The 247,536-nt window shown below is 40.4% G+C and overlaps 3 protein-coding genes across 4 annotated transcripts; 2 read left to right on the forward strand and 1 right to left on the reverse strand.

Annotated features, from left to right (window-relative positions):
- The first annotated feature begins 57,805 nt into the window (after positions 1-57,805).
- Positions 57,806-59,720, forward strand: KCNS2 (potassium voltage-gated channel modifier subfamily S member 2). The gene has a single exon (XM_062503245.1). It carries the CDS (start codon positions 57,962-57,964, stop codon positions 59,393-59,395), a length of 1,434 nt encoding a protein of 477 aa, XP_062359229.1. The 5' UTR covers positions 57,806-57,961; the 3' UTR covers positions 59,396-59,720.
- A 15,331-nt stretch (positions 59,721-75,051) lies between these two features.
- On the reverse strand, positions 75,052-201,621 carry STK3 (serine/threonine kinase 3). Of its 2 annotated transcripts, XM_062490483.1 has the most exons (11): positions 201,540-201,621; positions 194,584-194,664; positions 194,004-194,132; positions 191,946-192,060; positions 174,390-174,554; positions 173,800-173,967; positions 144,053-144,190; positions 142,034-142,159; positions 130,719-130,911; positions 120,286-120,461; positions 75,052-75,445 (listed from the first exon to the last, which is right to left on the reverse strand). In XM_062490483.1, the coding sequence occupies exons 1-11, from the start codon at positions 201,560-201,562 to the stop codon at positions 75,287-75,289; spliced, it is 1,473 nt and encodes a 490-aa protein (XP_062346467.1). In that variant the 5' UTR covers positions 201,563-201,621; the 3' UTR covers positions 75,052-75,286. The 2 variants fall into 2 exon arrangements, with proteins under 2 accessions (XP_062346467.1, XP_062346476.1); XM_062490492.1 differs by lacking the exons at positions 173,800-173,967; positions 174,390-174,554.
- A 23,792-nt stretch (positions 201,622-225,413) lies between these two features.
- OSR2 (odd-skipped related transciption factor 2) lies at positions 225,414-228,360 on the forward strand. Its single transcript, XM_062514806.1, has 3 exons — positions 225,414-226,701; positions 227,360-227,459; positions 228,178-228,360. Exons 1-3 carry the CDS (start codon positions 226,046-226,048, stop codon positions 228,358-228,360), a joined length of 939 nt encoding a protein of 312 aa, XP_062370790.1. The 5' UTR covers positions 225,414-226,045.
- The last annotated feature ends 19,176 nt before the right edge of the window (positions 228,361-247,536 follow it).

Below are 247,536 nucleotides of genomic sequence, written 5' to 3' on the forward strand. Positions count from 1 at the left end.
TGGGCAGTTATTCTGCTCCCTGCTACAGTGGTTTTCTCCTACTCATAAGAAGAACTGGCATTGATTGCTTAGTCCCAGTAGGGCCTGTGGTCCTACCATCAGCAAGATGCATTAAGAGGGAGAACATGTCAGCATGCAGGATAGCAGGCTGGGAACTAAGCTTCCAGCAGGCAAGGAGATAGGATCTCTAATAGAAATGAGCAGCAGCAAAGCTGACTGCCAGTATGATTAATTTGGTCAAAAATAGAAGAAACACACAATTACAGGAAAGAAATTGTAGTTAAATTAATACTTTCCAACTTGAACGCATAATGTCTTAGCCACAAGGATGTTATTTGAATCCAGACAGAAGGTGATACAGAAAATACAGAAGTGGCAAGGTAATGCTTCAGTTAGATGATGGTATAACACCCCAAAATACAAAGTCTTGTCTTAGAACAATAAATGTTTTGTTAATGTGTGTGTGGCATAACTTGAAATACCAGTTTCTGTGATCACAGCTCCACTGAGTCCTTTGTAAATATTGGAATAAGATGCAGCCATGTCTATATAGGTATGATGGAAAAAAAATAGATCCATTATTTCATGACTGTGTAAATTGCTGCAGATTATTTTTACACTGTTTTATAATTATTCTCTGCATTCTAATCTTACATTACAGAAAAAAATTCTAGGCAATCTGGGTTATGGTTTCAAAAGAACCAGTGCAGTGAAACTGGAGTGTAAACTTCTGCAATGGTATTTGTCCCATCTAGAGAGAGTTGAAACAATAGCCCAGAGGGAAGTGTGAAAGGATCCATTCTTCTAACTGGAGCACTAAACTAGAAGTCTGCTGACAATTTAAGTGTCAACATCAGCTACTTCAAGACGGATCATTTGAGCAGAAACACCAGGATAATGTTCTTATTTGTCATCCTCAATTTGCACTTGTTGTATAGCAGATCCTGGGGTAAAGAGGAAAAGCAGCAACGATTGTCAAAGGTTGCTGAGCTGAGGAAAGTTCTCCCATTCCTCACCCTTCTTCACACAGTCACCTCTGCCCCAGCTCAAAATAGGGAGCAAAGAGGTTGATGCTCCCCCAGGCTGGAGAAATTGTCTTTGGTAGCCAAAAGCCACAGTGGTCCCTATCAGCCTGACAACAACCTTTTCAGTATGGTTCTCTGTTGCCAAAAAATGCCCAGATTGGTAGAAGATTGAAAAGGAGTGTAAGGGGAGTGGGAGGAGAGGAGCAGCCCAAAATATCTCTAGGGGACAGTTGCTGTTGTTTTGCTTCATTCTTTTTGGTTCACTGCCTAAAATACAAATGTGACTGTGGTTTTCTCTTGCATAAGAAAGCTATTGGAACAGGTTTTCTGTAATACTGTCTACATGGAGCCCTTGTTGAATTGCTTTTGAGGTTGATCTAAAAGTGACAGACCGTTGTTCCACAGCTGGGTCCAGACATATCAACTCAGTCTAAACGTGCCAGGGGCCCTTATGGCATGCTTTATCTAATTATCTCTGATTGTCCTGCATATAAAACTGTTATTCATTTATTCAGATTAATTTAACTTTTCTTTACATTGTAAGCCAGCCCTATTAAAATATTAAAGAATATTTTAAAAACTATTTCTACTCAGTTACTACCCTCCATTAGAAAAAACAACTAACTATGTGCCAAAGTCCCTATATTTGTGTGTTCCTCTTTTCAGGCTAAAAGTGATGTTGAGGTGTTTGGCATAAAGGTATTAAGTCCTTGGGACTGGAACCTGAAATATCCTGAGGAAATGTCCTGTGAAGTGGAAGAAGATGGGATCTGCAGGATGTTTTAACTGAGAATACTACTCCCAGTTTTCAGTGGCACACAGCCGTGCTGAAAATTTGTTCCCTAGGTCAAGTTCTCTTTGAGGGTCCTTCAAACCAGGGGTGTCCTCTGCCAGCTGGACCAGCAGAATAGACTCAAACAAATTCAAAAATATGGAAATATAAGGCAATTTCATTGGGTACTACAATACATTAGCAAGGTCACATCACTGGGGATATGTGCAGAATGCACCATGTACAAACCTTTGTCTGTGTATTTTTGGTTATTGTCTTTGTTGTACTGTGGGAAAACTGGGGTAGCTCAAAAATACCTCAAGTATCTTCAGAAAGGTTACTTGATTTGTTTTTGCTGGATCTGTCTGTTTTTACACCTGGGCAATGGCAACATAAAGTGCAGATTTGTGTCTCTGTGGTGGCTGAACCACATCAGTGTAAGGATAGGACTGTTTCTCCCTGTGAGTAACACCTCTCTCCCTTGGAGTAGCACACTGGGAAGATGGAGTAGATGTTGCATGAGATGGTTTGCTGAAAAATCTCAAGGCTGGTTAAACAAAGTAATCTGCAAGGCGGCGGTATTTGACTCCTCTCGTTCTATTGCCTGTCATTTTTGTGTGGAAGAAAAGGGACTTCACAGCCTGGGAGACTGCATCCACTTTCTGTTGTGCACCCCGTCAAGTTTCTAACATCTTGGGATACTTCTGAGCAATGGAGATGCAAGAGACTGTTTTGAGGGTTAATAGAATGGAGTCCCTCACTTGGATGCTGCATTTCTGTCTGTTCTTAGACCAAGCATTGGTTGCTGTTAACAATAGATAACATTCCTCTGTTTGGTCATGAAGATTTGGAGACAGCAATGAATGCCTTCCATGAAGCTTCAGCTTCAGATGATGTGGGACAGTGCCTGATCTGTGTGTCTCCCTGAACTCTGGCTTGTATGACATTGGGACTTCATAAATCAACAGAGTAGACAGTTTCCTACCCCTGTTCTTTAGCCTCTGGAAGTCATCCATGAAAAGTTTGACCTGGCACCCCCTCATCTGGGATACTCAATGCACTGAAGAGGAAACAAGAGGCCTTTTCCTGTTTGCTTGCCCATGCCCCATCTCTTCTCTGAGCTTGCACTTCGTCACTGAAGATGAGCCCCACTCTCAGCTGAGAAGAGTCCCCGTCCTTGACTACTGGGCTCTGGTCACAGTTACTGAGACATCCTAAGACAGAAAATTAAAGAGTCAATGGTTTCCTTCTCTGCCAAATAGGAAAAGAGCCCTTTGTCCAGGTTACTTAGGTGTTCCACTGTGTGGATAGAGCCCAGGTGATGGGAAGTTCAGTGTTGGGATGGATGGTTCCAGCTGGGTGGTACAGGAGAGAGTTGAAGACCTGCTCTTCAGAGGACCCAGCTGCTAGTGCCAGGTGAGTGCCAGAAGATGAGTGCTGAGCTTGAGCAGGATGATCAGGCGTGTTTCTGAGTTAAATGTCTACAAGCAGACTTTTGCTGGGTCACTCACTATGTGAAAGGCAGTGCCTGAGAGCTGGGGATCTGCCTGGAGCGGGTTGCAGGCAGAGAATACTATGTAATGGATAATGCAGGAAAATTTGTGGAAGATGTGTACCAACAGTCAGTTGATTTTTACAAGCAGCTTTCATCTCCCTTCCCCCAGCAGCTTTACAAGACCATGGTGCAAGTATGTACTGCTTCATATGCTAGCAATTACAGTCCTTTGGAAAGTTGCTTTCCATCTTAAAGTCTACAAATGTACAAAAAAATAGGAGTTCTGGAATCAAGATGTATGTTACAGACCTTGGAGAAGGCTTTTGTCCTTCCTTTCTGCATGGTGGATCAGTGAGAGATTTGTAGACTTTGGACATTTTCATCTTTGCCTTTTAGACCCTACCAATTTAGGCTTAATCCTGAGCCTTTTAAATTTAATGTCAAAGTCCCACTGACTTCAAAGAGACAGCCTCAGCTTTCAAATACTTTAAAGAATAATTTTAAGCAAACAAACCCAAAATGGATAAGAACTGCATTTTCTCTCTCATTAGGCATGCAACTTATTTTCTCCAAATGTAAACGTTACCTGGAGAACTAAGCAGTGATGTGGTTTTTATTATTTCTTTAGGAGGCTACAGTACCCAAAGTATATTCCATACATACTTCTTCATTTAGGAGCCAAACACAGCTATGTAAAATGAGCGGCTTGTTTACAGTAGGCCCTTATGTCTTGCTATCAAATTAGTGGCAAATCAGGACTGTAGTAAACAGAGGTCAAAGATCAAACCCACAATTTCACATAAAATTCCAGACCATATACACAAAATTTAAAATGCAAAATCTTCAAATCACAAGACCATCAACTGCTCTTAAAACTAATCAAAAGCAGGATAAGGACTGAAGGAAATGAAATTTAAACATGATTTTAATCCAACTTTTAATGGAACAGCTACATCATGGGTATCTTTTAACTATGACAGCTAATTCCATGCTACTTATTACGTACCATGAAACAAGGATTTGGTGCATCTCTCTGGCTATTCATACATGCTTGTTTTGTTTCTTTTTCTGCAATTGGAAATGAAGATAACATAAATTACAGAAGTGTAACCACCTAAGATTTTACAGTGGTTCTGTTCCTGCTAAAACCTGTATTAGTTTTGCACCACTTTTGTTTTTAAATGCATTGTTTCTTTGTGTTCAGAAGAGGGAATGATGATGCTGTGTGCTCCATTTTGTGACTGTGTTTGAACAAACTCAGGTGCCTTGGCTGATGGTCCCTTGGCTGATGGTTCCCTCCTTATCTGGAGGTCAGTGCTCCCATACAGGTCCCGCTAGAGTTCCAGGACAACGCCAGTCCCAAATTCATGTCTTAGAGTAATTCCCAGTCTGAAGTGCTCTGGGTGGAATTTTTTCTGCACCCATGTAAGGGAAAATAAGGATGCCAACTCCTTACAACTGAAACATATTTGTCTAATGAAGATTTTGTTGCTGAATGCCACCAGATGTCAGCATACACTATATGATTAAAAGCAAGTATCTAAGACCTCTGAGAAGTGAGCAGTAAAAAAATGCTTTCTGTCTCATGGAAATGATGAACCAGATCAGCTTTGCTGGGGGAAGAATTATGGCAGGGATTAGATGGAAGAAATTGCCTGTGAGGTTTTGCTTAAATATCTGCTTACTTCTTCCATCCTTGGGACGTGCCCATCTGCTCTGCTTTCAGCCCTTCTCCCCATCCAGAGGTCTGTGAGAGGCCTGGATTGGACCTGTCCTCAACCTATAACTCCATGAGGTTTCTTTGCATGGACCCAAAGACCTGCATCTTCCTTGAATCAGGACAAGAGGGGAGAGGGGAACTTGCTGAGGAACCAGAGCCCTGCTTTTCATGTATGTAGTTAGGGAGGATACACCTTGACCCCAAATACTGCAGCAGCATCTGCTCTGGCTATGAGTGAGCATAAGAACTCACCAAGGAGTTGGGCACAGAGAGTGTTTTTTGATGACTTAGGGGAAAAAATATGAACAGTGATGCAATTTTTTTATTCCCTGACATACTCTTTCCCACTCTCTGGAAAATGCCAGAAGGCCAAAGCTGTTCTTTGGATGACCTGGTTAAATATCTGCTCAAATGAAGTTTTCTACTTTAATATAAGTATCTGAGGGTTGTATTTTCTCCTACAGAAATCAGTGACACAGCTCTTCAGAGTAAAGTAACCTGCAGCAAGGCTTCTTCCCTGCTTCTTATGACCTGCCTTATGGCAGGACCTGTACTACAACCAAACATGCCCAATCCACATCCTGATGGCTTGATGATTTAAGTTCTGTACACACATACACACACACTCTTGTGTGTATGTTTTCCTCTTCCTCCAGTCATATGCACCATTTAAAACAGATAAAGCAACAAGGCCCCTTCAAAACTGCTTTCCCTAACATGTTCACAGCTCAAACCATTATTCTTCCACTCTAAGTTCTGACCTAAGTCTGCCATTTTCCACACACATCTCAAGAAGTCACAAAACACTGATCTATCAGAAAGTCCAAATAAGAAAGTCAGAACCCAAGAGACAACTGAACAAAATGGCATTCCTTTGATGCTGTGAGTCAAAAAGCCATACATCAGAGCTTCCCAAAACATGTCCTCTTTTTCTGTCTTGGAGTTTTAATTTAGTTTTCAGGATTTTACTATGTTTGGCTGACTTTCTGGGTGTACAACAGCTTTAGTTGAAGGCCCAGTACAACAGCTCCAAGTGCACTGGCACCCCTCCAGATTTCACAGCCGTGACTACTGTGCTGCAGCAGATAAATTCTGCTGGAGGCACGTGCTCTTGTCACCACACAGCAACATAGCAGATCTGATGCTTTGAGGCCACTTCAGAGGTTGCACATTCATAGAGAAGACACAAAAAGCACAGTGCTTCTGGACACTATCAACACCATTGCCTGCGTGCTATTCAGCTGCTTTGCTCCAGCTCAGCAAATCTGGTGTTTCCCAGAAGCACCAGATGTCCACACCAGAGGCACATGTATGCAGATGGTGTGTGCAGCAAGCTCACTGCACGTGTGATGCAGTAGCATCACTGAAACTCATGCAATTCAAGGGCAAAAATCCATCAGTTCTTTCGGTTTCATCCATGGCATGAGTTGAACCAACCTGAGGATGGTCCTGCTTGAATAAATTGAGTTTCAAAAGAAGGGCATGTCCTGCTTATATCTTATGTAAATGGCCGAGCAGTAAGGGTAGGGGATGAGTAGTCAAGAGACTGGGGAGTGCCTGAGTGCCTGCTTAACCTGCATCTATCTTAGGAAATCCCCCCTCTTCAGAGGGAATAAGGCAGGCACCTTGTTTCAAATCAATGGAATATCCTTGAACAGGATTTGGGTGCCTACGTGCCTTTGAAGAGCTGACCTGTGCCTCAGAAACTTTATTCCACTGAATAGCCCACTGACTTCAGAGGAAGGAAACTGCATATTATAAAATCTGTATTCCAAAACCACACTGAAATCAGCCCTGGAGCCAGATACTTTATGTATTACAGCCTTGACAACACTTACATATGGTGGCAGTGAACTGAAACAGAGTATGATAAGGTCCGATCTGGATTGAATCTGTTTTTAAAAAATAGTGATTTAAGAATAAAAATTATGGTATTTTGGTAAATCCATAAAATCCCTGCAATATTAAACATAAAAAGTAAAATAACCCAAGGCAACCTCCGGGATAACTGGACTGAGAACACACTGGTTTCTTCCCTCCAAGAAATAAATTGTTAACATGAATATCACATATGTCTGTGAGTGTGCTGGGAACAGGGGGGAAGAGCTGAAATATGTTTAATAACCAGTCAATTGATATCACAAACCTTGTATATACACAATATTCCTTGTTAAAATATTTGAAGAATTGGAAAGAAGCTTTCTTCATATTACGAAGGACAAAACATTTTTATGTGTTTGCATTTTAAATTAAGATTCAAAAGGTTTACTTCCCTAGGAGTTCTGTTTTCATAAATGTACCATTTTGTGTTCTAAGAATGGATAAGATATCCTAATTATAAACTAGATTTTACAATTACCAAAGATCAAAGTCCTTTTTTTTTTTTTTTTGCTATAACTACAGCAATTCTCACTGTAGTGTTTTGGAAATGCTGCTTTCATCCTTGTAAAACCATCCAAGCAAGCAAAGAACATACAGATCTTCTGGGATGGAGATAAGATTTGGAATTATTTGGACAGAACAACAGTAAATAATAATAAATCAAGAACATGGTGATAGAATTCTTTTGCAGGGAACATCTTCAATGAGGTATATTGACACAGATGTTTCCTGAAAGAGCAAGTAGAGATCCCTGAAGCATTTGCTGCAGAACTGCAGATGTTGCTTTGGTGAGGAATACTATCACCATGCAAGTAAACAGGATTTTGCAAGGGTATGTCCTGGGAGTACATTACATTTTCTTCAGACAAATGATGGATTTTAAGTACTTAATTGAAGAGGAACCTTACTTTTATAATGGAGAAAAATACTTTTGACTGTGATGTGTGTTGTTTTTTAGACATAGACCTTTCTGTTACATATTTATTCAAGAAATAAATTCAAGAAAATAGAATAGAAATAATGTATGTGTAGAGAATACCTCCATTAGGGATGTTTCATGAGTTTTAACTTTCTTTGGAGTTAAGTATTTATTTTCTTGCCAGAAATTTGGTTCCTTGTATAGAGTGTGCAGAATGTCAGAACATTCTGTAATTATTATATTTTTTACTGTATTATAATAATTTTAAGATTATTAGATTATTTTTGTTAACCTCTGGCTGAATGACACTGTCCGTTTTTCAACTTAGACATAAGGAACTGATCCTTCTTTGGAAAATACCTTTTTTATTATTAGAAATCCATTTGTGATTCAAAGTTTACAGATTGTTTATGATTTTTTTGAACATGATGAAAAGGAAAGAAAGAGCAGTTGAAATTGAAATCAAGCCATGCCAGGCAAGGAAACATATTATATAAGGAAAAGATTTACAGTATTTCAATCTAGAGTGGCTTATGTGTGTAGCACATGGAGAAGTTTTGGTGTTGCAGATCCTCCAGTTCCTCAACCAGTCTATGCACACGTGCAACAAATGGATTCCACTCAAATCTTGAGCTTGCAAGGTTTTCCTTTGCCCTGTAGATAATCTGCTGAGTGGAATAGGTTTTGTGAGTTTCTTCTAAAGGTTGATGATCAAATCCCAGATGCATGTGTGGGTGGGGAGAGACCATTTTCAGTCCATAGCTGAACAGGCTTTTTCAACTATTAGTAGAGTTTCATGCCGAAACCTACTCATCTCTTTATAAATCAAATGCAGAAATTCCTGTTATTTTAATAAGCACAACATGGGGTGTGCACAGATATCTTCACTTATTGCCATAGTTATACAGATCAGGTTTGTATCCACTAGTTTGCTAGCTCAGGACATGTGTAACAGCAATGCATGACAGAAACCGTGGAGATTGGCTTTATAAATAGCTCAAATCCACACAGAAACTGTGAGCCAGGGGGAGTTTATGTCTTTGACGTTTTGAGGAGGTTTTATTTTTTCCTTTTTTCCTAGAGGGTGATTTTAATTCTCCGAGAAATAGTGTTTTGGAGTTTGCAGGGTATAACAGGTTTTCCATAACTTTTTACATTGGATGTAAGGTATGTTTGTCATTTCTGTAAAGTCTTGTCTCAGCCCTTTGTCTTTTCTATTTTTATGCTGTCAGGATGAATCTTATGTACATATACATCCCCCTTTTCCCCTCTGTCCTGGGATATGGGAATGGCAAAGTAGAGATTATGCCCTTAAGCCTGAACATGGCTTCTGAGCCATCCTTTATATATTACAACATTATATGTAATCCCATCCTTCTGAGATAGCATTTTTTTACCTCTATAGCTCTTGAGGTTGCTAATTTTGAAAATCCAAGTGTAGACAAAAGACTGAAGAGGAAAAGAAGAAGAAGAAAAAAAAACAATTCTAATTGCTAGTGGAAAGTATTGCATGGTTAGACAAGAAAACCTAGTGGCCAGGCAGGCACCAAGTCAGTGTCACAAACCCTTCCTAGTCAAAATATGGATGTACATCCTTGGTGGAAAGAGGGAAAGGGATCTGGGACACGCTGTCTTTCAGCTGGGATTGCTGCATGGCAGGTTCTGCTGCAGGCTGCTGGGGAGGCTGCCTGGTGTGCTGCAGAACTGCAGGGTGTAAGGATGGGGGGATAGGGCACAGCCTGCTGGGTGGGATCTGATTGGGTTTGTAGCACTGCACAAAACTTTCAAGTCTAAGTGGTCTAAAATAACCTTGAGCTATTTTTGCTTTGCACGTCCCCAGATGTGGATTTCCTGCCATTAGCACTCATAGCACTGGTAAAGCTGCTTGTAAGGTGGATTTTTATATTTTTTTGCAATCATGCTTTTTTGTTTGTTTTTTAAATTAAACCTAATAAAAAGCAGAACTCAGTCTCAGGTTTCCAAATGAACATTTAAAAGCTGGCCAGGAAATAAATCTTCCCACAAAAAAAAGAGGAAGAATAATGAAGAAAAGTAAATATTTAATTTGAAAAATGACAAATGAAAACATATTTGCCAGGCATTTTAGCTTTTGTAGGTCACCCATAAGCCTCAGGTATGGGTTGCAAGTGTTCCCTGTTGTCTGTGGTTTTAAATAGCACGTTGCAATTATCAAGCTTTTGCAATAAACTAGTTCAGTGCCAGTTAATTAATTATATGTTGTCTGAAGCTGTAATCCCGATATTTTCAAGAAAGAAACGGGCACTTGGTATTTGTTGTTGTTAAAAACTTGCATTCTGGCAACACCAATTAAGAACTCCACTGTACAAACATGGCAAAATGATAATTCTTTTCTCTAGTAACGATTTTCACATGAAGCCCAAGATCAACTTCTCTTTGCTCTGAGCAGTTTAATTCAGTGCTCCAAGGCACTGCGAGCAGCTACTTCAGAATCATGTGAGCTCTCTGTGTGCAGTCTCATTATAAGCAGTTTTTTTGTTTAGGATTCCCCATGTGTAGCACACTGTCTTATGATGCATGCTTATTTTGCAGCACATGCTGATGCTGCTGAACTGTCAGAGAGAAATTCCTTCCTTTGCAAATGTAGTGTTGTCTTTGAAGTGGTTCACTGTTAGCTGCTTCTCAGTAAAATTGTGTGTGATAATCACCATGAGAGAACTGAAAGGGAGGTGTTTTTAAATTAAGCAGAGAAAGGTCCCAAAGGGATGGCTCAAGTACTGTAGCCTGACAAGACCTAAACTCTTACTCACCGTTTATGCTTCCTCTTTATCCTGTGGAGAATAATCATAAACAAAAACTTTGAATTTACTAGAGGTTTCATAGGCAAAGTTTTTAAAAGAAAGGTGATTTTGCTTGTTTTAAGACTGTTTAAAAAAAAAACATGAACCACTTCTTTATAGGCTGTTAAAATCTAAAGCAAAACCACCAACCAAACAAGAAGCTTGTTGGCACTTACAGCCAGCAAGCAGAGCGTGCCTGCACCATGTCACCATCAGAACGATGCTGAGGCTGGGGCTCAGCCCTGTCCTGGCTGCAGTGCCTGTGGCAGCAGCTGAATCACCCGCTGCCCAAGGAATTCCCAATGAGAGCAGGACCAGCCCAGCTCATGGTGCTTGGCCTCCCCACAGCTGTCTCACAGGCCTTGTTTATGGCAGGAAGTTACACTGTGCTAGTAGTCACCAGGAGTCTCGAGCTACATGTTCTAACATGATGTAATTTCCCAGTGAAAGCTATCCCACTAATGTCTCGTTCCAGTTTCAAGACCAACAAACAACATTTGTGTTGGGCTCAGTTGCAAATATTGCACGAGTGTCCAAAGATGCCAGCGGAAGGAAGGTTGAGCTCTTTTCTCATGTGCTTCAAATTCAATTTGATGCAAATGTAAAATGCCAGGTGAGACTTCACATCTGTTCATCTGAATTAATTATGGCAGCTTTAAATGGATTTCATAACACCAGTGCACTTGTCAGATTCAAGGTTTCAGCCTGGCTTTCTGAGGGCAGATGTGATTGCTGTCCTCCCCTCTGGAAGCACCCAAGGGGATGTAATCATCCCTGTCCTTCCAAACAGGCAAGCCCAAATCCTACTGTATGGCTTAAGACAGTTAAAATTGCAGGCCTGAGCCAATGCCCAGGTCAGGCTCCAAAGCACAGCACATTCACCTGCATCCCCAAGAGCAAGCCACAGCAATGAAGAACATGAACGGGTGCTGCATCTTTTCCATCCATCAACCCAGCTGATCCTAAATAGGATGTCTGTCCCTGCAGAGAATGGCAAACGCACAGAAAATACCTGCAAGGGTGAGCAAAGCAAGGGAGAGCAGGGATCTTATCAGTAACCATTACCTAGGTAATGTAGACACTTACACAGTCTCACAGCTCTGAGTTACTTCATTATTTATAAGGTGTACACCAACAAATACTGACATTCCCCCAACTCTAGCTGACCAGTGTGCCTAATGATTTCCCACAGGCAAAAGCAGATATTTCAAAATCACAAGACTTCAGCTTTACAAAAAACCTGAATATTTACATGTGACAAAGAATCATCTAAGGACAGCATGGTGAGGGACAGAGAAGCAAAAACAGGGGAACATGGAAGGAACATTGAAAATCACCTAGAGGTACTCAGCATCTTGCTATGTGGGTGCAATCTGCAGGAGGAAAAAGATATTCTGGCAATAACAATAATAAAACTTTGCAACTAGTATGGTGCAAGGTTGAAGCAAGAAGTGACCTCACCCTCTCCACAGGGAGACTAAGAGATTATCTGATCTGCTTGGTCTCATTTGTGATTTTTTTTCCCTTACATAAAATTTAATTGGCTACAACTAATTTAGACCTGAACAAATAAAAGCCAAAGCTGCTGCAATTACTTAGTCCTCAAAAGAAAAAAGAGAATCTAGAGTTAAGATCCTGGTTTAGGATGTTTTTCTCTCTCCAAGGTAATTGATAGGAAGCTCACATTTTGTGTCAGAACAATGTCACAGTACTGCAGCAATAAATATTTGTAGAACTGAGCCTTTTGATAAACCCCTTCCAAGCTAGGTGGCTTGCTGAACACATTCTCAACACATAAGAGATTAATTTATCCTTCCTTTTTCTTTTAGAGTTGGCAAGCAAAAGCACCACAGCCCGAAATCCATACCTCTAGAGACAGCATGGTCTTGGAATACAACCACAGTTTCAGCTGAAGTATTTGGGAAACATGAGCTCTATAGCATTTGATACCACTTGACTCCTGCATTTGGATTTCTCACATTTTGCAGCTAGGAGGGGCAATATGTTTGTGTTTATGGTGGAAACACAGAAAACCTGGACCCAGAAATGGGGTGCTATAAGAAAGGCTGGTGGTTGTATTTCAGCACTGTCCTACCCACTACTGAAAGTAAATAAATAAATGCATTTATTTTATATCTTCTATGAATCCAGTGTCTCTTGCTGGGCTACAAGCATCACTGAAGCCCTGTGAGCCTTGCTGGATGCCCTGAGCTCCCCCTCTGCAGTGTTCACTGGCAGTGGGGAGAGCCCAGGTGTCCCCATTACCTGCAATGCTGCTGTGCAGGGCTGTGGGTTCTACAGCCTCAGGTGATGTTTCCCTCTCCAATCCACTTTGATACTTCAGAGCTGACAGCAATGATCTCTCTTCAGCTGGTGTCAGCAGGAGAGAAGGTAAATACACACAGAGTGAAAATCACTGGTCTGCAAAACCTTAAGTGCTTGAATTAAACATCTCTGCACAGGAAAGAGTTTCCTCTGCAAATAGTGTCTCGCTTCAGGCAGCAAATACTGGTTTAACACCACCACATTGGACAATAGAGCCATAGTTCATTTATATCAGCCAGTCATATTGCCATAAACTTGGTTCTCTTTAGGGGCAGTTGGTAATCTTTGTGGGATTAATAATGTAATCAAACCCAGAGAAATTAATGGAAGGTAAAATAATGTCTCTGTAATTAAGGCCTAATGACAAGGACAAAATGTGCTACTGCTTGCAATATAGTTGGATTGAGTACTGAGATTCTTTAGAGGTTTGATGGAACCTTTTATTTTAATCAAGTGCCATCCTTGGAAAAGTGGGTGTTATTTGCTGAGTGACTCTAAGTGGCATATTAATATTGAGATCTTTAGCTTGTTTGCAGAATTGCTGCCAACTTCCAATAGGTTGCAAAGGAGACAGTAGCAACCCATGTGTCCCACTGATCTCAAAATTCATCTGTGTGCCTGTGGAGACATCATTAAAACTGCACGGTGCTGGAGGCTGCAGTTCCCAGGAACAAGCGTGTACACCAAAGACAGCAAAAGCTGCCTCTGAGTTAAAACAGTGAATTTGTATTTATTTTCTTTTATTGCTTACTCATTTACTAAGAGAGAGAACATTTGTCACTTGCTCAGTTTTTCCAGCATTTCACTGTCTCTCCCTTTCTGTCTGCCAGTCTGTGTAGGACATAAACGCTATCTCCTACACCCACTTCACTCCCAAGGTCTCTGAAATGCCTACGCCCTTCATATCCACTAGAATGTTCTGGGGGTTTTTTTTAAACAATAGCAGATGCAGAGCCCCAGCTCACAAAGTGTGGGAGGCAGAGGACACCCAGTCCCTGGAGAGCGGAGGAAGCTGTAGGCAGCAGAGAAACCTCCCGTGTCTCCCTCCTGCTGCTCTAAAAGCTGAGTTTGCCTTGATCTGTGTAAGGATATTTAAAATGCTGACACTATAAACAAATCTGAGAGAGTCAAGATCATTAACACCACCAAAACAAAGCTTCATCTCTTCCCTCTCTCTGGGCTGCAGAGCAGCGAGGGTGAGAGCAGCAGCTCCTTCCTCCTTGCTGCACAGGCAGAGGACAGGAGCTTTGCTGGCCTTGAAACTTCTCCCTTTCCAGGAATGGCCTGTCCTGCAGCAGCTCCTTCCAGGTCTCCTGCCCAAACTTCCTTGCACACCAGGGTCTCCCTGGCCTGCTGCTCTCCTTTTGAACTTACGTTGGGATGAATGAAAAGCTGGCATTCAACAAAGATTTCTTGTGGTGGCCATCGTGCCTCCACAGCAGGAAACAAAATCTCTCTGCAGTGACAAACCTTGTGCACACTCAGAGCCATGGAAAGGGCTTTTTCATTGCTTTCGCAGGGAGTCTCGGTGTTCTCCATGATGGGACCTTTTATATTTATACTTACTTATGGCCCTACATAGTTTCATTTCCTGCTAGCTTCTCACTAACAGCCTGCTTTGAGTTAACTCCATGCAAGCAGGATATTATCAGCCAGGAAAATAGAGAGGATCACGATATTGATATACTGATATTTATGAAGCAAACAAAAGGCATATATTTTTCCTCATTCTTTCTTCCTAGGGTTTCCAAATGCACCTTAACTTATAGCAGTAGTGCAGTAAGGAAGAGTCTCAGCACCAGGGAAGAACAAAGCCAGCCTACTGCCCCTTTCCAGTCTTTTAGGAAATGGAAATGTGAGAACTGTGATCTTTCCTGGAGGTGAAAAGTTAAGGCTCAAGTCTTAGAGGAGTGCCCCTTTATTACCTGATACTCTCAATGCCTACAGGATTCACAAAAATTGGACTGCAATTTTGATTCCTTTCTGCTTCAAAAATTGCCTTATTTTTGGAAATAGACATTCCTGCATTTATTTTGTCTTTATGCAATAGATTTTTCCCATCCTGAGTCTAGGACTTTGTGCTTGTCCTTATTGAATTTCACCTAATTGCTTTCAGACCATTTCTGAAATTTATCAAGATCATTTTAAATTCCTCTCCTGGCCCCCCCAAACGCCTGCCAATGTGGTGGTCATGTGTGAATTTCACAAGTATGTTTGGTCTTCCACCATTCAAGTAATTTATGAAAATGCAGAATGGTACCAAGCTTAGGACAGATTTCTGTGAAACCTCATGTATGCAACTATTTCTGTTTGTAGGAAATTATTAAGAACTAATTTCTGAGTACCCTTTTAATTATATTTTACAAGTATTTGTGCACCCTTCCCACACCAGTTTCAGCTAGGCCTGCTAGACTGCCAAGTTTCTGCATGAGAACATCAGAAAAATGTAAAAAATTTTACTAAAGTTGAAACATATCACATCTACTTCTCCTTTTCCATGATGCAAATTTATTTTTAAAAAGAAAAAGTACATTATTTTAACATGATCTGTTCTTAACAATTCCATGATCCCATTTCTAATAATATTTTTTCTCTAGGTACTCCTCAAAATGTGCACTTATTTGAATAATTTTAAATCATTGCAAAGCTCTCTAAGTTGTAAATTTCCAGACTGTCTCTCCAACTCTCATCCTTTTTAATGGCAGGTATTTTTATCTCTCTTAGCTCTGTGATATTGTCACAATTTGGAGTCAATCACTTCTGGTTATAGTTTGCTTCTGATAAATCTTTTTGTCTTCCAAGTTTTATTAGACTGTTCTACATGCAATATCTAAACTATCAATAAACTTCATATACATCCCCCCTGCTTTGTTCTAACACACTGTCCCCTTGTTACTATTAAAAGAACTGTATATCCTCTTAAACTTTTGCATTTTCCAATCTTTTTAGTAGTATTTTTTCACCTTTTACATCAGCTTCATTCACTGAAACCTTTCAGTTTGGTTGGATATTTTTCCAGCTCTTGCTGCTGGCAACAGTTTTGGGCCCTTCAAGTTTTTCTCACAATTACCTTACTCTTATGGGTGCAGTCTCTATTCAACTTAAGAACATGCTCTTGTCTCCTTTTTGGATTTCCAGATGAAGAAGAGGTCTTAACACTCCTCCAGAGGGTAAGGTACAGTAGCCTCAATAAAGCAATTCAGCTGAAGGGAGGAGGATGTTCTAAAGAATGGTCTGACACTGCCCAGGAGTGAATCTATGTGTGTTTGAGCAGGCATGGCAAAGGTGTTGGGAACTAAACCAGTTTGTGGGCCCAAAAAATGTGTTTTAAAAGTAAAGTTGCACTTCAGTGTTCCTCCAGTGACCACGCAGATGTGCAAGAAGCTCCACAGCAAATTCCTTCCCATTGCCCTCATCAGGACAATGTAAAGCTTTGGCTGCATCAGGGAACTGATCCAATAGAAACAAAAACATATTTTAGCAGAGGCTTTGCTTTTTATTTCTTGCTGATCTGGTCCAGAGGAAAACTACACAAAATACTGAGCCAGTGCCCACAGAGGCAGCAGTAGCTTAACTGGAGGCAGAGAACAGCAGGAACCTCTTAAATCCCCTTCCCTGGTGGCCAGGCATTCCACAGGCCAGCTCTCAAGGGGAGACCAGCTTGCAGATCCGGAGTAAGCACCACTGAAATGCCATGCAGAGCAGAACTGGACAGGAATTTTTACTTTAATTATCTTTCCCCACAAAAAATTTACATTACAAACTTTTGCTAAGAACATGGCAATGGCCAGAAACTTTATTGTTTTAATGTTTTGTAACTAATTGAAACAGGATAGTTCAAGGGGTTTTGGTTCAAAGCCCACTTTTTCAATTGGAAGTTAATCTATAACATTTAAAATATGATATCACCATCAGAGCTATTTCTAGATTATTATCCTAGCTGTGTAGATTAACAGGACTTGGTGGATTAATGGCTGCTCCCTGAAAAAGAGAAGCACGGTGCCTTTAGGATGGAATTTCTGTCTTCTTCCTTTCTCAAACACTAAATATTTATGCTTTTTTAAGGAGGAAATGTAGGACAGGCAGGAGTGATTGCTGTGAGCCACAAAATGAGCCAGGGTAAGCTGGATCAGAATTCAGGAGCTATAGTTTTCTGGGCAGCACCCTGATGAAGTGGGAAACCTTCTGCTCTTCAGTGACTTTAAGATGAACAGTAATAAAAGCTTTAGCTTCAGGCAAGGCTGCCTAAACTTGCCACAGCAAAGAAGGGGACACAAACAGAATTGACCAGCTGTGGGGAGTGACCAATCAGTCAGTGATTTTACCTTTTTAAAAAGAGGAATACAGACACAGAAGGTAAGTGCTCTGCTTAACAGCACGCTAGAGATAGTGAAGCTTTGCATGTGTCCTCAGTAGCATCAGACAGCTCAGTTAACTCCTGAGATATATGACACTGAAGTAACAGCAGGGTTTGGCCCTGCTGGAATGAGATGACTTTTAAGAAATATAAAAGTCAAACACGTTGCTGGTAGTTATCTTCCCAGGATGTAATCATGGAAAATTCCTTCCAAGAGCTGGTGTTTAGACCTCAGAAAATGCACAGCAAATTGCATTGTGATTTATTTGTCGGTGTCTTTATAGGTTGGGCGTTACTTTACCCCACAGCTGGAGTCAATTTTTAATATTTAAAAGTGGAAAGAAAGCAAAACCTAAACACATACAGATCTGTCTGTTTTAAATTGTGCTTTTCCCAAACATTACTGTTTAGAATTGAACCCTGAATAGATTTCTGCAGAGGCCAGCTGGCAACACAGAATTAAAATAACTGGGGCTGGGTAGACCATATAGAAAGACCTCCTAAACTGCAGTTAGCTGACCTGGTATTCATAGTCACTGCAGAAATAAATCTAATCTTTCCCTTTTCCTGATAAAGGACATGAGGTTCTATCTTTTTTTTTCTTTTCCCTTCATCTCTTTCTCATTCTATTTGTCTTTCTCCTTTCCCATCTCTTTCTTTCCCTCTTTCTTTCCTTCTTTCTCTCACTATTCCAATGCAAAGTGCTGTACCGAGTAGGTGTGGTACAGTGCATTCTTTAAATACAGTAGTTGTTGGTTACCATGAGAGCCTGCTGAAGAAACAGATAAATAGAGTGAGGGAGATGATGATTTACATCACTCTTGAACCACACATGCGAAGGAATTAATGGAGAAATAGATGACAAAGAAATTTTCTGGTGCCCATCAGCTCTTACTCAGCCTGGAAAGGCCAATGAAGAAACAGCTGGAGTCAGAAACAGATCCTATTTCAAAACCCATACTGTACCTACACTAGAAAATTTAGTCTCCTGTGATTCATGCTCAAGCTTTGTTACAAAGTTGTGCCTGGTTTGCTGCAGCATTAAATGAACTGACAGGCCAGTGTTTAAAGCACAGCTCCAAGGACCAGGATTTGGGAATTTTATTGCATGGTCTGCCAACAAAGTGCCAGGTGATTTCAAAGCTTAGCACAAAAGTGAGTTACCATCATATGCAGATAATCATGGAATGACTATTAACTGTCTGCAGCATGTGTTTATAACCTCTAAGTGTCCCACCAAAGACCAGGTAACAACTCTCCTTGGCCCATAAAGGCATTTAAGCTGGATCTACTGTGGGCTGAGAGCAGAAGCACAGACACAGGTCAGCTGATGCACAGTGGGTTGTTAAGTCCTTGTTACCAGCTCCTGTATCTGAGTGCTGGGGAAAATCATTTTGCTTCTTTATCTGTCTACTGCAAGCTGCCATGACATTGCCTGACTCACAAATGTGCTGCTGCCACAGGCCTGGGTAAGGGCTGAAGAGCTCAGGGGCATTTGGAATCCTTCAGTTGCTGTATTATTACTGCTATCTACTATTGGATCTACTATACCAAGAAACAAAAATCACTAAGACTATACCCAACCTCCCTCGTTTCTCTTAGGGAGAGTTACCTGTGGAAGAAGCATTGTTCCAGCTGCCACAGGTTCCAGCTTCTCAGAGCCTCTCTCTGTTTTAGCAGAGTACACATGGAAACAAGACCATCTCTGCATGGCATATCAGACGTCATGCACAATTTCAGTTTCCAACTTGCTGGTGAGTGGCCCTGGCACCCCTGCAGGGAGCCATGGATATGTTTACCAACAAAAGGGCTCTGTAATATGCAACATATGGAGATAGAAAAAACAAATCTAATTGGGAAAGGCACAATCTTATTTGGTAACATTGTTGTACCTCTTAATAGTATTTTATTTTTTCTCTCTTCCCTACTGAGTCATGGTGGATGCCAAAAGCCAGGACCACCAAGCAAATCTGGCTCCTGCCCCAAAATACGCCTTGCCTGAGTGGATTCACTCTGTGAAGGATTGCAGGGAGATGTTCTCCTTCAAAGATTTTTATATGATTGGAAGGGATGTTGTGAGATAGGCAAAGAATGCTTCCAGCTGAGAAAGGTTTTAGTTTCCTGCCTGTCTAGTCCAGAGCAAGAAACTTTTTGGCTGTCTTTGTGAAGCTGATGTCTGCAGACCACAAGGCTTTTAGTTCAAACCTCAGCTGTGAAAATGTGCACAAAAGGAGTGTTTTATTCAGCAGATGGGGGACATCTCTGTTTGAGGAAGGCAGCTAATTCAGGGTCTGGCCAGCAGCTGGCAGTCCTGGCAAATGATATATTTTTTAAAATATCAACTCTTGTGACTTGACATTCCCATCATGAATTTTCACATCCCTTCTTTGAAGATCAGCACAATTACAAAAGGTTTACAATACAAATCTTTGAGGATCAGAAAGAATCCTTGGACCAACTCCTTGCTCTTAGGGGCATCTGGTCTGGACTGGTCAGGCTCTACCATGATGGGATTAGGTTATCTCTCAAAAATCTTTGGGAGGTGAGAAAGGTAGTACGGGTTGCTGTAGTGGCTAATAGGAAGCCCCAGTGAGAAGGGCTCATTCCTCCCTATCCTAGATTCTATGTGCATTCTTTGACAAGAAACACCTTACTCACTCTAGAGGCTATCCTAGTCATAGAAAACATGGCAAGGAGTACTCCTTACAGAACTATACTTCATGGGAAAATATTTTGTTTCTACTCCTGCAAAGTTTCTGTTTGAAAAATCTCTTATTCGTTCAAGCTTTCACCAAATTAAATAAGCAAACCCCTGCCTGGATTCTGGGCAGTCTGTGCAAAAGCAGGGCCCCTCTCTCTGGGTCTGTGATGCTGGGCCAGCCCAGACAGCCAGCTCTGCCACGGGCTCTTGGCAGCCAGGACTTCTGCTTGGAGGCAGGGTCGTAGTGTAGGGAGCAGCACTGGCAGCCAGCCCCAGCCTGCAGGACTGAGAGGGGGATGCCAGGCAGCACACCCTGAGCCTGGACACCCAGAGACTCCAAAACGTGAAAAGTTTGCAAGTTCTGGCTAAGAGCAGGTCTTGGCTCCCTGTGTCCAGGCAAGGATGCTGATATCCCACAGAGCCTCAGGTGGAGCTGCCCAGTTCCCAGCTGCACAGCCAAGACCTGGGAGGACTGAGACAAGCCCCAGTGATTCTGTCTATACAGGAAGATAGGAAGGTGGGACTATTGCTTCTCCTGAAAGGCAGGAAAAAAAGTTTTCACGTCAATTTGTTCCAAGACAATATTTTACAATTTTTTCCTCTGGTCAGATTTTCTTGGTTTGGATCACCTCTAGTGACACAACAAAATTCACAAGTTAAAATTAGTCATAGTACTAAAGCAAGGAATCTATTCCAAATTAAAAAGGCCACCTAAGAGAGACCATCCCCTTCCCTAGCATACATACAGACTTCTTATGAATCTGAGTCTTATTCGGATGAATTACATGCTTGACTGTGGAAATGGAAATTAATAGATTTGAACTGGAGCTACCTTTTTTTCATGAGAATGACACAAATATTACCAAATTATTCCAAATTTTTTTATGTCTATGCAGTAGTTCTCAAAATTGAAGATATGAAAGGAAAACACTTTGTGGTGCGCAATGAGAGCACAGGAGATGGAAAATTATATAACAAACAAGGAAAAATATATTTAAAAATAATTCAGACATTAATACAAAGGATTCTGTCTCTCTCAGGCCCCAGCCCATTCAATTCACAGTGTGTGTGTGTGCCAACTCTTTTCACATTCAACCCTTTTTTCTCTCTGGGGCAAGGGTGACACACATGTAGAGTCTAAGAATAGAAGAATACTTTCAAACCATGCAGCTGGATCCTGTGTGACACACAAAACCTCAGGAGCTGATTTCTGCATCATGTCTCAAACTTTTTGTTGATCATGTCCCTATAGAGACTTGAACAACATAAACACCTCCCTAAATAAATTGCACCAAAGTTAAATGCTCCCCAGTATCACAAATGTGTCTGCATGTGTTTTCCTTGTTAGATCTGTTTTTAAAATGGTGTGCCAAAAGAAAATATTTAAGGTAAGTTATCAAGTTTTGCTCAAGATTCAGATATAGCAATGTTCTCACCTCTCTGATGTCTCAGAAATTTTGACTTGGATACATTTCTGTAGAGAAAATATCAGAGAAATGAATATGGAACACTTCTGTGCTCTTGATGAAGAGCACAAGCAAAGGAGCTAGAAATTGATTTTGTAAGAATCTAAATGGAGGCTTGGGTTCACTTTCCCCCCAGCTGTAAATACTTGTCATGTAGTACAGGTGAGCCTTCCCAAAAAAGCCAAAGACACCTCTATACAAGAGGCAGAGTCCCTGAAAATGGACAGAATGATTCAACAATGTGCAGGGACAGGGCACTTCTAACAGCAGCAAAGAAATCAGCCTTCCCATTCCTGGCAAAATACAACTGAAGTACTTGATGGAGCAACTCCTCCAAGCAGCTTGGTGCTATTGCTGAGTATGAAGGAAAGAGCATGAACCTTTAGAAACAAACCCTTTTGCTTATCTACAAGGGGTTTATGGCACAAGTAAAGAGATGTCTAAAGGGTCTGAGCAGCACTTTTATCTTCCATTTCGACAGTATATTTTAAAATATGGCCAGACAATGGTCGGGGTCCATGTTTCAGTTATCATGATGGGAAGCTATTAAGCACTGCAGCACTTAAATTCCTGGATGAAATCTTGGCTGCACTTATTTATTGAGGCTTTTTCTATTTACTTCAACAGGGTGAGAACTGTGCAGCTCTTACTTGCCTGAAACCACAGAGAGACACTATCTGCACAGTTGGCTGTGGGAGGCTTTCACTGAGCTATGTCATGGGATTTGGGGATTGCAGCCTCATGAGAGGGATTCTTCATGGTTTCTCACTTGGTAGATCTGTGCTGTGTTTAAACTCTGCCATTAGAAACACAGGAAACAACTCCAAAGAGTGAGGTGTGAACATGTACCTCAGGGCAGAAATTGCTACCTTTGATAAAAAAATTACATATGATGTGTGGGAACTCCTGGACTTATTGTTGGACACGCCCAAGCTGTGTCCTTCTTCTGTGTTTGGGTGAAGAGCTACCTCAAAATGATTATGGCACCCTCCCATACCCCAGAAATACATGCACAAAAGAGGTGTAGGCAGAGGCCACTGAGTCCAGGTACCTGGTGTGAATAACCAGGGGCTGTATCTGAGTCATATCACACAGCCTGGCCACTACTGCCTATAGAGATGACTAGTGATGCTCCATTGCAGGGCTTTATGTTGTTATTCTTTATTTAATTCTAACACAATCTATGGGACACATATATTCTAGGGACACTGCCTGTGAATGTAAATGGGATCTCCAAAGCCTTCCAAAGTGAGAGCTCCACTTTTCTGCATAGTGCTAAATTTTTTTAATGTATTGTCTTGCTGAATTACTAATCATTGATAGTGATTAAAAGCACTCAACTTGTATATCAGATGCTCCAACAATACATCTCAAAATGTTTCACAAAGCAACACAAATCTCTTTTATTTCCATATCCCCTGGAATTTCTGTATTTCTAATTTAGCCCACTGCTTTACATGATCTGATACAATTCAGGAGGAAAAGACAAAGAGAGAGGTCTTTGCCTGCTGCTGTAATCTAAGAGGACATCACTGCCATAACACAGAGATGGAGAACCTGCAAGGAAGAGTGTGTGCAGCCAGGTCAGTGAAGAGAGAGCCAGCAGCTGTGTGGGCCCAGCCCCACACTCATGCACAGCTGCACTGAAACTGGCCTTGTCTTTGAGTAGGTGTAGAAAAAAATAAATTTCACCTACCTCCTTATGGCAGTGGGGGAGCCTTAGAGGGTGATTCATAGGACCTAAATAAGGCAGTAAGCAGGCAGCTGCCTGGAGCTAGTCAATAGGAGCATCAAGCACAGAAACACAAATGGAATTTATCCCCAGTTGTCTAATATAAAAGATCTGCCAGGGACCAACTCACTGCTTGGGTGGTTCTTCTGATGGTAGTTTGCGGTTTCAGTTATTACTTTCAACAAAGGAATGAGGATAATAAAGATTTCTGAATCTAATTTAATCTTGGGAGGGTTGTAAAAGTTATATTCTGTACCAGCTTTGTGTTAGGCACAATCCAGTGGCTTTTATTTGCCTTTATAGCCTTGACTTCTGAAATATGCACAGTACCTAGAGATAGAAGATTCTACAAAAATACAAGGATGAAAATCACATTTATTCATTTATTCTGTTCTAAAACACCATGTCAAAGGCCTGTCAGGAGAAAGTTTCTTGAAAACAAATCACCTCAGACAGAGCAGGATCAAAATTTTACTTTACATTTAGAATCAGACACTGAATTTAAAAAAAAAAAAGGAAGAAGAAAAAAAGCAAATCTGTACTCACATGACTAGCAAATAGGCCAGAACATTTTTTAGATAAATTATGCTCTTCTGTCAGCTATTGTGAAACTATGAAAACCTACGCATGCTTGTAAATAGATCACACTTAGATGGAAGGAGATCTCTAAAAGCACTGTGAGTCATACAGCATAAAGATGCAAGGATGGATTGTACACTGCACAGGGCTGGAGTTTCTTTCAGCATTATATATTCACAGACATGTAGTAGAGGAGCATTGGTAAGAGCCCTGAGGAAGGAGAGTGGCTGTTTACTTGATGGATTTTGAGGAACAGAGACTAAATCATCATTTTACTTTCCTTCTCAGGAACTATTAATCAATCTAATAATTATTAACAGGATTTTTTAAAGATCAGGAAGGTCTAGATTTACAAAATAAGGAGGGATGATACATGGCCATCTTCAGAACACCATACTGCGCATGAATCTGTTCACCAATATAATATAGGACAGCTTTTCTTCTTTTGATTCCTTATAGTTATGAATACTCAAAAAGAAATTGCTTACAGGCTTAAGTGCATGCTAAGTGCTTTGCCCAACTGCTGCTTTTCTTAAGTGCTTTCCTCCATCCTCAGTAGACTTTAGGCTCAATTACTCATGTGTCTTCCCCATGATTTTGGCATTTAATCTCACAGTCTGTGGCTCTGAAGGGTGATGGGCTCAGCAGCCCCTACATTTTGGATCACCTGGCTGCTATAGTGACCACTGGCCAGTCACTTCTGTTGGCTGGTGACCTTGTGGCTGTGTTTGGACTTGTATTCCAACATCCCCTGGAGCATATGTGTGGGTTGTACCTCTGATCACGTCAAGGAGAGTAGGAGTAAGGGTGGCTGGCACAGCCTTTCTGGATGGGGGTCCTGAGACTGCTGTTACAAGACAGTGGAAATGTAGTCCAAGACACGCAGATCTTTATTTGAAGCTTGTTTCAGCTGGGACACAGGAATTATTCATGACCTTTTGAGCATTTCAAGTATCAAATGAGCTCCACTTTCAAAAACAAATACTTAAAGACAGCACTGATATGTTTTATACATTTTTCACATTATTCACAGTAATGAGGACTATAAACATCCTTTTTTTCGTACTGAAATATGAGATGTTTGGAACATGAATTTCTGGCAAATTTGGTAAGGAAGTTGCCTGGAGCACTGAATTTGGCCAATGAGTATATTTTCAGGCTCCCAGAACCAGAATGGCCAGCATCAGCAAACACTGCAGGGAAAAACAAAAAACTTTGCACACTTCTATCCTGGGAACCTGCTTTCAGCCCCATCCATCGATCAGCACATGCTTGAATGCTTCCTGTAACTGGGCTCCAAAGCAACACAAACCATTCGCTCCAAGGGAGGAGAGAAACTCTTGAGACTTCTGCAGCCTGAATTTTGAGCATCACATACTAACATCATTAATTGCTTCCAACCGAGTTAGCAAAGCCAGAGCTATGCAAACCTTTGTGCATGAGCAGCTCACACTGAACTCATTTCAGAATGCTGGGGCAAGTCTACTTGGAAGGCCAGTAGTATTCACTAGGCAAGTCAGTCACTGCCAATTATTCCCCATGCTGTAAATCAGAACACAGTCCTTATGTTACAGATTTAATCATCACAGCCCATGCTCGAAAAGGCTTAGAAATTCAAGGCACTGCTTACAGGCTCTGGCTCTGCACAGGTTTTTGGTGTATGAAGGACATCTATTTCCTTTGGAACAGACTTGCCAGCAACAACTGACAAATTTTGGCCCCAAAAATTTTGTTCGTGTAAAGAAAATTTTAAATCTGTTCTTTGACTTAGAAAATAACTGAGCATGAGTTTATAATTCATCTTGCCCTTCAAGGAGACAAATTAATGAAGCCTGGTAATACATTAGTCCAACTGCCTCTTTTCTCTTATTAAAAAAAAAAGGTACATAGACAGAGGTTAAAAAATGTTGTCCGCCCATTCAGCTGGTACTTGCATTTCTAGAGTTACGAGGTGCATACATTGTGAGCCTGGAGGGATGCAGAATTTTGAGTGCATTTCAGTGCCTTCCACTCACTTTGCCATTGAGATATTTGCTGACAACCTAAAAGGGTGGAGGCACCTCTGCAGTTCTCTCTGGGGGCTTTTATGGTTTATTTTGTGTTTGTGTTATATTCCAGGCTCACAGCTGTAATTTTTCTACTGTTCTTTTGATATTATTATTGGCAGTGAGTTCATTTCCTTACCCAAACTGGTTGTGGCCTGTTTGTAGCCATCCCCTACGCTCACCACATTTCAGTGCCTGAAGAGGCATCCCACAGTCTGTGTCTCTGTGCCTCCTGAGTGGAAAAGGGGGAACACTCACCCAGCAGCCCTACTTTGCCCCTGTCACAGGCAAGTGTCCCCTCTGGCCCCTGCAGGACTGTGCAGCCCAGGGACCACAGAGGTGGGCAGTAGAGTCCCTGTGGGGCAGGCAGGACCACCACCAGCTGTCACAGGGACATCCAGCACAGGCACTGGCTGAGCACAAGTGACTTGTGTTTCCCACTGGCCAGACACAGCCCTCATAGCCACTGCTGCTGGAAAGGGCTGCTGCCCTCTGCCCGAGCCCACCAGCAGAAGCAGCTCAGAGTCAGGGGAGCTGGCGAGGAGTCTTTGCCCTTTTGCACACAAGACCGTGCCACCCCAGCCTGTGTGCTCACACTTCTCCTGCTTGTTTGCAAGGTCCTGCGTGAGCTCCCCGCACGTCACCGGAGCGCTGGGGCCAGCTCAAGGAGCAGCTGGCTTTGGCTCCAGCCAGGGCCACAGCTGAAGCAGCCGCACCCTGGCCTGCACCCAGCTGGCGAGGAGCTGCTCCCCGAGTGTCCATAAGCACAGATCTGGCTTAAAACAGCACGCAGATACAGCCAGACTGCTCTCTTACCTGGGCTGCTAGGAATGCCCACGACAAGGCAGCTCACTAACTCAGGTTCCCCTGTTGCTTGCCATTTGGAATCTTGCAGCGGCATTTGAATCACCCCCAAATTGTCAAACGCTCAGGAGATATGTTGGAAAAAATAGAAATAATTAAATTAGTTTAAGTAGGAGATTTTAAACAGATCAATCAAGGCCTTCACTTTTGCTTTATTTCTCTGTTTTCTGAGGTATTAGGATGTGTGTTCTTCATATTCTGAGTCCTTTCTCTACTGTCCTTCCTTTTAAATAAAGCCTAAGATTCTCACTCTCATACTTTCCTCTGCGGCTTTTAAAAATCCACCCAAAACAGTAAACAAATTTCATGAGATTTGTGTTACAATCAGTGTTGGCAGCACTGTCTCATTTGTTGAGTTTTTCCATGACATGGAGTAACTTTGCTACTAACCCAGAATATGAAAAAGTATGTCCTTTATTCACAGAATCACAGCCTGGTCAGCAACTACCCTTTATTCCAGGCTATTATTATATTGTTAGATAAATTCTCTTGGCTGTCATATGGATGAGGAAAAAATGAACCTTTGCTTGATGGGCACACAACTTTTCTGAGCAGATAAGCCCCTAAGACCCATTGACATCATCCTGTCATGACCCCTCCAAACCTCTCCCAAAGCCCTCACAGCACATTCCCAGTTGAAGAAAAGCTCTCAGCACCAGAGTTCCTCTGCTCAGAGCTGAGCTCTCAGAAGAGGTACCACACTGATTTATACATACATATATATATATATATATATATATATATATATATCCTGTATTGTCAACACGAGGGTATCACATCCTCTAGAGAAGACAGCATCTAATGATGAATATTCACTGTCAGCAACAGTATTTTTGAACTTTCTGTGAGGGGGAATTTTTTTTTTCATTCCTCTGACTTTTCCTAGAGAAAGATACTTGAACATGGTCTAAAATTTCCATATTTTAATAGCATCCATTTTATGTTCAGACTCAGGACTTAGAATAATCGAGTTAGTTTCATTTCTGTTTATTGCTCATTTCTGCTCAATTTCCTCTCACTGCCTTTCCCACAGTAACCCAGCATGGCAGGGCTCACTCTGGCTGCAGATTCTACAGGAAAATTGTTAAATTGAGTTAAAATTTGTTTCACTAAAAATACACTCACAGTTTATACAAACCTGTTTATTGATCCCCTTTAAAAAAAAAACTTTACCTGTGACCTATCTGAACTAGACTACAGCCCTCTAAGCTTTAGATGATTTAGATTTTCCCAGATATTGCTTACTGTCTGTTTCTAATTCATATGTGTGTTTCTGATCTATGACAACTGGCTGTTTTATTTTTAATATCATGGCTGCATATGAGCAATAAAGGGTGGCACTTCTTCAGAAACCCACAAACTGGCAATAAACTTATTCAGTTACAAAGGAAAAGAGCAGAGCCTTACCATCAAGGAGAAATCATCAAATCTGGGGGACAAAATTCAAAGTGAAGGAAAGTGTTTACACATGTTTTGCAACCCACAAGCAAATACTTTTTGGTCACTCAAAAGTTTTTTGAACTTGCCAGCCAAGTGCTACACAGCAAATTCTAGTTCAAGTGGTGCTATCAGAACAGGTCCAGTACTCCAAAGGTAAAGCTGAATTGTGTTTTATTATTTCCCTCTGTGGTTGCATGACTGGCTGGGTCAATGAGGGGACAGCAGTGCAGGTTGTCTACCTTGACTTCACCAAGGCTTTTGGCATCATCTCCCTTAACATCCTCACAGGCAAGCTCAGGAAGCCTCAGGTGTGTTGGGTGAGCAGAGGGAGGTGATTGGGCACTGCCTGGACAGCAGAGCTCAGAGGGCTGTGGACAGACACAGAGCCTGGCTGGAGGCTGCAGCTCAGGGTGTTCCAGGGGTCAGAACTGGGCCAGTCTGTTCACCTGATTCACCAGTGACCTGGACAAAGGGACAGAGTGTATCCCCAGTGAGTCTGCTGGTGGCTCTGTAGTGGGAGGAGTGGCTGATAGCCCAGAGCCTTGTGCTGCTGTTCAGTGACACCTGGACAGGCTAGAGAGAAGTTCAGTAAAGACAAGTGCAGAGTCCTGCACCTGGGGAGGGATAAATGGGAAGGGATAACTCCATGCACCAGCACAGACTGGGGCTGACCTGCTGGAAGCAGCTCTGTGGAGAAGGACCTGTGGGTCCCTGAGCCACAAGTGTGTGTGCCCTTGTGGCCACCCTGCGGTGGTAGGAGTTTGGCCAGAAGGTCAAGGGAGGTGATCCTGCCCCTCTGCTCAGCGCTGCTGAGGCAACATCTGGAGTGCTGTGACAAGTTCTGAACTCTCCAATTCAAGAAATACAAGGAACTACTGCACCAGGTCCAGTGGAGGGCTGTGAAGATGAGAGAGCTTTTCTCTGACGAGGAAAGGCTGAGGGAGCTGGGGCAGTTTAGCCTGGAGAAGAGATGGCTGGGAGGGGATCTTATCAATGCACCCAGGTATCTTAAGGGAAGGTATTAAGAGGGTGGGGACAGACTCTTTTCAGTGGTGCTCAGTGACAGAATAAGGCACAAACAACAGGAACAACATGAAAGACCAGTTGTTGCATCTAAATATCAAAATATCACTACTGTGATAATCCACTGTTCTCTGTGAAGGAGACAGAGAACAGGCTGCCTGTAGAGATTGTGGAGTCATCTTCTCTGGAGATATTCAAAACTTACCTGGAGGCAATTCAGTGCAGCCTGCTTTGGGTAAACGTATTTTAGAAGGTAGGTTGGACTAGATGATCTCCAGAGATCCTTCCAACACCAACCATAGGTTCCTTCTGACCTAAAATGTTCTGTGGTTCTGTGATTGTAGAGGAACAGAGAAGGTCACATGGAGGGCTACCATGATCTGCCTAAGTCTCTCTGCCTCTTAGGAAAGTAGAGGACATTCCACAGGGGAGACTCATATGGAGTTTCACAGAAGGCAACCACAGATGAGAAAATATCATCCTGGGGCTAAACAGGTGCTCAGAGGACAACACAAGACTGGCCTAAATTCCCGTTGTGTGACCTTTTCCTAAGTGAAGAGAATGTAAATAAAAGTGTCCTGCACAGTGGCCCCATGTCTGGTGGAGTGAGACAAGCATCTGGAGCACGATGGTGGGTGCATTGCTCCAGAGTGGGCTGTGGAGGGTGAAGCTGAGACTCAGCAGGCTCTGGGAGCTGCTGGTGGCCATAAGCTCATGGCTAGGACCACACCACCAAGACACACACTGAGCTGTTATTCTCTCTACAGAGTGATGGGACATTAGATTTTAAATTTCTAGATTTGATCAAGGTTTATTCAGGAAGTTTATGACTATGTGAGAGTAAATGAAGAGCAGTTCTTTTCCAACAACCCCACTTTATTTTTCATTTCATCTTGCCTGTAAAGGCAATCATTATAAATACACTTCAACTTCAGTAAGTTATTAGATCTAGTGTTACACAATGCTCTGATGGTAGTGTTAGAAAATATCAATAAAGTGAACACTAAGCTGCTGAGGAACCAACATATCATAGTGACATTGATTAGCAAATCAGGCTGGCTTTATTAAGGCTCTGTCAGGCCGAGTGCTGAGTCTGGCACTGTTTGATATTTCCACTGGTGATCTGGAAGCATAAAATCATTGCTAACAAGATATTTGGTAACAGAAAAGTAAATAATTGTGTGGGCTGAAAGTTATGCAAGACTGAGGCTGTGCTCATTCTGTCTAAACACCCTTTAATACATTGTACACTGCTAAACAAGGAATGGAGACCAAGTCTTTGCAGAGAGGAGGTATCCTAGTCGGGGGTAGGTGACTCAGAATAGGTCCCAGTAAAAGAAATACCTTACAGGAAATTCCCTGTGCAATACTGAAGATGTGTTAATGGCAAGCAAAACTAACTGAAGTCTGACGCTGAGTGTGGGCACAAAACCACAACACTGTGTATCATCAGCATTCTTTTTCTCAAGGTGTTTTTGAAGGCTTCAGGAAAACTGAAGAGCATGCAAAGAAACATGAAAATATCGAAGGGCTGCGGAAAATGCCTAAAGTTGGGAGACTTAAAGAGACCATCCAAATTTAAAGGAAAGAAAGAACTAATTTACAGGCATGTTAATGAAAGAAAATACACAGTATGAAGGGACACTTTAATAGAAAAAATCGTAACAAGAACCATGGAGGGGAGATGAAGCCAAATGAATTCACACTGGAAATAAAGCACAGTCATAGCAGTGAGAACAATTAACCACTGGAAGCAAAAATACTGGGAAGGAAGGATTTTCCATAATTTCCTCCTAATGTCCCCTGTTCAGGTCTGAATTTGCTTTTCTGCAAGCTAAATTTTAGTGTTTTTTTTTAAAAAAAAAAGCAGTTGGACTCCAACTCAATGGGAAGTAATTGAAAATCTGGAGATAGACAAGAGGTCAGGCTCAACTGGCAGCCCCTTCCAGGCTTAGAAATCCCCTGCATTTATGAACTGAGGTGCTAAAAACTTTGTCTCATCTCCTAACAAGTGTAACAAGCAGACAAGTGCTCTTGGAATGGATAACTTTAAGGTTTTTTTGTCAGTGATACATATCACCTAATGAAATCTAAAATGAGGTGACAGATACCATCAAAAACATCACTGATTGAAATTGTTCAGATGTTTGTTATGAGCCTCTGCTGTTATATTTCTTTGTTTGTACATTTGCCAAAGGATTTCTTGGCCTGCAAGAAGAGATTTTTGGCCTTTTTGTAAGAATGGGAAGAAAGCAGAGATTTTATGTAGATGATGCAGACCATATTGATTGTAGTAGTCAATTTACTAGAGAAGCAAGTCCAAAATGCATGCCATGCAGTTGCTTAGGGATTATAGTCAGTTGTAATTTTTCTGCTAATTAAAGTTACTGTAGAAATAACAATATTTCCATGTTGATTTTATTTCAAGAGCAATGAGATTGCATGTCTAGTGCACAGCTTTATTTGACAGAGAAGCTTGCATCTGTATTATGTCACTGACAGCTAGAGCATTTGCCTCCAGAATACTAGGGAAAGGTCATGATTACCAAGAGAAACATAAATGTGTATGCACTTACTAACTTATTTGACTTGGAATCTTATGCCTAGATATAGATGAGGAGTGTATTGCCATAGGTAGGAATATTTCTCAGAGAGGGGTGTAATCAGTTTGTAATTTTAAAATAAAAGAATGAATGTATAGGCAATCTACAGTTCTTGCCTTCAACTGGCTTGCTGGTCTGCGCTGCATTATTTTAAGCAGCAGCTGCCTATTACAAGATTTGTGAAGGTGCTGCTGATTCTGAAAGAGCAGCTTTCATGTCAACAGATTGAATAATAATACCGTGTTCAAGACTCTGCTTCCCACTCTGATCAGTCTAAATTCTTCAGGAAAAGAACATATTCTTGTGTGTAGGCATCATCTGTGTGTCTCTTCCTTCAGTGGATAATAAAAAACATTTTCCCAAAGCTGGCTTCATCAGAAAATGTAGCAGCAATTGCACTGAAAGTCTCAAGCTCCAGAGAGGGGAAAAGTTCACCTCCCCTGGTAAAGCTCAGCACGCCTCTGAAATCATCCAGGCTCTCAGCTAACTGCCTTTCTCTCCCCCACATAACAAAAATAGCCTGTGAGTTCAAAATGATCACATACTTATCTTACATAAAATGTACAGGTTCTCAGAGAAGCTTATGTCCTATTTGCTGAGGCATTTACAGAATGATTCCAATGCCTGCACATGATGGAAAAAATTCAGGGCTCCTGTTAGAACTAATGAATAGGCTGGTAATGATGAGAAACATAACATTAGAAATAATAAAGGGAATTGCACTTTTACTGACAGACCACTGAAAATACAACTGAGCAAATGAAACCTAGTTGCAAAAGGAAGCTGGAATTCCAGGTATTATGCCTATATTGCCTGGCAAGCCTGGACTTTGCTAGCCTGCCTGAGTTTCTGGTGTTGGATGTCCTGCAGGTCCCCCTGCTCCCACTTTGCCTTCTGGAGTCAGCTGGGTAGTTGTGCATTTCCAGCATCAAGGTGCAACTGCTCAGCTGGGGCAGGTGGCCACATGAGCACAGGATTTGTCACTGAATTAGCCTTCCAGCCTAGTGCCTTGCTTTAGGCATGATGATTTCTCTGGCAAAAATGTTCCTGGAGAGCACATATGTCTATGGCACTGCTGGTCATCAGGCTGTGGGAGGGTGCAGGTATCTCTTCACTGGAGCAGTTTTCTTCTCTGCCTGGTCTGGGTGGACTGCCAAGCTTAACTCTCAGCAAGATGCTCTGAAGAACCCTCCCCCCATCAGAGGATTCCCCGCCTTCCTTCAGACCTTGCTTTTCATTCACACATATCTGTTTAAAACCAACTCTAAATCAGAAGTCATGGCAGCTTTCTGTCTCAGAAGAACTGGGGTGTCCTGGAAGGTGACAGTGTTACTGCACTCACTGCACAGCAAACATTTCAATGAGAGCCAGGCAGTGTGAGCCAGGCTGCTTGGGAATCATATTTTGTCCTCTGACACAGCTGGGACCTGTGCACTCAAGTGTTTTGTAGAGCCCAGCCCCAGAATGGAGTCTTGTTGGCTCTTCTGGAGACCAGGTGATTTTCCAGCTCCAACCCAAACCTAATACTTTTGAGAGGCAGTTGATTAGTCACAGAGAGGGACTAAACACAGCTCTAATATATTAAAAAAAACCTTTCCCCTGTATTTCCAAAAGAAAGAGATTCCCAAGAACCTAATAGGCAATGCCATTTGCATTAAATGCAACATATTAGTGCCCCTTAATTTAACCAGGAGAGACAGTATCCTGCTTTCAATGTCCTAACTGTGGTTCAGACTTTCATCCTAGTAAATTATAGCAGGGGCTATTTAATCAGCAGAAACCAAGCTCAGAGTTTGCAAACAGACAAAATAAAAAACATAGAAGTGGGTTAGACTGAGCAGGCAGCTTGGCATTCCTTAACGCAGAGGCAATTTGTTTTCATAACTTCTGTAGCTACAGCCTCTCACCCCTCAGTAAATAAGCACCAATCAACCTGCAGGGAATCATTAGATTAAAATAATTGCCAGAAGATTTCTTTCAGGTCTCGGAAGTGCTGAGGATTGCAAAGCTTATCATTTGGCATTCACTGCATCCTTAATTTTTCCAAAGGCAGCAGAAAGCAACAGAGAGCCTTTCAAAAATCTTTTAATAGCTCCTTTCTCTGTGTGTGTTTACAGTGACTGTAGCTGTTGCAAAAAGCATTCTAAAGTACTCCAGCCCTCCCTGGAGCAAAGGCTGGCTGCTGCTGGGCATTGTAAGAGCAGCACATTGTTTCACAGGTGCAAAGTTGCTCTAAAACCATTCCTTTTCCTCTCTCTGGAGGCCAGAGCTGGCTATAACTCTCTGTATCTAGCAGTCCAAGTCTCCTGTCGTTCCTGCAGGTGTGGTTTCAGCACAGTGCGTTGGGCTGGGAATGTGGGGCTGGGAATTGCACTGGCAGTTCACTAATGCTGTGTCTCAGCACTAGGGACTCATGTTAGAATCACCATGTTGGCTGAAGAGTAGCATTTTAATGACATTTGCAGATGTCACTCAAACCATGGGTGGCTTTACTTATTTAAACAGGGCATTTTGGCTACATGGCTGAGTGCACTTGATGCTCTGCTCCTTCCAAAGTGTGCTCCTTCAGAACACTTTTCCCTGGTGAACAGAAAAGCCCAGATCCTCCCTAGCAGCTGAGACTAAGCAGCTGAGAATACACAGTAAAACTGAGGAGCAGGGAAAGCAGGGAATAGTTAGTGGCTCCTAATCTTCCACTGTACTCCGGCTTCAAACTGAGTTGGAGAAGCTTAATACAATTTAATGCTTTAGCTGCCAAAGAATTCACCAGAAGACAAAGCACTTCACCCACCCTCTTTAATACACTTATTCATGCTATGTGCTTATGTGGAGAATAAAGCTGAAAATCTCCCTAAAAAGTAATGGAAATATGATTTTTATGCACTGTTATTCCCATGTAATTCAAGAACTGGGATCTCTGCAACATTTATGCTACCTGTGCCAAAGAGCAAAAGTTCTGATCTCATCATTCCTCAGCTGATGGATCTGCAGATAGAGATTTTTTGGCACATGTTTTTTTTACACAGGACTGACAAAATCACTAGTAACCTTCATTCACAAAAACAGTATCTTCAGACTGTAGCCCTTATAAATTGAAGCATCCTTGCAGAAAGCCTGTGGTTCTACAAAGAGATTTCTGTTAAGGCCAAGAGATCCGATTCTAATTTGTGATAATCAGTATCTCCACCATTACAGTTGATGCCTTGAGAGGCTGCCTAGAGCAGAGGCTAGACAGTGTTAAAGGAATAAAGTAGGTATTTATTGAAAAGGCCTTCAAAGAATACACCTTGGGCAGTACAAGAGCCTGGCTGAGGCTACACCCAAGATGGATGATGGGTCACATGTTTTCACACTTTTATAAGTTTTGGTCCATTTGCACATTGGGGTTAATTGTCCAATTACAGCTCCAGGTTATGAAGACCTGTGCTCCCAGTTTGCTCTCCTCAATCTGCTGTTGTTCGCACTCTTTGCATCTGAAGCTGCAACAGTGTCCTTGGTTCTTGGGTTGGAAAAGGACTGTTTTGTCTAACTACACTGTGAGGAGAACTTGCTAACACTTTATATGAAGTTCAGTTATATAGTAATGCAGTACAGAATCTGTATATTATTAAAGTTAAACTTAAGGCACCACAATGACACCTGTGAACAAAGCAACAGGAGGTCCATGATCTCTCTCCTCCACATCTCAGGCAACAGAAAACAACCTACCCATGCATTCTGTGTTGCAATTCAAGGTATGGAAATGCTCTTTTCATTCATTTGTATGCATGTGCATCCCAGCAGCTTCCTTGTCCAACATTCTCAAACAGTGTTTCACAAAGTGATCAGGCCACTGCTTGCCATCTTCATGCACTTGCATGAGAAAAACACACAGAAAAAAAGGACACTTGCATGGGAAAGAGACACAGAACCTGATGCACTAGACCTGTTCACTGCTAACTTGATTTCCCAGCCATAGAGCAGTTACAGAGGGTGAAAGGGTTAATGTCTGCTTCTGTCTGAATAACTTTTAAAATTATATCCTGATCCAACCATACAGACATAAGGAAACCATACAGTTGTTTGTGGTTTAAGTGGAGCACACTGTGCTGGAATTTAGATAGGCCCTTCTAGTTTCAGCCAGAAGCACCCAGGCAGTTGCTGTCTTTGTGAAAATACTGCAGTGGCTTCTACATCCCAACCTGTCTTGTCCACATGACTAGTGGACATGGGGAGAGCCCAACAGACCATCCTTCTGTGTAGGCCAGTACAGATCAATCAGTAATCAGATTTTGGCTTTTTTGTAAGTTCTCCATTCATACATTCCTTCACATTTTCCAGCTATTTTTTCTGTGTTTTATTTCTAAAACATGGCCTTTACCATGGAATTCTGCTTTAGTTTTGTTAAGGCTTTTTATTCAGACAAACAGAGCCCCTGACCCAAATCTTCTGGGGGGCTGTCACTGGGGCACAAGCAGCCCTGTGGGTCAGGGAGGTGAATCAATGGAAAGTACCTTCAGAGGACCTTCCAGCTGAGGCTGGGACTTACTATGGGAAAGGAAAAGGGTGGGAAAAGGGATGGACCATGGTTGTTTTGGAGAAATAAGCATAAATAAAGAAAGGGATAAGGAAATAAAAGGAGCTGTTTGCATGGAAACCTGGGTTTGGTCAGCATATTTGTTGAGTCATGGCCTGCACCTGAGGAGCACAATCTTTCTTGTCTTGCTATTAACCTCCATTTCTCTTTACTTAGTGGGGGAAGGACTCTTTTTCTGCATGCATAAGTGTGTGTTGACACACATCTAAGTGCCAGCAACTAGGTTTGAACCAGAAGTTACAAAGGGCCATGTGCCTGGGGTGCCAACAACCCCAGCAAGTAAGGGTCCATACAACAACATCATTGCTAGCTGTTGTCCAGCTGGACAAGCCAGCAGAAAGAAGTGGCCTGAGTGAGACCTGGAGGAACTGGCAACTGGAGGCACCAGTAGATCCGGGTCAACTCCTGAAGAGACCATGGGCTCTCAGAGTCATGTGTGTGCAAGTGCACGTGTGTGTGCAAGTCTCTGGGCATGAGGCAGCTGGAGACAAGAAGGTGCAAGGGTGAGCTGCTGGGTAGGCTTGGTGTCTGACCTGACCTTACTGGGGATCCATGGTGTGCATGGGGGACTGGGGGGGTGTGTGTGTGTCTGTGAGGGATGGACATGCTCCTGACCCTGGCTTACACTCTGTCTGCACATAAAGCATCACCTGAGTAAGTAAACTGAAAAGCACCAGAGACTGTTCCTAGGAACTGAACTCAATCACAGTAACTGTAATGTAAGAATAACCCTCATTGTGCCCTGAGTCTGTGCCAACAAACACTCCTAAACAGTTTGAAGGCATGCTTTGGGATGTAGCTCAAGTTGAAGTTTATATGCAGTCATCCTTCTTTGGAAGCTAAGCAAACCTAGGGCCTTCCTCTGCCAGCTGGTTTCAGTGCCCAAGATTCAGCCTACACACATTTAATTTACTGACCAAGCTCTAGGTACAGAACCCTTCCTTGGGTACTGTACCCTTCACTTGGCCACTGAGCATAGTGCCCTTGCACCAAGAACTTCTGGATATCATCCTGCCTGAACTGTGGTCATTGGCCCTTCTCCCTACCCAGCTCAGTGCAGGATCAAACATTCAGTTATACCACCCCACTCCAGTAGGTTTTGGCTCATACTTCTGCTCCCACTGAATCCCTCCACTGATTCCCCTGGTCTGGAAGGTTACAAATTTTCCTATACTACCTATCAGTTTTTCTTACTCAAGATCCATAAACATCCATGTGCCCTGCTCACCTTGCACCTTGAAAGTCCTCTCTGCAAACGCTCTGTCTTTTCAAATCCTCTACCCAGCAAATGCAGCAATGGGCTGAGCTAACACTGATCAGATTGACCATGACTGTTTTATTATTTCTTTGAGCTGAAAGAGCTTGAACTCTGCCCCAAGATAAGGAGCAAGAAGAGACTAGGAGAAGAGTTGTACTTCTTGTGGAAAGACAAGATATTTTTAACTTGCATTTCTCAGGTCTGATGTACTACAGAAAAATGATCAGAAATGCCTAACAGTGGAGTGGAAATGCAACACAGTGTTTCTCTTCATAATGCCACATCAAGTTTCAGTGATGCTCATCCCCATGTGCCTGTTTCTCCTGCAAGATCTCAGTGATTCCCCTCAGTGTCTTCTCTGCACCAACATGTACAGCTGAGCCACAGCTCTGGGGTGCCAACCATAAATGATGGGGTGCAGGTGCTCCTCTTATCCCATCCTGCCTTCAGAGAACAGGCTGCTGCAACCACACTACAGGTCCTGCTGCAATGGGGGAGGGAAGCAGGCTCTGCTGGAGAGGGCATATTCACCATGTGAATCTCCCTCCTGCCTCCACCCTTCCAGTGCTGTCACAATTTGTTTCTCAGCATTTTTCAATGGCAGTCTCTTTACTCCTGCAATAAATTTGAGACCTTTGTAAGCAGATGGATGAAGTATTTGCTAGCAGGAGGTTGATAAGAGTCAGCACTGAACAACAACCAGCTGGCCATCATGACCCATATTTTACGTTGTTAAGGCACTGGATTAATAAAAACAACATCATGAATAAAATCAGCAAGTGCAGAGCACAGGGAAATTTCACTGCCTGTGGAAAAGGAAGCATGTCTCCCATCCCAAGTGATGGTGCTTTTTCTTAGGAATAGCATGAAAGTCATCCTAGAAAGTCAACAAAAGCTAAATCTTGCCAGACAAACATGGTCACTCCTCTTTCACTGATTTACAAAACCACCTGATGAAGAGAATGAAGAAGCAGTCTACAGCCAGTCCTGAGAAAGCCTCAGCTACAAAATTACTTGAAAAATGAATGCAAGTTGGCTGGGAAATGAGCAGTGTCACAGAGATTGAACACAGGCTGTAGGTCCATAAACAAAGAGGAACAAAAGATAAACATGAACATAAAGAGCTGATGGGAGAATATCTGGGGCATGGATTGGGTGTGGGGAGGGGAGGAAAGGAGGACTAGAAATCTGCCTTAAGTCTGTTTTTATTTAATGTCTATTATGATCTGGAAGGAAGCAATAAACACCACATTCATTCAATTTATATTTGATGTAACAACTCCTATGAGTTAGAGAGGTGTTGTGTAAACCAATGGGACAGACACAAAACATAAAGAAACTGAGACAGGCTGGAAATAACAAAACAACAGCCAAGTGGAAGGGCACAAAGCAATAGTCTGCAGGAGGAGGCTCAACCTCAAAAGCAGACATGAACAGGAGAAATGTGCTAAAAGAAGAGAGGCAGAAGGTCCTAATAACAGCAGAGACCAACCAACTGTGATCTTGTGGAGCAGACTCATCCCAAAGGAAGCCACGGGGTAAGTATCTGGACCTATTGATTTATGAGGAATTAAGTCAATGAGACGAGTTTGGCTGTACACAGCTGAGCAAAGAGAGCAGAGTGTGCTCAGGCGTTAATGGTGAGACAATCTGCTGGAGGTGAGGAAATGCCCTGGGGACGTCTATATATTTTGACAGTGTAAACATCACAAAGGAGGAGAAGGACTGATTTATGGACTGAGGAGGAACAAGGGTCAAAAACAAGCTAAAAGAAATATAGGCTGACTCACTGACAGGGTGAGCCGTACTGCCCTGTGAAACAGCTACCTGAGGGGCAGTCTGACATTTCTTTCTCTGAATCCCTTAAAAGTAGATTGCACACAAACATATGAGAAAATAGTTTCTAGGAAACAGGTTTTTGAGAGAGACTGAATGGATGTAGAAGGTAATGAAAGCCTGGTTTTGTCTGCTAATGGGTCTTGTCTGTTGTAAAATCCTAAGTGAGCCTCTCTCTCTCCTGAACTGCCCTCACAGTACAGCTGCCTGTGAAGACAAAAAAACACAGCATAAAGCCAGGGGATAGCTGGAGAAAAAACAAGAGAAGAGAGAGGCAAGAGAACTAAAGTGAATGACCTGTCAGCAGGGAAAAAGTCAGATTCAGATCAGGGACCTGGATATTTCACTTAGTGGCTGGATTATTCCACAGGTAAAAGAGAAACCTGAGCTCTCTGCTCTTTTCATAACACTGAAGTTGAGCCCACATCTTCCAGCTGCACAAAGCCTGCCCTAACCACACTGCCTGGGAGAGGCTACCAAGGTTACCAATCCTCCCATCCATGCATTTACTCTCTTCCCCAGGAGAAGGGAGGATGCTCAGGGAATCCAAAATAGCATTCAGCAGAAGAAAAGGGCAGGGTGGCAGTGTGGACTGTGAACTTTAAAGCTGACTGCTCAGCACAATATGGATTTGGATGACTCTGGAGGTAGGACTAGAAGCTGATGATTAAGAGGAATTTCACTGGTAGACATGCAACCTGAGGCTGAAGAGGAACGGGCAAGTTATTTTGAGGTGTAGTATTGGTTCCAGTGTAAATTAATCTAGCACTAATTTCTTACAGGATCATTGTTTTAAGACGTTAAGCCTCTCTCCTGTGCCAGATGAATGAACAGAATATTCTGGAAAGTCACCCTTACTTTAGATATTTCTGTTCCCCAGAGGAGTAGCTATAATGCATTATAAAATGATATCTCATGCTTTGGGCTGAAGGGGAGGAAAAAAGCAATCTATTGAAAAACATGTTTTCAAGCATAAGACACCAGGAACTGGCTTCCCAGCTGTCTGAAGAAGATAAGGACAAAAATGAAAGTGAGGAGCATTTTAATAAATCATTGATGAGGGAAACATTAGACTTGGCAATAAGCTGTATTTCTTTACCTAGGTATTAGTCAGTGTTTTTGAAAAATCTCAGAAGGGTATGAATAATTTTTAAAACAAACAAACAAAACCAATTTCTCCTTACTACAGAAAGCTGTGAAGACATCCAAACTGCAGATCCTTATGAGAAAGGAGAACTCTCATCATACAGAATCATAAAAGGTATTAAAATAACAGGTATTTCCACTTTGATTCTCCTTATTATTCAATCCATGACTGAAATAGCCATTTCCAATTTTAATGCAAAGAATGGTTGGGCAATATCTTCAGTAGGCAGGAGGTAAGTGCCAGGCTCATGCTTTCTACAGACAGCTCCTGGAGGCATTGAATCACAACAGCTGAGGCTGACAAGCACCCCTGGAGATCTTCTAGTCAGTCCCCTGCCCAAATCAGGGTCACGTGACAATGACCCTCTACCAGAGACTGAGACCCCATAACCTCGCTGGGTAGTTTGTTCCAGTATTTGACCACCCGTGGAATGAAAAAAAAAAAATATATTACTGTGTTTTAGTGGAATTTTCTGTGTTTCAGTTTGTTCCCATTGCCTCTAGTCCTGTCACTGGGCACTGTAAAGGGAAGTTCAGCCCCATCTTCTTTATATCCCTCCCTCAGGTACTTATACACCTGGATAAGGCTGAGCCACAGCTCTCACAGGCTGGTCTTGTATGGCACATGCTTGTGTCCCTTAGACATCTTACTGGCCCTTCACTGGACCAGCTCCTTAATGCCCAAATCTCTCTTGTACTGGGGACCCAGCAGTTCAGACAAGTCTCACCAGTGGTTAGCTGAAGGGAAGGATCACCTTCCTCATCCTCAGCCTGCTGGCAATGCTCTGCCTAGTGCAGCCCCGGCAGATGCTGCAAGGGCACACAACTGGCCACAGGAACACAGCTGGCCATGGGAACATGGCTGGTCACAGGCACACAGAGCTGGCCACGGGCACAGAGCTGAGCATGGGAACACAGAGCTAGGCATGGGAACACAGAGCTGGGCATGGGAACACAGAGCTGGTCATGGGAACACAGCTGGCCAGGGGCACACAGCTGGTCACAGGCACACAGAGCTGGCCATGGGCACAGAGCTGAGCATGGGCACAGAGCTGGGCATGGGAACACAGAACTAGGCATGGGAACACAGAGCTGGGCATGGGAACACAGTTGGGCATGGGAACACAGAGCTGGGCATGGGAACACAGAGCTGGGCATGGGAGCAGAGCTGGGCATGGGAACATAACTGGGCATGGGCACAAAGCTGGCCATAGCCAGCCTTCCATCCAGCAGCCCCTCCAGGTCTCCCCTGCCAGCTGCTCTCCAGACAGTCAGCCCCAGCCTGTACTACTGCAGACAATCGGTCTGGCACAATGTTTTAATCTCTTTGGAAATAAAGGGATCATCTCAGTTCTGCACCCTTTATGTGTGTGTCATGAGACAGTCCCACAGATGAACATTTATCTCTCAGCCCTGAGGACTGGGCAAGCAGAAACAAGATTTCAACTAGCTACTGGGAAAGACTTTTTAATGGTGAGGAAAGTAAAGTGACGGAAAATCATGCAATCCTGAAAATTCTGTCACTGGTGCTTAGACAGGTATCTAACAGGAGGATATTAGGCCTAGTTGATCCTGCTTTCAGGCAGAGGAGTGGATTTAATGAACTGTCAAGGCCTTTGCCACAATTTTCTGCTGATTCACTACACAAAAATAATGGCATCAATATTTGAAACATCTTACCCTGTTATTCTAGGAATGGCACCTATCATCTCACACAGTGTGAAACACAGACACTTATTCCAAAAAAAGGCATTTTATGGTCTTCTCTGCAGGATCATGGTGTTCTACAAACACTGACAAATTATCTTCCCAGTACTCCTGAAGTTGAGAAGAAAATATTCTTCTATGTTCACTCATGGTCATTGAGTCAAAATTCCCGAAAGAAACCACAGAACTTGGCTTTTCATTTGAGATGCTCAAGAACAGATTTCTTTCAGCATCTAAGGTATATCTTAAAATCAAATTTCCTATAATCGTGAGTTTTCTGCATATCCCATATCAGATTCTAGTTGTCAGGGTTTCCAGAAAATCAGTTACCATCTGTGAAAAGTTGTGAGTTAAGTGACTAGCCCAGCATTACATTTGGAATGAGGTGAAGTAGAATAACAACAAAATCCATAATAGCAACAAAACCCAATACCAAGACAACACTCAGTTTCCCAAACCACAGTACAATCCTTTCCTATTTTGAAGTCCTCAGCCATCACCCTCCAAATTCCACATTTTCTGCAATAAGGTAACCATGATTCATCCCACAGCAGGTCCATCCTCTGCAGTGAGGGGGAAAAAAAGGCAAAGAAGCCACTGGTTTGTGGTCGGTCATGAGATTAGAAATTGGAAGATAATGTGAAAAATGGACCTGAATTATTGCAGTTTTAGTTCTGGCATTCCTTAGCCTTGCTTGGCAATAATTAAAGTCTTTTCTGGGTTGTTTTGTTTTTTGTTTTTTGTTTTTTTGTTTTTTTTTTTTGGTTTGGTTTTTTTTACTGTATCAAGTAATTTCTTAGGCTTTTACAAAAGCAAATTGGAAAGACAAATTCTTCTCATGGAACTAGCTGCTCCACAGCTGGATAAACAGCAAAGCTGGAACTTTTGTATCCTCATCACAGTTCAGGGGGTGAGAGGAGAGGCAGAACTCCTAATACTGATACTCTGTTAGCCTCAGATGGTGTTAGCAAACACCTATCCTCAGACATGACACGTGCATTCCACAGGAAAAAAGTGCACCTCTTTTCTTGGAAAAGGTAGCCTTCAGACAAATCTGCTCTTACTCCAGCTTTCGTCCCTCAGGTTTGGTTCATTTTACAGGTATACCAGCATATTGGCTTTCCTCCACATATAAAAAAAAACCCCAAAGCCATATTGTTAAAAGAGGGTCTGTTGGCTACAATCATCTCCATAGATGTTAGGGCCAAATAACCCATGGTGAATTTGTAACAGGATAGGAAAGCTAAGTACCTTTTTCCTGAAAGTGTGCATAGTTTCTGTGCTGCTTTTCTGAATCTAAAGTAAGACTGAAAGCACAGATCTCCATTCTGACCCTCCACAGGTTTTATATACTTCCAGTTACCATAAAGAGTTAATTTCAAATAGACAACACCAGCAAGCAACCCTACTGTTATACAAATATTTTTTGTCATTTAAAGATGGCTGTTTTCCCATGTTAAAAACTTACAAATGTTGTAATTCACGTCTGTACGTAAAGGCCCAATTAATTTCTTCTTTTTTGGCAATGCAAATCTCTTACCACAGTCAAAGTCAACACAGAAGGACCAATAAAGCAATTAGATCTGAGTACCTCTGGTTGTTTAATAACTTTAGGCCTGTGCATTAATAGGTCTTGGTCTTCTGGCTCTAAATATCTAGAATAACTGAAAAAGTCTTATGCATTTCCCTGCAGAAGAAAGGAAGCTAAGATTGGAAGTGTTGCATTTGGGATGTGGAAGCAAGAATCACAGGACCAATCCTGCAAAATAAATGATATTATCATTATTAGCATCATTTAGAAGCTGTGTGAAAGATGACAAGCTGAAAGTATGTGTTTAAACATGCCAAATCTGTTTGGGATAGTTCAGAAGCATTTCACCATCCTCAGATACAAACTGATGGGTTTTTGTTATTTAGTGCTAGCTAGCCTACAAAGCAATTAATTACACTCTAAGGCCAGAAGAAAGTATCAGTTGAAAAAATTACAAGTTTTTGTCTGAATATCACTACTTTCAGCTCCAGTAACATAAGTCATAAATCCATGTAACATCAGATTTTGACAATTTCTCTGTTTCTAAAGACTAGGCAAAATCCCTAAGTGAGACAATTCTAAGGAAGGCTTTCAGCAAAGACCAGGGCTGATGTAGCCCATGAAACAGCAACAAGCAAAGGGATCAAAAATCTGATGCCAATGATCCAGGTCAGTGCTATGGCAGAAACACCAGCCCTTGAATAGGAGCTAATAAAGCACATCTAATTGGTATTTGAATCACATATCTACCTCTTTTTACACCCTCTCCTGATACACATGTTACATACCTGTGCACACATTTAGTTCCATATGATTTCATTGTTGCATGATGCTTGATCTCTAATTTATATTCACTGTTTGAGTGCTCACCAAAAGAAAATTACATGCCCAAGAGCCAAGGGGGTTAATGTCTACTGGAGAAACTGAAATACTCTGCTGCCACTATAAAGTCTCAGGAAAATCTACACTAATACTTAGGACTTTTTAATTTAATCTGATGGAATGGTTGAAGTTAGTGGTACCTCTGGGGAGCCTCCAGTCAATCCCCTGCCCAAATCAGCATTGTGTTGCCTGTGATCATGTTCAATCAGGTTTTGAATATCTCCACAACCTCTCTGGGCAGCATGTGGCAACACTTGACCACCCTTGCACGGAATATTTTCTTCTCTTATGTTTTAGCAAACTTTCCTGTGTTTCAGCTTGTTCCTGCTTTCTCTAGTCTTGTCACTGTGCACCAGTGAGAAGAGTCTGGCTCCATCTTTTATTCATCTCTTTACCCAATCAGCTGTTTATGCACAGTACTGAGATCCCTGGAGCCTTCTCTTTTCCAGGCTGAACAGCCCAAGTTCTCACAACTTCTCATATGCCAGATGTTCCAGTCCCCTAAACATCTCAATGGCCTTTCACTGGACTCACTTGAGTTACATCCATATATCTTGCACTTGGTAGCCCAGACCCAGCAGACTGCACTTCTTTGGAAGTCAGAGGATTCTTATTCTGCATCTGTACATACAGAAAATCAGAACTTCCCACTCTGGGAAATAATTTGCCACTTCCATGTGCTTATTTTTTAATTCTTTCACAGGTAGAGAGTTGAAAGTTTTTCCGAAAAATACCCTATGAGATATATTTCCTTGGAAAAGAGAAGGCCAAAGCCACATACCTGCACTGAAGGTAAGCATGCCAGCTGCTTGTAGCTATCTTGAAGTTAGCTTTAACAGCAGTGTGGTCACAGTGGCACACGTTTCAGTAGAGAACATCAATTCAAGCACTGTTTTGGCAATGTCCTTACATTGCCAACTTAAGGTGAAGTCCAGCTGGGCCTGTCTCATACTATCATTATCCATGAGAACTAGAGAACAGCTAGTATGAGACTGCCTCTGCACAGTACTTGAGTGTTAATTGGGCTATGTAGCAACTCCCCTGTGTCTTCTTTCTCCTTGGGATGACCTATGTTCTTGGGCCAGCCTCCAGGAAATCCTTGTGTCCTGCACAGAAACCTCACCTCTGTCATCCCTCCATCTTTGCCAGGTTGTGTCTCTGACACAAATCCATCCAGGTTAACAGATTATTTTATTTAGTGCTATTGGGTCTGTAGATAGAGTTTTCCTGGCTTAGTTGTTTGGCTGTATTGCAAAAAGACTACCTATCTAGAGAGTGTCTCTGTTACTAAAAGCATCACTAAGGAATGTTTAATTCTTAGCAGAACTCCAGTTCTTGTTCTACACAATCCAGATGATATAAATAAATAAACCATGGAATGTTCAAGGAAGGCAAATCACCAGTCCATCAAAATACTTGATAAATTAGTTCAACAGACTGGACTACAGACATGTTCAGTGATTCATCATCACAAAGAGTAAATAAATTCCGATTAAGCAAAACTTGATTGAATCATGCTGAAGTTTGGCACTTAACAAAATAGATCAGTCTGAAGTCTTACTTTAGGAACACATAATCTCTTAAGATTTATGAGTGTTATTGCTGACCACATATGTTTCCATGTTCCTGTTTGCTATGTTGAGAAATGGATACTCTGAGTGTACAAAGGTTTGCCTGCTATTACACATTTTAATCTCCCAGAAACTCTTCTCCTTATTCCCCTTTTTAAGGTACAGAACAAACTTTTGCAATAGTTAACTTCCTGATTTCCTCCTCTGCCCCAGTGAAATTTCCAGTTTCTTCCAGGTTGTTTTTGGTTCCACCTGACCATTCAATTCATTTTGCTAAAACGAATGTTGTGATATAGCCAAAATGCAAAAGCTGAATTAAGGCACTTTGTTTCAGCTATTGGAAAGAATTCTCATTTTTTTAAATTCAGTGACGCTATCTTCACACACTGATCATTGTATTAATCTGTTGGTAGCTGTAGATTAGGAACAACACATGCCTATGGGTATCTTTTAAGCAACAAAACAAGGGAAGAAATAGCCTACCCACTTTTTAGCAGTAATTATGTTTGTTTAATGTTTATAGTATGGCAGTATCAAGAGGTCACAGTCAGGGTGGAGATCCAGATGTGCTGACTGCTGAGAGGATGGGAAGGTAAAGTCCTTTACAAAGCAAACTGAAAAATTATAACCACTTGAATGTCTGATGTCAAGTTCTCCTCTGTAAAGCCCTCAAATATCTTTGCATTTGAGATTTTCTTTGTGCTATAAATATTGGCTGGGGATAGAGCTGGTACTCTTAACATTATTATACTAAGAGGTACAAGATGCAGAACAAGTTCCAGACTAACAGTGGTGAGTACTCTGCGTTCAGCCTTGGATGGCAATCATACTTTCCAGAACACTTAAAACAACAAATGGTGTTTTTCCAGCCAACACCATGGATTGTGGGTCAACAACTGTCAAAAGCTGATATGTACAATCTGAGTGTTATCACACAAGCAACAAAGTCTCATGTCCTTATCCAAGTAACTGTGTGTATTTTCATCTGGAAACACTCATCTTCATGCATACCCTCCATCCAGGTTTTACTAATGGAAGTAAAAACCAAACTGTGTTTGGTGGGCCCAAATGCCAACATCCCAAGAGGTCACAATTAGAACTAGAATATGACTGGATTTTAAGTATCTACAGTGCAAGTCAAAGTATGCTCTCCATAGATAGCTTCTATTGTTATAGAAAAAAAATAAACAAAAAAGCACCAAACCAACCAAACAAACCACAGGAAGATTCATTTGTAGAAAATGAATGTCCTGTCCTAAATTTTGAGTATTGGTTGTTACCATATAAGCAGTGTCTACACAAACACTTATATGTGGATGCAAACACACAAATATTATTTTTCATGTTATGACAGGACTCTGAAATAAGCCTGTTCATTGTTTCTCGTGAATTACAAAAGTAATATTCAGTAACTGAAGCAAATCTGTCTTTGGTGATGCCTATGCTCCAGCCCATCTATAGGTCAGAGAGGAACTCTTTACAAGACAACTTCTGTCTGCTGGGCCTTGTTCAGGCAGATGTTCACTGACTACTGTGGTGTGTGGTGTTAAGTTTAAATTTTAAACCCCTTCAAATCAATCCCAACAATACTGCAAAGGGAGAGCCCGGTTGCATTTCCCCCACTACACCTGAGAAAAGACTGGATGAACTACATCTTATCATTGTTTTGTCTTAGGAACTGCAGAAAAACAATCTGCAGAGCACACATCTATGTCAGGCACTCTCCAGAAAATATTTGCTCAAGATGACTTACAAAAGCAGTGTCACTTGATGGGGGGTACCAGGAAATGAGAATGGGAGAGTGAGGGACAGTGAAGCAGACCACAAGGAAAGAAAAACATGTATAACAGTGGCAAAAGCACTGCTGCCTCTCAAGCAGCACTTATATCCAGGCACAGCAGCAATACATCTGCTCTACTTGTGGCAGATTGTGTGAGTCACAAATAGGATTTCACAGCCAGCAGCAAACTTGTGAGCCATAAAACCCACTCCCTTCAATTACAGTGATCACCTCCCAGGGATATTGTAAGACTTGATCAACTGATATTTACAGAGTGCTTTGAGATCCTGAGATAAAAGTCACCATAAAAGGCTACAGATTTTTTATAACATTCATAGACCACCTGCTCAGACCAGAAGCATTCACTTTTAACATCACTTGAGCCAGCTACCAATCTGATATCTCCACAGGAATTTCCTAAAACAGATGTGGCTGTCACATTTAATCTCTCTTTTACTAGGAACTCTAAAAAAAGAAACTCCTGGAAAAGGAAATAAAACAAACTGCATTAAAACTGATGGTGAGAAGTAGGCCCATAATTCTGTTCCCACAGCTCATGGATTCTCCATCTGTACCTTTCAGAAATCTGCCATAGTGACTAACTCTGTGAGCTTCACAAATTAGACCTGACCTAGATTCAGGGAAGTCTTTGATCTGCAGCTGGTTAGTGTAATATTCTGACTGCAGTGAATTTCAGAATTGTTCCACAAAGCAGCAGCTTCAAAAGAAAAACAAATAAAACAAAATTCAGGTTTTCCTCACAACATGCTGGCCCTTATTTGACTATATACCAAATGAATCAGTCAGCAAACCAAATGGTGACGTTTAAACTACTGCTGTTTTCTCGTAATTCCATAGTATATGCTCTCAAAAAAAATTACTTTGTTATTTCCTCTCACTCTTTATTATAGGAATAACAAACTCCAGGAGAGGAAAGAAAAGCATGATTCTGAAAACCAGAGGGGGTTATAATTAAGCATATTGTTAAGTGCTTTCTTGAATAGAGGTTAAAAATTTTGAAGTTTAAAATCATGTTAGCTAAGGATAAAACAGTTCAGAGGCTTTTTTTATAAACTGATCTGAACCATATGAAACTCTTCAGAGCATGGATCTGGACTGGCATCCCTTCAGAATAAGGTTTCCCATGATGTTTTGGACTTTCTGCATTGTGTATAGAAACTGAGCACAGATGTCCCAACATGTTTCAGAAATTTTAAAACCTTTTGTTCCACGATAGCAATGGGAACAGTGGGAAACATTAATTAGAGTCTTATTTAGTGACTTTTTTTTAATTGGCGTGTTCTTGCTTTAAATATGATCCAAAAATATCATAGTGAATAAAATCCAAAGGAAATAGTCTCTTTATCCTTCACCCAGTAGTGAGAGGCCTCTTTATAACCAGAATCTTTTTTGAAGCATATAAGAATGTACATAGCCTTGATCAGATATTTAGGTAGGCAAGTCTGGCCTTCAGGATAAATTACAGACCAAACTGTTTTTGAGGTAAGTTTCAAGCAAGGTACTGCCATGGCAAGTTACAGTGAATGACTCAGAATGTTGCTGCAAATAATTTGAGTATTTCTAAAGGGGTTGAGGGAGCCCATTCTAAAAAAAATGGGACATAATCATTATGCAGATTATGAAAAAGTTTTTCAATTCCTTTTGCTGTGTAGGCAGTTATTAAAGAATATATGGTTAGGGCTGATTGTTTTTCACTGAACAGAATTTAGAAAACCCAAACCACTACCTCAATCACGGTAGGGCTTGGTGCAGCACAAACCTTTCTCTTTGCGCTGTTACAAAAAACCAAAACCAAAACCAAACAAACAAACAAACAAAAAAAGCAAACTGCTGGAGGCAATAATAGTACAGAAATATATTTTGTTGGCACCATGTGATGGCCATGTATCTTCCAGACAGTGTGCTATGAACATTCTCAAGAAGAGATTGATTGACCTTTATCTCAGCTGGTAAACTTGCATAGTGGTTTATGAGGCAGTGGTGAACGGTTCACACAAACTGAGAGAAATTAAATCATATTACCTGTTTTGGGAAGCTTAAGAAAGCTGGTTAAGTGTGATCTGCCTTCACTTGCTGCTTTTTGGTGATGCTAGGTTACACATAAAAGGATTTACCTGTACTGCCACTTTGGGACCACTCCTTTTCAGAATCATCCTGCTGTTTCTTTTACCCCCAGGGTCCTTCAGTTTCCGCACACTCAGGCTGATTTCAGAGGGAAACTTTGCTTCTCTCGATGAAGCATCCAGCATGAATAAAGTGGATGCTGAAGAACTGTGAACACCAGAGCCCTCAGGGCAACCACTCAATCCTTTACAAGTAACACAAAGATAAAACAAAGGATCTGAAGTTGGGTGGCTTCATAAAAAACAGACAACGCTAATATTTCATATTTAAGAAGCTGAGGCCTTTGTTTAGAAGCCAGGAAACAGTAGCTTCTAAATCTGTGCTGAACTGCAGATTATATGGGATGCAGGAGGTTAAAGCCCCTGATGATCCTCTGTGTTCAGAGCTGGGTCTTAATAATTAAGTCAGCTCCCCAGAATCTTTCTAGTTAAATCTCAATGGCCTCGTCTGAAGATCCAGTAAAGCTTTCTCTCAAGCTAGAATATGGCTATAGAGGCCAGATATTGTATCACCAAGGTGTTGTGTCATTGTTTGGGCAGTCAGGGAGGGATAGCAGCAGCAACTCGTGTGGAAAGCAAATACTGCATCTTCTGCCTTCTCCCTCTAGAGACAGCCTTTGGGAGGTGCAGGGAATCCTGCCTTCCATTTCCTTTGCTTCTTTGTTTTATCTCATTCATTGATCTAGCTGGGCAGTAAGGTTTTCAGTTGCAAAATAAATACATTTGGACAGATGAAGAGTAAGATTCTCTCACGCTCCTCTAATTATTTTTAAGGTTAGTAAAGATGCTTATGATTCCAAGCTCTACCTGGTCCACTGGAGGCTGGCCTCCCACTCTGTGAATGTGCTGGCCATGAAAAGATCAGTCCATCCTTGCCAATATCCCTCGTGCTGAGGCTGGTTAACAAAAGGCAGGGACAATGTGGCAGGTGTAATGCCTGGGTATATGCTGTATGGGGTGACTCTATAGATGAGAAGACTTGGACACCCAGCAGAAATTCATCCAAGGAGTCAGGATGGAGAGTCAATGGATTAAGAATTTGTGTTTGGCAGTCTCTTCTGGCTGTTACCAACACAAATTCAGTGCTGTTCCTATTTATTTGAAAAACACAGGATTGGCTAAGAATCTCCTAGCACCAAACTCCCCCAGAAACGTCAGGAAGACGAAAGGAGATAATATTGATCCACATGTAAGGCCATGGTAACAAAACTGGAGCTGGCCCAGCATTGCAACAACCAAACAGCCTGGCCTGGAGTTTACCAACCTGTGTGAAGGGTGCCATGGCCCTTTGCTGCTCCTGACAGTAAGGACAGTCTATGAGGCTGGGTCACCCAGCTCGAGAGGCTGCTCCTGCCCTTCTGCATGCTGGTTTCATAACCAAAATCAATTTTCCTCCCAGACTGAAATAGCTGTAAGCTAGGAGGGGCTTTCTCATATTTATGCTTTCTTTGAATACTATGTTTCCAAGTAGGAACTTCGATAAGTTCCAAATAAGTAAATTCGAAATGCAAGTGCAATAACCTTTAAATGTTCCATGTCAGCTGACTGACATAACAAAATTAGGCTTTTTAGTCACATATTAGAATTAATAGCCATAATCTGCATCCAAGCAAGATCCTCTTCCTTCCCACCTCCATTCAGACAAATAGAGATCAAAGAGATCATGCCCATTGCGGTCTGCAACACATGCCACTGTGAAAGTGACCATTGGACTGCATTTGGTCATCTTTACATCCAAAAATGCGGCTCTAAACCCCCTCTTTCCCACTGCTCATTGCTACTGGCAAAGCTTACTGCTGCAGCTCAGCTGGAGTCTGGGGGTCTGTAGGTATGGCTCATTTCACACATCTCCAACATCAGTTTTCAGTAGGGGACAGAAGGCTGAAATTCTGCAACCTAACGAAAAGAAAGTCACAATTAACTAATAATCGCGGGGGGGGGGGGGGGGGAAGGTTTATTTGCGGTTTTTTAACTTGCATTCCATGATTCTGGGATGTAGTGTTTTCATTAGGGAAGACAATGCTCCCCACTGGGCTTGCAAAATATTGCCACATGTCCCTCAGAGTCAAGAATCAGGTGGAGCAGGCACAGCAGTGACTAAGGAGGACAACTCACAACAAAAGGCAGAACACCACAGTCATCACAGTACAACTTCAGTGCTTGTGCAAACACTGCACCACAAAATATCAGTATTTGTCACTCTGTTGAGGTGCTATCAGACAAAAAGAAATGTTCCATTCATGTTCAGTACCTGGTTCAGTTTCTTCAGCTGCCAGATGGTCTTTCTGTGCTCCACTGAGTTCCACTGTGTCACAGTGAAGCTCTCTTTTCAGACGTGGCTATCACTGCCTTGTAAACTTACAGCTTAGTAAAGTGACTCTCCTCCCTCCCCTGTTTTATACTGCATCCCCTGTTTTATACTGCAAATGCCTCAGAGCTTGTGCAAAGCCTCTGCCTCCTAAGAAAAGCAGGCATGTCAGTCAGGGCACTTACAGGGCGAGCAGACTCATAAACAAATGGCACTTCTTTTCTGCCTGTGGTATTGGGGGTTTGAGAACAACTGAAAAATGAAAAAAGCAGGGACAACCTCAGCTTTTGTTAGACTTCCAGTTAGAAAAGGCTGGCTACAGACTGGCAGGAACCAAGCATCATGAGACTGGCTACCTTCTGACATGGGGGAGGTAAGAGCAAGGAGTGTTTAGAAGGGTCCCTCTTCTGCAATGTTCTCGCCCAGTCAGTGTTTCTGTCAAATTGAGGCTGTACTCAGAGCATTTGGATAAATACCCAGGAATGAACGTAGCCTTTATGAATTTGTTTAAATCCATTATCTACTTCATTCTTATAAACTCGGTGATGTTCCGCAGTAGTCCCTTTCTAGTATTTAGTGAGCATGATGTGCAAAGCTATCTTTACTTATTTTAACGTATTTACTAACTGGCTTCAGTCAACAATTATGACAGTAGAAATGCCAGTACAGAAGGGTCTCAGCCACCTTTGGAAAGAAAAACAGGTCTTACCTATGTATCTTAAACTAACACAATAAGACTCCAGGATTTTCCAATCTATGTGGAAGAAAAGGAAATAGTCAAGAATGTACATTTGATTCTGGCCCCAGGGACAGAGGGAAACTTTCCAATAAGTATTAAGTTCAGACTAGAGTTCCACCTTCAGTGTAACAGATGGTTGTGTCCTCAAGTTCAAAGTGAATCCACCATATCCACCATGCCAATAAAACTACTGTCTTTGGTCCCGTAACTTCCTTTAGACACTATTCAGTATTTCATTAACACTTGTAGATTTAGTAATTTTGGAGCAGTTCCACTTCTTCCAAAGGTGACAATGCATCTCAGATGCAGTGTTGTGCCTGCAGGACAGAGTGCCACATGTCCCCAGCAGTGTTAGCTCACTGTAGTGGTGGTGGGGCAGCCAACAGTGACTTGGCAGGGGATGTTATCTGAGGACAAGGCTTCTCAGGGAGCAGCTTCCTACACTGAGTCACTCAGCAGGGTGGCAATAATTTCCCCATTCCCTCACAGTTCAGGTCACCCCAAACCCCAAGCAGGGTGTGTTGTCAAACACTGCACTTGCCACGTCTCCCCAGCCCTGAAGGGCACCTGTACCCACGCCGTGTTTTTACACAGCACCTTCTCATATTCCTTAAACAGCGTGGTACCATGTGTACCAATAAAACAAGTCCTGTCTCTCACAGTCTCAGTCAGAAACACCAAACCCAAAGATAAGTTTAGCTTTTGTAGCATTGCCCTAGGGCAATATGAATCACTCATTCATCTCCCCACTCCAACACGAAATTCTTTCAAGCTTCCTTATGCTCCCAGCCCAGCCCACCTCAGCACTGGTCTTGCATTCTCTACAGTCCATGAAATGTCCACAAGGCAGTGTAAACAAAGTGTTGTTTTGTATTCGTTTGGTGTACTACCAGTGCATTCCAAAATGTGCTCTTATCTGACACATCACAGGCTCATTTTGTGCAAAAATGACATACCTGATTTCTTTTGACATATATTTCGCCTCAGATTACACCAGTGATAGTGTGTCCACAGCAATTTTTTTCTGCATTTACTGCTGGGAAAGACAAAAATATTAGGTCAGTAACAAGAACTGCTTATATATCCGTACAGCAGAGTGTGCCCCTAGCAAAAACAAAACAAAAAAAAAAAATTGGGTGCTGGAAGCATTTTAGCCATATTAGCAAAATGCTAGGTCTGAGTCTATTAGCCCTAATTAGAGGAGTAGTTATATGAGACCAGTGAGAGTTGTATCCTTATGCAGTTATATTGCTTTGCTGATTATCTCTAGTATCTCTTCATAAACCTTGCTGTGTTTTTAATGAGAAAATGCAACCTAGAAAAATGACCAGCAATTTTTCCAAGGTACAGATAAGATCAGAGATTGGTAAATAAGCAATGAGACTGCCTACCTTTTTTCTTAGCCAAGTGACTTAGAAGGTGAGAACAAGCTATAGAAGCTTGGAAATCCTCTAAATAGATCTCCACTTAGTTTGTTCTAAAGCAGCATTAAGGAAAAACATTTAATTTAAGAATGAGAAACAAAAGTAATTTATATTTTACAAATTTGCTGGAGATGTTTCTATATGTTTAAAGCCCCCACTAGCTTCTCAGAATAGAGCAGAGCTGGTGAAAACACACAGACATCACTTGAATGCATTTCCAGCAGCAGCAGCTCACTATTCCTTGTAACGTTACTGAGGAATATGAGTTATTTTTGTTTTCCTAAGAGTGAGTGGGAAATTATAATAGAGAAATTTTGTGATTTATCCAAGCCCTGGGGAATGTGGTGGGGCACCCAACTCAAAAATTTTAAAGTGGTGGTTTCCCAGTCCTGTGTCCTGCCACCCCTTGCCCCAGGCATTAAAAACCTGTATAATTAGAACTCCCCAGTGAGTGGTTCGCCAGCAGAGCCCCGAGAGGAGGCAGCCGTCACGAACTAACACAACAGCTACACTGCCACGGGGAAGCAGGAGAGCTGCCTCTCTGGACACGAAACACCGCAGTTACAGGGAAATGGACAGGTTGCCACTGCATTTGCAAAGCCTCCTCCCTGCTATGTGCAGTCTCTGTCGCCTGTGTGCCACCTCCTAGCAGGGGAAGAGCCGGAGGGACCGCGCTGAGAGGAGCAGCACTTTCCCTGGTCAGGAGAGCAACCTGGTGTCCGTAATTCCGTGTGGATTCAGTGTCCCCTGGGATGTCACCGGACTCGCAGTGACGCCTGCAGGGACACAGAGCCCTAACCCAGGGCATCTGCAGGAAAGGGGGGCAGGAGGAACTCACCAGCAGGAGAGCAAGGCAAGAGCACGCACCACCCAAGAAAAGGCGGGCGGGGACAGACACCATCTGTAGCATCACTGAAGCATGGATCGTCTGAAGCATCCCCGGGGGGCTGAGGGTGCTGTGGGTCCCCGCACACTGCTGTGGGAGTGTCCCCAGAGGTGTGGAGTCTTCGGCCACACAATGCACCAGCCTTGGTGGGGTGTGGTGGGGAGATCACTACACCTCAGGTAGGAAAGCTGAGCTTGGAGACCTGGCCAGTGGCATACACAAGGACTTATTTGCCCCACGCAATATCTGCACTCAGTTTCCTGGGCTATTAAAGGGCTGATCTTTAATCCTGGGGACTCCTTGTAGATAGGGCTCACGTGTGGCTGGATGTGGAATCTACAACCTCTCTCCCCCACCAAAGCTTTGAGGAATAAGCCGAAGGTGATGCATAGGGCTGGATTGCTCAGGGCTCTGACAGGGCTGGGGGAAGCAAGTGAGGAATCTTCATCCCCCTGCACACCCTAACCCTACAAAGCACTGACAGCAGTCCATTTCCAGGAACCGGACTTCAGAGGTGTGGGACCACGAGCGAGAGCTGGCAGGAGACGATGTGGGTTATCCCGGCACAAAGCACGTGTCTCGCAGCGTCTGTGCTCCGCACAGCCGGCCCTGCTCAGGGCGGGGTCAGGTGCACAGGGACTGCCACGATCAGGCTTCTCCCCGAGAAACTCGGCCTCACCCCGGGCTCAGCAACAGAGGGGAGATTTCTTCCCAGCCGCCTGCAGCGTGGGCAGGGGGCACTGCCATCGCTGACCACGTAGCTGGACGCTATTCCATGTGCTAGCACGAAAAGTCTACCCACCAAGAGCAGCAGCGCAAGGAGGTGCAGCCCTTCAGGACCATCCCTCCCGGAATGGCTGGCAGGGCTGAGTGCGGAGGTCGGGGGTTCCCAGCCGCCGACTGAGGAGGCGGCGAGCAGCTTCAACACGGAGCTCCGCTCCCCTCGCACCCCGTTGCTCTGACAAGTGTCCCCGTATTCCCTGCTGTCAGTCTCCGCAGGGACCCTGCCCAGGCACCACAGCGAGGGCCCGCTGGCCGCGGGCGGGCGGGGCAGCGGCTCCCGCTCTCCCGGTCCCTTCCCGGCGGGGTGAGGGGGAGAGGGGCGGGGGGCACAGGGTCCGCGGGTGCTCGGAGCCGCCGCGGCCGCGGGTGGGCGTCCCCCGTCCCCCCCCCCGGGGAGCTTGTGCCTCTCGCAGCCGGCGTGAAGCAGGATCGCGGTGGGGAGGAAACCCGAGTTTGCGGCGCCGCCGCCGCCGATGCGCGGGGGCAAGAGCGAGAGAGCGAGCGGAGGCACCTCCGGCGCTCCGGCTCCGCCGGGCCGCCCCTCCGCAGCCCCCGGCCGCCACCCACCCGCCCTGATCGCTGCCGGGGATCGGGCCGGGGGTAGGTGGGAGCGGCGGGGGCGGGCGGCAGCCGCGGGGGTCGTCGCCATGACGAGCGGGCGTGCCGCCGCCTCCCGCCGCTGAGCGGGGCGGCCGCTGTCCCTTCAGCACCGCTCGGGCCGCCGGGGCCGTCCTGCCCTGCCCTGCCCTGCCCTGCCCTGCCCTGCCCTGCCCGGCATCGGCACCCCCCCGGCACCTGCATCCACCGGCACCGGTACCCCTCCGGCACCGGTACCCCTCCGGCGCCGGCATCCCCGGCACCGGCACCACTCCGGCACCGGTACCACTCCGGCACCGGCAGCCCCGGCAGGGAGGCGAGCCCTGGCGGCCCCCGCGGGCGGCGGCGATGGCGGGCGGGGGCCGGGGGCAGCAGGGGGGCCGCGGCCGCTGAGGCACCAGGTAGGGCGGGCGCGGAGAGCCGCGGAGCCGGGCGGGGCGGGCTCCCCGCGGGTCGGAGCGGCGGGGGACGGGAGCCCGGGCGGCGGAGGGGGCTCCTCGTGTGGCGGGGCCGGGAGCCGCGGGAGGGAATGAAAGGTCCGCGCAAGCCCCGGTGGCACAAAGGCTGTGAGTAACGGGGGGTGGTGGGAGCGACAGCCGCAGCCCAGGTGAAGGGCGAGGGGAGGGACAGGAGACTGCAGAGAGAACAAAGGAGCCTCCCTCAAGGTCTCCAGTGGGAAAAAAAGAAAAGGGGGAAAAGGGGAGAAACAGGGGCAGAGGAGAAAAAGGGAGGGAAAGCAAGTGAACAGGGGGAAAAGAGAGGAAAAGGGGGGAGAGGGAAAGAAGAGAAGGAAAGAAAGAAGGAAAGAAGGAAGGAAAGAAAGAAAAAGAAAGAAAGAAAGAAAGAAAGAAAGAAAGAAAGAAAGAAAGAAAGAAAGAAAGAAAGAAAGAAAGAAAGAAAGAAAGAAAGAAAGAAAGAAAGAAAGCATCAGTAGGTGAACATGCTGTAGATTTGTTCATTCTACCAACTTTCTGTGTAATTGTATCCTAGGTTTTCATTCCCTACCCACATTTGGAAGGAGCTCACTATGACAGGTCAGAGTCTGAGGGCTTTATCTGAAGCAAATTTTGAAGACAATGAGATCAGCATCAACGTTGGAGGCTTTAAGAAAAAGATGAGATCCAACACATTATTAAGGTTCCCCGAGACCAGGCTGGGCAAATTGCTGAGCTGCCACTCAAAGGAGTCGATACTGGAGCTTTGTGATGACTATGATGACACCAAGAATGAATTTTATTTTGACAGGAACCCCGAGCTCTTTCCTTACGTGCTGCATTTTTATAACACTGGCAAGCTCCATGTGATGGGCGAACTCTGTGTGTTTTCTTTCAGCCAGGAGATTGAATACTGGGGAATCAATGAATTCTTTATAGACTCCTGCTGCAGTTATAGCTACCATGGGAGGAAAATGGAGCCAGACCAAGAGAAATGGGAGGAACAAAGTGACCAGGAAAGTACGACATCTTCTTTCGATGAGATTTTGGCATTCTACAATGATGCCTCTAAATTTGACAAACAGCCCTTTGGAAACATCAGGAGGCAGCTCTGGCTTGCTTTGGATAATCCTGGGTACTCAGTTTTAAGCCGCATCTTCAGTGTCCTTTCAATAGTGGTGGTGCTGGGCTCCATTGTGACCATGTGCCTGAACAGCCTCCCAGATTTCCAGATTGTTGGCAGCAACGGGAATCCTGAGGAAGACCCTCGCTTTGAAATTGTGGAACATTTTGGTATTGCATGGTTCACTTTTGAACTGGTGGCGAGATTTGCAGTAGCTCCTGACTTTTTAAAATTTTTCAAGCATGCCCTGAATTTGATTGACTTAATGTCTATCCTTCCATTTTATATTACATTAATTGTCAACTTGGTGGTGGAAAGCAGTCCGACTTTAGCAAATTTAGGCAGAGTTGCACAAGTCCTGAGACTCATGAGGATCTTCCGCATATTAAAGCTTGCTAGACACTCCACAGGTCTCAGGTCTCTCGGAGCCACCCTGAAGTATAGCTACAGAGAGGTGGGGCTTCTTTTACTCTACCTCTCTGTTGGCATCTCCATTTTCTCAGTAGTGGCTTACACCATTGAGAAAGAAGATAATGAGGGGTTAGCCACCATCCCTGCTTGTTGGTGGTGGGCTACTGTTAGCATGACCACAGTTGGCTACGGGGATGTGGTGCCAGGGAGCACTGCTGGCAAGTTGACGGCATCTGCATGCATCCTAGCTGGTATCCTAGTGGTAGTGCTTCCCATTACACTGATCTTTAATAAATTCTCCCATTTCTATAGGCGTCAGAAGCAGTTAGAGAGTGCCATGAGAAGCTGTGATTTTGGTGATGGCATGAAAGAAGTTCCATCTGTCAACTTAAGGGACTACTATGCTTATAAAGTTAAATCCCTTATGGCCAGTCTGACCAATATGAGCAGGAGTACCCCCAGTGAGCTGAGCCTGAATGATTCACTGCATTAGTGTACAAGTCTGACAGCAGTTTGCATGACAGCTATCAAGAGCTATGTTTATAAATGTTTTCCTATTTGTTTTTTTGTTTGTTTTTTTCCCCCTATAAGAAGAGTGTTGCTAACACTGCACTTTGCACTTGAGAAACTAAAGACATTTCTATTACAAGTTAACAGTTTGCACATTTTCATCCTGTTGCAGAAGGGTACTAAATGCTGACTTTTCCATACAAATGTTACCACTTCCATGACATTAGTGCTAGTGATGATCTGTTACTTTGTGCATTTTCTCATCTGAGCAGAGAAATGAATGTACCCAACTGGAATAAAAAATCTCAGCTGTGACATGAGTAATGAAAAAAATCACCTATCACCTATACTGGTGTCTTCCCATGCATTTTACAAAGATTTGAAACAGCCACCTGTGAGTCACAGATACAGGAAAACTTCTACCTATATTGCTGACCAGTAATTCTGATCATCACTTGCCTGAAAACACCTGTAAGTTTGCTTACTCTTGAGTATGTGTGTTAAAATCTGGATGTTCTTGTTCTGAAATGTTATGTATAGTAATATTTTTCAGAATCTCTTGGGCATAGACCTTCCTGTTTCCAAGATTAGATCAATTCTGAGCCCTCTGAAGAAGGCCACCCCTCATCTTCAGAGAGCTATACATTCAAAGACTCTATTTCCACAAGTGACTCTAGGTATGGAGGCCCATGTAGAGCTCTCAGGTTCCCATTTCCAGAAGCGATCTGCTCACAGCTTGGTCCCAGTTCAGCTGAAAATGTATTGTATCAATCCATCAAAATAGTTTGGAGATTAGACACATGAAGATTTGGGCTTTAAACAATTAGAAGCTCCAATGAAAATCTTGGATTTGGTTAATGAAGTGAAATATTCCCACATGAACAGTACAGGCAGCATTTTAGGAATTGACATTCATATACTGCAAAAAGACTAATTATAAAGATGCCATATGTGATGCTGAGATATAAAATCTAATTTTATCAGTAAAGCTTGAAAGCAGGTGTTGATGACAGACAATTCCATTAAAATTTCTGCCGAGGAATCTCTACAGAAAAAAAACATTTTCAATCTGAAAAAAACTCTCAATTTACAGTTAAGGGAGAGTATAAGGGCCTAAGAAGGGAACAGATAAAGAGCTTAATACTGCACTATCTGTGGGTAGATCCTCCTACCTACTTCTGTAATGTAGTCAATTTAAATGCTTTCAAGGGCTGGCATGTACTTGTTTAAAAAAAAACATGAGAGAACAGATCATATGCAATTTCAAGAGTAATAATGAATCTGCATAGAGTTGTTTCTTGAGTGCTCAGTCTCCTCCCTTACACAACTGTACAGAGATCAAACACTTGTAGTTAACAGGCAGAAGCCACTGCTTCCTTCTTTTTACTTCTGTGCTGGAAAACAAACTACTAGCACTCAGAGGGCAGAACACTACTTCTTTTCAGATCCTACTGCTTTTCCATCCCATTCATTACATGTAATGTTCCAATGAATTTTCTTGGTTAGTTTTACTTGTGAAGACTAGAGAGGTGCAGAAGTTAAATTCAAGCTAGTTAGAAGATAAATTAAAATACTAAAGCTGAAATTGTCTTGTTTGGAAGACTGTGTTTTCAAACCATGGCAAAGGGTGGCTCAAACAACAAAATAAAGCAAATATGGTATGAATAGATAATTGCCTCATTTAGGCTATTAGGGGTTGCAGCTTGGTCTGGATCTTTCGACGCTGTATCAGGTCCACCTAAAAAGCAGAAAGCTGAGCACCCAGGATGGGATTTCTGTTTGCCCAGTGATCTAGGACAGAATACACAGTGTGAAATAACTTAACCCCCCACCCCATTCCCTTCAAACACCCTCCCTTCACATCAGTTAGTAGCTGATTTAGGCCATGAAGTGTGAGGGGGAAAGGTCCTTTCCAACCTCACCAATTTTCAACACAGCCTGCACAAGTTATAAGTCAACTGGCAAGCTATTGCTTGCTGTGCCTGAAATTGGAAATGCCATATACATGGTCCTGAAGGTAGACCTAGAAAACCTGAATTTGGTGTCCAAACTTGAACCATTTTGCTAAGGTTTACACTTCTGGATAGGGCTGGTTCAATTCAATTTATGCTGACTCCCAGGCATAAATTCAATACTCCTGCCCCTGATTCATATTGCACACGTGTAAACTATGACACAACCACAGCTACCTAATACAGGGAGCAGCTGAGGTCACCTGTTGAACTGAAATACCAAGAAAGAAACAAGGGGAGGAAGAGGTGGGCCTGGGCAGCACATACCCTCCAGCCAGGGATGCAAATTCTCTCACTGATGCAAAGGACACTGCAAACTGTGTCTGTTGGCTGGAATTTTTGAAGAACTCAGCTGCAAGCAGTGGTTTTATCTCAGTTTCATAAACAGTAGATTTACAGACCTGAAAACCAGGGACTTTCAGAGCAGTTATTTGGTGAGACCTGTAGACTTGCCAAAGAGACACAAATTCCCTCAGCTGTTGCTAGTTTAACATTGCAAAGTTTGGATTTAACTTTGCAACACATCATTTCAGTAACCTATAGCTTATCTTATGTTCTATATTCATTATTATTTGTAGGGTTGATGCTCTGTCATTTCTGCAAATATTGACTAGAACGTGTCCAAATTGCATTTTACTAAAGAAAATGAAATACCCAAGGAATTCCAACTTTTATTGTACTGGTTGAAAGGAATTTTCATTATTGCAGTTTTATACGAATGCTTTTGATCAAATACAATAAATAAAGTACTGAAATTTAAGATGTTCTTATTATCATGACAATTACTTCACACAGAGCACAGGAATCCCTTTCATAAACTTAACTTACTCCATGTTAAAAGTAGTCACATTTTTGCTCCCCCCCTCCTCCTGAAGACCATTCCAGAGCTGTGGTGCTGTCCAAGGCTTGCACAACTTTTAGCACAATTTTATTAATGGCTGCTTTATACCAGTATTTTTTTTTCTTCAGCCAACAGTGTTCTTTAGCTTAAATATTTCATTTTCCCCTTAGTGTATTTATAGACAGTAACCATATGGCCTTGCATACATATTTTCACAGGTTTATACCTCTCAAGCTTCCTTTTAGTTTTCTTTTTACAAGTCCTGTTCCCCTGACCATGCTAGGGGATGTAGCCTTTTTTGTTTTTGCAGTACTTCTGCTTTGATTTATTATATTTGAGCAATGGACAGTACAACAGTTTTAACACTTGCTTACGACTAACGGAATTTTTCACTGAGCAGAATAACAATTTAATGATTTAAGTAAGGTTGCTGTCTTATCTACCCCAAAACATCTAGCTAAGGAAGAATAAGGCACATTTTTCCTGACATTTTATGAAGTAATGCCTATTCTAGGGCTCAGTGCAGTAAGTGCTGAGAAAACTTCTCTCTCATTAAATAAAAGCTATAGAAAAATGTTTACATTACACTTTGAAGAAAAAATGCAATCTCTCCAAAGCCTCACAGAGGAGAAGATGTGAGGTATTTTTTGCATAGTCAGTACTAAAGCCAGACTTCCTCCCTCACTGTTGTGTGAGAGCAGGGCATCTGCACTTCCGTAACCCACTGGGTCAGGACTGAAACATGAGAGAACTAATTGACCACTATCTTCAGAGCTGGAAAATTCCTGTGGTCAGAGATCTCCTTAGTATGGATGTGCAGTTTTCTGAAGAACATTGCATCGGCCTGTGCTCCTCCTGCCTGTAACAGTCACCTTCGTGGGACCAGTGAAAATGCTGTGCCCACTCTCTTTCATCTGAGAGCTTTGTATTATTTAAATGAGAATTGTGGGAATATTTCAAATGAGGTAACTTGCTTTATTGCCAGGAATAAACTGTTAGAGAATCTGGATTTCTAGTACAAATCTAGGCTATTACGAGAGTCAGAGATGCCCTTGAGAAGCAATATGTTACATTATGTTCCTGAGATGTAAAATCTATATATAGATTGTGATTAAGCTTTTTATGTATGTTCAGATTTTGTATTATTGCCTGGTTTATTACTCATTTACTTTCATCAGTTGCTAATTCTTTCTTTCCCTGCAGACTTTCCATTTTGAAAAGAGACTGTTTTTTTCTCTCATGTTATATATAGAGCATGGGCTACTTCACATTGCAAACTTAAAACCAAAAAACTTTGCATTTAGTTTTCCAAATTTAATACCTCCAGTATTTATACCTTTTTGTAGAGAACTTTACAAGACTGCAGTGAACTACTGTATCTGGTGCTCTTTGTACTGTGTGTCTTGTCCCAGTAGTGTGTAATGCACACAAGAATTGTTTTGTGCCACAAAATGGAAATTATATGCATAAAAAAATTATCTTTCACCAGGGATCTAGAACTGATTTAAGTTTCCGGACCTTCTGAGTATATATTATAATCAAAGAGAAGCCTGGTGCTCATTGTGAAGATAAGTTTTTTTTAAATCAGGCTAGATTTCTATTCTTAGAAATGCTCTTAATTGGTGATTGTGGTGGGGAACCCACATTTTTCAGTTGAACAAACAGTACAAGCTTCTTGTTCTGTACCTGACAGATTAGGGACTAAACAACATACCACCAGCATTTGGAGGCACTAAATCAACTTGACATGACCTTTCATCTCTTCCAAAATAACCCCATCCCTAGAGGCCCCAGCTGTGCACATATAAGCAGCAGAAAGCCTCTGGAGTAATTGCTCCTGCTGTGCTGGTTATCCATTTCCTCCCACAATACTCCTGACTTTAATCTACCTTTGATGGTGCTTTCAAACAACATTCAACCCAAGGCACCACTCATATCCCTTGGTGGAGTGTTGTGCCAGAACTATTCTTTTCTCATTATGTTATTCTTATTTTCTTTTCCAATTTATGCACCTGGCTTCCCATTAAGTTACACCAGAAATTAATTTGCTCTCCTGTAACTAACTTTCAAGTTACACACTATTCAGACAGGGTAAAAGAATGTTCCCATCTGAACATTCTGAAGCATCTTTTACTGATTCTGCCTTTCTCCTTAAAAAAAAAATAAGATTATGTTTCTTATCCGAGAATAACTTACAGGGTTAAAAATAGAGCAATGGGTAATACGTTATTCAAAGCAACAGTTCTACAGAGCAATCGTTGAAGCTGCTAAGAAACATAACTCTCATTAAAGATTGTGGATCTCTTCACCTCTCAGATATAAAAGTATGGGCTGTCGAATGGAGGAAGCAACCTCCAAACCATCTAGAAAGTGTTTCCTGAGTTCATATGACAGTGCTGGCAAAGGTCTGGCTCTGGAATTTATTTGCTCTCCTAGAAACGAGTATGGAGAATCATCTCACAGGTGTTGGGACTCACACTGACCTCCCACTACAGAAATTTGTTTGCCTGACATTGCCTCACCCTTTACACACAGCCTTAAATCATGTAGGTCCTCACTTGGATAAACACATGAATTTGCCTTAAGAGGCAGTGGCACAAATCCAGCATTTCATCTTCACAGAAGTGCAAAGAAACATCAGCACCTCCCACTCTTTTCTTTTTTTTTCTTTAAGGGTACTAATGGGTTCTAGCTTCTCACAAATCCCTGTTCAGATAGAAACAGGGCTAAGTTTTTCAGGAATTGGACAAAGACTGCTATAAATCTGACAATTTCTTCTATAGATCTCAAACAGCCTAAGAGCTGCCCACTTTCAGAATGCATGGTCCAACATGTGCTTGCTGTCATCCAGTACGCAGGTGTTCTGTGTGGTGCAAAAATCTGTGTAGCTTTGAGCAGACTATTCCACTGATAACACTGTTGACTTTCAAAGAAAACTCTTAATCTTACTTGGAAGATGAGTGGTACTCACACAGCAGCACAGTTTGCTTGCCAGCAGCTGCTGTTCTGCCCATGCCATGTCCTGTACCTCCTGCTTCATCCTCTTTACCTGCCATGGCTATTCCTGAAGCCTCCATAGTATAAGAGGAAAGGTGATGTGGTCGGGTTGTAACACAGCAAAATGAGGATTCAGAGCTCCTGACTTAGGAACTTTCCACCAACTTTCAGTGGAAATTATCCTTTCAAATTACTATGCTATTTTTGAATTCCATGTTCCTTCCCATTCTATGAAATGTTCTGAATACTGACACCCTACCATAGCTCTCTTAAGGAGCATCCATTTGATTATCATTAGGTAAATTCTAAATTATTTCTACTGTATCAGTGCCTAGGCACATCAGACTATGGGCTGCCACCTCCCTATATTAGGTTTTCCAAGTATGGCAAAAGATAACATGTCAAAATTGTGATTTACTTTTGGGAAAAATCTATTCTCTATGTTGTCTCTTTCTTCTTTCCATACCAAGGCACACCTTCCTACTGCCACTGTTAGCATGATCATTTTTTAACATTGTGATCCCTTCGTATTGAAGGAAGACGCTCTGAATGTATTTTTCTTTAGTGAGCTAGTTCTCAGAATTCACTGTGGGAGCATGCTCTAAAGAAGGCAGCTGAAACCAGGGAAGAAGCTGATGCCACTTGCAAGCACCTTCCAGAGGAGTGGCTTATCCCCATCCTACTCCCCCTATGTGTCTCCCCTCTCTTGCACGGTCAGCAGAGAAGCAAGGCAGGCCCCACAACAGGGACCTTGCAGCTGGCCAAAGTCGGGATGCAGCTCCTTTTCTGAACCTTCCTTACTCACCCTGGCAAGTGAACTACCAGGTCTGGCAGTTGATTTTTGCAAGGGCCATCTCAGATGCAATATTGGAAATGCTTTATAAATATAGGGAAATTTTGATTATGCTTTTGATGGCAAAAGTGCTTGGGCCTTCCTGGTGAGGGCAGCCCCACTCCTGGCTCTACATTCCCCAAACTGGAACTGTACTGGTGTTCTCCCCAGTGCTACCAGGGCAGTGCTGGAGAGCACAAAGGACTCTGCTTCATGTGCGTAGTAACACAGCACAGGCCCATCCACCAGCACACAAAAATACATATATGCTTCCTCACACTCAGCAGGACCCCCAGAGCATCAAAAGAATTTAACCTGCTGGGAAAGAAACAGAGGTGGCAGGTGTTTCTAGGTACATTTGATTTCCTTAGGAATCCCTTTAGACTCAGAGAAAGGTCAGTCTAGACATACCAAGAATACAGAAGAAAAAGGCTTTGCTAGACAGTTAACAATACCTGAAACAAGACACCTGACAATTTTCCATCCTGAGAAAGTAGTATCATAAAAGCAAAGTGCATCTTTTCATCTTGCCAGAGAAGATGAGAAGAAAGCCATGGGGAATGAAAAGTTATTCTATTTCAGTTCTGGGCTTTTAAAATAAAGCATTAAAGCATCTATGCAGCCCAGAAAAGAAGAATAAACCTGAACAGAAAAAAAAGCTGCAACTGAACAGTGTTTCGATTCTTTCCTTGCAAAGTGCATAGGGCAGTCATGTCTTGCATGGTTGCATTTAGAGATCTGGACCAAAAATCAGAGACTACCTTCCAGAAGTTTCAAGTTCAAATTTTTAAGAACAGTCAGGGGTGTTAGACATGCCCTCCCCTCACCTGAGTCAGCTGCATGGTGCTCCAAACACGAGATTGGCAGGCTCATATTTTGGGAAGGTAAGGCCATGCAGGTTCTGCATCACTTGCTGTGATGAGGGAACACAGCAGCTGTTTGGCTCTGTAGCACAGTGCCCATTCAGCCCTGAGCAGCCTTGATCCACTGATCAGGACACAGACAGATCAGAAATACAGCACTAATCTCTCCTAAAAAAGCCTGAATGGTTGCTCCTTGTTCTAGAGCAAAGAGCTGAACTAAACACTTCAGTTCACATTAGTCAAACACTGCAAAGAAGACATTCTCTTACTCCAGCTGAGAGACAGCATCAAATTGTTGGGCTTTTTTCAGAGGCAGTAACTGAAGACACGTGCTATGAGATGTATAAACTGAGGTCAGTTGATGAGCTGAATAAATCAATGCTAACTACACTTAAAAGGCTTCAAAATTATACCTACTCTTGGAATAAATTTGCATTAATTTTTAGGATGCAGGACTATTGTATTGCTGATCCTATAAATCCTAGAGATCCTTAATTCCTTACTTATTCTAATGATTACATATTTGGTGGTTGCTTAAACATCTGCTTGTCAGCAAAAATTGTAATTACACTAAGAGAAATAGGTTTCTTGGGTTTGTTGAATCTAATAAAACACTATTGCTATTGATTTTACCCACACTATGTCATGAATCTATTTTGATAAAAGATGTGCAATCAGTAGTGGATATGTTTCCTAAGCAGGAGAGATAACCACATACCTATAGAGGGTTACCAAATTGCTTTTGGTTGTTTTAGAGTTTCTAATGAGATGAGTGACTCTTGGAATGAGTCAGAGCAATATTTCAGTTGTGTTTATTGAAATACTGAACCAGTACTCACCACATTCAACACAGAGAATTCTGTTCACTTTCCTAAGTAAATTTGATTTGGACTAAGCAATTGCATGTGTATATAAATTGGTGCAGTGCTGAACATTAATACAGTCACCCCATTATCTTAGGAACAGTTTCAAGGCCATTTTCTGTAAAGATCAACTAACAGGAAAAACAACTCAAAATTTCTTCTGGATTTCAAGAGACTCAGAAAAAGTTATTTTCTTAATTGCACTTATAAGTGGAGCATTGCTTCTGTATTTTTAATACAAAAAACTTTGAAAAATTCTAGTCTTCTTTCAGCAGAAAAACTGGTATATGACAAATAAACGTGACTTATCTAGATTGAAATAACACCTGCACTTTTAAAAGAATCTCATGCTTTTGGATATGGTTGCTATGAAAAATGGTACTTCTACTTAATCCTTCCTCAAATAATCTCTGGCCTCCATAATCTCTGGACTATGACACCTGTTTTCATGTGCGATGAGAGATCAAAAGGACACCTCTTGCTGTTAAGCCTATATACCCCACTGTACTGCAATAAAAATGAAATATCAATTGATGCATCACACAAGAGGCTTAGTGTCATATAAATCAACTCAAAAGCTTTTGGTCTCCCTCTTTGATGTATTTGCTGCGAGGCTTTCTTTAACAGTGACCATGCAAGCCTTGGGAGCCCAGGAGGAGTGCAAAGCAGCAGAAAGATCTGAATAGGGGAAAAAAATAGTGTCAGAAACATCTGAGAGCCACAGCCATCTTCTCATCAATCCTTCCAGTCACACCAAGGGAATGAAAGGAGGAATGGGGGGGCAGGGTGCTTGTTTCTGGGCACACCTGTATGAAGCAAAGGAACAGCTGAAGAACTACACTGGTCAGCTCCAAAGGAGAGGAGTGAAACAAGACTAGGAGGGATGAGCTTGTTTCTGGGGGAAGCTAGGGAGAGAAACTGCAATATATAATAATTGTCCTCAGAAGAAATATCCACAGGGAAAAGAAACCAGGTGTTTAGTAAACAACACGTGGCTTAATTAATTTGCCAACTGCCAATTAGAGGAAAATATATCCAGGTACATTAGCATGTGGCCATGTATAAAATTTAACTTCTGAAGCTGTGATACCTAAAGAAAAAAAATATTAATGTCACTGGGGTTTGCAGTGCCGTGGTAAATGGTGAATAGCATTAATGTTTTCCCCCACTGTGACAGAGAGAAACCTGTACTTGGGCCCAGAATCATATAATAGTTTCATTCCTTCCAATTCCTTTCTTGTTGCCTGGGTCTGGGTAGCTCCCTACTTAGTGCCCAGTTTATCCCCTCTAAATTTTCTGTGGCCTTTAGAAAGCCTGTTTGTACCAAACAAGTACCAGCACCAGGCAAGAACTCCGGCTATTTGCCTACAGTACATGAAAACTTTGTGCTCCCACCATCACTTCTGGTAAAGCTACACCCAGCACCCACAGTAGGAACTTGGGGGGGGCTGAAGAATAATGGTAGTGCACTAAGAAAGGTCCTGGCACAGGGCGTGGAGAGATTGTTAGCTGATGCTATTACACAAATTCTTCCACTGCACTAATTGCCACCCTGCTGGGGATCAATGGCTTCCAGTTTCACACTGAGTCTCTTGGCAAAGTGGAACTCCCTGCTGAGTGTTGGCTCCTCACGCTCTGCAGGAGCCTCAGTGCCTGCACCATGGCCCGCAGGCAGAGGAGCAGGAGGACAGCAGTGGCTTCCTGCCAGGCACAACACTTACATGACATCCTGAGCAGGTTCACATCCAGCAGGAGCTCATCCAGCCCTCGCCATAAAACCATCTCCATCCACGTCTGCCCAGGGCTGGAGCATGGAAAGTATCTCCATGCACAGACAAACATTTGCCATCAGAAGCCTCTGTAACCCCAGAAAGGAGTGGGAAAAGAAAGGAGGAGAAAACACCCCCACTTTGGTGACTTTGATTAGGTGCTTTTACCATTTTTATTTACTTGGCATTGTTATGGTATATTTCATTGTTATGGTATATTTATATTAAAACTTTTATCTTTCAAGTAAACACAGGATAAATAAAGCATGAACAATAGAAGACAATAAACATGAATGGAAGAAAATCAAATGTGAAACATCAACACAGAGCAGTAAGTTGTACAGATGACTAGCTGATTTGCTTCTGTCAGCCAACACATTTTTTCCTCACATCCACAGTTAGCCTCATAGGCAGCCTGGCCAGGTGCAGATGCCATATTCTTCTCTCGCCAAAGCAAATTTTTAAAAATTATTTCTTTCTTCCTGTTTCTGTGACAAATACCACTGTTCTCCAACCCAGATGACTCTCTGAAGGCCTAGTGAAACAAAGTGTGAATCTATCATGAGGACTGTTTCCATTAGCAAATAACAGAAAAAAGTATAAAGCATCTGTTGGTCTGGGTCTAACCATTATTCTGAAAGATTTGCTTAGAACCTGAACATCCCATCCTTTCAAAGGAAGGAAAACCAGAACACCTGAGACTTCACTTCAGTGATCTCTGAATATAATAAGAGAATAAAAGCTGTTGCTGGCATTTGCATGTGGCCACTGTGTCCAAAGGACACTTGGCTCAGGGGATGTTCTTAAAAGTAATGCCCACATTCATTTTCCTGAGCAGGAGGAAGAGAAGAAGGAAAAGATGGAATTTTCACATATGCTTTAAAAATGCTAACAAATTAAACCAAATCAAAATGGATGAGAGAATACCATGTAAAAGATAGGCCCTTTCCAGAATGAATGCACTGAACAAAGAGAAGAAATACATTTTGTGAAAAAGTATTTCACAAATGCAACCTAATTACTTCACACTGAGCTATCAATGTAATTTGCCTTTCTCCAAAAAGCTTAAACTATTACTCCATCTGGCATAACACAATCATGAGAAACAACATGGGCTACCCAGGATGTGTCTTCTCCAAGACTTTCGTTGGCAATAGTGGGCATAACACTGCTGCATCACAGCCTGGCATACAAATATCCCACACAGCAAATTTCCCAGCCAGCTGCATGACACAGCCTCAAGTTGCACCAGGGCAGGTTTTAATTTGGTATTGGGAAAACATTCTTCACTGAAAAGATTGTCAAGCACTGGAACAGGCTGCCCAGGGAAATGGTGGTGTCACTATCCCTGGAAGTATTGAAGAGACACGTGGAATTGGCACTTAGAGCCATGGTTTAGTTTAGCACTTGGCAGTGCTGGGTTAACAGCTGGACTTGATGATGTTAGATATCTGTTCCAACCTAAACTATTTAACATCCATCACTGCCTTTGGAAACACAGAAAGAAATGCCACCATAAGCGGGAGTCCTATTGAAGAATTTTCACATATTTAAGAATGTGAAGAAATAAAGACTTTCTTACTTCATTAGGTCTTTTTGATTAGCTTTTTAACCAGGTATACACTTAAGAAAAAATAGCCTTCATCATACCACACTGATAGAGCCACATGCACACCAAGTGCTTCACAGAAGTTGTACAGTGCACATTCTGCTTGGAAGGACCAGTGCCTTTCTGTGCTAAGTCATGCTATCCCATGTAGTTGGGCAGGGATTCACTCACCATGAGCCATCTTTATAGCTGAAAGTTCAACACACTGAATGGAGAAGCAGCCTAAAGCCACTGTGCATACTCATCAGAATACACTTGTAAATCAACAGTTAAATAATTATAATAGTCTGTAAATGTCAGATTAATTCAGATTAGCAGCAGACTTTTGTGACTTCAAACATCCCATGGCTCACTAAGGAGAATCAGTCATGAGCTCCTTTTACTAAAATGTATTTGTGGGCAAGTTGTTAAGGGAATATTTTTTAAAAATTCAGAAAAGAAATGGGCAATGGAATTATATTCGAGACATTAAATGTAGACACTTTTTCTGCTTAAGTCTATCCACTGCCCATTGGTTTTCTAGTGTGATAACAACAAAGGAACAACTGAAACCCCTTATGTCCGCTAGTACCTCCAAGTACAGGATGTCTAAGAAAACTGCCAAGATATTTGGGTGATTTGAGCTGTCTCAGGATTAGGCCTTTAGCAATATCGGAGTGCAGAGAGAAGGACTTCTACAGAGTACTGAGGATTTCTGGCCTGATCCACTTTCATAGGATCCTCAAACTTCTAGTTCTTCCAGCACTGTTGTTATCTGGAAAAATCCTTTCCAGAGCTGACTTTGAGAGACGTGGGTTTCTGTGCTCACAGTATAACAGAAAGGAAACAAAACATGAGGGATGACTATAGAAATGAACATTAATGGTTACTATTAAGATAATTTTGCTTCAGTTAGAATGAACAAGTCAACAATTATACCGGAAAAATTAGCTTTTATTAAAAATGTTTAGTAATAAGCAATGATTTTTCAAATGTTTTTTAACTTACTAAACCTACACATACAAAGTCAGAAGCAAACAAGAAATTGCTTGGTTAAAATCTTACTGAAGGTTAACTTGTCAGTAGTTCTATTATATTTCCTGCAAGGCTTGCTTTTAAAGTATCTTAATAATTGTACTATTTCCTTTACAGAGATGCTCATCCTCCAGTAGAGATGTGTAGTCAACAACATGGATGATTTGATTCATTTATATAAACAGAAGAAAGAAAAAATAAGTTGCATCCATCTCTGAGTACAAAACCTATTTCTCTGCGTTAATGCTTGCACAGGATTCAGAGCTCCATATGCTGGCTGCTGAAGCCCAAGGCAGCTCTTACACCGACTGCAGTTTGCACCATACCAGAATGGAAAAATACTAATTTCATATTAATTCATGAAAGTATTCTTTGGTCACAAACATCCTGTACCTACCAGTTTACAGTACATCAGATGGTATTTTTCACCCTTTTAAGTAGCTTGTTTTATTCATGACATTCAGATTTTTCTCATGCATGTATATTCCATTTCCGTGTGCATGCATTTGCACAAAGTTCTGAGTTGTTTCTATACAGACATATCAGGATAAAAAAAAAAAAAGATGTCATTTACCTCCTGATAGCTTTCAGATGTCAGACTGCAACAGCTCTAGTCTAAAATAGCCTTTTACTGGAGTCCCTTGGGAGATACACAGTTCATCTTTAGGGTACCACAATACTGAAGTTTTCAGAATACACAAAATAAGAAATTTGCGATCATTTTATATTATTGACTATTACACTGTAAAGCCACATTACTCAAAGTCTTATTTTTGGTGTGAAAAGTTTAAAATTGAGTAAGGGAAAATTTAGCTGCTGAGGATGCAGGTAAGAGTGTCTGGACAATGACATTTTGCTTAAAAGGCACACCAAGAAAAGGCAAGCTAGGTTCCTCTCCTGATGGTTTAAACCTGTTTTATATTTTCTCTTATATATATATATATATATAGATATGAATATATATGTGTGTGCATATCTACACAAATCAATATGCACACACACCTTTGAATTTTTGAGAACAGAAAGTTCAAGCAGAAATTACTTTAAATAAATAAGAACCATAGTAATAGGGGGAAGTTGGTACTGTTATTTTTCCTGCATTACAATTATAATCTAATGACATAGTGATAGGTTTATACCATTTTTTACTTTACATCATTTTATTGTATAAATGTGAGGCGTAGGACTACCAGCTGCATTTTATCTTGCCTAAAGTAATTTTATGGATCTTCTGTGCTCTTGCATTTTCACAAGGAATGGTCATTGCTCTAAGAAGTATGAAGAGAGTTGAGGATAAGGACGTTCTATCAATCACAATCAAGATTTATTTGCCTCTAGGGTTTATGTGTCAGAGCATGGTGTGCATGCAAACACACAGGGAATGACAAGCACAGTGATGGCTCAAACCCAAGTACTGGTACCAGCATGGCTGCAGAATGCTGACCTGTAAGAATTTTTTGTTTCCACTGGCATAAGCTTTTTGACATAACGCATCATTTCCAAAATTGGCCCTGTTCCATCTAAATGGTCCACGTATGTTGACAATTAATGTGAAGAGGTACGAGATGATTGCTAACTTCCAGAAAACGTTTAACAGAAGATGCCCATACAGTAGTCACCATTAAGAGTTTGACAGCTAAAGGCTGAATGTAAAGATCTTTTCAGCTGTATTGTTTAGAGAAGTAGGAGTATCACAGTGAAGTTGTTTGCATACAAGGCAACAATAGTAAAGATTTCAACAGAGAACACAGTAGACTGTTCAGAGTGGATCACATTTTGTGCTATGTCTGAAATATTTCTCACAATGTTGTAAATTCTACCAACAGATACTCCACAACATAAACCAGACGAGAACGTGTAAAAAGCTATTAAGAACTTGGTCCTGCATTTCTGAGTCCCCAAAATCTACCAACAGAAGAGTATAGGAATTTTGAATGTTTAGCAATTGCAGGATAAACCCCTCAGAATACTATTAAATGTTGCTTCTTTTCTATACTTATTAAATATAAGTATTCAATTTATTTTCTTTGGTTTTTAAATTACTATCCCTTTGTAGCTATAATGTGAAAACAAACAAACCCCAAAGCAGTAATAATTCCCCTCTCCCCTCAAAACAGTGATTAAAAAAGTCCCAAATGAAACAAAAAAACATCCAGAAAGTGTAGCTGTTACTCCATTATAAAACTACGGTGCAAAACAGAGGTTTATACTGGTCAGAATTGCAATAGCAATTGGAAGTTTACACTTAAGGAGTGACTATAAGTATTGCTTCTCCTGAATAACAAAAAATAAAACTGATTAGGCACTTGCTTTCTTGTTTAATGACAGCTGACTCAGTGTGCGTACAAATGACAGAAATACTCTCTCAAAGAATGCTCTGTAGTGTAACAACTGTACTACTCAACTACAACAGCCCCTGATTCAGGAGAGCAGAAAAACATGTGCCTATTACTTACTTTATTCCTAAATTTTACTGCTATGAATGGGCTGGATACATGTTCAAGTGCTGTCCTGAATTGGGATATTTGTTGAAATTGTAGTTTTAAAAGATAATACAGTGGGGAGCAGCTTTTCATTATATTAAAATAGCAATTTAATCTAATTTGACTTTGCTCTCCACAGTATTACCCTAATACTTCCCAACAGATAACAGGCATAAAATAAATAGGATAACCAAAGATTACATAATAAATATGCTACTAAGTGGGAGAAAAATACATTGAAAAATATAAGGCTCGGTAGTGTTGCACAATCAAGAAATCATTCCAGGTGCTCCAAAATACAATTTCCAATGTACAACACCAAGTTACCACTACACACCTGAAAAAGATCGGGAAGTAAAAGATTAAACTTCTATTACATTAAACATTTGAAAATGCAAACAAGTGATAAAGTGTTTTGCTGCCTTTGCAGAACACCATATGAATGTTCTTGACTGCTGCAATTGTCACTGCTTGTGAAGGAAAATTTAACAAACTGACTTCTGAAAACTCTCATAATCTAATTCCTTCTGACTTAAAAAGTTAGCAGTATCCACACTGACTCCTCGTATTATGTCTGAAAGTAAAACAAACTCAGAAATTTTGCTGTCGCCGTTTCTTTGCGTCCATTGCATCTAGGATGGGTTGCCTCTTTGCAGTGTACCTCTGACGAAGCTCCTCAATTTCTCGTTCCATCATAGGGTCCAAAGCCTTTAATCTCATCTGTAATTCTTCTAAACTCAGATTCTTCAACTGCAAAATAACCAAACAAAAAACAATCCCACAAAAAATATTAGAAACTGTTTTCAACAAAAATGAAATTCACTGCCTTTCTAAAGCCTTTAATGAGGCTGTAGGGTTTTTACACACTTATAGTGTATGTACACACACACACACAGATATATATAAAACTGTTGATATAGCCAAAAGCCTTAGTGCACTCCACAACATATAACAGCATATGAAAGCAAACACATGTAGTACATTTAATTAAAAAAAACCCAACCAAACCAACAAACCTTTGCAAACCTTGCAAATAAATACAGGGCTGGAGTTTAAATCATTAGGCTGATAAAAACATGCCACATAATACAAATACATATACTCATGTACATAAATTATATTGCATAATCAAATACTTCTTATTGAACTTCCTATAGAAGCCTGAGAAATAGACAGCTGCTGTAAGAGATGCTTTGGGTTTTAGTAATACCCTTGACAGATATTTAGGGGTACTTTCTGATAAGAATGACAAGGCACCTGTCTTCCTCAACAGTCTGCTCTCAGAACTACTCAAAACAAAATTGCTAACAGTGTTTTAAGTAATACATGACATAATTTCCTGAATTCATGGGGATTACCTCTGACCAAGTTCTTTTCTCTCCAAAAATATTTTCTCAGAATATTTAACAGTTCATTCCATTTCACTCATTAAAAGTGTATTACTGATAATACAACACACAAATGATTTCACTGCCTTGCTGGCTGCTGCCAACAAAGGTTGGAATCTTGTCAGATCCTGGGGTATGTTGAGCATTACTGCTCCACCTGCTATTGCAGGGAATGATCTGCATTTGAAATGTGTTCTGCATCTGGCCTATGTGGTTTTCTCCCGATGTAGTTTACGCCTTTCTGCATTTCTCTCTTGTCAGAATTGCCAATGTACCATTATTCTTCACCAATGTGAAAAACAGTCAACAAATTTCAAATAGCATATATAATTTCCTCTTAGGAAACGGATAATCTTTATTTTGTTTGCAAATACTCTGACATTGCAAACAAGCACACTTCCTACATGGGTAAAAAAATATACTTTTCTGAATCAACTACTAATGAGTCAATACTTCATTCATGAATCTAGGGCAGGCTTCCATCAACACAATCCGACCTGTTTTCCCTGAGGAATTAACTGCTACTTTTGATCTTTATTTTTGTCTGAAATTGAGGCATATAAATTAGCAACACACACTGCTACATACAGTCCAAACCCCAGCATTATGACTTCTACTAAAGATCACACTGCACACAGTAAACAAATAATTTAAAGTCATAATAAAGAGAGAGGGCCTATCAGCAATGCATAACAGAGCATATGGAAAAGATGCACATTTTCATGCATAAACATTTTAACCATAAGATTCCTAATGAAGAAGATAATTACACCCCAGATGTCAATATATCTTTGAGGACCAACTGTCTCAAAACCTCTATGAGACTTCAGATGTGCTCAGCCATGTTGGTCTTACAGAATGACAGAATATGCCAAGTTGGAAGGGACCCACAATGATCATCAACGTCCAGCTCCTGGCCCTGCACAGTACAGCCCCAAGAGTCACATCATGTGCCTGGGAACATTGTTCAAATGGTTCTTGAACTCTTTCAGGCTTGGTGCTGTGATCACTTCCCTGGGAGCCTGTTCCAGTTCCCAGCCACTCTCTGGGTGAAGAACCCTTTTGAAATATCCAACCTAAACTTCCCCTGATACAACTTCAGGCCACTCCCTCAGGTCCTGGCACTGGGCACAACAGAGATCAGTGCTTGCTCCTCCTCTTCTCCTCACGAGGAAATTGTAGATGGCAATGTGGTCTCCCCTCAGTGTCCTCCAGGCTGAACAGACCAAGTGACCTCAGGTGTTCTTCACATGGCTTCCCCTCCAGACCCTTCACCATCCTTGCTGCCCTCCTTGTGACACTTTGTTTGCCCTTCCTTGCTCTCTCCTAAAGACTGTTCTCCTTATGAAGGAAAGAGCTGCTTCCCAAGGCATCAAATATCATCCATTTTACTGCACTCCTTTTATTTGACATACAGAAAAAAGGATGGGAGAAAGAAATTCCTCAGTCACCAAGACTTTTGCAGAAAACGACCTTTTTATTTTCAGAAAAAGAAAATATTAAAAGCCTGCACTATTCTATTTAATTTTTAGCCCATTGGTATATGTAACTGGCACATGACACACTTTTCAGTGAAGATATTCTCTTAGAGGAGTTAAGTGTCAGAACTTCTAAGTATAATGGGAAGAAATGACAGTGCCAACTCCGCTGTTCAACTGATCCCAGCAGAGTACAGACGAGAGGAGCAATAAACCCACGTGTGACAGGAATAATGTATTTAGCACGTGTGACAGGAATAATGCATTTGGGGCTCCACACACCAGTAAATGCCTAAGGTAGACACTGAATAATTTGTGTGTCTGTGTTTTGTGACACCTGCCCATCATGAAGTCCCTACCCACTCTTGGCCAGACTGGACAACCACTTATTCTCACTCAGTCACCACTACAGACATCAGGCTTAAACTGAACAGAATAGACTCCAGCTGACGTAATCACATAATTATTCTGCTCTGAAAAACATTTTTTTCATAAATTAGCAGAGAAGAATGTGGTGGGTGAGTTTTTATTTAAATTTCAATCAAGAAACAGAGCCAGCAAAGAGAAATAACTAAAGATCACAGACAGCTGGGATGAATATTAAACTATAAAGAAAATGAATTTTTTAAGCCAGAGACCAAGAATCTTCCAAGAATCTGAGCATTATCTCAGACATGTCACCCAGGAGATCCAGAGAGCCACAGCAGTCACCTATATTGACAGCTGATACTCAGGACATTCAAAGGAAGGAAGTGGCAGAAAACAGAAGAGTTAGGGAGATCTCACCTATCTGACATCAGATGAGAAAACCACTTAATCAGCCACAGCTGAATCTGGGAAATGTGTGTGTGTGTGTGTATGTGTGTGTGTGCGCACGTATATGTCTTCTTGGCAAATTTAAAAATGTATTTCTTTGACTTTTGGCTGTGCTATAGGTATTACCTCACAAACCCTAAAAGCCTCCAATAATCCAAACATTGAATGCAACAGCAAATATATTAAATAAGAGGTGTAGAAATAACTCAAGATATTTCATTACTCCTATGTAATTTATTGCCCTGCATGAATAAATATTTTGGTTCAAATTCTTAAAGCAATAGAGGTCAGCATTCATTTACTTCCACTTGCAAATGGTTTGCAATATAAACTGCCATAAATAATTCACCAAGTAGCTTGTAGCAGTAACTACTGGGGCTACTGGAATTAATGGAAAGGGAGAGGGGAACATTCAGTAGCATAAGCTATAGGAATTCAGAAAGGCTTTAAATTATATTTCAGTAGCTTTTAAAAAGCTGTTAACGGTAACAATTAAATTATTACAATTGTAATCAGGATAGCATTTGTGTGACAGTAATAGATAATTCAATTTCTGCCTCTCCATATAATGACTGAATCACGTCCTTTCAGAGATCAAACACACACAACCACACAACAGTAATTAGTGCCAGGATGGGCCACTTCCAAGACAGAGGTCTTAATGGAGTTTCTGGTTGCACTGTTTGCCTTCACTGGGACCCTTTATTTCACCAGGTAATCATATGGATTTGGGAAAGCAATAGTCCAAACTCCAACTTATAATGACACACACAGAGTGAGCATGCATGCCCAGTTTTCCAGAAGAAAGATTAAGTGTACAAAGATAAAACTTTCCTCCTTAAAGATGCATTTGTTAACCCAATCATTAAAGAGAGCTATAATGTATAAGGGAAGCAAATAAAACAAAAAGTCAAACCACTGCCAGAGCCAGATGACATTAAATAATTTCTATTCAAAGCTGATGTATTCTCAAGACACAGTCCCACGCAAAGAAGGCTCATTTAAAATTCTCTGCTTTGCTAAAGCAAGGGAAATCAAGCCTATGAGGAGACCAGACAACAGACATCCTCATGGAACAAGCTCCCAGTGCTGCAAGCTGAGTGCTGAGCTGCTGCAAGCAGCTCCTGCTTCTACCTTCTCTCCCTGATCCAGGGGGAAATGCTGGTGGAAGGCAACCTTTCAGAAAATAATTCCATCAATCCAAGTTTCCAGTGGCAGAAGTATCTTTCAGCAGCACCAACCTAAGATGGTACAAATAGAATAAAACCATAACTAACCTTGTAGCTGAACTACAATTTTCAGTTATAATCACTGGAAAAGGCAACTCAGCCACACACTTGGGAGACCAGTTAAGTCTGGAAACTTGGTAAGCTTTATCTCAAACTTTTAGGAAATGTGACACCAATCATTTAACTCCTCGCTTATTTTTCAACTTATTTGTAATAGGTTAGAGGCTCTTCCAGGAAAGGCCACATGTAGATGCTAAAAAGGAGCAGAACAGATAAGGAATTGCTAGCAATCTTTTTTTAATGTGACTGTCCTCATTACATTGGGATACAGTAAAAATCCAAAAGTTGAGGCAGCTCCAGGCATGAAGTGTTCCAGCTGCCATCAGAGCACAGGTCAGAGCTACAAGCACTCCACAGACAGGCGCGCTGCCCTTGTGTGAAGGTGGTGGGAGCCACTGCTAATCAGTCCAGGGGTTTGAAATAATCCAGCGTGATCGTGCAAGGTTTGTTGAATATAGTGCAAAATAGTATGCCATCAGAGGAGTTTTTCCTATTGTAGTAGGTTGACCCTGTCTGGGTGCCAGGCACCCACCAATGCTGCTCTATCACTCCTGCAACTGGACAGGAGAGAGAAAATATAACAAAGATTCACAAGCTGAGATAAGGTCTGGGAGAGATCACTCACCAAATTCTATCATGGGCCAAACAGAACTGAACTGGGGATACTAATTAAATTTACTTATAACAAAATCAGAGCAGATAATGAGAATGAATTTTAAGAACACCTTCCCTGCACCCCTCCCTCCTTCCTAGCTACACGTCCTTCCCCCACCGGCAGAGGGAGACAGGGAATGGAGGCTTTGATCAGTTTATCATATGTTGTTTCTGCTGCTGCTCAGGGAGAGAGTTGTCCTTTCACTGCTCCAGTGTGAGGTCCCTCCCATGGGAAACAGTCCTTCATCAACTTCCCCAGTGTGAGTCCATCCCATGGGCATCAGTCTGCACAAACTGCTGCAATGTGGGTCACTCTTCCACGAGGTGTAGGCTGCTCCAGCATGGGTCACACACAGGATCACAAGTCCTACCTGGAAACCTGCTCCAGCATGGGCTCCTCTCTCCACAGGTCTGCAAGTTGCCACCAGGAGGATCCAGCAAGAGCCTCCCACAGATTCACAGACCTCTTTCCAGCATTCACCTGCTCCAGTGTGGGTCTTCTCCATGAGCCGCAGGTGGATTTCTGCATTCCCCTTTACCTCCATGAACTGTAGGGGCACAGCCGCCTCACCAGAGGAGGAACCAGCCTGGAGCTGGAACCTCCTCCCTCACTTCTCCCCTGACTTTGGTGTCTGCAGAGTTGTTGCTCCCACACAGTCTCACTCTGCTCTTCTCTAGCCCAATTACCACAGGCAATACCTTCTTTTTCCTTCTTAAATGGTGTTACCACCATTCCTGACTGGCTTGGCCTTGGCCAGTGGCAAGTCCAGAGCTGGCTGGCACTGGCTCTGCTGGCACTTCCTCTTCTGGAGGATGCTTCTGGCAGCTTCTCAAGAAACCACCCCACTATCAAAACCTGGCCACACAAACCCAATACACCTATGCAAAAAACATTCTTACTCTGGTCATTACTGGTTTCAGATGATGGAGTTTTTTTATGTGTCTTCAAACAGTGACACACTCTTCCCTCACATACTGATGCACTCACCTCTCAGAACCAAGTTTCTACAAGGGAAGTGCAACAAGCTTTACTTTTTCTGTCTTTTGGTTTAACTTCTTGTAACCCTTATGGACCAGGTTCACTTGGATCACTATTTTCAGCAAACCAAAGAATAATTACTTGCAGTTAATACTGCCTGCAGGAGGACCCACACTGTATCTTACATATTTTGCTTACAATCCTCATCAAACCATACTGATGAAAATTCCAGCCAAAAGGGGCACTTGGAAAATAGGTGTGCATTCCTGTCTACAGACCTGAGTTCTGAGCAATAAGCTCAGAAGGAAGCAGTTACAGTACAATCAAAAATGGACACTAAGAAGTCATGAAGTCAAGGAGTACAATGCAAATCCTGACTACTGGATTCCACATGTGTCCAGCACAGGAGCCAGAAGGAGGGACATATATTTGGTGGTGCTTGCAGTCCATGGATTTAGGTGAGGGAGTCTGGAACTCAATAGCCACACTTGCCCAGCTCATATTTCTAGCCATCCAAACTTTTTAAGGGGCAAAAGCCAAAGCTGTGGTGGATGTAGAACACTATAATCCTAATCCATTCTGGACAGCAAGAGAGGAAAATAAAACCTCTATGCCAATTATGTTTTCAATATGATAAAAGTAGATGCCATTATTAATTCCATAATGCATGAGTTGCCATTGCAAACCTCCAGTCTATCAAAGTAAAATGTGAAATACTGCTATTAAGCTGGTGCAACGAAAACAAGCAAATGTATTTTCAGGGTTTAAATTGTTAAGAAAATAGATATTCAATCAAAAAGTAATATGTAATAAGTTTGTCATGTTTACTTGAAAAAACAAATTCTTCCTAGGAACTGCTAAAATGAATCTTACATGCAACGTGTCTATTAGGGGCCTTTGATTAAAAAAATATGGAGTGTTAATACTATATTCTGAGTCATCTATTTTCCCATCTGCTAGCAATTCTTACAGTATGAATTACCAAGAGAATGGCTAACAACAATTATTGCATCAATGGCAAATGAAACAGGGGGTTGCCCATAGCACCTTCTAAGACTTAACCAGTGTGTATCTTGGATTGTCTTGTGTGTTAGTGGTCTCAGATAACAGAAACTTTTCTCTCCAGCTGCTTACTTCCCTCTATTGAGTAGAGCTTTCTGTAGTGGAATGAGCTCCACTGATGGCTTCAAACACCTTTTTTTAAATGGTATAAAAACTTAGACTTGAGTCAGAATCCAAAAGGTACAAGGCGGGCCTTTCTGCCCAATTTACAATGAATTCACATCCAAAATCTGTGAATCTCATTAATGAAAAAGTTGTCACACACTTGTGTGCAAGGAAATACTCCCCAGCTCCTGCTGTCTGTTAAGCTGCTCCCATGCAGCAACAGGAGGAGAACTGCTTTATGTTTGCTTACACAGCAAATCCTGCTGACCCTGCCTAAGCAGTGCCAGGTGAGGATGGGCTGTCTCAGGCACCCACTGGCCACAGCAGAGCTCTGACTTGCTGCCATCCCCACCCCTGCTGTCACTACAGTGAGCAAATCAGTCACAAGAAAAACTTGGATGGGGAATGGAGTGAGGGTATTTATTTCAGGGTGTCCTAAGAGCAAGAATGTTTGTTGCAATGCACAAAGTTATACAAATACAAAAAGGACCTTGTTTACTGTAACAATTTATAGGAGAGAAGGACTGACAAGTCTGGAAGCCCAAGTTCATTCCACAGGACTGCAATGACCTAAAACACCTTGGGGGGCAAAATAAGCATATAAGAAAAAATTAAAGACGGACAAATTAATGTATTTTTAAAACATTTTTCTAGGGATAATAATTGTACATAACTTCTCCATGACTAATCCTTATTTTCAATAGTAGAATTCTCTCTGCTCTAATACTAAAGCTGAATGTAATTTTAGCAACCCAAAGCTAAATCTTACTCAGTACCACCAATACTTTTCAGCTCTAGGAGACTTTTCTCAGCCTCATACAAAGTGACATTTCAATAGAAATCACCACTAGGAACAAAAATACTTTTCTGTAGCATTAATTCATACTATCATTCGCATGTTTTTTTAAATAGTGCCCAGGGCTCTCCTTTAAGCACATTAAACACTGCCAGCACTAAAATTCAAAACTAATGAGCTGAGTCATTAACCTTCATTAAATTACCCTTAAAATTAGGTTCCTAAAATAAGATGTTTTCAGGAGAAGGGAAGTGTCTTTTTATTTTCCTTTTAATTTCTAAGTCATCAGGAGGCAGCTAAAATCTAAATATTCCTGCAATTAAAAAGGCTAAAAACTTCAGGGGAAAAAAATCTAGTAGTCAAAAACTTTAATGAACAATCCTGATTACTGGAACTGAAATCTAAGGAAAAGTACAGCTTATCATGAACAGCAATGTAAAATCAGCAATAAAGTCAACTTTTGCCTGTTGCAATTTTAGCCAGTTCCTGACAACAGTAAGGCAGTATGTATTGATGCTTTATCATATCCTAAGCATTTCAAATCTAGTTTGCATTGGTTTTGCCTACTATAGCATCTAGTGTTCTTGTAGCTATTAGGCATATAGTTTTCACTAAAACAAATAAAGCTCCATGAAAGAGCCTGAACATGGGGAAATAAACTGAAGCAACGTATCTCAAAAACTCTGCAGCTTGTAAACTTCCATTAGTAACTACCTTTGAGATCAAATCCTTAGTATGTCATAGAAAAGTGTAGAAAACAAATTTAAATATAAAAAAGGAAAAAAAAACCTATCATTTTCTCTTTCTTATATCATTTACACAGTGTACATTGTTATACCACATGCCAGGGTCTACTGGAGCATGACACTTTAATTTGTTATCACCCTCTCCTTAGAATTTCATCATCCATCATAGACATTTAAAAAATTACTTTTAGAGTATCACAGGCAAAAATTCAGCTTGAAATTCCTTACAGAAAATCTTGGTGGCTTTTTATATCCTGGGATTTTTCTGTACAAGGAATCTCAAGCTTAATTGTACAGTTTGTCTTGAAGAATACTATAAATGTTTACAGAAGCTCCCAACAGAGTAAATAAACTAAAGATTAGGAAAAACACTCCATCTGGATACTCACTGTGCTGTTTAAACTTCATTGCAAATATATCCACACAGTGTTGATGACAAAGTAACTACTAAACCTGATCTAAAAATATGCAGGATTTTCCCCCAGCTCCTCCTGCTTTTGGGGAAAAAAAAAAGCATAGGAAGAAAAAACAAACAAAATAACTCCCAAAACACCCTACCAAGCAAAGATATAAAAGTTCAAAAGGAAAAGGAATTATTTAGCTAAAGCAGTTAGTTTAGCAAGTAAGTAGCATCAAAATGGTCAGTATTTTATCTTTATTAATCTACAGATCTCCACAGCAAGTGCTTCTGAATTATCCTTCATACTGAGCTCAGCTGCCAGCAGGTATCTTACAGTGTCCTTGAATTCACAGCATCACATTTCAGCTACTGCAGCTGTCATTCAGTACATAAACCCAAATGTTACCCCCATATCCAAAAGTTTTTGAAAGTTAAGTCGCTGCCTCTCTGACATCTGATTCTTCCATGAAAAGAGCATTTTAAAAATATTAAGAAATAATAGTATTTTATTTTTGCAAAATTCTACTAATCTATATATAAATAAATGCCAGCTGTATGAAGAACAAAGATATAGGCTATTAGGGATGAGAAACATTTAAAAAACCCCATTTGGTTAAGACACCAAAACATTGTAAAGATAAATTTAAAAATGAAAGATGCTCCTAGTTTTGCTAAAGTATTTTGTAAATGCCAAAATACAGTGAAAAGTAAAGACATAAGAACTTGAAGTGGAAGCCCTGAGGTTAAAAAAGCTGTATTAAAATCTAAATATTCACTGAATACATAATTATATATTTTAAAACTGTTTTTCTGTAATAGTCCATTTAAGATTATTTTTAAAATAGAAAGAAAAATGGAAGCTCATTTAAATTGGACACACAAACCATGCATAGCAATAACCCTCAGACTGAGAAAAGCATTTAACCTAAAGAGCAATGCAAGAGGCTAAAAGAATTTTAAACATCAAATCTTAGTGTCCTACTGAGGGATAATACAAGTAAATGCCAATCTTCTGAGAAGCATAAAAGGTTGATACTCAAAACTAAACCAACAAAACTAAATATTCCTAACAAGAAAAGTCTGTTAAAAGAGACATTCAACCCCCAAACCCAAAACACACATGCAAATTTGTATCCTATGTGTTGGGAAACCTTGAGTCTAGTTATATTCTTTATAAGGAAGAAAATTCAGTTTAGCTTAAAACAGCCAATTCAGAAAGGACCTAGGAAAATAGCATATTATCTTTAATAAATGGAAAAATGATATACATACTGTTTGCTGGCGTTTATTTTATGCAGAAAGCTTTCTGAAAGTCACGTACAGGAGACGAAGGGTTTCAATCACTACTGATGTAAGACGGACAGAAAAAACCCTATAGTCCAAAAACTCAGAGCAATTTATGAGCAACAAATGCAAGGTTTATTAATCACTGGGAGAACGAAGAAAATACAGCTAAGGCAGCAAAACAACTCCCAAGAAAACTGAGACATCAGTTGAAAGGGGCCTGCAAAACATCAGAAATTGTGGAATCTGAACTTGCAGCAGCAATTCAAATAAAGACTGGGCTAAGCAGAAAGATTTAATTGAGCTGTTAATTATAGCAGGGAGGACAACCCTGCCTCAGGAAGCCCTGCAGGTTACCCCCTTGGGAGAGGGATTTTGGGAGGATGACAGCCAAGCAAACCTGAGCTTGCTCAAGCACCAACACACAGCCCATGAATGCTACACACAAGGACTGACTGCAGCGAACTACGTGAGGAGAATCAATCCCCCAGCCTGTAGCCATCTTTGACAGACAGCACCAAGTTTTCCTTTTTGTACAACTTTAAAGATCAAAGAGAAGCACTGTTGGCTTTTAAAGAATGCGTCTCGGTCCACAGTTCCTCAAAATTTCTTTATTCCTTCCTCAAACATTTTCCAGGAATCCTTTTTCCCCTGCCAGAACTGCTTGACTACTAGTTTGATGTGGTTCACAGTTTTCCTAGAATATCTGGGTGTCCAATAGCAGCATCCTGGACCATGGCATCCCTAGAAGTGGAAGGGTACTGTAATACTCCTGCATGGCATTCAGCAACTCACTAGCCACAGGGGCTAGAGATTTCATTTGCTGATGAAAGTTTTAACGCTATGAAAACTGACAAAAATTGTTTAGGAAACTCTTGTATTGTGCTCAAGAATTGAGCATATTTTTAAAAAATCTCTACACCAAAACAATAGTTTATTAACTGTTCCTAATGCTGCCTTCTCTTGAAGTCCTATCTATAAACCATACCCATCAGGCACTACAGAGTTTCAGCTATGAATTTAGCTTTTCTTTTGTCAAAATGCACCAGCCCTGCATTTGGAAAACACATCATAAATAAACACTATCAAATAATATTCAATGAACCTGATGAAATCTACTGTATGATGGGCTAAATTTAGTGGACATCTCATGGTTTGCTTTTAATCCAGACTAAATTAAATCCAAAATAACTGAACAAATACAGAAAGTGATAATCTACAAATAACACCACTCAGCTAGCAGCTTTTAAACAATATAGTTATCTCTTCTTTTATAAACATGCAGTAGACCACTCCACTGCAAATATGTTAAAAAAATAGCCTGAAAATACAGAACAAGATAATAAATCTGTCATGTCAAAATACATTAATCATGAGTTCCACAAACCAACATACAACTAAGAGCAACACTAAATTAAAAAGAATAACCACTCATCTTAATAAACAAGAACTTAATATACTAGACACTGAACAGTACACTCAACCACAATCTAAATCTAGACTCTAAACTACAATCCACCTTGTGAGAAGCATGATGCTCACTCTATATGAGTTTATAAACTACACTTACTCATTAAGATACAATGATTCAGTGGCATATTCATTTACTGAGTCCAGAACTGCCAAAATCATGTGCCAAATAAATATTTTAGTATCAAAAATTTTGTCTGTGACTCAAACATTAGTACAATCAAGCCAACTATTAGCACAGTTCTTTCTTACCTTCATAGAATTATCACCTAGGAACACCCCTAGTATTTATCTATTTGCTTTCTCACAGAGAACAGAGCAACAATAGCTTATTTAATTAAGTTTTTCAGATCATAATCTGCAGATACAGTTTTGACTCACTACTCAATGGTAACAGGTACTGTACAAGCTTCTGTGCCAACATTGTTCATGAATCCCCATTCAAATTTAGAGTGCTCACTATTCCCCTTCTGTACCTCTGGAGTAAATAACATCAATGACATAGCACAAACTCAGGAATGGTATGAAATCTGCAAACCCTCATGATGTGAACCAGATCTCAGTAGAATCTGGCCTCTCTGCTGGTTTTCCAGTCCATCTCTGGAACGATTATCTAGGGTTCAGTTAAGGACTCAGTTTTCTAGGCTTAAAAATCCATAAAGAAAAAGAAAATAACTATAAAATCTTACACATTGCATAGTATATCAACAATGAAAAGGTCACACACACTGCTCTTGAGCACTGGTAATGTTCAAGTGCAGAACATTGGTAATCTTCTAGTGTCTGTAGCTTCTAGTCTAGATCCCTCTCAAGAAAAACTGTTGGGATCCAGGTTTTAGAATTGATTCTGTGTTTACAGTTTGGAAACTGAAGTAGAACCAAAGGCATCAGGGCAGGAAATGTGAACTCCCACCCAGCACATCCCCAGACCACATAAAAAGCATAAGAAAAATGCAAGCTAGACAAATGCATTCCTCCAATGCAAGGTGCCAGTACTCAAACAAAATCCATGCTCAATGCAGACAGCTGTTATACAGTTCACAGGCTCAGTTTTAAATAAAATTATGATTAAAACCCCCCAAAAATGTATTTCAGTTTGGATTGCTTTGTAAAAGCAGTTCAGTAGCTTCGACCATCTTCATAGCAGTGCCTTTCCAAAGTAAAGATGAAAATAAAAACAGTGAGGTTATTAAATGCCCTCACAATTTATTAAGAGTACATCACTGGGGTTTCTGTTTACAGAACATCTATTCCTCAGTTTGAATAGTATCCTGCATTCAGAGATACAACACTGAAGAGAGACAAAGTTCAAATTTATAGGACTGGTCATTAATTCAATATCATTGTTCAGTTCATAAGAATAAAAAGAGGGTGAACAACTCCCTTACCACCAACAGATCTGATGGATATGCATGAGTTTAAAGAGATGCAGGAAACATAGGTTTAGTGTCAACGGACTGCGTATCTGTCCTGGACTTTAAATATTAATTTAACAATGCACATGGGTTATTTCTTGATATTGTGTGTGTCTGGACATGAGCACTAGGACCCCTACTCTCAGAAAGATGTAAATACACAGCATACATTCTGGAACTGATGCAAAAGAAATTTACCTTATGTGGCAGAAGGATGCAGGAATGGGAAGGGGAGAAATCATGAGTGTATCTATAACTTCTGCATCTCATCACATGCAGAAAACAACATACCTCAGTTTAAAACCTGGCATTAACATACAGCAGCAAATCCTAAGAACCTCAAAAATGTAATTATTTAAAGAAATCCCAGTAGTAGTATCATCTCCCCTTGTCACCAAAAGAGAGAGATGTGTTTTTATTTGGAATTCAAAGGCTTTCTGTGTAGATTCTACTGGTGACAGAGAAGTCGCTTTTGGAATTAAGCCACTATCTTCTGGAAAGATGCCACAGTTTTGAATACAAACTGCCTTGTTGAACTATACCACATATTGAGTAGTGGACTCACTAACCAATTCTTTTTGCCTTGAAGAAAAAAATGCCAGCTCAGGTCTGATGGAAGAAAAACTATAATTTTTCTGCTTAATGTCTTTAGACTTGCATTCTTACAGTCTGAAATCAGAGTGCAATCCAAGTCTTGATGTCCCAACATCCTATCACCACAGAAATTATGCTAGTAATTTAAGAATGTTATAGAAATGAAGAAAGGAATGTCTTGTTGGTTTTTTTGACATCACTGAAAAGGTAAGGTTTTCTTTATAACAGTCCTAATTTCATCTCACACATACACCTATGTCCACAAAGTTGAAAATACAAATACTGTAAAAACTACGTGAATTCACAATGCTGTAAAATCAAATACATTAGAGAAATTTTTTAAAAATTATTTTGTTACAGTGAATGTCAAATTCACCAAAGGCTCAATTAAAAGACACAAAATACAAATAATGACTTCACAGTATTTTACAAGCCAAAACACAGGAGGAGGTATTTTAAAGTAGCAACATTACCATGATGCATACAAAAAACCAAAAAATTGTGAAACTGGTCCCTCAGTTAATTTTGTAAAAGAAGTAACTTTGTTTGCATTTTCATTACTGATTCTGACTTGATACTCCATTTGCAGAGGTTTTAGATTCTTGCCCATTTCAATCTCAAACCACATTCCTCTTTCTTCCATCAGTATCTCTTATTGATTTAAACACAGTCTAAGAGAAATATCTTATTCTGTTGATTTTTGACATTAATATCTCCAAATATCTTACATTCCAGGAGTTCGTATTCATGTCATTTGATGGTCTGCATTGCATAAGGAATCCTCGTAATTATTAACTAAATACCTACTAATCTGGTTGGTGATGATGTTGCTAGAATACCAGTCACGATTACCACATCCTAGCCATTAAAATAATAATAGCAAAGGAGTATTTTCAGCAATTTAACAGTTTCTCCTACTTCAACAAATGTATTCCATTTATACTTTCATAAGTAGAATCACAGTACATAATAAGTTGCCTAGAAGCAGCAACATTGCAAAACTACAAGGTAAATTAATTAATCACATTAACTTGCTTAATAATGCTGAAAATATTTCACCTCTTTCTCAGCAATATAATACAACATTTTGAAAGCAATATAATTTGAAAATTAATAGATTTGTTATTTAATGTTGCCATAACAACCATAGAAAATTGCGTAAGAAAATACCAAGCAATAAAGGATAAAATGCCATAGAAACAGATAAGAATAGAACAAGTTGTGTCAGTTCTAGCCTTAAGCAAAATTTTAGGCACAGAAAAGCTCATGGACAGAATTATGTAGAGGTGGAGAAACAGCAAAGGGCAGTTAATGTTGGAAAATGAAAAAAGTAGTTGCATGGCATAGGGCCAGCGTCCTTCAACAGAGATTACATGCAGATTAGTTGAAACCTCTAAGAAAACTAAAGCACATTAGATAAAAATGCAGCACAGATTATGATAGAAACTTATTTTACTTTTTGGGGTTTTTTTAATCTTCTGCTTATAACAATAGTGCTGCAGTATTGCATGATATAAATAGTCAAAAGCCCTCAAAACCTGAATACAGTAATAGCTAAATTGCTGCCAGTTTTACATGGTTTTCTAAAATTCCCTCCAGCAGAAGGAACTAACAATTGACTTAGGAAGTTATGAAGGAATTCAAGTGTAGGATCTATTTTCCTGTAGGTCAACGCACTATTGCACTGTATAATGAATGTAAACATGAGATGATATCATTTCATCTCTGCTCCTCACCTTTCCACCGACCTTTCAGAGAAAACATCCTGGAGCCTGCATTTTGTTTAACATGGAAGTCATACAGGCTGGATAATATGACGTTCCTACCTATGAGCAAAACATCTTTAACAGATTTATTTCTCCTAAAATAAAATTGTTATACAGATATCTCTATATCATAGCTAGAGTCAACACACAGAGCAGTCAAATGCAAAGTTTTGTATAGAGGAGAAGAAATAATACATTTACAGCTCTTTGTCTGAAGAATTAACAAAGCCAAAATCAAACCTCTCTCTAGCGAAACTCCATTTTGGATGTTATCCACAGCTTTGTATTGAGAGCACAATCAAGGAAAACAACTTTCTCATTACATCTCTCTTGTTTCAAAGAAGGACAAAAAAGCAGATGGCACAAAAATGGAGCTCAAAGATGGTATATTTAGATTTGATACAGCAAACATATGGAAACTATTATATAAGGAAGGGAATTGTTGCATAAAAAGTTCAGGTGAGACACAACTTAATGAAAGACAAGAATCTTGTGAGCAGCATAAAAAAGGATAGAGACTAAAGAAGCTTCATTCTACACCAAATCTGATCTAATGACAGGAGGTAGGAAAAAGGGCCAGTCCTGCTGTGTGAAACCCTCAGGCTTCCTTACATGACAATTTACCAATTCTGCAACTGCAGGGTGAGCTGGGAGAGAGAGGAGAACAAGGGGGTGTTGGACATTTTTTTGAGCATGACAAAATGACTCAGCTTGACTGATACACGGAAATAACAGAAATGAGCCGATGTCCCCGTCTGCCATGCCTCAATCTTTTCACAGCTCCCATCTCCTGGGTACACCACCCATCTGTCCCTGGCTCCAGGCTACTGAGGCCACCATCGACCCTACAGCATGGCAAAGACAACAGCTGACTACAGGCTTCAGGCTACAGCCCATCCTCCAGCATAGGTGTCAATCTGGATCCCCCTTCTCAAGAGGCAAATTAGTAGTAGTAGTAGTATTGAAACTTAGAGCAAATTAACTTCCTTTGACATCTCCACCTTTGCCAAATTTGGACAATATGACTCAAAAGTAATCAGTATAAACAGCACAATAATGTAAGTCTTATTTCCCCATGAAACAAATGAAAAATAATATACAGCTAGATAGCACAAAAATAATCTTTGTAAGGGGTGATCAAAAATTTGAAGCACCAGTATCATTAAATGCTAGCAGAAAGTACATAGTAAGACTAAGTATCCCATTTTGGATAAGTATAGGCTGGGGGGAGATCACAAAAATCTATGAAAGATGACGGTGCTTTTATGACAAAGTGAATAAAATGGATTTTATACAGTACAACTTCTAAATCATAGAAAGTATTTCCCCCAAAGCTCTGGAACAGGATTAGTAGTTTCCTCAAATTCAGTCTGTGTGCAAAACTGTAAACAAGTAATTTAAATGCAGAGTCAGGGACTCTGCAGGACTGGGTCAACCAACACAGCAGCTTTTCTCTTTCTGGTATTCATAGTACCTTAGAAAAAATATAGAGATGGTGTATCCTCAGCACATTTTAAGATTCACAGTATATTTGACAGCAAAATAACAATACCAATACCTATACCAAAAAAATGGTACCACATCTAAAAACCCAACCAGTGAAAATGTAATACCAGCAAGCAAAGCTTTTGTACCAGTTATTTCTTGTTGACTTAGAAAATGAAACTGTAGACTTTTTTCGTAATTCACAATATTTTTAAATGCCAAATGCCTACAGTAAATGTTACGTTACAGTCATCAGTCATTATCAGCAGGCCACACAATAAATGCTTTTGAAAACCTTTTTATAACATCATATTACAATGTAACCTATTGCAAGTTTCTTTTATTTTTATATTTCTTCCCTGTTCCAATAGAACAAGAGTCTAGTGTATTAATTTATTCTCTATAAAAATTTGATCTTCTCACACTTAGAAGAATATGAATTAGGCCTATTTATGTATGTAGATGGGGACCTAACTCAAGTGCTGAAGTTACACAACAATGAATTTCGAAGCACAGCCTAACTTACTCATTTTATTTCTAAAAAGCCCTCATACCCTTGAAGAAGAAGAAATACCATATTTGGCAAAAAAGTTTCACCTATTTGATCTTTATGTTGCTTCAGTGTTAGTACTGAAGTTCTGACTTGTTTAACTAACTGCTCGGGCAGCCCTGGTTTAATTTGGAAGCATTCAAAATCATCTCTCTCAGGAAAGCCTTCAGCAACTTGGCATCACACCTTCTCACCATTGTGCAAAAGCATTGCTTTATCAAATCCACAATAAATTTAAAAGCAGTATACAAACAGCAGAGTCCAAAACTGTTGTGATGGAACCGATGAAAATGTGACAACAATCCTAATGTTTTAAAAAATGTTTTAATTAAAATGTTTCTGTTAGGCAATTGCTATTTTGATTTTTTACAACAGATTTTGATCATCATTAAAAACAACACAACTAATTAAAATAAAAGCTTAAGTAACATTCACAGTTTCACAGAACACGAATGTTTATTAGTAAATTCTCTGTCCAGTGAATTGAAAGCCATCTGTGGACCTATGGAATATAAAAAAAACACAGGAAAAGAAATCTGCAGGTATTGCGAAGCGTGTTATCACACAGTCTACTAAAACTCTCCAAATACTGAGATTCTACAGCACTGCAAGAAAAACCTACCGTACCCCTGAAGCAATTGACATTTATTAGTGATGAGGACTACACCACCTCATCCAGCTTCACTTCATCTTATCCAACATGTAACAAAATGACCAGCCAAGACTGATTATTCCCAACCTGAACTGGAAACCAAAGGCAGCAGGGAAAGGGAGGTCTTCACTCACTGTCATCCAGCACAGTGCATGGTCCAGGACCACACAATGAGTTATCACAGTACTTATCCTGTACAGGCAGATGGCTTTTCAAAAAGCAAAGTCTGAAGTGCAGCCCAAAAGTATTTAGATTCCTTATATCACATCCTCATGACATTTGTGCTAATTTAAAGGATTCAATTAATTTCAGGTGGCTGCTTTGAAAATTTAGAAATTAGAACAATCTTAAACGGTTACTGTTAGTGACAAAGCTCTGACTGAACATGGCTCAGTTTAACCTTTAAATAGGTATACTCTAAAAGTAAGATATCACTTCTTAACATAAGCCTCCCACAGACTAAAAGTAGAAGCCCTCCTGTACTTTAAATATGAAGTGCCTAGTATGAGTACTCTAGAAGGAAGAACTAGAAAGGAAATTTTGGTACAGAACATTCAGGAGATTCTCCATTAATGATTTGTATAGGTAAGGACTTGTAAAGCACCGGTGTCAGCATGAGCCTGACATTTACTAAAACCAGTCTTAAGACATTAAAGAAACTCTTGGCATGTCTCCTGTAGATTTCCCTGAACTGATACAAAGTCCTTCTGTCTTTACAGCAAAATTCTATCTCTTGCCTGCTTTACAGACAAACATGGCTGCTATTTGGAAAAATAATAAAAATTATAATTTTTACTGCGTATTTTTGTCCTCGAAAATCAACATATGCTTTTTTTTATTTACAATTGTAGCGAACAGTCAATAGCAACCACCACAGCAAGGAGAAAAACTCAAAGAACACATCAAGCATAAAACACATTACTCATACATAAAAAACGATACTCCATGTTCATGAATGCATAGAACACAACAATTCTACTTAAATTTCACAAAAGGCTTGTTGTGGTTATGGACTGTCTGGCAATAGGTACCATGTGCTTGGTTGGATGAGTATAAGGTGAAACAAAGCATGAAGTCTGATGGCATAATCAGACAACAAAATAAAACTACTAAAAATCCCATATGGATAAGACAGGCAGCTTTCACTTAAATACCAGACACTTACTCAATTGTCAACCACCTGCATACAAAGTTCTTAGAAGCTTTAAAATACCTTCTTTCTTTCTTTCTTTTTAAGAATAAAATATTCTTCAAGCTATTTCATATTATATCAAGCACAAACATGTTTTCATTTAACTTAAAAAATGGAATGTGTCTTATTTTAATCTTTCACCTCTGCTCAGTTGAAGAGTACTGCTGATAATAGGAGACAAACCAGATCTTACTTACAGGTCTTATGATTTATGCTATATGTTTTTATCTTCTCAGGAACACTGCATTCCAGATTGATAGCTAGCTGGGGTTTTTTGGGGGGTGGTGGTAGTTCTTTTGTTGTTGTTGTTGTTTGTTTGCTTTCTTTGGGGTGTTTTTTAATGTTTTCAAAGCAGTCAATCCTGCAAAAGCAGTTGGCAGCATCACCAGACTCCCAACACAGTAGGTTGATTCATCAGGCTGATTTTTGATTCATTTTGATTTTTAACTGAAAAACTCTAGTCTTCATTCCACAACTCATGGTTTGGGAATAGGGGATTCCCATGACTCTGACAGCAGCACCCACATTTACAAAAGGGACTGCATATTCCCAGTTGCAGACGCTGCCAGTGCCCTGCTGGATGCCAGCACAGCAGGGTCTGTAAGGGATGGACACATGCAGGGTGGTCCTGAGTGTCACCTCTCCCTGCTGCAGGAGCCTGGCAGCTGCTGCACGTACAACCCACCACAGCAGCTCCTGATGTGCTGCGGGTCACACCAGCGTCACATGGCATTCCACCACCTTTGCTTGCTTTTTGGGAAGACTTGACAATTTACAGCTTAGACCACTTGCTTTATTTTCCGAATTAACTGAAGGATTATCACGTAATAAGAATGTCGTGCAATTGTTTGGCAGCAGGCTCCAAGAAATGAATACTTTTGTGGATCCAAGGTTGTCAGGACAAACTGCAAAAATAATGATCTCATTTACAGTAGAAAATAAGATTAAGGAACAAAAATACAGACAACAGAAATCAGGATTACTTATGTAGATGTAAGCATGGGGAGTGCAATTCCATGAAAAGAAATAAGGGTATCTTTAGAAAAATAAGCAGCAATCTGACATGAAAGTATTGCCAAACAAATTCCCATAGCTACAATTAAACCAGCCCAGCAACACCATGGTGCTCCTTCTTCCTCATCTGAGAATTTAACAAGCCTAAATTCTAGAAGAGATAATGGAATATAAACAGAAGATTAAGAATTATTCCCTCATGCTAAGTCATTTGTCACAGTTTCCAGGCTTGCTGAAATTCTCGTCCCACCTCTAAAGAAAAACAAATGGCAAATGGAATTGCCCAGCTATTCTGTGTAAGCATTTTGAATTTCCTCCCTCCGGAAACAAGGCATAAGCATGAAGCTCAGGAACTTGCTTCTGGTGACTGCATTTATACATGGCTGGCTTCTCTCCTAAAGCACTTCTCTTCAGTTCCTAGTCACTTTTAAACAGAGTGAAGATATTGATACTCTCACTGAAAAGCATTCAAAGTATATTGAAGTCTGAAAAAAACATGGAACAAACAATCTAGTTCTTTTAATTTTAACTGTGTAGTAATATTCAAGATGGCAAAATGTAGATATTTCTTGTTTCACCTGAATTCAGCAAGGCAATTTTACAGTATTCCAAATAACGGTAGTTATAGCATGAACCTCATTTTCTTTAAAAAAACAACCACCATAACAAAACACAACCAAACAACACAAAACAATAGGGGGGGAAAAAAAACCAACCAATCCCCCAAATAACTAAAACAAAACAACAAAAAAGCCAATCCCCAAAAGAAAACAACCCAAAAAACTGAACTCCCCATAACCCTCCACAAAACCCCCAAGAGCCAAATATCTATTACATTTTTTGTAAGAATTAGCCTAAATATTATGCACCCTATAGCTCTGGACTATTTTAATTTTTGTACTACAAATCTAAGGGATTTCATTTGCATACAGGAAACCAAAGCAACGCATGTTACACTATTTCTTTTCAATTCTTTCCAAAAATATACATGGTATGGGAAAAAAAAGAAAGAATGCTAACCGTGGGAGATGGAAGACCATGGAAGTCTCCCAGGTTAAACCAACCTCCATGGACTCTGCCCTGGACTGCTCAGATCCATAGTTCAAATCTACTCCAGCCCCATACTGAGAGAACCATAGGGGCCTTAGGGGAGGTCAGAGGTACAGAAGCAATGAATATCATCATGAATTTTGCCTCCATTAACGTTTGATTAATGTGCACAGCAGAGGAAACTTGCCATTGCTGTACTACACAAAGTATTTACAGAGCAAGAAATTCAACTCACTAGTATAAAAGTAGTCCATTCCCTTTCAGGTATTATTTGTGATGCTTTTGAACCAGTTGCTCAGTACCGTGGCTGTCAGTGGAAGTTCACCCTAAAAACAATCTGCCTCATAGGCTCTCCTACTATTCCTTTTTCCTTTTTAAAATCTGTGCCATAAAATTATACATCATATATATTTTAATTCCATTCAAATTCAACACTAGGCAAGGGAATACATTTCTATGCTACAGGTACTTTAGTAAAAATCCGTGAGCAGTTTAATTTAAAAGCCATGGACAGCTACCTAAAGGAATTTTTGACCATGCAAAATGTTTTAAAATAGTTCCATGTGCGCTGTTCTTCTGGAGTCTCACTAGAGACGATTAATGACCTTGTATTTCATTCTCATTTACTCTGAATTAGCCAAACCTTCTGGTTTAAATTACATACTTAATACACCTGGCATGGTCTAATTACAGAAAACAAAACATCATTTAAACAAAGGGTGACCTTGAACTTAAGTCTATCAAAATAATGGTTAACTTTAAGTTTTTGGCTTTTAATGAACTGCCAAGACATGCAATAGCAATTTTCCAAATGTGATCATATGCCTTTAGAGCAACAGACTTACTGCATTAGGAAACATCTGTACACACCCTTTATGGCTTTCCTCAATATTAATGCAAATCCCTCTTACATTTCAATAGTGCTATAAACAGTTCTACAGGTAAACACCAAGCCCACACTACTGATATGTTTAATGTGTTAGACCACACCAGATCTAGATTTGTCAAGCAACAGCCTGTTGAAACTGAAACAATAATTTTTAGTGATTTTGTATGAGTATTGCAACTATGAACAAAGGAAACACAAAGCTATAGCCATGATAACATGCCACAAAAGAGGCAACAAAGGGTTCTAATACCAGAAACTTAATTAAATACATTGGGTGTTCTACTGCTGCAATGTGGTTACTTACCTCCTTAAAACTGAGTATTTGCTTTAATTTCTTCTTCAGTTGTGTTAAAGAGTTTCAGCAACAGATTGGTTTTAGAAGAATGTTTCAATATAATAGTGAATGGTCTTCAAACATATGATAAAGTTTTTTTAACCCTACTTGTGATCAGGTAATTCTAAGAAGCATATATATTAAAGCATCTGGGATTTAAAGTCAACAGAATGTATTGCCTAACACAAAATTCAGTAAAGCCTAAAATTCCTGTAGTATAACCAGATCATGTATCATTTTATATTGATTATTGTTACAGCCCTAGAGCTTCCCACCTAAGTATGTCAGAACAGCAAATGTGAAGTGCATTTGAGGCAAATTATGTGAATAACAATATTAAGGAAGGACAGGAATTGGAATTTGAGCATGCTCAACAAAGATGTCCCAAACTACTGGCTATTTCACAAAGAGCTGGCATTCAAAGATGTACTCACAGAATATTGGTTTATGTTCCATATTGCTGACCACAGCATATTTCCAAAACAGAATGGTCCAGCACGCAAGGGTAGAGAAGTTGTTTATTAGAGATTTTGACAATGTTTCAGCATGGGAACAGATTATAGTTCCTGCTGACACTGCCAATGTTCTGAACGAAGATGACAAGAAAGTTAGTGTTTTGCAGGTATATTAGGTCTGAATAGGTAGTATTTGTTGAACACAATAATTCTTCATCAATTAATAGTTTCAATGAATTAATATAAAAGTATCCTATATTGATAAGCAAATATATTCAGGGTTGCCATGAATATTGACAAACATCCATCACTTAATTTACTTGGCTGGAAAACCAATAGTAACATTGACTGTCTAAAGGAGAAAAGCTTCTGAAACTTTCAATACCTCACTGACAGAATTCAATAAATATATTAAGATAAATGAAATTATAAGAAAAGATTACACAACATAAACCATACATTTAACAGATTGTGATTAAATAATTATATATATCACTAATTATTCAACTGAACTGCAACAGCATGCAAGCCAATACTCCATTGCCTGACACAGACACATTCCAAACTGCCCAGGAGGGGATATGATCTAAATGAGATTTGTCACAAACTAATATATCTTAGAAAATGAAGACAAGATATATGGGAGTGAGCAGAATTTACACTTCACATGAGACCTAATGGCAAGATTCCTGTGACCTATTCCAGCTTTGCTATGAAATCTGTGAAATCACTCACTTTCTGTTTCTCTATCATCATTCTTCTGATAAAAGCATTTATTTTTTTTTTCCATTCCAAGACTAAGGAAGTCCTTGAATAAATACTCAGATCTGAATCCTCACTGTGCTCTTTCAACCCAAAGGAGTCTGTCAGTGCAATTATGTTGTTTTAATTCTACCAGAAAACCTGTTTTCACAACAGAAGCTATATGCCAAACACACAAACATGGCACCCACTAACATACCACGAAAATAACGTGTCATAAATTCAAACAGTAGTTCATTCTCTTCAGATCTAGTATGACTACGCTACTTGGAAATGAAAATAATCCTGTCCATTATCTGAAAATAATCCTGTCCAATAATCCTGACAATCCTGTCACAAACAATGTTTGTGACACAAACAACAGGAAGCAAACAGGCATATTACATTAGTACAGAGGAATAAAATCAACTCCATCAGCTAAAAAGGTAATCAGGAAAAAAACCTTGAGATTATGCAGGGCAAAATGCTCTACAGATGAGCTCTCCCAAAGTCTGAAATTAATAGGCACAAATAGTTAAAATTCTGTTTAACTGCATATTGAAAACCATGATAGTTTTTTCCTGAAGATTATTTCCCTAAATAGCAAAATAAAACAAAAATTAGTATCACCATTTCACAAGCATAATACAAGAAAACTAAAATAACCTTTTTGCTCAAATAAATCTGATCCAAAAAACTTGGTATTATTTAGTCTCTGAAGTGTTCAAAGCACATAATTAATTATATTATAGTTCAAATGACAGCACAATATAGTTGTCAAAAATATTATAAGAAAGGCAAATCTATAGTGAAAATAAGAACACAATCCTAAAATGCATCCCTATTATCTTCTCTTCCTTTTTACTGGAAACAAGAGATGAACTTAAAAGTTTTAAACTCTGTTTCTTTAAGCTGGTATTTATATTTATAGTAGTGAATTTAATTAGCCTATCTCAGGACATGTATGGTAGCAGATACTTCTCTAAAGTCCTTAATACCATGAGTAAGACCTTACAATATAGTCCAAGGCAAAAATCACCCACTATAAAAAAGCATGCCTACAAAGTGAATTACATGAATGACACACTCAGACTGAAGATAATGGATCCTTCTCTGTTTTCTACAATATGTAAGTATTTTAATAATCCTGGCAGCACAGGCCCTGAGGATAAATTCCTTGTTGTCTGCCAGTGGCAAGCCTCTTCCTACTGTGAGACCAATAATTTATTTCCATGGTATCTTAAAACAGGTTACACATGAAACAACAGAGGGCTCTTGCTTGGTTAGTTTTTCATTTGATAATATTTTGTCTTTGTGTCCAAAAAGAAGACTCAGCTCAAAAACCCTTTTTCTGAGTCTCTTTAGAGTCTGTTCAACTGTAGGGAGAGAAAGCAGCTCCTTCAAGAAGACATACAGCCCAACTAATCTCCCCCGGCTGTTTGTCAAGGCATTTATAAGGGTTTCTACAAGGGTTTCCAGTGCTCAGTTCCAGAGCCAGGGATGACTTGTCACAATTTAAAATTAGTGTTTTGATGACAACTGCCCTGCTCCTGGAGAACCAGCTATTCCCACCTGTGAATGCTCATGATGCAAGTACAGACTTAACACATGGGGGAACCAATAACATTCTTTACTGCTACTGACAACTTGGTTATGCTTCAGGGATCTTCAAAGTAGACTGTGATGGGTATTTAAACACCCATATATATAATGTTCTAGTTGTGCAATATTCTCGCTAAGGCAGACACGTAAGGGAAGATTCAGTAACCTATATAACTTGAGTAAGTTATTCCTCCTTGGAGGAGTAAGAATTGTTGAAGATTGTTCAAAGAGCTTTAACTATGTGTAAGACCATAAAATTTTAAACTGAAGATAAAAAAATATTGTATAGCTGTCAGATCTCTAGAACTGTGACACAGCTGCCCCATCCCCAACTCCAAGGAAAGCAATGGAAGTACTTCCAATTCAGACATGTTAAGCTAATCTGGAAAAAGCATTTGGTAGCACATCTACTTTAGTAGGGATACAGAAAAGATCATTTAGTAAGGAATTTTAATATCTCATTTTTCAGATTAGTAATAGTTTGGACAATAATTACCTTACTAAATAAAAACAGTAGACTAAAACATAAAAAAAGAAACTACTGGAATCAATATTAAGTTGCTAATTTTCTTTAGGACAACCTTCCACATGTATTCACATTCAAATCACCATGTGAACACATCCCAAGTACAAGAAGCTCAAAAACCACTGAAAGAAAAAAGCATTTGTCTCATTTTGGATATTGTACTGGATATTACTAGTAGACTTGCGTGGTTTTGTGCTTAATGTTTTCGTTATGTCATGTCTCATTTAAAACATAAAGGTAAAGCGAAACTAAATTTTATCTGAAATAAAAATTTTGAAAGACCACAAAAAATTATTATAGTCCACATATGTCACCTTTTATATCCTTTGCAAGAAAACCATCTATTTATATTTTTAGACCTTTCTGCTTTTAATTTGAACGAAGAAAATAACTTGCACAATTCTTCCCCAAAAACTTAAAGAGTCAGTTTTTCTAGATTGTTTTGGAGAACTCCAAAGAGATAAGGTCAGAAATCAATGATCCTCAAGCGATAGTGTATTCAGATACATGTCTTTGGAAAAATTTTGCCTGTCCACAAATTCACAGAGGAGCAAGTTTTCCTCAAATGCAAGATATTTTCCAGGTAACCCTGTCTACCCACAATTTAGTGGCAGGTGCAGACTACTCTTGAGACTCTGCAGATTTTTCCATATAACTGAAGACAGACTCTTGACTAAAGAAGAATTATTATAAACATAATTTTTAAATTGCTACATAAGTAAGGTAGGCAAGCCAATTTATGCTTTGCTGAATTAGAGGTAGAAACCTGGTACTTGCAAATAAGAGGGATGAGAGAGTCAAGGAGTGTATTAGGTATTCTCAGAGAGGCAAAGCCAGAGATAAACCTTAGAGGTATAAGAAAACTTAAGCAGCTGATAGGTACAAATTACTAGAAAAATTACAAAATTACAAATTGGCTAGAAAATTTTCAGAGTGCATACCAAAAAACATGATAAATCACAGTTGACCAGGATTATTTTAATAAAAATTATTTGAACCTCTCATTCATTAACTGGTACATCACAGTGTTGTGCTTACTACTTCTAGTAAATGAAAAGGTAGAATGAAGAGACAAAGCGAATCTGTACACTAGCAAGAAGAAACAAAAGGGAAGAAAAAACATTTAAAACAAGGGTTGCACATGCTCTCATTAGTCTTACATGGGAAAAGTACAAAACAGGTTTTGACTCCGTATTTTAGTTACAGATTTATCAGGTAACAGGGATTTGACACCAATTCCAACAGAAAGAAAGCAGCCTTTCAAAAATAACTCCCACCACCTTTTATTGAATTTCTAGAGCAATCTTCTTTCTAGTCTTTCTTTTTTCATACTGTATGGCAATCAAAGTAATTTTAGTTTTAACTAAAGTACCAATAGCTGCTAAAATAAGAGAATGTGAATGTCTTCTATAGTCATAACAACATGTAAATATATAACTGCATATATTACACCAACTGTATACCTCCACAACTCTGCTTGTCTAATATGGTTACAATTAGATTGTATTGCCACGGAGAACAACTGCAGACCAAGCTTTCCTCTAATTTTGATTACTGCTGAAGTTTCTCTTTTCATCTTTGTCCCAGAATGCCTTACTACTGAACAGAAATCCTAGTTCTTCTAAATGACCAAACAGAAAATCAAAACCATAAACCTGGCAGTAAGAGAACAATCACTACAGTTTCCAATGTTACCAGAAGACTTATAGCATCATGATGGTTTTATGATTTTCATTTTCTTGCAATAGTGTGTGAAATTAACAACCCCAAAATTTAACTGAGTGGTTGTTATGAAAAGAACCACACATTTAGATGTAGGAATCTTCAAACAGAAGTTTCTTCTGAATTTACATTTTCTTCTCTCTTAATTCCTATTACTTCATTAAACTAGTGGACGAATGCAGAAATATCCTTCCTGAAATTCGCTGTTTAATTCCCAAAGGGCTTTTTCCTTTATATAAAGAGTGATATAAAGCACCACCTAAAATAAGCTACTCAGCAGTAACCAGAAAGTCCTTGAAATTTAATGCTCTATGCACAGCCATAGAAAGATTGGGGGTTTTGGTCTTTGAAATAGTCACAGGTATGTGCATGCTACATCATGCTGTGGAGGCTGCATACGTGAGGTACCAACTAGTAAGTGTGAGTCCTTGGTTCCTCACATCCAGAACCCCCAGTAACTTCTAATGAGACCTCATATGGAGCTAGGAATATACATATGAATGCGACTTCTTGAAAAAGTTCCATTACAAGCTGAACCCACTGGTTTTGACTGATGAAGACACGTAAAACCTTAAGGAAAGTAGTACTTAAGAACCACTTGAGCTGCATCATACACAGAAGCCCCCAGTGACAGCACCACGCTTACAAAAAGGCAACAGCACATACGGAATTTAAAGGGACAAATTGCAAGTCTCAGGGATAGACATATTTCTCACATCTCAAAGCACACTTGTGCTCATGTGGACACACATGAATCACACCTTTGGCCCTCTTGCAGTAGATCCTGACGCAGCATGCTACCACACTACCTCCTTGGGGGGAAATCACCATGCACACAGGCATTTTTGCCATCTCTTTGAAAAGCTGAACAATTTTTCTAAACCTTCTTGTCCACATTAAAAAAAAAATCTGCTATCTCAGATGTGTGTGACTTTGGAAAGAACACAGGCAGAGTGATTTCCTGGCTTGATTCACAAGTTGCAGGAACCATATAAAATGCAAACTTATACAGTTTTTTCCAACTTAAAGAAAGCCAACATGACTCAAGATATATTTTCCTAAGCATGTGGCAATCACTAGAAAATATTATTTGAACTCAAAGAATTTAAAAATTGAAGGAGAGATCACACAGTCATGAGCTTAGAAAGATGATCCATAAGGGGATGTAAAGGTAACATTAAAGTCTCAATAAAATGCTGGTTGATTAGATCAGCCAGAAAACTCCTATAATATATTTCCCTATTGGGAAATTTTGATGAAGAACACAATGAACTTGTTCCAGGAACAAGGTGTACTCCTAAAGACTGCACGAAGAATAATTATTGTTTTTGTTTTCCAAAACTTATTCTGACCAAGGGGAAGGAGACCTCCCTCTCAAAACATAGAGGGTGAGTATGTACAAAGCTAGCCACCATCCACAGAAACTGGTTCACTTGGCTGTGGGTATACACATAGTGAACTTGTGAGCACTTTTTGATACAGCCATTCTCAGAGGATCAGTGTAGGATCAGGAGACTTTCCATGATCTGAAGTAACACTTAAGGCATCAGCCAATGAAAGACCCATGATAGTAAGCCTGAAAACCCAAAATTGACTGTTATAATGGAGAAGAGATTGTAAAATAAAAACTGCCTTCATGAAGCTAGGGATAACTTAGGTTTTTTGAATATTGTAACTTTTTAAGGATCACTAATAATCAACCCCAAAATTAGCTTGGTTAGAGCATGGTGCTAATAATAAAGGTTGCAACTTTGATCCCCATATGGCCACTCACTTAAGAGTTGGACTCGATGACCCTTGTGGGTTCCTTGCAACTTAGAATATTTTGTAAATCCATAAAAAAGCTGCAAAAAAAAAATTAGTAAAATGACTGTGACTAGTGGATTAAAAGAGGTATCCAAACAGGACCCTGTGGAAAAACCAGACCATGATAAAAAATATTGATTAACCTAATAAAAAATATTTCTTCTTCACTATCGGGAAAAAATGGCCTATTTAAACATCTCAAGTCCCACAGAACTGGCTTAAGTATCTTTCTGAAATATGTTTACTCAAATTTCTCCAATCCCCACTACCCAATATTATGAGGGTTAGTCAATACAAGTCCTACACCAGATGTATCAATTCCACATAGAATCACCTTTTCTGCAGAGCATAAAGATTTCATGCCTCCTTTTCTGTTCACAGAAATTATTGCTCTGGTATGTTCCTGGCATTCTTGACATACAGAGGCTTAGACTCTTCCTAAGACTCAATTACCACACTGGAGAATATGGTGAGATGGGCTAAGTGGGACCAATTGCTTCAACCACAACTGCCCTTTGGGTGTATCTGAACAAAGCATCTGCCTGCCTCATGAGCCTCACCAGCTGTAAGACTGAGACATTCAGGAGTGTACCCACTTGCCAATCACCCAGCTACTGCAAAATATCAAGAAGGCTCTGAGCCAGCTCTGACTATCACAATTCTGAGGACACCAAGTCACTCCAGTGAACAGCCAAGAAATGCACCCAGGCCACCCTGCAGCCCTTGTACTGCAGACTTCTTCTGAGAAGTTCCAGAGAAAACTGACAATTTTAACAAGTAGGAATTTGGAAGCAGTACTTCTGTACATGTGTCATGGGGCAATTTGAGGACAGTTCCAAAAAAAGAAATGAAAAAGCAGCTAGACTGATTCTCTGTATCTAGCATGTGTGAGCACTTATGTAGAAACTCACTGAAGTGATCTTAACTGTAGGACAGATGGTATTTGTGCTTTAGATCACTGAGGGGGAACCAGACCTGGCACTCTTTCCAATAAAGCGAGCATCTGCAATGGCACTTCTTAGTTACTGGGCTGTGACTGCACAACAGAAGTGCTGTATCAGGAAAAGAAAGGGAAGAGCTGATACTGATCATGAAAACATATTCTTATGTCAGAGATGAAGATGAGCTTCTAGCTACAGAAGATTGCTCTAATGAATCTTTGCAGGTGAGGAGGGTTAAGTCTTGCTAACAGTGAAATGCGGACCCAGCTGCTCATTCTGTCCTCTTTCTTATCAGCATAGGGGGAGAAAATAGGATGAGAAAGCTCACATCTCAAGATAAAGACAGGGAAATTACTTACCATTTACCATCACAGGCAAAACATACTTGACATGGGGCAAATTTAATTTATTGCCAATATAAATAGATTTGTGTAGTGAGAACCAACCAACAACAACAGAAAACCACTGAAGCAACACCTGGTCTCTTTCCCTTTCCAGGCTTAACTTCACTCCTTCAAAATAAGGACTCTGATACTCATAGCCACTACTTCTCCAATAAGACAGAGGGATGGAGGGTGAGCAGTTATGGTCAATCAATAACAGTTGCTTGTTGCCATTCTTTCTTCCTCATAGTACTCAGAGAATCATGGAATGATCTGTGTTAGAAGAGACCTTTAAAGACCATCTGTAATACAACCCCCTTGCCATAGGAAAGGGCATCTTCCACTAAATCAGGCTGCTCAAAGTGCCATCCAATATTTGAACACTTCCAAGAATGGAGCATCCACAAGTTCTCTGTGCAATCTGTCCTAGTGTCTCAGCAACCTTATAAAAAAATCTTTCCATTCGAAAATACACTTGCAGCTCACAGAATCAGTTTCAAGTCATTACACCTTGTCTTCCACTATAGGCCCTGCTAAAAAGTCTCTCTCCATCCTTTTTAGAGCTCCACCAGAGATATTGAAAGGCCAGAGTTTGCCCCCCCCAAAGCTTTCTCTTCTCCAGACTGAACAACCCTAACTCTTTCAACCTTTCCTCCCTCTGATCATTTTTGCATCCAACCTCTGGATCCAGTCCAACAAATCCACATCTTTCTTGCACTGAGGATTCCAAGGATGGATGCAGTACTTCAGGTGAGGACTCATGAGAGCTGGGTAGAGGGGAAGAATCAGTTCCCTGGACCTGTTGCCTGTGTTTCTTTTTTTTTTATGCAGCTGCAAGTACTCTCTGAGCTGCAAATGCATACTCATAGAATCATTCAATTTGAGTTCAAAGAGACATTTAAAGACCACATAGCTCAACTCCCTTTTAAAAAAGCATTTTAAGGCTACTTCCACTTGCATGGAAGCAGAAATAATTGATGCATGATTTCATACATCTTGCCTTACCAGTCCCTACTCTCATCTCAGTATGCATTATAACACATCTACTGGGCAACTTTGTCACATGTGCACTATTACATGAAGGCCAGGCTGGACTGACTGCCACAACAACTGGTGGTCAAAGTCATTTGTGCCTTGTTCAGAGTAAAGAATTTGCTCATATTAATCCTACCTCATGACCAGCAGAAAGACCAAGGTGATCTTCCTTGTTTTGTTGTATTCTCTGTTCTCTCCATTCAGGCTCCCAGTAGTCTATTCCTCCATTTTACTTCCTCTCTCTGCCAGTCAGCATAGGTGATCTGGGTACCAGCAGCCAACAATTCAGTACTTAGAACTAACTGATGTTGTGTAATGAAAGGCTTTTGTGTGTGCATGGAATAGGCATTGCTTTTCTCCCCACTTTTCCTTTTTAAGTTGATATGAAATTACATTCTCTGATTCTATATATAGAATTGTGAAAGAATGTTAAGTCAGATACTTGAAAGACATTAGCGAAGTACATCAGGCAAGCTTAATTTGTTTGGTTTTGGTTTTTTTTTTGCTAATTATAGCACTATAACACATTCTTTAATTACATGCCTATGGGTCAAAACTCAGTTAAACAATGGGCCCATAAACGGTCAAGTGATCATAAATGCATCACTCCTTAACTTTTGACCATTTGATTTTGGCATCTGAACACAGTTTTTTTAACTCATTTTTGCATTTAATGAGATTAGTTGAGAACCCTTCACAAACACTACTTTTTCCCACATAATAAACAAACTAAAGATCACAGATGAACATTCTCCTTCATGCCTGGTTTTATAATCTGCTTGTGAGAGATGAAAGAGGACTTTAAATCCATGGCTCAAAAATAACAAGTCCAAAACAATGCCAATAGATTAAGGGAATAAAAATTTAAAAAAAAACAGCTAGAGTATTCTATTCTGTCATAGCTCCCACTCAGTAAGGCAAAGGCTGCAGTATTAATCTTAACCAAGCTGCTTTGCTAGGGTCCCAATTACTCCTGTGAATTTGAGGAGCAGTAAAAACAAGGTCTTCCTCTTGACATTTGTGCTTGGCAAGAATGTACTTTCCTTTTAGACATGGGTGACATTACAACCACTCTTCCAACTCATTAACATGAAAAATGCCCTAAGGTGAAAATTATATTACACCTCTACTAAACAAACCTTTCTGTTATCATACTATACTGCTGCCCACCTTCTAAGTGACAGTTCTCACAAGAAGCACAGTACACTCCAGATGCCAAGTGAAGTTCAATGCACTAATTTTCAATTTAAAACTGTAAAATAGTGTCTTGAATTGGCCATCTGCAAAATCCTCTCACCACCACATGTTATAACAGCAACAGCCAGCAGCAGATGAATTTCAGTTAACAATTCACTGATTAAAACTGTCAGGTAATTTTTCAATGAATGTGTCTCAGCTCTAGAATTAACTTCTCCTTAACCTATGGTCTAACAGCTTATGTTTGCTGACTTCCATAACACAGGATATGGAACCATGGAAGAAAATTTCCATTGTATTTGGTGACAGAACAGTATAAGGACCACAGGGTACTATCGTTCTTTGGAAGCGTTCTATTTTGGGAAGCAGCAATGAGATGAGATGTACAAAGGAAGAAATTAATTGAAATCAAGCTAAATTAATAGACTGCTCAGTAGGGTTTGAAAAAACATGTTTTCTAACGAATCTGTGCTAATTCTAGGGTAGCATAGGAATCTGTAAAAAAGGTGGGTGCAGGGAGCACACTTTGATGCTGGCATCAATCCAGCCACTCCACACACACAACCGCTGAACCTCTGAAACTTCTCAGCATTCATCCTCAGTGAGCTGCGGTTGCCGCAGCAACAGCTCTTTAAAACGTGGAAAACAGGTCAGGTAGTTTCAAACTAACCACCGTTTCACTTGTCACTATTTCCCCCCATAGTTTTGAACTAGCCCACCACTGAGATAATCACTGGGCTGTTGCTGTAGAGTCAAAAGAAAACAAGGCTCTTCAGTTTCACGGGGATGCCCAAGTAACACGTGAGTTTGGCCTCCCTCCACCTACCATTCTTTCCCCTAAATCCTTCAGAAATCCCCTTCAGAGGCATCAGCTCTTTTCTATCTCTTTTTCTCTGCAAATACTCTGAAAACTGTTTGGGACTGAAGATTTTTAGTTTCATTTTCTAAATAAAAAGGCACTGCAAAATTTTAGATTTAAATCCTATTAACCACTTAGTGTTAAGGTGCATTATTTGGCCATAACATCATTACTTCAAAAGGCTAAAACAGTAACATTCAAAACTTTATGTAAGGAAGAACAAGTGTTGCAAACTAGGCCTTTAAATCCCATGACAAGGAAGATAACCAGGCCAAAAGACAAGAAATTAGACAGTTGAGCCTGTACACATCAAGCTGCACTACAACCAACACACTCCTGCCAATTCCTTCTCAGTGCTACTCTAAAGTAGCACTGAAGGTGACTGCACTCAGTTGCTCTCATCTTGCCAAATTTTAAGCCACAGAAAAAGTATAAAAGGACAAGCCTTTTTTTCATTTAATGTCTTTGTTACTTGAACCTGCCAGAATGTAGGTGTACTTACACAGGTCTCTTCATCTTGCTTCATAGTTGTATTCTAATAATTAATGAAAACTCTTTAGACAAAAATAGCAATGAAATTCATAACTTTGCAAAGGCAAAAAAATAAAAAAAGCCCACTTCATCCTATACACATATATTACAAGCACCAAGGAAATACCACATTTCTCTCTCTATGAACATTGTCAGCATAATAGTTCTTATCTTAAAGTGGTAAGCTATCTCAGCTATCTCTGTAGAGTACATTTCTTGTGTGCAGATGGCATTTAGAACATGTGACTATAATTAATGGCAATCTTAAAGTAATCCAAATGTTTGCACTTTAAAAGGAAGCCTCCTCTTCGATTCACACACTTCTTCAAGTAAATCCTATGCCAAAAAGCACAATCTTCGAAGAGGGCACACAAAAAAAAAGAGACAGCAATTTCAGGACAGGTCATTTTTACTAACAGAACTTTTTGCATCTAGATAACTCTTTAGGTAAGTTTGGTCTGTCTTAGAAGAGCAATTTTTTTCCCCATTCTTACTTGAAAGAATAATACTCAAATATAAAAATCAACTACATATACTGGACTGTATTGACACCATGAGGGGAAAAAAAATTTCAAACATGTTTTTAGAAGGTTCCACCTAATTCACACCTACAAGCACTACAGCATGGTCATACAGCATCATGTGGTCAAGGCTGCACAGGCTGCAAAGTTCCTGCTTCTCACCTGTAGACCTAATCTTGCCCACGACCCTAGTCCGCTGCAATGCAAAGTAAGTTAAAATTTCCAAAATGGTTTAAGGTAGCTTGTTTTAATTCTCATCATGGCACACTAAAAATTGTCATGGAAATGAAATCAAGGTTCTCAGCTGAACATCAAGCAGCTTTTTGAAACAGCTATAACCATGCTACTGTACCTTTAGACTTGTCCTATTGAACAATCTTGTGCCAGAACATTTATGTCAACAAACTAGAGTATCTGATTACTGTTCTTATATCTGAACAAGTTCTAATGTCAAAGGCAAATGTAATGCCGTGATCATTAAATAGATGTCAGAGAAGTGTTAATTCTTCAAGTGTTTCTTTCTTAGGAACAGGGTAAATTTGCCCCAAACTAAGGAATGCTGAGAGAAACATTCTAAGCTGTGAAATTTCTAGCCCAAAATCTAAATGCAGTTTCACATTTAGGCACACAAATGAAAGTAGCTTTTTTAACAGCCAGAGCAGTGAAACTTAACATTGACATCAGTAGAGTTTTGCCACAGACTTCAGCAAGTATGAGATTAAGTCTTTATGGAGAGTTTGCCAATAACTGCAGCCTTGTATACTGGGCCTGCATAGCTTTATTTTTAAATTTTTACACTTAGAAAAATATAGAAGTAGGCATAAAATCTTGTAAAAATATTTTTTTTCTTTGTTCGATTTGCTCTGTGTGTGTGCATACCCTCCACACACCAAGGGATATCACATAGGGGGTTTTTTACCTTTTTCAGTACTGGTGCTATCCCTGAGGTACATGTCAGCCCAGGCACAAGTAATAACATCAGTGAGTGAGAAAAAAAAAGTCAAGTCTCCAAACAATTAGATTACAAATGTACACTGCATACATCTCACCTTTTTCACCAAAAATAAAATGACTAGCTCATAGGAATGCTACAACTCCAAATAAGCAAATGTAAATGTGGATTATAATGTGTGTTCAGTCACAGATCTAATGTAAAAGAATGACATTTGGGTAATTTTAACATATACTTTTCATACAGTACTGAGATACAAGTAAATGAGAATAATAAGTTATTCAGAAACTACAGAAATACAAATTTTGTTCTCAAGTTTCATTGGAGTTCCCATTTATCTCCGAGTTATGCAAGTTATAAGAAAAGAAATAAAATTTACATGTAAGGCAAAGTATTTTGGACAATCCCTGGACTTGGTATATATATACTAAGTCAAATCTAATCAGATAGCTGAAGATATTAATTCAAAATAACAAACAAATCCAAGTATTTGAGCCCACTGCTTGAAGTCAATGCCTTATTGTAAAGTGTCTTTCTTCAAAACATACAAGATATTTGCAAACTAAAACCACACAGATTTTTTTTCCATTCCTCATGAAGCTCAATAGTATTAAATGTCAGCCATTTAATTTCCAGCACTTTGTTTACGAAATATTGTTAACATCCATGCTTAATATAGAGTCTACACATGGCACTTACTGGCTGCCGAACAAAACGTGAGGCACAGAAATCTAATACAAGCATGGTGATTATTCAGAGTCAGCCAAAGTCACTAAGCTCATCCAATTTTATTTTTTTTTTTTTGTTAAATTGCTAGAATCCTATCTGACAAGATCCCATTTGAGCCAAAAAAAAAAAAGGGGGGGTGGGGGGGGACAGCTTAAAAAACCCTAAACTGATAAAAACATCCCATTCTTTACCAAACCTCATGATGAGGAAATCCTTCTTGAAACTAAGAAGCTATAAAAACTAACTTCAAACAATCTTCCAGTCACCCACTCTCCTGAGGTAGGTTTTATTTTTACTTCTTTTCATTAGCATTAATTATCACAGCAAAGAACAGAAGAGCAGATTTTGTTTCCCTGTGGTAAATTTGCATGACACTGACATACAGACGATTTCAAAGAATTCTGCTGAAACCCTGAGCTGGAACAAGCACTCCTTGGTGTGGAGATCAGACATTAGGCACAAAGATGTGGTGTACTGTGTTGACATTAACAGTGATTCATGGAACATGAAAACTCCTTGGATTAAATACCCTCCCTGTTTGTTTGAGGCTTTTATTTATTTAAGGGGAAAACAGAATAGAGACCTGAACCTGAATTGGTTTGATGGACAAAAAAAAGGAACATTTAAAACTTGTCCAGCCACAACTGCTTTTTCACAAATTTTTCAAAGCTGCTTCTCAACTAATGCACATTACTGAGCTATTACACAATGATCCTAAAGAGGTACATTAGTACAGACAACTGGTTACTAAGGTAACAAGATATTACTTTAAACCAGCAGCACTGTCCCAGCTCATTGGCTTCACTCTTGTCTTTCCTTTGTTCTTTTTAAACTGTGCACAAATTATAGATTTGCTGTATAACCAAATATACACACTAGAGCTATACTTCAGTTTCTCAACTCATTTTCCTCATTCAAGTTAATGAGGTTAAAAAAAAGGCATTAAGATGATGCAAGCATTTGAACTCCCTGATGTGAAGTAATTTCATTCTTAACTCTATACTAAGAATTCAACAGTTGGCTGAAAAGTAAGTTTTAAAATGTTTTCTCACTAGAAACTATTTTATAATTAAAAAAAACACTGCACATTGAAATTATTTGATGTGATAAAATAAAATGGCAGGAATGCTTTAAAGTTTTGGGAGGGAAAACCTGGTTAAGTCTTAACTGAATCTTAGCTGAAATTTTCCAGAGGCAGACTCATGTTTGGAAATAACAGTTGACTGCTAATTGCAAAAATAAGATTAAGGTTACTCAAGCTCTAGCCCCTCCAAAACAGTGATGCTCCTAATAAACAAATTAAGTATGTCACTCTTTTTGAGAGCTCAAGCTTGTGAAACCTTTGTGTCCTCAACATCTTTTATGATCACAAACATCAGGCATCAGCAGTAGCTTAAAAAGCCATAGAAAAGAAGGCCATTAGAAACACTTACAGGAGTAGGTCACCTATAACAATCATCTGCTCCAAGTGGGATTAACTCCACCAAAACATTTCCTGATGTGTTTATTTAACCAGGTCTTCAACACTTACAACAATGGCAACTTCTGCAACCCTCCGGGGCAATCTGCTGTTGTATGTAGTTATCCATTCTTACTGTCTAAATTCAAATTGCTGCAATTCAAGCCTCTTGCCTTGTCTTCAGAGTGTATGTCAATGATAAATAAAAGCCTTTGCTCTGCTTAACATGTACAAATGAAAAAAAGTTTTTTGCTCCATAAGGGTGTTTCCTGTGCTCTTTTAAGATACAAAGATTTATATAATCTTTGTCAGACAGTCTAATTCAGTTTCCAAAGCTGCTGAAGTATAGCACTGCCACTTTGTTATGCCTGATTCAGTAGTCAGAGTAACAGCCTATATTAGTCCTACAATTTAAGATGAACAGAAAGTATTGATTCTGTTTACAGCCTAAAAAACTACTAGGGTTGATTTTCAATTATTTACTTCTATACTAATAGAAGAAGGGGCATATTCAAAGAGAAAGGATGCTTATTCAATACCAGTTGGAGAAACACTCTGCTCAGGCACTGTATTTCCCCCTCTCTGCATGAAAAATAATTCTCCTTTTGTGATTAGAATATACAAACAGAATTAAGTTAAATCAGTCAGTATTTGACTGATAGAGTTTTTTTAAAAGTGTAATAAGTTGTTCTGTCACCCTTGCCTAGAAAAATCTCAGCAACCAATACTACTCTTCTGGTTTACATGTCAGGCTGGCAAAAACTCCCCTCCTGAACAGCTGCACGATAAGCCAAACAAACCACGATGTGCATACCATCCACTGTTGACTCCTAATACAAATACTTCTCCCACTGACTTACACATAAACCTTTCATTTGTTTGTAAATAATCACTCAAGACACAAAGTTTCTCTAATGGCCACCTACTTTAAAAGGTACAGAAAGTCTCCACTGCTGAGGTTCACACTGTCCTCATAAAATGACCTTGATAAAGTGTGTCATTTTCATCAAATTAATTTTAAAGACCCTCCCCTTTTAGCCATGCCTGAACAGAACTGAATGAAATTCTGCATGGAAACTCTCAGTACCAATAATACCATTATCTCATACATATATGGCCCATGAGAACGCAGAAACTGAAGTTTCATATTTGCTTAGTTAAGGAAAAATTCTTTCTATCAGCATCTGGAAATGCTTCATGATATTCAACAACTAATAAAAAGCAAAGCAAAATGAAACTATATTAATACTTTATTTAAAATTTTCAAATCTTAGAAAAGAATCAGAAATGACTGAAAATAGATGGAATACGTTAATTCCCAGTAATTAAAAAGAGAACTGTTCCAAACAAACTCATCCGCTGCTTAAATAAAGTCAGCATAAACCCAGCCAAGATTTTGGGAAAAGACATATTTCCAATGAAGTTATCTCAGCTTAGCTTTATTAGTGAAGTTTTAATTTAGTTCTAGATGATCTTCAGTCATGTTATGCTATTTAGTTTTTTAGAGAATCAATTGCTACATTATACATTTGTAAATGTTAACTGAAGTCTCGGTATCTGCAGTACTATTATTCCAAAATTATTATATTCTAATGTATTTGTTCCTTTTGAAATCTAGGGAAATATTCTGCCTACAGTAACAGATGGCTTTTAATTTTTTGTTGCTATTCCAGAATCTTTAAGTCACCCAAAATGCATCTACTCAAACATGATACTGCAGTTATTATGCAAAGCATGATCTACATGTTCACTGTTTAATATTTAACAATCTGGATACCATTCCTGTTTGGAAATAATTCTACTAGAGACAGAAATCATTACCACAGCATTGCTATAATAAACAGATTTGCCATTTTACATTTTATTGTCTCATAACAAAAAGTATATGACTCATCTAAAATAAAATAACCCATTCAATTAGTGTAAATGAAGCTCAGCAACTCATTCTGATTAATGTTAATTCAGAGGTTATCATCAATTAGGCTCATGTCAATCCTTTGCTAATATCATGTCCCACTCTAACACACATTACTGAGGGGCAGAAGGATTTACAGGGCAATTTTACATTTTAATGAGATCTAAAATGTCTTGATACAGTAAAAATGTAAGCAGCAGGTTATTTCACAACATGTATACATTACACATCAATCTAGCAAGCTAAAGTTTATCTGGGTACCCCCACAGAACAAAAAGCATTGAGCTCTTCTTGATCCGAATTAGAAGTTCACCTCTTGGTGAAAACTGATTCCTATTATAAATAATTATACAATGTAAAATCTTCAAGTGTGGAAGACAATAAAAAACTTAAACAAGCTGCTTGAACAAAATTCTGCAGCTATACTACTCATTTAATACACAGCTCTCTCCAGCAGGTACCTGTTTCATGGGAAACATCCCCCATGGAAAGAACAAAGCTATCACATATCGTAGGAATACTGTTCTTAAAGGGACTGGCCAGGCAGGTGGGCAAAACAAACACATCATCTGCTCTCATTCTGATTCAAACTGCTGACTTCTGAGCTAGAACTAAAAGTCAGCCCACTACACAGTTAAGCCTCCTTATGAAAAGCTGCTTATACCATGCAATGCTAATACTCGTAGGAATCTCATACCCATACATTACAGAGCTTTACTGCATTTTTACATATTCAATGATATTATGCCACTATTCCTCACAATGAGTAGTATCTTATTGATTACACTTACTGGTGGTTTGCCATGCATAAAGCATCACTTAACCCCAAGTAAAACTGACAAAATTAAAATTAAAAATACTGCATTACTATACTATCTGCCACATGCCTCTTAAAATGTGTAAGAGAATTGCCTATAGACTGGTAGAATTTATTGAAAGTAAAATTCCACAACGATCCTTGAGTGTGAGATACACATTAACAATTTAATACAAAAGCTGAAGTTTGAATAAACATTAGTTTGGGTTTTTTGAAAGAGCTATATATCAAATCAGAGCTTCAACAGCTGTACTTCAAAGGCTGAAGTGGAAAAAGCAAAACAAAACACTACAACTACTTCCCCAGAAATAGATTTCCCTAAGGTTCACTAATACCAAAGATCCATGCTTTTAGGATTGAGAATTTATCATGAGGCATCAAAAACAGACAGTAGAATAACGGAAAACAAAGATTAAAACCATCAATTCTATACAAATTCCTACTCACAGAAAAGGAAACATTCAGAAGTGTTTGAGGTTGAATGTTTTTGTTCGGTCATTGTTTCTTTTTAAAAAGCAAGAAGAAATGTAGTATAAAAATTCCAAACACCTCTTGTGCATGTAAAACAGCACTTTAAGTCCAGAAGCAAATGTAACAGGGTAAATTTCGAATAATGTAATATTCAAGGTGAGTATACAGTAACAGAATTCAGTCTAGTTAAAGCTATTTGCAATACACCTGATTCAATGCAATGTAAAACTTGGAAGGTCTGTGGTGACAATTTTTTCTTATCGATTCCTAGAACATGGCATTAATAACCAGCAGAGACAGATCACAGAACTGAAAGCCATAGGACCAAAAATCAGACACAAACCTTAAATTTCCATATGGCATCAGTGAAAAATAATTAAGATCTACTTTTAAATTTCAAAACAGATGTACTTCAACAAAGAAAAAAACAAACCATAAATACGTACTTACAGAACAAATAATGCTGTTAAAACTACTTTTCTTTAAGCTCAGATTGATGACTAAAGCGTGCTATTTTCTTGGAAAAGTCTTCTACTTATATTTGTGATGGCAAGTAGTTTTTAGAACATTTACATTGAGGCAGAAGACTATGCTCAAACCAAAACTTTCAAACCAGGCCTAGTACTAAGTTCATTTGCCTTATTTTATATATTTGTTTATCCACATTATGAGAACAGTTTCCGATATCATTTATTTACATCAGCAAGTATGTAAGACTAACTGCTCTATGCACATTACATGTGTTTGTATGTTTCAACAAATAAAATCACTATGTTTTATCAAACAGTACGATAGGCTATAAGAATAGGATAAAAAAATCACTGTGATCTAAAGCAAATATACTATTTGACCACGGGAATTAGCTCCCAGTTCTGCATGTTTCACCTTATAATATACAGAAATAAGCAAACTAATTAGTTGCAGGGATTTAAAAGGTTTGTTTTCACTTTCTTTTCCCTTCTCTTTCCCACCTCAATGGGAAATGGCATTTCTGCTTCCTAGTTAAATTTGCAGGGCTTTCCATCCAATACATTTAAATATTTCTTCTTAGCATTACCCTGTCATTCACACTGGCTCACAAGTGAAGTGTTCACTGGCTGCCAGAACTGTCATGGTGTGTTTGGCTTACAAGGGTAAGAAATAATGGTATCATTCAGCAAATGAGTTTGGTGACTCCTGGCTTACAGAGCATCCTTCCTTCTTCTACACAGAAAGCTGGAGTACTATAAGAATATACTAGTATTAAGTTGAATTTTGATCATTTATACTTTAGCTCCAGTGTATCAATCACTTCTTTAAATAAAATTATGACTGACATAATTTACAGTTTGGATACCTTTATAGATCCCATTATGGCTAATTCCAAACAAAACAGCATGGAATTATTTAGTTCGAAAAGCTTCCATCATTTATCCCTTTCATTAATCATTTAAAGACTTCATGTCAGCAACTGAAAACATTCATGCTGATCTCACAAAGAACAGACAACATATTATGCATACTGCCCACTGATTTATCCTTTGAGAAAGTCTCTTGTAGGCCACTTGCCAATACTGCCACTCACTGTCTAAAATATAAATAGAAGTGCTTCTAAAATACATAAGTAAATAATAATTGCCAGTGGTTCAAACCAGCAAGAAGTTAAAACCCATATCCTGTGCAACATCAGCTGGCACTAGATGCTTTAGAGAAATCTATTTTTGAGTAGACTACACTGAAGCAGTAGATCCACTACTGAAGCATCTTCCTAAACTCTTAGGATGACTTATCTCTATGTTTAAAACAAAATACCATCACAGACACAGAGTCCATATAAATAGTTGCTCACTTTTGAAAAAATCCTATTTGGTTTTCAATCAGAATAATTTTGTAGCAACAAGCCTCACAACATTGTCTTTTCAGGAGGCCAAGGACACACTGCACATCACATAAATTCCATGAGACTCAGGAACAAATTGCCAGACAAGTCATGGATGCCACATTACTGGAAGTTTTCAAGGTTACAGCTTTAAACAGTTTGTGAAAGATGACCTTGTCCACAGCAGGAAGGCTGGACTAGATGACTTCTAAAGGTCCCTTCCTTTAGAGGGAACCATTCTAGAATTCTGAAGTCTGTACTTGCCAGTCTGACACCACTAGGAAGGTTTGCCTACAAAACTGAGCAGTTCAGTTTCTGAAGATCAGAACTCCTCGGACTTTGTTCTAGGACAAATTCCTACTTCCAGAAGGCAACTTCATTGTACAAGCAATGTCAACAAATTCCGCAAAATTATGCCCGTATGGATTATTCATGAGTAAGTACTTACAGAATTAGCATCTTAGCATTTACAAAAAGAATAATTTTTGTCTGTCTTTCCTCACAAGTAATGGAAAAGATAGGATGAATTTAAAATTGTTCTAAAGGCAATTTTATTGCCATTATAATAACTCCATTGAAACAATGGCCAGTTATTTTCCAATGAATAGTGCAACTACTTTGTTAGTCAATCAGGATGATGATTACTGCATTTGACAGAAAAAAAAACTGAAAAAAAACACCCTGACCAAAATCCAACTAAATCAAAATTCTCCAGCAGCAACAGCTTGTACTAAGGTATTTAACTGGCTTTACCTCAGTAGTTTAAATTTAAGAGTCTGCTTTAAGTAGAAATGCAGTAAGTGAAAACTGGAAAGAAAATTCCCCGCCTACAGCTGTTACCTAAAATTAAACACAACATTTCTCTTGAAATCTCAAGTATGCTTCAAAAAGGCACCACATGATCATATTTAGCTATGGCACTGTAGTTAAGAACATTTCATCCACAACAGATAAACAAAGATTTCATTGGAACATGTTAAAAAATTAGCCAAAGTGAAAACCAGGTAGAGTTATTTACAAGTCTCTAATCAGTAATTATATTTTTCATTTTAAGTGCAATCTATAACTTAGGAACATTTTCTTTCTGACCCTGCTATAATTTGCAACATAGTCAAAATGAAATAAACTACACATATTTTGGAGGGTAACAACTCTACTCTAAAACAGAAGAGCTTGTGTTAGAACAATTCTATGTAAAGAGATGTGTGCTATTGGAATAGTACCAAGTAGGCAACTTGTGTAAAACAGTAGGTGGTCTTAAACATCTCCAAGGAGATTGATTAAATGGCTCCAATCCAGTTAAAAATCCTTATAATTTAACTGATAGCAAACAAACATGACAATTCCATGTCTGTAGCATTTTTTTAACAGAATTGGGTCAAATTTTAAAGCTGTTATAGCACATACTTTTTAAGGAACCAAAAACATTTTTTAAAAAAGTAATTACAAGGTATTACACGCCACTCCTCATTAAAAAGGTCCTGTGTCAACCAGGTGTACTTTAACAACCATGATGAGGCACAAAGATTAGATATTTGGACAGTATCCTTGACAGTTTACTTATTTTATTTGTATTAATATAGTTACAGAAAGGGATTAACTGTTTCTGGCACATATAAAACAAACTGCATGCAAGAGATTAAACAATAAAAAAGTACTTACAAAATCAAAGTCTCCATCTTGCGGAACTTTCCAGTTATCAGGGAAAACATTTTTGGATATGTGGTAAGGTTCATGCATGTTCTGATTACAGTTTTCAGGGCTTTTATTTTTGGACTCTTGTTTATCAAAGTAGTCCATGAAAGAAGGTCTTTGAACTTGCGGTGAAGTAGCATTCCCTTAGTTGAAAGAAAACAGAAAAAAAAAAAAAAGGTAAAAAACCATTCAAAGGTTAAAGAATTAATGTACTACAAACTAAACTTCACTAATTAGTTTTCCTGGGTTTGCAGAAACTAATACAGTCATCTGTATGTGATGCAAGCCTCTGTCCCCTGAGGATCTCTGGCATAAAAGCTCATAGTCCAAGTATGATATTTTTGTAGCAAGATACAACGTGGAGAAACGTTCGACATTTCAGAGTTGCACACACAAATAATATTACAAGTTACTTCATGCAGTATCAATCTGTTGTTATAGAGACTGAATAACATGAGGTGTTAAGCATCCCTTTGGGTGCTGAATGCCCCTACCTTCACGGCCTGGACCACAGGCACTTGGAGGAAAGGAACAGAGTTTCAGTAAAGGTGGGATTTAATAATTATTTAGAAAAAGAACTTGCAAAATACAGCTACACAAATTGTGTCTAGATGCTGCTTAATTTAATTCATTACTAATGAAGATTCCCAGAAAATTGCAAGATCACCCTCTGCAGATGGTTGCAAAGCACCCTGTCTCCACATCCTGAGGGATTTTTGTCATCAAACAGCTGCAAAAGCTTTATGAAGCAGATCAAGATCAGCATGAACTCCTGCTCTTTTATGCTTTTCACATAACTAAAGGTAATAAAAAAAAAAAAACAAACCTTCAGTCTTAAATGATTAAAACTTGGTTTCTTTTGTGGGATTTCAAAGCAAATTCATTACTAAATAGCACAATAAATAAACATAACTGTCACCTCAGAGACCATATTCTGCATAGCACTGACACATGAAATGTACTTCCTGGAAGTGTAACACATTTGACATGAAGATATATGAAATATATTTCCACAAATAAAATACAAAACAGGATGAGAGATAAGTAAGATGGCGGGCGAGGACGGGACCTAACACCAAAAAATCAGACAAATCTATACATCGAAATTCAAGCATAACAAAGTAATAGGAATTTTTACTTGATGTACTTGTTTTAACATGTCAAAAGGTAAACTGAAAATATATTTTGAGCTTGTGTTTAACACGATTACTTGCTAATCTCCTTATATGGCTTTACACTTGTTTTTATTCATTCACTAAGTGGGTCTTTCTCCCCTCTTTCACTTCTTATTTCATCATCTCTTCCCATCTCCTTTGCATAAAGATTTTCTGATTCATTCTAGTTTTGCTGCATGATTAATAGCAGCCTATTTTTTCATTAATGTTTATTTTTGTACTGCCATCTTTTCACAGAATCATCAAGGCCAGAAGAGACATTCAAGATCATCTAGTCCAACCACTGACATAGAAACACCATGATCACCACAACCATACCCCAAGTGCCACATCCAGACACTTCTTGACACTTCCAGACATTCCACAGATCTTGCCCCCACAACCTTCCTGGGCAGCCCATTCCAATACTTACTCACTTTTTTTGTGGAAAAAAAAAAAAAATCAAATATCTAATCTGAACCTCCCCTGGCAAAACCTATGGCCATTTTCTCTCATCCTTTCACTAGACACATGGCAGAAGAGCCTGACCCCCACCTGGCTACAACCTCCTTCCAGGTGGTTGTGGAGAGCAATATGGTCACTCCTGAGCCTCCTTTACTCCAGGCTAAACACCCCCAAGCTCCTCACAGCACTTGTGCTCCAGACCCTTCAACAGCTCTGCTGCCCTTCTCTGGACACGCTCCAGCACCTCAGTCTTTCTTGAAATGAGGGGCACAAAACTGACCACAGAACCCAAGGTGTGGCCTCCCCAGGGCTCTGTAGAGGAGGACAACCACTGCTCTGGACCTGCTGTTAACACTATTCTTGATAGAAGCAAAGACTCCATATTGATTTATTGCTTCTTTTCCTTCTGCTGTTCCTAAACTTTTCTATTCTAGTAAGATTTCTTTCGGCATTTTTTAATCTGTGCTTCTATTGTCATGCTCTAAGCTTTAGTGAATTTGACTTCAGCTGCTTTCCTTCAACTCCACAATGATTCCTTAAATCAGTTATTTCCATGCACACCTTCTTTTCCTCAAGTTTTGTATCTGATTTTTCTCTCAGTTTTTGCCATGTTTTTTCATATTTTTTTTTCTAATCCTAGATCTCCACTCACCATATTTTAATTAATAACAGCTGTGACCTAACACTTCAGTGAACTAAACTCCAGGTTGAATTGATTTCTTGAGTCTGGAAGGGATGTGGAAGGGATGAGAAGTAAACAGCAGGGATAACATAAATGCAGAAAAGAGCACTAAAAAGCAAAAACCATAGTCATAGAATGGGTTGAGTTGGAAAGGACCAAAAAAACAAACATCTAATTCCAGCTCCCCTTCCACAGGCAGGGACACCTTCCACTAGATCAAGGTTCTCAAAATCCCAACCAACCTGGCCTTGAACCCTCCTTGGGAAGGGGCATCCTCAGCTTCTCTGGGCAACTTGTTCCAATATTTTAACACCCTCATAAGTAGATAATGTCTTCCCAATATCTACTCTAAACCTCCCCTCTTTCAGTTTAAAGCCATTACACTTTGTCCTATCACTACTGGCCATTGTCAAAAGTCCCCTTCCAGCTCTCCTGTAGGCTCCCCATTAGGTACTGCAAGGTCCTACAAGGTCTCCCTGGATCATTATCTTCTCCAGCCTGAACAACCCCAACTGTCTCAGTTAGTTTTCATATCAGAGGTGCTCCACCCCTCTGATCATTTTCTTGGTCCTCCCCTGGATTTTCTCCAACAGCTACATGCCCTTCTTATTTTGGGGGTCCTAAGGCTGAACACAGTAATCCAGGTGGGGGTCTCATGAGAGCTGAATACAGCAGAAGAAAAATGGAAGAATCTAAATCTTAGAAAAGCACATGTTTAGAAAACAGACCTAAGAGAAGACAGCAGTATGAAGGAGGTAAAATAAAAAACAGAAATACAATGTACTTTCTTAGCACAAACTGTTCATTACTTGGTGATTGCTGCCCAAAACCCCTGAAACTGTTTGCACCAAAAAGATAGGACACCACATTGCTGGCCTTTCACAACCAATTTTTTATTCTGCTGAGATGGCTGTACTCAAGTTTCATCCACGAGACATAGTTATAAACGGAAAGATTGCCAGCGTCTCTGTTCAAAACTCTAAGTACCAAAATGTTGGCCAACTACAGGTAAGGCAGTCTCCAGCCTTTCACATATAAGGCAATACTAAAGATTTTCCAAGAACTGCTCATAAGTTTTAAAACTATTTATAAATATCTTCCTTATACATGTAATAGAAGACTACCTACATACATAAAAACAAACCAACCCCTCTGAATTCCTTGCTACCAAACGCATATTATGGAAATTGGGTCAACAGGACAGAAGTTACTCCAAGGTAAGCAAAGAACATTTATTTTTTACTTTGAGAATGTCTTTTATTTGTTTTGTTAAATAAAAATTTTGAACTCACTTCTGACTTCAATCAAGCATACAGTCAGTTAACCCAATTAAAAGAGCAAGAGCTGCATACCTTCACTGCAAATGTAAAAACTCACACACAAAGCCAGAAATATGACAGCAAAATCATAGGACGAGGTATTTCAACTTTTTTTTTATTGTTGTTTCTTCCTCCAATGTAAAAAACCCCAGAGAATTTATTTAGAAATTTATTTTTAAGATTCTGATTTATTTTTATAAACAAACAAATGAAAAAAGAGACACTATTTCAATCTCTAGCTAGCCTAACAGGTTCAGTTAGTGTTACACAGAAATGGATTGACATCTACCAGTTTAAAGGCCATATGAAAGTTTTTATCTCTTTGGTATTTACTTTATAAAACACTCAGGATCTTTATGCCAGAGCAAACTGATATAGGTTGCACCTTTTTTTATTTTCCTAAAATAAGATCACTTTGGTCTGAAAGTACTTTTTAAAAACTTTCATGAATAAGAGAGTAACATTATTTTCTCAACCATCTTTCAAGAACCAAGAAAATTAGAAGTATAATACATAAAGAATCCCTTAAGGACAATTAATTCACTCATCTATTCAGTAAGTTACATTTGCCACGAAAAATCTACAGCACAGTCAGTTATCTCTCCACACTTGCACTGTAAACATACTGTGCAATAGCCTGTTCCAGTCTAGAGGGATCTGGATTTTTCAGTTCTTCTAATTACTTGCTTTACAATAAGCAGTGATCATGTTTAAAAATGTTTTCCACGGTTTCAACATTTAAGAATATCTGTCTCCTATGGTCTCTACAACTTGCCTACTGCAAAGACAGCTTGGGGGAAAAGGCCATAGTAAAGCAACAGTCAGAAATTGCTGTCAAACTATAAAACACAGAGAGCACTATTGATGCTGACTAAAAACACATTCTACCTCAGCAATACCCCTGACCAGAACACAGCCAACAGGGATGTCCCCAAATAGTTGTGTAAGCAAGTTTCTTCCAAAAAGTATGCTGAATAAAAAGAATGAGGCAATGACATAACACAACACCAACTCTATGACATTGTTTCAAAAACATATCACAAATAAAATAAATAATCCTCAACACACATTTCAAAATAAAGAGAAATGCATACTCCATTCTAATGCATGTTTTGGTACAATTCAACTGATCTCATCTACCATGAAAAATTATTTTGTAATGAAGTATTTCCAACAGAAAAGTATTGTATTAATATCAAATTGATTTTAAACCAGTTTAAAAGTTCTGCTGTTAGTTAACAAGTAAGGTCAACAGATGAGGGTAACCACTTCCTACAGAAGGGAGACTCCCACTACAATCTCCTGGGAGGGCACGGGTGCTGGTATTTTGGTTTTTTGGCATTTTGGAGTAGAGGGCTTACAATGTCCTGTGGAAAATCTGTAAGTCTTTCTCTCGCTCTGTGACTACTAAGACACTTCTGCAGCTGCACATCTACAGAACAAAGCTTTCTTCCTTTTGCCAAAAGCTTCCACAGCCTTCCACATTCTGTGGATCTCCATCAACCACTCAACTGAGCAACATTTTCAGCTGCTTGGTGAAGTTATGGCTCTGGCTCTCCTATCTGAAGTGCTTCTGTGAACAACCTGTCAGTATCTTTTATTCCTTCCAAAGGTGCTGCTTTGTCACTATTAAGAGTCAGAAGCTTTGAAGCCATCAGCTTTCAGCCTTCTTTAGACCTGTATCGACCTATGTGCTCTTACCCCTGCTGCAAAGGGTACCAGAGCTTACACAACATCATACTCTGCTTAGGCTTTGTATTCCATACATTCTTATCACTACTCTCTCCCCTCACAAGGTGCCCTACAACACAGTGGCAGTAATTCTGGGAAATGGGAGACAGAAGGCTAGAGTTTTGACCTCAATCTCCAGGCAAATGCATCTAGCAGTGAACTACCACATAAAAAGCTGCCACAGCCACCTCCTTCAGCCATATTTTAAGCAGGAATTGTGACTGCATTTAATGAGTGGGAAAGTTCTGCTGCTAACACACGCCTATTAAGCAACCATCTCAGAGAATTAGAGGTCAGGCCACTGGGAACCACAAGGAAGCAGCAGTAGAAACTGTATCAGTTACTTAGGCCAGAGCAGCTGAGAGTCTACCACAGGACAGATCTAAGAAATGTTTGACTATTGAGAGCCATGTAACAAAGTCATTACTGAGTTCATAGTTTTTGTATCACAGTCATTTATACACCCAAGGCTTCATTCAGCTTCAGGCATCATTTGGCCTTTGTTTGTTGTATGACACACCTATTTATTAGAAATAATTGCATCTGGCATTTAAATGGAAAATCCACATAATTTTCAACTAAGTTGAAGCTTTCAGAGACTTTCTGAAGGATTATGAACCTAAAATATAATTTTTAATGGGGAAAAGTTTCCAGCACAAAACATTCCTTTGCTTCTTGAGAATAAGACTTGTAAAACTGGTTTAATAATTTTAGGGGTTTTTTTTTCCCCTACTCCCTGGAAAAAAGAAAAAATATTCAATGATACTACTATTATAATCATGGAATATGCAGAGTTGGACAGGACTCATCTGGATCATCGAGTCCAACTCCTGGCCCTGTATAGGACACCCTAAGAATCACACCATGTGCCTGAGAGCATTGTTCAAATACTTCCCATTAGTCCATTCCAGTCAAATTAGACTTTTTTTTCTGTTTTTAGCAAAACAAAGAACATCCACATTAAACTAGCATTCTGAAACAGCTCTCAAAAGCAGAATTACCAACACCATTATTAAAAAAAAAAAAATCCCCATTTTTAAAATATACTACTACCAGTGACATAAACTAACAACTTTATCACCAGTTAAAGAAAATGGCTTGAGAAGCAACAGAGACCTATAAACATCTATCACCTCTTTATCTATACACAGACAGGAGTAAAGCACTAGTACAGCTATATATGGCACCAAGCAAAACATCTTACTGGGGGCACAGTAAACACGCTTGACCGAAACTACATCCGTTGAAGTATCAACGCCCAGGATACAGCACCACTGAAACCAGCCCATAATACAATTTCCTTATGACATTCCTACCGGAACTAGGATGTTGAGTTGTTATAAAACACGTGTCACCATCTTTTGCTTGTCAGCTGAAACACCAGCTGTAGGATTTAGGCCTTCGTAAAGAGTTTTGAAGCACCACTCCAGAGCTCCCCAACAATACACCTTGTATCACAGAGGAAACTGACTTACAGTATCAAACAATCCCTTACCCTGGATGCTGAAATCCCTAAAAAATAATGAATAAACCAACTCTTGAATCTTCTATCAACATGTAGGTTCTACAGCATGGAGCATGTCCCACTGTAATCAAAAACACCATTATGCATACTAAGACAAGAAAGCTGAGCAAGTAAGTGCTGGAACCAAAACTGTTGACTGACAGCTGAATGACTGAACCATCACTTGCCTCAGGCTACCTCCAGTTTGCCAACTTTGCTGGAGTTAGGGTGCTCAAAACAGTCATCTGGGGAAGGAGGGAGAACAGGGAAGCAAACTTGCTGTCCCAAAGATTATATTCTTATATTCTTCTGTTTGATTAGAAGGAAGAATGTGTTCAAGAATTACACTGACTAAACCTAAAATGTTCACATTTTAGAGGGCAAAAAGTAATAAAACAAAACCTGATGATTTTTCTACATTCTAGCTGTCAAATGCCACCTCATGAGTTCTCTGTCCTCTTTTAATACATTCATCACCAAACACAAACTATCTAGAAGCTTCACCAAAGACTGAAGCAACAGTTAGAAACCCAGAATAAACCCAAACTGTACTAAGAGACAACTTATTTTCCAGCTCAAAGCAGATGGCAAATATGAATTTAATGGGGTAAAAAAGAGAAGCAGGGGAAATGTTACTGAAAAGGAGAAAAGAGAACAACCACAAGTACTCTTGGTGCACCAGAAAGCCCTAAACACTAAGCCTTTCTGAAAAACCACAAGGGGAATGTGAGGAAGCTGGTCTGAATACTAGACTCTCCACTGACATATGAAAAGGCTACACAAAAATAAGTAAAACCCAGGCAACCAAACAAAAGAAGTAATATTTCCATCATTCTCACTCTTTGCTCTACTCCACATTAAACCTCCTAAAGTTAAGTTCCTCCCAACTCTCCCATGCTCTTCATTTTCTTTCCTCCTTCCAGGTACATACCACAGAGTCTTTGTTCAGAGCATGCACAGGCATACCAAGCAAGACAGGATAAATGTTGTTTATTACTAGACTGTATAATGTATGTTGGGGCAGGAGGACAGGCCTCTTTTTGTTCCAAATCCCAATTTTATCTGGGCACAATTCCCTATTTGTGAAAAAAATATGGTTTGAGTTATTTTCTGTCATGGCTCCCAGAGGCCTCTAAGCATGGGTACTTATAAATAAAAACATATTATTGTTTCTTATTTTGTCCTTGAGCAGGGAAACAAAAGGGAGAAGGAAACAAAACATGAAACTAAACACAACAGCAATTAAGTAAGAAGTTTGTAATAAATATTTTGTGTCTCTAGGAAGGAAATGAAATGTCTCTTCCCTAGTTTACAAAGTTTATTTCTCCCAGCTTCTTGCTTGCAATGTTCTATTAGTCAACAGTATCGAAGAGCACTTTCAAGATACTCATTCTGATCCATTATAATCAAATCACACAAACATCCAGAAAGTGCCCACTTTGCCTACAAAGGTACATTGGAAAAAGCAACCAATCTCGTGAATTTGTCAAGTACAAAGAAGCAAAAAATCAAAAGGTGGCTGCCTTTCCGAGACAGCAAAGATTTTAATGTCTCTTCCTGTTGACACTTATTTAGGAATCTTCCTATTGCTCCTATTTCAGCCAATAGCACAACAATCACAGAACCAGAGCACCAGCTATAGTGGACACAATTTATATTTATTTTCAGCTGAGAGATGAAGAGGTCCCGTTCTTGAATTATTTCTAGTTTTTAATGCAAAAAATGCAAATAATGGGTGCCTAATGAAAAATACAATAAATTTTAGCAAGTAAGTGCTAAACCAAACCTGTAGCCGATAGCTGAATGATTAAACCATCACTTGTCATGAGGCAAACTACCTCCAGTGTGGTGGCTTTGCTTTGCTGCAGTTACAGGGCTCAAGACAGTCATCTACAGGAGAGGAGGGAAGGGAAGGAAACCTGTCACTTTTCCCAAGATTATTCTTGTTTAAGAAGAAAGAAGAACGGGATTAACACACATACTGAACGAAATGTCAAGGTGTAGAAAAGCAACTCCCTAACTACAGATTGTTACTGGAATCAATTAAAAATTAAAAATAACAGTATATTTTAAAAGCAATGTCTCCAGCAGACAAATAAGACATAGACTAAGAGATTGCAGTGCAAACCCGATGTCACTCTTGTGATCTGTTTGGCATATAACAGGTATGTTCTCTCAGCACACAGAAAAACTACGTGGATAGTGTGGTGCAATTCGGAAAAACTACTTACATAGAATTGACTTACAAAGACTGATTTGTCAAGCTGTGTAGAAACTGCACTAAACCCTAATTCGTAATACTTTCCACCCTAAAAATTTATTCCAAATTTTTTCTATCTTTCCTCTTTTTTTTTTTTTAATCACATAGCTGAAAACACTAAAGGAAAAACAAAATAAAACCCCGAAAAAAAAAAACACAAAAAAGCCAAACAGGAAAAATCTACAAAACTGCTTTTTTCTTCTAACTTCCTGAACACACAAAAAAAAGTTTCTGCTTTGCACTTCCAACTAATCTTGAGCAAATTACATCAGGTGTCTATGTGCAAACACAAATGCAGCTTTGTGTTTTCTATGAAACACTACAAAGTTATTTATTTGGCACTGATTTCTACCCTTGAGATATTAGCTCTCTATATTACACACACACACACACACAACTCCTCACACACACAAAAACCCCCCCAACTGCCCGGAGTTAAACATTACTTTGTGCCTCGTGAAATCAGGCAGCTACAGCCTGAATTAGAGTCATCTATTGATGCTGCCTATTCAAGCAAATAATTATATTAAAATTTGTGGACCTCAATCTGCAGTAGTCTTCAGCCAAATAATAAGTATATCAGCAAGTAACTATGTAAATGAACTATTTTTAAAACGTGTATTTATGGATACTTCAGTGTAAGCTATAATTTTATACATAAAAACATTCACAATTTTTTCCTCTTTGTTACGTACTCCCTCACATGCTGCCAAAATAAATTAGATCTTTTTAATTAGGTTTCAACAATCTTTTGCCTTAAATCAGCCATTGTTGAATTACACTCCAAAAATGTTCAAATAATTATTTGCTAAAAAATATAGATCTGCTAAGTGATAATTAATTAGAAAATGATTTTGCAGCAAAATATATAACTGATTACTGACCCCAAAGAGAGTCATGATATATTCCCAGCATCACTGACATTGAAACAGCAGCCTCTCACATGCAGCCTCTCACATAATCACGCCAGTTTAGCCTCAAGGAGCTAGTCCAAATGCATGTGAGACAGGAGACAAAGAGACAAGTAGTACAAGGGACAATTCATAGAAGGACAATTTGAGAGACCTCTAGAGAAACTTAGCAAAGCACCAAAACCAGGCTTCTGCTCTGAATCTCCCACTATAGTAAATTTTTTCTCTACAAATTATAGAGTGCTTAGAGACACAAATACCCCTCTCTCCCTGTTTTAACCACAGAACTTGACACTTAAAAGCTTTTTATGGTACCACATTGTCATGCAGCATGAAAAAACACATTATTAGAAGAAAGCAAATTAACAACATACGTTTCATGGTCCCATCTTCCTCCTCATCATCATCACTGTTTATTACCATGGTCCCCAAGTCTGACTCTAACATGGTGCTGTTGTGTTCAATCATTGTCTGACCACCTTCACTCATTGTACTGGTGGCCCTCATGGTACCAGCACTCTCTGAATTGGTCTTCACCATGGTGTGAGAGTCCAACTCATCTTCATCCTACAGGGAAACATTTACCAGAATACAGCAGATCATTAAAACAAAACAAAGGTAAGAGGCAATCCCTTATTGATTAGCTTTTTATCTTTATGTGACCTAATTGTACTGCTGGACTCCCAGGTTTAAAACTTAAAAAAAAAAAAAAAAATCACAAAATTAAAAATCTTCCATATAAAGAAAAATACAACCTCTTCTTTCTCTCACAGATGCATATCAGGGTAAGTACAACATGGCCCACACACTCACTTTGCATTAGCATTCAGTTTTGAGTTATCTCTGTGATTTTCATGACCCACTTTATCTCTCTGGGTTCCAAAAAAATCACTAACACAATTTACAGAGAGATTTTGCTGTTTTGCAAGGGACTGTTACCAGGGGTGCTGACCACCCTTAACTCAGGATCATGCCCAGCATCTGACATTACATACAGAACCCAAATGACAGGTTCATGTTCAATGTAGCTAATAAACAATCTTCTACAGAATTTTTAAAGTCCCTCTCAGGAACAAAATATCAACTTGACTTACTTCAAGTGCTCACTTCCATTTTAAAACCTTTCTTACAAATGTTGAATAAATAACTTGCTAATACTACACATAAAATCAGCCCTTGAGCACATTCTTACCCACTAAGTGTGGGGGAGATAATATCAAGGAGATAGACAGTAGCATTTTGAATTGGTAGCACTAATGGGCTAGGAATTTGAAACAGAGCACTAATGACAATCCAGTTAAAGAAATACGAAATTCATATGTAATACCAATATTTGAAACCACTAATGGGATATCCCACTGGTTTCCAAAATCTGATTTAGATTATACACACAACATCACACCATTTCAGGAGTAATATGATAGCCTGTGACTATATACATTTTCTGTATGAATAAAATCTATTACACAAGGAAAAAAACAAAAACTTAGATATTCTCATTTGTTGATTAAATGTAAGCAATAATATCTATCACTTGCAGTTCCTCTATGCCAAATTGCTATCTTTTAAATTAAAATACTACTTTCACCAGTTTTATAACCACATGTGCATCCATTTCCTCTACTGTGTCAAAACTTCATTAGAGTTCCTTGATAAACAAATTTTATCCTTGATTAGCAAAATATTTTAGCTACATCATTTGTAAGACTATTAGATAACCCTTGTTTTTTTTTATTTGCCCCTTACAACTATATATTGTTGTTATATAGAATCACAGAATTCTTTAGATTCAAAAAGACTCCTAAAATCATCAATCCAACTGTTAATCTGGCACTGCCAAGTCCACTACTAAATCATGCCCCTAAATGCCACATCTACAAGACTTTTAAGTACATTCAGGGAAATACGTAACATTAAAACAAGTCTCCACCCACTAACAAATTTCCCCTTTTTCCCCCCAGAAATCTTTGCATTGCTTTGTAGATTTTAAATGTTAAACTACAAAGAGACTTGTAAGTGCAGGGGCTGGGGGGAACAGACAGAGAACGGGACCAGAAAAAGCCCAGACTTAAACCCCTGCAAGGTCTGGGGCTTTGTGTTTCTCACTGAACTTACTCCATGGCATGGCAGACAATTTGCCTCTCACATAGACACTCATGCATGAGCTACATGGCCTGGGTGCCTGTTTCACTAAGGGCTAGTCTAGGTAGGTACAGAATATTGAGTGCAACAATACCAGCTCCTGAAAATTCTTCTATTACATCCCAACTAAGAGATAGAAAAACAGATTTAATTTTGATTCAGAAGGTCTGGCTAACAGCATAGCATAATGAAGCCAGGATACAGACCTGAACAGATTTAAATTAAAATTCAAAATGACAAAAGAATACTTATTTTCCAGATTATAATTTGCAAAAATACTGGAGTTCTTAATTTGCATTCCTTCAGGTTTTTTGGGGTTTTTTTTAGTATTTTTTCAGTTGCATTCTATTTAGCACCCTTAAAAAAAATTGTAATATACCCAAAGGTACAGACACCTTACAGTTATAGCACTAGGCAACTGTGTCAGTAAAAAAAATGAGAATATTTTGGTACTGCTCCTCCTGGTGGCAACTTCAATTTTCTTTACATTCCACCACTAAATGCTAATGTTAACCCGAATGTTTTCGACAAAATGTGTTTTTCCCCTCCTAAAAAGGGTACTCAGAAAAAAAAGTAGTTTTTGCATCGCTTCTAAAATGTGCCAGAACAGTTAAACTACAAGTGTTTCTTTCAGTACCGCAATACAACATAAAATTGACTCACAGCATACTGATGTTTCACCTATTAATCACTACAAATCTGGCATCTCTAACATACAGGCAGGCAAATCTCTGAGTTTAAGGCATATTTACATTTGATTTACCAACTAAGTTGACTAATATTAATACCCACTTGCAGTGCACATGGCCCTAAACTTACCTAAGCTGAAATAAGAAATTAACACTTTCCTGGAGCTCAAAACTTTTATTGTAGAAGTTAGTGGATAAAAGTGATGGCTAACAATACGAACAAGTATGAAATGGAGTACTAAATTACCATTTTAATAACTTCTGCTTCATTGAAAAAAATGATCTTTTATTTCTTCAGTTGAATCAACTATATGGACTTGGTTCAAAGAATAGCATTTCATTTTCCAATCTAAGAGTGCCAAAAGCCTTTATCTTAGTTTTGTCTCTCAGCAAAGAGAACAGTTATCTTTTAGCATTTAGGAGACTAGGGATCACAAAAGCCCACCTTAGTACTAGAAAAACAGTTGTCCCAAGAAGGGAAGTACACAACAATTTTGATGAATTGTGTTTTCCTTATATCAGGAATGGTGTACTGAGACAGAACAATATAAAACTTCTTCATGGCCTGTGCGGGCCTCAGAATAATTAATTTTGTAGCTAACACAGATTGCTTTCAGAACTGTCATTCTAGTATTTCCCACAAATATGAAATTCAGCTAATATGGCAGTAAACTACACTGGTTCTGAAAAGGTAACTTCATAAAAATATGCAGTGGATCCAAGTTATGGAAGTGCACATTTACATGACAGATGAAAGTGATTCCTTTATACAAATTCTCATTCATGCTTTACAGTACATAAATATTGGTGTAGAATTTGTGATCTGTTATTAGAAAAGGTAAACGCACTGATTAAATAAAAACAAACGCAATCTCAATTTAAGAAAAAAAAAAGAAAAAAAAGAAGTATTAAAGCTGAAGTGTCATGTTCTCATACTGTTTATGAAAACAGATCCAAGAATCAAACAATAAAAACAGTGAACTCTGGAGTTAAACTGTCTGCTGCTCTCCTGTGTACAAGCAACAAGCAAACAAACTTGTATTTGGAAAGGGTTTCATTTACACCTCTATACAGCGACAGAAGGTATGCGCAAGCAAGAACTCTAAAATCTCTTGAAATGCTATAGAAATGGCAATAGACTACGGAAACTCTGAATAACATCACAATGTAAAAGTACAAGTAAAGTACCAGCAAAAATCTGCAATCCTATAAGGCTAAGTCTCTGGATCTCCTTATTTACCAAAATGTTATTAACAAAATCAACCCTTAAAGCATAAAAATGCAATCATAGAGGTTTCATTATCAGGATAGAAAATTAAAAAATACTTCGGCAGAAACCGCACACAAGACTTCATGATATACTTGTAAAATAAAAGATCACACAGAAGTTTTCTCAGAGAGGTTTGCCTTGCAGACCATAGCTGAATCTACACCACCACAGAACTGAATGAGCCAAGGTGATACAGATTAATGGATTTTTCTACTGCCTTTTAAAAATCAGGAGGGATAAAGACTGATAAACTAAACGAGAAGTAAATAAGGCAGCAGTTATCTAAAATCTCTCTGCCTGTGGTTTGGCATGTGAAAAGAACACTAGAGGGCAGCAAAGACGGCCAACTCGGCGGCAAGGTGTTAAATGAAGATTTATTTACACGCTGACAGAATTGAGTATCCTGTAAAATAATTTCATTTACTATTAACACCTCATCATCACCTTTGAAAAATGTAGCTGTAGTCAATTATCTTTTTTTAAAGCACTGTAGTAGCTGCATAAACACAATATAGTTTGGTCAAGCAATACGATTTCGTAAAAGCTCCTCACAAACAAAGCCAAACTTCCACCTAAGTATATGATTAATACTGAGCACACAAAGCTTAGACCCATCAGTAAAACAGGAAAAAACTTAACTTTCAGCACACTGTCAAATCCCACCACATTCAACAGACATCTGCCACAAAACAGCCCTTAAGCCTGTTTTTTACCTCCAGGTAATGACACCTTCCTGCGTTCTCGTAGCTCCCCATGTTTATTCTCCCTATAACCAATTTCTGGCTCCACAGTGCTGTGGATTTTAACAGTATATTTCTAACTTCAGGACACTTAAAGGACTGCAATTGATTTTAATTAGCACATACGTCAAGTGTTCTTTGGCATGAAGAAAAAAACGGCAAGGAAAGAGAAAGTTTTAACACTTTCATGCAAAATTACATGTACATATACATATATATGTGTGTATATATATATATATATATATAACATACACATGCAAACACATGAAAGAAGCATGAAAGCAAATATAAAAACTTTCAGAAAAGTACAGTACAGTGTATCAGATATGAAATACAGAATAACTCACCTGATTCACTAGTTCCTTTACAACAACACTATAAATTTTGTAAAAATATAAAGGAATAATTACAACAATTATTTATTTTCTCAAAATACAGATGCCAACTTTTCATAATTAATACAGGATTAACCAAATAACCTTTTTTATGAATTAATAAATAATCCTATATATACGAATAACTGCTTATCAAGAGTTGGCTTTGATGTTGATAGTTGCCAACCACTAAGTGCCCAAGAAAATGAATAGGATGACTGAAGTAGTAATTTCTTAATTTAATACTCTAAAAGATTTAAACATTTCTCACATCATAGAGACATAAAAATGTAAAAGAAAACATACAGAGAGCTGCTTGTTAGCTCATTCCTTTAAAGGTCCACAGAAACAAATATTTAGACATGTTTTCTATAAGCTGCCGGGCAACGAGTTACTTTACATTCCCATAATACAGCAGCCCAGCCTCAGCATCCACTTCACATCACACTTCCAAAAATGCACAAACAGAGATTGGTCATGTCCCATAATGCCTAAACTAACATTTAAACTTTGATATTGGGATTAACCTTCTGTATGAAGGCAACACTTGCGATTTTTGCTTAATTAAAAAAACCTGTACAACTACCTCAGCACCTATCCAAACATGTCATTTTGTCAGAAAACATTCTCATCACATGAGGAGCTCTCATAACAGGCATAAAATCAATTGAACACACTACTTATAATGATATATCTCTCAGGAAGGATACATGAAGACTATTCAACCTGGACATTTATTTACAGCTCTATAATACAAAGTTTTGAACAGCAAAAAACATTTACACTATAATTGACAACTTCTCATGCTATAAAATGTTCACAGATGGTGGTGAAAAAGAAAAAAAAATTAATCAGTTTTAGGGATATGTCTCTTTCTCACCTGAGGACAACTACCTGAATTGACCCTGAAAATTAAGTACATAATTGTGAAAACTTTGCATCTGATTAATTCTTCAAATACACACAATCCATTCTACTTCAGTTACTTAAGTCACTTTTAACTTGAGTGCCCATTAACACACAATATTAAGAAGGCATTAAAGCACAAAACCTTATTCAAATGTAACTGTTAGGGTTAAAACAGGTTTCCTAACATAAGAAACTTTGCAGCTAGAATATTTTACACCTTCCTTCTTGATGGGTCTCAAATCATGTACTAGTGAGTAACAAGCAGAACTGCTCACAATTTACATAGGAAATTCTTGGGGGGTTAGATCAATAAATTCAAGCCCTTGACAGGTTCACTGAAACCATTCTTTTTCAATAGTATATGGATGCAATTCTGCCCATGAGAGACCTTTAACATCAATAAACTCTACTTAACACTAACACCAATATTTGCTCTTGCTTTTAGATGTTGTTAAATACGCATTTGTCAAAGTTCACGTCTGGGTTTGCATTTCTCTAGTAAGGCCTTTACAGTAGCTTGATTGGGAAAAGATCCATTTTTGAGGTGTTATTTGTCAAAACTGAAGTGTCAGGTGGCTTTTACTTTGCAAGTGAACAGTGACTCCAGTTCTATACACATTCTAAAAACATTTATAGATATTAAAACATGAAGAAATATATACATTACTTACTGTCACTACTACTACATAAGGTAACACAGAGACTGTCATTAGCTCTTCCTAGGACTGTTGACATCACTGCAGACTTATCAAGACCTGTATTACCACTTGAACTATAGGATCACGTAGTCATGCAAACTACATACAAGCAGCCCTGTATTTCTTATGGGGTTCTGTGAAACTGATATATAAGGAAGAGGAATGTGTAAGGGTTATTTATCCCTGAATGCTGGACTACTCACTTCATCCACTACCAAACTGTACACCAGCTATACCAAACTGGCACTCAAATTGTCTGCTTTCCCTTTCCAAAAGGAAAATAATAAACATGCAGAAGCGCAGATAGAATTAGTTTACTGTTTTTCTGGCAGTTCCACAAACAAGTCCAAATTAAATGAAAGACACAACTTTTGAGCTTATTCTCAAATTATACATTATTTTGAAGTGTAGGCTTGGGGGATTGATTGTTTCTTTTTCTAAAATGACAAACACAAATATTGCAATGTTTAAATTTTATTCTTCCAGATATTTATCCTGGTTTCCTCAAATAACTTGTGGATCCATTGATTAATCTCTGCCTCGTATGCTTAAAAAACTAAAATCAGAATACCACTTAGTTCAGGCTTCACTTACACCTAACATGTGCAGCACTTTTCTACTCTGCAGTATATGAGCAACATACATTCAAGAAACAACTTACCAGATGATGTCTTTAATTGAAAAGAAAATGGTAAAAATTTCAAAGAATCACAAAATATTTTAGATTGGAGGGCACCTTAAAGATCATCTAGTTACAACTCCTCTACCACAGGCAGGGACATCTTCACCTACATCAGACTGCTCAAAGTCCCATCCAACCAAACCTACAATACTTTAGGAACAGGGTGTCCACAGCTTCTCGGGGCAAACTGTTCTAGTGTTACACACCGTCCCCACAAAAAAATCCTCCTAATATCTAATCTCAATCTACCAATCTTCAGTTAAAAGCCATCATCCCTGTACTATACAGTGCTATAGTACACTATACTACATGCCCTTGGAAAAAATTCTACAGCTTTCTTGCAGCACCCCCTAGGCACTGGTACAACTTTATGCTGCTGTTTCCTGGTTTGGATGAGTTTGCACTTCTGGTTGATCAGAACCCTTGGTGACAGCAACTGGACAAGATTCTCGTGCTATCTCTTAAATGAATCTGGAATTCCTTACAATGATACTGCACTGAAACTCTTGCAAGACACAGGAAGTCTGTATTATAACCAAAACAATTACCAAAACCCGTCCGGAACAAAGTTTGTTCTGCATTGTGACACACAAAAGATATTCATAGGTCACTCCAGAAACTGTTTTTGTCAACAAAGAAATCCCTCCTCACCTCACCATCAATATTCTTCATTTCAATCACTTGTACTCTCACTTTTCCTAATAAAGCTAAGTATTTCAAAACTTTTTTCACTCAAGGCTTACCAAGCAATACAAAATTATTTGACATACATTTACTGATAGCAAAAGTCACACTTACTACCAAATACCACCAGTTAGAACAACTGTTAAATATTTCATCCTAACTACAAATCTTATCACAGATTATTTTCTTGAATCATAAAAATGTGTGGAAACTTAGTGAACTAAAAAAATCTCAATAGCATTAAAAAAATACACAAAAATATTTTTATACTAAGTACAAAAATCTTCTTTTACTTGATCTTTTTATAATGGCACACTTTTGAAAAGGTTTAATTCTTCAATATAAACTTTACAGCAAAAACACCTGGACATCCTCTTGTCCATTACAAGATATTCTTACATGTCTCTTAACAGCCCCTGTAAAAATCATTTGGTATTATTTATTAATTAGTTAAACAATTACAGCCTGGAAGCCAGCATCTGCAGTAAAAAATAAAAAGGAGTCCACAACATCATATAACAAAGGATGATAAAAGCATTCTGAAAGAACATATTGCTGAAGTTTTTACCCAGACACTCTCATCCTTCTCTTTTTGCCATCTTAAAGTCTCATCTGGTGATCCCTTCACTCAAGGGAATACTACGAAGCTTTATTTTCCAATTTCTCCTCTTCTTTCACTGAGCTGAAGCCATGCTCTTTGTATTTTTCTACTACCTTTATTTTCTGAACTGACTAGTCTCATGCACAAGCCCACTTTCATGGCTTTCTCCTATTCTATCACTCTGTTCAGTACTGAGAAGACAGCTCTGCCTCAAATTTGCCTCTTCCCTTACTCACCTGTGAAGCTTTCAAGCCTTTACTCTTTTCTCACATCCTGTACAACTACAGGCAGGGCTGCCTCTAGCCCTCTGAAAGGCTGGCTTTTAGGACTCCTCTACATCATGATCACAAAGAAGAACTAAGCAAGGTATGCAAACGCTGAGCTGCCAACTGCTCTGACCTTCTGCCTTATATTGAAGAGCAATTTTGTCAAGCAGAGGTTGACTTCTGGTTCTGTGTTTGTTGATGCTCATGCACTGATACATGATTTATAGCCCCTAAAATTCTATTAGTGTAAATAAAATAATTACAGACTTAGCATTTCCACATACTACAACGGCACTCATTTTTAAGAGCAAATCAACCTTTTAACAAAAGTGTCTAATTAGACAAACTAGGCACTACATTTGACAAAGTTGCCAGGAGATGCAGGGAGGTGAGCAATCCTTTTCTTCTGCTCCACACTGCTGACACCACACCTGGAGTACGGGGTCCAAAGCCGGGCTCCTCAGTATGAGAGATGTGGACACAGCAGAGAGAGTTAACAAAGGGCCACAAAGATGACCAAGGCACTGGAACATCTCTCCCATGAGGAAAGGCTAAGAGCTGGAACTGCTCAACCTCGAGAACACAAAGCTCATAGGGGACCTCATTAGTATGTGCAAATATCTGAAGGGCAGGTGCAAAGAGGATGAAGTCAGTGGTGCCCAGTGACAGGAACAGAGGCAATGGGCATATAATGAAATGAAGGAGGCTTCCTGTGGACATCAGGAAACACTTTTTGTACCATTAGGGTGACTGAGCATTGTTGGCATGAGCCACAGAGGGAGGTTGTGGAGTTTCCTTCCTTGGAGATATTTAAAAGCTGTCTAGACACGGTCCTGGGTAGCCAAACCTCAGTGGCCCTGCTTAAGTAGCTGGGTTGGACAAGATGACTGCAGCAAGTGCCTGCCAATCACAACCACTCTGTGATTCTGGCTTTTCAGCCCTGTTAACCAAAGATACTCCTGTTACTTTCAGATTTGAGGCACTTATCTTCTATACTTAGTGACAAGCAGACTCTTGTCATCTTTTCTACTCATAACTTGGTCCCTTACTGCAACACAAGAGCTCATGGAAGAATTCCCAACTACTACAATGGCAACACAAGTAACAGATTGCTGCCTCAGTCCTGGATTTGAGGTTCTCTTATACTGAAAGTTGCTAAATGGGGGGAAGTATGGAGGGAAGGAGCGTGGGAGTGGCAGTGGGGAGTGCAGTGTTACGTTCTGACTTCTGTAACCATGCAAGAACCATGAGATGCTGCTAAATGCTGCCTCAGTTGAGATGAACCAAATTTGCGTTATACCCTTCCACACAGTAGTGGAAGAGGGAGATGTACACTGGCATGGACTGTGCCTGGCAATGTGATCTGAACCTCAGACTAAGTAATCAGATGTCATGTCTAATTTTGGGTTAATGCAAAAAAGACATCAACAGTGCTCAAGCATTTAACATCTCCTGTTCAGAAGGCAATAGCATGGATGAAAGCAAGCTAGTAAAGATATCAGATTTTTATGTCAGTAATAAATCAGTCTCTTCAAAAATCAACTGTTCAGTAAGCCAAGTCACAAACATCAACTCTGCATGTCAAGTCACACAAAGGAAAATTTCCTAATGGAAAAAAATTATCTCAGCCTTCCCTGTTTATTACTGACTAAGCAAATACAATTCAGAGTAAATCACCTTTACAAAAACAAAAAACAGTATTCTTAGAACACACTCTAAGAATAGAAAAAAAGAAATCACAGCCAACCACACTGATTGTTGGAGACACAAAAGATTGCACAGAATCTGCTTGAAAACTATTCCTATATATAGATCATCACATAGCACTCTGTAACTAGGATTCTACAATTTGCTATAGGATAAACTGCATCTCCTGCACTGCTCTTTTCTGTTTGCTCAAAGCTGTAACATTCCAGTCTCCATCTTCTCTGTGCTCTTCCTGGATGACCCTGAATGACCACACATTGTATGCGTGGCAATACATTTCTTTGAAGCACATTCTGCTGCATTGCACAAGATTAACCTGAAATAAATTATGAGGGGAAGAATAATAATGCCAGGAACACAGACTTATTCTTAACACTGCCAAACAATTCTAAATACAAAATACTTATCATGCAACCTGCTTCTCTCCTGAAACATATGCTGACAATGTCATCTGAAGTGCCATCACTGTTTTCATGTCACTTGACTCAAACCACTGCAATCTCTGCTTATTGAGTGTCTTCATTAAGTACTCTGTGTATTAGACTTCACCAAAAAAAAAAAACAAACACCAAGCAAAGTGCCCTGAACTAAAAACTAAACCACTTAAATAGAAGTCCACCTGTGAAAGTAGAACCTTAAACAATTTTCAGGGTTTTAATGTTAGTCTGAATAGCTGAAGTTGATGTGATTTCTCTTCCCACTTCCTAGAAAAGCTTTTACTAAGACATTTCATGGAATAGTGCTGAAAGCTGGCTTATACAGCATTACTCATAATTAAAGAGTGGAATACTCAGAACTCATAGGCTTAAAACCACACAGAAAACCGGTTTAAAAAAAAAAAAGTATTTTAACACAATGACAGGAAGTAGGAGAAAACCAGCTACTTATTGTTAAGTATAGGTGGTTATAGGAAAAACGGGTACACACCGAATTTTCTTCCTCCTCTTCCAGTTCTCTCTGCTGTTCCTCATGTCGCTTTGCCTTTATCTCCATAGCTTCAGTGATCAGGTCCCTTAAAATTGAAACCGGCTTAGCATTCTTAATAAATGTATGCTAGGGAAAAAAAAATCATTAAAATATGTAATATCATTACAGCAGTTGTGCTTCAGATTTAATTACAAGTCCTATTCAACACCACAGGTTTCACTGATAAACAGTATCATACATTATACAATAACCAAAATCTACACCAACATAATGTACAGTATATTTCAGCTGCTTCATAACTAAAATTTTATTTTAACTATTTTTATTAGCTGCAAGCCTTGGGAAATGTAATCCCTTAATAACTGTCTTATGACTGAGGGTATAATTTCCCAAAGGAATTGTGCAGTAAGTTGTAAACAGAGAGGCGATTATCTGACATGGAAAACCAATGTTTTTCAGGTGTTAGTTTCATAATTTAATTTATCTTAACAAATTGAGAGTATAAATTAGTGGCTCGAACCAGAGCATCTGTGGCTGCTTACTTCAACAAACCTATACTTTAAATGTCATAAAATATTTCTTGATCTATGATGCTGAAACATGGCACCAGTAAAAAAAAAAAAAACCCTTACTTTTAGCAGGAAGTTTAATTTTTAATTTAAGGTCATTTAAAACATTACTTCTTCATTTAAGACTAGGTGCATGATAACATTTGCACATTTTGCTGCCCAATAAACAGCTGCTGTTTGAAAAAAGTACGATTTTTGCACCATTATATGCAAGTACAATTCAGGCAAAGCGTAACTAAGCACCTCAGAAAATATTATTAAATATTTTAAAATGGTTCCATGAAAAACAGAACTGATGAAGCCTCATGCCCTACATGTATTATCTATCTTCTCTCTTGATGTAGTAATTCAATTACTCTCTTTTAATTCCATGACCTCTCCTCACAAGCAGTACTTTCCTTTCCACTCAAACATTTTCACAGCACCTCCAGCTCCATCACATATGCTCCAAATTCCAGCTGGGGAAAAAGACAACACAGACTCCTGATGAACAAACATAGTATTTGGTTTTCTGGTCAGTAAGCATGGGAAAGAAAGTGCACACTGAAGCTTTTTGTTTGTTTATTTCTCCTTACTGGCTCACATTAACCCAAGTCTCTTCTATGCAGCTGTCTGTATTCAACTAACCATACAGAGGTCTCAAGTACTGGTTCATACACAGACACTTATAACTTTCAATTTTTACTTACCTTGTGGTCTACATTTTAGTGTTTTGCAATGTATAAAATTAAATATTCATACCATAATCTAAAAATATGACTGATCTATTACCAAAAAATACTTTGCAAAATGTTTGTTGTCCTTGTAGTGGAGTTCACTGGAACTTAAAAATTTAACAGTTGCTATTGCTAGCTCAACACAGCTTAAATGTAGCAGAAGAGCAATACAGGAAGTGAGAGCCTGACATACCCTGCCTTGCTCCAAAGGTCCACAATGCCACCTGTGGCTCACAAAGTGCCCACCTGGTTGAATTCAGCCCAAGGACAAACCTGTTATACTGCCCATCTGCATGAGGCCTTTCTAGGACACAGAGCCACCTGCCTGCTCAAGCGGACATGACCAGAAGGAAAGACAGAATATACCCCATGTGTGATCCACACAGAGGGCTAACCTGGGCTCAATTATTTCACTAAACACTTGTCTAAATCCTGAGATCGATTGAGGGCCTCTAATCGCAAAGCAAAGATCCAATTTTATTAGCAAGAACCAGCCTTAAACTATTTAATGAGCAATGAATTTTTAGAAGCAGAGAGAAGAGAAATAAGATGGGTGCAGAGAACAGGAGCTGGCACAGAACAGACAAAGTGAAAAATAAATAAGGCATAATAATAGTTAAAATAAGATTTTTTTTTTCCCTTACAAATTTTTATAACATTTTGGGTTTGAGGGAAAAAAGAAAAAAGGAGCCCAAACATAAAATGTGCTTTTCCTCAGTAACTCTAATACTGACCTGTAGCAGCTGGGTTGCTGTAGCTCTTTGTTCAGGATTTTTCACTAAGCATTTCTTCACAAAATCTGTGAATTCATCAGACCAGAGCTCTGGCTTCCGGAAGGTTGGAGGGGGATTTGTAGGAATCATAAAAATAGCCTAGATAAAAATCAAACAATAGCAAGTCTAAGCAAAACACATCACCACAGCAGCTGAAGCCAAGAAGAAAAAAAAAAAAAAAATTTGCTTTATCCACCTTTCTTATCAGGGTAAGAATCTGGAAGACAAATTCCAAGTATGCAAGGATTTCTACTCAGATCAAGATTCAGAAAGTAAATCCATCTGCTACTAATGTAACTACTTCCCATTAGATTTTCTCTATTTAAACTGTATCCCATTGAGCACAAGACTCCTTATTTTATCTACTGCTTTTCATCAGTCTGAAGAGATGATTTTATTCTTTCAGAAATTCTTAGCAGAAATGATAGCACTGCTTGTTTAAACACACATATAAAGTTGTTGTGAACAGCCAAGCTCACCTTCTCCTCTCTTAAGTGAATTTAGTTTTCTTTGAGAATTGCTTAGGAAATTTGGGAGTATTGCTATTTCCTTTTGCACTCATAATTCATCAGATGGAGCTTTAAAACCTGCTTTTCCCAGTAAGATTTAGATACATATGCTAAAAGACCTATGGTAACATTAAAAGATGACATAAATAAAATAATCAAGTAACTAGTCTTACAGTACTGAGAACTTACATGAAATTGAAAATGCACCTTTTACCTACACAACAGAAATTTCTTCTGTTGAGAACCATATGCAGATTTTTCAGCTGGGAAAAAATATTCACCCTATATAACAAAAAGTTTGTCCTACTTAAGATTATATATTGTGCCATTTTTATATGATTTCCATGTTTTCCTCTAAATAAAAATATATACTTGTATTGGGGCTAAAAAGCCATACAACTCTGACAGACTACTGCAAAACAATGGAAAATTTTTGAACTTTTATATGTAATAAATGCATCCAATATAATCACTTAGGACTTACACATGATAGCAACACACTATTCAGAACTAGGTCTATTGACAAGAACAACAGACTATTATTTTTTTCTAAACCCACCTTCAATTCAACCACATTTTCCAAACTCACAGGGAGGAAAACTTTCTTCATTTGTTCTTCTACAAGCATAGGCATAAATACAAACTCTGAAAAGGGGAAAAACTGACTGCACACTTTTTACATACTAGAAGCACTAGAAGCTTCAGCCTGTGTGAGAAACATAGGCAGAAGGCAGAGAGAACTTAATGAGATTTTATCCATAGCTTCTAAAGAAGTCTGACTGGCCTTGAAAGTTGGTTGAACTCATTCAAATCCTCACTAGAAAATTCTTCTTATATTCTGAAGGAAAGTGGAATCCACACAAAATGATGTAAAAACTGTTTAGTAACATTTTAATGAAAAATTAATTCAGTAGCGAATAGCTGCTTGAATTCAAATACCTAAAATTTACAAAACTTGCCATTTTGTTTAATAAAAATGTATGCTACATCAGCTTTGTATTTGCAGTGGGCAGCCATGCCAAACAAGTATATGGACTCAAACAGGAAACGTAGCACTCAGAAACTGGCCTTACCTACTTCACTTGTGATGCAAGATTAATTGTCAGTACCAGTGAAGTGCTTCTGGCAAAAAGAAGTGGCTAACAAATTCAGCTGTTTCTGTCCTTGAAATTAATGATCTCTTCTGAACTTTGAACTGATGACTTTTGATCTTATCTGCAGCTACTCTTAACAGCCAACTATGCAGTAGCTATTGAAAACACAGCTGTAACAGAAGACTACCAACTTCTGTTTACGTGGTGTCAAAACAGGTGCCTCCTGTTTGATCATAAACATTGACCTCTCTCCCCACAGGTAAGCAAAGATAAGTTAGAGAGTCCTACTCTGCTCCACAGTTCTAGGAAAAATGTTTGCCTTGGCCAATTATTTTCATCAAATACACAGCAGTTAAGAACCACAGCAAGGAACTGACTTCTTTGTCATTCACAAATGACAATGAGAAGAAAGATGGAATTCATGAATCATTCTTTTATGCCAGGCAACAAAAGCCACAAAAGGAGATATTCAAAGGTTAGAGTCCTAAATCCACACTTATGCTTTGTACATTTGTTAAAAATAACTACTTCAGAAATATGTATATCTATGTAATGCTTAAACTGTAGGGTTTTTAAAATCCTACTATGTCACATGAGCTGTATTAGCTGTAAAGAAAAATTAGATGCATTTTTGTAATACAAGAAAACATACAGAAACTACTTATTCCAAATGTTTAGTCCAACTTGGTAATTATGCTATGCACTTGCTAGTGTATACCTCTCCCTCCAGCTCTCATCACTCCATTCTATTAACCAACCTAAAATTCTGGTTTTCAATTCCATCTTTTCTCTCTACTACTTAATTCTAGCTTGCGTATCTCTCTGCAGAAAATTTAAGCTCCTTTCCTCTTTCAAAACAGCCTGTGATTTAGCTTTCAACTACATTGTTTCCTTCCAAGAGGCTTGCAAAGCAATCGCCGAAGTCCCAAATCTCCATGAATAAAAACAAAACACTTATCTGACAGGAACTTATTCCTCATTTTTGCTTCCACTTGTCAAAAAGGTCACTTCCATCCTAAAATAACTATGTATTATTTTAAAACAAAACTAAGCTATTTCAATCACTCTGGGTGCCAGTGGAACCAGGAAATACTTGGGTTTGTTTATGCTTCTTTCATCTTACCTTAGATTTCTCCAGTCCCTGCATTTCCCCAAACTATAACTTGTAGTACTTTTTTTACCTCCACTCGTAATCTTCTCAGAAGTTTCCCACAGCTATTTGTTTTAGTGTAGCTCTCACAGTGGGGCTGAGGCCGATGCTCATTCTAAGCATACTAACCAGTGTTAGGCAAATGTTGCTTAAAAGAAACACCAAATATAAGCTACTATCCACCCAACTACATGGGCTGAACTGGCAGTTCCAAATGCAGGAAATGTTAGGAGGAAATTGTTCAACAAATGGGCAGGCTCTGACATACTCATAAAAAGAGCTGGGGCTAATTCTGTTTTTTCTCCCACCCTCAACATCACCTTCCACATTGCCTTACACATCTGAGACAGACTGACAGATCTTACATGAGTAACTCACCAAATATACAACCAAAGAATTTGATTACATGATTCAGTCTTCAGTTTTAACCATTTAATCAACTTTTAAAAGATAAAGAAATCTCTAAAGGATCATCTTAATCTGTGTTTGTCTTCACCTGCCTATGATATAGAGCTCATTCCAAATTTGTCCTGACCTGGCCCTTTCCACTCTGAGCCCAGTTCTACTTTGAATCATCTTTCACACATTGGTCTGAGGCAAATCCGTCACCTTGCAGTGAAACCAGAATTCAAGGCAGTTTGTAAGATATATATGACTAAAGATGGGAGGAAGATAAAATCCAGGGCAGTTTTCTGAACTGGACACTGGCAACACAGCTTCTACCATGCCTATTGCCTGGTAGCATTTCCCTGTTGCAACTAAGTTGAATACCAGACTGAGAACCAGGTCTTAAATGAGAGCAGAACTGCACAAGTCAGCCCAGTATTTTCTTTTATTATTCTTAAAGGGCCTAGTATTTTAAATCAAGTCCAGGCTGAAAACAGGAGGTTTTTTTTTCTATGAAGGTTCTTTTTTGGGCAATTTTATTGGCGTGAAAATGTAATTTTGGTGATGATGATGAATTAGGAAACGCCAAAAGAAAAATGAGATGCTCATATACCACACATGGAAATTCCTAATCAGAAAATCATTGCAGCTCATTCTCCTTGTCAGTCAGGGTAATGTATCTGTATTTCACAGAGCCCACGAAACACATTAAGTGGTCAACAGCAATTTCATAGAGGTACGATGTCTTCTGGCTTTTAGTTCCTTGAATAACTTATCTCTATTACTTAGCTGAAATAAGTTACTTGTAATAAAAAGCAGAAAATCTACCCAGTATCATAAATACTACTGAAGGAAACATAAAACTTCTATATTGTGGTGATTTTATAATTTGTTTGCTGCAAAGCTCCACTGTTAGAATCTACAGAGAAGAACTTTTTTATAAACAGGGTAAGGATACATGACATCAGTTTGTGACTTCATAGCTTTTGGAACCACAATTACACTACTTAGTTCAGCCATCTACTGTAGGAAACAAACAACAAAACACATTTAAACTCAGTAACACATTTCAGAGTACAAAAACCTATTGAAGTCTGGAGGAGTTAAATAGCGAGCACTGCAAAATTTTAGTAAGTTTGGAAACAAAGAATCACCTGAAAGACACATCTTTCTCATCTCTGTGATACATGCCATAGAACCTTCCACCTTTCTTGAACAGCTTTCAAGAAGACTACTAAAACACCATTGATAGTTACACAACTCATCAGCTGACTAAAAATGAAACATCAGCATGGAGAAGGGTGAAATACTAGCAGGTTCTACACCAATTTGCTTTGTTGAGCATGTCTTCTTGGTGTGGCTCTTTGAGGGGGGGTTTCTTTTTGTTTTATTAATTCAGAACTACCATACCGCAACACAGTGAAAAAGTTACTGAACAGCACCCCGTGTTTAAAGTCAAGAAAGTTGGTTCATAATCAGCTTCACAGTAGATAATAGATTTATTTGTTAGAAGCACCCTAAAAATCACCACTTCGTCCTTCCATCTGCAAACACAGATGTTGATGAAGACAATCTAATGTACTCACACCTTTTGTGCAGAACTACAAACAGGTCTGGGTTCCATCAGACATCTATCACATACCTGATTCTTACTAGAATTATCAAAAGAAGATTAAATGCAGGAAGTGATAAGCGAAGCTTCAGTTCAGAGAAGTTCTGAAAAAACAATAACTGACATAAAATTTTTCACCCTAATGAGGGGAAACGTGTAATATTTAACATGCGATCTACTGTGCTTACTTTTATAGCTTTTAGTAATGGCCACAGTAATAAACTATAAACAATACTAGGTAAGTTTAAAATTACATTTAAATTACTTTATCATAAAATTTCATATATTAACACTAGGATCACTTGAAAATAAAATAGAACACCATAGGGGAAAAAAACAAACTAAATAAAACAAACCACAACTCTTACCAGTGGCTTAACAGGCATTTACTGTTCCCTCTGGGACAATGACCTTTGATGATCAAATCAAAGTATGATTCATCTAAGATGTAAAGTAATAAAGTAATAAACACAGAGAAAAGAAACATAATGGAAAGATTACTCTCATGATTAATAGCAAAGATGGGTTACTGAAAGATAAGCTATATACATTGACCTGTATATTTATTATTGCTAGTAAGCTCATAACATTCTGACAGCATAACAGGTCAAGAATGTAAAGATACCAATCTCAAACATTTTGCAACAGGAAGTGCAATTGCAAATCTTTCAAAAAGAATCAACCCTTGCCTTGTTAGTCACACAACAGAATGGTTCCTTGAGATTCACCTCCAAATTTACTCTTTCTACTCTACTAAGGTGGGAATTGGACTAATGAACTCCATGAATTTCTTCCAAATTGACATATTCTTTGGTTCTAAAAATTGCTTTACATTTCAAAATAATATTACAGATCATTTGTTATGTGACAACAGCTTGAACAAGGTAGTGTTCAAGGCCACAAGTTCATTGAGTTTGGGGTCTTTCATAACTGGTTTTAAACACACTTACTTGGAAAACTGACTTTAAATCCCATCACATTTCCTGACTTCTACCTTATCTTCCACTGGTATATTTAAAGAACAGAATTTATTGTACTGGCTGCTATGCAATTATCAAGACAAAGAGTAAGTTCCCCCTGCTAACTCAGCTAAAAGGAACATGGTAACTGCATATATGCCTGTTCATTATCAAACCATCTTGTCAGATGAGTAACAAAAATATTGATTACCACCAATCTTCTCCCAGAACTATCACCTCAGCATGCTGCCTTACTGCCAGTTAATTTATGAGTTTATTGATTTCTTTTTTTCCAAAACTTATTGAACTCCTATAACCCATCACTTTTACTATCCAAAGATACCTGAAAGCTACCCAACAAGTGACTTCAAGGAGTTGTAAGCAAAGAAGGAACTTTATCAGCACTGACCTCATGTTTGCTTATTCCTTCTCCCTCTCCCTTCAAGCCCAGCAGACCTATCAATATTTCTCCAGGGTTTCTTCTAATGCACTTAAACAGTATTTAGGGAACTCTTGATTACTTTTGCCTGTAATTCTTTTACTATTATCTTGTCCTAACTTTCCATCATCTATTTTGAAACAGAACAATTTCAGTTTCTCTGTCTAATTCAGTAGAGTTATTTTGATTTCCCGAGCCCAGCTCTTCAACATAAAATATTCCTGAATTCTGCCATTCAAGTGAACATTGTCCTTTTAGTTTCAACTTTCAAGTTCCCATTTCATCTGCAAGGTGCAAGTCATTGATGGCAGTGATATTTCAACAGAAAAAGGACACAGTCAGCAACCTGCTCCTCAAAATTCTTCTCTCCTTCAACTTAAATTATTGAAAGCAGGACAAAGAATACCTTTTCAAAGTCCGTACAAATGAAAAACAAAGCATGGGAAAATCTGTAATCTTGTGAAAGTCTTTGAACCCTTCTTTGGCTTCACTGGGGGTTTTTGTTGTTACCTTGGGGGTTTTGGGGTTTTTTTTTGGTGGTTTTTTTTGGTGGTTTTTTTTTGTTGTTGTTTGTTTGTTTTGAGTGAGGGGGGCAAGTGTTTTAGTTAAGTGAAATTTTTCAAGTGAAAACAAAAATAATTTCAGGCTACTTAAGATTCTGTGCTTAAACTACCCAGTCAGCTATCAGTTTTGAATTTTAATTGACATACACAGGAATTTTCAGATGAAAATATCTAACTGCAAATAACCCCTTATAGATACAAAAAAGTGAAAATAGTAAACATTTTATTGAAAGGTTATACTGAAAGTTGACATCCACAATAATTACAAGTCTACACATTTTTAGTGTTCTTGGACATTAAAATAAAAATTAAGATCCCGATGACTTAAAAAATTCAAGCGCTAGTAGAAAACAAGACAGTGAAAGTCAGCAAGTCTTATAAAAAAAAGAAAAAGTTCCAAACAGCTGAAATGAATTGCAGCATTCAGACACTATCTAGGACAGTATTTCTTATGATTTCATTCACCAAAAAGGAAAACCTAAATGAGCTGAAATTTACTTCATTATTCATATTCTGAAAAGCACCCTTAATTTCAGCACTGGGTAAGCAAGACTCATTTTATAAGGAGGAGAAAGAAGGGCACACTGCATGTGTGTATATGGGGTTTTTTTGGTTTTTTTTTGAGGGGAGGAAGTGTTTGCGAATAAGGGGATTGAGATAAATAAATATTGAGGATTGAGGATAAAAAATAGATATTAAACAACCATTAGTTTAGCAAGAAGTACCTGCTGTAGTGGTTTAAACTTCTAAGTGATTTTTTACTTGACATAGACTTGGAAAAACAAGTATTTTTAAACACTGTTGCACAGGAAAAGATTTCCTTTTAATAATGATGAGCAACACCTCCTCTTTGTGAGGAAATCAAAATCACTGTAACAGAGAGATGGGGCCACTTCAGGCCACTGCTCAATTCTATTCAAACCCTTAGAGAACTTCAACACATAAAAAGTCTCTCAGACTAAATGATTCATTGACAGATCCCTGCTCAACAGCTAGGTAACTCACTGCCTAAAGGACATCTCCCAGCCACACAGGTGGCCAGGAATCAAAAGAGAAGATGTGTTTGTCAATGTTGGTACCTCTTAGAAGCATCCTGCTATCACATAATCACTGCTATCACTCCCTCCATGGAATATATGAGATCAAGAATATGAACTTGAAACTGAACAACTTTACTTTTTTCAGCACTGAACTATGTTCTTATCAGATACAGAACAAAGAAATGTTTCAGAAAGTGCACACTGTATGACAGAATCCAGGGAATACTCTTGTTATTAATTTAGTCTTCTTTCACCACAGTTTGTTTTACTCCTGATTCAGTACTATCTTGAAAATCCATATGCATAGAAAATCCATAACCTAGAAGGTTCCAAGATTTTACCAGAATATGAAACTTACTTTTCCTCCAAGAAAACCCCAATAATAGAGCTTACTTTAATAAAAAATATTTTCTCTCATTCCCATAGTATTTTCTGCAGTTTCTGAGAAAATGAGGCAATGATTACATCCAGAGACATACTAACATTTAATGAGACATGAAGTGGAAAAACTGCATTTGCAATTTCATTTACTAGTAGAAGAATCAAGGAGAGAGTAACTGATATTTGTGAGAAAAAGCTGCAGTAAACTCACTGGACATTAAATATGAAATCTCTGACATAACCACAGACAGTAGTAAATGAAAGAAGGCATTCAAGAAACAAGTGGCAGTTCTCCTTTATTTGGGGTATGTTACACCTCCAGCAGCAGTCTTGTGTTCAGTTTCAGGCATCAAACTTTCAGACGTGAACCAACTGATGATTGTTTGAAACAGAGTAACTACAATGCTTAGATATTTAAAAAACACACTCTGCAAAGAAGATTAGACTGAGCAATTGTAATTTGTTCAAAGAGGAGGTAACTACAGTGAGAGATACAGCAACAGTCCTTAATATGTTAAATGCCACTTCAAAGAGGGACAAAGTCTATAAAGAACCAAAGAGGAGCTAATGAGTTTAAATTTTAACAAGGAATATTCAGGCTACATTGTAGGAAAGTTGCCAATAAGCAATCCAAGAAGTTCCAGAACTTGTTGTTTTATTCTACAAAAAAAATATAGACAAACACAGTTTCAGAACATCAAGATCCAAATTTGGGCATGTGTTTTGAAGATCTTTTCCTCCACCACCACCTTCCCCTTTGCCTTGTGCTCAAATAAAATTAATTTTAAAAAAATAAAGTTAAAAAGAAAAAAAAAAGAGTATTATCATGTTTGATCAGCCTAGGCACAGAAACAGAATGATCATGTTTAACACAAAGAACATGAAACTCAAAGGAACAATACCTTTCAACAGTGTTTGCTGCTTCCTACTTCACCTTTTACAATAGCAGCAGACGAACAGGTGACAGCAAAATCTGACCACAGCACAAAGCAAAACAATTTATTCACCTGCAGTGTGCAAACTAAGATTAAACTGACAAATCACAAAATTTCAGACATTAAATGCAAACATTCTACTGACATAATGACAACAATGAATTAATTACAGATTTTGTAGTCTATGAAGGAGTAATTGAGTTCTCACAATAAGAACCTCTCCTGTTTCTGTTCCACTGACTCTCAAGGTACTGAGAGAATACAAAAGCAGTGTTGCTTTCCCTGCTACCAAGTACATACAAAAAGCAGTGCAAGTGTCCTTGCCTTGCTAGTGTTTCCAGTATTCTCCCTACTAGTTTCAAATAAATGTAATTTGTATTGTAAATCTTTAAATTTCACTGCTAGATTAGTGTAATAGCCACATTATTTCCTGTAAAGAAATGTAGTTGCTACAGTAAAACTACTTTTTCTATTCCATAGGCCATGATGCAGTGGGACACATTACAAAGTAAAATCTGGACATTTGAATGTCTAGATGAAAAGTACAACCAAGGCACAGTACTAGTTACACAATGACACTAATCTTAAATTTTTAAAAACTAACACTCATTTTAAACCAAATCGAGCAATGCAACCACAAGATCAGAGTCAAGAGTTAAAATTCAAATAAACTGCCTGAACTTATAGTTCAGTTCTTAAAGGCACTGTGTTAGCTTTGTAGATGTAAGCATTCTCTCCGGAACAGGGTGTGAAGAATATGAACTACATCATGGAATTCAAAAGCAGTCCTACCAAATGACTGAGATAAAGCAATATAACAAATTCTAGACAATTCCAGAAAAAAAAAATCAATTTAAAAAAAATCTCTGAAATGGCACTGTGTCTGAAGAAACTGGAATTGGTAACAATTGCTCATGATTTAATAACTTATATGACATACATCCTCAGGAAGATTCTTCCAAAACCACAAGATGTTCCAAAGAGAAAAACTACACACAAGATTCAGATGCCATGTATTTTTTTCTAAGAGACAGTAAAAGGTAAAATGAACTGTGAGCCAAAGTTAACTCTGCATCTTCAGCTTTATTTATCAAACTGAAAAATCTCTCCAACTTTCTCTTTTCCTGTATAAGACCAAAACTATGAGATGTTCTGTTTGTATTACAATTATACTAATTCAATGCAGGTCACTTGCATTTTACTGAATCCAGATGACATTTAGTAAGCTAAACACAGGCCAATTGGCTTTTTTTTTTTTTAAGGGGTGGGGGGGCTGATTGCCACTGGGTAGGTCATACAGTGGCTACAGAACACAATTGCTTGAATTACATTTTGACTAACATCAAACACAAAACCGAAGCTAAAAACTACTTTCTTTTTTTTCTGCATGCCTTCTAGATTTCTCATATTGAAATGTACTAATTTAAAAGTCACCTCCTTCTACCCTGAGGTGATAGATGTGAACAGATTCAAAGTTTTTGTTGTTTCCTCTTTCTCTACTTAGTTTAAAAATATACATTTTAAATATTTTAAGTGGTACAAACAATTTAGTTTCCACTTTATTTTTAATATCCCCAGTGGCTAACTAACCTTTTAAACCTGCTCATTTGAACATACCACAGTAAAAAAGAAAAACACAGCACCCTAGATTTAGTGAGCACTAAAAATAAGCCTCTTCTATTTCTGCAACAACATTTGTATTCTCAAATTATGTATGGAATTAGCCATACAATAACCTTTACGGATAACACAGAGAAACTAATTGCAGAGGAGTAGGAAAACCCTCAAGCTTATCTCCAAGAAAGAAATAAACAGTATGTCTTTCTTAATGCCTTGTGATCAAGGGCTGATTCTCTTTCAACAAAAACAGTAGCTATAAAATAGTAGTTAAGATCTATGCTACTAAATAAAACATCAGTTTAGACTTTATGCACCTGACTGCAAATAAGTCAGTGATACTCTTTCTAATCATGTCTGTCTGGACTTGGCATCTTTTTTTCCCCCAGAAGTTATCCACCTCTCAAGCACTATTAGCAATTGCTAAAATAAAATACAATTCATGTTATAAAGTAGCAGCTCCATTATTTGTTTCTTCTGAAACACACTGAATTATACAAGTTAGTCATTATTTGTATCATCTCAAGGTTTTGTATCCACCTCTAATTCCTCCCCAGTATGATCTGCTACACTTCGAACAAATTTCACAAAAGAGAGGAAACAGAAGCCCAACACAGGAGATTAATTAAAATGAATTATGCTAATGGCATCCAACGCTAATTAAATGTCCACTAGACTTGGTAATCTTCAAAATACTGCACACCCCACAGGAATTGCACACCCTGCAGGACGTGATGCAGATAAACAGCTTAATTGTATGTACATGGTATCACTCTACAGCATATCATGGATATACAAGAGAAAAATTCTTGATAATTAAAGAAAAAAATTCATATCATAAGACATTTTGGAGGCCAGAAAGATATACAGACAATGAGAGAAAAGATCTACAACAACATGAACTGGCCTTACATCTATTTTCCTTTGCTTAAAGCAAATTATAAACAAACCTGAAGGGAGAAGATGAGAAAAATAGCAAGCATCTAGAGTCAAGACTCCCACATTACTTAACCTGGAATATTTTTTAAAATTTCATAAGTGTCTGTGTTGGGCCTGTGGTCTGTGTTTTAGTGCCCTGTCCAAACACTTACTAAACAAATATTCTACATTTTTGTTAGGCTCTGGTTTAACCTACTGCCTTTTGTTCCATTTGAAGGCATGTATCATAGCTTTTCTACAATGACTGATACTGCAGAGGAAAAAAAAAAAGTGAAAGCAAAGCCCTGTTACTATAGGTACGCACAGAAATAACATTCCTTCACAAACTGTTTAGGGAACAAAAATTTATAGCCTATACAGCTAAAAAAATTACAGTTTAGCAATGTGGCTGTTGCAATCACTCAAGTATGCAAACAATACAGCAACAGTTGAAGCAGCAACTAGAAATGCTGATATCATATAAATGGGCCATATCATACCCTTAATTCCTAGCAGCTTGTCCCCAGTTTATACAAAATACCTCAGGGCAGACAGGGGAAAGGATTTCTGAATGCAAAGGTTCTTCAAGACACGGCAGTCATATACAGTTACATGTAAATGGCCTTTCCTCTCTCCTCAAATGATATGTTAGCAATCATACTCCTGGCTCCTCCAGCAATATGATAACTATTTACTGAGTAAACTGCATAGTTCACATGAAGTATCCCAAAAAGCATCTTCAAGACTCATCTTTGCTTGAACAGCCTTTGAATAGCAGGATACTTTGCAACATATGTATGGAACTACCAAGTGAAGGCTTTGCATATCTGAGAAAGGCACACTTGGAAAATGGTGAAGAATTGCATCTCTCTCTCTTGCCCTAATTGTATGCATTCATACCACTTGAGCAGCTTCACAGAAATTCCTCTATCCAGCCTAAGAGTATCCAGAAAGCTCTCCTAAGGCAGAGACGAGAGAGGCAAGAAATATTCCTAAGCAAGTAGAAAAAGAAAGCATGAATGACATCTATGTCAGCTGAGGGACACATGCAGTTTGAAAAGATCATCAACTGGTAGATTCCCAGCATAAGAAAATAATAACCTAATCCTTATAAAAGTCTGCACAGAGTCACAAAGTTAATCCAACTCCTCCATTCCTCTTCAGATCCAAGGTTAACAATAAGGAAGACTCTATTAAAAGGTGCAGGTTGAAGGAAATTACTACAGATTCAAGAATTTCTGAGGGACTTCACAGTCACAGAATGGCTGATATAGGAAGGGACCTTAGCAGATCATCTTGTTCAATCCTCCTGACCAAGCAGGACCAATCAGAGGCAGATACCAAAGACTATGTCCAGATGGCTTTTGAATACCTCAAGTATGCTCCAGAACACCTCCTAGCTGAACAGGGTTCCTAGCACTCAAATAGAGCAGGACTGAATTAAAAGTTCCTCATGGAAGCAAAAAAAAAAAAAAAAAAAAAAAAAAAAAAGAGAAGTAATGGAATTGATAAAAATCCTGAAGAAAAAGCCTGACATGAAATTGGAAGAATCATTATTTCCTGTGGAATTCCAAGGTAAAAAGACCTCCTCTGGAAGTCCCCTATCCCAAAGGGTAAGTTTTAAAGCATTGTTCCAGACCCATGTTTTCCTTAGAAGTGTCAGAAACTATTCCTGACAAATATTACATTACTGAGCTTAGGGAACAAAGACCTTCACAGGGACTTGAACTTCATTTGACTTCCTTCTTTCTCAGAAGGCTAATCCCTGACCTGGGAAAAAGCAGTCCCTCTCACAGCATCACCCCTTTTGGTCATCTGTACATACAGTGCTCTCAGGCCACAGAAGAGGTGTTACGTATGAAGTTTCTTATGTGAATGATGAGAGGTAGATGTCCTCACTGTGTTAGAACAGGACACAGACTGAAGCTATACCAGGCACTGGGATTCTCAAATCAGACAGATTCTCAAAGTCAGCTATGAGCAGGCGCAGGGTGAATGCAAATTCCAGACATACAGTCCACTCATCCAGGCCAAAGCATATGCTAACATAAAACAGAGCCACCATACAACTTTGCATTAGGAGTGCCAGGTATTTCAGGAACGTTCTTTCCAGTATCACCATATTTACAACTTATGTCTTGTCTCTGCATCCCTACATATTTAGCCAAACAGCAGATCACACAGTGCACCCTAACCTATTTCAAATCAGAAATGAGAGGCACTAATTTGGAAGACAGCAAGAGCTGGAAAGCTGCTGAAGATTATTGGCTTAAACTTCAGGTAGAGAAAGGCTGGGCACGCTGCCTGAAGACACAGCACTCAAACTGAAAGCACCAAATGCAAGTCAAAAAGCAAAGGTTTCCCTAGAACAGACAGCAACATCAAAAGCACAGAGGGTGACATCTTAATCACTCCTCCTTCAGTTTCTCTTGGCTACTTACAAGGAACTATGTGAGGTGATGCACTGGAACAATGACTCAAAAGCAGCACAGCACACTCCAAAGGAGTGTGGCAGAGCCTCAGGCACTGCATAACCAAGACCACCAAGTCCCATGTCTAGTGAATTATCTTCTTTGTCCATAAACATATATATGCCCACTGAAGAAGGAAATTAGCCTTTATAAGTTAAAGGGAACATAAAAACCTAACTAGGAATGGCATAAAAATGATTAAACAAGCTATCCAACCAGGATAAAGAGCATTCACTTGAAGAAAGCATTCACTCATTTTAAACAAGCCTTTATTTTATTTTAAGCAGTAGCAAACTCCACAGTCAAGCCTAAATCAGTTGACATACAAAAGGAATGGGAGATGTGAGATTGTTCCACCTTTCCTTTACACAGAAAAATAAATAAAGGGAGTATGAACACATCTGTTACAGACTGCTGGGTTGTAATGCCTATGTTAGACTGACATAGGGAATGATTTAGAAGACAACTATATAAAGAGAAAAGTCAACTGCTTGAGCTGAAATTCAAGCACACATAAAACTAAGAAGTTTACCTTAAAAACAGCAGCAGATAGGATAAATTCAAGATAAATTCCTTCAGAGATTCAATGCCTGCAATTACATTTTTCATTAAAAAATAGGCAATGATTGAAAGTTCTCATGTGAATCAGCAGTACAGATAAATACAGGATTATTTACCAGATGCTCTGCCTAATTCCACTCCAAAGGACATATATAACATCCAACTGATGTTGAAAACACGTAAGACAACTCATTTTCTACACTGTAGTTAAGCATTTCTTGGCAGTAAAATTGAGAGTGTTTCACTTTAGCATCAGATGCAGCTTTAAGTTCACTGGAGCTCTTAGGCGTAATCATTTTGTGAAGGGCTATACAGAAACCAACAGTTTGCACTCAGAGTCACCAAGAAGACAACATGCAAGTTACTGAACAAACAATGCCTTCCAAGCATTATTAAAAATGGAGACTAAAAAATAATTAAACAAATATTCTTTTTTTGCCTGACTGAAGACATCTACTTGTAACAAGGACGCACTATTTGCATATATAGAATGAAAAACTCTCCATGTATGCCTGTGAATCGATACAGAGTTCTTTGAGAGATAAATCCATGAATATAAATTCCTGCATATAAAAAACTAAGCTCTTTGTTTATAGATATTGAAATAGGTTTATGAATACTGAGGCTCTTTACCTTCTTCTAGATGCAAGTTTTTAAAACTTATTGCTCTGCCTCTGAAGAAGATTTTCCTGCCTTTCCCTAGCAAGGTTGTTTGTATTGGAGATGAAGCATAACTCTAGGTTACATGAGCACAAGGTATAGCAGTTAACGAATGGTGAATTCTAAAAATTTATCAGTCACAGCCATTAGCTACTCACATGCACACCCTGAACTCAAAGTCACTGTTTTTTCTCTTTAAGAAGCTGGTGTGCAGAGACAACAAAATATAAGTGAAACCACTACTACTGAAAAATCTGAAAGCAGAGGCTCCCCCAGTGAAGGAATCACCATGGCTGGGTTCTCATCTTCTGTGTGAAACACAACTCCAATCTCTCAAGACTTCGCCATGCTTCACTCCTGTGACTTGACTTACCTTTTGTCTCCTGGCATGCTGGAGAGCTCCCCTTTGCCTGGACAAAGCACCAGGGATAGGAAAGGAGGTGGAATAGATGAAAACTCATGTGTTGAGGAAAAAAATACAGTATTCCTAAGCACATCTCGCCTGACCTAAACAAGTCAGACTAAGTTTCAAAATTTGGCTTCAACTTATGGTAGGGGACCAGCCAACCATTACCCTGGCTCTAAACAGGGCCATTTACAACCTTCCACTTCTAGAACAGATCCCTTTACCTGCTTTTATTTATTAAAAATAAAAAAGCCAAGCATGCATATTTAAACTATCTGTAACAAATAGTCATCTTCATTATTTTAGAGAATATTCAATCACTTCCTTAGGTAAATTATAAACACACTTAATGATAAATTTAAGAAGAGAACAGAAGAAGAAGAGAACTTAACTCCTAAATTTGCCAGAGGTTCTGTAAAGAACAGCATCAAAAAAAAAAAAAAAAAAAAAAAAAAAAAAAACAACACCTTACCTTTGAGTATCACCCCACCAGCATTAGCTTTCTCTGCCATTTGGACTTAACACCCCATACATACAAATTATTCTCTCAGTGAAAGAAAAGCAGTCTTTGGTTGACCATCATTGGAATGGTTATTTGAAACTAGTAATCACACAATTCTTTCAATTCTTATCATATTACCAGTATTTTATCAGAAACAGATGTTAGCAGCACAACTTAGTAGGAATTATTGAACAACTTTTCTTCCCATTTCATAACAAATTAGGCAATGCTTAGTTGATGCATCTGAAAAAAGTTACAGAATTGCAAGCCCTAAGGCACAGGGCTGGTGTCATAATTTAAACCATCACCAACTAAAATGCAAAGGCATTAGAAACATAATGTTTTACTCTGTTAAACAAATTTCCCTTACAGATGAATTTGCTAATAAATTCTGAAGCCTCAATAGCAACCAAAAGCTCCCATTTCAACGTCAAAAGTCTAGTAGAATTCTTACAAACATACTACTAAAATTGCCCAGATGTTTATAAACAAGTAGTGAAATACAAATAAATAATTAAACAGATTTTTTAAATCAAAGCCCATCTTGGCCATATGATAATGAAATTATGACAGAATTTTTGATTCTTATCATAAAAGCAAAACAAAGCTAGAGAAGGGAATAATGCAGAAGTGAAATCATCCTGTGTGTACACTACAGTAGCGGAGCCTAGGTAACAATTCTCAAATTTAAACCAAAAGCAAGACATTTTCAGTGCCTGTTTTTAGCTCCAGATTTGATGTCTTGGATTCTAGTAATCCAGTTTACTGCCTTTAAAGTCACTCTGAGAGGCTATTTTTATAAATATAACTGTCAAAGGAAAACAATAAAGGTGGAGACTTTCGTCAATTGCTGAAATTTTGGAGTGTAAAAGTTGTTTATTTAGCAACATGCATCAAGAGCATCTTTTGATCAAAGTTATGTTATAAAAGGCAAAAAAAAAGTTCCTGTGTCAATGCCAGGTTTGGCAGTCTCCCTCTACTCACCATGTGTCTTCTGATAACTGTCATTAATTAAATGTCTGACAAATGCAATTATAATGTTCAGGATAGAACATCATAATGTTATTTTTCTGTTAGCATTAAAGGTTATTTTTATGGGAAAAAAGTTCCCTTCAGGTGTGAATGAAAGCTGAGCCAACCATATTTTTATTTTCAGAATACAGGTAAGGAGTCAAGGTAATATCCTAACTAGACTACTAAAAAGCAGTAGGAAAAGAAAATGCTCAGTGCATGAAATAATACTTGGAAGACATATATGATTTAATGGCTTAAGAAAATTAACATTATACCCACCGGCTTCATCTATATGTACTAAGGAGTCAAGAACAACTCTTATATTATGGGCATGTTAGTCTAGTTGATTTTTATCACAAGTCTTTCCAGACAACACTAAAGCAGTTTTAGGAATCGTAATGGTAGATCAGAAACACCACAAAAGAACACACTGTTCTCCTGCAGTAAGTTAATTTCAGAAAAACATTAATAGGCTAAATTTTGCATCAGCTAGCTTAATGCTGAAATGAATCTTAATCTAACCTGAACATGTACAAAATCAACAAGCCAGCAGCAGAAATCCTGTAGCATATACTTTAGCCATGTGGTGAAATGCACTTCTGTGTCCACACTCGTTCCAGGCACTGTGAATGAATTCCATATTAAAGGTTATGAATTACAGCCTGAAACAGAAGCTATCTTTCACACGGAGAGACGTAAACATGGAAACAAGCTCAGAGGCCAGGTACATTACTTTGGGTACAGAGGCATGTCAGGCCATGCACTGCTCCTGAGCTGAAGCCACATCACATCCTGCCCTCGGACAGCACGGCTGTCAGAGGGAGCACACATCAATTTTTCAACACCCATCCAGACCGACATGTCCTCTGGCTTTTAGCCTGCCCTACTATTCACCCAGGCCTACAGCAGTAAGAGCTTTCTCTAGCACCATCAGCATACCATAGTATTTCTAGACTAGAAAGAACCTTCCAGCTACTGCACACTCCACATATTTTCACACCAAGCAAGTGGCAATGCAACCAGTTGTTCCTCAGTCACGATTTATACGTGGCAATTCACATGACTGCTAGAAGGATCAAGTTCTAAGAAACTTTGTGCCAATTTCTCTAAATAATTTAATTATTCTGACTGTTTAACAATAGCATGTTTTACAAATTAGGAACTTGTATATACTCATTTTGACCACCAAGAATCAAATGCTAGCCACTTCTAATTATCAAAAAATTCAGCTTGCACAAATTAGTCGTATTATTCAGAGAAACAAACAAAAAGCAAGACATTTACAGTATGCATACAGTTACTCCAGAGAAACTCCTGAAAAAAACTGAAAGGGGGGCAGTAGAAGCAAAGTTCACTTGTGTCTGGATATACCTGCCAAGTGTAGACAGTGTTACCTCTGTCCTAAGGATAGGGTTCATGATTATAACATTTCTTAAGGAAATACCTGTGGAAACAGATGACTGTTGGCTGATGCTACCTGTTTTACATTTTCATAGCATGAAAAGCTGTCAAAGCACCAGGACACTGGGAAGTACTGCTCTACAGGTACCCATTAACTCCATCAGAAGTACTCTCTTTTCTGGGAACAGATAACTTCATTATCTTCCAAATTTATTCTAAATTTCTGGGGGAGAATGGAAAATGTAAAACATCTTAAACTTCTCAGACTGGCCAGTGCTCCTGCAACTAACACTATAAAGAACACCAACACTTTCCTTTTCTTAACATCCAATGGTATAGCATGGAGCTCAGGAATATACATGGCAGAGGAGGCTTCTGTCAGTAAAGCAGCATTTTTCAGGCAGGTAGGTAGTGATAAACAGTATTTGCAAGAATTAGGTCCATGTTTGTGTATCTGAAACACAAACTGATAATGTCTTAGGATTTGTGGCGTTTGGATCACCATATGTGTAATTTTCATAACGTGAATTGTCAGACACAGCAAACCAGCACAGAGGAAAGTAGAATCTGGAGGTAACACTCACGTTGCCTTCATTTGTTTCCCATTGGAATGCAAATGATGACAATTTACATCTGGAGGAAAACCTGGGATCCACACAGCTTTAAAAACAGACAGATTGTGTTATCAAAAAACTATTACTTTTTACTCTACTTTTCTGCAGGTAGTTTATAGCTTTCAAACACACTTCTTGAGACACAGTGTATCAAAAATACTTCCTGTATCTCAATGCATTTTAAAAACAGCAGAACAATAAAAACTGGCATTAATACAGAAAATTCTAACGAAAAAAAAAGATCACTAATTGCATACCCAAATCATTTGAGTTAGTTTGCACAGTACTGACTGCGTGTTAAAGCTTTGTCTAAGTATTTAGTCAGTAAAAACAAAGGCTGAGCCAGGCTGATTTCATTCTTCTCTAAAACCAGGGTGGTCTATGGGCAATTTTTGATACCACTGGTGTTGCCAGGGAAACAAAATGAAAACAGGTGCCATCAAATACAAATTAAAGATTTAGTTCTATTTTAAACCACCTTAAAACAAAGTTTCCATAAACTTAACTGATACTACTACAAATTTGACAATACTTTATAACAAGAAAAGGATTATAAGTTGTCTTTAGACCATCAAGTTTTAACTGAAGCAAATTTAGACTGATTGGAAACCCTTCCTTTCAAATAAATAAATTTCTTCATTAAATATGCATCATCCTCTTTAAAAATTACCTAGCATACATTCTAAGGCAATATAATACCATTACAGAAACAGGGTACATGCAGTCTTAATAACCTTTCTTCATAACAAATTTTATCCTCCTCCCAATCTAAGCATTTTTTTAGATTCTTTAAGAAATAAGCAACTAGTATATGCTCAAAGCATGTATCTTCCGGTAAGTAGCAACAGAAGCTTAGTATTTTCCTCCTAATCTCCTTGTGGTTTTCTCCCATATATTAAAAAATCAAGTATCACTTTAGCAAAAATTCAAGTAAAAACACTTTTGCTTTTAAAACTTGTAATAACATGTTAAGAATTTGGCAATCCAGTAGTCTGGTCTCTAAAGCACTTCCTCCAGATCAACAAATACTGACAGAAAATATACGTAAGGAAAAAATGAACATACAATTCACTTCAAAAAATAAATATTAATTCAAGTTTCCAATAATGTCTTAAAATTGTTTACCAAGTTCTTTTTAATTAGCTTTTCTGAATAAAAATTAACCTCATATATTTAGTGCTAATCCTAAAACTTGAAAGATAGTCTAAATAAATTGAAGTATATTTGTAGCAATACGTATAGCTCTTCACTTAAAAGTGGGATACTTGACAATATCCTGCAAGGTATTATAGAATTGCTCACAAAATAAATTCTCCTAAATCTGTGCATACAAACCTTGCTGAATTCTTTTCCACATCCATAGTGCATATTAAACAGAAATTGAATAAATTGAGCACACAGTAACGTGTACAAAATGACAAAGTTTTTTTTAAAAAAAATAACGGCTGTAAAGCTCATTAAAAAAAAAGTGTTGTCATGTTGAAATTGTCATTTCAGATTTAATAAATCTTGACGTTTTATTACAAATTGCCTAGTTCAAGTAAAATTTTATTGAGATCTTCAAGATGCAAAACAACTTTGCTTTGCACTCTGATCTATGCTTACAGTATTACTAACATCACAAATGAGCAAATCTATAGCAATTTAAAACTTCTGAATAAGCTTTTTGCTGGAAGGTTGTTTGCTTGTTTGTTTTTAACATTAGCCCAGGAGAAAGCAGCCAGCTCAGCCAGGGTGGAAACTGCTAACCTGTGCCATGCTAGGTCTGCTGAACACATTCCGGGCTTTACCCTCATTAACAGTTCTATCAAAAAATCTTTAACAATGCTAACAGGCATAGGGCTTGAGCCAGTGCTCTCTCAAGTCATCAAGAATATTTCCATTTATTTCACAGCTTCATTCAACCTCTGTTTTCTGCTCCACCACCTTTGAAAAATAATTTTCCCATGTCCAACATTTACCACCAAAGCATCTTATAAATAAATAGGTAGCATCATGGTATGGGTCCTTTTTTCAGATTAGTGCTTCTAAGGATCTGAATCACTCACAGAAGACGCACAGCATTACATGAAACTAAGATCAAACTCCCCTTGCAGTTATTTTAGTTAAAAGTTTCAAGTTAATTCACTTTTGTGTAATTATGAAATTACTGTTCTGATCCTCCACTTACTTAGAAAGTGATTAATCAAAGTCAGAGAAAACCAACCATCAACTGAAACATGTCTCAAATTTCCTATTCAGGGGTAAGTCTGAAAAGATGCACTAGTTCAATTTTAATTAAATCCTCATTTAGAAGCATGCAATAAATGTTTTCCATTTAATTCAAATTAAACTCCAGTTCCAGTACAAATTTCAAATATTCTCCGCTTCTGCTACTTTATTACACATGACAGATTAACATTTCCTTTTTGCACACATACGCACCAGCAAACCTGACATAATTTTAAAATTTAAAGAATTTATACATTTAACAGTAATAAACATTTATTCTACTTCCAAAACTTCTAGTGACATAAAGAAAATTCTAGTGATACAAAGCAGCGACAATGCATTCTCTAAGCCACAGTCAAACATGAATGCTAGATTCTGTAACCTTTAATTCCACTTTATTTATATTCCGAGTTTTGTTACATGAATGTTCAAGCCACCTCTCCACTGAAAAGAAATGTCAGAGAGATGCAAGAAAAAAGGAGGATAAATTTAAAAACCAATACCTACGTGAAGACCACAATTACCTGCATCAGACTGTAGACTTGTTTTCAAAAGCTTTAATGTGAATAGGAATAGGATGCTGTCATCCTCCAATTTCATCACTGAACACACCTCAAGTAATCTAGTGTTTTCACAGTATATCAATGCTAATGTCATTTCATGAAAGTTCAATAAACCAGAGAGATCTGTCAATCCTTTGTTTAGGAAGCCATGTGGCAAAACCTCTTTGAAAAGTTCCTTGGGCTATTAGGGAGAAACTTTTTATTATCTTTGAGGTTTTGCCAGAGAACAAATGGTATTTTTCCTACCTTGCTTTCACAGTGGTATTACAAATCTCTCCTTCCACATAAATGGGCTGATGTTAAACATACTATATCCCTTTGCATAGCAAGCTGTCCAGTCTTGGAAACTGGATGCTGCCATGCTGGCACATCATTCTCTAGGAGGCTCAATACATGCTACTGAATCTGGTAAAGTCAAGCAATGAACTACTGACTGCAATTTAAGAAAATAAATACATTATCACAAGTTATATTTCATATGTTTTCCAACCAGATACCTCTAAACTAGTCTTCAGTGTCTGAGGACAACTCACCAACTATTTCTTTTTAGTCCATTTATATATTTTGACTAGGCCATGCCATAGGAATTTTCATTAAAATTGTATGCTAGGCACACTGAAAAAAATTATATTTCTACATCACAAGAAACTAGACTATACCCCTAGAGCACTTCCCTGGGTTGACTTCCTTACTCATGAGAATTTTTCCCTTTCACATCTACAGCAAATCCACAGGAAGGCTGATCACAAACAAGTAAGTAAATTAAATCCTTCTGAAATTCACTGCCCGCATTAATCCTGCAAGCTTACATATTATAAAAGAAGTTATGTTCAAAGGGTACTATGTCTGTATTTATGAATAGCATTTCCACACAGAATATGAGCTTAAGGAAGAAAGCACTTGAAATCACCTTACATATATATAAGTGAACACCAAACGTATTTTAACTAAAATCATAAATCCATACAAACTTTGAAATGAAAAACAGTTTTAAAAATCTGCAGAACAAGATCTCTGCACCTCTATGAGCAGCATGCCCAAGAGCCACAAGTGAAACTTTGGCAGAAAATTATTTTTCTACAGGACCACAATTTTCCCTTTATTTAGTTTTCAATTCACTGCTAAAAATAACTCAACCACAAAGAAAAATAATGTCTAGCTGACACAGTTACCAAGTACCTAAAAAACTCTCTCTTTATCTAGTAAAAATGCCATTACTGTAATAGTTAATAGTTGCCTTAACTGTATTCCAGAAAATTCAGCAATGTATCTCCTCAGATTAAGGTACATAAAACAACCTATAGAAAAGATGCTTTCATATACCCATTAAAGAATAATAGCTGAGGAAATAAGCTACTAAGTCAAATTGTTGTTACAATTACAGCAATTCTCCTGCTGATCAGTAGATCTATTATCTAGATACTAAGATTCTAGAAAACTATGCACATGTTATATTTAGGTAGGACCGCAGGTACTTGCTCACAAAAAAATGAAACATGCACAGATATGCAAGTTCCAATGATCACTCACTTTAATTTGCCCAACATTTATCATCTTATTACAGAAGCTTTGTTGAAAGCAGTCAAATCATGAACAGGGTGTTAGGACCTGGTCTGCACCTCAGCAATTACTTACCACACCATAAGCAGTTCAGGTAAAGAGGTCTGTTCGCACACTATAAAGATTGATCATTCATTTAAATAAATAAGTAAATCTATTTATCTTGACAAATAAAATAAGTCTTGAATGAAAAAGCATTTAGCACCTTTTTTTAATGTATTGCCTCATCTGTTTCGGTTTTTGATTCATACAGCAATTATCACATGGCAATTATTCACATTTTGATTAGAAAAGGTGGACAGGTTGTTTACTAATTTGAATTAGCAACCTATTTAATTAAAATTCAAATTTTAATTTCTTCTTTGTTAAGAACTGTTAAGCAAGACGTTAGAGTTCAGTCCTGAAAAGCTGTTGAACATAAGATGAAAACTAACAACGATACAATACCCAGACCAGCACTGGTATTAGCAGAGTTGGAACTGGTCTGAACCACATACTACTACTAATCACTCACAGAAAAAAGGTTCAATATCCCATCAGAATATGGACTTGTATTTCTCATGGTGGTTTATGTGGAAAGCAATTCCATTGAGACTGATTTTTTTTTTTTTCCCCTCAGTCTCTACAGAGAACATACTTTATCTTCTGTTAGACAAATACAGCCTGGTGATAACAGTGCTTATTTATTTTCTTTAATGAAGTTATAACACTCTTTGAAACTTTGGCTATAAATAGTAAGAGAGGCAAATATATTATGAATCAAAACTTGCCTTCAGCTGCATGCAAATTGAAGACCACTGGAGGTTTCCCCCATGAAGTTCTGCTGTATCACAGCAATTTAAAGATGAAGAATAGAATGAGGTGGAGAAGGAGGAAGTTTTTGTGGGAGAACACTCAGCCAAGAAAGGTCTAGAATCCTGTCTAATTTTATTCAATATGCCCAACCAAAACAAGCCTCAAAGGACAAGTGGAACAGCTACAAAAATGTCCGTCTGTCCTGTAGGACACACATTTTTAAGAGTTGATTTCAGGAAAAGTTCTGCAGTTTCCTTATATAATTACTAAGTTTTAATCACAATAAATTTATAGATGGCCTGCTAAGACTCTGGTTTTACAACTACCTAACTCAACTTGGTTGATGCCCAAATACAGATGGCCTATTTCTTCTACCAGTCCCAGACACATTTTTGTCCCCACCTACTTGGAGCACCCTATTAACAACATCATTGAAAGCTACTTCTTATTATTTAGTGAGTTTTTCTGATCCAGCTTATCCTGTGACCACCTAAACACTCATTCCAGCAGAAATGGGTGTTGAAAATGCATGGAAACAGGCAGGAATGCCTCCCCTCTGCACCCATCACCTGCATCTAGGTTTGTATAAAGCAAGTACAAAAATTCTATTTAAAGCCTAGAGAGGGCCAAAGGTCTCACAACAGCTCATTGAAAACTCTGCAACAGAACACATGCTTCTCCAATTCCTCTGCTGTCACAGCCATATCTCATCAGTCGTAGGTCCCCACTGCAAACACATGTTACTTGCACCTTAAAACATCACAGCTCACTGTCATTCTTCCACAAGATTGTGAAGAGCAGTAAAATAATGAACAGTAATATACAATCAAATATCCATATTTTAAACTCTTTAAATATTAGCTCACTCTATCTTGACACAGCAAGCAAGAAGACCTCAAGTTACAAATTAACAGTGTCTCATAGAAAGTTCTTAAAAGGTAAAGGACTTTTACAAGTTAATTCAAAGTCTTTTGTAAAGATAAGCAAAAGCACTACAGTAAGAAAACCATATACTTTTACAAACCCAGTCTAATTTAAAAGCAGTAATGCTGAGATAAGATAGATGAACTCTTAAAGAAAATAACAGAAAGCAATGAGATAACACCATCTGTTGGAGAGAAGAAATACAAGTGATTATACAGAAAGAAATGTTTTTTCTTTTTTCCTCTCCTCAATTTCTGGCACAAAAGGCATATAGAAAAGTGTCTTCTCAATGGCTGAAAAACTGGTCCCCATCTGACTGCCATGCTCCACATGACACCTCCTTTTTTCTTAGAGCCCTACAGGGCAATAATTCTCACTTCAATCTCCTGTTTTAATGCAATATGTCAAGAATAAAAAACCAGGAAAACTGTAGTTTGTTATAAGATACATCAGGAATAAAAGGTTATTACAAACAGATTGGTCCAGGGTGGAAATGACACAGGCTAAGCAGGAGGCATGGATAATCTGGGTAAGTGCCATGGAAAAATAAATATCATGATTGAACTTAAGGCAAATAGAAGCAGTTCAAATTGGCTTCCTCCAATTCACTGCAGAACATGTGATGCCCACATGTCCATTTCCAACAAACTTCACCATAAAGAAACAAAGACCAATACTGCAAAGCGTTGAAAAACACATCTAGCACAAGCTTCTTCCATGCCACAACAATGCAAATTATTGCAGCTGCCTGATAAGCATGAAAAAAAAAAAAAAAAGTTTGGGCTTATCTTTTTTTCCTACCATTTTGTGAAAGAGCTACCAGCGTTTATTTGAAGCGCACCAGCCTGTCAGTAACTGTTGACTTTGCAAAGAAGAGGAAATTTCATCAAACACACATTGGCATTCTATAGTTGGTCTAAAAGGCTCAAAAGCACTAACTCCCTCAGCCCATTTCCTCTGTCCACTACATGCTCCTACAACCTCTCTAGGAGGTTTTTATCACGTTAACTTTTCAGAACATCAGCAGCTTTATCCAGCTCCATGTGAGGCCACAAAAATGTTAGTGTTTGCTTAACAGAAAGGTCAGGCACTCTGGGCTACGGACAGCATGTCTCTAACAGCAGCAGCCCACACTTAAATTGATCTTAAAAAATCCCAGCCTTGCAGGGATAACTGATCCCATCATTGCATGAACACAAGGAAAAAAATTTAGTAAGGGTGGCCTAGGGAAGGACCTCAAAAAGAGTCATGCTTAAGTTTTAAGACTACCTTTATGGCAAAGTGCTATTAATTTACTTGTTACTAAAGCCAAATACCAGCAGTAGAAGGATCATATGAAAACTATGCAGTTTAAAGATTGTTCCACCAAAAACAATTCTTAAATTGAGATCATGGCTTTATTAGTATAGAGGATATCACAGAGGATAATTCACAAGCATGTTACCAAAAAAGAAAAATCACAGCTGTTACAGTAAAACAGTCCATTCTCAGTGTTCTCATTAAAGATTAAAAATAGGGAATTTTGAAATAAGGATAGATATCACATGCAGGTGCCTGAATGATACAGTTAATGGTTTGAATTAAGTTTTGTCTCAGGTAGGACATAAATATTTTATCACTACAGGACAGCATATATGCTGCAGTCAATGGGGACATGGGAACTCAGCTGTTAAAACATCGCTGGATCTTCAGAGGAAGAGATTGAGACTTGATCTAGAACCACAGTGAAGTCCCCTTTAATTATCTCCACTATCAATTGCTAACTGCTCATCACAGCAGAGCAATCAAGGGCAGATGCAGATACTGCTAGCCACACAAACCCTGGGTGCTGAACAGTCTACTGCAATCAACAAGTTTTTAGCCCTGCTAGATGGGTTAAATTATCTAGGTTTGAGTTATATTTTTTTAAACCAGAAGATTCCTTGCTATTTCTAGTGGCTGTATAACCACGTTTTAGGGCAACCTTGAAGACATCTGTGTTTTTCCCTCCTATAAAACTACATGAAAATACTCCTCCTTTTAAAAAAACACAGAAAATGCAGAAGTTTCACTTTTCATCATTAGCAAAAGCATAAAAGGACTCTGACATCGAGTATGTGAGGCAGTCCATAATTCTCAGGTGAATAAAGCATTAAAACTACTGAGCTGGCAAGTGCTCTTGACCTTTGAGCCTCAAATCAAGTGTGACAACTGCAGCTCCTGTTGAACTCAGGTTTGCAGCAGGAACAAGTAAAATAGCATGGACGACACAGTCAAGTACATTGTGACAGGAACACCTAACCAGAAAAATCTCTTCCCACTCCCACCTGAAATTCCATTTTGCACCCTCCACTTCTTCTTTCTCAGCTGAAAGTAGTACAATTCTTTAGAGTAGTCAGAGTGTGGTTAAGCAGAGGAAGCTATGCTTGTTTGCATGGAATCTGCTATTTCCTCTCTGCCAAAACACTTGTTTAAAGCAGTCATGTAATATTTCTATTAAGCTGTAAATGCAGTTGACAAGGAAATGGCCTACTGGCAGTGCACTACCTTTGTGGCAGTGCCAACCAGCCTACAGCAAAACAGTGTGCATGGTAATTTCGCTGTGCATTCCCAGGCAACAAAATTGTGCCTTACATAAACACCACAAAACTCCAGCAACATCTAGAAAAAGCAAAGAAAATTTGCCCAAGCTTTCATGCTTGCCTGTATCAATTCTGTGTCATAACTAAAACAAAGCATCTACATATGGCAAAAAGTCCTGTGAAGCTGTATCATATGACACCAGAAAAACTACTGCAACTTAAATCTGTGTATTTCTTGTTAACCACTGTAACAACTCACTAATAAAAATTAAGAAAAACTGGAGGTATCAAATATACAAAAGAGTACTAACTACATACAAGCCCTTAAAAACCATAACGTAATTTATTAACAAGAACACATGTTATATGTGATCCAGAATTGTGTTAAATTACATTGGCCTTTGATAGCATTCATTTGATTGCAAGAATTAAACAGATCCACAAGCATTCAAACTCAGTGACCTTTGATTTATAAGCAGTTATTGTCATGCACATAAAAATCCTCTCTGATAATGTAGTCCTCACCTTTCAACAGCTGGTGCAACTACATACAGTAATGCTACTCAGATGTAATTAAGGCATTTTTAGAAGTATAACCAAAAATCCCAGCATGAGCAAGTGTAGTTAATTTGTCAGCAATCATGCTTCAAAATATTTTTAAAGGTTATTTCATGTTAACTTAAATTCCCATCAAAATCCAGCTTCAGAGATACTTATTTTGTTCTCAGCTTTCACTTGAGCATTTTTATTTTGAATTGTAATTTTAAAAGAGTTAATTACATGGAAAACAAATATGGTGCATGAAAACAGTTAAACTTTGCTTCCAAAATTATGTAATGTTTCTAAATGAAAATCACTCACTAGCTTTAAGAGAAATTTCAGGAAACATCTCTCCTCCAAAGAGCACACACAACCAAAAATCAAGAACCCCACAAACAAAAATAGCACCAAATACGCTTGAATTCAGATGTGCATCACCTTACAGTCATTGTACATGAACAGTACCTTCTCTTTCTACAGTGGTGGCTTCTTTATATTAAGATTCTGATATATGAGGCAATAACAAAAGAAAATTGAATAAAATAATGCAGTATATATGACAATTTTGCAGCAAATTGCAAAGATTTTTCTGGGAAAAGGTATGCTTTAAGCAATATAAAATGCCTTCTTAATTAAAAATGGGTTTTAAACAACTTAAGAATGGAGTGTTTATTGATGCTCACTGCAATCAGCATATTCTATAGCTCATTACAAAAATAATAACAGCATGACTAACAGTGTCAAGTTATCCCAAGATAAACATTGTTCCCCATTAACTTCTCCAAGTAATTCCTTTGTAATGACTACTCTTCATAAAGCAACTAATTCTATCTACGTCTTATTTTGCAAAAAGTAAACTAATTCAGTTAAGAAACCTTAGGAGTCACTAGAAAGGTGTCAGGTGTTACTAATAATAATACTAGCACTGCTCCCATAGGACAGTTCTGAATTCCTCTTTAGGTCACCTTTATTTCAAAACTGCCTTTCAAAAGCAAACAGACTCTCAGTGATGCAAACCTCCAAGTGCAGGTACAGTATGAAAGAGATTCTATATATTACCCCAAAGCCAATTAAGAGCTCCCTGCTGTAGCTCCCTCTCAAGTGGAGATAAAGGAATTCTGAAACCTTACAGAAACATGTTAAAACACAGGCAAACTGAAGTCAAGAGGAAGTAATACAGAAAGTAAAAATTGTTAGTATTAAAATCCCTATTCATAAACATGAATAGACCCCCTAGTATTAGGGGGTTTTGAATGTTTTGTGGGTTTGAGGGGTTGTTTTTTTTTAATAAACAAACAAAAAACACCACCAACACACTTACCCTCATTGGGTGAATATCAGCATAAGGAGGCTTTCCTTCAGCCATTTCTATTGAAGTTATACCAAGGGACCAGATGTCTGCCACACAGTTATAGCCAATCTCTTGTATGACTTCAGGAGCCATCCAAAATGGAGTTCCTATAACAGTATTACGTTTTGCCATTGTATCCTGTAATTATATTATTTACGCAATTAAACCAGAGATGCTCATTTTCAGGTTATTTTTAAATCAATTCTGTATTTAGAAGTTAAATTATCCACCCAAAGGTTAAATAGTAATGACTTCCACTTAAGACCAGATTCAGCCCACCAGCCTATAGAGGCCAAAGAGGCGACAATAATCACAAACCTCAGACTAAAATTTAAAGTGATCATCAGGTACTTGATACACTGGGTTATAAAAACAAACAACTAAAAACTAAATAGCCCTGCAGTACATTAAATACTCACCATGATAAAAACGTTAGCTCTGCCACTACCAGCAGTGGTAGTGACACTGCTCAGACACAAAATTCAAGGCAGAAGACAAAGGTGAAAGAACAAGGTTGGAAGCACTATAGCATTTTAAGTAATCTTTCCAAGGTTACTTACTGTTAACTGGCCAGCCACACCAAAATCAGCTAATTTTGCATGTCCCTCGGTGTTAAGAAGAATGTTTCCAGCTTTTATATCTCTATGTATTTTTCTCATAAAGTGCAAGTATTCAAGTCCTTTAAGAGTTGATTTCAAAATAGTTGCAATTTCATCCTCTGTTAGCTGCAAGAAAACATAAAACCATTTTCAGGTATACAGATATGGTCCACATATTTGACTTATTTAAACCAAGATCATTTTACAGTGATATTAAGCAGAGCACAATGATTGATTTTTCCCCTTTTTTTTAAGCAAACCAGAAAAATTTCAGTTTTAAAAGCTAAAAAATGAATAAAAAATAAATTATGAAATGCCAACTGTAGAGAAAAGATGTTGTGTAGACTTGGCAGGCCAAAATGCTGCTCTTAACTCTAGTATACTGCAGAGTCACATGCCATCATAAATGCTACAATAAATTGCAAGTCAACTGGCAACAAGCTGACAGACATTTCATTACAAAAGAAAACACAACAGAGTGAAAAAAATTGAGACATATTTTCTTTTATTTGCTTCATAAGCAACACAGACTCTTGAGTAAGTCATCAGTTAGCAGCTGTTTATCCTTATGGCTTTAGATCAACTCAAGAAGAACACAAGCTCCTGAAGCAGTGGTACCAGAGAAACAGCAAGAGTCTCTTCTACAGGTACCAGACCCCCTTGTGAACACTTCTCAGATTTTCATCAGCATTTGTTCTCGAATAAAAGCAAAAACATGCACATATAATTCATTCCATGTGATGCAATTGCTCAAGGAAATACAAAGAAACCATACCCACAACTGAAATGCCAGTTAATTACAGTACACTGATGCTTCAATATAACAACTAAACACACATTCACAGAAATGCAAGAAACTGCAAAACTGAAGATGAATAATCTGATTTGACTGCAATGCTGGGTTGCATTTTTCCTCTCTTTCCTCCACTTTCCCAATCCTACACAGAAATTAAATTAAGCAATAGCAATTCCTTCGAGTTTCAGTTCTGAAAGTGTTGGGAGACATCCACACCTCCTTCCAACAATCACCATCAAAAGCCTGCAAGAAACAAAAAACTCACTTGCAATCACTCCAAGCGAAAAGAATGAATCAACAAAAGAAAAAAAAATTAGTCAGCAAGATTATCTGCATTTGAGCTGACCATAACAAGTTTTAATTATTTAACAAACAGAACCACTTCCCTCTTGCAGCTTCTATCCAGTCTCATAAAACCTAAGTGTGGAGCCCAAGGGCACAGTTACACATACATTTATTTAAACAGCAATCCCAAGCTCCAGTCCCTCCTTTCCCTGCAACCTATAGCAGTAATTCACACTATATCTCAGTCGTTCCCCTGAACGACTGTAAGACATATCCTAGTTGAAAACAAACTTGTCAAATTATTTTGCCAATAAAACAGTTCCTGAATTCAACTCATGGCATAGTAAAGAAGGACAAAGCAAAGTAGCAGCTGCTCAAATTGGCACTGCTTTCAAAAAAGTGAATGTGTTGATATACCTCAAGAGTTCCAGAGACTTTTATAAACCCTTTCCTATGCAAGCAGAGAATGAAATTGATGGTGGTATATTAGTTCCAAGCCAAGCAGTTACTGCCTCTGCTGTGCATTATGCATTCCTTGCCCAACATTTATCTCTAAGCTCTTTCAGAGTTTCTGTTCAGCAGCACACTGCTCAAAGCCTTTATTTGTGCTACTTTATGCTGACTGCTATGCTGCTTCAAAGGACAGTATGCCAGAAGAATTGAAAACTCTGTCATACACAGTTCAAATAACACAACTTTCCTGGCATTGTGCCATGAAAGTAAAACACCTACCTGATCTGGAGTCAAGCAAGAAGGGACTTTAAATCGACTGTAAGATAAACTTAAATATGGTTAAAAGGGTATTTGGAGAAAGAGACAATCATCATTATGTGAGCTAAAAATTCTATGGTGAATCACTAAAACTGTGATTATCTGCAGACTCACACTTCAGGCAATTTAAACTCTGGCTATTAAACACTGTATCTTGAAAGGTTTAAGACATTCTGAGTGTAACGCTTTCTGCCCAAGCTTTGCCAAATCTACCCAATTTCAGAAACAATGCAATGTCCTGAATCTCCAAAGACTTCCATGCAGCTTATCCAGAACATGCATCAGAAAATGCTCCTGAGCACTGACAAATGTGTAGCAAGATAAGCATACAACCTTCTTCCCACTTTCATCTAGAAACAAGTATTACTAAATATGATGCTTAGAGGACACGGCAGAGATCTCTCTTCAATATGTTGTGCTCATAAGGAAGTAAACCTCTAGCTTTCGTTCTTGAAAAATTAACCACGTGGACATCTTTGGATCATCAGCTCTAGATGGAGAAGTGGTTTTGTAGCTGCATGGCAAAATACAGCTCTCAAAAGGACAGGCAAACAGAACACTGGAACCAAAAGCTGGCAAAGAAGCTGTGGAGTGAGAAACCAGCAAAGCAAAAGAGAATTCTGGAGTACTGCAGCCTGATGCACTATCTGGGGACCCTCAGCAAAGTAAAGCTCAGCATGGCTAAATATTACAGAAGAACAAAGCATTTACACATCCAAATACACAAAGTGGTCAAGAAAAACCCCCCGAGAATTGAATACCACCTCTAAGAAGCAGGCAGAGAGCACGAGTCATGTTTATCATGAACAGCAGTAACAGGGAAACACCAGAAAAAAGAAGGAAGAGATTTATGCTGTTCCAAAACACATCAATCCCAGCTCCAGACATCCTAGATTTACCCAGTTGTGCTTCATATAATCATCATCTATATAAGATGATGCAGTCACTAAAATTACTCCTGCTTATATTGTTGCTAAGCATGGCCAAGTATGTGCACAATAATACTCAGACAAAATGTTTGGCTTTAATACCTAATAATATTTAGAAGGATGTAATGAATTATATCCAGCCTTACTCAAGAAGCCAAGAAAGTACACTTACCTTCCCCAGACAAAATTACCTTCTCAGAAAATAATGCACTGCCATATTGAACATTACCATGCAATCACCACAAAAAAAGTATTTTTAAAAGTATTTCAAAATCATTAATTTCATTATATTTGTGCAATTTGAACTTTTTGCAGAACATATATCATCTATGCATAACAGTGAAAGCACATAAAAAAGGAGACATTACCTACCCCTCCTAAACCCACGCTGGCTGGGTCTGATACCCTTGGCCATCCCGTAAGGGCAGTGTGATGGCATTCAGTATAAACTTTTCCATTACCTTACAGAGTACTGAGGTCAGGCTAACTGGCCTGTAGTTACCAGGAGTATCCCTGGGTTCCTACCCCTTTTGTGAATGGGAGTCACATTAGCCAGCTTCCAGTCATCTGGAACCTCCCCAGTGACCCAGGACCGCTGGTAAAGGATGGACAGCAGCCACACAAGCTCATCTGCCAACTCCCTCATCACCCTGGGGTGGATTACATCTGGGCCCACAGATTTATCAACATCTAAGCTACTCAGCAGTTCTCTGACTGCCTCCTCCTGGATAGCAGGGGGACCATTCTGCTTCCTGACACCATCTGCCAACCCAGGAAGACAGCTGTCCTGAGGACAAGCCATCTTCCCACTAAAGACTGAGGCAAAGAAGGTATTAAGCACTTCTACCTTCTCCTCATCTACAGTTAAGTTCCCTCCCTTATCCAATAGAAAAAAACGGTTGGTCTTACCATTCCTTTTGCTGTTAACATATTTGTAAAAACATTTTTTTATTATCCTTCACAAAAGTTACCAAATTAAGTTTGAACTGAGCTTTGGCCTCCCTAATTTTTTTTCCCGTGTGCACTAGCAACCCTCTTGAACACTTCCTGAGAGACCTGACCCTCCTTCCAAAGATGATACATCATCTTTTTATTCCCAAGTTGCTTCAAAACCTTGTTGCCCACCCAGGCTGGACATATGCCTTGTCGACTGATCTTTCAGCAGACAGGGACAGTCTGTTCCTGTGCCCTCAAGATCTCTGTTTTGAAGCATGCCCACCTTTCCTGGACTCCTTTTTTTTAAGGGCTGCTTCCCAAGGAACTCTCTGAATAAGCCTCCTAAATAGGCCAAAATCTCCCCTCTGGAAGTTCCATGTAAAAGTCTTATCGATGTTCCTCCTGATTTCACCAAATATCAAGAACTCTATAATGATCACTATGCCCCAAGTGGCCTCCAACCACCACATCTCCCACCAGCCCATTTCTATGTGCAAACAACAGATCTAACGTAGTCCCTACCCCGATGGACTCGCTCATCAGCTGCAGCAAAAAGTTGTCCTCCACACACTCTAAAAACTCTATGAACTGCCTTTTTTCTGCTGTATTAAGTTCCCAGCAGACCCCCGGTAGGTTGAACTCACCTACAAGAACAAGGCCGGAAACATTCCTGAAATGTTCTCCAGCTGCTTATAGACTAAGTTGTCCACTTCTTCTTCCTGGCTGGGTGGACAATAACAGACTCCCAGGAGGATATCAGCCTTGTTGGCCTTCTCCTTAATTCTTACCCATAGGAATTCAACTTCATCATTAGTTTCAATACCCATGGCATCAAAACACTCCCTAATATAAAGGGCCACCCCTCCACTTCTTCTCCCTTTTCTGTCTCTTCTGAAGAGCTTGTAGCCATCCAGTGCAGCACTCCAGCTGTGTGAGTCACCCCAGGACGTTTCCGTGATAGTGACTACTTCTAAACACAAAAGTATTATTTAACTACAGAGTTAGTATCGCACAGCAGCTGAGCCATACACACACCATTCCTTCCCTCACTGGATGCAGTAGGCATTGTAATAAAAGTTCCACTTATGTTGTTCCTGTAGACCAGAATCATCTTACACAGATGTCTTTGCATACATCAGCGGTATTTAAGTATTTCGCATACTGCCTGTCAAAAAGCAAGTGGTTTCCTGGGCTGCATGAGACAAAGTTGCCAGGAGGTGCAGGAAGGTGAGTGATCCTTCCCTTCTGCTCCACACTGCTGGGTCCAAAGCTGGGCTCCTCAGTGTAAGAGATACGGGTACAGCAGAGAGAGTTAACAAAGGGCCACAAAGACAATCAATGGACAGGGACATCTCTCCCATAAGGAGAGACAGAGAGGTGGGACTGTTCAGCATGGAGAAGAAAAACCTCATGGGGAATTTATTTAATGTATGCAAATAACTGAAGGTGCAAAGAGGATGAAGTCAGGCTCTTTTCAGTGGTGTCCAGTGACAGGAACAGAGGCAACAGACACACTCTGAAACACAGGAGGTTCCCTCTGAATACCAGGAAACTTTTTACTGTGAGTGTGACTAAGCACTGGAACAGGTTACCCATGGAAATTGTGGAGTATCCCTCCTTGGAAACCACGCAGAAATGGCCCTGAGCAGCCAGCTTTAGATGGCCTTTCTTTAGCAGGCTGGTTGGGCTATATGACCTCCAGAGGTCCTTTCCAATATCAACCATTCAATGATTCCATATTAGTATCATTTGCAACTCCATACAAAAAAATTAGGTACATTTTACACCAATTTGAATAAATCATGGTTGGTTTGTTTTAGCTGACTTGTCTATAAGCTTCAATTTCACCCCAAAAACAAACAAATTCCAAAATATATCACTACTAAGGAATAAGTAAGTTAACTGAACCAAAGGCAGGTATGTGTTCCTAAGGAGGTAAAATCACTAGCTTTAGCTCTTGAAAAATTAGTGGCTGAGGTCCCTGCTTACTGAAAGCTAGGCAGTGTTATCCCAATTTACAAGAAGGGCACAAAGGAATCTATGTATCTGTTAGTCTAATCTCAGTTTCTACAAAACTAATGGAGTTAGCTACTCCATACCAGTTAGTTACTTCATACTAGCTACTACTGAAAGGCTTTGAAAGCACAATGAAATCATCAGGTACTGACAACATGCATTCACAAAGGGAAAGTCCTGTTTAATGTGATACCTTTCTATAATAAGGTCACCCACCCACAGTGAATGAAAAGTAAGTGGTGGATACTGATTTTTAGTAAAGTAAGGCTCATGATACTGTTCCTCATTGCATCCTTCTGCAAGATCAGGGGATACACAGTGAACTAGACGTTGAAGGGCAGGCATCAAAGGGTTGGGGCTACATCTGGCTGGTGACCTGTCACCAGTGATGTACCCTCAATTCCAGGGCCAGTTTTGTCCACTACTTTCATCAATAATCTGAATGCAGGAATTAAATGCACCATTAGTAAAGCTCGCTAGGGATACCAAAGTGGGAGATGTTGTTTGAATGAAAAACCTTGCAGAGGGATTTGGACAGAATGGAGCACTGGGCAATGATGAACAGGATGAAACTGAACAAGCCTGAATGACAGATTCTACATCTGGGATGGAGTAATGCAGGGACAAGCATAAATTGTGAGAGTAGTGGCTCAAGAGCAGCCCTGCTGGTCAGCAGTAGGCTCAGTAGGAGCCAGCAATGCACCCTGGCAGCCCAGAGGACAAACCCCTTCTGGGGAGCATCAAACTCAGCCTCACCAGGTGGTCACAGAGGTGACTACACTGTACAGCCTTGGTGCAGCCTCACCTTGAGCTCTGTGTGCTGCTCTGGGGCCCACAGCTGAAGAATGAGGGGAAAGGATGAGAATGTGTCCAGAGGAGGGCAACAAAGGTGATGAAAGGGCTGGAGGCGATGTCCTGTTTGAAGGGACTGAGAACTTTGGGTTGTTTCATTTGGAGAAAAGGAGGCTGAGGGGTGACCTCACAGCTCTCTACAGCTTCCTGAGGAGGGCACGTGGAGAAGGAGATGCTGAGCTCTTCCCCAGTATTCAGGGATAGGACAAGTGGGAATGGTTCAGAGCTGTACCACAGGGGCCTTAGACAGGCCATTAGGAAGCATTTCTTTACTGAGGCTGGTCAAACACTGGAACAGGCTTCCTACAGGAGGTGAATGTCCCAAGCCTATCAGTGTGTAATAGGCATTTGGAGAATGCCCTTAACAACATGCTTTTGGTCAGTCCTGACATGGTTAGCCAGTAGGCCCACATAATCATTGTAGGACCTTTGTAACTGAAATCTTGGTTTTCTGTTCTGTTTTTTTTTTCCCTGTGATAAGCATATCTTTTAACCCTATCCAAATTTTACAATTTATTCCATCATTCTATTCTTATATAAAAAGGATATATAGACATACTCCTGAGTATGGATTACCTAAATGCATCAACACCTTATGTCTTCATATTTACAAGATAGGAATAAAATCTGTTGTTAGGAAATACTGATTTCTTTTTTTTAACATGACAAAAAATAACGTACCATTCTTCTTTACATCATAGAGACTAGCTGATGCATAAACTAATGCAAACCTGATGGAATTTGGGGAAATAAATGGAGGCAGACACTTTTTCAGCCTACCAATTGTTGGTAGAACAAGAGACTAAAGTACATAAAAACAGACCCAAAGCTCCTACAACTATACATTTATTCACAAAACCACAAATAAACTCTTAAAATCCACATCAAAGTGCTTCCTAATTACATGTCCTCCCTTCTTTACTCTAAATCAGAATCTGTCCTGATAAGCATGGTTAAAAGTTCCTATCTAGGTAGTGTAGTGTCTGTGTCCCTACAAGTGATTTTCAACATACAAACAGCTAAGTACAGAACCAGACCATTATATGCTTTGTCACAGCACACTCTCTAGTTCTAGTAGTTTGACACTGACATACAAGGAGCCTCCTTGTTTTTTAGGGAGTTTCTCTCAGAGGGCAAAGGGGGGGAGGGAAAGGGGAGATTAGAAGAAGGTAAAGGAGGGTGGGGGACAGTTGCTGCATCTCGCTCACTTTGGGCTTTGGAGGGAAAAGGTTGCTGCTACTCCCCCACCATCCCAATGCCAGGAGCTGCCTCTTCCACTTGCTGTTTTCCAAGCATGCCGCCTCTCCTCCCTCCCTTCCTGTCTCTCCTCCCTCCCTTCCCATCTGGCACACAGCCACCATGACCCCCAGCACCCCTGCATCTGCCCCTGTCCACTGGGAATCTGCCAGAGTTCACTGCCAGCTGTGATGGTAACTGCACTACTGGGAAAAGTGCCTGCAGCCTAGAAGACTGATACTGGGTTCCTGTTCTGTTCATTGTTCATTTCATAGTTGTTGTTGCTTTGTTTGCCTTGTTAGATATACTAGTAAAGAACTGTTATCCCTATCCCCATATCTTTGCCTGAGAGCCCCTTAATTTCAAAATTATACTAATTCAGAGGGAGGGATTTACTTTTCTCCATTTCAAAGGAAGGCCCTGCTTTCCCTAGCAGACACCTGTCTTTCAAACCAGGACAGGTTCTTATACTATTCTATTCCTGATCAATCTATATGGGCAGTATTTTTCCTGTAAAAATGTTGGTCTAGTTTATTCTGAGCTTTTATATGCACAGCATCATTCTTCCATCAGCACAGCTCTCTACCTTGCACCTTAGTATAATTTCATAGTCATAATCTTTCAGCTTTGTTTCTGATTTCTGTTCATGTCAAGATCCTCACTTAAAACCTTGTAGAACATTTATCTGTTTGGTATCTTTGGCTAGTTCTAGTCCTGTAGGCTGTTCCCTTGATGAGTTGATGCTACCCTCTAAATAAGAGTTAGCCATGAAGCAGCTTCTAATCTTTCACCATTAAAACCACATGCAGATGATATATTAAAAAGGATGTGAATAATTGTGGAGGCCCACGGGCCTGCTCCGGCTCCACCCATGGCCTTGCCCTGGAGGGATGTCCTTTGAGTGGGCTGTGATTAGCTTATCTCAACCCTCCTGGAAGGATGCTCCTTAGGTTTGCACACATTTTGTTATCATGGTGAGCTATCCCTCCCCCCCCCCCCCCCCCCCCCCCCCAATAGCTTCTGTTATCCCACCATGCCCTAGTACCCATGTTAATCCTTTGTAACCCATTGGTCTTACCCCCTTGGTACCACCCTTGCTCTCTGTCCTAGTCTGAAAGACAACCAACCCCCAACACTCTCCCCCATAAAAGCCCCAGTATTTCCCCAATTCTAAAAGGGAGCAGTCGTCTCTGGCTCCCTTCACAGAGCTGCTGGATAATAAAGGAATCTCTGTGAAATTTGCCATACGACACTTCCCATCTCTCTGTCCCTGAGTTGGCCTGGGATAGCCTGGCAAGCAAAGCTGGAATAGCTGAGATGAAATCACTGACCAGAGCTGATCACTTGTGGCCATGGCCACCACTTGCTGAGGCTTATCTGGCGTCTGGGAGAGCAGCCAGGAAACCCCCTGGAAGGCAGTTCCTTGGGGGACTCTCTCTCTCTCTGGGAAGGTTGGTGGCTTCCTGGGTCTGGAGCATTGGATCTCCATGGACCCCCTGACAGCCAACAAATAATAGGGGTGAACAACTCTACAGCCTACATGAAACACGTTAGACATGAAGCCAATCTTAAAAATCAAAATCTGGAGCAAAGCAGCAAATTCTAGTGTTCCACATCTATTAGGAAACTATAATAGACATCTAATTCACAAATTTATATCTAACTGGTTATGGATGCTACACACAAGGGAGACTGAGGGAAGTGTTTATCCAGTCCATCACATACCACGTAATCCATGTAGCTACTGGGACAACACATCCACAGATTCTCTTGCACACAGTCATTCTCCTTCCTGAGGCCCCTCTAAGGGGGTCTGGGTCAGTTTAATTGTTTTAACTGACTAAATCCATTCCCAGCTGCTCTTTTTACACTAATACATGCACATCTGATACTTCCAGGAAGTATCAGATGACTGCATCTAAACACTCTGATTAGGTTAAACACATCTGGTAGGTTCACTCTCATGGCAAATAAAGGAGCCATTCTTCTACCAGGAACTTTAAAAGGTTACAGTAATCAGGGCATCCCTTACAATACAATCATCTTCAAAATGGGCAAGAAGAACCTGAGGCACTACAGGCTGATCAGCTCATCCTCAGGCCCTACTACTATTATGGGGTGAATTATGGAGAAGATGTAGAAGAACAACCAGCTGGACTGCCAGGCCCAGCAGCGGTTCAAAACGTAACCATGAGCTAGCTATAAGCAATCTTCTCAGAGAATCATCATATGGTGAATACTCCCCAACATCTTGATCAACAACCTGAACAATGAGCAAGAACACACCCCATCATGGTTTGTGGATGACAGGAAACAGGGTGGAAACAGTCAGTACACTAAAAGACTGGGCAGGGCTGCCATGTAGAGGGATCTCAACAAACTGGAAGAATGAGCTTGACCACAAATACAGTAGTTCAACAACGGCAGAGTTCCACACCGAGAGAGAAGAACCCCATGCCATGACCAGTATGGACTGAGAATCAATGTGGCAGGGAACAATCCTGCAGGAAACGTTCTGGTGGCTCCAGAAGACAAGCTGGACATAAATCAACAACATCAGCAATACATCCTAACCACAGACTGGCCTGCATTAGGAAAACAGTCAGGTCAAGTAAATATTCCCCTCTATTTAGCACTTGTGAAGCCAAATCTGAAACACGGTGCCCAGTTCCAGGCTGCTATAAAAGAAGGGCTGACAAATTGGAGACTCTAGCTAGAACTGGACTAGAGGGGCTAGAAAAAAAACCCAAAAGAATCCTCACTGAGCATACAAGAAGAAATAAAAGTTCATGGGCCTGGAGAAAGAGACTATTGAGACTCCTGCTTTTTGGATTGTTAAAACTTATCTGAACAAGGTCCTAAACACTAACTGGACTTCCTTTCTTGGAAAACCAGATTCGCCTAGCTGACTTCCAGAGGTGCCTTTCAAATTAAAATTATCACTTATTCCAAATCAGTGGCATGCTGTTCACCTCTTTCCTTACCACTTCTAAAATAAAACATCCAAATTCAAAACAGTAGGCTTTCTTTTACCTGCCCTTTTTCTACATTTCCTCTACTTCCTCACCACAATAATATATAGCAATAAACCCATCTAAACTTTACAGATTCTTTAACTGAAAAATAAAATATACACGGAAGTCTGTAATGAAACTTGGCTTATCTCCTTGAATAGAAACAAATTTTATTGCCCAGATTATAACTTTATATGCAGAGAGGTTGACTCAAACTGGAAATACATTAAAAATTCAGCCGATATTTCTGTCTCTCCAAGGCAACCAACGATGGAGTTCTTTTGAGGGTAAAGGGCAGTGGGGAGGCAATAAGGTTAAACTTCCACCCCTTATTACAATAGGAATAAGATTTTATGTGTTTTGCAATGCAATTTGTCTACGGGGTACCAGCAGATGACTGACCTGATTAAACATTCATTTAAACAGTTATATTTTATTGCAAGATTTCATTATAAACTTCTTCATATTCTATGTTTACATGGTCATTTTACTGTCTGAGCAACTTAAAACTGGCACTAAATGAAAATTATTTACAAGATGGAAAAAAAGCAGCTGCTTGCATTGAGTAATTCTAACAATTTTTCATTTGAAAAATCATTAGCAGCCTAGTTTGAAAAATGAGTAACTGACTTTAAACCACAGATGCAACTTCTTCTATTCTCCCAAAAGTTCCACAGATTTGTTTTCTGAAACATGGATGAGGAGGCAAAGGAGATCTGTTGACTGTGCAACTGGCCAGTTTGCTCAGAACAGAAAAAAAAAGTGAAAATTCTATCTCCCCCTCAACACATTATAGTCGCTCTTATCTTTTAGCAGTGACCTGACTACAAAGGGATCAGTAGCAAATATAAATATTGTGAAACCCAGCAAATATAGCCATTAGAATTGAAGTAGTATTTTGTAAGCTTTCCTCCAAAAGCACACTTTTTAAACAGAAAGTGAATTATATGATGCTGAGTATTTTAGTATTACCTGGCTAGTTTTAAGACTGCCCACAAAATGAATGCCAACATTTTATGCACCTGTAGAGAACAACAGAAATCAACCAGGAATCAAATTCTTCTTAGAACTGACTTGTAGATGTTTATGGCACAAGTTAACAACAGTATTTCTTTCAGTGGAAACAGGAAGGTCAGATAAAGTCTGGGGAGAGGTAGTTCTGTCTTCAGAGCAATTGCTACAGTATTTTACAAATGAACACTGGATTTCAGAGGATGTATAATTTCATACCATATTATTCCTCACTGAGTGAGCATGATCTGCTAACACTGTAGAAAAAGAGGGAAGAGAGGAGGTGTATCCCAAACCACGTTTACCAAAGGATGCTGCACAGTCAATCATTGTTTTGAAACTTTCCCATTTCTGAATGCTTTTGGTCAACTGTATTTGCATGTAATACATACATAGTTATTTTGGAAATGGATGAGTACCAGTGTAGTTCAAGCTTTCTTTTCTTTCATAAAAATCAGCCAACACATAACTTGTATCTTATTTCTGGCATAGAAAGATTTTTCAGCACAGGGAAAAACAAGTGATTTTCATGAGCAAATTTCCAAGCACATGAATACAGTTTAACGCAAGGTAGAAACAAAGGTCTATCATTTTGACAGTCAGACAGCACAAACAATTTTTTAAGGAACTTAAAACGCCAACCATCAAAACTAAGGAAAAATAATTCCTAGCATTTATGTAACAGTCAATCATTCAGAGCCACAGTAAGGCTTTTACCAGACAAGCACTGAAAATCTCAGCATTGCATTGCAGAAGCTAGTATAAACTAGCCTGCTTTGTAAGGCTAAACACAGAATAAGGCAACCAGGACATTTGTGATCAAGTTCTTTACTCCTTTTCCTCAACTTGGCTGCAGAGAAGTGTAATTTAAGAATGTTAGCCTAAAGAAAGATCAGACTCTGAATATTAACAGCCCATTTGAGTCAGTTCACCTGGAAGGCCCACTGACAGAACATGGTCAGCAGCATAGCCAGGAGAGACTTGTCCATGGTCACCAAGATCAGATAAGCAAGTGAGCCAGTGCAGAAAGAATTTCAATCTTTGTGTATGGTCTGTCTGGGTATTAATTAATCCATGTGGGCTCAACTGAGGAAATTATCCTGCGATAGACACTATTTAAAAAATGTAAGAGGTACTAGGCCCTAGACAGCTAATAATCACATGGACTTTAGTGAAGCAGGACTACAAATTAGAGCTATTTCAACTATGAAATTACTGAGAAACATGACTGCTTAAAACTGCAAAACAACATCCTTATGAGCAAAATGCCTTTAGCCTGGATAACAAAAGATTTACCCTGGATCCCCATGGAAACATACAGAGAAAGCAAATCCAGCAGGAGATTTAAATACAGCATCTAGAGATTTGGATACACTAGTCCTTTGAATTAATGGAGCTTAAACACATGGAAAAAAGTAATTAGCTAAGAAAACCTGGCAGAAGCTAATCATTAAGAGTACATGAGGCTTTACATATAAGCAACCGATAAACTGGCATGTAACGGAAGTAATTTTAGATACAAAATGCACAATCTGGGGGCCCAATTACACAGTACCTGTGCAGCCATCCATTCCTACACTTGTTACTTACATTATTGACCTAAATAAGACAGGGCTGTCTGATAATTCTACAACACAGCCACTACCTGGTATGTTTCAGCTAATTGAATTTGGTCCCCAAAGAATAAAGATTAGAATGACTCAGTTAATCATGATCAGTGGATCAGCAAATACATCCTTAATTATCATCAGAGAGACAAGGTTGGTTGTGTGTAAATATTCTCCCTTATGTTAAAAGCAGCTGGTAAGACTTAGGAGTGCTGCTTCACACTATCTAATTTTATTGACACTGAAAGTCAGTCTTGTACATTCTCTTCCTTCCCTTTCCACGCTGCTCATTCCCTGCATCAGATCAAGCCAATGTGCTGCCACAACAAGCCCAGAGTTAGCTCATGGGGAGGTGGGGAGGACAGAACAGAGAGGAAATTCCCCCACCATATCATATCATTATCAAAGATCACCCTGCAGCCACAGACAATCACTGCATCTGAGGCATGGAAAAGGCAGGAGGAACACATCAGTCAGGTTGGAGGACAGCAGCAGAACTGTCCTTCCTGACAGCAACCCACAGTTTGTGTAAGACATATGTACCTCCCAAACCAGTCTCTGAGAAAAGTAGACAAAACTAGATCTAAGCTTTGTTGCCCAGGACTGATGAACAGCACACCCCAGATGAGCTAACAAACACCATGAATCTGCTGAAGTGCTGCTGATCTGCCTAGAAGATTAGGCTCTCTAGAAGACTCCAGGGAGAATTGCAGGTGTCCATTTAACTTCTAATTAGTAGCTTAGGCCTCTTGGACAAGAACCTGCTCCTGCCAAGCTGAAAACCTCTCCATATGAATAGGCTCCAGACAGTCATTAAAAATTGCCCTAACTTTGGATTCTGTTTCCCTTGGTTTTGGTCCACTAGAACAGTGGAACAAAGCCCAGTGCTGATCACATCCTGGACAAACACAATTTTTGAAAAAGTAGGGAAACCACAAAAACAGAAAAATATGATCAATAAAGTCTTCATCTGAGAGAAAAGCAACAAGGGTAAATACATATTAATGTCTCCTCCCCAAACAGGAGGAGAAATCCACCTTTTCCTATGACTTAACTTAATAATGATCATAGAATCATTTAGGTTGGAAGAGGCCTTTAACATCCAAGTCCAAATGATAATCCTAATGGCCACTGAACTAAAGGGTTCTTACTTCAGCCTTCTTAATTTCTTTTCCCTAAATGTGAAGAAGCAGGAAAAAAACTTTTCCTTGGTCCAGCCACAGTCTTCATTTGACAATTTAGGAAAGTTACAGAATACATAACTCCATGTGTCTAACTGTATTCAGTAAATATTCTGACAAAATAAGAAACAACTCTCTCCTTGCTTGCAAGTGAAGATATTTATTTTCTTATTACAAAACCATTTCTTATTTCCATTTAATGAATAAATAAATAAATAAATTGGAAGGCCATCAACAGAATGCTCCAGTACTTTAAGCAGCCTCATTCCAGTAATAGTCACAAGATTCCCACCACACACAGTCTGAATGATCAGGCCACTGTTCCACAAAGAGCAAGAGAATTTGAACAAGTCCAAAGCCTCTGCCTAAATCTCCCAAAACTTGCAAGACAGAGGCATAGCAAGGGAGAAATGGAGACGTTTGCTTGGCTTAATTTTTTGTTATAGGCACTAGAACACTTCCTATTCTACAACAGAATGAAAATTCTGTCCAGCCTGGTAGCCTCCCTGAACCTAAGCACATGCCAAGTAAACTGTGACAGTTGTCTGCTTCACCTTTCCAGAGATCTGAAGCATATGGAATTCCAGCTCCAGTCATTACACATTTGAGTGCAGTCACAGTCATTTTCCCTGGTCTTATTTAGTTGCCTTTTGAAAATCAATTCTCAGCATCTACAAGAACTTCTGTAACTATGCAGTGACCCTCATTGTCATGAGCAAAGAAAAAATTTTTGCTTTATATGTACTGTCTCAAGTGATCTCTTGTTTTGTAATAAACAATAAGATACACATATCTTACGCTCTTGGTGCTACACATGGTTTTCAAAACCTTTCACCAAGTCTCTCCCTCTAGGTACATCTTATCACAGAAATATCCAAATGTTTCTGGTATCTGCTTCAAGAGAAGTAGTCTTTACTTCTGCTCACCCTTGTTAACTTCTATAACCTCCATAGTTCTGCTGTGTTCTTGGTACTACTGTAATTTCTGACAATCATTTTACTTATTCAACTATTTTTAAAAGTTAAGCTGAAGTGCTCATGAACCTTGAATATAAAGACTTTGCCTTCCTCACCAAGCCAAATGTATTTCTTGACATTTAGTTGCACTTATTTTCTCAGTATCACAAAACCTTTCTAGTCTTTGCCAGTTTCCACCATTAGGAATACAACCATTCTCTCACCAGTATTTCTACCCTCTTTCTGAAACAGGATAGCACATACCCCATGTAGAAGGCCAAAACCCCCTACTTTTTATATTTAGAACAATTATCCAGCTGTGACAGAACTTCCCATTTACTCCAGATTACAGCTGTACTTGCTTGAAGAGCCTCTGATGTGGAAGTCTGTTCATAAATATTGCACCACATCCAACCAACTTTACACCAGCCAGCATTAACTGTGTCCTTACCAACTCCTTTACAGAACTCTACCAGCTATGTACTCCATGACTTGCCTTTACAAAAGCTTTATCATCGATATTGATGTATTTAGTGATTTTGATTATTCTGTTTCTTAAAACAGAATTCATGCCATTTAATCATATTGGCCTTAAACACAAACAGCAGTAGAAGAGATAGTTTCTGATCATCAGTTTGTACTTGTTACAATACTCCAGTATCCCTCCCCCTCAAATTTTCAATATTTCTACTATGTCAATATCCTACAACAGGTGTCAGAAAAACTAGACAGCCTGATTTTATGTAAGTACACATACATTGATATGCATACCCTTTTCTAAAATGAAAATTCAAACATTTTATATCAATGCACAAACAAGTTTGGTCCTTTTTTTATTTTAATTCTCTTTTAAACGGGTTATGGTTTGTCTTGGTTTTTTAAATTCTGGACTAGCTTGTGCCATTTCCTACCAGAGCTACTGATCCTTGGACAATATACAACAGCAAGAACAACAATTTTGAAGATTGCAGAACTCCAGAAATCTCACATTGTTTTTTTGCTTTTCCCCAGACATCACTTCAACGTTGCATCAGCAGCCCTGAATACAAGCCACCTTTTCCAAAGGTGCTCCCTTTAGTCTCACCATCACCTCCACTTCCTAATAAACCTGATTCCATTTTCCTTTTTGTCTTGTTTTCTAGGCCTAGGCATTGCTTTTCTCTCCTTTACTTTCTCCCTCTGCTCCCAAGTAAGGTGTAAGGAACATTTCAGGGAGTATTTACAAAATGTGAAGCCCAGCAATTAGTGACTCAGAGTACTTGCTGGCAACAAGAATACCTCATGTTACAGCCCATTACTGAAAACAATGGACTCAAAGGAATTCAAGGTTGTTTGACACCTGCAACAAAACATTTTTCAGCGAAGCTGTTTTTTAATCAGAATTAGCAAAACCTGCTTTCTATAGGCTTCTTCTCTATTACTGCTGTTATAAGTCCATTGAGACACTTCCATACAACCCTCATTTTGGTTCCCTCTCACATTCCTTAGTTGGCATCTCTTACCCCTCTCACTCCTTGAGTAATGCCAGTTACATCTCATGCTCCCTAATTACTGAGTGATAGCAAGACAATTTTACACCTGTTTCTAAACCATGCAACTATTAAGCCACTGTAAGGTGGAAGGGGTAGGGAAAAGAAGCCACAGTTTCACCTTCTAAAAAGCAGTAATTTTCAAGAAATTCCAAAGACCTTTTTATTTCAAAATGCATTTGCTTCTGCTGGTGACCACTTCACAGAAGAATGCACAAAGGCCTTCAGCAACTGCATGAGCTTGTTTCCTGGGAACCAAGGCACAGACATGCCCCTAGGCATCAGCCACGATCTTGTCTTGTAACTCCAGCTTTTATTCTGGCTTCAAGTCTTAATTCACAAGTTGATTTTAAGAAGTTCTACACATATTAAAAAAAAAAAAATAAATAACAACTCACCGTTTTATTACGCAGTCTAATTATGTCTGAAACAGAGCCAGCTCCACAATATTCCATAACAATCCACAGATCTGTGTTCTTAAAGTAGCTGCCATAGTACTTGACAACATAAGGACTAGATGGGGAAAAAAATTAGATAAATAGATGAATTCTTAGTAGAAGGAAAAAAAAAATCACCAGCACACCTGTTGTTAAGAGCTACAGTTCTACACAGCTAGAGCAAGTGCAACCAAATACATTTTACATCTGTAATTAGCTGATGGAATTTGTTGGAACAAAAATTCTGATTACTAAATAAAATTATAAAGCCACTACTATGCATATAAGTTTTCAGCAACCTTCAAATACAGACATGGTTTTCCCAAACACTAGTTATCTGATAAAAAGCTTTGTTTTTTTGCTCCCCTAAGCCCTCTCTTGAATGTTTCTCTTCTTTAAAAGACTGCCTTGTTTTCTTCTCTCCTGAAGAAAATAACATGGAAACTCACCATGTTTTCCTAGTTTTGCAAGAATTAACTTATTTCAAGCACAGAGCTAGACTTTCATATTAAAGAGAATCTAGTGCTCGTTTGAAGCCTCCTGGATTTGCAAATGCATGTTCATACCAAAGCATCTCATGTGCAGGGTCAGATATAGTATTGTCACAAACAGAACATATTGCTTTGCTACTCATCAGTTTGTCACCTGACATAATGCTTCCTTGGAGTCACTTGCAAAAAAAAGGCAGAAACAGGTGCGGTAAGCATAAAAAGGATCATCCTTCAGAAGTTATTAGAAGGTGTATTTATGGAAATAAAAGACTGAAGGTTTGGGGTGGGGTTTTTTTGGAGTAACTTAAAACTAGATAGATAACAATCAATCTCCCACAAAGTCAGGAAGTGAGATTACGAAATTTCAGACTGTGGTTTCTCATCAGAACACCTGCATTATGGGGTAGAATCAAACACCATCTTGTTTTGGACCAAGGAACTGTATTTTAGGATCAGCATTTCTGGCAGCAACATTCTTCACATAGACAACTAATATTAGAAGAGAGGGCCTATGGTTGCCTCCTGCAATATGATACTATCTTTAAAAAAAAAAAAAAAAACAAAACAGGTCAGCACTATCAAAAACCTATTTCACTCAAGAACAACTGCTAGCACTAAATGAGTTTGCCTTTTCAGAAAGAAAGGTTGGTCAGTCTCCTCATAACCAGTCCAAATGTCTATCATTTACAAGCATGACATACTGATTTTGCTCCTTAATAAATTCATGAAGTGAGGAAGACTGTATTACTTCTAAAGAAAACCTACAGATTTTTGTTACCATCTCTTGCCAGATTTATACTATGTCAGTATTCCCAGCAACAACTGGGTGTTATTATCAATCAGGACAAGATGATCTTTTCAAAACATCAGGCACTGTGCAATCTCAAACACTATTCATATTTGCTTAAAATCTGACATTAATAAATTTGACTTTGAAGTTGCAGCCCAAAACTCCATAGACAGAAAATGCAAAGCAATTCTTGCATCATGGCTTCCATTTCTACAAGACCTGCAATCATAAGATTTGTAAACAAGTGTAAGGTAAGTCCACCAGTACTTTTACATGACAGTTCACTTTTTCAAAAGTATGTTCCTGCATGAAAAAGGCAGCCAAGAGAGAACACTGTTCTGTAAGTTAACTGCTAGCCATTCATCTTCTGCTAGAAACATCTTTATCAATCTTCTGAAACAGGTAGCTCAGAATTCCACAAAGCCTAAGACATTTAAAGGAAACAGGAACCTTTGGCCTTAACAGCACAAGTAAGGTGAAGCGAGCACAGAGAATCCTAAGCAGAGGCCAGTATTTGTACTTTCAACAGTTTTTGTTATGTACATTATCTGTACTTCTTTCAATCCAAACTAAGGAGAGGAGGAGGTCCACAAAGTGATTCCTTTCATTAAAAAGTCTGTATTGGACAATCTACTTTCCATGAAAAAGTTTGCAGCTGCCTATATTTCAGCTATTTTCACAAGTACAAATACATGTTCATATACACTCTTATAAAGGGAACAGAAATGTCATACCTACCTGTCACATTGTTGCATTATAGAGATTTCCTTAATTATTTCTTGAAGATCTGACTCCACAGGGACCTGTTTAATTGCTACAACTTGTCCAGATTCTTTGTGTATTGCTTTAAACACGCTACCATAAGACCTAAAAATAAGAGACAAATATAAGAGACATTTTTTTAAAAAACAAGATAAATTGCTCCTGATCTCCATTATGCACAAAAAGTCACAGAAGCCATATGCTCAAGCAAAAGTCTGAGTGTTTTTCAGGCTACAGAAAGATCAGTTCTACCAGGACCTCAGGAAAGACAGAAGAATGCTTTGTCAAGACTGAAGAAATCTTTGTCAAGATTTAGAGTTTCTAATTCCATTACAGTACATTTGCTGTGTTAAACATCAGGCATCAAAAATGTATAAATATATAAGAGAAGATGTGGAAATCTATTGATGTAGGCATTTGCTTTAGTACTAAAACTTGTCTATAGAAACATCCCTTAGGACATTTACAGTCACTCTCTCTGTAACTTAATATTCCAACATATGCTTTATGTATTGTCTCCCTCTGATTCTATGCCCCTGTAAATAGCTGCACTTACCCTTCACCAAGCTTCTCCAGAACATCAAAGACTTCTTCAGGCTGCTTAGTTAAACTATCTTCACTTAGCTTTTTCAGTTTGCTAAAAGAAAGACAAAAGTTATTTATTTGCTTGGGGGACAAAGAACTCAAGCAAATTTTCAAACAAGCAAGCAGACAGGATAAATTATTACAAAGAAAAATATATTCCAATGAAAATAAAATACTTAAAGTGCAGCAACAAAATTTTAATCAACTATCATATAAGATGAATAAAGTTATGACAATTTTTGTCATTATTACTTTCTCATTAATGTTTGCTCAATTCAAAGCAGCATGGGACCAATTCACTCTTCAAACCACTTCCTCTGCTAAAGCAGAAACAGACAAAGAATACAGGAAAGTTTACCTTCCCTCAAAAAACAGTCAGCCTGCAAACACATGCCCCTTACTGCTCAGAGGATGCCATGCTGTTCTCTATTTATAAACCAATCCTTCACCCATATGAAGTACTCCGTTTCTAAATTGTACCCCTCATCAGCCTGTGAATGACTTCATTAAAAGCAGAATTCTGAAATTAAGATGATTCTGGGAGCATATGGTAGCACTTCCTAGGTAGCAGCAGAAGACTGAAATTCCAAAAACTGAGTATAATAAGAGCTGTTGAGGCAGCTTCTCTTGCATCTTTGTAACTGCACATAGGGACAGGACGCAACAAAATCTCTAATTATATAACACCACCATATTTTGCCCTTAGTTCTCTCTCACACAGTCTCAAATCACTCAGTAACACCCTATGATTTCTTCCAGCACTTTCAACCCCCTTCTACCACCATGTGCTGTCCTTTACAAGCAGTCCTAGCCTTTCCCTGGTCTCCAGCATTCCCAGCTATCCAGGCCCCCACACTTCTGGCAAATCTCAAAACACAACTTGGCTGCAAGCTTGCACTAGAGCTAACAAAAAACATAGCCCAGGAAAATATAACCATACACACATGGCAGCAGGGACAGGTGGCTGCAACATGTAAATCCTTCACCATAAAGTTACAGTGAATTTTGCTGCAAGACTGAAGTAACAAGTTGACTCTACATGACAGCCAAGGGTACTAATAAAGTAGAAGATGAGCTGAAGAATAGCTGGTGCTGTAGTGTTAAATATAGACAATGTATTCCATATGCAGAAGGAGGAAAAGGGGGAAAAATAAGGAAACTTAGAAGAACAACAGGTCATTGAGAACTTATGGAAAGTAAGTTATCCCACAGCATTTTCTAGAAACAAATACAAAATAGGGGAAGGAAGGAAGGCATGGAGAGAAAAGATTGACATATCTTAATAGTGGAAGAACAGTGATCTGAAAAACAAAACACCTTCATATTAGGAGATGCAATTCTGTGACATACAAAATCATTAAAAAATTAAAGTGACTGACCAATGAGGGAACTCATGAGTCAAAACAGATTTTAATTGTCAGCCATCTAAGTAAAAGCAATTAATTTAAAGTAATTGTAAAAGCACACAAGTCACATAGATTGGTGTTAAACAAGGGAAGCAAGGCAAGGAGAAGGCACAAGGGTGCACAACTTATACATCAAAGAACTATTTTACAGATGTAGCAATTACATCAATACAAAAAGCATCTACAGTCAGCAAGTAAAGGTGCATTAACTATAATAAAAACCATGCAGTTTGCTACAGCAGTCAAGAAGCTGGAAAGTGTGAGTTTAGGGAAAATAAAAATCTTCATAGCAAAAGAAAGGTACAACTCTTGAACATGGAGAAAAACAGCAAAAAACTCAAATGAAAACAGCTAAATAACGTCTGCAAAAGTGGCCTACGAGAACAAAACTGTTTTCTTTTTCATTCTCTCTGCAGGCTAGACACTAGTAGGCAGAAAGACAGAATTTGTACCTTGCAGAAAAGCACATATTTCATAACTGAACAAGCATATGTTGAGACAAATCAAAGAGGAAAAAATATTTTGCAGGTAGGTATTAAAGTAATAAATCATTCTTAAAGTAATAAATCATTCATTTTGCTTCTTTGTTCCATTTTTTTTTCCTCTTTGAACAGTTTATATGCAGCCCTAAAGGCAACATTCAAGAACAAGTTGCTGCCATCATCCCCTTCTTGCCACCAAAAAACCCCATGCACAGTATGTTTACAATATAAACAAAGCCCTGAAAAATAAAAAGCATAACCTTTAGCCGAGCCTCTCAAAGAGCTGCGTAACTAAACATGTACTAAACAGAAAAGCAGAGGGACTGAACTTTTTAGCAACAGCAAGGAAAGAGAAAGCATACAGTACCCCTGCCTGGAGATGCCCACAAAGAGAACACTTCCACCTGCTCATCCAAAGAGTAATGCCTGCTAAAGTGAGAAGGAAGAAAAAACAAAAATTCACACCAAAGGGGTTCCAACAGCACCATTCATGCGAAGGCATAGTGAGTGCTTGAGAAGAGTTAGTGAGACAATCACAAACAGCCATAAACTGATCAAAATGTAATTGTCAAATAATAGATTATCTGGACTACTTGAGAAGCAACTAGGACATCAAAGAAATAAGCATTCTGTAGTTTTAAAATAACTTTCATATTATCCAACTCTGACAAACATGTCATGAGACCAAATTACACTTACCACTGAGGCAGCTTAACACAAAACCTATTTCCAGTAAGAAAGGTACATCAGCCTCAGAACACCATCACCAAATACCCTGTCCAAAGCACCTCCCACTCCTTCACAAACACTGCAACAGTACAGATGCTGGGTCCAGTGTTCAAGTGATAATATCAACACCACAGTTCTTTGAACCACAGAAAAGTCCTAATGACTCAGACATTCTAATGATTTCTATTTCTAGGTGTTTAAATAGAATATTCAGCTCTTGAGCTACAGAACATCACGCGATATACCTTGAAGGGCTGAAGTAAAGAAAGCATCTATGAAAACTCTATGAGAAACAAGGAAGAAGGTAGCAACCAGTGGAACTGGCTGCAAAGCACTAAGCAGAATACCAGAAGAGACTAGAAATACTATCTTATTGGTTAAAAGCAAGCAACAATCTTGGGACAGAGAAACACATCTAGAACTTCAGCATCAGCCTTTAATGGTGGGGGGGAGGGGGCAAGAGGCAAAAAGGAAGAGACAAAGGGCACAAGAACAATAAGAGAGAAAGAGAATGTATTTCATTCCTCTCCCCCTCATTCATCCTGTACTTTCATAACACAAGCATCCAAAACAGAACAAATAAATCAGTAAATCCAGGCACTGCTTCACTCTGGCCAAAGCATACAAGTGCCATATATGTGTATATGTGTGTGTGTATACATATATATGTAACCATATACAAGAAAGTCCAGAGGAGATGCACAGAAGTTCAGTATAAAACCTGGGTACAAAGTTTAGATTCTAGAGAAATAAAATAACCCAGAATGACTATCAGGTAATCATTATGAGCTATTTTAGAGGTCTTCCAGAAGGGAAGCTGTTCCTTAAGCCAGAAGGACTAACTAAACCATATTTCTGCAAAAGACCTGTCAAAAGGATTTTCTCGTTCAAAGGTTTGACTTTCCACATAACATCTAGTCTCTGAAGAAAAATACATCCTAGAAAATAATTACACTTTTATAAATCCAGTTCATAATTCCAGGAGAAAATATTAATTCCTAGTCTGACCAGAATCTTCTCTGCCATTGAATACAATCAATCAGCAAAATTCTAGAAAAGGAAAACCTGGGAGGCACCCAATCCCAGCACAAAGATCAGAAAAATTTGAACATCAACATGAAAGAGCAAGAGATTTCCTCCCAAAAAAGAGAGAAAAACAAAGTATGACTACAGTACACTACAGCCATTATATATAGATTTCACAAAATAAATTGGTGATGTGCTACAGAGGTAGAGATAAAATATCCCTGAAAGTTCAAAAATAAAAATAAAGCTGGAATTAATAGAAAGCCATCAATTACTATCATGAGTTACAAAAAACTGGACAGCCACTCCAAGAAAACATGAATATATGTGATTTATTGTGCAAAAGAACTAGCACATTGAAACATTTAAAAAGAATGGCTGGGATGAATTATACTGACATAGTAAAAGAGAAACTAGTAGGAGAAATCACTGCAGACATCTAAAGTAGAGGTGACAGGTGGAAGCCTTGAGACATTTACTCTGCTTCACAGCACTCACACAAGTAGAAGCAAGACACTTTACACCATTGTACTGTGTACTTACATTTAGCATTCCACCAATAAAGCCCAAACATTTTTGTCCCATCCTTTTCAGGAGGAACTTGACAATTGCCAACATGTTCATTGACACAAACATAAAAAAAAACACTTTTTTCACAAACAGCTCATATTCTAAGAACAAGTTCTTTCTCTTCCCACAAAACCTGAAAAGTTGTGTTTTTCAGTGAACATTAAATTCAAGTTTGAAGAAAGGACTGGAAAAGCTTCATTACCATTTCCCATGCTTGTTAAGCAGCCTTTCATTTGGCAGCAGCATGCAGGACTTGGGCAAGATTAAAAACTACGTACTTAAGAAAATTCTGTCAATAACTATTTTGTTTTTCCCTTGTATGCAACCTGTATCGTCACATGTGAGCTTGCCAAGGATACAGAAAAACACAACAATAACAACAAAGGAAAATAAAAAGGCAAATTTTGTAACTATTTCAAGAGTCAATATCCTTTCTAGTAAGAGAAAAAACTATGCAGCACATCTGAAGTACAGTTAGAGATTCAGATGCAAGAAAACACTGCGTCAACTTCTGCACAAATTGCTCAGAATAAAATCAGAACATCTACTCTAAATTCTTTTCAAATTAACAAATATTCTGAAAATGATTGTCCCTTAAGTCTTGTGTTACTGTTGCAGTACATTAGTCAAAGAAAAAAGCGAATAATTTTGACAGCACCTCCATTGAAAAGTCACAATGGCTTAGAATGTCACTTGGGCATCATCACTGCTGCTTTCTGCAGGGCTGTATTACAGATTTATGCAGCAGGCAATTGCACTGTGTGCTTCTCTACAAGGAAGTGGAGATAAAAGTGCCCTATACCTCTATGGCAACACTGAGATTCCAGGACATCCACGCAGATTTTTAGTGAACATACTAAATTCTTGTTACCTCTAAATGGACGTCTAGCACCACAGATATGATGCCAATAGATCCCTCTCAGTAAATGCTCCTGTGGACAACAGGCATCAAAGTAAAGAATTCTGGTGTTCATATTTGTTTTGCCAAGTAAACATTGTCCATTTCAAACCACTACTGCAGCCAAAGACAGCACCAAAAATTCAGCCCTCAAAAATAATCTGCAATTCTTCTGTACTTGCAGAAAAAGGGGTGGCTTAGAATAGCTGGGAATACCAATAATCAGGAAACTGTACAAAACTACCAATAAAGGAAATATTATGCATAGCCATGAAAAATTTGCTTCAAATCTTAAGAAAATAACCTGAGTTAATATTTTACGAAAAACTGAGTTCAAATTTTCCCTTCCACTAAAGAAACAAATCTGAGTTCTCATCACAAACTTCCAGAAATAAGCTTCAAAAAACATGTGTAATATAAAAACAGCCAGCGTTTAGACATTCCCACATCTAGTTCTTTCTGACCTAATCCAAAGATTTAAACATCTCGTAGTTTCAGTTACACCACACACACACACACCTCCAGCCAGGCAATAAAGTTACAGCAAATGCCACATGTTTCAATGTCACAAATGTTTCTTCCCTGAAACATCTGGCAGGTTAAGCTAACTTCAGTCTGATTTCCAGTCCTGTGATACCACCAGATCCCAAGGTATCCACTGCTGCTGGTGACATCGATTACTCCTCAGACTTTTCCATTTCTTCTATTTTTTTGCTGGTGCTTGTCCTACTTCCTTCATTTGAGATATGCAGCACTGTCAGCCTGAAAGTAGAGTGTAGACCTGTCCCTCCTTACCCCACTGCCTGCTAAAACCACCCTACATAGCAACGACAAAACCAATTCTTTTTCAAAGTTTTCCACAGTAGGTACTGTCATTTAATGTGCTATTGAAGAAGAAGTCATCAGTTGTTCAAGACTACATTCTTCTCAAGTCCTATCATCCTACAAGAAGCTGCTTTTAAAGGTTCTAACTGGAGAATGTAGAGGTTTTAAAGATGAATGTAAAAACTGATCTAATAGCCTTTATCACAATTTTTGATATTGTGTAGTCCCTAAATTTTTCATTATCAGGAAGCAAAAGTAAATCAGAGCTCAAAGACAGTAAATATATATACAAACCATGTACCCACACTCTGTACACCATACAACCAGAGTCTGTGTATTGTACAACTATAGCCAAGAAAAGCTTGTTCCAACTGAAATATATGATTAAACTTAAATTTAACACAACGCAAAACTATTCCATGCAATAAGAAGTCAAGTGATTTTTTTTTAAACGTGCACAGTAATTAATAGGACCTGACAGCCTATATACTTGAGAAAATACACCTACTGTGGGAAAATTCTTGGGGTTTGTCTCTTCCCACTCCCTGATTTGCAATTGCAACTATGCAACGCCCACCCCCACAAGCATCCACCCCTCCAGCAGCAGAGCACAAGGACACTTTCCAACGTGAAAAGAGAACTCCTGGTGTGTGCTCCTGCCACAGATCTGAACTACAGAGTCAGAGACCCCCCAGGCCAGAGGACTCTGCTCGGCGACCAAGCTTCCCTCACTTCATATTAAAAATGTTCTTAACTCAAGCAGCCCCCGAGGGATTCGTCTCCATCGGGGCATTTATTACAAAGTGTTATTTCGTGGCATCCACCCAACAGAGGACCCTTCCCCACGTGACAGACAGAGTCCTCCGGCCGCTAAGCAAGGCTCAGCACCGTCCCTGCCTCACTGCCCCCCCACAGACCCCGGGACCGAGGCCTCGCTCTGGCCGCGCCACCGCTCCCGGGCGGGGAAGGGGCCGCCGGGGAGGGTCGTTACCTCTTGGGCGCTGCCTGCTCCATGCCGTCGCCGCGGCGGCCCCCTGGGGCCGCTGACCGAGCCCCCGGGCCCCGCCGGACCCGCACAGCTCCCGAGCGACCTCACCGCCCCTCAACACAGAGCCCACGCCCTCCCAGGGCCGCGCTCCGGCTGCCGCCACTACCGCTACCTCCGGCCGCGGCGGGGGCCCACCCCCTCGCGCCGCTTATTGGCTACGGCCGCGCTAGAGCCGGCGCTGATAGGGTGGCGTGGACGTCGCTCACAGCGGCTGCTCCGAGAAGGCCCCGCCCACCACGAGCCGAGCGGGCGCTGCCGCGCCGGCGGGAGGGGAAGATCATGGAGGCCGCGGTGCCGCCGAACTCCCGGCATGCCTCGCGCTGCGGCGGCGGCCCGCGGGGCACGCCGGGAGGTGCAGTCCTCCCGCGGAACCCGCCCCGCCCGCGGGGCGTTCCCCGAGTGACGGGCCGGGCGAACCGGCACCCCCGCGGCGCCGTTCTGGCCCCGCGCCTCGTCCCCCCCCGCTCCGGACGCTGCGCCGCCGGGCAAGGGCGGCCTAGAGCAGCACCGCCGCCTCAGGGCGGCTCTTCCCCCGCGGCCACCCCGTGGCCTCGGGGCAGCGGTGCCGGGCGGCCGAGCCTTCCAGCCGGCCCTGTGCGCCCGGCGAGGCTGCTGCACCCCGCCCCCTCCTCAGAAAGTCAAGGTCTTCGTGGGCAAGCGGCCGTAGAGCAGTGATGAGGGGAAGGTTGAAGTCAGCCACGACAGGACGGGGGAGCTGCTCCCCGCAGCCGCCTCGGGTGACACGGGAAAGCTGTGGAGGTGAAAAGTGCCGGCGCTCGGCTCTTTAGTGTGTGCTGCCAAAGCACACAAGTTACCCTGCAAAGCTGGGGAAGCTGTCGCGTAATTACTCAAACGGCAGGTTTCAGGCTCCAGAGCACCATGTGACAGATAGCTGCAATTTCACCACCTTACAACTTAGACTTTCTTCTCTTTATGTACTTGAATCTGATGGATCCAAGTAGATCAGCCAAGTCAATACAAGAAAAGCTTACATGCTCAAGCCAATTTCTATATCCTTTCCTTACAGTAGGTTTATTTGCCTAACTAATGGAAGTTCAAGGTAGTAAAACACCTAGGCAAGTTCCATAAAAACACTGAAATGCCCACGTTCCACTTCAAACTGATTTTAGATGTGCAAGTGCTACAACGCTCCCACTTCATTAAAAAATCTGCACTCCTTACATAATTTCGTCTCTTTGATATGCACTAGCAAGGGAATTTCAAATGACTGAAGTCCTACTGTTGTGCAAGTCCTCTACTTTGTCTGAGTCAATCCAACCCAGTTGACTCACTGTGGTCGGGCCAAATGCACAATGGCAATATTGAATGAACCCACAAAACAAATCACACACCACCATATGACCTTTTAGGTTTCTTTGTTTTTCTGAGTCATGGAAAAACTGCAATAGAACATATTCCTTTGCACAACAGATTAATGCAGAGCTCTTCCAAGCATCATCCCACAAGCCACAGTGGCTCACCAGCTGTACTGCCAGATGTGTCCGTAGCATGAACAGCAGTTTGTAGGATGTGCCAGAAAAAATACCCACCCAGGATAAAGAGTCAGCAGATGTCTGAGATGGAGTATGGCATGAGTGCCTCAGAAAGTGGTGAGGAGGAACCCCACAAGATGTCCCATTTTCCAGTTCAAGGACAGGTGAGGTCAGGCAGATAGCAAATGCCATGTGGCTAGTGTCCAGCTTTGTTCTACAGGGTATTTGGCTATATCATCACTGACCAATTATTATTTACGGTTCACCAATTTCACCTAATGAAGGGAAGTCTGACATCCTTATTTGGCTTTAATACTCATGGAATGCAGAGCTTGTCTCCACATCCTTTAACACAAATATTTAAGGCAGTATTTTGTCCAGATTATTTCAGAGAAGGCAGGTTTTGCTCCCACATCTCAAGCCAAAGCTGCCACAGACTATACATTAAAGCAAGGAAAAGGATTCTTAGAAATAAAGTACAGGTACTATATTATACTTGTAACAGCAATACAAAGAAACAGAGCCAAGATGTGCTCCCTCTCCCCATTCACACATATATTTCTTTTTCTGGAAAAACTTAGGGTAAACAGTCTAATCTGCCACTCTTACATCTCCCTTAAACAACAGTTGACAAGAATAGATATTTAGATGTTTTTTCTGTTAATTTGAAACTATTTAATACCACAATCCCCACTTCAAAAAATACCCTGACTCCTCAGTAACTGAGGAAGATGGAGCAGGACTGTCCTCCATCTATGCCACTGAAGAAAGAAAAAGGTGTAAAAAACTTAAGATGTCTGAAATAGGAAAAGTTAGGTAGCCTGGCTTTATTACATAGTGGGGCAGACAGTGCCAAAAAAATTATGGACTAATTCCATGCCTCTCTCACAGAAATTTAAGTTGTATCTTGTGCAATTGCCAGAAAGCTTTCTAAGTACATTTAAACTGAAAATAAAACATCAGTAGGATAATATATATATATATATATATATATATATATACCACAGTATTTTTCAAGATCATTTTATTCATCTCTTTTAATTTCAAGTAGTATTTTTAGTCAATGACATTGGAATAAATAACACTATCTCACCTTTCCCCTGTGACATGAATTTGAGAACCGTGCTGTGAAATATGACACTGATTAGGTATTCATCACAATGCAGTACTTGGCCACTGGCGAAGAAGGAACTTTGAAAGGGAAAACAGATTCCCTCTGTTCTCCTACCTCATTCAGAGTTTCCAGTTAAGAGAAGTCTAGATGTTCTGGAGGCATGAATATACTATGAGATTGCTGGTGTCTAGACAAGATGGAGATGAGGAAGTTGCAGACACTCTACATGAGTATTCCCATGATTTCTTCCAACAGCAGGACTAACACTACTAAGAAGTTAGCTGAGTAAGAAAAGGCTTAATGTAGCCCAATCCTAAAAATGTAGGAGCAAACTAAATTAATTACTCTTTTTCTTCTGAAGTGTTTTATCCACTTTACAAATTTATCTGCCTGAATTAGGACTTCCCTTCTCTGCAGAACTGTCAACAACATCAAATATAATTCCTTAGACCAAAGAATGGCTAAAAACCATACTTAATTTGTGAGTACTATAATTATTATATATTATAATACAGTTTTGTAAACAGATAAAATAATTTATATTATAATTACTTCTACTGCAATGAAATCACAAATCATGATGGCATGGACAACTATTAGGTGTTGTATAAACACACACAAAGAAAGTCCTCAAGCCCCTAAAAATATGAACAAAAAAAATCCTAAGATATCAATCCTGTCTCAGTTGTATGTAGTTTGCAATTAAACTAAGAAGAATAAAAATTACTTCAGAAGCTCATGTCGGCATTTCTAACAGCTATTACTAATGTTAGGATTTAAATTACAAATATATACTTCAAAGTCATTCATAAACATCATGCAAATAAATTACCTATGTTATAGCAGGAACCTTATCTCATTCCTTTGATAGCAAATAAAAGCAGCACTTACTTCAAAAGGTATTCTATCAGGCTCATTTTAACAAAGTTCATTGTAATGAATACACGATGCTACTGTAAAACAGCAGAATTAATCAATAGTGCATGTTTTCCAAGAGATGCTTGTCATGAACACTCCCCTAAGAAGATACCCCTAGTCCTTCATCATGTCTGTGGTGCTTTTCACAGGCCAGTTCTTTTTCCCATGTGCTTTCTACCCCATCACCATGGTACCCCCTCATTTCTTTCTCACAGACAGGTCCTCAGTGCTCTCTCCCTTGATATGGAATTGTCATCCCACAGTAGTTCCATTCACCTGCTTGGCACACCAAAAACAAAAAAATCCATATAGACCCCCAAGCATGCTCCCAGTTCTATGATCCTCAAAACCCTCCACATCACTGATGTCTCACCATGCCTTGGCCCACTATGGCATTACCCCACGGAGTTCCAAAGATGCTGTGTCTCCATCACATTGGCAGATTAGCTCACAGGAGAAGGTGTTTGGCTCACAGGGCAAGGTTGCAAGCCAGCCCACAGCATGGTCCCAGACCCAGGTAGGAACAGAGTTCCCCTTAATTTTCCCTTGCCCTAGGGTAGACAGCCCCAAAAGCAGGGCATGCTCTCCTCTACCCTGGATTTCTGTAGAAATGGGAGCTTTACTATAATTACAGACCTCCAACTTTTCATGAAACACGTTTAGGACTAGTAAGATAAGTCACAAATGATTGTGAAGGGGAGGAAGGCAGGGGATGGCAGGCAAGCACAAAGATGGAATGAATGCAGGAGCCTGCTTTCCTTGGAATCCAGTTCATAAATTCAGTAGATAAATAGTCAACAACAACATGTTTGCATGTCTCTCCCTGTGACTGCCTGATAGTGATCTGGTATGCCAAAAGTTAAAGAAAAGGCCTTGAATGAAATACCAGCTTGTTTATACAAAAGATAAGGAAAACTGACTTCTGCCTGCGTTTTCTTCCTACCTATCATGTCTAATGTGAAGTAACCTTGAAGACTTATCTAAGAATTTGTTATATACTTTCCTAACCTTGTCAGTCATAAAATAGTTATAAATAAAATATAAAGGAGGGGTGTATTTTCAAATCTGGAATAAAATTTATAATTTTCTATAGTGAGTTTTTAATTAAGTTTAGGAATAAAGAACAAAGCAGAGAGAGGGTGATCTCCTTTCCTGAACTATTCACAATTTAATAGTTAATTAATGTCACTAAAAGGAAAATTAATTTTTGCTGGTCCAACAAAAAAAGTCAGAAAATAAAAAGTCAGGCAATATAAGTACAGCAATATAGATTCTGATACCCATATCCAGTCTATTAAAATCAGCATGATTCACAAAATTCCTATTTAACATTAAAAAGAGCCATTAAAAAAACCTGTAAAATAATAGCTGCACTACTGCAATTCCTCTCACTGCCTAGTATGCATTATTTGATATCCAAAATATTATTACTGGACCTAAAGTAATTTGTTGATTAGGATGGGATTTTACTGTTGACTAACCATTTAGCTCACAGTCTTGGTAACAGGCTATATATAGACTTACCATTTGCTATTTTTCCTATTATAGCACACTATGATAAAAATAAACCATGGATACAGAGTTGTTATTTACAGTTGACCACAGAAGGTATTCCAGTCTGTACTATAGCTGCACTGATTGTTCTCATGGGATTTACAGATTGGCATTAATGTGAAGAAAATCTCATTTTGGTTTGTGAAACAATTACTGTTGTTGTGGTAATACTGATGGTTACTCTGGATTCTCTTCTGAACAAAACCACTCGTCCTCTTTCTGAGAGCAACCATCTGCTCTCCAGTATGCTAAGAAGTGTACTCACACCCTGGAGAATAAATAAATAACGTTTAACTAGCAAGCCTTGATGCCTGCACTCGGGGTGGAGACTAGTATCAATAACAAAAGAAAGACTGAATCACCATTACTTGATGAATCAAGTACTTCATGAAACCAGCTTCAAGTACGTGACTACACACAGCCTTATGCCCAAGGCTTCCACCATCGTGGTGGCTGGATTTTCTCTTATTTTCCTTTTAGGAATAAAGCTTTCAAGAGGCTAACAAGACCCATTCTTTCCGATTCAAAGGAAGGAACTTTCCTTGCCCTTGTGGGCCTTTCACCTAAGTGCTGGAAGAGAAGTATAAATATGTGTGATGCCAAATGGCAGAATAAAAAATAAGGAGTACTTAATACAACCTGAAAGGACATTATGAATACTGAGCACTACAAAGGCAATGCCATGAAGTGCTTACGGTTTATTCAGTTACAGAGTTTTGGGGATTTTAGTAAAACCCTTCCTATTTATTTCTGAAGTGCATCTCCAGCTTGCTTCATAAATATTAAAAAGCAAGTGTTTTTATGAGGAAGAATCACTCATCTAAATGCTTTACAGTCCAGAAACCACATTTTAGTTTCTCACTTTTTTCCAACTTTCCCAACAGAAACATGCCAGAAGATCATAATTCAAATCCAAATGAGCTACTTGTGTAACATGTACAGTCACACTTCAAAAAAAAAAAAATCCAAAACCTAAATACAATTCCAATCTTAAAACTTCACCCCCCACCAAAAAAAAAAAAAATGTTCAGGGACATAACAGCCATTTCATGACTGACTGTGAAGTTATGTGTCTGATTACAAAATAAGGTCCCATGGAAAGTGGGACTAAAATCTAAACAAGAAAAATGTTAAGATTTGCATTTACATTCCCATTTTGCACTTAAATGCAGTGGGAGGCCTTCTCCATGGCAGCCTGTGTGCTAAAGAAAGAGCAAAGCAGCAAATAATGAATTTTCACAGAACTGGCTCTATACAATGCATCATTTGAGTCTCCTCTAAGCAGGTATGGTTTGGTTCAGTAGGGGAGAGTTTTATGGCATCCTCACCACTACCCAGGATGAGTCCTTAAACTGCTGTCACTACTGAGCAGGGGAACTTTCTGCTGAAAATAAACTTCATAGTGACTAAAGTGTACATAGGTAACAGCAAAATGTAGAGCAAGTTACTATCTAGAGAGCTAATTAACCCCATTACATTTGAGAATTAAGATTTTTTTGCCCCTATTCCTTCCTTAAAAATAATTTTCTTAGTGGATGATTAATGGATTTCTTTAGTACCACTAGAGAATTTATCAACAGCCATCAAAACCACCCATTTTTACCCAACCTGGAGCTAGCAAAAAGAAATAAAAAGGGTTTTGGTGGCATGATTTTCTTTCAGAGCTGAGGAAAATAGAGAAATTCCATATGCCAGGAGCTTTTGTAATAGAAACAGTTAATTTACCACATAAGGAATATCACATGCATACCACTTCCACCTAAAATGAATCACTCCTTCCAGTTGAGAAAACTAAGGTCTTTTATCTTCCTCAGGGTGGAGTACATCTCCTCCCATAGATCCCTACAGAATAAAACTGCGAATTGTTTTAAGATTTAAAGGCATTACTTCTTTTACTTTTTTTGTGTTCATATATCACGTTTCAATGTCTTCTAAACAAGAGAGAGCTTAATGTTTTTGTATAACCTTGAGCAGGCTGGTAAAAGACTTTTATTGCTTCATCCTTGAGCTCTTCTGTAGTTCCATGATCTAATTTGTTATACTGGTATTAAGCTGCCTTTACCAGATTAACAATATGCAATATAAATTCCTTAAAGCTAATTTTAAAATGGATGTGCTAATTTGAATACTATGTTAAACAGGGAAAAGCTGAAACAGAATTTAAAAGCCAAGTTACATGCTTTAATATATACTGTGTCTCTCCTTCAGTAAGGTTTATAGATAGCAAATCACTGCTCTATGCAGTTCAAACTAGGCAGAATCTCTCTAGGTAGGACCTCATCTAAAATCTGTTGATGTCAGCAGATTCTTTCTTTCAAATATAGTACTTTGAGGATCAGTCCTTAAAGGAGAGTCCTGTCTAATTTTCTTATGGGAGTGTGAATATAACAGCAGATTTTTGCTTGACTAGTGTTTCCATACTTGGCCCATTTCATCTCCCAAGAGGATGGAGAACAGCTCAAGATTGGAGACAGATCATATTAGACACTACCATTTCTTTGAAATAACCTCTTAGTAATGTGTCATTGGTTCATTAGATCAGAAATTATGCAGTCAGAGAAGATAAACAGTGTAGAAGTGGTCCCCTTATTGTGGAATAGATACTAAGCATCTGAAATTTTAGACAGTGGGAAAATCTGCTGTTCCTAGTCACAGGAACACTTATGCCATGTTGTATAATATGCATTGCCTGCTAATGTATTATGCATTACAATATCTATGTATTATATGCATTGCAATGGTATAGCAATTTTAAGTGAGAAGATGTGTAGGAAGATTAAAACCACACAACTGTGTTAGTGTACCCACAAATATATACAGCACCAATTTTAGCTAAAGTAACAAGAACGACACATTATAAACACTTGACTCTAATGCTATTGGCATTTTTCTTGACCTTTCAAAATGGTCTTTCAAAAACAAGTACCTCATTTTGATGGGTGTGGGATACTCAAAAGCCCTAAATTAAATGCCTCAAAAGCAGTCTTCAGAACTGTGTTCTAAAGTATATTGCATTAGGCTACACAGTACCAGTTTTTGGCACCTGTTCTTGAAATTAAGGGGGGAAAAAAGCATATTGAAATGAGATTATGCATTATTTTTCAGGAATTCAGTAATTTCTTGGAGAGATTAAACTTACTACAGCTTTAAAATAACAGCATTAGTGCACATTTTGAATGGTTGCAGGACTGGGTAACAGCTAGCACAGGAACCTCAGGGGATTTTATTGTAGTTAACCCATCCTTCTTTTCTGTTCTTACTTTTACTTTCAGAAGAAAAAGGTTGTAGTTAATAGAATATTTATAGCTATAAGTAATAGTTCCTTTCTGATTTTACTGTATCAGCATGTATAAGAAATACACAGAACTATATCTTTATTACTGCTACTATTTTGCAAAATGTTGTGTATATTTCAAAGCTGGCTCTCTAATAGAAGGCAGTTAAAGACCTCTGCACTGAAATCTGCCAAAGCTGATACTGCAATCACAAACATGTGTTGTTACACTTCTTGTGGCTCATCTCCACATGGTGCAGCTGTTGTGTTGGCTAAAGAAAATGCAGGCCCAAGGGAAACAAATTTAATTCAGCTGGGGCGACTTCCACTAGAAAAAGTGCTTTAAGGAAAACAGGTGTCTTACAGTAAGAGGGATTGTTTGAGAGGTTTCCCCCAAAGTTGCTTTGCATCTAGGAAAGCTATTCTGAAGTGGTGTGCCTGTGATAATAATCTTCTGTGGTCTAATTTTTAAATAATGCCCTTCAGAATGCAATGGATTCCATAAATTCTACTTTTTGTTTGTTTGGCTCAGTCTTAGAACAGGAAAGTTAGTACAGGACCTTATGCTGCTTGGTAGGAGCTGGAGGAAGCCTCATTGCTGTTATTCAGATTCTTTTGCCTCAAGAAGATTTGTTTAATCAACAAATTATTATACCAGGAAGACCTGCAGCCCATGTAAGTCACCAGCTGACACCCCTAGAACTGTGCCTGTTTAAACCTGTGTAACTACTGAAGTTTAAATTTTTATTAAATTCACTTAACTGTAGCTCCCTCCTAAATATGTTCCCCTTTAGTCAAAATAAATAAGCTAAGATATACTTATATGTTTCTAAGAAAACAGCATTAAGTATATGACTTATTTTCTTTTCCAGGAAGACATTTACCATATGTACTATGATACCTCCTCTAGCTCTGTCATGCATTCCCACCTCTCTGCTTTTTGGTCCTCTGGTTTATCAGAATGGAAACTGTTAGACTGATGTTCAGCAGCCTTCATGCTATGGGCAGTAGCACATCCCACAGCACTGAGGCACCAGGACCCCTGGAAGCTGGGAAAAACTTTCCCCAGCAGACTCTTAAGATGTCTCTCTGTCAGTGCTGACTGAACCAGCCCTTCAGACAGATACTGGCAGCAGACTGCATGTCTTTTTCTTCCTCTTGTCAGCTCTCTTTCCAAAATAAGATTATTGCAGAAGGCAGTCTCTTCTTGTGTAAATGTCTTCATACTACACTTTCTTCCTTTGGGCCTATTTTTTCTATCTCCTACAAGTTCAGAATTCCTTTTCTTTTAGGCAACAGAAGTCCAAACAGGGGATAATTTTTCCACACGCATCCCATTCCTACAGTGTTGGTTCTCCTATATAGGAGCTGCTTTCAGCTCTTTTTCACATCTTAAGTAAATAAAATGTTGTGACAAAATTTTGTCTCTATTTTTGCAAAGTTAAGCTTCTTAGCTCCTTCTTCAGTACTTATTGCCGGATGTTGTGTCTTCAGAGTGTCTTATGTAGACCTTGGGCTCTTTTTTAGACTTTTTCTCAAATATCTGAATTGAAGACCCAATATTCCTTCTTTTGAATAGTGTTCAGAACTCAACAAGGTCAATAGCAAAATTAATGAGAATTTTGGTCTCTATGCCTGCACATAAAGACCTGCAACAAATCTTGGATTTTTAACAACTTCCCTTCACCTAGGAAAAGAAATTTGTTCTGCCCTTGCTACTTTTCTCAACAGGATTTGTGACAAAAGCCCAAAGTCACACTGATGGAAGGAGCTGCCATGGCCATGCCTGAATTCAAAACCCAGGAGTAGATGGACCATACTCTGCCTGTGAGGGGGAAAAAAGCATTCCAATTAACAAAATAAGGAGAAACAACAATGTAGTGAAACCTGCATTTGCAGTACAATCATTGGGGAGACCCTCACTCTTTACTGTGTGTATGTACAACCAGTATCTCAAACACTGGAACAAAAAAAAGGATTATTATTTGTAGTGACATGAATTCAACAGTCTGAGTGTGTTGCTAAGGGAAGCTTCTGAAAGTGATATCTGAATTTAAGATTAACCTCTTGCTTTTCATGGTGTAGGACTGTGTGCTTATCAGGGAAGTTTTATGTTTGAGGTTCAGGGAGAAGGTGATGGCCATGTCCTCTGAATGCTTTCAGATGACTGATTTTTCAGAATGTTGCTGGCATTCTTCCAGCTGGAGGCCTGGTCATTAGATAAGCTTAACATGGTGGCCATTTGCAAAACAGATGAGAGCAGGAATAGCAAGAGGAAATGAGAAACCCAAGAAACCTACTGAAACTCCCTGAAAATAAAGTCTTATCATTGGAAGGAAAAGTCTTAGATCCTTCTACTGAAAGAAAAACTATGAAGCATAAATTTTTACTTGGTAAAAGTGCAACTACCCCAAGGGAGACAAAAAATTGGCTGAAGGAATACTACCACAAATGCTGGCTTAAAGAAATCTAGGAAATGTTGCACTAGCTTCCTGTGTCTAGACAAAAGTTTTTAGATATTGCCAGATATAATACATTTACTTCTTCTTTCAGGTGGGGTTTTTTTGTTTGGTTTGGGTTTTATTTTTAGTGGTGAAGCCCATAGCTCTGCTAGCTAAGAACCCTGTTTAACAATCCCTCCTCTGCCAGTATTTAAAGTGTGTTAAATAAAAGTGTGTGGCATCAGAGCATTACACTAGCAGATTTGACAGATATCGTTTGGTAGATCCTGTGGTGGTCATTCACGTCACCCTTACAGCTGCCTCTTCCCTTTCTCTGCCAGAAATTACTGCTTCTGGAAGTGGCTTGGCAAAAGGATCATACCTGTACTTCAGCAATTCTTGTTCAGCCAGATGCTGTAATTCAAACTTGCAAGTGGAGATAGCTGAGGGCCATTCATTTTCGTTCTACATTTTGTAGCTAAAGTCTCCTTTGCAGTGGCATTTGGAAACATTGTGAGCAGTGATCCTTGATTGCCACATTTTCACTATCAGGTTTTCACCTGGCAGTGGAACTTGATGCGGTGGAGTCAGGAATGGTGCTCTCTCCACTGGTAATTTCCTGGCAGAGAGAAAATATTAAGTCATCCTCTTTTAATCAAAGAGCCTCACCTGAGTAAATATTCTAGCAATTCCAATTTTAAATTTTATTATCGTAGTCTGTTGCTCAAGCTGTGTTTTCTGACTGTGCAACAATAATAGTGCTATGAGCACATGAAGATTTTTCAAACTGACATTGTATTCAGTTCCTCTTACATTTCCACACATAATCTGCATAACATTATTAAATCTTTCCTGTACATTATTTAGCCTCTGGGATTAAATGAAATCATACATAACTGGAACTCTTTTGACTTTGACAGATGTCCTCTGGCAGATTTTTTTAACCACTGGCAATGGTTTTTAAGTTGTGACTGCTTTTAGCTATTTTCTTGGCCTTTTCCTGGAATTGGACATGTGTCAGCTTCTCTGGTGGAAAACACTAACCTCTTAGCTTTTAAAGATGATAAAAGTGGGTTTGAGTTTCTGTACCAGATTTTGAACTGAAGCAACTTGAAGCAAAGATATGGTCCTTTTCAGCAGCTCACCTGCAGGAAGAGTTGTGCTCCACAGAAGGCTGTCCGAAGGGTTGGGCAGGCAATGTGGAGGACTTGCTTGCAAGCTTCTGGGGGAGTATTTACAGCAGCTTGCCTCTGGTCCTTTTTTCATGGGAGAGCACTGGAAAGCTGGGTGTTCTAAAACCATGAAGGTCATAAAAAAATACTAAATTTTTGCAGCCCTATTTTGAAATAATGCAGATTCTCCTGAAACTGATCTGCTTTGTGGGCTGCCTCCTTCTGTGGTGTTATGAAGTTACCCTAAGTAATACTGTATCTAGACAGTGCACAGTTTGTTTCTTTTCATCTCTATACCTGCACAAGGCTTTCTATGTGTGGGAGACCTTTTTCTACCCTGTGTATTTTGTAAGTAACCTCTTTTATAAAAGCGAACCCTAGACTTACTATCTTGGCCTAAGTTACTATACTTCCTATAGATTTGGAGCAAATAAAAACAGTCATCCTAAATCTGTAATTTGTTTTTTAAAACCCCTGTATCAGCCATATAACACAGAAAAAAATCTCACACCGTCATATTTTGATGAGTTTGGGCATTTTTTAACAACTGAAACTTTAAATCTGTGAATAAACTGAAGAATGTGTCACTGCATTCAAGAAGCATACTTTCACTTTAAGAAACCACAGCTGCAACAATAAGATGGAAATTCGACAGACACTAGGTTGGAGGTGGCAAGGATTAAAGGTATGGAATTAGAAAAGAAACCCCTTATACTGTTGAACAGAATATGGGACATAAATCAGTGACTAACTTTGGCTAAGCTTTGCCTTATGGAGGTATGCAGCATTGCAGCTTCACAGTTATCAGTATTTGTCATCTTGAGTATCAGTACACATGCCAGATGCAAAAGAGGGGCCCAGAGAGAACCTGGGGGATGAGGAAAAGAAAATTAATAGTTTCAGTGACAATGTACAGTATTTTGATATGAAACAGAACTTCTGTAATATTTCAAGGAGCTTACATACATATATATATATATATATATATATATGTGCATATATATATATGGACTAAAGCTGTTGGAAATAAGCCTTTGACTTCAAAATGTGCCTGATTAAAAAGAATACTGATAAAATTTGAGATGAGAACAGCTGGAACTTTGATTGTAGTTATGCTTTCTTCTGGATGTTTATTTCTAGATCACTTTTGCAGCTGCTTTTATCTATTCCTTAGAAGTTCTTTTGGATTTGAGGAACCATTAGCTGTAAAAGTAAACATCAGCTCAAGTCTGGTTTTATAGATCTTGAAACCATTGAGGGTGGGAAAGATAATGTGAGACTAATGCTGAACTATATCAGATTTAAGCGATGCTTTGAACAGCCTTTTAGCATTTCAGGCTCCACCTGTAATTCTAACAGAACGTTGAGTATTTCCAATGCTGTTCTTTATTAAGCAGTTAGGAATTTCCAAGCTCTAGGAATTAAAATACTCTTTTTTGGAAAACTTAAATTCGTGTCTCACCATTGTTCAAAACACAGAATGCTTTCAAAGTATTCCTCCCTTATCTAGGTAGAGAGATGGTCCTTAAAACTAGTTCTGCTGCCTTTCAGTATCTGTCATATATAAATATTATGCTTCAAATAAAACAGATCTGCAGTTTTGACTCCATTTCACTCTGTTTTGTTATTGTAGTTGTTTAAGAGTTCTTTAATAACTGCAGTTTTTATTTGCTTAAGAGATGCCTCTTTGGAGACTGGAGAAAGATCAGGGTTAACCCTGCTTAACCTTAGCTAATGACCTATATTGGTGGTCCCTATTTTAGGTCTCAGGAGTGTCAGCAAAGATGCTGTGGCCACTGACTGACTTTCGTGCCAGGTCCCACTGAAATAAACACACTGTTACACTTACTTTATGTTTCTTCCCAATAGAAGTTTTTAGCACACTATATTGGTCAATGCCCTCTGGTAAAAGTCACTGAGACTTCTCTATTTTCAGATTTAAGATTTTAAGAATTCAAGCACAAGATACATTTTGTCTAAAAAATCCTTTTGGATGGCTTTGTGCATCTTCTGGGACCATCCCTGGATCTGAATTTTTTTTTTCCGTTTCTGTATTCAGCTTTCATTTCTCTATCCTGATCATTTCTGCTAATGATGGAGATTTCCTCACATTTCTCTATAGGCATAGCATTCTCTCTAGGCTCCCTGAAAGCTCCTAGTCTTGCAGATGCCATTGAACCTCACTCCCATCACAGCCAGGAAGGTTGTCATTCCAAAGCATTCTTTGCCCCAGGGTCTCTTCTGCTCCCTTCCACACACCCACAACCTCCCAAAAGAGGAGGGTGCTGTAGCTTCAGGCAGGCTCCACCCAGCAGGTCAGAAACACTCAGCCTCTTGGCAACAGTGAGATTCAAAAGCTCCTGGTTGCATTTGAGCAACCAGTAGTCATCAGGACAGCTGAGTGGAAAAGGAGAATATATATTTCACTGGAAACTTTGCATGTGGCTGACAGTATCTCTTTCCCCTCTTCTCTGAGCTGAAAATAAGAGGCCTTGAGTCAGTTCTGTTTCTACTTCAATGTCACGTCCTTGGCTCTCAGCACTCCTCTGGTGCTAAAATGAGTTTTGGTGCTGAAATGAATGGGATTTATGTTTTCCTTGGAGACAATTCCCAAGGGGGAATTTGAAAGAATAGTATAACAACCAATAATTTTCACTAGTCTAGCATGGGTGAGCAAGCCAAATAAATGAAAGAATTAATGCAAACATAAACCCTGCAATAATCATTGGTACTTTATGAGACAGACCATGCCATCTACTCTAGACTAAACAGGGAAAAAGGCCATTTGCAAGCTTCATCCTATCTTTCACCATCCCATTCGGGTGCCTCAAATACTCCTGTGGGGTTTGTGAAAGGGAACCAAGGAAAGCAAGCGAAATTCCAGTCCTCTGAGCAGGAACCTGTACCATCATGAGAACAGAAAACAAAAGTCCATGAGGAAGGAAGGTGGAAATCCACTGGGTCTTCAGTCTGATTTCTCTTGTTTCACACAGTTTCAGTTTGTTGCTGCCTCATGATACCCAGACAGCAGACACTGTCTGCCATGACACACTGGCACAGCGCAACAGGAAAGGAAGGAAAATTAGGTAGAGTAGAATTATTTACCAGAAAGTCTTCTGACTGGTGCATGCCCATTTCAGTTCTATTCTTGAACTGATCTGTTCCTTTTCCCAGCTGTTGGTTTGACTGTACTCCAGAGTAATCTTGCCCTGAGCTTTCCCCACAGTGGCTATGCAGAGTTCACAGAGAAAAACTACTCTTTTTCCCGTGCCATAAGCTAAATTCAAACTGCTCTCCACTGCAAAATCTCTACAGTGTATCAATCAGCATTGCATCCTCAGACTCTGTGTTGGTGCCACTGTCCTTTCTCCCAACAGGATGATGCACACAGTGGTGCTATGGGGCGGCAACAGAAGCTGAGAACACCAGCACTTAAGGCAAAAACAAGGTAGCCATACAGATATCAGTGCCAAGAACTCATAGAAAAGGACATGAAAGCAGGCATGATGAAAATTCTTGCCTAGAATGGTAATTGCTCTTGGGTTTTTTATAAACTTTTGTTAATTTGTTTGTTTTTATGATGCAGTCTGAAAATAATATCCCTGATTAGGTAAATATTTAAAACCAGCAGTAAACCACACATTCAGCAGATGACTGGCATATCAAGATATTGAAGAACCTGCTTAGATACTGCCCTGGGTAGTAATGATCCTAATCATGCACTTAAATACTTTTTGGATCATACCAAATAGAGATGCAGAGTTATGTTCAGGCTTGGCAGTTCCTTTAAGTGCTTTCTAATGCCTTACCCTGGTAAGCTTTCCCTCAATTTCCTTTTATTTCAGCAATTTTCAGTAACTTAACCTTCAAAAATCCTGATTTTATTAAGAAGTGCAAGGTTTCATCAGTAAGGTTTGTCTGGATATCGTAGAAGTGAATCTGCCCAGGAATAACTGTTATGGGTTTTTTTAATATCCGTTATTGTCCTTTTCTTTGAATTAGATGCTACAAACTGAAAAAACCCACACAGAGATTACTACAGACATTGTGCACATCTGTAAGTGATGATTTGCGTATGCTTGCACCGTGCTTGTAATGCTCTGAAAATATCTGAAATGCTCTGTAGTATCCTGGTTTATAACATATCCTTCACCACAGTTTACACATTGAGAATGCATGCTGAAAACAGGAAACCCGCATATGGAGGGTAGGTAAAAGAGGATTATAGTATACATGCATTTGACAGAATAGTCCCAGTTTGAGTATCACGAGCATCAGGCTTGCATAAACAAATCAGTGTTTAATCCACAGATGTATCTAATGACCAGATGGATTCTGCATGTTTACAACTGGAAAAAATTCTCTGAGCTTTTCTATTGTTTGTTGACTTACAGCCTATAATATTAATTTTATTTGTGAAACCAAGTAATTCACTGGGATATTGCAAGTTCTTAAAAGGAAATGGAGTTACTTAATACATGCTTCAAGAGGAGATATATGGGTCTGTTCTCTACTGCCTTGGATTTCTCATGTCCTAGGTGAGTTATAAGGCATGTGACCAAATGTACAACTGCACTTCTTAAACCAATTTATCGCTTTTATACAACATTTCTTTTAGATTTCCCCCCTAGCAGTTGGCTCAGAGTTTGCAAACTTCATGATCCTTTCAGCCCGAGGCAGTTGCAGAATTTCATGGGAGCCTGAACCCCCGCCTTTAACTCGGGAACGTAGTCTACAAACCCATGGCCATACAGCAAGCAGGCGGCCCTGAAGCCCTGCCGACCTTCACCTTGCAGGTGTCCTTCGACGCGTCTGCCAAGAGAGGTAAAATGCCACCACCAGAGAGTAAGCAGAGCCTGTCAGCCTGGGGACCCTCTGCAGTCCCGGGACTCAGCTTGAGGGGGGGGTCGGTGGTGAGGTATGGAGCAATGGGGAAGGGGCCCACTCGTGTGCAATGAATGTCTGTGCCTCCACAGCACAGCCCTGCTCAGTGTTTCTGTGCTGATGGCAGGAAAGACTTTAGCCAAAAGGTTGCTTAAACCAAACTATAGCAAGGTATGGCATGCTGTAATTTTTTATGCCTTGACATCTTCTTACTTCAGACACGACACAAACCTCTCATTGCTGATGGCGGGCTAGAAAACATTTTAGGCTAGAAAAATCCTTTTATCGAGGGCTCGGGGCCCGCCGTCGGGGCAAGGCGGCAGCACCGCGGCTGGCGGTCTCCTCTCCTCGGTCCCCGCGGCGCTGGCGGCCACCTCCGCACCATGCCTCGCCCCATCCGCCCCGCGCTGTTGCACCGAGGCAATAGCTGCGGCACAGCGCGCAAGTTCCGCGGGGTGAGCGACCCCCACCTCTGTGCACACGGCAAAGAAGGACTCGGCCAAAGGCGGTTTTGACGCTTCCCCCGGTGCGCCCTTGAGCCCCGCGGGGTCCGACATGGAGCCAGGAGCTTCGGGAGCGGGGAAGCGGGGCTCGGCAGTGGCCGGAGAACAAAAGGCTCTCCGGGACTCTCAGTTCCCTAGAGAGGAAAAGACGAGGATGAGGCGCCCGTCGGGCTGGCTGCGGTGGTGATCCCTGTCGGGGAGGCATGGGGGCGGGCACCCTCGGTGCCGCGGGTGAGGTGGCTGGGCCCGCTTCTTCTGCCCCGGGGCAGCCCCACGGCCGGGACCGCGGGCAGGGGCCGAGGGCGAAGGGGTGGCGGGGCTTGCGCGTCCGGGGGAGACGCGGGCGGTATCCAACCCTCTGAGGTCGTTGCGTGCTTAATTACTTTCTTCTTCCATGGAAATTTGTCCCGGCGATATTCTACGGGGATCTGAGTCCGAGAGGGGAAGAAAGGGACGCTGAGCGGGAGTTGTAGCGGCGGAGTCCCCCGGAGCCTGCCAAGCGCCGTGTCCCCGGCCGCCTACGCTTGTTTGTCAAATCTTGGCATTTCCTGACTAGTTCATTAAAAACAAAACAAAATATCCCGCCCAATAAATCGGAGCGAAGCCGGTGATGATTTAGTCACCAAGAAATACCAGCGGAATCAGATGCCAGATAGACGGGCGGTCACTGTTTTCCCTAAAATAAAAAATTGAGTTCTCGGTGTATAGACGAGTGGTTCGGCGCATCAGCCTGTTTGTCGGCCGGCGTTAGCCCAGGGCTGGGCCCGGTCCGCTGCTGCCCTCGCTGCCCAGCGGCCTCTTTACCCTACGCTCCCCGGCAGCGCTCCCTGAGCCAGCGGCCGTCGGGGGCCCTCGGGTCGCTTGCCACAGCAGGGTGCCGTGCAGCGGGAACTGCGCTCCCTTGGCGTAGCCACTGTCATGAGCAGGAGCCGGCCCAAGTACCTGCTGACCCCTCTCCCTCGGGGCCGGCTGCGGGCACACCTGTGACGCCCTTTGAAGCCTCTGCCTCATTGATTTTCGCGGTCCCCCACTGCCGATAGCGCTCCGTGCACGCATCACGCACCGCAGCCGCGCACGGTGCCCCGCGGGAGGGCCCGACAAGCGGCGCTGCGGGGCGTCGCTGCCGTCTCCCGGGCGCATTTCTGTTCTCAGAAAGGGGCGAATGGTCAAGGTTTGTCCCAAGTTTCACGGCCGCGGAGAAACTGCTTTAATCTCTTCCTCGCAGCAAGAGCAAACACTGCCTATCTCCTTGATCCTCTGGACGGAATCCAGCGCTCCGGATGAATTTTTTTGGGGAGGTGTGGGAAGAGGGAGCCGGGGGAGGCTGAGATAACCGCGGCGATATCTGCACCGACGGGACGCGGGAATGGGAGAAGGAGGCGCGAGGTGAGCGCTCGGACGCCCAAGGATAGCGGTGCTGCCGCTGCTCTCCTCGGGGCCCCGCGTCCGCCCCGCGTCTCTCGGGAGGTGCGGGGAGAGCCCCGCTCTGGGTCCGGCGGGATCCCCATCCCAGTGTGCTGGCTTCGCCGGGACACCGGCGGCAGGGCCGGGCCCGCGGCGGCGCGGGAGGAGCGCGCAGGGCGCCGCACCGACCTGCAGGCGGCGCTGCAGCACCGCGGGCCGCCGCCCCGCCGGGCACGGCGCGGCCCCGGCGCTCCCCCCGCAGCCCGGCACAGCGCGGCGGCCGCCCCGCCGAGGGGGGAAGTGCCTTGGGTGCGGAGGGGCTCGCCCCAGGTGGACGCGGAACGGTGACATGGGTGTGCGGGGCTCCTGCGGGCCTCGGCGGCCCGTGCCCCGGCTAGTGTCACCCCTGCTCGACGGGTGCCGCTGCCGTGGAGCCCCCCCCGGCGTTCGAGCGACCCCGGGTTCGGGCTGGTGCGGAGCTGACGCTGCATTACCCGTGGGCCTCGAAGCCGGTTCTCGCCGCGCACCTGCCGGCCGGGCCGGGCGGAGTCGCGCCGGGGTCACCGGGCGGTCCCGGCCGGCGCACACGTGCGTGGCGGCCGCTGTGCCGCCGGTGGTGGCAGAGCGCGGCGTAGCCGAAAGGTGCCACGAGCGGCCGGGGAGCGAACAGCCCGAGCAGGGACGTCGCACCGCACTGTCCACCTCCCGAATTCCCTCCGCTTTGAGGCTTTTTCGTTGCCTGGTGGGCTTGTGATTTGAGGAGGTCGTTGTTGTTTGGGTTTTTTATTTAGATTCTGGTTTTGGTTTTGGGTTGGTTGTTAAATATATATGTATATATATTTTTTTTTCTTCTCCACAAGTGCGGCTTATTTCTACTTGCTATAAAAGGCAAGAAATGATGGTTCTCCCGAAACAATTTCCTCTTGATCCTTGAGTCTGGGGGTGTTGTTCTTGGTATCCAGAAGGCAGCAGTGCGGGGAATAAATTGCGATTCTAAAGTCCCCCTTTCACTTCGTTCTCGAAGCAATCGGCCTCTTTCGAGAAAGCAAAACGAGGTCATGCACGTCCTGCCCCCACATCCTTCCAGTGTCCCCCAGCCCAACCGCGGCCGACGAGCCCTTGCCCTGTGCAGGCTCCCCGGGGCGGCCCGAACCCACCTCATACCCTCATACCCAACAAATAACTCCTTCTCCCGGAATTGTGAGCTTCCGTATCTTCCCTGCTTGGAAGAAGAAATGCTATTTATTTAGGCTATCTGGTATTTAAAACAGAGCATTTTCGAAGCAAGGTTTTATGAAAAGAAACGAAAAATAGCCGCGGCGGCCGGCGGCAGCCACGAGCTGCAACGTGCGCCATCCTCGGCTGCGCTGCCCTGTGAGGGGACACGGCCAAAACTTCCTCTGCCGATTCTTATTCCCCTCTTTCATTATTTTTTTTCTTACTGTACGCTAAAAGGAGAAAAAAAAATCCCCACACAGCTGTAATTTATGTCCTCTTCTCTACCTCGGGCTTGAATTAACCAGCATAGACCTTACCTTTGAAAATTTTTCAATCCTGTCCTTTAACTGCCATTTTTCCCGACAAACTTCTTCTCCAATTCTAGTTCCAATTTCCAGTCCAGATTATACGATTTTCCCCATACATGTGATTGAAATAACGCACATAACAAGATAATATTACAGATAAAAAACGTAACCCAAAGCCGACATATGCAACCAGGCTCATTGCTGCTATCAACCAACGTGAATAGAGCTCCCTAACCGAGACATTTGAAGAGGGTTACGGAGGCCCCATTTAGCAGTAAAATCCCCGGTAATAAATCGAAACTGCTTTCGAAACTACGTGTCTGTTCCAGGTAGGGATTGTGTGCTTAGTCACCGCGCATGGGGATGCCTCCGCAGAGCTTCTCTTCCCGAATCTGCCCTTAGGCGACTCAGTCGCAGTGAAAGGGCAGCGCCGAACCGCTGACTGTCCATAGGGCGACCCGACATGACCGCCACAAGCCCATTTGGACGTCAGCACTATCTGCACCCACTCTTGGAGGCATGGGCACCCACAAAAACCCACGTTCTAGGTTTGGGGGTGTTATTTTAGGTATTTAAGCCAGTCGGGCAGCCTATATCACCCCAAGCTGGGGCACGACGGGCAGCCGAGATGGGCGGCGAGACTCAAGGAGCTCGCAAATACCCGCGGCCGGCCGTGGGACGGGGGGCGTCGAGCTGTTCTCGGAGGGAAAAGTCACCTTAGGTGACGCGGGGGGAGCGGGGGGCGTCCTGCCACTTTAAAGCCCAGTTGCTACCCAAACACAAGTAAACAGTGGGGCCGGAGCGGCGGGGCGGGCCGGGGCCGAGGCCGCGGCCGGGGGCGGTCCCGTCCCGTCCCGTCGGGGCGGAGCGGCGCGGCCCCGAGCGCGGGGCTGTGCGCGCCGCGGGGTGGGCCGGCGGCGGCGGCGGGCGGGCGGGGACAGCGCTCCACGCCAGTCACCGCTGAAATGTGATGGACCGGGCAGGGGGCGGCTCAGACTCGCGCCGAGCCTCGCCGGGGTCGAAGGCGGGAGGCTGCGGGCGGGAGGCGGCGGTCTATGCCGGGGCCCCGGGACCGCAGCGGCCAGAGCTCCCAGCCGCCGCCCAGCCCTCCGCAACATGCCGGTCGCCGCCGGGCCCCGGCCCCGCTGAGCGCCTCCGCTGTGGATCTAATGTCTCCGTGAAGGTGCCGCGGCCGCCACCTCAGCTTTGTCCCGGGAGGAGCAGCAGGCTGCGGTAGGTGAGTAGCTCCGCTGGCCCGCCCTGCCCGCTGCCGTCGGCGGGAGCGGGGCGGCCGCCCCGAGAGCGGAGCGAGCGCTCAGCCGGGGGCTCAGGGCCGCCGGGTTTACTTTCAGTTCGCAGCTCCGCGGCGGCTTGGGGTGCGGGTGTCCCCCCTTCTACGCCGCGGGCGCGTTGGTGCGAGGCCAGCGACGGCAGCCTCCCGGGATGCGCTCTCGATGTCCTCCACGCGGAACTCCTAGCAGGGAGAAGCCGGTCCGTGCATGGGCTGCGAGCTAAGCCGCGGGTCGCGCTGGAGAAATCTCGGTCGGGGGAAACACCTGGCTGCGCGGGCAGCGGCGGCCGCGGCTTCGGGTGAGGCTGTCGGGGAGCGGAGGCGACCCGGTGCCCACCCACTCCCTGGGTTGGACGGCAGCGCCTTCGGGGGCACGGTCCAGGACCCGCCGCGGGAGATCAGGGAGCGCGGGCCGGACCAGCAAGTCGGCGGCAAGCAGGTAGAGAGGGCTGTCCTGGCACCGGGCTTATTTTAATTAAGCTCTCTGAATGGAAAGGGAAAAGGAAGTGCCAAGATTTAAGTAACATCCGTTTTTGGTTGACTTTCACCCCATCCGCCCCAACACACCTTAGTGTAAATGGCCTTAAAATCACCTACGAATGCGCTTTCTAGTCTTTTTTGATATGTTTTACTGGTAGTTACCTCCAAATACTAGCAGATGTACCGCCGTTCAGACAGAAGTGTAGTTTTGGAAGTTTCTACCTTAAAATGAGGATTTCGTGTTCAGAATTGTGTTCTCAGAGTTGGTTCTTGGACACCAAAATGAGCGTGGTGCAGTAACACCCCCACACACAGCCACCAAACGCGGCTGTAACAGAGGGAGCTCTGCCCTACAGAAACGCTGCCCCTAACTCGGTCATAGCTCCCAGCCAGTGGCTCCGAAACCCAGCCTCAAACAACTGGGTTGGAGGCAGGAGCAGCCGGAGCAGCCAGCGAAAAGTGATTTAATTGCTTCTGTTTCGGTTCCTCACGAAAAGAGAATAGGAACTCACACTACGACATCTTTAAAAATAAGTCTCTATATATAACCACCACCACAACCCCCCCCCACAATTAAAGGAAAAGGTGGCCATAAATAACAGTATCGATAGCTGTCCCCGGTGTCAATACAATCACAAACGATGAAAACTGAGCAGCAGCGGAGGAAGCTCCGGAAAGCCACGATTCGAGGCAAACGAAAACAGGAGTAGGCAGCACTGCACTTCACACCCCGACCTCCTTGCCACATTTTTTTTTTCCCCAGTCGGCCAACTGTGCGGTGCCACAAACGTGGAGGAAAGGTATTTTAAGGAAAAAAATCGAAAATTATCTTTCTAGCCAGTGCGCTCGCGGTGCCAGCGGAACGGCAGGAGCCGGGCGGCAGCGGCCCGGGAGGCAGGGACACCGCTCACGGAGCGCGGGCTCCGCACTCGGAGAGTTTCCTTAATTTTTGTTGTTGTTTGGAGGGGGTGGTTTAGGATTTTTGTGGGGGGAGGTTCTCTTGTTTATTTTGGAAACTGCACGTTACTAGACCCTCCACACAAATCCCTCGAGGTGCTGGGTCACCCTCGGCCCTACCTCTTGTTTACAGGCCCGGAGAGACCACGGCGTTTGCTTTGGCCGCTTTCCTGGGTCGCGGCAGCCTCTTGGCTGCTGGAAGTGAACCTTCAACGAAAGCAAAAGAAAGGAAACGGCAGGGACTTGCCCCTCGCCCCCATGTCCCCCTGCCCCGCGGGAGGGGAGCGTCGCCCCGGGTCCGCCGAGGGAACCCCCTCGGGACGGGAGCGGAGGGCCCGGCGGTCTCGGTTGAATGGGCTGAGTGAAACCCTCTGACAGTCACACACCGCTCATTAGCTCACGGCCCCGCCGCTCCGGCGGAGCTCCCGGCCGGGGGACGCCCGAGGGGTTGCGGGGGGCTCGGCTGCACGGCTCCGTCCCGCCGGGGCTGCGCTCGCCCTTCTCGGCCCTGCGACGCGGAGGGAGCCGACCGCGGGGCAGCGCCGTGCCGGGCGGTCCTCGGCGGGCCGGGGAGGCCTCCGGGCCAGCAGCTCTTCTCGCCGCCGGTGGGATGGCTGCTGCGCGGGGGCTGGGTAGGAGGTGTGCATGCGAGGCAGGGGCTCCTTTTCTCTCCTTCGGTTATCTTGATAAATGAGTTGTTGTTGAAGGAAGAAAAATAAGCAACGGAGCTAGGACGAACGCGGGGTTTATTCCAGCCCCCGCTCCGCCCCCCGGGCCTGACTCGGCTCTCCGTGAACACCGTGCTCTATCCCGGGGAGGCCCCAGCCAGGAGGGGTCGGGGTCGGGGCCTCCGCGCCCGCAGGAGGCCGGGCGGAGGGTGGGAGCGACGCCGGGAGCCGGGTCGGCGCGGGGGGCAGGAGGGAGGCGGCTCCGGGGTCCCCGCGGTGGGCGCTGCGGGGGAAGGTGGCAAGGCGGCGGAAAGCGGAGAGGCTTCGCCCTCGGCCGCTCTCGGTTCCGCCTGTATTTTTACACGATTCGTTTAATTTGAATTTGCGGCGCCTTCGGTTGGCTAGGTGCTGGTTTTTCTCCTTTTTATTTTAATTTGGGGTGGGTGTTTTGGGAGCGCTATTTTTATTTATTTATTTATTTCCTACGCTTTAGCTTCTCCGGTCGAAGCGATCGCGCGTGGGTCCCGGCGGGGCACGGGAGCCTGGGCTGCGGCGGGGTGCTGGGGCCGCGGCAAGGCAGCGCACCGGAGCCGTGCCTGGCCCTCTCTGGCTCCGCTGCCGCGCTCGCCTCGGCTAAGGAGTAGCACGCTGCCCTCATTTAAAGTCTCTCTCCCCTCCTCTCTCCCTCTTTCTTCCTAGGATTTTCTTCCCGTCTCGGAAGCCCATCAGAGGCACCAGCTGCTCCGAAGGCTCGCGCCCACCTCGAGAAGATGGGAAGCAAGGCTCTGCCAGCCCCCATCCCGCTGCACCCGTCCCTGCAACTCACTAACTACTCCTTCCTCCAGGCTGTGAACACGTTCCCCGCAGCTGTGGACCAGTTGCAAGGTCTGTACGGACTCAGCGCCGTGCAAACCATGCACATGAACCACTGGACATTGGGCTACCCCAATGTACATGAAATCACCCGCTCTACCATCACGGAGATGGCGGCCGCGCAGGGCTTGGTGGACTCCCGCTTCCCTTTCCCCGCGCTCCCCTTTGCCACGCACCTCTTCCACCCCAAGCAAGGCGCCATCGCCCACGTCCTCCCAGCATTGCACAAGGACAGGCCCCGCTTTGACTTTGCCAACCTGGCCGTGGCCGCCACGCAGGAGGATCCCCCCAAGGTGGGAGAGCTCTCCAAGCTGAGTCCCGGACTGGCCTCGCCCCTGTCGGGCATCAGCAAGCTGTCCCCGGACCGGAAGCCTTCCCGCGGCCGCCTGCCCTCCAAGACGAAAAAGGAGTTCATCTGCAAGTTCTGCGGCAGGCACTTCACCAAGTCCTATAACCTCCTCATCCACGAACGAACCCACACGGACGAGCGGCCTTACACCTGCGACATCTGCCACAAGGCTTTCCGGAGGCAGGACCACCTGCGGGACCACCGGTGAGGGACCACCACGACCGGGGTCGGGCCGTGGGCAGCCGGGGTGGGGTGAGCCGCTCGAGGGGGATGAGACTCAGCGGCTCCAGGAGCCACGGAAACAGCACAGGAAAAGCCTCCGGCTCAGATTCCGTGGCCACGGAGGGATAGGGCAGCCGAAACGTGCCCTTTGTGTGGGAAGGGCACCTGCCTGAGGGAGAGCCAGAGGGGTTCACAGCCGGAGATGGAGATTCCGGGGGCCTCTGTGCCTCTGAGTCGTGACCTTGGGGGGTGCAGGGAACAGGACGGGTCGCAGGTGGGCGCTTCCCTGCTGATCCCCCACCCATCTCCGCACACTGCGGCCGGTGCTGAGAGGCGCCCGCGGCCGCAGAGCTGAGGATCCTCTCCGCCTTCGGAGAAGAGCGAGCTCGGGTCCGGCCGGCAGCCGCAGATGCTGTCCCGGTCTGGCTACCAGAGAGTGCAGTCACGCTTCGATACGAATTATTGCAAATGTTTTGATCCGGCCGAGAAGTCTAACCATACCCAGAATAATAACGGGGAAAGGAAGGAAGAGGAGGGTGAGGGCGTCTGGCGGGGGGGTCGAGTTTGGAGAAGCGGGGTCTGGGGTCGTGTGGCCCACGCTCCTCCGGCAGCGCTGCTCACCCCATGGGTTGCCTTCCAGGTACATCCATTCCAAAGAGAAACCCTTCAAGTGCCAGGAGTGCGGGAAGGGCTTCTGCCAGTCCAGGACCCTGGCGGTCCACAAAACCCTACACATGCAGGTGAGCCCGCCCTTCCGCGGCCTCTCAGCGCGTGTGCCGCCGGCGCTGTCCCGGCCCGGTTCGGCCCGGCTCGGCTCGGCTGGGCTCGCCGCGGGTCGGGGGCGGTGGCCACCGGGGGAGCAGGGCTCTGGTGCGGAGGAGAGCGAGGGGGGTCCGGCGCTGGACGGTGCCGTGGGTCCGCGGGGGAACAGAGGGCCGTGGTTACCTCCGAAAAACGGCGCCCTTGGGAGACGGGTTTAAAGCAAGCGGGGACGCGGTTGGCTGCGGAAACTGAGCCCCGGGTTCGGATTTGTCCCCGCCGCTCCTCCGAGGCGTTTTTCGTGGAGGGCTGCAGCCCAGCTCTGGCGGCGGCGGCAGGCGCGGGGCAGCGGCCCGGCCCGGCCCGGCCCGGCGGGATGCGGAGCGGTGCGGAGCGGAGCGGAGCGGGGCGGTGGGACCGCCGTGGGGGGCAGCGGGGGTCCCGGAGGGGGAGGGCGGTGCGGAGGTTGTTTTCCGTGTGTCCCAGGGGCTCGGAACAGCACGACTGGAGAACTATAAAATAAGGCTTTTGGGGCAGGATAGGGAGAGGTGGGCGGCCGCCCGGCCGCACGGGGTTCCACTCGTTCGTTTCCTCCCCCGATATCTCAAGTTGTGCGTTGCGATGAGAAAAAGTGCAGTAATGCGTTAAACCAGGTGGTTTGTGAAGGATTAATCCTTTGCTTGCTTCAAATCTGAACAGGAATCTCCACACAAATGCCCCACATGTGGAAGAACCTTTAATCAGAGAAGTAACCTGAAAACTCACCTTCTTACCCATACAGACATCAAGCCCTACAACTGTGAGCAGTGCGGCAAAGTGTTCAGGCGAAACTGTGATCTACGGCGGCACAGTCTAACTCACACCCCGCGGCAGGACTCCTAGAGCAGCCAGGGACCCGCACCCGCTCCGGCAGCTCCAACTTGCCCACTTTACTCAAGGAGTGTATTGTAGGAACTCACAGACGCGCACACACACACGGAGACACGCACGCAGACTCGGGGCCAAGATTTCCTACCACATGTCTGCGAAACTCGTTTAGAGAGTGCGGACTGCAGGATCGGGCCCCTCTCCAACCCACACCCAAGCGTAAAGCTCATCTTGTAGATAATCGCGGCTCATTTTAGAGCTCTGTACAGAACGTGTTTCTTTTCCTTCGTTTGTTTGTTTTGTATTGTGTCAGATGCACATCGATAACAAATCATGGAGGCAAAGTATCTCTTTAAAAACGTATTTCAAAATAAATCCTTCTTTTTTTCCAAATACCTCCCGCCTTCTTGTATTATTCTCTGAGCATTTGGGCTTTTTTTTTCCTGCTGTGTCAATGCAATGGTAAAGCATATTGAATAAATTTCCTAGCCGGGTAATTGTACTGTCACAACAATTTTGGTGTTCGCTTTTGTTTGGTCTGTTCCACTGTCGCGGTTGTGTTATCTATTGTTAAGTAAAATGAAAGTGCCTTATTTGAGAGTTTATAGCTCTATTACTTAATAGTATGAATGTCTAAATATTAACTTCTGTACTTTTTTTCCTAATTTTCCCGAACGATTTTTTTTAAAGAAGAAAAACAAAGAAATATTTGCAAATAAACCGATCTTAGGAAATAATGCACAGAGCCGTTCTTATGCCAAAGCGGCTTATTAGTAACTTATTTGCAATCAGGCCGTATATTGTAAAAGTCATCCCTCTCGCGGGGATTGCAGCAGGCAGACTCCTGCCTGTAGACTTTGGACACGGGCAATTCCCCCGCCTAGACAGGGACTTTATCCTGCAGAAGACGATTCTTTCCCGACGGGTCTGGAAGCAAACAGCGAGGCGCCAATTGCGCCCTCCGCCCCGGGCTCATCAGCCGGCCCCGGCGGAGCTGCGGAACTGGGAGCAGGGATCCCCTCGCCCCGTTCCCCTCCTCCATCTGCCTGCCGAGCACAGCTCACACCCAGGGGGGTGGACGGAGAGGCGCTAAGGAGACGGATTGATCCCCCTTTCTCCGGAGACCCTCACCCCAGGCACTCCGCACTGGGGTGGCTTTGGCCACCCGTCATGTGCACCCCGCGCTCGCTCAGTGCCTGCACCGGGTCTGCAGCCGGCGGGATGGTGGCACTGAGCAATGGGCTGTCCTCCCTTGCCATCCTTGCCAGCCCTTCACCAGTGCCTGTGGACTCTTCTGGAAAGGTGTCTTGCCAACACTGAGACATTTTTCCTGATATATTGCAGGGTGACTTGGATATACATCCCCTCATTACCATCCCACTGCTCTTGTCACTTCTGGCACCCTCTCCACAGTGTTTTGAGTAGTTCGGGACCCCAAAAATTGCTATTTCTCAGTCTGGGAGCAACTGTCCTGCCCTACTCTTCTGCCAAATTAAGGACCAGGTTAGAATGGCATGGAGAAATCTTTTCCCCAGGCCCAGGGAGCCCTGTCCAAGGACAGAGCAACCCCCTTGCACCCAGTCCAGCAGGGAGGGTTTCTACTCCTCTAGCAGGGTACCAGAACTCCAGGCTGTTCCATCCATAGGAAGGATCACAGATTCTAACATGCCCAAAAGCAGCAGGTGCTGACAGAGCCTTGTGTGGGTACACTGTCCCCATCCCTTCGGCGGGGAACCACACAGCCTGAACACTGTTAATGAGTAGCAAGCCAAACCCAGCAATGCCTGGGCTGCAGTCAGACCATCGGTGCAGAAAGCTCTGCACCATGCCTGCACTGCCTCCACAGGTGGCTACAAGGGGCCAGGGACTACGAGCCAGCCCTGCTCTGCCCTAGACCAGGCAGCAAGGTGAATTTCCATGGGTACAGCAGATTTGACAGTACCAAACTCAAAGTTTCTTATGTGATAAAGGCCTGTCTCTCATCCACTCCTGTCCAGGAAGATGGGGAAGGAAACAACACCTCTGCAGCCAGAAACACTGGTCTGCTGGCTGAACAGCAGCCTCCCTAGTCAAAGTTTATGTAGTGCCATCTTTTCTCTTACTCCTCACCACCTGTGAACTTGCACCCCTTCTTTGCAGGCATACTGCACCCGTAGAAATACCATTTCTCACACCCTGCCCTGCCATGTTGGCAGTCCTTGTTCTCCCTCATCAAAATGCTTCTTTCTCCTCACTGCCCCTCTCCAACTTCTCTTCATGGGCATCTTTTCCTCCTTCATGGGCATCTTCCCAATATCTGATGTCTTCCCGTCTGACTGATTCTTCTACTCCCAGTACATTCCTGTTTTCTCAGTAGGTTATTTCCTCTAAGTTTCTCTATCCTTATTGTTCTCTGAGTTCCTGTCCCCAGGCCATTTTACGTCCCCAAGTACGGCAGCAAGGCTGGGATAACTCCGTTTGAGTAAACACTCCTGTCAGGATACATATGGGCTTAGTCCGCTCCTCATACGCCAAGTTCTGTGTGGAGTTTGTTTGGAAAGAACTTAATCAGATGAACAATATCAAAGGACGAAATTAAAGTGATTGTATATAGCTAAGGTTTTATTTAATTGTTTGAGGTTGCTTGTTTAATAATCTTTCCCCTGAGCAGACACAGACTGTAAATTTATCTTCTGAGGATTTCTAAAGTTCAGCAGCCAGAAAAAAACCCAAATTACTGAAGAGGGTCAGTGACAAGCATCTCTGACATTTGGTCCATGGATTGTTATTTTATACTTAAACCAGTAGCTATCATCTTAAAATGTCAGAGAATGATCTAGTATTTCTCTTTGCTATCAATACACTTGCCTATAGCACTGCCATGCCCCATTCACTTCTTAAAAATTCATCCCTCCCTTGAAAATTTCAGAGGCAGCTATAAAGAACATGTTAAAATACACATATGGTTTGTTGGTTTTAGACCTGTTGGGAACAGAAACAAGCTCTGTAAAGCTACTTTTTGGGCAGGGCTAGGGTTTTTATAGCCATAAAGTTCCATCCTGGCTTTCACAATGCAAACACTAAATACAGCAATATCCCTGTGACTGCCGTGTGTGCCTTCATGAAGAATCTTCCTTTCCTCTGGAAGTTCTCTGCTCAGTCACAGAACACAGCACACAGCTCCATGCTTCTGCAGTTTCTCAGAGCTTCCCAAACCACCTGCCTCCTGCTGCTCTGTGTTCATCTCTCTGATTGCTGCTTCTTTTTCAGCATCGCTTTTTTATTTTTTTCCCTGCACTGGCGTGGCTCATTCTGCACCTTTTGCAGTCTTAGAAACAGCAGCTGCAGTGCTGTAGCAGGAAAAATAACTAGCTGTGCTGCATACCAGGGAGAAAAGAACAGCAGATAAGAAGAATAGTACAACAATCTCTGTTTTTTGGGGGCAAATTATAGCCCTTTAAGTTGCATCTGAAAACTGAGCTCTTTGCACATCAGTTGCTGAAACAGATGCTGTCTACAGCTGATGGCAGAGCAGCTCAGCCCAGCTAACTGTGCATTTTATATGCAGTAAATATCACGTAGCAATGACATGTCATGCTACTCCAGGCCAGCACAGGCTGTATCCGATGCCAGTACAAATTTGATGGCAAAGTCCAGCTTTATTCCAGTACCACCATGGGAATATGCATAGCCCAGATCTAAGTGTCAAACACTCAGCTGCAACCCAGTAATGCAGCATGGCCATGTCTGCCTGGGTCTAGGGCTGGTGCCCAGGGTCCCTTTGAGTAAAACATGAAAAACCACTATTTACTGAACTTCTCTCTACCTGCTCTCCCTTTCCTCTTCCCTCTTCCCTCTTCCTCCTCTCTGCTCTACTTTTGGATGTTTGCTATAGGAGTTGCTTCTCTTACCCCAGACATCCTGTACTACACCCTGCCTCCTGCCTATTCTCACATCCATCTCTTTCCCTACTTTTCGCCTCCTGTTTATTTTTTGCTTTCCCATGTCGCACCCCACATTTCAATCTTTTTTCCTGAGTTACTTCCTTTACTTTGACTTTTTGGTTCCCTCTTTTGAGCTACTCCAACTTCACTTGTTGCTTCATTCTCTCCCTCAGCCACCAGCCCATAGGAGCTCCTCCCTCTTCCCTGACCCAGATCTTGTGTCCCCTGTGTGGTACTTCTCACACACTGCTGGTCCTTTCTTAATGATCCCAAAAATTGATGTAATGTCCACGTGGCACTCAGGAGACATCAGAACAGAAGCCGTAGATGTACTTGGACCATTTTAATCCGGCTAGCTCTGACACAAAGCCAGCAGCATAGTCCCAAGGAGGATCAGGGCTGGTGGCACATGCAGCTGGTGGCAGCCTGGGCTGCCCAGAGTGGAAGCACTATTGTCAGCAGTGCTGCAGCCCCCAAACTACGTGGCCCTCATAAAGATAAACAGGAGCCAGTGATTTCAGGTGCAGCCTCCTGGCCCCAGAATGTCAAGCCTGAGTTTGCAGTCAGTCAGCTAAGTGGCACTGGTGGCTCAGAGCCTCTAATCACACCATGCTCCTAAAACTCTAACTGCAGTGTAGATGAGTGACTGGATTGACCAAATTGCATTACACAAAGGTTTAGGTATATGTTCCTTTATTTTAAAATTTTACTGTGTTTCCAGCTTATATTTCCCTCCTCATGGCACATTTCTTCCTTCCTACTTATGTAAACTTGTATTAGTTCTTTTTCCAACTTATAACAGTGCAGTTATAACAAAAGTAGGGTAGCTACCAGCCAAAAAGTTGTTTTTATTGAAATGATTAAAAATACTTACTTACATTCAAAATAAAGGCAACATATCTGTATAAAACATCAATTTTATAATCTATTTTCAAAAATCCAGGTGCAAATGTTTATGAAATTTTTACTAGAAGCTCCTAGTTTACCAAATGAGATGCAAAACTACCTACACTGAGAACAGTAAGCATCTTTCCTAGATCTGCAGAATTAAGGCAATGGAAGTGTAAGCTGCTTCCTTTTCTTGGACCCTTCCTTGCAAGCTTGAACACCCTCTCCCAGGTGCAACCTTCAAACACTGCTTGGGACCTCATGATGAGTGGAGCAGGACCCAAAAGCATTGGGTGGGACCCAAAAGCAGTGGCCTTGCACCTTCATCCCTATACAGTCAAGATGGAGTGGTACATGGTCACCTTTCCCTGGGAAGGTTTCTTCCTCTGTCAGCACTAGGGAAGAACTTTGCAGTACAGACTGACCAAAAAAGCTTAATCTAAAGTTTACAGATACAGAAAATACCAAGCTCCACCTGAAGTGAGCGGTGTATGCAGCAGGGCATCACTGTAGCTTTAGGGAGAGCATGCTGGCTGCATCCCCAGCCCACAGGCGGGCAGGGGACAGGCAGCAAAGGGAGAGGCAGCAGGGGACAGCAGGCAGGGTCAGCAGGCAGGGACAGCAGGCAGGGACAGCAGGCAGGGGGTCATGGCTCCAGTGGAGATCCCACATGCTGTGATGGGAGATGCAGTGACCCCAGGGGATGGAGCGATGTCTCTTCTCAGACCTGGTAAAGCTGGCTGAAGGTGGAACCTCTCCTGGCTGCAGGCTACCACCAGCCCCAGCAGCCAGGCCTTGCAGCCATCACAGGGCTGGCTTGGATTTAGGGAGATGAGAGACACTCCTACAAGCTGTCCTCCATTGGGACCGCAGTGAAAGGGAGTTGGAAAGGGTGCTGGGCAGTCTCTGGGACAATCTGGATTGGTCAAGTGAATTTCCAGGCCTTCAGACTCCATTTGAAATCGGCCTCCTCTCAGCAGGAGAAGGGGAGCAGCAAGACTTTTGCTTTCCTGAAATTCTTGTAGGATCCAGAGAGTGGCTCCATCGCCTCACACGGCTGAGGGTTGCAGCTGGGAGAAGATTACAAATCCCAGGCCTTTTGACTTTCCCTCTCTGCAGAAATCCCCCAGATTTCTGGCTTTGGAACAAGCTACCCTCGCCTTGCCCACCGAGCAGGGATGGGCTGGGCTGGGCTGGGCTGGGAAGGCGAGCGGCCGGCAGGGAGGGCTGTGCCGTGCCGCAGGCAGCGCTGCGAGGCTCCCGCTCCCCCCGGCAGTGCCTTGACCTGAGGCTCCCTCGCCCTGCGCTTGTCAGGGCTCTCCTACATGCCGGGGCATTTTGGAGACCCATTTGTTCATCTGGGGGAAGTAGATTGACTGATTGCTTGCTTTTCTTTTTTCAAGTGTAAAAGGAAGCAAAACCTTTATGTCTTCTTCCCCCCTCCCCCCCCCCCCAGAGATTATTTTTAAGGCATTATCTCTACTACTGCCAGCTGACATCCTTTGGCGTCACTAGCACTCAGTGCACTGAAGATGCCTCAAGGTGTGTCAGTCGTGCTTCACGTCAATGCTCCTTGATGTATCTCTTTGGCTGGAATTGAAAAGTACAGTTTCTAAATCTCCCGGTGACCCAATTTGCATGGATCACTGGTGCGCTAGAATGTTGCTACTCCTTCCCATCGTGTTAATGCAAGTTTTCCTGCCTTCTGAGCAGCCTGGCCTCCATGCGCCGCGCTGAGCACGAGCGGAGAGCTTGGCTCTCTGTGAGTGGGAAACGGGCACGGCTGCTTCAGACTTAGTATCTTCCACACATGCTTTAGGTGTTTTCATCGCTATATCACAGTCCCTTTATTTAAACATTGTAAATTCTTTTGCTTGATAAACATAGGCAGACAGCTGGATTATCTTAATCTTGGGGCTGCAGTCAGCAAGCACAGTGAGTGCTCCCAGGTTGTGGAGGCACCCTGTCCTGCCCGGCTCCCATGGGTGCCCCCGCAGCAGCGCTCGGTGTGTCACCAGGAATAGGACCAAACCACTGCTGGGGTGGTTTGCCAGCCTGACACCACCTCTGGTCACAGGCTGCCTGCCCAGTGCCCCTGGGGACAGCCCTGGGGACAGCCCTGGGGACAGCCCTAATTAATAGTTCCAGCAGCCTTGCGGCTCCCCGCACTGTGCTGCTCTGTCTGCCGGCACGCCGGGATGGGAAAGAGGGTGGCTGAAGGCAAAACCTTGGGGGCCCTCCTAGAAGGCCCTGAGGCCCAGCTGTGATGGCAGATGGGATTCATGGGCAGCTCCAGCCCCGGGCGTGCTCAGGCTGCCTGCGAGGACGATGCAGATGTGATGCACCTGCCCGCAGGATGCCATGACCTCCAGAGTCCTTCAAAGGACGCCTGGCTGGGCACAATGTAAACCCAGCACTGATGTAGTCCAGGAGCTGGTTCTGCTGGGATGAATCATTTAAACACACAAGCACCCCATGACTCTGCCTCTGATTTCCATGTTGTGGTCTTCTTTTCCCACTCCACAGAGGAAATGATGGCCCAATCCTAGGTAGGAACTGCAACAGAAAAACGCTAGGAAAACAAGGAAGCATTCGAGGGGATTTCAATTATATGTATGACTGAACAAATCTGGGTGATTGGGTCAGATCCTCACCAACTTCTTTTGTCATGCACCCATTATCCTCTAATTTTATTTCACAAACACTGGCTCTTGAAATTAATGCTGCTTTAAGAGGTATGTAGCAGCTCACACTATCACATGTAATGTTCCTGACCATCTACAACCGTAGTTTTGTCATGATTCATAATTTCAAACTCCCACTAAAAAGGTTAAAAACAGATTTTCATTAGTTCAGCTGTGGGCACCTCACATTTTCCCGAGTCTCATTTGCCCAGTTAAAACAAAAAACAAATCTGGACACACCATGTTTTTAACGAAAAATCAGTCTGCACTGCAGTCATGTGGTCCTGTCTTTTTCTGGGGTGCACAACAGGTTCAGTTCCCTAAAATCACCCAGTAAACTCAGATGAGCTGGGATTATGACACAGGAGTGAGCGCTATAGATGGGGACCTTGCTGCCTTTGCCTAGTTCTGTTCTTACATAGGCAGCACTTGTTTGTCTACTTCAACAGGGTTTTCCAACTGGGAAGGGAGGATGTGGGCAAATGAACAAGTTACTGCAGGCAAAACAGGGGATGTAGAAGTTCAGCCCCTCAGCTACTGCTCAGAAAGTGCTCCAATGTATTCTTAAACCTCCTCACAAATACAAACTCTTTTTTTCCTCTCCCACAGGGAATGAGACACCTGGCTTTTGCTACAAGGTCCTGTATGTAAGAGGGTGCAGGTGGACACTTGCCACCACAGAGCAACCAAACTGTAGGTTGGTGACACCTTGTCCTGCAGTTGGTTGTCTCTCTAAACTCTGGGGCACAACAGATTAATTCCCTAAAAGCCCCACTGTAAAATCCTGATTCAGATGAGGGAATGGCATGGGAGCTTCTGTGCTCAATTGGCCTTTGCCTCACAGCCACTTGCAGGCAGCAACTTAGTTTAACTAAATTCTTCAGGTTTCAGCAACAGGAAATTACAGATGAGAGAATGCTCTGTGAAGTGCATTTGCAGTTTCAGTCACAAGCTGTGAAAAGTAGCAGCTCCCCAAGCCCTCAACTTTAACACTGCTATTAATACTGTTTTGTCTAATAGCATTGAAATCAATGGAGAATGAAGGTCTTGTTGTAGCAAACATCTTCCTGATGATGCTCAAGAAACCCATGTCCTGTCTTCACACAGTTTGGTGTCTAAACATCCCAACAAACTCCCAAGCACCTCACAGTGTCCCAGCCAAAATACAAATGGTTAGGAAGGTGGGTCTAGTTAAAAACCTAGTTCAGAGGTGTTTCCTCTGCCAGGCAGCAGAACAGGCACTCTGAAATTTTCTTGAGGCAATGATAGGTGCTGTTCAGGGTTAATGAGGAGAGAAATTAGGGTTTTGCCCAGTGCCTTATTCCTTTTCCTTGGACAGCCTCAGCAAAAGTTCTCATACAGGTGCTTGGAGTGCTGCAAAGGAGAAAATCCCTGCCCCAAAATTGGATGGGTTTTGTAAACTTCCCCTGAGGACTTAACACCACTCTGGTTTCCACACTGCTCTCACTGGTAATGTAGACAGTCTAAGGTAGTATAAAAGCTGATCAAGATGGCCAAATAAACTACCAGGGCTCCCTGCAGCGCTGGAACGTGAAAATATATTCCTGCAAAGCAGTCAGGAGAGGAATGGGTGCATGGCTGATAGGAGCAAAGCTGGCTGGTGTCTGCCCCATGGTTTGGTGGTGACTCTTCCCACTCCCTGAGGACAATAGGCCCCATCCTGAGAGTGGACTGGTTTCAATATGGGACTCTCCATCTTGATCCAGTTTGGATGGATCAAGACATGTTGAGACATGCCTTTTCAATATGCTGCATTTTATTAAAAACAAAGTAGCTGTGGGCCAGATTGTAAAACTAGGTGGGCCTCATTTGTCTGTCCCTACTGTAAGCCAATGAAACCTTCAACATATTCAAACTCTCACCTTTTTACCCATTTGAATGAAAAAGCATCACTAATAAAAGAAAATGACTCACCTAATGCTAAACCTGAGCTCTGTAGATCAGCTTTGATCAAATTCACTGACATTTGGATAACTGCGTTATTATAACTAAAACATCTTTTAAAGTTTTTTTTCCAGACGTTCATTCTTTAAAATTTGCTTTGATCACTGCGCATATCCTTTTCAGCAGAAATTTGTCCACAGAGGGTGAATTTTTTTCATTTGTTTTTCATATGGATTCTCTTTCCTTTGTTCATATTTTAAATCAGTGAAGCTACCCTTCAAGCTAGCCCTTACAATAAAAAACGCAGCTACTGTGTGGCTTTTAACAACTCATTTAACCCATCTGTGCTTCAATAGTCTTGTTAGAAACCCAAGGCAACTCACACTCATTTATGCAATGAGGCTGATCATGAGGCTTAATTAGATATTTCTTTTTTTAGGATAAAGTAAACATTTCAGAAGGGCAGAGCAGGGAAGTGACGGTCGCTGTTATGGTGGTCTGACAATACCAATTTGTAATATGTTACAACAGTAGTGTTACAAAATGCTGCACAGAAGGATATTTCTTTCAGAAAGTACTTTTGAATTAGTTCAAGCGCTCCAGTTTCCAAATAGGAGTCACAATCTGAGACAATTAAAATAAATGGAAGCAGGAATGTGTCAGGACAATTACAAACTAAAAGACTGAAATCACTGGAGATGGAAGGGCAAAAATTTGCCTGTGTGTAAGTATGCATCTGTGTATGAAGCTCAGCTTTAGATGTTGAGAAGGATAAAGTTTGACTTTTCTTTTTCTATGGAAAAATTCACACATCTATGATGCAATAAAATTTACTTTAGCAATACATAAGTGCATTTGTAACCAATTTTTCCCTTTCAAGCAGGCAGGAAGACTGTTTAAGCTTTAATTTGCTAATTATCATTTATTGTAATTTGACCATGCAGCTGGGGAAGGTGGTGCTGATTGTTCATCAAAAAGGCGTCTGCCGGGCTCTAGAGTCAAGATAGTCTTATTAGTGGCTTTTTACAGCATGGGCAGAGTTCTTGTTAGAGCTTGTACCAGAGGTGGATTAACTACAAATAATTTTTAAAACTTTGAAGTCTAAAGCTGTAGCACCTTTTGCCGTATTCTAGGAAAAAAAAAAAAAAAAGCGAACGTGTTCAGATGAGGTTGGCTGGAGAGATTCTCCCCCTAGCTCGTACCAGGGTGCAGTCCTCGCCCTCCCAGGGCTGCCTGCGCAGCCATTTTGCAAACACAGATTGCTGTCATCTGACAGAGCCAGCCCTGCAACTCCACACGGCTTCTGCCTCCGATAAAACTATTTATGAGCGCGCACGTTTCCAGAGATCGGGCCCTGCGATCATTAGCTCCGCGCCAAGATTCTTAAGGATTGCTTGTTTTCCCAAAACACTTTAGGCTGAGAATTCCTATTAATACAAATCTGCTTTAAACAGGAGATAGTAATTTTTTTTAATGCAGACATCCTCTAATATTTTCATGATGTGGCTTATACCTTAATAGATAGCAGTTGCGGTGCAGATCTGGCCACGCAGTTGCATAACATATTTGCGGTAATGAGAACCCTTGCCGACATGGAAAATGAATATTAAGAAAATTAATGTAAGGAAAATCTTTAATAGGTTTTTGTCTGTGTCTAATGCAATTTTGCAGTTAGCAGAAGGAAGGAATTTAGTACCAGGTGAGTAGCCAGTTCTTCAGAAATCATGTTTTGTTGACCGCATTTTAAGACCGGCTGTTTTGATTTAGCGCATCAGGAGCAATATCTGCTTCGTAAACAACAGCATGAAACACCACACTCAGGATCCCGCCTGGCATACTCAGCTGTCAGAACCTTGCCCACAAGAAAGAGTTCCTTGGTACAAATGTTTTCCATGCTGGTGCCCGTTCTGTCTGGGGAAGTGCTTTGAATGCTCAGAAACTTCAGCAGGGCAGGAGAGCAACTTAATGCTCAAAACCACCTAGCAGAGACTGAGTGAAAAGACATTATCTTTTCATAAGCAACATGTGTCACAGTCCTTTGGCAGAGCAGAAGTAGCTGATTTCCCAACGAGAAAGGCTGCTCTTACTTGCTGCATGTCCAAGGACCGCAGTGTTACAGCAATAGGGCAGCGTGCAGGCACAACTCTGCACAAAAGGGAAGGAAATCCTGGATGGGAACCAACCTTCTCTGCCTCCCCCCAGCCTCTGCCCCCCCCAGCTCACAGCTGCCATCCCATCAGAGAACACCAGTGTTGGCATCAGCTTTTGTTCAAGGTGATCCATGGTTTAGATGTTAGAGTCTTTTCATCTGCTGCCTGGGTTTCTCTTGAATAAAGGAAGACTGGCATATTTTTTTCCTTTTTGCTGCAAGGAAGGTAGGTACTGACCCCCTTTATTTCCTGGTGATTGTGGATATTTGAGATGATGCAAGCACAAAATATGTGGCATGACATTACAGAAACCAAAGGGAAAAGAATTCTTGGAAGAAACCAGATTTTTTTTCAATTTAGACAGCTTGAAATTGTTTTGTTTCATTACCTCCTACCTAAATTTCTTGAAAACAATTCTTAGCAAGAGGGAGGGATTTCTTGGTAAACACTGTGTATTGTATGCCACTTTTCAAGTAGTGGGCAGACTCCTAGCAGCTTTCTGAGTCCTCCCTAGGAGACACCAAATGTGAGAGGAAGAGTTGTATTTAATCAATAAGAAATGTGTGTGTGTGTGTGTGTGTGCACAGAAATAAAAGGAGCAGCAAATCCAATCCTCTTATCTCCCTTCCTTCTTGCATGCAGATCACCTTTAGCATCAGCTCCAGTCCTGCAGCTGCTGCTCTCAAGCAGGGCCCATGGACACCAGCCCTGGCTGCTGACCTGCTCTGGCTGCAGATTCAGGCCCTGTCTTTGCTCACCCTTCCCTTCCCTTCACCCTTTCATTCCCACAACCTGAAGGAAGTGGAAAATGAAAGTAAATTGTTAACTGCACTTTTTCAAAATTAAAAAGATACCAGAAGTTCTCAGGAAGTGAAAGATGAGAATTATTTTCTAAAATGCTGCCATTTTTTTTTTAAGAAAGCCTCTGCTGCTCATTGTTTCATTACTGAGGGTTCACAGAGAACAAGGCTTGTTTTATCACAGAACAGACTGTCTTCCTGGAAACCCCAACAGACACAGAGACAAATGTTGTTAGGTTGAAGGATCTTACAAATTTGGATAGCTAGTTTTGCCCAGATAAGGAATAATTTATTCTTCATAACTAATTCAGAAAATCTTTAAACCAGATTGACTAGCAATGTGTTAATGTTCATCATTACCTTGAGTACTGACAGTGGTTTGTTCACATTGTTCAGAAATAACACATGAACAAAACCTGCTTATGAAATATAAATATTGATGTCCATTCTGTGCTGTGCATGCTCATCTTATTTCTTTTTATCCCCAAATATTTAATATAACTTTATTTTGCAACATGTGGATGGTTAGTTCATAGTTAGTTCATACAAAGAAAGTAACAGAGTATTGAAGTACTGCACTTTTTTCCCTCTGAAGAATGAGATAATTAAGTCAACTTTTTTCAATGGCCTATGGTATTTTTATAGAAGGTAGACAACACAGATATATATATTTGGAGACACACACATTAGCACACACCCCCAAAACTTATATAACGTTTTGTGGCTGAACCAGTTGCATTTGTCATCAATAACAGCAAAACATGGACCTGATCCAATTGCTTTGCAGTTTCCTGTCACATTAATGCAGTATGGAAATATAAAAATAATATGTAAGTATACTCACCATATTGCAGTAGAAAGTTTTCTGTCTAGATTTTGAACTCTATTCTAATTTCTACTAGAAACAACTATTTTTTCTTGCTTTACAATATTCCTTTTGCATCAGAAAAATTGCTGCTTATATTTACATATGCCATTTAGACCGATAAAGATAAAAACGTGCACAAAGAATAGAGGACAAAAGTTTATATCAAACAATACACATCAAAGAGGAGAGACTCCACTTCCTTTTTGTTACCTCCACCCGTAGATTTTCACATTAATCAGATCATTACTACATGATTGCTAGTAGCCCCAAATGGCTCATATTAATTCACTTCTTTTCATTCAAAATGATTTTTTTATTAAATCCTTAACTATCACTATATCAAAATAATATGTCAATAAATATTTTAAATAGTTGATAATGTAGAACATTTGCCCTTCTAATTCTTGTTAGGTGGACCCCAAAACAAAAACACATCAAAAGAGAAGAGAATCTAAAATTTCAATTAATCTTAACCAGAAGTTCAAGCAATGACAATATTGAAGAGACTTTGTAATATCTAATATCCCCTGACAATATTTCAAATCCATATGTGAATATAAAACAACTTCTCGCTTGACTTCATTGACCCAGAATCGTCAGAGAAACAGAAACCTCAGTAATTCCTAAAGGTATCAAAGTGTGATTTGCTCTGATTTCAGCTTAAATTATCTATTTGTCTATATCTGCATTTTGTCTCTTTCAGAAAGCAGAGGGGATTTGTTCGTTCATGGTCTTTAAAAACACTGTCTTATTTTCATTAAGCTAAGCCCACTGCTGATGTAATTCTTGCATTACAAAGGTCTTAATTTAAACCATGACATAAATGCTTTTCATCAGTTGATTTTTTTGTTCTTTGTGCCAAATTTCTTGCATTTTTAAAATAAAGAATATGGTGTATAATAACTGCTGCGGGACAGGCTGCTTTATTCTTCAATATGAAAGACAAATGGGGTGTGACATGCATACGTTTCAACATGCAGCACTTACTTCTTCAGGACCTTTACTTTTTCCACTGTTTTCTCAGTAGACTATTTCACTTCCTTTGAATCAGGCCTAACGATAACAGCGGATTTGAAGCACGGTTCTCGGCGTTGAGCACACTGACGGGACCAAGAGGTGAAAAGTGCTTCTAATCTCTCTCTCCTCTCTCTCTCTCTCTCTCTCTCTCTCTCTCTCTCCCCCTCTCCTCTCCCTCTTCCACTCCCTGCCTTCCTCTCCTTCCTTCCCTCCTCCACTCAAGGATTTGGGGTCTGCAGATGATAATTTACAGAGCGTTTTGGAAGAAGGGTGGGGATGCATTCCTAACACCCCAAATCCTGGTTTGCATTACACATTAGGGATTTCAAAGCACACCAAGATTTAATCATAATCAGAAAGTAGAGAAATCGTTTCTACAACATTCTGCAGTACTGAGTATTTTTTTTCCCCTTTGGTATCCCTGTAAATAATACAGCAAAACTGTATTGCCATCATGTCCTACTATTTTTGCAATGATCAGTGAGCTGCGTAAATGCATCTTGGAAAACTGCAGAACTTCTATTATTTTGAGTTTAGGAGCTTAGTTGATTTTCAGACAGAGTCAAAAGACACTAGCTGTTTCTGTACTTAAATGTGAAAGTACAGAAGAAATTTTTCTTGACTAGCATTACAGCGAATGAATGAAGATTACAATGGAGAGGATGCAAATATTTTTTTTAAGGGAAATTTTCAAGAAGATCTGCGCTAACACCAAGCCGCAGTGTTAGTTCATTGATCTCCACAGGGCAATATTGTCAAATACAGAACAGATTCAGAAAATCTAAATTGAATTTGTGGAAGGAAAAAAAATCTTTAAATCATCTGCCTTCATCTACTGCATTTTAGAAGATATTGACCTGATACTTCTATGTTAGTCCTGGCTTTATACTTTGTCTTAAAGGCAATTCTCTTAAAATTGCCAAAAACAGGATATAGGGACAGGTTGATCTTTAGTCTGTCAAATTTCTTATATTAGGCAAGACATTAAATGAAATGGAAAAAGTGCCTTTTTTACTCAGATTAAGTATTTGTAATTAATTAATTTTATATTAGGTAATAGATTGATTATATTTCTTGAACATTGGGAACCTGAATAAAATTGAAGCTGAGGAAATAAATGTTTTTCCTATGAAATACTTAGGATAACAGAATGTTGAATATTTCTAAATTGCAGATTATATCCCTAAGGTTGGATATTATTTGGTCTGTTATTTTATCTTTTCTCCTTTATTCACTTTATTGTTCTGTTGCACGAACCTGAGCTGAAGAGAGCGGGGCTATTCTTACAGGCATGTTCATCTTTGCATACTTTAAACCTATTTTGATAGATTTATATCAAGGCTGAAGTAATTCACTCTGGGAAAAACCTTGGCTTCAAAACTTTTAAATACAAGCAGATTTTTCTTTTAAATTTCTTTAAAGAAAATTTAAAAATAATTCGGCATGTTCTTAAAGGCAAAGGTTTAAGTCCTGATTCATTTTAAGTCAATGGGAGTTTTGCCATGATTTCAGTAGAGCCAGGACTTCCTTCAAATGATGGGAAACAATTATGTTTAGCATTTTCAGATGGAAATTTTGTGCTTGCATAAATTAAAGGTTGTTTTTTTTTTTGAGGTGGGGCTGTGTGTATACATATTGTATAATCCATAGTGTGAACTCATCTCTGCATATCTATCTGTTAAGTAACTGTCTTTTTTTCATTAAGATAAGTAACAGTTCAACATATGTGGTTACTTAAGAAATTCTTCAGGATCTTTAGTGGAGTCTTTCGGGATAAGAAGTGAAATCAGCCGTTGTCATTCATGACAAAGATCCCACACAGTTATTCCAAAGAGTTTCGCATGCCAATGAGAGTGGATCAGCATAAGTGATTGTATTTTGCCCACGCACTTTCTATCTGAGGTTTGGATCCAAGATGGGACTTCTGCCTTTCCTGCCCTAAGCTGCCTTCAAGTACCACTTTGCATTAAAGTACCTTATGTTTTTGGCCAGGCCAGGAGGGCTGTGAACTTCATTACCTTGCCTTGCTTCACAGAAGGGCGAGGTTATTGTTGGTGAGATCCTGCTCGCCTTAATGAAAGACAAAACCCAACTCCCAGAGAAATAGTTCAGGACTGCTTGCGTGAGGCACCTGCAGGATGGGCCTGGCCTCTGTCTCTCAGGTAAAGCTGTTCTAAAGAGATTTATTGTACCTGTCACCTCTGATTGTGTTCAAATATCAGCAATACTAAAGCTCTCCTAGGCAGATGCTACGAATTTTGTACAAGGGATGAGTAGTACAACCAGACCTACCCTGAAGTTCCTGCCTTGAATCCTCAGAACCCCAATACCTCCCTGGGGATTTAACCCCACATGTGGAGTCTTGGGGCTAAGCCAGGCTGCTGTAGAAAGGACAGTCCCTTCCATGTGCCAGCAGGGTGGGACAGTGTCCAGGATGTGTTTCAGGACATGTTTCAGGATGTTAAAAACTGGACAAGCTCCACTGTCACAGTCTCAGATGTGAGACAGCGTCTAAGACTTTTTTGGGTGCTTCCCGTGGATGTGAGATTGATGGTAATTCTCTGCTCCAAACCTGCTTGTTTACAAGGAATAAATAGCTTTCCTGAACCCCGTGAGGTACCAGCAGCACCATGCAACAACTTTGCCTGGAATTACTGGCCAGCACTTTCAGAGAGCATTCTGCTGGCAGGGAGCTCTGGTCTCTGCTTTCCTCCCTGGCTGTGCCATCAAGAGTGGCTCAGCTGCACCCTGGCTGTTATTTCTCCACAAATTTTGTGGACCTTTCTCTCTGTTGCCTGTACACTTCACATCGTCTGCAGCAAGGAAGGCTGGGCCCCCACACACTGCAGGTGTCTGGTCTGTGCAGCCTGGGGAGATCAGAGCTTCCACGAGTCTCCCTCCTCCACAGAAATGCTGTGAACCTGAACAGACTGGGTCAGAACCACATTATAGCCATGCCCTCACAACCCAGGCACAGCTATGACAGAGCTGCCCTCGGCATGTGTACCCTGGCTGCCTGCCCTTCCCAAAGTCTGGTCAGAAAAATGAGTGACAAGTGTCAGCTCATTCTCCAAATAAAGAGATCCTTCTGCTCCATATGCATGTACCATGGCCTTTTGAGCTCAAGTGTGTATCCTACTGTGCTCATGATGAACAGGAAACATTGCAAAGTCTTTAAAATGCAAGTGCTGACAATAAGCACTGAGGTGAGGCTGAACAGTGAGTTGGATATGGCTAAAATCAGTGACTGCTCTGTGAGGAAACACAGAGCCAAGAGGGTGAAACTGGGCTTTTACTCCTTCCTCCACAAATGAAGGAAGGAACAAAAATCGAGTACCTGTATGTCTTGGCTGTTGTCTGTATGTAAATGTACTATTGCAGTGTGCAGCTGCCTCCACACATACACCTTCATAATTATATTAATTTCATCCTTCTGTGGGGAATAACTACATTACATGTTAATGTTATCAGTAGTTTGCACTGTTAACATTCTATTACACTCCCATAAAAGCCAATGACAATTTCATAGTTAGAAAAAATTACGCCCCCAATGTAAATCTGTATAAATATGACCAAGGAGCATTTTTGCTGATAGGATGAAGCATTTTCTAAGATTTTAGAATTTTTTTTTTTTTTTACAGCATCATGCAGTCCAAAACCCAACCTTGATCTCACAGAATGGGGGTGTTGCAGGGGCTACCAGACAGCTCTGTCACAACTGGATGTTGCCTTGTGCAGCTGTCGTTTGTGATATATCTTTTGTTTCCACAGTTATGATCTGTTATGTTGTGGCTGTGACCATAACACCTGGTTGATGCATTTGCAGTTTTGGTTAAACACATAAGGGGTATATAAGTGTAATGAGAACTTGTTATTCCAATTTGCATAGCTTTTAGTATATGCACAAATAACATGCTTCTGTGCACCTATGAACTTCTAAGCATGGTAGCCTTTTTATTTTGTTGCTCAGTGTAAACACTGGACTCTCCTGCTCTCCATCTGGTATTCTGAGACTGTAAGCAGTAGTAAAGGTGGGGCTACAGACTTCAAAGATACTCATACGTCTTGAAACTAAGCACTGTGCTAAACTCCCTTTAATGCCTCTGTGGGAAAATGTCTCCATATGTCATCCCATGTATTTTCTTTGCTATTTAAAGTATTGCTTAATAGTACACTAAGCTGGTGGAAAACTATTTGCTTTGTTGGGTTAGTACTACTTGGGCTTAATGCAGGGCTGGGTAAGCACAGAGCCTGCACATGGGAGTGAGTGGGACCAGGTGGAGTTGGGGTGGGAGGAAGAGGGACTGGGACACCCACCAGCCAGTGGGGTTTCCACTGCTGGGAAGTGGTTTTCAGTCCAGCTGAGTGGAGAAATCCTTGGCTGGCTGGGAGGTGTTGATGCAGGGGTGTAACTGGACTTGCACTTCATCAATTGCACAAACACCCTGTGGGTAAGTGGGGTCTGTATTTCTGAAGTATTTTCAGACCTTGTAAACCCCCATTCCCATCTCCTTTGTTTAAGTCTACTGCTCTTGGACTGTTCTTCCCAACTTCATGTTTTTTTCTCTCTTCTCAAGAATTGGAGCACCTTCCTGCAATCCAGTCATCTTATTTCTTGTCTTCTCTGTCTTCTGTGATTCTCTCAACTCTGTAATCACTCTTTTAGCAAGTCCTCTGAAACTCCTTATGTTCCCCTACTGATTTTTGAAGAGCTCTTTCAGGTTTTGACTTTGATCTCCTTCCCTGGTTTCTATACACTTCATCTCTGGACAGATATGTAGAACTCATTGCTGTGCTGGCGAGTCATAGACCTACCATGCATCTCCTGCCACATCCTCCTGCTTTCACTTCAATTGTCTACTTAAAAAAAAAACAAACCCTCATCCTTTCCCATTTCTTAAATCTGGGCCACCACACATATTCAGGAATGCAGAAGTCAGGAGACCAGAAGGACAA

Source organism: Cinclus cinclus, chromosome 1, assembly GCF_963662255.1.
Source record: "Cinclus cinclus chromosome 1, bCinCin1.1, whole genome shotgun sequence".
NCBI lineage: Eukaryota > Metazoa > Chordata > Aves > Passeriformes > Cinclidae > Cinclus > Cinclus cinclus.

Bases quoted from the DNA above. Each gene is read 5' to 3' on its own strand.
- KCNS2 (XM_062503245.1), top strand. From the start codon at position 57,962: ATGACAGGTCAGAGTCTGAGGGCTTTATCTGAAGCAAATTTTGAAGAC.
- STK3 (XM_062490483.1), bottom strand. From the start codon at position 201,562: ATGGAGCAGGCAGCGCCCAAGAG. The intron at 194,665-201,539 runs GTAACGACCCTC...TCTTTCTTTTAG, and splicing joins GAGCAGGCAGCGCCCAAGAG to CAAACTGAAAAAGCTAAGTG. The intron at 144,191-173,799 runs GTAAGTGTGTTG...ATTTTTATCTAG, and splicing joins CTGATATTCACCCAATGAGG to GCTATTTTTATGATTCCTAC.
- OSR2 (XM_062514806.1), top strand. From the start codon at position 226,046: ATGGGAAGCAAGGCTCTGCCAGCCCCCATCCCGCTGCACCCGTCCCTG. The intron at 226,702-227,359 runs GTGAGGGACCAC...GTTGCCTTCCAG, and splicing joins GACCACCTGCGGGACCACCG to GTACATCCATTCCAAAGAGA. The intron at 227,460-228,177 runs GTGAGCCCGCCC...AAATCTGAACAG, and splicing joins ACAAAACCCTACACATGCAG to GAATCTCCACACAAATGCCC.